This window comes from Acanthaster planci, linkage group LG02 (assembly GCF_054643075.1).
Source record: "Acanthaster planci isolate LZ-2023a linkage group LG02, COTS_SCS, whole genome shotgun sequence".
Taxonomy (NCBI): Eukaryota; Metazoa; Echinodermata; class Asteroidea; order Valvatida; family Acanthasteridae; genus Acanthaster; species Acanthaster planci.
Window position 1 is genome coordinate 27,843,486 of NC_141778.1, and position 231,167 is coordinate 28,074,652.

The 231,167-nt window shown below is 40.8% G+C and overlaps 3 protein-coding genes and 1 long non-coding RNA gene across 12 annotated transcripts; 3 read left to right on the forward strand and 1 right to left on the reverse strand.

Annotated features, from left to right (window-relative positions):
* The first annotated feature begins 62,315 nt into the window (after window positions 1-62,315).
* Window positions 62,316-229,630, forward strand: LOC110977157 (uncharacterized). 9 transcript variants are annotated; one of them, XM_087132999.1, is made up of 21 exons: window positions 62,316-62,459; window positions 74,648-74,779; window positions 97,628-97,765; window positions 113,597-113,631; window positions 127,907-127,952; window positions 146,689-146,770; window positions 151,807-151,861; window positions 156,117-156,172; window positions 171,573-171,637; window positions 172,692-172,751; window positions 173,446-173,536; window positions 189,043-189,232; window positions 194,623-194,703; window positions 195,680-195,807; window positions 196,367-197,633; window positions 199,528-199,662; window positions 205,233-205,389; window positions 207,317-207,434; window positions 222,510-222,591; window positions 222,970-223,089; window positions 226,745-229,630. In XM_087132999.1, exons 3-21 carry the CDS (start codon window positions 97,729-97,731, stop codon window positions 227,120-227,122), a joined length of 3,183 nt encoding a protein of 1,060 aa, XP_086989125.1. In that variant the 5' UTR covers window positions 62,316-62,459; window positions 74,648-74,779; window positions 97,628-97,728; the 3' UTR covers window positions 227,123-229,630. The 9 variants fall into 9 exon arrangements, 8 of the variants coding, with proteins under 8 accessions (XP_086989125.1, XP_086989131.1, XP_086989130.1 ...); XM_087133003.1 differs by lacking the exons at window positions 62,316-62,459; window positions 226,745-229,630 and adding exons at window positions 69,308-69,630; window positions 225,051-225,259; XM_087132998.1 differs by lacking the exon at window positions 62,316-62,459 and adding an exon at window positions 69,309-69,630.
* Window positions 88,726-91,282, reverse strand: LOC147800097 (uncharacterized). The gene is made up of 2 exons (XR_015424530.1): window positions 90,899-91,282; window positions 88,726-90,156 (listed from the first exon to the last, which is right to left on the reverse strand). It is a non-coding gene; the product is annotated as an uncharacterized LOC147800097 (long non-coding RNA).
* LOC147800098 (uncharacterized) lies at window positions 97,790-104,709 on the forward strand. The gene is made up of 2 exons (XM_087133007.1): window positions 97,790-100,624; window positions 102,319-104,709. The coding sequence occupies exons 1-2, from the start codon at window positions 100,492-100,494 to the stop codon at window positions 102,744-102,746; spliced, it is 561 nt and encodes a 186-aa protein (XP_086989133.1). The 5' UTR covers window positions 97,790-100,491; the 3' UTR covers window positions 102,747-104,709.
* LOC147800099 (uncharacterized) lies at window positions 118,153-123,850 on the forward strand. Its single transcript, XM_087133006.1, has 3 exons — window positions 118,153-121,321; window positions 121,539-121,960; window positions 122,422-123,850. Exons 2-3 carry the CDS (start codon window positions 121,854-121,856, stop codon window positions 123,017-123,019), a joined length of 705 nt encoding a protein of 234 aa, XP_086989132.1. The 5' UTR covers window positions 118,153-121,321; window positions 121,539-121,853; the 3' UTR covers window positions 123,020-123,850.
* Window positions 229,631-231,167: the final 1,537 nt, after the last annotated feature.

Sequence of the window (231,167 nt, forward strand, 5' to 3'; positions counted from 1 at the left end):
AGGTGACGGTTATTTTTCAAGCTATTTCTTAGTTTCTTTGCAATTTCAAATGTGACAACACGTTACAGGGCGGCATCCCACGCAAAGTTGACTTCGTATTTTCCGACCCCAAAAAGACTGCGAATAATCCAAATCTGAAAATCCCGCTGGCATCTGAAAGCTAACATGCTTTCTCTCTATTGGTGTGAGTTTCAAATCCATATTTGCCTTACTTTTTGAAATATCAGGGAAAGAATGCAATGTGTTCGCGTGTCAACATGTCACAGGGCGTCATCTTACACAAAGTTGATTTCATATTGTCTGACCCTAAAAAGACTGAGAATGCTCTAATTCTCTCGGTCGCGATGGCCTCTGAATGCTCACATGGTTTCCTCTCTACTGATGTGAGTTTAACTTTCATATTTGCTGTACTTATGGAAATGTCCAAAGAAGGCGATGGTTCTTGTCAAAGTGCTTGGAAGTTTCTTTAGAATTTGAAATGTGATAACACGTTATAATCCCATCCAAAGTTGACTTTGCGTGTCCGACTCCAAAAAGACTGAGAATAACCCAAATCTGAAAATCCCGCTGGCATCTGAAAGCTAAAATGGTATTCTCTCCTTTTTGTTTGAATTTAAATTCCATATTTGTGCTGTACTTATGGAAATATCCCAAGAAGGTGACGGTTATTTTCAAGCTATTTCTTAGTTTCTTTGCAATTTCAAATGTGACAACACGTTACAGGGCGGCATCCCACGCAAAGTTGACTTCGTATTTCCGACCCCAAAAAGACTGCGAATAATCCAAATCTGAAAATCCCGCTGGCATCTGAAAGCTAACATGCTTTCTCTCTATTGGTGTGAGTTTCAAATCCATATTTGCCTTACTTTTTGAAATATCAGGGAAAGAATGCAATGTGTTCGCGTGTCAACATGTCACAGGGCGTACTTACACAAAGTTGACTTCATATTGTCTGAACCTAAAAAGACTGAGAATGCTCTAATTCTCTTGGTCGCGATGGCCTCTGAATGCTCACATGGTTTCCTCTCTACTGATGTGAGTTTAACTTTCATATTTGCTGTACTTATTGAAATGTCCAAAGAAGGCGATGGTTCTTGTCAAAGTGCTTGGAAGTTTCTTTACAATTTGAAATGTGATAACACGTTATAATCCCATCCAAAGTTGACTTTTCGTGTCCGACTCCAAAAAGACTGAGAATAATCCAAATCTGAAAATCCCGCTGGCATCTGAAAGCTAACGTGCTTTTTCTCTTTACTGATGTGAGTTTCAATTCCATATTTGCCTTAGTTTTTGAAATATCAGGGAAAGAATGCAATGTGTTCGTGTGTCAACAGGTTACCGGGCGTCATCTTACACAAAGTTGACTTCATATTGTCTGACCCTAAAAAGACTGAGAATGGTCTGTCGGTGGCGTTGGCATCTGAATGCTCACATGGTTTCCTCTCTACTGATGTGAGTTTAACTTTCACATTTGCGTACTTATGGAAATGTCCAAAGAAGGCGATGGTTCTTGTCAAAGTGCTTGGAAGTTTCTTTACAATTTGAAATGTGATAACACGTTATAATCCCATCCAAAGTTGACTTTGCGTGTCCAACTCCAAAAAGACTGAGAATAATCCAAATCTGAAAATCCCGCTGGCATCTGAAAGCTAACATGGTTTGCTTTCTATTCCATATTTGCATTAGTTTTTGAAATATCCGGGAAAGAAGGCAATGTGTTCATGTGTCACTGCTTTTAAGTTTCTTGCACTGTCCAATCTGACAACACGTTACAGGGCGGCATCCCAGGCAAAGTTCACCTTGTATGTCTAACCCTAAAAAGACTGAGAATGGTCCATGTCTGTCAATCGCGGTGTTATCTGAAAGCTTACATAGCCCTGTCTTTACTGGTGTGAGTTTAACTTCCATATTTGCAGTTGTTTTTGAGACTGCTTCTTCGTTTTTTTTGCAATTCTAAATGTGACAACACGCTAAAGAGCAAAGTTGACTTGGCATGTGTGACCCTAAAAATACTGAGAATGGTCCAACTCTGTCGGTCACGGTGGCATCTGAACGCTCACATGGTTCTTTCTTTATTGATGTGAGTTTAAATTCCATATTTGCCCTACTTACGGATTGTCCGAAGAAGGTGGTGGTTCTTGTCAAACTGCTTCTTAATTTTTTGGATTTAAATCCAACGACCCCGTTACAGAGCGGTATCCCGTGCAAAGTTGACTTCGTAGGTCCGACCCCAAAAAGACTGAGAATAATCCAAATCTGAAAATCCCGCTGGCATCTGAAAGCTAACATGCTTTCTCTCTATTGGTGTGAGTTTCAAATCCATATTTGCCTTACTTTTTGAAATATCAGGGAAAGAATGCAATGTGTTCGTGTGTCAACAGGTTACAGGGCGGCATCCTACACAAAGTTGATTTCATATTGTCTGACCCTAAAAAGACTGAGAATGCTCTGTCGGTCGCGTTGGCATCTGAATGCTCACATGGTTTCCTCTCTACTGATTTGAGTTTAACTTTCACATTTGCGTACTTATGGAAATGTCCAAAGAAGGCGATGGTTCTTGTCAAAGTGCTTGGAAGTTTCTTTACAATTTGAAATGTGATAACACGTTATAATCCCGTCCAAAGTTGACTTCGCGTGTCCGACCCCAAAAAGACTGAAAATAATCCAAATCTGAAAATCCCACTGGCATCTGAAAGCTAACATGTTTTGCTCTCTACTGATGTGAGTTTCAATTCCATATTTGCCTTAGTTTTTGAAATATCAGGGAAAGAATGCAATGTGTTCGTGTGTCAACAGGTTACAGGGCGTCATCTTACACAAAGTTGACTTCATATTGTTTGACCCTAAAAAGACTGAGAATAATCCAAATCTGAAAATCCTGCTGGCATCTGAAAGCTAAAATTGTATTCTCTCCTTTTTGTTTGAATTTAAATTCCTTGTTTGTGCTGTACTTATGGAAATATCCCAAGAAGGTGACGGTTATTTTCAAGCTATTTCTTAGTTTCTTGCAATTTCAAATGTGACAACACGTTACAGGGCGGCATCCCACGCAAAGTTGACTTCGTAGGTCCGACCCCCAAAAGACTGAGAATAATCCAAATCTGAAAATCCCGCTGGCATCTGAAAGCTAACATTGTTTGCTTTCTATTCCATATTTGCATTAGTTTTTGAAATATCCGGGAAAGAAGGCAATGTGTTCATGTGCCACTGCTTTTTAGTTTCTTGTACTGTCCCATCTTACAACACGTTACAGGGCGGCATCCCAGGCAAAGTTCACCTTGTATGTCTAACCCTAAAAAGACTGAGAATGGTCCATGTCTGTCAATCGCGGTGTTATCCGAAAGCTTACATAGCCCTGTCTTTACTGGTGTGAGTTTAACTTCCATATTTGCAGTTGTTTTTGAGACTGCTTCTTCGTTTTTTTTGCAATTCTAAATGTGACAACACGCTAAAGAGCAAAGTTGACTTGGCATGTGTGACCCTAAAAATACTGAGAATGGTCCAACTCTGTCGGTCACGGTGGCATCTGAACGCTCACATGGTTCTTTCTTTATTGATGTGAGTTTAAATTCCATATTTGCCCTACTTACGGATTGTCCGAAGAAGGTGGTGGTTCTTGTCAAACTGCTTCTTAATTTTTTGGATTTAAATCCAACGACCCCGTTACAGAGCGGTATCCCGTGCAAAGTTGACTTCGTAGGTCCGACCCCAAAAAGACTGAGAATAATCCAAATCTGAAAATCCCGCTGGCATCTGAAAGCTAACATGCTTTCTCTCTATTGGTGTGAGTTTCAAATCCATATTTGCCTTACTTTTTGAAATATCAGGGAAAGAATGCAATGTGTTCGCGTGTCAACATGTCACAGGGCGTCATCTTACACAAAGTTGATTTCATATTGTCTGACCCTAAAAAGACTGAGAATGCTCTAATTCTCTCGGTCGCGATGGCCTCTGAATGCTCAAATGGTTTCCTCTCTACTGATGTGAGTTTAACTTTCATATTTGCTGTACTTATGGAAATGTCCAAAGAAGGCGATGGTTCTTGTCAAAGTGCTTGGAAGTTTCTTTAGAATTTGAAATGTGATAACACGTTATAATCCCATCCAAAGTTGACTTTGCGTGTCCGACTCCAAAAAGACTGAGAATAACCCAAATCTGAAAATCCCGCTGGCATCTGAAAGCTAAAATGGTATTCTCTCCTTTTTGTTTGAATTTAAATTCCATATTTGTGCTGTACTTATGGAAATATCCCAAGAAGGTGACGGTTATTTTCAAGCTATTTCTTAGTTTCTTTGCAATTTCAAATGTGACAACACGTTACAGGGCGGCATCCCACGCAAAGTTGACTTCGTATTTCCGACCCCAAAAAGACTGCGAATAATCCAAATCTGAAAATCCCGCTGGCATCTGAAAGCTAACATGCTTTCTCTCTATTGGTGTGAGTTTCAAATCCATATTTGCCTTACTTTTTGAAATATCAGGGAAAGAATGCAATGTGTTCGCGTGTCAACATGTCACAGGGCGTACTTACACAAAGTTGACTTCATATTGTCTGAACCTAAAAAGACTGAGAATGCTCTAATTCTCTTGGTCGCGATGGCCTCTAAATGCTCACATGGTTTCCTCTCTACTGATGTGAGTTTAACTTTCATATTTGCTGTACTTATTGAAATGTCCAAAGAAGGCGATGGTTCTTGTCAAAGTGCTTGGAAGTTTCTTTACAATTTGAAATGTGATAACACGTTATAATCCCATCCAAAGTTGACTTTTCGTGTCCGACTCCAAAAAGACTGAGAATAATCCAAATCTGAAAATCCCGCTGGCATCTGAAAGCTAACGTGCTTTTTCTCTTTACTGATGTGAGTTTCAATTCCATATTTGCCTTAGTTTTTGAAATATCAGGGAAAGAATGCAATGTGTTCGTGTGTCAACAGGTTACCGGGCGTCATCTTACACAAAGTTGACTTCATATTGTCTGACCCTAAAAAGACTGAGAATGGTCTGTCGGTGGCGTTGGCATCTGAATGCTCACATGGTTTCCTCTCTACTGATGTGAGTTTAACTTTCACATTTGCGTACTTATGGAAATGTCCAAAGAAGGCGATGGTTCTTGTCAAAGTGCTTGGAAGTTTCTTTACAATTTGAAATGTGATAACACGTTATAATCCCATCCAAAGTTGACTTTGCGTGTCCAACTCCAAAAAGACTGAGAATAATCCAAATCTGAAAATCCCGCTGGCATCTGAAAGCTAACATGGTTTGCTTTCTATTCCATATTTGCATTAGTTTTTGAAATATCCGGGAAAGAAGGCAATGTGTTCATGTGTCACTGCTTTTAAGTTTCTTGCACTGTCCAATCTGACAACACGTTACAGGGCGGCATCCCAGGCAAAGTTCACCTTGTATGTCTAACCCTAAAAAGACTGAGAATGGTCCATGTCTGTCAATCGCGGTGTTATCTGAAAGCTTACATAGCCCTGTCTTTACTGGTGTGAGTTTAACTTCCATATTTGCAGTTGTTTTTGAGACTGCTTCTTCGTTTTTTTTTGCAATTCTAAATGTGACAACACGCTAAAGAGCAAAGTTGACTTGGCATGTGTGACCCTAAAAATACTGAGAATGGTCCCAACTCTGTCGGTCACGGTGGCATCTGAACGCTCACATGGTTCTTTCTTTATTGATGTGAGTTTAAATTCCATATTTGCCCTACTTACGGATTGTCCGAAGAAGGTGGTGGTTCTTGTCAAACTGCTTCTTAATTTTTTGGATTTAAATCCAACGACCCCGTTACAGAGCGGTATCCCGTGCAAAGTTGACTTCGTAGGTCCGACCCCAAAAAGACTGAGAATAATCCAAATCTGAAAATCCCGCTGGCATCTGAAAGCTAACATGCTTTCTCTCTATTGGTGTGAGTTTGAAATCCATATTTGCCTTACTTTTTGAAATATCAGGGAAAGAATGCAATGTGTTCGTGTGTCAACAGGTTACAGGGCGGCATCCTACACAAAGTTGATTTCATATTGTCTGACCCTAAAAAGACTGAGAATGCTCTGTCGGTCGCGTTGGCATCTGAATGCTCACATGGTTTCCTCTCTACTGATTTGAGTTTAACTTTCACATTTGCGTACTTATGGAAATGTCCAAAGAAGGCGATGGTTCTTGTCAAAGTGCTTGGAAGTTTCTTTACAATTTGAAATGTGATAACACGTTATAATCCCGTCCAAAGTTGACTTCGCGTGTCCGACCCCAAAAAGACTGAAAATAATCCAAATCTGAAAATCCCACTGGCATCTGAAAGCTAACATGCTTTGCTCTCTACTGATGTGAGTTTCAATTCCATATTTGCCTTAGTTTTTGAAATATCAGGGAAAGAATGCAATGTGTTCGTGTGTCAACAGGTTACAGGGCGGCATCTTACATAAAGTTGACTTCATATTGTTTGACCCTAAAAAGACTGAGAATAATCCAAATCTGAAAATCCTGCTGGCATCTGAAAGCTAAAATTGTATTCTCTCCTTTTTGTTTGAATTTAAATTCCTTGTTTGTGCTGTACTTATGGAAATATCCCAAGAAGGTGACGGTTATTTTCAAGCTATTTCTTAGTTTCTTGCAATTTCAAATGTGACAACACGTTACAGGGCGGCATCCCACGCAAAGTTGACTTCGTAGGTCCGACCCCCAAAAGACTGAGAATAATCCAAATCTGAAAATCCCGCTGGCATCTGAAAGCTAACATGGTTTGCTTTCTATTCCATATTTGCATTAGTTTTTGAAATATCCGGGAAAGAAGGCAATGTGTTCATGTGTCACTGCTTTTAAGTTTCTTGCACTGTCCAATCTGACAACACGTTACAGGGCGGCATCCCAGGCAAAGTTCACCTTGTATGTCTAACCCTAAAAAGACTGAGAATGGTCCATGTCTGTCAATCGCGGTGTTATCTGAAAGCTTACATAGCCCTGTCTTTACTGGTGTGAGTTTAACTTCCATATTTGCAGTTGTTTTTGAGACTGCTTCTTCGTTTTTTTTTGCAATTCTAAATGTGACAACACGCTAAAGAGCAAAGTTGACTTGGCATGTGTGACCCTAAAAATACTGAGAATGGTCCAACTCTGTCGGTCACGGTGGCATCTGAACGCTCACATGGTTCTTTCTTTATTGATGTGAGTTTAAATTCCATATTTGCCCTACTTACGGATTGTCCGAAGAAGGTGGTGGTTCTTGTCAAACTGCTTCTTAATTTTTTGGATTTAAATCCAACGACCCCGTTACAGAGCGGTATCCCGTGCAAAGTTGACTTCGTAGGTCCGACCCCAAAAAGACTGAGAATAATCCAAATCTGAAAATCCCGCTGGCATCTGAAAGCTAACATGCTTTCTCTCTATTGGTGTGAGTTTGAAATCCATATTTGCCTTACTTTTTGAAATATCAGGGAAAGAATGCAATGTGTTCGTGTGTCAACAGGTTACAGGGCGGCATCCTACACAAAGTTGATTTCATATTGTCTGACCCTAAAAAGACTGAGAATGCTCTGTCGGTCGCGTTGGCATCTGAATGCTCACATGGTTTCCTCTCTACTGATTTGAGTTTAACTTTCACATTTGCGTACTTATGGAAATGTCCAAAGAAGGCGATGGTTAATGTCAAAGTGCTTGGAAGTTTCTTTACAATTTGAAATGTGATAACACGTTATAATCCCGTCCAAAGTTGACTTCGCGTGTCCGACCCAAAAAAGACTGAAAATAATCCAAATCTGAAAATCCCACTGGCATCTGAAAGCTAACATGCTTTGCTCTCTACTGATGTGAGTTTCAATTCCATATTTGCCTTAGTTTTTGAAATATCAGGGAAAGAATGCAATGTGTTCGTGTGTCAACAGGTTACAGGGCGGCATCTTACATAAAGTTGACTTCATATTGTTTGACCCTAAAAAGACTGAGAATAATCCAAATCTGAAAATCCTGCTGGCATCTGAAAGCTAAAATTGTATTCTCTCCTTTTTGTTTGAATTTAAATTCCTTTTTTGTGCTGTACTTATGGAAATATCCCAAGAAGGTGACGGTTATTTTCAAGCTATTTCTTAGTTTCTTGCAATTTCAAATGTGACAACACGTTACAGGGCGGCATCCCACGCAAAGTTGACTTCGTAGGTCCGACCCCCAAAAGACTGAGAATAATCCAAATCTGAAAATCCCGCTGGCATCTGAAAGCTAACATGGTTTGCTTTCTATTCCATATTTGCATTAGTTTTTGAAATATCCGGGAAAGAAGGCAATGTGTTCATGTGTCACTGCTTTTAAGTTTCTTGCACTGTCCAATCTGACAACACGTTACAGGGCGGCATCCCAGGCAAAGTTCACCTTGTATGTCTAACCCTAAAAAGACTGAGAATGGTCCATGTCTGTCAATCGCGGTGTTATCTGAAAGCTTACATAGCCCTGTCTTTACTGGTGTGAGTTTAACTTCCATATTTGCAGTTGTTTTTGAGACTGCTTCTTCGTTTTTTTTTGCAATTCTAAATGTGACAACACGCTAAAGAGCAAAGTTGACTTGGCATGTGTGACCCTAAAAATACTGAGAATGGTCCAACTCTGTCGGTCACGGTGGCATCTGAACGCTCACATGGTTCTTTCTTTATTGATGTGAGTTTAAATTCCATATTTGCCCTACTTACGGATTGTCCGAAGAAGGTGGTGGTTCTTGTCAAACTGCTTCTTAATTTTTTGGATTTAAATCCAACGACCCCGTTACAGAGCGGTATCCCGTGCAAAGTTGACTTCGTAGGTCCGACCCCAAAAAGACTGAGAATAATCCAAATCTGAAAATCCCGCTGGCATCTGAAAGCTAACATGCTTTCTCTCTATTGGTGTGAGTTTCAAATCCATATTTGCCTTACTTTTTGAAATATCAGGGAAAGAATGCAATGTGTTCGCGTGTCAACATGTCACAGGGCGTCATCTTACACAAAGTTGATTTCATATTGTCTGACCCTAAAAAGACTGAGAATGCTCTAATTCTCTCGGTCGCGATGGCCTCTGAATGCTCACATGGTTTCCTCTCTACTGATGTGAGTTTAACTTTCATATTTGCTGTACTTATGGAAATGTCCAAAGAAGGCGATGGTTCTTGTCAAAGTGCTTGGAAGTTTCTTTAGAATTTGAAATGTGATAACACGTTATAATCCCATCCAAAGTTGACTTTGCGTGTCCGACTCCAAAAAGACTGAGAATAACCCAAATCTGAAAATCCCGCTGGCATCTGAAAGCTAAAATGGTATTCTCTCCTTTTTGTTTGAATTTAAATTCCATATTTGTGCTGTACTTATGGAAATATCCCAAGAAGGTGACGGTTATTTTCAAGCTATTTCTTAGTTTCTTTGCAATTTCAAATGTGACAACACGTTACAGGGCGGCATCCCACGCAAAGTTGACTTCGTATTTCCGACCCCAAAAAGACTGCGAATAATCCAAATCTGAAAATCCCGCTGGCATCTGAAAGCTAACATGCTTTCTCTCTATTGGTGTGAGTTTCAAATCCATATTTGCCTTACTTTTTGAAATATCAGGGAAAGAATGCAATGTGTTCGCGTGTCAACATGTCACAGGGCGTCATCTTACACAAAGTTGATTTCATATTGTCTGACCCTAAAAAGACTGAGAATGCTCTAATTCTCTCGGTCGCGATGGCCTCTGAATGCTCACATGGTTTCCTCTCTACTGATGTGAGTTTAACTTTCATATTTGCTGTACTTATGGAAATGTCCAAAGAAGGCGATGGTTCTTGTCAAAGTGCTTGGAAGTTTCTTTAGAATTTGAAATGTGATAACACGTTATAATCCCATCCAAAGTTGACTTTGCGTGTCCGACTCCAAAAAGACTGAGAATAACCCAAATCTGAAAATCCCGCTGGCATCTGAAAGCTAAAATGGTATTCTCTCCTTTTTGTTTGAATTTAAATTCCATATTTGTGCTGTACTTATGGAAATATCCCAAGAAGGTGACGGTTATTTTCAAGCTATTTCTTAGTTTCTTTGCAATTTCAAATGTGACAACACGTTACAGGGCGGCATCCCACGCAAAGTTGACTTCGTATTTCCGACCCCAAAAAGACTGCGAATAATCCAAATCTGAAAATCCCGCTGGCATCTGAAAGCTAACATGCTTTCTCTCTATTGGTGTGAGTTTCAAATCCATATTTGCCTTACTTTTTGAAATATCAGGGAAAGAATGCAATGTGTTCGCGTGTCAACATGTCACAGGGCGTACTTACACAAAGTTGACTTCATATTGTCTGAACCTAAAAAGACTGAGAATGCTCTAATTCTCTTGGTCGCGATGGCCTCTGAATGCTCACATGGTTTCCTCTCTACTGATGTGAGTTTAACTTTCATATTTGCTGTACTTATTGAAATGTCCAAAGAAGGCGATGGTTCTTGTCAAAGTGCTTGGAAGTTTCTTTACAATTTGAAATGTGATAACACGTTATAATCCCATCCAAAGTTGACTTTTCGTGTCCGACTCCAAAAAGACTGAGAATAATCCAAATCTGAAAATCCCGCTGGCATCTGAAAGCTAACGTGCTTTTTCTCTTTACTGATGTGAGTTTCAATTCCATATTTGCCTTAGTTTTTGAAATATCAGGGAAAGAATGCAATGTGTTCGTGTGTCAACAGGTTACCGGGCGTCATCTTACACAAAGTTGACTTCATATTGTCTGACCCTAAAAAGACTGAGAATGGTCTGTCGGTGGCGTTGGCATCTGAATGCTCACATGGTTTCCTCTCTACTGATGTGAGTTTAACTTTCACATTTGCGTACTTATGGAAATGTCCAAAGAAGGCCATGGTTCTTGTCAAAGTGCTTGGAAGTTTCTTTACAATTTGAAATGTGATAACACGTTATAATCCCATCCAAAGTTGACTTTGCGTGTCCAACTCCAAAAAGACTGAGAATAATCCAAATCTGAAAATCCCGCTGGCATCTGAAAGCTAACATGGTTTGCTTTCTATTCCATATTTGCATTAGTTTTTGAAATATCCGGGAAAGAAGGCAATGTGTTCATGTGTCACTGCTTTTAAGTTTCTTGCACTGTCCAATCTGACAACACGTTACAGGGCGGCATCCCAGGCAAAGTTCACCTTGTATGTCTAACCCTAAAAAGACTGAGAATGGTCCATGTCTGTCAATCGCGGTGTTATCTGAAAGCTTACATAGCCCTGTCTTTACTGGTGTGAGTTTAACTTCCATATTTGCAGTTGTTTTTGAGACTGCTTCTTCGTTTTTTTTTGCAATTCTAAATGTGACAACACGCTAAAGAGCAAAGTTGACTTGGCATGTGTGACCCTAAAAATACTGAGAATGGTCCAACTCTGTCGGTCACGGTGGCATCTGAACGCTCACATGGTTCTTTCTTTATTGATGTGAGTTTAAATTCCATATTTGCCCTACTTACGGATTGTCCGAAGAAGGTGGTGGTTCTTGTCAAACTGCTTCTTAATTTTTTGGATTTAAATCCAACGACCCCGTTACAGAGCGGTATCCCGTGCAAAGTTGACTTCGTAGGTCCGACCCCAAAAAGACTGAGAATAATCCAAATCTGAAAATCCCGCTGGCATCTGAAAGCTAACATGCTTTCTCTCTATTGGTGTGAGTTTGAAATCCATATTTGCCTTACTTTTTGAAATATCAGGGAAAGAATGCAATGTGTTCGTGTGTCAACAGGTTACAGGGCGGCATCCTACACAAAGTTGATTTCATATTGTCTGACCCTAAAAAGACTGAGAATGCTCTGTCGGTCGCGTTGGCATCTGAATGCTCACATGGTTTCCTCTCTACTGATTTGAGTTTAACTTTCACATTTGCGTACTTATGGAAATGTCCAAAGAAGGCGATGGTTCTTGTCAAAGTGCTTGGAAGTTTCTTTACAATTTGAAATGTGATAACACGTTATAATCCCGTCCAAAGTTGACTTCGCGTGTCCGACCCCAAAAAGACTGAAAATAATCCAAATCTGAAAATCCCACTGGCATCTGAAAGCTAACATGCTTTGCTCTCTACTGATGTGAGTTTCAATTCCATATTTGCCTTAGTTTTTGAAATATCAGGGAAAGAATGCAATGTGTTCGTGTGTCAACAGGTTACAGGGCGGCATCTTACATAAAGTTGACTTCATATTGTTTGACCCTAAAAAGACTGAGAATAATCCAAATCTGAAAATCCTGCTGGCATCTGAAAGCTAAAATTGTATTCTCTCCTTTTTGTTTGAATTTAAATTCCTTGTTTGTGCTGTACTTATGGAAATATCCCAAGAAGGTGACGGTTATTTTCAAGCTATTTCTTGGTTTCTTGCAATTTCAAATGTGACAACACGTTACAGGGCGGCATCCCACGCAAAGTTGACTTCGTAGGTCCGACCCCAAAAAGACTGAGAATAATCCAAATCTGAAAATCCCGCTGGCATCTGAAAGCTAACATGGTTTGCTTTCTATTCCATATTTGCATTAGTTTTTGAAATATCCGGGAAAGAAGGCAATGTGTTCATGTGTCACTGCTTTTAAGTTTCTTGCACTGTCCAATCTGACAACACGTTACAGGGCGGCATCCCAGGCAAAGTTCACCTTGTACGTCTAACCCTAAAAAGACTGAGAATGGTCCATGTTTGTCAATCGCGGTGTTATCCGAAAGCTTACATAGCCCTGTCTTTACTGGTGTGAGTTAAATTTCCATATTTGCAGTTGTTTTTGAGACTGCTTCTTCGGTTTTTTTTTCAATTCTAAATGTGACAACACGCTAAAGAGCAAAGTTGACTTAGCATGTGTGACCCTAAAAATACTGAGAATGGTCCAACTCTGTCGGTCACGGTGGCATCTGAACGCTCACATGGTTCTTTCTTTATTGATGTGAGTTTAAATTCCATATTTGCCCTACTTACGGATTGTCCGAAGAAGGTGGTGGTTCTTGTCAAACTGCTTCTTAGTTTTTTGAATTTTTAATCCAACGATCCCATTACAGAGCGGTATCCCGTGCAAAGTTGACTTCGTAGGTCCGACCCCAAAAAGACTGAGAATAATCCAAATCTGAAAATCCCGCTGACATCTGAAAGCTAACATGCTTTCTCTCTATTGGTGTGAGTTTCAAATCCATATTTTCCTTACTTTTTGAAATATCAGGGAAAGAATGCAATGTGTTCGTGTGTCAACAGGTTACAGGACGTCATCTTACACAAAGTTGACTTCATATTGTCTGACCCTAAAAAAACTGAGAATGGTCTTTCGGTTGCGATGGCATCTGAATGCTCACATGGTTTCCTCCCTACTGTTTTGAGTTTAACTTTCAAATTTTGCTGTACTTATGGAAATGTTCAAAGAAGGCGATGGTTCTTGTCAAAGTGCTTGGAAGTTTTTTTAGAATTTGAAATGTGATAACACGTTATAATCCCGTCCAAAGTTGAGTTTGCGTGTCCGACCCCAAAAAGACTGAGAATAATCCAAATCTGATAATCCCGCTGGCATCTGAAAGCTAACATGCTTTCTCTCTATTGGTGTGAGTTTCAAATCCATATTTGCCTTACTTTTTGAAATATCAGGGAAAGAATGCAATGTGTTCGTGTGTCAACAGGTTACAGGGTGGCATCCTACACAAAGTTGATTTCACATTGTCTGACCCTACAAAGACTGAGAATGCTCTGTCGGTCGCGTTGGCATCTGAATGCTCACATGGTTTCCTCTCTACTGATGTGAGTTTAACTTTCACATTTGCGTACTTATGGAAATGTCTAAAGAAGGCAATGGTTCTTGTCAAAGTGCTTGGAAGTTTCTTTACAATTTGAAATGTGATAACACGTTATAATCCCGTCCAAAGTTGACTTTGCGTGTCCGACTCCAAAAAGACTGAGAATAATCCAAATCTGATAATCCCGCTGCCATCTGAAGCTAAAATGGTATTCTTTCCTTTTTGTTTGAATTTAAATTCCTTGTTTGTGCTGTACTTATGGAAATATCCCAAGAAGGTGACGGTTATTTTCAAGCTATTTCTTAGTTTCTTGCAATTTCAAATGTGACAACACGTTACAGGGCGGCATCCCACGCAAAGTTGACTTCGTAGGTCCGACCCCCAAAAGACTGAGAATAATCCAAATCTGAAAATCCCGCTGGCATCTGAAAGGTAACATGGTTTGCTTTCTATTCCATATTTGCATTAGTTTTTGAAATATCCGGGAAAGAAGGCAATGTGTTCATGTGCCACTGCTTTTAAGTTTCTTGCACTGTCCAATCTGACAACACGTTACAGGGCGGCATCCCAGGCAAAGTTCACCTTGTATGTCTAACCCTAAAAAGACTGAGAATGGTCCATGTCTGTCAATCGCGGTGTTATCTGAAAGCTTACATAGCCCTGTCTTTACTGGTGTGAGTTTAACTTCCATATTTGCAGTTGTTTTTGAGACTGCTTCTTCGTTTTTTTTGCAATTCTAAATGTGACAACACGCTAAAGAGCAAAGTTGACTTGGCATGTGTGACCCTAAAAATACTGAGAATGGTCCAACTCTGTCGGTCACGGTGGCATCTGAACGCTCACATGGTTCTTTCTTTATTGATGTGAGTTTAAATTCCATATTTGCCCTACTTACGGATTGTCCGAAGAAGGTGGTGGTTCTTGTCAAACTGCTTCTTAATTTTTTGGATTTAAATCCAACGACCCCGTTACAGAGCGGTATCCCGTGCAAAGTTGACTTCGTAGGTCCGACCCCAAAAAGACTGAGAATAATCCAAATCTGAAAATCCCGCTGGCATCTGAAAGCTAACATGCTTTCTCTCTATTGGTGTGAGTTTCAAATCCATATTTGCCTTACTTTTTGAAATATCAGGGAAAGAATGCAATGTGTTCGCGTGTCAACATGTCACAGGGCGTCATCTTACACAAAGTTGATTTCATATTGTCTGACCCTAAAAAGACTGAGAATGCTCTAATTCTCTCGGTCGCGATGGCCTCTGAATGCTCACATGGTTTCCTCTCTACTGATGTGAGTTTAACTTTCATATTTGCTGTACTTATGGAAATGTCCAAAGAAGGCGATGGTTCTTGTCAAAGTGCTTGGAAGTTTCTTTAGAATTTGAAATGTGATAACACGTTATAATCCCATCCAAAGTTGACTTTGCGTGTCCGACTCCAAAAAGACTGAGAATAACCCAAATCTGAAAATCCCGCTGGCATCTGAAAGCTAAAATGGTATTCTCTCCTTTTTGTTTGAATTTAAATTCCATATTTGTGCTGTACTTATGGAAATATCCCAAGAAGGTGACGGTTATTTTCAAGCTATTTCTTAGTTTCTTTGCAATTTCAAATGTGACAACACGTTACAGGGCGGCATCCCACGCAAAGTTGACTTCGTATTTCCGACCCCAAAAAGACTGCGAATAATCCAAATCTGAAAATCCCGCTGGCATCTGAAAGCTAACATGCTTTCTCTCTATTGGTGTGAGTTTCAAATCCATATTTGCCTTACTTTTTGAAATATCAGGGAAAGAATGCAATGTGTTCGCGTGTCAACATGTCACAGGGCGTCATCTTACACAAAGTTGATTTCATATTGTCTGACCCTAAAAAGACTGAGAATGCTCTAATTCTCTCGGTCGCGATGGCCTCTGAATGCTCACATGGTTTCCTCTCTACTGATGTGAGTTTAACTTTCATATTTGCTGTACTTATGGAAATGTCCAAAGAAGGCGATGGTTCTTGTCAAAGTGCTTGGAAGTTTCTTTAGAATTTGAAATGTGATAACACGTTATAATCCCATCCAAAGTTGACTTTGCGTGTCCGACTCCAAAAAGACTGAGAATAACCCAAATCTGAAAATCCCGCTGGCATCTGAAAGCTAAAATGGTATTCTCTCCTTTTTGTTTGAATTTAAATTCCATATTTGTGCTGTACTTATGGAAATATCCCAAGAAGGTGACGGTTATTTTCAAGCTATTTCTTAGTTTCTTTGCAATTTCAAATGTGACAACACGTTACAGGGCGGCATCCCACGCAAAGTTGACTTCGTATTTCCGACCCCAAAAAGACTGCGAATAATCCAAATCTGAAAATCCCGCTGGCATCTGAAAGCTAACATGCTTTCTCTCTATTGGTGTGAGTTTCAAATCCATATTTGCCTTACTTTTTGAAATATCAGGGAAAGAATGCAATGTGTTCGCGTGTCAACATGTCACAGGGCGTCATCTTACACAAAGTTGATTTCATATTGTCTGACCCTAAAAAGACTGAGAATGCTCTAATTCTCTCGGTCGCGATGGCCTCTGAATGCTCACATGGTTTCCTCTCTACTGATGTGAGTTTAACTTTCATATTTGCTGTACTTATGGAAATGTCCAAAGAAGGCGATGGTTCTTGTCAAAGTGCTTGGAAGTTTCTTTAGAATTTGAAATGTGATAACACGTTATAATCCCATCCAAAGTTGACTTTGCGTGTCCGACTCCAAAAAGACTGAGAATAACCCAAATCTGAAAATCCCGCTGGCATCTGAAAGCTAAAATGGTATTCTCTCCTTTTTGTTTGAATTTAAATTCCATATTTGTGCTGTACTTATGGAAATATCCCAAGAAGGTGACGGTTATTTTCAAGCTATTTCTTAGTTTCTTTGCAATTTCAAATGTGACAACACGTTACAGGGCGGCATCCCACGCAAAGTTGACTTCGTATTTCCGACCCCAAAAAGACTGCGAATAATCCAAATCTGAAAATCCCGCTGGCATCTGAAAGCTAACATGCTTTCTCTCTATTGGTGTGAGTTTCAAATCCATATTTGCCTTACTTTTTGAAATATCAGGGAAAGAATGCAATGTGTTCGCGTGTCAACATGTCACAGGGCGTACTTACACAAAGTTGACTTCATATTGTCTGAACCTAAAAAGACTGAGAATGCTCTAATTCTCTTGGTCGCGATGGCCTCCGAATGCTCACATGGTTTCCTCTCTACTGATGTGAGTTTAACTTTCATATTTGCTGTACTTATTGAAATGTCCAAAGAAGGCGATGGTTCTTGTCAAAGTGCTTGGAAGTTTCTTTACAATTTGAAATGTGATAACACGTTATAATCCCATCCAAAGTTGACTTTTCGTGTCCGACTCCAAAAAGACTGAGAATAATCCAAATCTGAAAATCCCGCTGGCATCTGAAAGCTAACGTGCTTTTTCTCTTTACTGATGTGAGTTTCAATTCCATATTTGCCTTAGTTTTTGAAATATCAGGGAAAGAATGCAATGTGTTCGTGTGTCAACAGGTTACCGGGCGTCATCTTACACAAAGTTGACTTCATATTGTCTGACCCTAAAAAGACTGAGAATGGTCTGTCGGTGGCGTTGGCATCTGAATGCTCACATGGTTTCCTCTCTACTGATGTGAGTTTAACTTTCACATTTGCGTACTTATGGAAATGTCCAAAGAAGGCGATGGTTCTTGTCAAAGTGCTTGGAAGTTTCTTTACAATTTGAAATGTGATAACACGTTATAATCCCATCCAAAGTTGACTTTGCGTGTCCAACTCCAAAAAGACTGAGAATAATCCAAATCTGAAAATCCCGCTGGCATCTGAAAGCTAACATGGTTTGCTTTCTATTCCATATTTGCATTAGTTTTTGAAATATCCGGGAAAGAAGGCAATGTGTTCATGTGTCACTGCTTTTAAGTTTCTTGCACTGTCCAATCTGACAACACGTTACAGGGCGGCATCCCAGGCAAAGTTCACCTTGTATGTCTAACCCTAAAAAGACTGAGAATGGTCCATGTCTGTCAATCGCGGTGTTATCTGAAAGCTTACATAGCCCTGTCTTTACTGGTGTGAGTTTAACTTCCATATTTGCAGTTGTTTTTGAGACTGCTTCTTCGTTTTTTTTTGCAATTCTAAATGTGACAACACGCTAAAGAGCAAAGTTGACTTGGCATGTGTGACCCTAAAAATACTGAGAATGGTCCAACTCTGTCGGTCACGGTGGCATCTGAACGCTCACATGGTTCTTTCTTTATTGATGTGAGTTTAAATTCCATATTTGCCCTACTTACGGATTGTCCGAAGAAGGTGGTGGTTCTTGTCAAACTGCTTCTTAATTTTTTGGATTTAAATCCAACGACCCCGTTACAGAGCGGTATCCCGTGCAAAGTTGACTTCGTAGGTCCGACCCCAAAAAGACTGAGAATAATCCAAATCTGAAAATCCCGCTGGCATCTGAAAGCTAACATGCTTTCTCTCTATTGGTGTGAGTTTCAAATCCATATTTGCCTTACTTTTTGAAATATCAGGGAAAGAATGCAATGTGTTCGTGTGTCAACAGGTTACAGGGCGGCATCCTACACAAAGTTGATTTCATATTGTCTGACCCTAAAAAGACTGAGAATGCTCTGTCGGTCGCGTTGGCATCTGAATGCTCACATGGTTTCCTCTCTACTGATTTGAGTTTAACTTTCACATTTGCGTACTTATGGAAATGTCCAAAGAAGGCGATGGTTCTTGTCAAAGTGCTTGGAAGTTTCTTTACAATTTGAAATGTGATAACACGTTATAATCCCGTCCAAAGTTGACTTCGCGTGTCCGACCCCAAAAAGACTGAAAATAATCCAAATCTGAAAATCCCACTGGCATCTGAAAGCTAACATGCTTTGCTCTCTACTGATGTGAGTTTCAATTCCATATTTGCCTTAGTTTTTGAAATATCAGGGAAAGAATGCAATGTGTTCGTGTGTCAACAGGTTACAGGGCGTCATCTTACACAAAGTTGACTTCATATTGTTTGACCCTAAAAAGACTGAGAATAATCCAAATCTGAAAATCCTGCTGGCATCTGAAAGCTAAAATTGTATTCTCTCCTTTTTGTTTGAATTTAAATTCCTTGTTTGTGCTGTACTTATGGAAATATCCCAAGAAGGTGACGGTTATTTTCAAGCTATTTCTTAGTTTCTTGCAATTTCAAATGTGACAACACGTTACAGGGCGGCATCCCACGCAAAGTTGACTTCGTAGGTCCGACCCCCAAAAGACTGAGAATAATCCAAATCTGAAAATCCCGCTGGCATCTGAAAGCTAACATTGTTTGCTTTCTATTCCATATTTGCATTAGTTTTTGAAATATCCGGGAAAGAAGGCAATGTGTTCATGTGCCACTGCTTTTTAGTTTCTTGCACTGTCCCATCTTACAACACGTTACAGGGCGGCATCCCAGGCAAAGTTCACCTTGTATGTCTAACCCTAAAAAGACTGAGAATGGTCCATGTCTGTCAATCGCGGTGTTATCTGAAAGCTTACATAGCCCTGTCTTTACTGGTGTGAGTTTAACTTCCATATTTGCAGTTGTTTTTGAGACTGCTTCTTCGTTTTTTTTGCAATTCTAAATGTGACAACACGCTAAAGAGCAAAGTTGACTTGGCATGTGTGACCCTAAAAATACTGAGAATGGTCCAACTCTGTCGGTCACGGTGGCATCTGAACGCTCACATGGTTCTTTCTTTATTGATGTGAGTTTAAATTCCATATTTGCCCTACTTACGGATTGTCCGAAGAAGGTGGTGGTTCTTGTCAAACTGCTTCTTAATTTTTTGGATTTAAATCCAACGACCCCGTTACAGAGCGGTATCCCGTGCAAAGTTGACTTCGTAGGTCCGACCCCAAAAAGACTGAGAATAATCCAAATCTGAAAATCCCGCTGGCATCTGAAAGCTAACATGCTTTCTCTCTATTGGTGTGAGTTTCAAATCCATATTTGCCTTACTTTTTGAAATATCAGGGAAAGAATGCAATGTGTTCGCGTGTCAACATGTCACAGGGCGTCATCTTACACAAAGTTGATTTCATATTGTCTGACCCTAAAAAGACTGAGAATGCTCTAATTCTCTCGGTCGCGATGGCCTCTGAATGCTCAAATGGTTTCCTCTCTACTGATGTGAGTTTAACTTTCATATTTGCTGTACTTATGGAAATGTCCAAAGAAGGCGATGGTTCTTGTCAAAGTGCTTGGAAGTTTCTTTAGAATTTGAAATGTGATAACACGTTATAATCCCATCCAAAGTTGACTTTGCGTGTCCGACTCCAAAAAGACTGAGAATAACCCAAATCTGAAAATCCCGCTGGCATCTGAAAGCTAAAATGGTATTCTCTCCTTTTTGTTTGAATTTAAATTCCATATTTGTGCTGTACTTATGGAAATATCCCAAGAAGGTGACGGTTATTTTCAAGCTATTTCTTAGTTTCTTTGCAATTTCAAATGTGACAACACGTTACAGGGCGGCATCCCACGCAAAGTTGACTTCGTATTTCCGACCCCAAAAAGACTGCGAATAATCCAAATCTGAAAATCCCGCTGGCATCTGAAAGCTAACATGCTTTCTCTCTATTGGTGTGAGTTTCAAATCCATATTTGCCTTACTTTTTGAAATATCAGGGAAAGAATGCAATGTGTTCGCGTGTCAACGTGTCACAGGGCGTACTTACACAAAGTTGACTTCATATTGTCTGAACCTAAAAAGACTGAGAATGCTCTAATTCTCTTGGTCGCGATGGCCTCTAAATGCTCACATGGTTTCCTCTCTACTGATGTGAGTTTAACTTTCATATTTGCTGTACTTATTGAAATGTCCAAAGAAGGCGATGGTTCTTGTCAAAGTGCTTGGAAGTTTCTTTACAATTTGAAATGTGATAACACGTTATAATCCCATCCAAAGTTGACTTTTCGTGTCCGACTCCAAAAAGACTGAGAATAATCCAAATCTGAAAATCCCGCTGGCATCTGAAAGCTAACGTGCTTTTTCTCTTTACTGATGTGAGTTTCAATTCCATATTTGCCTTAGTTTTTGAAATATCAGGGAAAGAATGCAATGTGTTCGTGTGTCAACAGGTTACCGGGCGTCATCTTACACAAAGTTGACTTCATATTGTCTGACCCTAAAAAGACTGAGAATGGTCTGTCGGTGGCGTTGGCATCTGAATGCTCACATGGTTTCCTCTCTACTGATGTGAGTTTAACTTTCACATTTGCGTACTTATGGAAATGTCCAAAGAAGGCGATGGTTCTTGTCAAAGTGCTTGGAAGTTTCTTTACAATTTGAAATGTGATAACACGTTATAATCCCATCCAAAGTTGACTTTGCGTGTCCAACTCCAAAAAGACTGAGAATAATCCAAATCTGAAAATCCCGCTGGCATCTGAAAGCTAACATGGTTTGCTTTCTATTCCATATTTGCATTAGTTTTTGAAATATCCGGGAAAGAAGGCAATGTGTTCATGTGTCACTGCTTTTAAGTTTCTTGCACTGTCCAATCTGACAACACGTTACAGGGCGGCATCCCAGGCAAAGTTCACCTTGTATGTCTAACCCTAAAAAGACTGAGAATGGTCCATGTCTGTCAATCGCGGTGTTATCTGAAAGCTTACATAGCCCTGTCTTTACTGGTGTGAGTTTAACTTCCATATTTGCAGTTGTTTTTGAGACTGCTTCTTCGTTTTTTTTTGCAATTCTAAATGTGACAACACGCTAAAGAGCAAAGTTGACTTGGCATGTGTGACCCTAAAAATACTGAGAATGGTCCAACTCTGTCGGTCACGGTGGCATCTGAACGCTCACATGGTTCTTTCTTTATTGATGTGAGTTTAAATTCCATATTTGCCCTACTTACGGATTGTCCGAAGAAGGTGGTGGTTCTTGTCAAACTGCTTCTTAATTTTTTGGATTTAAATCCAACGACCCCGTTACAGAGCGGTATCCCGTGCAAAGTTGACTTCGTAGGTCCGACCCCAAAAAGACTGAGAATAATCCAAATCTGAAAATCCCGCTGGCATCTGAAAGCTAACATGCTTTCTCTCTATTGGTGTGAGTTTGAAATCCATATTTGCCTTACTTTTTGAAATATCAGGGAAAGAATGCAATGTGTTCGTGTGTCAACAGGTTACAGGGCGGCATCCTACACAAAGTTGATTTCATATTGTCTGACCCTAAAAAGACTGAGAATGCTCTGTCGGTCGCGTTGGCATCTGAATGCTCACATGGTTTCCTCTCTACTGATTTGAGTTTAACTTTCACATTTGCGTACTTATGGAAATGTCCAAAGAAGGCGATGGTTCTTGTCAAAGTGCTTGGAAGTTTCTTTACAATTTGAAATGTGATAACACGTTATAATCCCGTCCAAAGTTGACTTCGCGTGTCCGACCCCAAAAAGACTGAAAATAATCCAAATCTGAAAATCCCACTGGCATCTGAAAGCTAACATGCTTTGCTCTCTACTGATGTGAGTTTCAATTCCATATTTGCCTTAGTTTTTGAAATATCAGGGAAAGAATGCAATGTGTTCGTGTGTCAACAGGTTACAGGGCGGCATCTTACATAAAGTTGACTTCATATTGTTTGACCCTAAAAAGACTGAGAATAATCCAAATCTGAAAATCCTGCTGGCATCTGAAAGCTAAAATTGTATTCTCTCCTTTTTGTTTGAATTTAAATTCCTTGTTTGTGCTGTACTTATGGAAATATCCCAAGAAGGTGACGGTTATTTTCAAGCTATTTCTTAGTTTCTTGCAATTTCAAATGTGACAACACGTTACAGGGCGGCATCCCACGCAAAGTTGACTTCGTAGGTCCGACCCCCAAAAGACTGAGAATAATCCAAATCTGAAAATCCCGCTGGCATCTGAAAGCTAACATGGTTTGCTTTCTATTCCATATTTGCATTAGTTTTTGAAATATCCGGGAAAGAAGGCAATGTGTTCATGTGTCACTGCTTTTAAGTTTCTTGCACTGTCCAATCTGACAACACGTTACAGGGCGGCATCCCAGGCAAAGTTCACCTTGTATGTCTAACCCTAAAAAGACTGAGAATGGTCCATGTCTGTCAATCGCGGTGTTATCTGAAAGCTTACATAGCCCTGTCTTTACTGGTGTGAGTTTAACTTCCATATTTGCAGTTGTTTTTGAGACTGCTTCTTCGTTTTTTTTTGCAATTCTAAATGTGACAACACGCTAAAGAGCAAAGTTGACTTGGCATGTGTGACCCTAAAAATACTGAGAATGGTCCAACTCTGTCGGTCACGGTGGCATCTGAACGCTCACATGGTTCTTTCTTTATTGATGTGAGTTTAAATTCCATATTTGCCCTACTTACGGATTGTCCGAAGAAGGTGGTGGTTCTTGTCAAACTGCTTCTTAATTTTTTGGATTTAAATCCAACGACCCCGTTACAGAGCGGTATCCCGTGCAAAGTTGACTTCGTAGGTCCGACCCCAAAAAGACTGAGAATAATCCAAATCTGAAAATCCCGCTGGCATCTGAAAGCTAACATGCTTTCTCTCTATTGGTGTGAGTTTCAAATCCATATTTGCCTTACTTTTTGAAATATCAGGGAAAGAATGCAATGTGTTCGTGTGTCAACAGGTTACAGGGCGGCATCCTACACAAAGTTGATTTCATATTGTCTGACCCTAAAAAGACTGAGAATGCTCTGTCGGTCGCGTTGGCATCTGAATGCTCACATGGTTTCCTCTCTACTGATTTGAGTTTAACTTTCACATTTGCGTACTTATGGAAATGTCCAAAGAAGGCGATGGTTAATGTCAAAGTGCTTGGAAGTTTCTTTACAATTTGAAATGTGATAACACGTTATAATCCCGTCCAAAGTTGACTTCGCGTGTCCGACCCAAAAAAGACTGAAAATAATCCAAATCTGAAAATCCCACTGGCATCTGAAAGCTAACATGCTTTGCTCTCTACTGATGTGAGTTTCAATTCCATATTTGCCTTAGTTTTTGAAATATCAGGGAAAGAATGCAATGTGTTCGTGTGTCAACAGGTTACAGGGCGGCATCTTACATAAAGTTGACTTCATATTGTTTGACCCTAAAAAGACTGAGAATAATCCAAATCTGAAAATCCTGCTGGCATCTGAAAGCTAAAATTGTATTCTCTCCTTTTTGTTTGAATTTAAATTCCTTGTTTGTGCTGTACTTATGGAAATATCCCAAGAAGGTGACGGTTATTTTCAAGCTATTTCTTAGTTTCTTGCAATTTCAAATGTGACAACACGTTACAGGGCGGCATCCCACGCAAAGTTGACTTCGTAGGTCCGACCCCCAAAAGACTGAGAATAATCCAAATCTGAAAATCCCGCTGGCATCTGAAAGCTAACATGGTTTGCTTTCTATTCCATATTTGCATTAGTTTTTGAAATATCCGGGAAAGAAGGCAATGTGTTCATGTGTCACTGCTTTTAAGTTTCTTGCACTGTCCAATCTGACAACACGTTACAGGGCGGCATCCCAGGCAAAGTTCACCTTGTATGTCTAACCCTAAAAAGACTGAGAATGGTCCATGTCTGTCAATCGCGGTGTTATCTGAAAGCTTACATAGCCCTGTCTTTACTGGTGTGAGTTTAACTTCCATATTTGCAGTTGTTTTTGAGACTGCTTCTTCGTTTTTTTTTGCAATTCTAAATGTGACAACACGCTAAAGAGCAAAGTTGACTTGGCATGTGTGACCCTAAAAATACTGAGAATGGTCCAACTCTGTCGGTCACGGTGGCATCTGAACGCTCACATGGTTCTTTCTTTATTGATGTGAGTTTAAATTCCATATTTGCCCTACTTACGGATTGTCCGAAGAAGGTGGTGGTTCTTGTCAAACTGCTTCTTAATTTTTTGGATTTAAATCCAACGACCCCGTTACAGAGCGGTATCCCGTGCAAAGTTGACTTCGTAGGTCCGACCCCAAAAAGACTGAGAATAATCCAAATCTGAAAATCCCGCTGGCATCTGAAAGCTAACATGCTTTCTCTCTATTGGTGTGAGTTTCAAATCCATATTTGCCTTACTTTTTGAAATATCAGGGAAAGAATGCAATGTGTTCGCGTGTCAACATGTCACAGGGCGTCATCTTACACAAAGTTGATTTCATATTGTCTGACCCTAAAAAGACTGAGAATGCTCTAATTCTCTCGGTCGCGATGGCCTCTGAATGCTCACATGGTTTCCTCTCTACTGATGTGAGTTTAACTTTCATATTTGCTGTACTTATGGAAATGTCCAAAGAAGGCGATGGTTCTTGTCAAAGTGCTTGGAAGTTTCTTTAGAATTTGAAATGTGATAACACGTTATAATCCCATCCAAAGTTGACTTTGCGTGTCCGACTCCAAAAAGACTGAGAATAACCCAAATCTGAAAATCCCGCTGGCATCTGAAAGCTAAAATGGTATTCTCTCCTTTTTGTTTGAATTTAAATTCCATATTTGTGCTGTACTTATGGAAATATCCCAAGAAGGTGACGGTTATTTTCAAGCTATTTCTTAGTTTCTTTGCAATTTCAAATGTGACAACACGTTACAGGGCGGCATCCCACGCAAAGTTGACTTCGTATTTCCGACCCCAAAAAGACTGCGAATAATCCAAATCTGAAAATCCCGCTGGCATCTGAAAGCTAACATGCTTTCTCTCTATTGGTGTGAGTTTCAAATCCATATTTGCCTTACTTTTTGAAATATCAGGGAAAGAATGCAATGTGTTCGCGTGTCAACATGTCACAGGGCGTCATCTTACACAAAGTTGATTTCATATTGTCTGACCCTAAAAAGACTGAGAATGCTCTAATTCTCTCGGTCGCGATGGCCTCTGAATGCTCACATGGTTTCCTCTCTACTGATGTGAGTTTAACTTTCATATTTGCTGTACTTATGGAAATGTCCAAAGAAGGCGATGGTTCTTGTCAAAGTGCTTGGAAGTTTCTTTAGAATTTGAAATGTGATAACACGTTATAATCCCATCCAAAGTTGACTTTGCGTGTCCGACTCCAAAAAGACTGAGAATAACCCAAATCTGAAAATCCCGCTGGCATCTGAAAGCTAAAATGGTATTCTCTCCTTTTTGTTTGAATTTAAATTCCATATTTGTGCTGTACTTATGGAAATATCCCAAGAAGGTGACGGTTATTTTCAAGCTATTTCTTAGTTTCTTTGCAATTTCAAATGTGACAACACGTTACAGGGCGGCATCCCACGCAAAGTTGACTTCGTATTTCCGACCCCAAAAAGACTGCGAATAATCCAAATCTGAAAATCCCGCTGGCATCTGAAAGCTAACATGCTTTCTCTCTATTGGTGTGAGTTTCAAATCCATATTTGCCTTACTTTTTGAAATATCAGGGAAAGAATGCAATGTGTTCGCGTGTCAACATGTCACAGGGCGTACTTACACAAAGTTGACTTCATATTGTCTGAACCTAAAAAGACTGAGAATGCTCTAATTCTCTTGGTCGCGATGGCCTCTGAATGCTCACATGGTTTCCTCTCTACTGATGTGAGTTTAACTTTCATATTTGCTGTACTTATTGAAATGTCCAAAGAAGGCGATGGTTCTTGTCAAAGTGCTTGGAAGTTTCTTTACAATTTGAAATGTGATAACACGTTATAATCCCATCCAAAGTTGACTTTTCGTGTCCGACTCCAAAAAGACTGAGAATAATCCAAATCTGAAAATCCCGCTGGCATCTGAAAGCTAACGTGCTTTTTCTCTTTACTGATGTGAGTTTCAATTCCATATTTGCCTTAGTTTTTGAAATATCAGGGAAAGAATGCAATGTGTTCGTGTGTCAACAGGTTACCGGGCGTCATCTTACACAAAGTTGACTTCATATTGTCTGACCCTAAAAAGACTGAGAATGGTCTGTCGGTGGCGTTGGCATCTGAATGCTCACATGGTTTCCTCTCTACTGATGTGAGTTTAACTTTCACATTTGCGTACTTATGGAAATGTCCAAAGAAGGCCATGGTTCTTGTCAAAGTGCTTGGAAGTTTCTTTACAATTTGAAATGTGATAACACGTTATAATCCCATCCAAAGTTGACTTTGCGTGTCCAACTCCAAAAAGACTGAGAATAATCCAAATCTGAAAATCCCGCTGGCATCTGAAAGCTAACATGGTTTGCTTTCTATTCCATATTTGCATTAGTTTTTGAAATATCCGGGAAAGAAGGCAATGTGTTCATGTGTCACTGCTTTTAAGTTTCTTGCACTGTCCAATCTGACAACACGTTACAGGGCGGCATCCCAGGCAAAGTTCACCTTGTATGTCTAACCCTAAAAAGACTGAGAATGGTCCATGTCTGTCAATCGCGGTGTTATCTGAAAGCTTACATAGCCCTGTCTTTACTGGTGTGAGTTTAACTTCCATATTTGCAGTTGTTTTTGAGACTGCTTCTTCGTTTTTTTTTGCAATTCTAAATGTGACAACACGCTAAAGAGCAAAGTTGACTTGGCATGTGTGACCCTAAAAATACTGAGAATGGTCCAACTCTGTCGGTCACGGTGGCATCTGAACGCTCACATGGTTCTTTCTTTATTGATGTGAGTTTAAATTCCATATTTGCCCTACTTACGGATTGTCCGAAGAAGGTGGTGGTTCTTGTCAAACTGCTTCTTAATTTTTTGGATTTAAATCCAACGACCCCGTTACAGAGCGGTATCCCGTGCAAAGTTGACTTCGTAGGTCCGACCCCAAAAAGACTGAGAATAATCCAAATCTGAAAATCCCGCTGGCATCTGAAAGCTAACATGCTTTCTCTCTATTGGTGTGAGTTTCAAATCCATATTTGCCTTACTTTTTGAAATATCAGGGAAAGAATGCAATGTGTTCGTGTGTCAACAGGTTACAGGGCGGCATCCTACACAAAGTTGATTTCATATTGTCTGACCCTAAAAAGACTGAGAATGCTCTGTCGGTGGCGTTGGCATCTGAATGCTCACATGGTTTCCTCTCTACTGATTTGAGTTTAACTTTCACATTTGCGTACTTATGGAAATGTCCAAAGAAGGCGATGGTTCTTGTCAAAGTGCTTGGAAGTTTCTTTACAATTTGAAATGTGATAACACGTTATAATCCCGTCCAAAGTTGACTTCGCGTGTCCGACCCCAAAAAGACTGAAAATAATCCAAATCTGAAAATCCCACTGGCATCTGAAAGCTAACATGCTTTGCTCTCTACTGATGTGAGTTTCAATTCCATATTTGCCTTAGTTTTTGAAATATCAGGGAAAGAATGCAATGTGTTCGTGTGTCAACAGGTTACAGGGCGGCATCTTACATAAAGTTGACTTCATATTGTTTGACCCTAAAAAGACTGAGAATAATCCAAATCTGAAAATCCTGCTGGCATCTGAAAGCTAAAATTGTATTCTCTCCTTTTTGTTTGAATTTAAATTCCTTGTTTGTGCTGTACTTATGGAAATATCCCAAGAAGGTGACGGTTATTTTCAAGCTATTTCTTAGTTTCTTGCAATTTCAAATGTGACAACACGTTACAGGGCGGCATCCCACGCAAAGTTGACTTCGTAGGTCCGACCCCCAAAAGACTGAGAATAATCCAAATCTGAAAATCCCGCTGGCATCTGAAAGCTAACATGGTTTGCTTTCTATTCCATATTTGCATTAGTTTTTGAAATATCCGGGAAAGAAGGCAATGTGTTCATGTGTCACTGCTTTTAAGTTTCTTGCACTGTCCAATCTGACAACACGTTACAGGGCGGCATCCCAGGCAAAGTTCACCTTGTATGTCTAACCCTAAAAAGACTGAGAATGGTCCATGTCTGTCAATCGCGGTGTTATCTGAAAGCTTACATAGCCCTGTCTTTACTGGTGTGAGTTTAACTTCCATATTTGCAGTTGTTTTTGAGACTGCTTCTTCGTTTTTTTTTTGCAATTCTAAATGTGACAACACGCTAAAGAGCAAAGTTGACTTGGCATGTGTGACCCTAAAAATACTGAGAATGGTCCAACTCTGTCGGTCACGGTGGCATCTGAACGCTCACATGGTTCTTTCTTTATTGATGTGAGTTTAAATTCCATATTTGCCCTACTTACGGATTGTCCGAAGAAGGTGGTGGTTCTTGTCAAACTGCTTCTTAATTTTTTGGATTTAAATCCAACGACCCCGTTACAGAGCGGTATCCCGTGCAAAGTTGACTTCGTAGGTCCGACCCCAAAAAGACTGAGAATAATCCAAATCTGAAAATCCCGCTGGCATCTGAAAGCTTAACATGCTTTCTCTCTATTGGTGTGAGTTTGAAATCCATATTTGCCTTACTTTTTGAAATATCAGGGAAAGAATGCAATGTGTTCGTGTGTCAACAGGTTACAGGGCGGCATCCTACACAAAGTTGATTTCATATTGTCTGACCCTAAAAAGACTGAGAATGCTCTGTCGGTCGCGTTGGCCTCTGAATGCTCACATGGTTTCCTCTCTACTGATGTGAGTTTAACTTTCATATTTGCTGTACTTATGGAAATGTCCAAAGAAGGCGATGGTTCTTGTCAAAGTGCTTGGAAGTTTCTTTACAATTTGAAATGTGATAACACGTTATAATCCCATCCAAAGTTGACTTCGCGTGTCCGACCCCAAAAAGACTGAAAATAATCCAAATCTGAAAATCCCACTGGCATCTGAAAGCTAACATGCTTTGCTCTCTACTGATGTGAGTTTCAATTCCATATTTGCCTTAGTTTTTGAAATATCAGGGAAAGAATGCAATGTGTTCGTGTGTCAACAGGTTACAGGGCGTCATCTTACACAAAGTTGACTTCATATTGTTTGACCCTAAAAAGACTGAGAATAATCCAAATCTGAAAATCCTGCTGGCATCTGAAAGCTAAAATTGTATTCTCTCCTTTTTGTTTGAATTTAAATTCCTTGTTTGTGCTGTACTTATGGAAATATCCCAAGAAGGTGACGGTTATTTTCAAGCTATTTCTTAGTTTCTTGCAATTTCAAATGTGACAACACGTTACAGGGCGGCATCCCACGCAAAGTTGACTTCGTAGGTCCGACCCCCAAAAGACTGAGAATAATCCAAATCTGAAAATCCCGCTGGCATCTGAAAGCTAACATGGTTTGCTTTCTATTCCATATTTGCATTAGTTTTTGAAATATCCGGGAAAGAAGGCAATGTGTTCATGTGCCACTGCTTTTTAGTTTCTTGCACTGTCCCATCTTACAACACGTTACAGGGCGGCATCCCAGGCAAAGTTCACCTTGTATGTCTAACCCTAAAAAGACTGAGAATGGTCCATGTCTGTCAATCGCGGTGTTATCTGAAAGCTTACATAGCCCTGTCTTTACTGGTGTGAGTTTAACTTCCATATTTGCAGTTGTTTTTGAGACTGCTTCTTCGTTTTTTTTGCAATTCTAAATGTGACAACACGCTAAAGAGCAAAGTTGACTTGGCATGTGTGACCCTAAAAATACTGAGAATGGTCCAACTCTGTCGGTCACGGTGGCATCTGAACGCTCACATGGTTCTTTCTTTATTGATGTGAGTTTAAATTCCATATTTGCCCTACTTACGGATTGTCCGAAGAAGGTGGTGGTTCTTGTCAAACTGCTTCTTAATTTTTTGGATTTAAATCCAACGACCCCGTTACAGAGCGGTATCCCGTGCAAAGTTGACTTCGTAGGTCCGACCCCAAAAAGACTGAGAATAATCCAAATCTGAAAATCCCGCTGGCATCTGAAAGCTAACATGCTTTCTCTCTATTGGTGTGAGTTTCAAATCCATATTTGCCTTACTTTTTGAAATATCAGGGAAAGAATGCAATGTGTTCGTGTGTCAACAGGTTACAGGGCGTCATCTTACACAAAGTTGACTTCATATTGTTTGACCCTAAAAAGACTGAGAATAATCCAAATCTGAAAATCCTGCTGGCATCTGAAAGCTAAAATTGTATTCTCTCCTTTTTGTTTGAATTTAAATTCCTTGTTTGTGCTGTACTTATGGAAATATCCCAAGAAGGTGACGGTTATTTTCAAGCTATTTCTTAGTTTCTTGCAATTTCAAATGTGACAACACGTTACAGGGCGGCATCCCACGCAAAGTTGACTTCGTAGGTCCGACCCCCAAAAGACTGAGAATAATCCAAATCTGAAAATCCCGCTGGCATCTGAAAGCTAACATGGTTTGCTTTCTATTCCATATTTGCATTAGTTTTTGAAATATCCGGGAAAGAAGGCAATGTGTTCATGTGTCACTGCTTTTAAGTTTCTTGCACTGTCCAATCTGACAACACGTTACAGGGCGGCATCCCAGGCAAAGTTCACCTTGTATGTCTAACCCTAAAAAGACTGAGAATGGTCCATGTCTGTCAATCGCGGTGTTATCTGAAAGCTTACATAGCCCTGTCTTTACTGGTGTGAGTTTAACTTCCATATTTGCAGTTGTTTTTGAGACTGCTTCTTCGTTTTTTTTTGCAATTCTAAATGTGACAACACGCTAAAGAGCAAAGTTGACTTGGCATGTGTGACCCTAAAAATACTGAGAATGGTCCAACTCTGTCGGTCACGGTGGCATCTGAACGCTCACATGGTTCTTTCTTTATTGATGTGAGTTTAAATTCCATATTTGCCCTACTTACGGATTGTCCGAAGAAGGTGGTGGTTCTTGTCAAACTGCTTCTTAATTTTTTGGATTTAAATCCAACGACCCCGTTACAGAGCGGTATCCCGTGCAAAGTTGACTTCGTAGGTCCGACCCCAAAAAGACTGAGAATAATCCAAATCTGAAAATCCCGCTGGCATCTGAAAGCTTAACATGCTTTCTCTCTATTGGTGTGAGTTTGAAATCCATATTTGCCTTACTTTTTGAAATATCAGGGAAAGAATGCAATGTGTTCGTGTGTCAACAGGTTACAGGGCGGCATCCTACACAAAGTTGATTTCATATTGTCTGACCCTAAAAAGACTGAGAATGCTCTGTCGGTCGCGTTGGCCTCTGAATGCTCACATGGTTTCCTCTCTACTGATGTGAGTTTAACTTTCATATTTGCTGTACTTATGGAAATGTCCAAAGAAGGCGATGGTTCTTGTCAAAGTGCTTGGAAGTTTCTTTACAATTTGAAATGTGATAACACGTTATAATCCCATCCAAAGTTGACTTCGCGTGTCCGACCCCAAAAAGACTGAAAATAATCCAAATCTGAAAATCCCACTGGCATCTGAAAGCTAACATGCTTTGCTCTCTACTGATGTGAGTTTCAATTCCATATTTGCCTTAGTTTTTGAAATATCAGGGAAAGAATGCAATGTGTTCGTGTGTCAACAGGTTACAGGGCGTCATCTTACACAAAGTTGACTTCATATTGTTTGACCCTAAAAAGACTGAGAATAATCCAAATCTGAAAATCCTGCTGGCATCTGAAAGCTAAAATTGTATTCTCTCCTTTTTGTTTGAATTTAAATTCCTTGTTTGTGCTGTACTTATGGAAATATCCCAAGAAGGTGACGGTTATTTTCAAGCTATTTCTTAGTTTCTTTGCAATTTCAAATGTGACAACACGTTACAGGGCGGCATCCCACGCAAAGTTGACTTCGTATTTCCGACCCCAAAAAGACTGAGAATAATCCAAATCTGAAAATCCCACTGGCATCTGAAAGCTAACATGCTTTCTCTCTATTGGTGTGAGTTTCAAATCCATATTTGCCTTAGTTTTTGAAATATCAGGGAAAGAATGCAATGTGTTCGTGTGTCAACAGGTTACAGGGCGTCATCTTACACAAAGTTGACTTCATATTGTCTGACCCTAAAAAGACTGAGAATGCTCTAAATCTGTCGGTCGCGATGGCCTCTGAATGTTCACATGGTTTCCTCTCTACTGATGTGAGTTTAACTTTCACATTTGCTGTACTTATGGAAATGTCCAAAGAAGGCCATGGTTCTTGTCAAAGTGCTTGGAAGTTTCTTTACAATTTGAAATGTGATAACACGTTATAATCCCATCCAAAGTTGACTTTGCGTGTCCGACTCCAAAAAGACTGAGAATAATCCAAATCTGAAAATCCCGCTGGCATCTGAAAGCTAACATGCTTTTCTCTCTACTGATGTTTGTTTCAATTCCATATTTGCCTTAGTTTTTGAAATATCAGGGAAAGAATGCAATGTGTTCGTGTGTCAACAGGTTACAGGGAGTCATCTTACACAAAGTTGACTTCATATTGTCTGACCCTACAAAGACTAAGAATGCTCTAAATCTGTCGGTGGCGTTGGCATCTGAATGCTCACATGGTTTCCTCTCTACTGATGTGAGTTTAACTTTCACATTTGCGTACTTATGGAAATGTCCAAAGAAGGCGATGGTTCTTGTCAAAGTGCTTGGAAGTTTCTTTAGAATTTGAAATGTGATAACACGTTATAATCCCGTCCAAAGTTGACTTTGCGTGTCCGACTCCAAAAAGACTGAGAATAACCCAAATCTGAAAATCCCACTGGCATCTGAAAGCTAACATGCTTTGCTCTCTACTGATGTGAGTTTCAATTCCATATTTGCCTTAGTTTTTGAAATATCAGGGAAAGAATGCAATGTGTTCGTGTGTCAACAGGTTACAGGGCGGCATCTTACATAAAGTTGACTTCATATTGTTTGACCCTAAAAAGACTGAGAATAATCCAAATCTGAAAATCCTGCTGGCATCTGAAAGCTAAAATTGTATTCTCTCCTTTTTGTTTGAATTTAAATTCCTTGTTTGTGCTGTACTTATGGAAATATCCCAAGAAGGTGACGGTTATTTTCAAGCTATTTCTTAGTTTCTTGCAATTTCAAATGTGACAACACGTTACAGGGCGGCATCCCACGCAAAGTTGACTTCGTAGGTCCGACCCCCAAAAGACTGAGAATAATCCAAATCTGAAAATCCCGCTGGCATCTGAAAGCTAACATGGTTTGCTTTCTATTCCATATTTGCATTAGTTTTTGAAATATCCGGGAAAGAAGGCAATGTGTTCATGTGTCACTGCTTTTAAGTTTCTTGCACTGTTCAATCTGACAACACGTTACAGGGCGGCATCCCAGGCAAAGTTCACCTTGTATGTCTAACCCTAAAAAGACTGAGAATGGTCCATGTCTGTCAATCGCGGTGTTATCTGAAAGCTTACATAGCCCTGTCTTTACTGGTGTGAGTTTAACTTCCATATTTGCAGTTGTTTTTGAGACTGCTTCTTCGTTTTTTTTTGCAATTCTAAATGTGACAACACGCTAAAGAGCAAAGTTGACTTGGCATGTGTGACCCTAAAAATACTGAGAATGGTCCAACTCTGTCGGTCACGGTGGCATCTGAACGCTCACATGGTTCTTTCTTTATTGATGTGAGTTTAAATTCCATATTTGCCCTACTTACGGATTGTCCGAAGAAGGTGGTGGTTCTTGTCAAACTGCTTCTTAATTTTTTGGATTTAAATCCAACGACCCCGTTACAGAGCGGTATCCCGTGCAAAGTTGACTTCGCATGTCCAATCCTAAAATAATCCAAATCTGAAAATCCCGCTGGCATCTGAAAGCTAACATGCTTTCTCTCTATTGGTGTGAGTTTCAAATCCATATTTGCCTTAGTTTTTGAAATATCAGGGAAAGAATGCAATGTGTTCGTGTGTCAACAGGTTACAGGGCGGCATCCTACACAAAGTTGAATTCATATTGTCTGACCCTAAAAAGACTGAGAATGCTCTGTCGGTCGCGTTGGCATCTGAATGCTCACATGGTTTCCTCTCTACTGATTTGAGTTTAACTTTCACATTTGCGTACTTATGGAAATGTCCAAAGAAGGCGATGGTTCTTGTCAAAGTGCTTGGAAGTTTCTTTACAATTTGAAATGTGATAACACGTTATAATCCCGTCCAAAGTTGACTTCGCGTGTCCGACCCCAAAAAGACTGAAAATAATCCAAATCTGAAAATCCCACTGGCATCTGAAAGCTAACATGCTTTGCTCTCTACTGATGTGAGTTTCAATTCCATATTTGCCTTAGTTTTTGAAATATCAGGGAAAGAATGCAATGTGTTCGTGTGTCAACAGGTTACAGGGCGTCATCTTACACAAAGTTGACTTCATATTGTTTGACCCTAAAAAGACTGAGAATAATCCAAATCTGATAATCCTGCTGGCATCTGAAAGCTAAAATTGTATTCTCTCCTTTTTGTTTGAATTTAAATTCCTTGTTTGTGCTGTACTTATGGAAATATCCCAAGAAGGTGACGGTTATTTTCAAGCTATTTCTTAGTTTCTTGCAATTTCAAATGTGACAACACGTTACAGGGCGGCATCCCACGCAAAGTTGACTTCGTAGGTCTGACCCCCAAAAGACTGAGAATAATCCAAATCTGAAAATCCCGCTGGCATCTGAAAGCTAACATGGTTTGCTTTCTATTCCATATTTGCATTAGTTTTTGAAATATCCGGGAAAGAAGGCAATGTGTTCATGTGTCACTGCTTTTAAGTTTCTTGCACTGTCCAATCTGACAACACGTTACAGGGCGGCATCCCAGGCAAAGTTCACCTTGTATGTCTAACCCTAAAAAGACTGAGAATGGTCCATGTCTGTCAATCGCGGTGTTATCTGAAAGCTTACATAGCCCTGTCTTTACTGGTGTGAGTTTAACTTCCATATTTGCAGTTGTTTTTGAGACTGCTTCTTCGTTTTTTTTTTTGCAATTCTAAATGTGACAACACGCTAAAGAGCAAAGTTGACTTGGCATGTGTGACCCTAAAAATAATGAGAATGGTCCAACTCTGTCGGTCACGGTGGCATCTGAACGCTCACATGGTTCTTTCTTTATTGATGTGAGTTTAAATTCCATATTTGCCCTACTTACGGATTGTCCGAAGAAGGTGGTGGTTCTTGTCAAACTGCTTCTTAATTTTTTGGATTTAAATCCAACGACCCCGTTACAGAGCGGTATCCCGTGCAAAGTTGACTTCGTAGGTCCGACCCCAAAAAGACTGAGAATAATCCAAATCTGAAAATCCCGCTGGCATCTGAAAGCTAACATGCTTTCTCTCTATTGGTGTGAGTTTCAAATCCATATTTGCCTTACTTTTTGAAATATCAGGGAAAGAATGCAATGTGTTCGTGTGTCAACAGGTTACAGGGCGTCATCTTACACAAAGTTGACTTCATATTGTTTGACCCTAAAAAGACTGAGAATAATCCAAATCTGAAAATCCTGCTGGCATCTGAAAGCTAAAATTGTATTCTCTCCTTTTTGTTTGAATTTAAATTCCTTGTTTGTGCTGTACTTATGGAAATATCCCAAGAAGGTGACGGTTATTTTCAAGCTATTTCTTAGTTTCTTGCAATTTCAAATGTGACAACACGTTACAGGGCGGCATCCCACGCAAAGTTGACTTCGTAGGTCCCGACCCCCAAAAGACTGAGAATAATCCAATCTGAAAATCCCGCTGGCATCTGAAAGCTAACATGGTTTGCTTTCTATTCCATATTTGCATTAGTTTTTGAAATATCCGGGAAAGAAGGCAATGTGTTCATGTGTCACTGCTTTTAAGTTTCTTGCACTGTCCAATCTGACAACACGTTACAGGGCGGCATCCCAGGCAAAGTTCACCTTGTATGTCTAACCCTAAAAAGGACTGAGAATGGTCCATGTCTGTCAATCGCGGTGTTATCTGAAAGCTTACATAGCCCTGTCTTTACTGGTGTGAGTTTAACTTCCATATTTGCAGTTGTTTTTGAGACTGCTTCTTCGTTTTTTTTTGCAATTCTAAATGTGACAACACGCTAAAGAGCAAAGTTGACTTGGCATGTGTGACCCTAAAAATACTGAGAATGGTCCAACTCTGTCGGTCACGGTGGCATCTGAACGCTCACATGGTTCTTTCTTTATTGATGTGAGTTTAAATTCCATATTTGCCCTACTTACGGATTGTCCGAAGAAGGTGGTGGTTCTTGTCAAACTGCTTCTTAATTTTTTGGATTTAAATCCAACGACCCCGTTACAGAGCGGTATCCCGTGCAAAGTTGACTTCGTAGGTCCGACCCCCAAAAGACTGAGAATAATCCAAATCTGAAAATCCCGCTGGCATCTGAAAGCTAACATGCTTTCTCTCTATTGGTGTGAGTTTCAAATCCATATTTGCCTTACTTTTTGAAATATCAGGGAAAGAATGCAATGTGTTCGTGTGTCAACAGGTTACAGGGCGGCATCCTACACAAAGTTGATTTCATATTGTCTGACCCTAAAAAGACTGAGAATGCTCTGTCGGTGGCGTTGGCATCTGAATGCTCACATGGTTTCCTCTCTACTGATTTGAGTTTAACTTTCACATTTGCGTACTTATGGAAATGTCCAAAGAAGGCGATGGTACTTGTCAAAGTGCTTGGAAGTTTCTTTACAATTTGAAATGTGATAAGCACGTTATAATCCCGTCCAAAGTTGACTTCGCGTGTCCGACCCCAAAAAGACTGAAAATAATCCAAATCTGAAAATCCCACTGGCATCTGAAAGCTAACATGCTTTGCTCTCTACTGATGTGAGTTTCAATTCCATATTTGCCTTAGTTTTTGAAATATCAGGGAAAGAATGCAATGTGTTCGTGTGTCAACAGGTTACAGGGCGTCATCTTACACAAAGTTGACTTCATATTGTTTGACCCTAAAAAGACTGAGAATAATCCAAATCTGAAAATCCTGCTGGCATCTGAAAGCTAAAATTGTATTCTCTCCTTTTTGTTTGAATTTAAATTCCTTGTTTGTGCTGTACTTATGGAAATATCCCAAGAAGGTGACGGTTATTTTCAAGCTATTTCTTAGTTTCTTGCAATTTCAAATGTGACAACACGTTACAGGGCGGCATCCCACGCAAAGTTGACTTCGTAGGTCCGACCCCCAAAAGACTGAGAATAATCCAAATCTGAAAATCCCGCTGGCATCTGAAAGCTAACATGCTTTCTCTCTATTGGTGTGAGTTTCAAATCCATATTTGCCTTAGTTTTTGAAATATCAGGGAAAGAATGCAATGTGTTCGTGTGTCAACAGGTTACAGGGCGTCATCTTACACAAAGTTGACTTCATATTGTCTGACCCTAAAAAGACTGAGAATGCTCTAAATCTGTCGGTCGCGATGGCCTCTGAATGTTCACATGGTTTCCTCTCTACTGATGTGAGTTTAACTTTCACATTTGCTGTACTTATGGAAATGTCCAAAGAAGGCCATGGTTCTTGTCAAAGTGCTTGGAAGTTTCTTTAGAATTTGAAATGTGATAACACGTTATAATCCCATCCAAAGTTGACTTTGCGTGTCCGACTCCAAAAAGACTGAGAATAATCCAAATCTGAAGATCCCGCTGGCATCTGAAAGCTAAAATGGTATTCTCTCCTTTTTGTTTGAGTTTAAATTCCATATTTGCCTTAGTTTTTGAAATATCAGGGAAAGAATGCAATGTGTTCGTGTGTCAACAGGTTACAGGGCGTCATCTTACACAAAGTTGACTTCATATTGTCTGACCCTAAAAAGACTGAGAATGCTCTAAATCTGTCGGTCGCGATGGCCTCTGAATGTTCACATGGTTTCCTCTCTACTGATGTGAGTTTAACTTTCACATTGGCTGTACTTATGGAAATGTCCAAAGAAGGCCATGGTTCTTGTCAAAGTGCTTGGAAGTTTCTTTAGAATTTGAAATGTGATAACACGTTATAATCCCATCCAAAGTTGACTTTGCGTGTCCGACTCCAAAAAGACTGAGAATAATCCAAATCTGAAAATCCCGCTGGCATCTGAAAGCTAACATGCTTTTCTCTCTACTGATGTTTGTTTCAATTCCATATTTGCCTTAGTTTTTGAAATATCAGGGAAAGAATGCAATGTGTTCGTGTGTCAACAGGTTACAGGGAGTCATCTTACACAAAGTTGACTTCATATTGTCTGACCCTACAAAGACTAAGAATGCTCTAAATCTGTCGGTGGCGTTGGCATCTGAATGCTCACATGGTTTCCTCTCTACTGATGTGAGTTTAACTTTCACATTTGCGTACTTATGGAAATGTCCAAAGAAGGCGATGGTTCTTGTCAAAGTGCTTGGAAGTTTCTTTAGAATTTGAAATGTGATAACACGTTATAATCCCGTCCAAAGTTGACTTTGCGTGTCCCGACTCCAAAAAGACTGAGAATAACCCAAATCTGAAAATCCCACTGGCATCTGAAAGCTAACATGCTTTGCTCTCTACTGATGTGAGTTTCAATTCCATATTTGCCTTAGTTTTGAAATATCAGGGAAAGAATGCAATGTGTTCGTGTGTCAACAGGTTACAGGGCGGCATCTTACATAAAGTTGACTTCATATTGTTTGACCCTAAAAAGACTGAGAATAATCCAAATCTGAAAATCCTGCTGGCATCTGAAAGCTAAAATTGTATTCTCTCCTTTTTGTTTGAATTTAAATTCCTTGTTTGTGCTGTACTTATGGAAATATCCCAAGAAGGTGACGGTTATTTTCAAGCTATTTCTTAGTTTCTTGCAATTTCAAATGTGACAACACGTTACAGGGCGGCATCCCACGCAAAGTTGACTTCGTAGGTCCGACCCCCAAAAGACTGAGAATAATCCAAATCTGAAAATCCCGCTGGCATCTGAAAGCTAACATGGTTTGCTTTCTATTCCATATTTGCATTAGTTTTTGAAATATCCGGGAAAGAAGGCAATGTGTTCATGTGTCACTGCTTTTAAGTTTCTTGCACTGTTCAATCTGACAACACGTTACAGGGCGGCATCCCAGGCAAAGTTCACCTTGTATGTCTAACCCTAAAAAGACTGAGAATGGTCCATGTCTGTCAATCGCGGTGTTATCTGAAAGCTTACATAGCCCTGTCTTTACTGGTGTGAGTTTAACTTCCATATTTGCAGTTGTTTTTGAGACTGCTTCTTCGTTTTTTTTTGCAATTCTAAATGTGACAACACGCTAAAGAGCAAAGTTGACTTGGCATGTGTGACCCTAAAAATACTGAGAATGGTCCAACTCTGTCGGTCACGGTGGCATCTGAACGCTCACATGGTTCTTTCTTTATTGATGTGAGTTTAAATTCCATATTTGCCCTACTTACGGATTGTCCGAAGAAGGTGGTGGTTCTTGTCAAACTGCTTCTTAATTTTTTGGATTTAAATCCAACGACCCCGTTACAGAGCGGTATCCCGTGCAAAGTTGACTTCGCATGTCCAATCCTAAAATAATCCAAATCTGAAAATCCCGCTGGCATCTGAAAGCTAACATGCTTTCTCTCTATTGGTGTGAGTTTCAAATCCATATTTGCCTTAGTTTTTGAAATATCAGGGAAAGAATGCAATGTGTTCGTGTGTCAACAGGTTACAGGGCGGCATCCTACACAAAGTTGAATTCATATTGTCTGACCCTAAAAAGACTGAGAATGCTCTGTCGGTCGCGTTGGCATCTGAATGCTCACATGGTTTCCTCTCTACTGATTTGAGTTTAACTTTCACATTTGCGTACTTATGGAAATGTCCAAAGAAGGCGATGGTTCTTGTCAAAGTGCTTGGAAGTTTCTTTACAATTTGAAATGTGATAACACGTTATAATCCCGTCCAAAGTTGACTTCGCGTGTCCGACCCCAAAAAGACTGAAAATAATCCAAATCTGAAAATCCCACTGGCATCTGAAAGCTAACATGCTTTGCTCTCTACTGATGTGAGTTTCAATTCCATATTTGCCTTAGTTTTTGAAATATCAGGGAAAGAATGCAATGTGTTCGTGTGTCAACAGGTTACAGGGCGTCATCTTACACAAAGTTGACTTCATATTGTTTGACCCTAAAAAGACTGAGAATAATCCAAATCTGATAATCCTGCTGGCATCTGAAAGCTAAAATTGTATTCTCTCCTTTTTGTTTGAATTTAAATTCCTTGTTTGTGCTGTACTTATGGAAATATCCCAAGAAGGTGACGGTTATTTTCAAGCTATTTCTTAGTTTCTTGCAATTTCAAATGTGACAACACGTTACAGGGCGGCATCCCACGCAAAGTTGACTTCGTAGGTCTGACCCCCAAAAGACTGAGAATAATCCAAATCTGAAAATCCCGCTGGCATCTGAAAGCTAACATGGTTTGCTTTCTATTCCATATTTGCATTAGTTTTTGAAATATCCGGGAAAGAAGGCAATGTGTTCATGTGTCACTGCTTTTAAGTTTCTTGCACTGTCCAATCTGACAACACGTTACAGGGCGGCATCCCAGGCAAAGTTCACCTTGTATGTCTAACCCTAAAAAGACTGAGAATGGTCCATGTCTGTCAATCGCGGTGTTATCTGAAAGCTTACATAGCCCTGTCTTTACTGGTGTGAGTTTAACTTCCATATTTGCAGTTGTTTTTGAGACTGCTTCTTCGTTTTTTTTTTTTGCAATTCTAAATGTGACAACACGCTAAAGAGCAAAGTTGACTTGGCATGTGTGACCCTAAAAATAATGAGAATGGTCCAACTCTGTCGGTCACGGTGGCATCTGAACGCTCACATGGTTCTTTCTTTATTGATGTGAGTTTAAATTCCATATTTGCCCTACTTACGGATTGTCCGAAGAAGGTGGTGGTTCTTGTCAAACTGCTTCTTAATTTTTTGGATTTAAATCCAACGACCCCGTTACAGAGCGGTATCCCGTGCAAAGTTGACTTCGTAGGTCCGACCCCAAAAAGACTGAGAATAATCCAAATCTGAAATCCCCGCTGGCATCTGAAAGCTAACATGCTTTCTCTCTATTGGTGTGAGTTTCAAATCCATATTTGCCTTACTTTTTGAAATATCAGGGAAAGAATGCAATGTGTTCGTGTGTCAACAGGTTACAGGGCGTCATCTTACACAAAGTTGACTTCATATTGTTTGACCCTAAAAAGACTGAGAATAATCCAAATCTGAAAATCCTGCTGGCATCTGAAAGCTAAAATTGTATTCTCTCCTTTTTGTTTGAATTTAAATTCCTTGTTTGTGCTGTACTTATGGAAATATCCCAAGAAGGTGACGGTTATTTTCAAGCTATTTCTTAGTTTCTTGCAATTTCAAATGTGACAACACGTTACAGGGCGGCATCCCACGCAAAGTTGACTTCGTAGGTCCGACCCCCAAAAGACTGAGAATAATCCAAATCTGAAAATCCCGCTGGCATCTGAAAGCTAACATGGTTTGCTTTCTATTCCATATTTGCATTAGTTTTTGAAATATCCGGGAAAGAAGGCAATGTGTTCATGTGTCACTGCTTTTAAGTTTCTTGCACTGTCCAATCTGACAACACGTTACAGGGCGGCATCCCAGGCAAAGTTCACCTTGTATGTCTAACCCTAAAAAGACTGAGAATGGTCCATGTCTGTCAATCGCGGTGTTATCTGAAAGCTTACATAGCCCTGTCTTTACTGGTGTGAGTTTAACTTCCATATTTGCAGTTGTTTTTGAGACTGCTTCTTCGTTTTTTTTGCAATTCTAAATGTGACAACACGCTAAAGAGCAAAGTTGACTTGGCATGTGTGACCCTAAAAATACTGAGAATGGTCCAACTCTGTCGGTCACGGTGGCATCTGAACGCTCACATGGTTCTTTCTTTATTGATGTGAGTTTAAATTCCATATTTGCCCTACTTACGGATTGTCCGAAGAAGGTGGTGGTTCTTGTCAAACTGCTTCTTAATTTTTTGGATTTAAATCCAACGACCCCGTTACAGAGCGGTATCCCGTGCAAAGTTGACTTCGTAGGTCCGACCCCAAAAAGACTGAGAATAATCCAAATCTGAAAATCCCGCTGGCATCTGAAAGCTAACATGCTTTCTCTCTATTGGTGTGAGTTTGAAATCCATATTTGCCTTACTTTTTGAAATATCAGGGAAAGAATGCAATGTGTTCGTGTGTCAACAGGTTACAGGGCGGCATCCTACACAAAGTTGATTTCATATTGTCTGACCCTAAAAAGACTGAGAATGCTCTGTCGGTCGCGTTGGCCTCTGAATGCTCACATGGTTTCCTCTCTACTGATGTGAGTTTAACTTTCATATTTGCTGTACTTATGGAAATGTCCAAAGAAGGCGATGGTTCTTGTCAAAGTGCTTGGAAGTTTCTTTACAATTTGAAATGTGATAACACGTTATAATCCCATCCAAAGTTGACTTCGCGTGTCCGACCCCAAAAAGACTGAAAATAATCCAAATCTGAAAATCCCACTGGCATCTGAAAGCTAACATGCTTTGCTCTCTACTGATGTGAGTTTCAATTCCATATTTGCCTTAGTTTTTGAAATATCAGGGAAAGAATGCAATGTGTTCGTGTGTCAACAGGTTACAGGGCGTCATCTTACACAAAGTTGACTTTATATTGTTTGACCCTAAAAAGACTGAGAATAATTCAAATCTGAAAATCCTGCTGGCATCTGAAAGCTAAAATTGTATTCTCTCCTTTTTGTTTGAATTTAAATTCCTTGTTTGTGCTGTACTTATGGAAATATCCCAAGAAGGTGACGGTTATTTTCAAGCTATTTCTTAGTTTCTTTGCAATTTCAAATGTGACAACACGTTACAGGGCGGCATCCCACGCAAAGTTGACTTCGTATTTCCGACCCCAAAAAGACTGAGAATAATCCAAATCTGAAAATCCCGCTGGCATCTGAAAGCTAACATGCTTTCTCTCTATTGGTGTGAGTTTCAAATCCATATTTGCCTTAGTTTTTGAAATATCAGGGAAAGAATGCAATGTGTTCGCGTGTCAACAGGTTACAGGGCGTCATCTTACACAAAGTTGACTTCATATTGTCTGACCCTAAAAAGACTGAGAATGCTCTAAATCTGTCGGTCGCGATGGCCTCTGAATGTTCACATGGTTTCCTCTCTACTGATGTGAGTTTAACTTTCACATTTGCTGTACTTATGGAAATGTCCAAAGAAGGCCATGGTTCTTGTCAAAGTGCTTGGAAGTTTCTTTAGAATTTGAAATGTGATAACACGTTATAATCCCACGCAAAGTTGACTTCGTATTTCCGACTCCAAAAAGACTGAGAATAATCCAAATCTGAAGATCCCGCTGGCATCTGAAAGCTAACATGCTTTTCTCTCTACTGATGTTTGTTTCAATTCCATATTTGCCTTAGTTTTTGAAATATCAGGGAAAGAATGCAATGTGTTCGTGTGTCAACAGGTTACAGGGAGTCATCTTACACAAAGTTGACTTCATATTGTCTGACCCTACAAAGACTAAGAATGCTCTAAATCTGTCGGTGGCGTTGGCATCTGAATGCTCACATGGTTTCCTCTCTACTGATGTGAGTTTAACTTTCACATTTGCGTACTTATGGAAATGTCCAAAGAAGGCGATGGTTCTTGTCAAAGTGCTTGGAAGTTTCTTTAGAATTTGAAATGTGATAACACGTTATAATCCCGTCCAAAGTTGACTTTGCGTGTCCGACTCCAAAAAGACTGAGAATAACCCAAATCTGATAATCCCGGTGGCATCTGAAAGCTAAAATGGTATTCTCTCCTTTTTGTTTGAATTTAAATTCCTTGTTTGTGCTGTACTTATGGAAATATCCCAAGAAGGTGACGGTTATTTTCAAGCTATTTCTTAGTTTCTTGCAATTTCAAATGTGACAACACGTTACAGGGCGGTATCCCGTGCAAAGTTGACTTCGTAGGTCCAACCCCAAAAAGACTGAGAATAATCCAAATCTGAAAATCCCGCTGGCATCTGAAAGCTAACATGCTTTCTCTCTATTGGTGTGAGTTTGAAATCCATATTTGCCTTACTTTTTGAAATATCAGGGAAAGAATGCAATGTGTTCGTGTGTCAACAGGTTACAGGGCGGCATCCTACACAAAGTTGATTTCATATTGTCTGACCCTAAAAAGACTGAGAATGCTCTGTCGGTCGCGTTGGCCTCTGAATGCTCACATGGTTTCCTCTCTACTGATGTGAGTTTAACTTTCATATTTGCTGTACTTATGGAAATGTCCAAAGAAGGCGATGGTTCTTGTCAAAGTGCTTGGAAGTTTCTTTACAATTTGAAATGTGATAACACGTTATAATCCCATCCAAAGTTGACTTCGCGTGTCCGACCCCAAAAAGACTGAAAATAATCCAAATCTGAAAATCCCACTGGCATCTGAAAGCTAACATGCTTTGCTCTCTACTGATGTGAGTTTCAATTCCATATTTGCCTTAGTTTTTGAAATATCAGGGAAAGAATGCAATGTGTTCGTGTGTCAACAGGTTACAGGGCGTCATCTTACACAAAGTTGACTTCATATTGTTTGACCCTAAAAAGACTGAGAATAATCCAAATCTGAAAATCCTGCTGGCATCTGAAAGCTAAAATTGTATTCTCTCCTTTTTGTTTGAATTTAAATTCCTTGTTTGTGCTGTACTTATGGAAATATCCCAAGAAGGTGACGGTTATTTTCAAGCTATTTCTTAGTTTCTTTGCAATTTCAAATGTGACAACACGTTACAGGGCGGCATCCCACGCAAAGTTGACTTCGTATTTCCGACCCCAAAAAGACTGAGAATAATCCAAATCTGAAAATCCCGCTGGCATCTGAAAGCTAACATGCTTTCTCTCTATTGGTGTGAGTTTCAAATCCATATTTGCCTTAGTTTTTGAAATATCAGGGAAAGAATGCAATGTGTTCGTGTGTCAACAGGTTACAGGGCGTCATCTTACACAAAGTTGACTTCATATTGTCTGACCCTAAAAAGACTGAGAATGCTCTAAATCTGTCGGTCGCGATGGCCTCTGAATGTTCACATGGTTTCCTCTCTACTGATGTGAGTTTAACTTTCACATTTGCTGTACTTATGGAAATGTCCAAAGAAGGCCATGGTTCTTGTCAAAGTGCTTGGAAGTTTCTTTAGAATTTGAAATGTGATAACACGTTATAATCCCATCCAAAGTTGACTTTGCGTGTCCGACTCCAAAAAGACTGAGAATAATCCAAATCTGAAAATCCCGCTGGCATCTGAAAGCTAACATGGTTTGCTTTCTATTCCATATTTGCATTAGTTTTTGAAATATCCGGGAAAGAAGGCAATGTGTTCATGTGTCACTGCTTTTAAGTTTCTTGCACTGTCCAATCTGACAACACGTTACAGGGCGGCATCCCAGGCAAAGTTCACCTTGTATGTCTAACCCTAAAAAGACTGAGAATGGTCCATGTCTGTCAATCGCGGTGTTATCTGAAAGCTTACATAGCCCTGTCTTTACTGGTGTGAGTTTAACTTCCATATTTGCAGTTGTTTTTGAGACTGCTTCTTCGTTTTTTTTTGCAATTCTAAATGTGACAACACGCTAAAGAGCAAAGTTGACTTGGCATGTGTGACCCTAAAAATACTGAGAATGGTCCAACTCTGTCGGTCACGGTGGCATCTGAACGCTCACATGGTTCTTTCTTTATTGATGTGAGTTTAAATTCCATATTTGCCCTACTTACGGATTGTCCGAAGAAGGTGGTGGTTCTTGTCAAACTGCTTCTTAATTTTTTGGATTTAAATCCAACGACCCCGTTACAGAGCGGTATCCCGTGCAAAGTTGACTTCGTAGGTCCGACCCCAAAAAGACTGAGAATAATCCAAATCTGAAAATCCCGCTGGCATCTGAAAGCTAACATGCTTTCTCTCTATTGGTGTGAGTTTCAAATCCATATTTGCCTTACTTTTTGAAATATCAGGGAAAGAATGCAATGTGTTCGTGTGTCAACAGGTTACAGGGCGGCATCCTACACAAAGTTGATTTCATATTGTCTGACCCTAAAAAGACTGAGAATGCTCTGTCGGTGGCGTTGGCATCTGAATGCTCACATGGTTTCCTCTCTACTGATTTGAGTTTAACTTTCACATTTGCGTACTTATGGAAATGTCCAAAGAAGGCGATGGTACTTGTCAAAGTGCTTGGAAGTTTCTTTACAATTTGAAATGTGATAAGCACGTTATAATCCCGTCCAAAGTTGACTTCGCGTGTCCGACCCCAAAAAGACTGAAAATAATCCAAATCTGAAAATCCCACTGGCATCTGAAAGCTAACATGCTTTGCTCTCTACTGATGTGAGTTTCAATTCCATATTTGCCTTAGTTTTTGAAATATCAGGGAAAGAATGCAATGTGTTCGTGTGTCAACAGGTTACAGGGCGTCATCTTACACAAAGTTGACTTCATATTGTTTGACCCTAAAAAGACTGAGAATAATCCAAATCTGAAAATCCTGCTGGCATCTGAAAGCTAAAATTGTATTCTCTCCTTTTTGTTTGAATTTAAATTCCTTGTTTGTGCTGTACTTATGGAAATATCCCAAGAAAGTGACGGTTATTTTCAAGCTATTTCTTAGTTTCTTGCAATTTCAAATGTGACAACACGTTACAGGGCGGCATCCCACGCAAAGTTGACTTCGTAGGTCCGACCCCCAAAAGACTGAGAATAATCCAAATCTGAAAATCCCGCTGGCATCTGAAAGCTAACATGGTTTGCTTTCTATTCCATATTTGCATTAGTTTTTGAAATATCCGGGAAAGAAGGCAATGTGTTCATGTGTCACTGCTTTTAAGTTTCTTGCACTGTCCAATCTGACAACACGTTACAGGGCGGCATCCCAGGCAAAGTTCACCTTGTATGTCTAACCCTAAAAAGACTGAGAATGGTCCATGTCTGTCAATCGCGGTGTTATCTGAAAGCTTACATAGCCCTGTCTTTACTGGTGTGAGTTTAACTTCCATATTTGCAGTTGTTTTTGAGACTGCTTCTTCGTTTTTTTTGCAATTCTAAATGTGACAACACGCTAAAGAGCAAAGTTGACTTGGCATGTGTGACCCTAAAAATACTGAGAATGGTCCAACTCTGTCGGTCACGGTGGCATCTGAACGCTCACATGGTTCTTTCTTTATTGATGTGAGTTTAAATTCCATATTTGCCCTACTTACGGATTGTCCGAAGAAGGTGGTGGTTCTTGTCAAACTGCTTCTTAATTTTTTGGATTTAAATCCAACGACCCCGTTACAGAGCGGTATCCCGTGCAAAGTTGACTTCGTAGGTCCGACCCCAAAAAGACTGAGAATAATCCAAATCTGAAAATCCCGCTGGCATCTGAAAGCTTAACATGCTTTCTCTCTATTGGTGTGAGTTTCAAATCCATATTTGCCTTACTTTTTGAAATATCAGGGAAAGAATGCAATGTGTTCGTGTGTCAACAGGTTACAGGGCGTCATCTTACACAAAGTTGACTTCATATTGTTTGACCCTAAAAAGACTGAGAATAATCCAAATCTGAAAATCCTGCTGGCATCTGAAAGCTAAAATTGTATTCTCTCCTTTTTGTTTGAATTTAAATTCCTTGTTTGTGCTGTACTTATGGAAATATCCCAAGAAGGTGACGGTTATTTTCAAGCTATTTCTTAGTTTCTTGCAATTTCAAATGTGACAACACGTTACAGGGCGGCATCCCACGCAAAGTTGACTTCGTAGGTCCGACCCCCAAAAGACTGAGAATAATCCAAATCTGAAAATCCCGCTGGCATCTGAAAGCTAACATGGTTTGCTTTCTATTCCATATTTGCATTAGTTTTTGAAATATCCGGGAAAGAAGGCAATGTGTTCATGTGTCACTGCTTTTAAGTTTCTTGCACTGTCCAATCTGACAACACGTTACAGGGCGGCATCCCAGGCAAAGTTCACCTTGTATGTCTAACCCTAAAAAGACTGAGAATGGTCCATGTCTGTCAATCGCGGTGTTGTCTGAAAGCTTACATAGCCCTGTCTTTACTGGTGTGAGTTTAACTTCCATATTTGCAGTTGTTTTTGAGACTGCTTCTTCGTTTTTTTTGCAATTCTAAATGTGACAACACGCTAAAGAGCAAAGTTGACTTGGCATGTGTGACCCTAAAAATACTGAGAATGGTCCAACTCTGTCGGTCACGGTGGCATCTGAACGCTCACATGGTTCTTTCTTTATTGATGTGAGTTTAAATTCCATATTTGCCCTACTTACGGATTGTCCGAAGAAGGTGGTGGTTCTTGTCAAACTGCTTCTTAATTTTTTGGATTTAAATCCAACGACCCCCGTTACAGAGCGGTATCCCGTGCAAAGTTGACTTCGTAGGTCCGACCCCAAAAAGACTGAGAATAATCCAAATCTGAAAATCCCGCTGGCATCTGAAAGCTAACATGCTTTCTCTCTATTGGTGTGAGTTTCAAATCCATATTTGCCTTACTTTTTGAAATATCAGGGAAAGAATGCAATGTGTTCGTGTGTCAACAGGTTACAGGGCGGCATCCTACACAAAGTTGATTTCATATTGTCTGACCCTAAAAAGACTGAGAATGCTCTGTCGGTCGCGTTGGCCTCTGAATGCTCACATGGTTTCCTCTCTACTGATGTGAGTTTAACTTTCATATTTGCTGTACTTATGGAAATGTCCAAAGAAGGCGATGGTTCTTGTCAAAGTGCTTGGAAGTTTCTTTACAATTTGAAATGTGATAACACGTTATAATCCCATCCAAAGTTGACTTCGCGTGTCCGACCCCAAAAAGACTGAAAATAATCCAAATCTGAAAATCCCACTGGCATCTGAAAGCTAACATGCTTTGCTCTCTACTGATGTGAGTTTCAATTCCATATTTGCCTTAGTTTTTGAAATATCAGGGAAAGAATGCAATGTGTTCGTGTGTCAACAGGTTACAGGGCGTCATCTTACACAAAGTTGACTTCATATTGTTTGACCCTAAAAAGACTGAGAATAATCCAAATCTGAAAATCCTGCTGGCATCTGAAAGCTAAAATTGTATTCTCTCCTTTTTGTTTGAATTTAAATTCCTTGTTTGTGCTGTACTTATGGAAATATCCCAAGAAGGTGACGGTTATTTTCAAGCTATTTCTTAGTTTCTTTGCAATTTCAAATGTGACAACACGTTACAGGGCGGCATCCCACGCAAAGTTGACTTCGTATTTCCGACCCCAAAAAGACTGAGAATAATCCAAATCTGAAAATCCCGCTGGCATCTGAAAGCTAACATGGTTTGCTTTCTATTCCATATTTGCATTAGTTTTTGAAATATCCGGGAAAGAAGGCAATGTGTTCATGTGTCACTGCTTTTAAGTTTCTTGCACTGTCCAATCTGACAACACGTTACAGGGCGGCATCCCAGGCAAAGTTCACCTTGTATGTCTAACCCTAAAAAGACTGAGAATGGTCCATGTCTGTCAATCGCGGTGTTGTCTGAAAGCTTACATAGCCCTGTCTTTACTGGTGTGAGTTTAACTTCCATATTTGCAGTTGTTTTTGAGACTGCTTCTTCGTTTTTTTTGCAATTCTAAATGTGACAACACGCTAAAGAGCAAAGTTGACTTGGCATGTGTGACCCTAAAAATACTGAGAATGGTCCAACTCTGTCGGTCACGGTGGCATCTGAACGCTCACATGGTTCTTTCTTTATTGATGTGAGTTTAAATTCCATATTTGCCCTACTTACGGATTGTCCGAAGAAGGTGGTGGTTCTTGTCAAACTGCTTCTTAATTTTTTGGATTTAAATCCAACGACCCCGTTACAGAGCGGTATCCCGTGCAAAGTTGACTTCGTAGGTCCGACCCCAAAAAGACTGAGAATAATCCAAATCTGAAAATCCCGCTGGCATCTGAAAGCTAACATGCTTTCTCTCTATTGGTGTGAGTTTCAAATCCATATTTGCCTTACTTTTTGAAATATCAGGGAAAGAATGCAATGTGTTCGTGTGTCAACAGGTTACAGGGCGGCATCCTACACAAAGTTGATTTCATATTGTCTGACCCTAAAAAGACTGAGAATGCTCTGTCGGTCGCGTTGGCCTCTGAATGCTCACATGGTTTCCTCTCTACTGATGTGAGTTTAACTTTCATATTTGCTGTACTTATGGAAATGTCCAAAGAAGGCGATGGTTCTTGTCAAAGTGCTTGGAAGTTTCTTTACAATTTGAAATGTGATAACACGTTATAATCCCATCCAAAGTTGACTTCGCGTGTCCGACCCCAAAAAGACTGAAAATAATCCAAATCTGAAAATCCCACTGGCATCTGAAAGCTAACATGCTTTGCTCTCTACTGATGTGAGTTTCAATTCCATATTTGCCTTAGTTTTTGAAATATCAGGGAAAGAATGCAATGTGTTCGTGTGTCAACAGGTTACAGGGCGTCATCTTACACAAAGTTGACTTCATATTGTTTGACCCTAAAAAGACTGAGAATAATCCAAATCTGAAAATCCTGCTGGCATCTGAAAGCTAAAATTGTATTCTCTCCTTTTTGTTTGAATTTAAATTCCTTGTTTGTGCTGTACTTATGGAAATATCCCAAGAAGGTGACGGTTATTTTCAAGCTATTTCTTAGTTTCTTTGCAATTTCAAATGTGACAACACGTTACAGGGCGGCATCCCACGCAAAGTTGACTTCGTATTTCCGACCCCAAAAAGACTGAGAATAATCCAAATCTGAAAATCCCGCTGGCATCTGAAAGCTAACATGCTTTCTCTCTATTGGTGTGAGTTTCAAATCCATATTTGCCTTAGTTTTTGAAATATCAGGGAAAGAATGCAATGTGTTCGTGTGTCAACAGGTTACAGGGCGTCATCTTACACAAAGTTGACTTCATATTGTCTGACCCTAAAAAGACTGAGAATGCTCTAAATCTGTCGGTCGCGATGGCCTCTGAATGTTCACATGGTTTCCTCTCTACTGATGTGAGTTTAACTTTCACATTTGCTGTACTTATGGAAATGTCCAAAGAAGGCCATGGTTCTTGTCAAAGTGCTTGGAAGTTTCTTTACAATTTGAAATGTGATAACACGTTATAATCCCATCCAAAGTTGACTTTGCGTGTCCAACTCCAAAAAGACTGAGAATAATCCAAATCTGAAAATCCCGCTGGCATCTGAAAGCTAACATGGTTTGCTTTCTATTCCATATTTGCATTAGTTTTTGAAATATCCGGGAAAGAAGGCAATGTGTTCATGTGTCACTGCTTTTAAGTTTCTTGCACTGTCCAATCTGACAACACGTTACAGGGCGGCATCCCAGGCAAAGTTCACCTTGTATGTCTAACCCTAAAAAGACTGAGAATGGTCCATGTCTGTCAATCGCGGTGTTATCTGAAAGCTTACATAGCCCTGTCTTTACTGGTGTGAGTTTAACTTCCATATTTGCAGTTGTTTTTGAGACTGCTTCTTCGTTTTTTTTTGCAATTCTAAATGTGACAACACGCTAAAGAGCAAAGTTGACTTGGCATGTGTGACCCTAAAAATACTGAGAATGGTCCAACTCTGTCGGTCACGGTGGCATCTGAACGCTCACATGGTTCTTTCTTTATTGATGTGAGTTTAAATTCCATATTTGCCCTACTTACGGATTGTCCGAAGAAGGTGGTGGTTCTTGTCAAACTGCTTCTTAATTTTTTGGATTTAAATCCAACGACCCCGTTACAGAGCGGTATCCCGTGCAAAGTTGACTTCGTAGGTCCGACCCCAAAAAGACTGAGAATAATCCAAATCTGAAAATCCCGCTGGCATCTGAAAGCTAACATGCTTTCTCTCTATTGGTGTGAGTTTCAAATCCATATTTGCCTTACTTTTTGAAATATCAGGGAAAGAATGCAATGTGTTCGTGTGTCAACAGGTTACAGGGCGGCATCCTACACAAAGTTGATTTCATATTGTCTGACCCTAAAAAGACTGAGAATGCTCTGTCGGTGGCGTTGGCATCTGAATGCTCACATGGTTTCCTCTCTACTGATTTGAGTTTAACTTTCACATTTGCGTACTTATGGAAATGTCCAAAGAAGGCGATGGTACTTGTCAAAGTGCTTGGAAGTTTCTTTACAATTTGAAATGTGATAAGCACGTTATAATCCCGTCCAAAGTTGACTTCGCGTGTCCGACCCCAAAAAGACTGAAAATAATCCAAATCTGAAAATCCCACTGGCATCTGAAAGCTAACATGCTTTGCTCTCTACTGATGTGAGTTTCAATTCCATATTTGCCTTAGTTTTTGAAATATCAGGGAAAGAATGCAATGTGTTCGTGTGTCAACAGGTTACAGGGCGTCATCTTACACAAAGTTGACTTCATATTGTTTGACCCTAAAAAGACTGAGAATAATCCAAATCTGAAAATCCTGCTGGCATCTGAAAGCTAAAATTGTATTCTCTCCTTTTTGTTTGAATTTAAATTCCTTGTTTGTGCTGTACTTATGGAAATATCCCAAGAAGGTGACGGTTATTTTCAAGCTATTTCTTAGTTTCTTGCAATTTCAAATGTGACAACACGTTACAGGGCGGCATCCCACGCAAAGTTGACTTCGTAGGTCCGACCCCCAAAAGACTGAGAATAATCCAAATCTGAAAATCCCGCTGGCATCTGAAAGCTAACATGGTTTGCTTTCTATTCCATATTTGCATTAGTTTTTGAAATATCCGGGAAAGAAGGCAATGTGTTCATGTGTCACTGCTTTTAAGTTTCTTGCACTGTCCAATCTGACAACACGTTACAGGGCGGCATCCCAGGCAAAGTTCACCTTGTATGTCTAACCCTAAAAAGACTGAGAATGGTCCATGTCTGTCAATCGCGGTGTTATCTGAAAGCTTACATAGCCCTGTCTTTACTGGTGTGAGTTTAACTTCCATATTTGCAGTTGTTTTTGAGACTGCTTCTTCGTTTTTTTTGCAATTCTAAATGTGACAACACGCTAAAGAGCAAAGTTGACTTGGCATGTGTGACCCTAAAAATACTGAGAATGGTCCAACTCTGTCGGTCACGGTGGCATCTGAACGCTCACATGGTTCTTTCTTTATTGATGTGAGTTTAAATTCCATATTTGCCCTACTTACGGATTGTCCGAAGAAGGTGGTGGTTCTTGTCAAACTGCTTCTTAATTTTTTGGATTTAAATCCAACGACCCCGTTACAGAGCGGTATCCCGTGCAAAGTTGACTTCGTAGGTCCGACCCCAAAAAGACTGAGAATAATCCAAATCTGAAAATCCCGCTGGCATCTGAAAGCTAACATGCTTTCTCTCTATTGGTGTGAGTTTCAAATCCATATTTGCCTTACTTTTTGAAATATCAGGGAAAGAATGCAATGTGTTCGTGTGTCAACAGGTTACAGGGCGTCATCTTACACAAAGTTGACTTCATATTGTTTGACCCTAAAAAGACTGAGAATAATCCAAATCTGAAAATCCTGCTGGCATCTGAAAGCTAAAATTGTATTCTCTCCTTTTTGTTTGAATTTAAATTCCTTGTTTGTGCTGTACTTATGGAAATATCCCAAGAAGGTGACGGTTATTTTCAAGCTATTTCTTAGTTTCTTTGCAATTTCAAATGTGACAACACGTTACAGGGCGGCATCCCACGCAAAGTTGACTTCGTATTTCCGACCCCAAAAAGACTGAGAATAATCCAAATCTGAAAATCCCGCTGGCATCTGAAAGCTAACATGCTTTCTCTCTATTGGTGTGAGTTTCAAATCCATATTTGCCTTAGTTTTTGAAATATCAGGGAAAGAATGCAATGTGTTCGTGTGTCAACAGGTTACAGGGCGTCATCTTACACAAAGTTGACTTCATATTGTCTGACCCTAAAAAGACTGAGAATGCTCTAAATCTGTCGGTCGCGATGGCCTCTGAATGTTCACATGGTTTCCTCTCTACTGATGTGAGTTTAACTTTCACATTTGCTGTACTTATGGAAATGTCCAAAGAAGGCCATGGTTCTTGTCAAAGTGCTTGGAAGTTTCTTTAGAATTTGAAATGTGATAACACGTTATAATCCCATCCAAAGTTGACTTTGCGTGTCCGACTCCAAAAAGACTGAGAATAATCCAAATCTGAAGATCCCGCTGGCATCTGAAAGCTAAAATGGTATTCTCTCCTTTTTGTTTGAGTTTAAATTCCATATTTGTGTTGTACTTATGGAAATATCCCAAGAAGGTGACGGTTATTTTCAAGCTATTTCTTAGTTTCTTTACAATTTCAAATGTGACAACACGTTACAGGGCGGCATCCCACGCAAAGTTGACTTCGTATTTCCGACCCCAAAAAGACTGAGAATAATCCAAATCTGAAAATCCCGCTGGCATCTGAAAGCTAACATGCTTTCTCTCTATTGGTGTGAGTTTCAAATCCATATTTGCCTTACTTTTTAAAATATCAGGGAAAGAATGCAACGTGTTCGCGTGTCAACATGTCACAGGGCGTCATCTTACACAAAGTTGACTTCATATTGTCTGACCCTAAAAAGACTGAGAATGCTCTAATTCTCTCGGTCGCGATGGCCTCTGAATGCTCACATGGTTTCCTCTCTACTGATGTGAGTTTAACTTTCATATTTGCTGTACTTATGGAAATGTCCAAAGAAGGCGATGGTTCTTGTCAAAGTGCTTGGAAGTTTCTTTACAATTTGAAATGTGATAACACGTTATAATCCCATCCAAAGTTGACTTTGCGTGTCCGACTCCAAAAAGACTGAGAATAATCCAAATCTGAAAATCCCGCTGGCATCTTAAAGCTAACAGGCTTTTATCTTTACTGATGTGAGTTTCAATTCCATATTTGCCTTAGTTTTTGAAATATCAGGGAAAGAATGCAATGTGTTCGTGTGTCAACAGGTTACAGGGCGTCATCTTACACAAAGTTGACTTCATATTGTCTGACCCTAAAAAGACTGAGAATGCTCTAAATCTGTCGGTCGCGATGGCCTCTGAATGTTCACATGGTTTCCTCTCTACTGATGTGAGTTTAACTTTCACATTGGCTGTACTTATGGAAATGTCCAAAGAAGGCCATGGTTCTTGTCAAAGTGCTTGGAAGTTTCTTTAGAATTTGAAATGTGATAACACGTTATAATCCCATCCAAAGTTGACTTTGCGTGTCCGACTCCAAAAAGACTAAGAATAATCCAAATCTGAAAATCCCGCTGGCATCTGAAAGCTAACATGCTTTTCTCTCTACTGATGTTTGTTTCAATTCCATATTTGCCTTAGTTTTTGAAATATCAGGGAAAGAATGCAATGTGTTCGTGTGTCAACAGGTTACAGGGAGTCATCTTACACAAAGTTGACTTCATATTGTCTGACCCTACAAAGACTAAGAATGCTCTAAATCTGTCGGTGGTGTTGGCATCTGAATGCTCACATGGTTTCCTCTCTACTGATGTGAGTTTAACTTTCACATTTGCGTACTTATGGAAATGTCCAAAGAAGGCGATGGTTCTTGTCAAAGTGCTTGGAAGTTTCTTTAGAATTTGAAATGTGATAACACGTTATAATCCCGTCCAAAGTTGACTTTGCGTGTCCGACTCCAAAAAGACTGAGAATAACCCAAATCTGATAATCCCGGTGGCATCTGAAAGCTAAAATGGTATTCTCTCCTTTTTGTTTGAATTTAAATTCCTTGTTTGTGCTGTACTTATGGAAATATCCCAAGAAGGTGACGGTTATTTTCAAGCTATTTCTTAGTTTCTTGCAATTTCAAATGTGACAACACGTTACAGGGCGGCATCCCACGCAAAGTTGACTTCGTAGGTCCGACCCCCAAAAGACTGAGAATAATCCAAATCTGAAAATCCCGCTGGCATCTGAAAGCTAACATGGTTTGCTTTCTATTCCATATTTGCATTAGTTTTTGAAATATCCGGGAAAGAAGGCAATGTGTTCATGTGTCACTGCTTTTAAGTTTCTTGCACTGTCCAATCTAACAACACGTTACAGGGCGGCATCCCAGGCAAAGTTCACCTTGTATGTCTAACCCTAAAAAGACTGAGAATGGTCCATGTCTGTCAATCGCGGTGTTATCTGAAAGCTTACATAGCCCTGTCTTTACTGGTGTGAGTTTAACTTCCATATTTGCAGTTGTTTTTGAGACTGCTTCTTCGTTTTTTTTGCAATTCTAAATGTGACAACACGCTAAAGAGCAAAGTTGACTTGGCAGATGTGTGACCCTAAAAATACTGAGAATGGTCCAACTCTGTCGGTCACGGTGGCATCTGAACGCTCACATGGTTCTTTCTTTATTGATGTGAGTTTAAATTCCATATTTGCCCTACTTACGGATTGTCCGAAGAAGGTGGTGGTTCTTGTCAAACTGCTTCTTAATTTTTTGGATTTAAATCCAACGACCCCGTTACAGAGCGGTATCCCGTGCAAAGTTGACTTCGTAGGTCCGACCCCAAAAAGACTGAGAATAATCCAAATCTGAAAATCCCGCTGGCATCTGAAAGCTAACATGCTTTCTCTCTATTGGTGTGAGTTTCAAATCCATATTTGCCTTACTTTTTGAAATATCAGGGAAAGAATGCAATGTGTTCGTGTGTCAACAGGTTACAGGGCGGCATCCTACACAAAGTTGATTTCATATTGTCTGACCCTAAAAAGACTGAGAATGCTCTGTCGGTCGCGTTGGCATCTGAATGCTCACATGGTTTCCTCTCTACTGATTTGAGTTTAACTTTCACATTTGCGTACTTATGGAAATGTACAAAGAAGGCGATGGTTCTTGTCAAAGTGCTTGGAAGTTTCTTTACAATTTGAAATGTGATAACACGTTATAATCCCGTCCAAAGTTGACTTCGCGTGTCCGACCCCAAAAAGACTGAAAATAATCCAAATCTGAAAATCCCACTGGCATCTGAAAGCTAACATGCTTTGCTCTCTACTGATGTGAGTTTCAATTCCATATTTGCCTTAGTTTTTGAAATATCAGGGAAAGAATGCAATGTGTTCGTGTGTCAACAGGTTACAGGGCGTCATCTTACACAAAGTTGACTTCATATTGTTTGACCCTAAAAAGACTGAGAATAACCCAAATCTGAAAATCCTGCTGGCATCTGAAAGCTAAAATGGTATTCTCTCCTTTTTGTTTGAATTTAAATTCCTTGTTTGTGCTGTACTTATGGAAATATCCCAAGAAGGTGACGGTTATTTTCAAGCTATTTCTTAGTTTCTTGCAATTTCAAATGTGACAACACGTTACAGGGCGGCATCCCACGCAAAGTTGACTTCGTAGGTCCGACCCCCAAAAGACTGAGAATAATCCAAATCTGAAAATCCCGCTGGCATCTGAAAGCTAACATGGTTTGCTTTCTATTCCATATTTGCATTAGTTTTTGAAATATCCGGGAAAGAAGGCAATGTGTTCATGTGTCACTGCTTTTAAGTTTCTTGCACTGTCCAATCTGACTAACCCTAAAAAGTGCTTGGAAGTTTCTTTAGAATTTGAAATGTGATAACACGTTATAATCCCATCCAAAGTTGACTTTGCGTGTCCGACTCCAAAAAGACTGAGAATAATCCAAATCTGAAAATCCCGCTGGCATCTGAAAGCTAAAATGGTATTCTCTCCTTTTTGTTTGAGTTTAAATTCCATATTTGTGCTGTACTTATGGAAATATCCCAAGAAGGTGACGGTTATTTTCAAGCTATTTCTTAGTTTCTTTGCAATTTCAAATGTGACAACACGTTACAGGGCGGCATCCCACGCAAAGTTGACTTCGCGTGTCCGACCCTCAAAAGACTGAGAATAATCCAAATCTGAAAATCCCGCTGGCATCTGAAAGCTAACATTGTTTGCTTTCTATTCCATATTTGCATTAGTTTTTGAAATATCCGGGAAAGAAGGCAATGTGTTCATGTGTCACTGCTTTTTAGTTTCTTGCACTGTCCCATCTGACAACACGTTACAGGGCGGCATCCCAGGCAAAGTTCACCTTGTATGTCTAACCCTAAAAAGACTGAGAATGGTCCATGTCTGTCAATCGCGGTGTTATCTGAAAGCTTACATAGCCCTGTCTTTACTGGTGTGAGTTTAACTTCCATATTTGCTGTTGTTTTTGAGACTGCTTCTTCGTTTTTTTTGCAATTCTAAATGTGACAACACGCTAAAGAGCAAAGTTGACTTGGCATGTGTGACCCTAAAAATACTGAGAATGGTCCAACTCTGTCGGTCACGGTGGCATCTGAACGCTCACATGGTTCTTTCTTTATTGATGTGAGTTTAAATTCCATATTTGCCCTACTTACGGATTGTCCGAAGAAGGTGAGGGTTCTTGTCAAACTGCTTCTTAGTTTTTTGAATTTTAAATCCAACGATCCCATTACAGAGCGGTATCCCGGGCAAAGTTGACTTCGCATGTCGAATCCTAAAATAATCCAAATCTGAAAATCCCGCTGGCATCTGAAAGCTAACGTGCTTTGCTCTCTATTGGTGTGAGTTTGAAATCCATATTTGCCTTACTTTTTGAAATATCAGGGAAAGAATGCAATGTGTTCGTGTGTCAACAGGTTACAGGGCGTCATCTTACACAAAGTTGATTTCATATTGTCTGACCCTAAAAAGACTGAGAATGGTCTGTCGGTCGCGATGGCATCTGAATGCTCACATGGTTTCCTCTCTACTGATTTGAGTTTAACTTTCAAATTTTGCTGTACTTATGGAAATGTTCAAAGAAAGCGATGGTTCTTGTCAAAGTGCTTGGAAGTTTCTTTAGAATTTGAAATGTGATAACACGTTATGAGCGGTATCCCCTCTAAAGTTGACTTTGCGTGTCCGACTCCAAAAAGACTGAGAATAATCCAAATCATAAAATCCCGCTGGCATCTGAAAGCTAAAATGGTATTCTCTCCTTTTTGTTTGAGTTTAAATTCCATATTTGTGCTGTACTTATGGAAATAACCCAAGAAGGTGACGGTTATTTTCAAGCTATTTCTTAGTTTCTTTGCAATTTCAAATGTGACAACACGTTACAGGGCGGCATCCCACGCAAAGTTGACTTCGCGTGTCCGACCCTCAAAAGACTGAGAATAATCCAAATCTGAAAATCCCGCTGGCATCTGAAAGCTAACATGGTTTGCTTTCTATTCCATATTTGCATTAGTTTTTGAAATATCCGGGAAAAAAGGCAATGTGTTCATGTGTCACTGCTTTTAAGTTTCTTGCACTGTCCAATCTGACAACACGTTACAGGGCGGCATCCCAGGCAAAGTTCACCTTGTATGTCTAACCCTAAAAAGACTGAGAATGGTCCATGTCTGTCAATCGCGGTGTTATCTGAAAGCTTACATAGCCCTGTCTTTACTGGTGTGAGTTTAACTTCCATATTTGCAGTTGTTTTTGATACTGCTTCTTCGTTTTTTTTTTGCAATTCTAAATGTGACAACACGCTAAAGAGCAAAGTTGACTTGGCAGATGTGTGACCCTAAAAATACTGAGAATGGTCCAACTCTGTCGGTCACGGTGGCATCTGAACGCTCACATGGTTCTTTCTTTATTGATGTGAGTTTAAATTCCATATTTGCCCTACTTACGGATTGTCCGAAGAAGGTGAGGGTTCTTGTCAAACTGCTTCTTAGTTTTTTGAATTTTAAATCCAACGATCCCATTACAGAGCGGTATCCCGTGCAAAGTTGACTTCGCATGTCCAATCCTAAAATAATCCAAATCTGAAAATCCCGCTGGCATCTGAAAGCTAACGTGCTTTGCTCTCTATTGGTGTGAGTTTGAAATCCATATTTGCCTTACTTTTTGAAATATCAGGGAAAGAATGCAATGTGTTCGTGTGTCAACAGGTTACAGGGCGTCATCTTACACAAAGTTGATTTCATATTGTCTGACCCTAAAAAGACTGAGAATGGTCTGTCGGTCGCGATGGCATCTGAATGCTCACATGGTTTCCTCTCTACTGATTTGAGTTTAACTTTCAAATTTTGCTGTACTTATGGAAATGTTCAAAGAAAGCAATGATTCTTGTCAAAGTGCTTCGAAGTTTCTTTAGAATTTGAAATGTGATAACACGTTATAATCCCATCCAAAGTTGACTTTGCGTGTCCGACTCCAAAAAGACTGAGAATAATCCAAATCTGAAAATCCCGCTGGCATCTGAAAGCTAAAATGGTATTCTCTCTTTTTTGTTTGAGTTTAAATTCCATATTTGTGCTGTACTTATGGAAATATCCCAAGAAGGTGACGGTTATTTTCAAGCTATTTCTTAGTTTCTTTGCAATTTCAAATGTGACAACACGTTACAGGGCGGCATCCCACGCAAAGTTGACTTCGCGTGTCCGACCCTCAAAAGACTGAGAATAATCCAAATCTGAAAATCCCGCTGGCATCTGAAAGCTAACATGGTTTGCTTTCTATTCCATATTTGCATTAGTTTTTGAAATATCCGGGAAAAAAGGCAATGTGTTCATGTGTCACTGCTTTTAAGTTTCTTGCACTGTCCAATCTGACAACACGTTACAGGGCGGCATCCCAGGCAAAGTTCACCTTGTATGTCTAACCCTAAAAAGACTGAGAATGGTCCATGTCTGTCAATCGCGGTGTTATCTGAAAGCTTACATAGCCCTGTCTTTACTGGTGTGAGTTTAACTTCCATATTTGCAGTTGTTTTTGAGACTGCTTCTTCGTTTTTTTTTTGCAATTCTAAATGTGACAACACGCTAAAGAGCAAAGTTGACTTGGCAGATGTGTGACCCTAAAAATACTGAGAATGGTCCAACTCTGTCGGTCACGGTGGCATCTGAACGCTCACATGGTTCTTTCTTTATTGATGTGAGTTTAAATTCCATATTTGCCCTACTTACGGATTGTCCGAAGAAGGTGAGGGTTCTTGTCAAACTGCTTCTTAGTTTTTTGAATTTTAAATCCAACGATCCCATTACAGAGCGGTATCCCGTGCAAAGTTGACTTCGCATGTCCAATCCTAAAATAATCCAAATCTGAAAATCCCGCTGGCATCTGAAAGCTAACGTGCTTTGCTCTCTATTGGTGTGAGTTTGAAATCCATATTTGCCTTACTTTTTGAAATATCAGGGAAAGAATGCAATGTGTTCGTGTGTCAACAGGTTACAGGGCGTCATCTTACACAAAGTTGATTTCATATTGTCTGACCCTAAAAAGACTGAGAATGGTCTGTCGGTCGCGATGGCATCTGAATGCTCACATGGTTTCCTCTCTACTGATTTGAGTTTAACTTTCAAATTTTGCTGTACTTATGGAAATGTTCAAAGAAAGCGATGGTTCTTGTCAAAGTGCTTCGAAGTTTCTTTAGAATTTGAAATGTGATAACACGTTATAATCCCATCCAAAGTTGACTTTGCGTGTCCGACTCCAAAAAGACTGAGAATAATCCAAATCTGAAAATCCCGCTGGCATCTGAAAGCTAAAATGGTATTCTCTCCTTTTTGTTTGAGTTTAAATTCCATATTTGTGCTGTACTTATGGAAATAACCCAAGAAGGTGACGGTTATTTTCAAGCTATTTCTTAGTTTCCTTGCAATTTGAAATGTGACAACACGTTACAGGGCGGCATCCCACGCAAAGTTGACTTCGTATGTCTGACCCTAAAAAGACTGAGAATAATCCAAATCTGAAAATCCCGCTGGCATCTGAAAGCTAACATGGCATTCTCTCTACTGATGTGAGTTTCAATTCCATATTTGCAGTTGTTTTTGAAATATCTGTGAAAAGAAGGCAATGTGTTCATGTGTCACTGTTTTTATTTTCTTGCAGTTTCCAATCAGACAACACGTTACTGGGCGGCATCTTACACAAAGTTGACTTCTTATGTCTGACCGTAAAAATACTGAGAATGGTCCAACTCTGTCGGTCACGATGGCATCTGAACGCTCTCATAGTTCTTTCTTTATTGATGTGAGTTCATATTCCATATTTGCTGTACTTATGGAAATATCCGAAGAAGGTGGTGGTTTTTGTCAAACTGCTTCGCATCTTCTTTACAATTTGAAATGTGATAACACGTTAGGTAACGTAATTATTGGAATATACGGAACACAAGACAATGGTTCTTGTGTCACCGCTTTTATTTTCTTGCAGTTTTGCTGAGTCTAGATCATCAACAAACTGGACCGCATCAATGGGTGGGGGGGGGCTTAGGCCTAACGGGGACCGTAGCTTTCTGTCACACTACAGCAGTGACTCATCACCTTTTGTCTAACGACTAGCATATAAACCTTAAAAAAAATCTTGAAAACATATAAACCTTGCCATATGATGTCCACTTCATTGCATCTGATGAAGTAGTTGTAGATACGACAGCTTATGCAGAGTTTTACTTTAATAATAGTTAGTCATTAAAGTGCTCCTTATTCTTTATATCACCCCAACTTCCATCAGTGATCTGTCCATTTGTGGGAGGTACGCACGCGACATTGTGTCGGCCAAGTACATTTCTGGGCCAGGTTTGTACCTGATTTCGACATCATACTGGTTCAAGCGAATGAATAGGCGTTGAACCTTTTTGGTGCTGCGTTGAGTGTTTTCAGTCTGATAGCAACCAGTGGTTTGTATTCTGTTCAGAGTACAGTTTTGCGACCGTAGACATAGTGGTGGTTGCGTTCCATCCCGAACACGAGAGCCAGCAGCTCCTTCTCAATTTCTGAGTAGCGTGTCTCAGCTGCTGTAAGTGCGCGGCTCGCGTACGTAATTGGCTGTCCATCCTGCATCAGGAGCACTGGCGATTCGGTTACACATTATTTAATGGTTGTGAATGCATTGTCATGTTCGCCAGTCCAGTTCCACGCTGTGTCTTTGTGGGTAAGCTTTCGCAGAGGCTCACTCGTGTCTGATAGGTGGGGGCAGGAATCTCGGATGTAAATCAGGATGTCATCTGCTATTTCGTAGACGCCAACCATACCCTTTAGGTTGTGGTCCAGTGTTTGCGGGAAGATTTCAGGGGCTGGATTGATGCCAAAAGGCATTCGTTGATAGCGACATCGCCCCCATGGTGTCTGGAAGGTGGTAAGGTAGGAGGATTCTGTATCAAGTTCACACTGTAGGAAACCCTCCTTACAGTCGGCCTTGGAAAAGACATTCACACCTGACATCTGTGGCAAGATGTCGTCAATAATTGGCAGTGGGTAGTGCCCTTGTTTAAGAGCACTGTTGAGCGGCTTGGGTTCGATGCAGACTCATATCTTCCCATTTGGTTTGTGACCAAACTTGAGACCCAGTCCGTGGGTTCAACGACCTTGGTGATAATTTGTCGCTCCTCCAAGCGATCGAGTTCTGTTTTTAGTTTGTCTTTTAGTGCGACTGGTACTCGCCTCGGTGGCATTACAGTAGGCGTTGCCGTTTTGTCAAGTTCAAGATGCACAATTCCTGGCATGTATCCAAGTCCTTGGAAGACATCTGGATAGGCGCCCTTGCCGTCATGTTTTGAGTTCATTGGTACACTGATTCGCAATTGAAGTATGGGGCTTGCACGGCTCGTTAATCACTGCGATATTGTGACGCTGTATTAGAATCAAGTTCAATTGCTGTGCCGTGCACGATCCAATCAGCGGTGTGCTTTGTCCCTCAATTACTACGAAAACCACATTGCATTTCTTCATGTTTTTAGGGTTCACTCATGGTTATCCGATAATAACAGGATCTTCTTTGACGTAGCTATTTTAGTGCCTACGGGTAAGTACTTCTGAGGTAACACATTACATGTTGCATCACTATCAATTTGCATTCTGATTCTTTGATCATTAATTAAGAATGTGGCCATGATCTTATCTGCGTACTTGTTTTCATTGTCTTGGTTTTTTTTTATACTACCTATCACATTTACAGTCATGAATCACACTCTTCTGAGTCTTCGTCAAGCGCGTGGACTTTTGTCCTTCTTTTTTGTTGGATTTTGGTTCTTTGTGTTTTTTTATTGGCTTGTACCCTGTTTGCACTTTTGCGAGAAGTGGTTAGGTTTACCACAAGTTGAACGTGTCTTACCAAAGGCAGGGCATTGAGTTTTCACTAACTCATGTTTTCGACCATAGTATCTACAATTGTATGTGAACTCTTTCTTCATTTTTTTTTTTTTTTTTTTGCTTTTGATGAACCGCTTTTATTTCTACGGAATCATCACGGAATCATCTACGGAATCATGGCTTGCATATGTAATACAGTTGCCTCTGCTGCTTTACACAACATGACACATTTATCTAGGTTAAGACTTGCTTCTTGCAGCAGACGTTTACGCACGGTATTCCGCACACGATTCTATCTCTACGGAAATCTTCTGCAAGGCTTCCAAAATCACATGTGGATGCCAACTCCTTCAGTCGAACCAAATTATGATCAAAACTTCTTGTACACAGTTGTTGAACTTGTATCTCTCACAGATTATGTTTGTCTTGCCTTTACATTGCTCTTCCCAGAGCTTCAAAATCGTATCAAGTTTTTGTTTGTCCTCCTCCGATTTGTACGTGAGGTTGTTGTGAATTTCGAGTTCATCTCTGCCTATTGCAGTAATAAATGCGGCAACTCAAGTTTTGATGTAGTCAGGTTTTTCGGCAATGTTAGTTATAATTTCAAAGCTGTCCCACAGCTGCCTGAACTTTTTCCAGTTGGCTTTCAGATCACCATTCACCTGCAATGGAGGTGGAAGTGGTATGTGTGTGGGAGTTACACCGCAGTAGTCATGATAGCAACCACAGTTATGCTACGAAGACAATAATACACTCAATGGAGGAGTAGGAGCCAGTCTAACAATCACATGTCACAACGATCTTTCAAGTTCAGTAACGATGTATGGTGTACTATTTACGACAAACAGTGGGCTAACCAATTACATTTTTAATTATTCCCACAAAACAAAATCACTCCCCAAAAAGTGACTTTTCCAAAGTCTGATTGCAGCCATTTTTCAAGTGGCAACCCTCAACCTTCTTGGGCACTTAGGATCATTTTTCAGTTGTAGTTTTTAGCCATTCTGCTCTCATAGGATAGCTCAAAGACCCACGCAGGTGATCCTGGCAACGAGCTACACAATCTCACCATTTCGGGGGCCAAACAATCTCCCCTTTTTCAGAAAAATGCTGGGCTGCTACTTTTAATGCTAATGAGCTGAGCAGAAATTCTTACTTGAATAGTGGACTGCATGCACCCAGGACATGGTATTTGCTCTTTGTACGCTGCTGCCATGGGCATACAGAGCCTTGAACTTTCTAACTTTGTGTTTTCACTAAGAGTGAGTTGTTGAAGAAAAGGTTTGTTTGTTTTTAATCAAATGTAATTAGAAAGAGCGTCAAGACCAACTACCAGCCTTGTCTCCAGGAAATAAATAACGTACATGAGCCACAACGTTGTTTTAACTTTTCCTGCTCTAATTTTGATCTTCCTTATAATTATGTAAAAGAATTGATTTTGTGCCCCTACTTTTTGAAATTTTAACTCCCCCAGAACTAGTTCACACAATTTGTGTGGGTTGCTTGACAGTGCATGTGGGCAGTTGGTAGCAGAACTTGCAACCAGCCACAAGAGTCCTTGAGAAGGAGCTGATAATTTCCCCAGCCAGTGAACTTCCACTTCAATTGGCTACTGGACTGAACAGAGACTGTTCTGTTGTCTCTCTGTGATTTCTCCTTCCATCGAACCTGCCATACTCGCAAATTCGTCCCTGTCCTGCTCTAGGCAGAAACATTACCAGTGTAAGCCTATTGAACCACACTGACACACGCATACGTTGCTTGACAGTGGGTGGCCTGGACCAGAGCCACATGAATTCCGTTCCGAAACCTGATTTAGTCGAGGGGAAGGAAAGACTGTGCACTTGAACCCTAAACATGGTATAGCCCAACACATCTTTGACATCCATTCAAGCTCTTTTTACTGCAAGCCTTTCTACTGCAAACTTCACAGCTACTTGCCAAGTCAAGACAAGCCAAGTCGCCCCCCAACTTCAGCAATAGATCGTCTTAAAGCTAGGCCCTTTATTTATTTTAATAGCTAATTCATAATGTTTTTGTTAAATAGAATCCCTGTTTTTTCTCATTATTAAAAAGATGCTTTCTCTAACGTGAGGGTATTTGTATTTTCGTAAACCGTGCGAAAACTGTTCACTATAATAGCCGGAAATGAATTAATTCTCACTGGTTAGCTGATAATAAAAGGCGTAAAATAGTAAACAAATAAATAATGTAAGCAGGTGTCATGATTCTCATATTATGTCCGCTACAATATTTCTAAATCTATTCTAAGATACAACACATCAATCATTATAACGTGCTTCCTAGTGTAAGATGCGGATCAGAGAAATTATACATGTGTGTGGCCAAACAGAGTAAAAAAAAGACATGGCCACAATGATAATAGCGTCGGTATAATGTTTTATTCAGAAACACGGACTAATATCACTGAAAGTGTGGTGCTGATGAAGGTAACGAGGGAGACTGGCCTGAAGGAAGACTACGACGGAATATTCTGATGGTATTACAGAACAGGCTCGGTGGTAACTTCCTAAACCCGTGGTCAAACTTGCAGTCATACAAACTTGCGGTAGACAAATTGTCTGGGGAATTGGGAGTACTACTTAGAAATTATCGGGATGGACCACGGAGAAATACCAGTATTAAAAAGAAATCATTGGCTGGGTATAAAGAGTGACGAATTCTGGGCTTCCACATATTATGAGAAAGCAGTTCCTACATATGCCGATTGTCTTCTTGCTCTTTTTTCTTAATAAAACATGACAGAAATTAATCTTAATCGAGGAATGGATGAGATAAAAACAAGAACAAATCAACACCAAAGAGTAAATAGCATGTACTTTGCAAGCACGGGGGACAGAAATGAAAGAAAATAATAAAAGCGCCCTCTATAAACACCATGAAGCAAAGGGCGACAGCACACGACGCGTCGCGTCGTGTGTGTACAAACGAAATGGCAAGAAGGCGACGGTGCGACCCGACGGCACGACGCAAGGGAGCCGTCGTGCCGTTGCGTCGTGTAGTTGCGTCGCTTGGAGGGAGGCTAAAGAGAGAGAGAAATGTTGCACCATAACGATGTGATCAAGGCCGTTATATTTAAGCAGAAATATATCGCAAATAAATCGTGTACAGAGTCAACCTGAGATTTAAGTTAAGATAACGGTAGGCTTACCACCCTTAAATTTACGAACTACCGCGTATTATGTAACCATTCCGTTGCACATTGTTCAGTGTTTCGACACAGTTCACACACGTGATGTGAGGCGCGTGGCATAGCGTGCTGCGATGTGCAGGAGAAGTCGCCGTAGTTTTGGGCTGATCCAGAGTCCAAATCGCGAATTTCACACGTGAAGTGGGAAGAAGGACGTTACCGTTCTGACACCATGTAATAGTTCGTAGGTCCTCACAAGATGACACTTGATTCAGGCGATTTAGTTACATGTAGATCTGGGTTATGCTTTATTCAGTGGCCATTAACTTACAAATTTTCTTCTGAACTCATCGATAAAGGGCGCTAGACAAGCTATCGTTAGAGTGTTTTTTTTTTAGTTTTGTGAGTCAGGCGGCGACCGGCGTTCTTTAATATCGCGTAAGCCCCAAATGCTGCGATAGCGAGGCCTTCCATCACAAGCCCGACAAGCCAATAAGGGCTGGAATGCCTATGGCGGCTTATTGCTTCCATGGCGCTTTTTGCTTCTACTCCGTATTCCACGTGATTGAGCGCGGTTGGTAGCTGTTTAATCCTTTTATAAGAAGTTTTTCTGGCATCGCGTCCTCGTAAGATTTGGCCGCGGATGTCTTCGATTTTTTGAAGGCGGTAAATTTTAGTCGCGTTTGTTTCGGCTTCATATCCAGTCAAGTCTGGATACATACTTTTTTCATCATTTTTGCCACCTTTTTAACATAAAAGTTTTATAATTGTGCGGTTAAAATGTTTAGTTTGATAAAATATTGAGTTCGATAATTAGTCCGTCGTTTTCATTCTGCAAAAGTCTTCCAGTCTCGCTCCTGACATAAAAGGTTAATTCGTCGATATTTTTGCGTTTTCGTTTTCTAGGAGTTTCAAAATCACTGCGGAAATATCTATTTGTCGAAATCACGGGTAATGAATCAAACGAATGCCCATTGTAAAAGTTGACGTTGGTAACCCAACTGTGGGCAATAGATGTAAGCAAGTTGATCTGATTCCAACGTGTAACCTTTTCAAACAAAATGTTTTGACTGGAATGACCTTGTCGCCTTTTGAGTTTTCAATTATGTTTTTCAATTTAAACACTGGGGATTTTTGAACAAATAAAAAGTGTTCGTTTCGATCTGTCCATTTCCTACTACTTCTCCAAACGTAAGTTTTAAAAGTCTTACATGCCGTCTGCTTTTTTCCTCTTGATTTGCAAGCAGGGGATACCGGCAACCCTAATTTAACGGTGTAAATTTTGTAAGAGTGCCGTCTCTAAAGACTTTCTCTCGTTGTTGATTTTGGAATTTCTGCCGTTGTCAAGATCTTCTTCAGATAAACCTCGGATGTGACTCCACAGTTCATCGTCGCTTATTTCAGTAAAAAGGAGGTTCATGGTTTTAAAATTGAGAAGAGGGCGATTTTCATGGCATTACATTTTTATTTCAATTCAAACCAGGCGCGCCGACGTACAGAAATCAGCTTTTTCTTATAATTATGTTTACTACAATTTTACCCACTGTCCTTTGCGTGCGCATGCGTGGTATAAAAAACGGCTCTCTGCGATAGGTCAATGGTTTCTGGGTACGTTGGCAAGGACTCCGTTGACGTACGTGCAAGCGCTTATTATATGTTTGGCGTTCATTCATTACGTGCGGGCCGTCAAAAGCGCATGTTCTGTACAGTACATACTGTGTATCATGCGAGTGCGCGGCATGTGTGGGATCATGGTGGGGTGGGATGAACTAGGCCGACTCCATGTCATAATGTCGTAGTATATCGTGGTAGAGAGAGCAAAGGAGAGCGATTAGGCCTTCGCAGTGTAGATTCGGAAAACTAGTTTTCTTGCTGCCGACAATACACTTGCGTGAGGTACCGGGTGTTTACGCAATATTAATACTACAGGCCCAGGCGTAGGCCTAACTATCAGACTGTGGTGAGTATGATAATTTGCAATGGTAATGTTGTAGCTAGTGCTACGAGGAGGAAAGTCTTAAGCTTAGGCCTCAAGTTAATGATAACCTACATGTTGCTCCAGGGCCAGGCCTACGACTAACGTCCAGGTTCTGAGAGGGGAAAAGTATTACATCCTGACTCCAGTTTTCTCATCATATATTATCTCAATTAAAATCAGCCATTACAGAAATTCTGGAAAGACACAAATTCTGGACTGAGAAACATTTACCGATGTTGTTGGGAAATACTTACAAAATGTTCTTCTCTTCCCATAGACTCTGTGCACAACTGCTGAAGTGAAGGCAGGATGCAACATTTTTTTCCTCAGAGAGCTCTGTATGGAAAGAGTTCCATTTACAGACAGTGCTCATTAAAATTCTATTAAATTTTGAATAACGGATTGGTTTTCAAGGGGTGACATTTATATTGCTGGGCTAGAGTGAAAGGGGTCCGTAACTTCGAGAAAAAGAAAGGGCCTCTCCTGCTTGTATACCCCTAGTCTTGGACTTGGTCAAAACGTTGTGTTAATGTGAGAGGGCGCTCACAAGATGAATAGCTGGAACACACGAACCATAACTAGCCACACCGGCAACTACATGTACGTCTTTGGAAGTTGGTCAAATCTCCCCCTGAAATTGGGGGAAACTCACTGCACATGTGTTAACTTCTTTGTCCATGCCTTGAAACCCTGCATGGCAGATAAAAGATTAATACACTCAAAGCAATTATCAAAAATACCTCCCCCGCCCCCAAAAAATTTCAATATTTTCAAATTAGGAGACTAAGCCCTACCGTAGTTTAAAGCAACACACCTTCATGAAAGTTAAGTGCCTTATAGTCAATGCTACAATAAGTCTTATCGCAAATGCTGCATGGGTGATTTAGCACAATGGTTGAAAGGCATCGTGGGAAGGAAAAAGGGGCAATGTTTGCTCCTTTTGCCTCACCACAATGCCTTTCTACCATTGTGCAAAATCACCCATGCAGTATTTGCGATAAGGCTTATAGTAACAAATCTCTTTGTTTTGTATCTTATATGAAAAACAAGATATTCAAAAGTCTACCTTCAATGCTTTCACTAGGCGAATACATTCGTGCAGAATACAGGGCCATGCAGCTGAGAATCAGTGATCATGCATGTTCAGTGATCTTGAAATGTTCACCGTTTTGCTAGTTGCCCCAAAAATCCATCCCAAAAATGCTGGTTGTAGAAGTGAATGATTCATTTCACGCCTGATGAGGATGTTATTTATACTCCACAAGCTACAATTTCAGGAAACAAAGCCATTGCTCATGGACATGGGTCGCTGTAAACCCCAAGTGTCTTCAGCAAACCATGTGTGCAGTACATACATGTGTAGTCTCTGTGTCACGGCTGGACCTACGTAAACCAACAGTCATGTTACATGTAGGTGAGAACTGTAGTTGGTTCCCAGACGTTAGAAAATAGTTTGGAATACAACCAGACTACACTGATTTTTAGGCACTTTCCGTGTGAAATAAACAGACATTGTTTCTCCCGTTCTGTACATTAATGTGCAAGAGTTGACAATATGAACAACCCGTAAATCATATACTGTATGTTTGTACGTTGGACTGTGTGATCAGAAAGTAAACACCTGGAGTGGATCACGGAAGAGGCACTTTTGGGGCACTTGGCCCACAATCTAGACAGTCATATTCTGAAAGTTCTGGAACTGGACTCTGCCTGACATCATGAACCATAATGGTATATGATTTGTTAATTGTACAATACATGTATGTATAGGTAAATGTACACTCATGTACAAACAGGAGTCAGGGGAATTGACAGATCATGCATGATGCATTTTACTGTTGTAATAAATTTTTGCATCCAAATTTGCTATTTTGGTGATTTTGGGAGCTGCTTTTGTACTCGAAAACCATTAATCCCAGCATGGTTGTCTGCCAACGGTGCTACTGCACTGGAATATCCATTGCAGCACCCATTGTGTCGTAAACTGCACAGGAAGTTTCACCGCCATCTTGGAATAGGCCTGCTCATTAGCTGTTGTGTGGTTTGGGAAACCCTTTCGGTTTGATTTGCTGTGATGTTTAATCCAAGTTTTTTATCTTCTTATCAATCTGTAAGTCTATTCCATTTTATAATTTTTAGGTGTCCACCGTGATGGAACCAGTTTCTTGAGGGGCATGATGTTTGTTTGCCTGATTGGTATGCTTGGATTATCATGATTGTTCAAGATTTTTCTTGTCACGCTGCATACCAGTGAGTTTTAGCTGTTTCGAAATTCTTGCTGATATCTGTGAGTATAGGGATCTTCAACAAAGCTCAGATCCATGGCATTGTAGTGAGGGTAGCAGTCCTTTGGAGTATTCGATGGAAACATATGAGAGACAAATACTGCTATAATGTGTGATGCATGTGAACAGTGGATTCACACAGCGTACACAAGTGTCTCGGAGTCTGTTCATTGGCTTCTTCAGACCTTGGAGGATATAATTGGGGCTCGCAAAATTTTTAAAAATGTAATTGCCCTTCGGGCAGGGGAGTCTAAAATCTTGTTGCCCAAATTTCATTTTCAGTTGCTCGAGAAGGAAGTTTTATCCACACGTGGTCTCCAAGCTTTCAGTAATTACAATCATTTTCCTAGTTGCTGATCGCTTGAAATATATAGGCCTACCCACCTTTTTGCTATTGCTCTGCCGCATACATGCCAAGATGACTTTTTGTTTTGAAAGGTAAAATGAAAGTCTTGCAGTACAAATTTTACTCCCAGAAAATTTCAAGAAAAGGAATTCTGGCTAAATTTCCAATTCGCGTACCAGCGTTTGTTGACGGTTTGTAAAAAATCACGGGAGCACAAAAAATCAACATCGGAATAAATTACAGGCCGGTAGATCACTCACTTCGCAAGATTCAACAAATGATTTTCCTAGTTTCAGATCGCATATGCAAGTACATATGTACGATCGTCATGGACTTAACTACACGTGCGTAAAAGATTGGTGCGTGACATAATGGGCTCGTCAACTTTGCGGCGTGGGGGGATTTGTGGTCGACGGCTTGCTGAGCAGCAAAGTCAAGTCAAAATTTATGCATGCTATCCTTGTTGATGCACTTAAATTCTAATATATAAACTAATTCCCTTTAAAATAAGACATGCTTTACTAGAAAATATGCTTGTTACAATGGTTTTGGCAGAGAAATAGGCTTACACTTGACTATTTTTTATGTGTAAAGAAATTTTTGAAGCAATCCAGAAGTGGCTAAACCGATCCAGAACTTGTTCAGGAAAAGTGTCGTCGTCACCTTTGTCGATCTTGTAAGAAAATTTAAAGCTCAAAGTTTGAAAATATACATGTACAAGGTAGACCTCTGACCCCATTTTATTTGAGTTTGATAGTAATTGAGCTGTAATATGACTGAATATAGTTTTACTGATCCAGAACAAGGAAAACGGCTCAATACAGGTTAGGACTTTGATCTTTTTTTGCCGTCTTTTTTGCGATCTTTTTTCGGTGCATGGTGCTGAAATATTTAATACACTGGGCAAAAAAATGTGTTGCTTATTGATCAACTGTCAAACTATGAAAGGAAATTTGCTGATCTACAAGTCCTTATAAAGGTGTATCAACCAGATATACATATACATATATATCAACCTAGTTTAACCCAAATTCTGTCATGTCTGTCTTTTGTTTAGCTCTCCGCATGAATGCATCTTAGTATTTAGTATTTATTGAATGTTGATATGTGTATATAAGGTTGGATGGAAATGGGCGTGGGTGAGATTTGCTACATGTACATGTTGAGGTAGAAGGAACATGGTGTTTTGAGTTCATGCTGACGTAGCCATTTTGGTTAGCTTGTGCCATCCCTTGGCTATCAGCACAGATGGTTTCGGCTCTGTGAAGTCTTCGGCATGGCTCGGACAAGCATGGGTCAGCGTGACAACAGCAGTCATCTGGTCATAAGTTACACTTTGTGATTTCGTTATATTGAATTGCTTGGTTCAAATTATGTGCAACTTTATTAATTGTTGCCAATAGAAAATTATGATTTTGGAAACTGTATCTTTTTTCTGGTTTGGAGTAGTTTGGTTATTTTCCATTATAGATGGCCTTTATATGTTGATGTATATGGTCTGTGAAGCACTGATGTCCTTGGGACCTTGCTTGTGAGGCCTGAGAGTAGTTCCGCTCCACATTCCGAGTGTAGCTTTTTCCACAACCCTGCAGTCCTTCCTGGAGCCTGATGGTTCTCTGCAGTGTCGTCCTGTCCAGCGGCCATGTTTGCTCCTCTGACTTGGACGGCTAGTGTAAAATAAGAAATCAGCCGCAACTGTGACAAAGCAACTTTATCTCCCTTAAACCCTTCAGTTATTATTGTATAAGGTTTCAAATAATTTTGATGATTTCACTGAGTTGGTGATTTCCATGGAAAATGTGTAGTATTCGATTCTTGATATCTGTGTATTCATTTGCATTGTCGCACGTCTTTGGATGTGTCGTTTATTGATTGATTTGAATTGAGAGTATTCTACTTTCATGCCACTTTGGCTTTTGTGCTGTCACATACGACTGGATTGAGTATAGAGAAGGCTAATTGATATAATGCTGAATTAGAGGACTGACCCGTTGATTAGAATTTTAGACCAATTTTTAGGAAAATTTAAACATTCTGCTGACAACTGTATATGATGTGAATTAATGGATTTGAATTACTGATATTGATTAAATTTAGCATCTTCCATTGATTGGGCTTCAACAGTATAAAATAGAAACTCGTCAGTTTTAACTTTCCGGAATTGTTATTAGTAAGAAGTGATTCACTAATTTTTAAATAGGAGGTCAGGTACCGTGCATTGAGCTATTTGAGAGGTATTTTAGGTGACTCGAAATATTCTAAGAATAGATTTCCCTGCAGTTCTAAATAGTGTATAGTTACTTTGAATAAATTAGGTTCATATTTTGTACATATCTCAAATCGGTGTGTTGCCGTGTTGTTTTTGCAGAAGTCCAGGAAAACTGGTGTACAAACACCTTCAAGTAACCACCATCAAGATGGCTACTGAATATGGCTTCAAGCAATGTGTCAAAGAGCTGACTCGGTCACAGGGAGACGTAGCATCCTTGATCTAATTATTGTGAGTATCCAGGGTGTAATTAAGAACACTAAGATTGTGGAAGGAATATCTGACCATAACATGGTTCTGTTTGACATTGATGTACATGTACACGTAGCTCCAAAGATAAGGAAATAAATCAAAAGGAAAGTTTATATGATACTCAAAGCAAACACACGAGGGATAGTAAACGGCATAAATACCTGTCAGCCAATCTACAAAGCATCAACACAAGGAAAAATCACCAGATTTCGAATGGAAGCTCATTCAACAGGTACATGAACATGTATTGCCTTTTCATTTGGAAAAACATTTACCCCACAAGTTCACATCAAGTAGATGTGAGAGTGATTATAAACAGAGACTGAAGAGAGCCAAACTTTTATCATTTTCTGTCAATTTTGTGCTCTTTTTTTCCATGGCTTATATTTATTTCATAGGTGCTTTAAAATACATCAGTTGAAAAATATACTGAATTCTCCTTGTTGATGGAAGTTTTGAAATGAAGTCCTCTGGTACAAACACTTTGACGTAAAACTTTAAATGAAGTCAACTCCATTTGATTTACACTGGTAGCCCACCAAATGTCCCCCAAATGTACACAGTATCCCTGATTATCCCCTAATAATCTTATAAATGTGAAGGTGCTAATTTGTTTTTTACATGATCAAAGTCATTCATGTCGAAAAAGTTTTGAAGAATGGTATCCGCAGTTGCATTTTGGTCCATTTTTGAAGAACATGCCATAAGCATTTCAGTCAATAAAACCTGAGTTACGAATGCATTAGTTGGGAAACTATTGTTCAGTTTTCCCACAAAATGGCTAAACTCGTACATAATTGAATAGACTGTGTATGGTACTCCACTGATACAAGTACATTTACATGTACATAGCCTTGGTGTTTGCGATTTAAATTACGTGATCAGTTTCGTGCATGGCCATAGTTCAAAAATACCCAAGACTCCCCCTCTTCCCAGAATAGGACTGACTTGGGTATGATTATTCATTATCAGCCCAGCAAGCACCCTGTCAAATGCACCATTTGCTTAAATGTTTATGAGTCTCTCCGTGAAGTTTGGCAAAAAGTGTGACGGGTGAAAATTTTAAAAATTTTGAACTGCTTTTAAAACAGAAATTTTTAATAAACAATCTACCATAGTTTATTTTGAAATACCACACAATTCTCTGGATCAATCATATCCCTCTGTTGTCTGTTGTCACTGCAAAACTGGAAGCATGTCTCGATATTCGACACTGGATGATAGAAAATAAGCTTAAACTCAATGATTTGAAAAGTGAATTTCTTGTATTTTAATGTCCACATCAGAAACATTATTCTCTAAATGATGTCCGTGTTGAGATTGGTAACATCAATATCCATCCTAGTGAATTTGCCCGCAACCTTGGGATTGTATTCGATTGTAATTTAACTTTTCATAGGCACATATTTTACAAGTGGTCTCCACAGGTTTTTTCTATAAATTTGCGAAAGATCGCTGCCAGCTAGATTGTTAACAGGAACAAAGAAGAGGGCATTTCCGTAATTATGTCAATCAAATGGTCAAAATCTAAAAATTGTTCAAATGCCTTGAGTTTCATGTCATATTGAAGGTAAAAGCATGTAGCTTCTTGAAATAATATGACTTTTTCTCTAACATTCATGTTTTTTCATATGTAAGGTTGTAATGACATAAGTGTTAAATGCAAACTTCTTGTGCAAAAAATCTGAATTTTCTATTTTCCCTGTAACACTGACATTTAATATGATGTCATTTTAATACCCACTGCATATGCATAAAAATCCAGTATGGATAATGTTTCTGAAATGTATGTTTTTCATTAGGGAAATGATTTACGTAAGGCATCTTCTTAAATGCACATCCGCAACAGAAAACATATACTTTTTTAGTTTACAAAAAAAACAAAACATTTTACAATTATACTTAACTCATATCTTCTGTTTACTCTATGTGGGAGCTATAAACATCAATAAATAGACATTTCATATCACACACTTTTTGAGATACACTGTTGCGGATGTACTCCTGAATGTACAGTAATGATTAAATTGAAGTACTCCTCGCACTCGTACTCGCTCGAAGTTTCCGCTAAACCCTCGTATCTCCTCGTAAAATTTGCTGCCGGTAACGAGCGCTTGCGGGTACCTGCGAGCATTTACGAGCGCTCACGAGCGCACACGGGCGCTATCGAGTGCAATAAACAGCGAGTGCATACGAGGGGTCACTCATGCGCAACGCGTGACCTCGGTGGAAAGCCCGGTCTGCCGGCCCGGTTGCGAATCGGTTCCCCCACACTGGCGTCGTTGCGCATACAAGTCCAGTACATTGTGTTTCGGGACACCGTCCGGTGCGGACGGTAGGCGAACAATGAAGACCTGCTCGTTCTGAGTGTGGTGGAAGTGGAATATAAAATCTCATAACCTCTGTAGGGATATCCTGAAAATCAGACAGGAAACGGTGGTCGTGGAAACAACGTACACGTAATGACATGATTTATATTGATCAATGTCCGATTGCTCGTTTTATGTACAGTTTCACTGTTCCGTAGCTTTTAGCGAGACATAGATCTTGAAATTCTCGTGCTTGAAAACTTTGTGGAATAAAAAATGGTTGAATCACTGGCCCGGTAACTATCTAGGACTAACACATTGGTGTCATGGGCGCCAATTTTTGGCGGAAACGGTGTGTTTTAAATTTATTATCGTCGTTATTGATACTAAATCATAAATGCTGGGATTGTTTTCTCTTTTTTTGAAACGTTTTGGATCTGGGAGTCTTCATAACCGGCTACTGTTCTTTTTTCCCTCTGTTTCTTTGTTTTGTTGACAAGAGCTGTAGAAACATGTTGACCAATAATTTAAAAATGGGTCAAGACACATTTTACTGATTTGTAAATCAGTACGCCTCTGTTTGCCTCAAGTTCTGAATGGGATTGACCAATCAGAGAAACAGTAAATTATTCTATACCTACCTTGGGAACTGCCGTACCTGCAGGTGCATTGTTCTGTCGTCGTCCAGAGAGCAAGTTGCAACACTTAAATGATGTGAATTTATTAGAAATGTGCAGTTTGGTTGTTTGGTTGAGAGTGAAACCCCATTTTCTTTGAGTTCACTTTAATGAAGTGTCTAAAGATGCCTTTAAAAGCGAAGACTTTTCTGTAAATCCACCCTTTCACTGGATAAACAAGACATACATGTACAAGAATTAAATTGTTCTTTCACTGGTCATCCAAAGTTTACGTAACTACATGTACATCAAGAAAACGCTCTCTTCTTCACTTATCAAAAAAGTGACATCTTGTGAAAGGGTGGCGTTGTTATAATCAACACATTTCCTTCACCAAAGGGAAATTATTAGTTGGATACTTTATTGGCCCATTTATTACGGAAAACACAGTGGTCCTTTTTGTGGGGCTTTGAGGAGTCTGTAGAGCGAACACTTTATTGATTTTTTACTTGATTCTGCTGCACATATTTTTCCCCCGAAAAGTAAATAAATAACCGAGACAGACAAATGGGTATTTTAGGTCAATTTTAGGGTTGTTCGTTGCTGATGTATAGGCAAGAATGCCGGAGTTGACCATCTGGAGCCGTTTGAGGGTGCTTATGTGGGCATACAGGTGGGTGTGGACAGACGTGTGTTTACGTGGAAATATGGGTGCAGGCGTTTCTGTTCTGGTGCCCGCGAGGACATGCAGGCAAGTGGGTGAGTGTTTTCATGAAGGCGCAACAACAAAGCCCGAGTCTAATAAATCAAGCTTATGCATGTAGGAGGCTGAGCGGTTTACCGGACAATTTCAAAATATGCTACCCATCCAAGTTTTTATTTTTATATTTGTGTGTGCGATTTCAGAGAGTCTAGCGTTAATAACTATTGTTAATCAAAGACTGGATTCTCTGGTTCTGCCAAACAGCACGAGCATGCATTGCGATAAATGGTAAAAACATCTCCGTGAGAAAATCGATACAGTTTTATTAGTGATTTTATGACTCTTAAAACTCAATTCTAGAGAGACAAACTGATTTTGAATAAAAGGCAGAGGCAAACTCTGAGGGCTGTGATCATCTGTCTTCAAGCAAAAATAATTCCAATATTCATGCGGTAGGAATTTTCCAACGAGGTCCCTCGTAGCTCAGTTAAAAACCTGTATAGTTATTGAGCTCAACGGACTCGGACGTCGGTTCATGTTGTCCGAAAAAAACCATCGCGTGACATAAGTGTATATTTAGCACAAAAAACCAACTGTCAATATACCTTTGCAAACCTGATATAGACTGTTATTCGTTCATGATTATTTTCCATTAATAATATAATTTGCAAGTTATCAACTGCATTTGCCCTGAACATTCATAGAAACTAAAGAAAATCACTTTCATGTAATTTTGAGAGAAAAGATCGTCTCAATAGTCACGCGGCGAACAGTTCGGTTGTTCCTCGAGAAAGTAAGAGAAACGGGCTCTTTCGCAAAGAGGGCTGGATCTGGACTTCTATAGAAACCCCCGCAAGTCTGGAAAACCTCGTACACGACTTTGTACGAGAATGACAATGAGCTCACGTCGCGAGATGTGTTTGGTATATTCAAAAATATATTTGGACTCGACGCCTCAGAGTCCACCATCCGACGCGTACGTCCAAAGCTGGGCTGGGCAGCAAGTGGGCCCACCTACTGCCAATTAATAAGCGCGACCTTGTGCTGGAGCAGAGTCCCTCACTTCTTGAAGCTCCTTGCGCTTTGTCACTTTTAATCTCCGTCTACTTACAAATACCGACCAAGTCCGTGGCAAGAATAATCCCTTTCAGGTCAAAGTCCTTTTGTGTTGTTTAAAGAAGGACGTGGGTGATGGATGTGTACTGTGACTTGTGACATTGACTGCCAGATTGTTTCCTCTCAAGAAAGTTATTGGGACATTTGAAGCATGTTTGAAGCAAGATATGGGACGGAGAGAACCCCCGCCTTTGTGTTGGTCATTGTTTGATCGGAATCTCAGGAATTCTTTACAGACTTCTAGGAGGGATGTGTTAGGTAACAATAGTCTACAGTGTGTATGGGGATTGGACAGGTAAGGGGGGGTACCCCTCTGTCCCATATCTTGCCTGGTATATCTTCGGATGAGATCAACTATAGTGGGGATTGCTGTAGTTACTCTGCAAAGAATACACCGTGTATTACATGTATCTAAATGGAAGTTGCGTGGAATTACCAATACTGTTTTCATTGTTTTCATTGACTGCCATGATTGCACGCGTGAAACGTTTCACTCAGCTCCCCTGCAAACTGTGTGCGACCACAAACCAGTCAACCTGATACCTAGTACCTAAACATGCACGTATGTACATGCACCTAAATGTAAACTCATGCTGTGTGTACAGTCTAGTCGATCGTAAGATACTGCGCTACGTACTCAACTTCGTCTCTGTCTCAGGCTTCGGGTCGTGTTGTGCAGTTACATGATTTTCTATTATTTTCCTATATTTGGATGTGTAAAAATTGATCATTTGGGTTGAAATTTTCAGGATTAACCCAAAATCAGTCTCCAACATCATACGTCAAGTTTGGGGTCAAAAGATTGAACGGTTCAATTTTTAAGGTGAAAAATTTGTATCTAGGGATTCGCCATAGTTCCGAGCAGTTGCATGATTTTCTATTATTTTCCTATATTTGGATGTGTAAAAATTGATCATTTGGGTTGAAATTTTCAGGATTAACCCGAAATCAGTCTCCAACATCATACGTCAAGTTTGGGGTCAAAAGATTGAACGGTTCAATTTTTAAGGTGAAAAATTTGTATCTAGGGATTCGCCATAGTTCCGAGCAGTTACATGATTTTCTATCATTTTCATATATTTGGATGTGTAAAAATGTATCATTTGGGCTGAAATTTTCAGGAATAACCCGAAATCAGTCTCCGACATCATACGTCAAGTTTGGGGTCAAAAGATTGAACGCTTCAATTTTTAGGGTGAAAAATTTGTATTTAGTGATTCGCCATAGCTCCGAGCAGTTACATGATTTTTTATCATTTTCCAGTATTTGGGTTCGTAAAAATTCATCATTTGGGCTAATTTTCAGGAATGACCCGAAATCAGTTTTCAACATCATACGTCAAGTTTGGGGTCAAAAGATTGAACGCTTCAATTTTTAGGGTGAAAAATTTGTATCTAGGGATTCGCCATAGTTCCGAGCAGTTACATGATTTTCTATCATTTTCATATATTTGGATGCGTAAAAATTTATCATTTGGGCTGAAATTTTCAGGAATGACCCGAAATCAGTTTTCAACATCATACGTCAAGTTTGGGGTCAAAAGATTGAACAGTTCAATTTTTAGGGTGAAAAATGTGTATCTAGGGATTCGCCATAGTTCCGAGCAGTTACATGATTTTTTATCATTTTTAAATATTTGGATGTGTAAAAATTGATCGTTTGGGCTGAAATTTCCGGAATAACCCGAAATCAGTCTCCAACATCATACGTCAAGTTTGGGGTCAAAAGATTGAACGGTTCAATTTTTAGGGTGAAAAATGTGTATTTAGGGATTCGCCATAGTGTTGTGCAGTTATATGATTTTCTATCATTTTCATATATTTGGATGTGTAAAAATTGATCATTTAGGTTGAAATTTTCAGGAATAATGTGAAATCAGTCTCCGACATCATACGTCAAGTTTGGGGTCAAAAGATTGAACGGTTTAATTTTTAGGGTGAAAAATGTGTATTTAGGGATTCGCCATAGTTCCGAGCAGTTACATGATTTTTTATCATTTTCCTGTATTTGGGTTTGTAAAAATACATCAATTGTGTTGAAATTTTCAGGAATAACCCGAAATCAGTCTCCAACATCATACGTCAAGTTTGGGGTCAAAAGATTAAATGGTTCTCTCTTTGGGGTGAAAAATGTGTATTTAGGGATTTGCCACAGTGCTGTGCAGTTACATGATTTTCTATCATTTTCATATATTTGGATGTGAAGAAATTGATCATTTGCACCTGAACAAAGAGTGGCGTTGATGACAAAAACGTACAGTGTCTGTCAGTCTTTTCCTTTTTTTAAATTCATACATTTTAGAACTAATAATAATAAATAATAACAATGGGGAAGGAAGTAAATTGCATACATGTATTTTTGCCCCTTGAAAATAAAAAAGATCCAATGATACTACTTTCAAATGGCAAATTTAATTGCCAACAACAAAGCAAAAAGATCTATGTGAGCTTCTCCACAATTGTCCGAGTTGAAGGTACATGTACATGGTATCTCTTGTAGAAACATCCACCCCAGTATCTGTAAAAGAATAATATAAAAGTTAATCACAATCTGAACCAACTAAAATAACGGTACGCAGAGTCATTCACGAAACTTAAAGCCGTGACAATTGTGTGTTAACACGCTAAACTGGAGACCATTGGGTCACGAATTTATTTGCACGAGTACATTTAGGTGAGCAAAGTTCATTCTTAACTAGAAACTCACACGTAATGAAAACCATTCGAATCACATGTGTAAACTCCTTCACGAAAGCACTAAACCCAGTCACTACAATGAACACTGTTTTTTTTTACGAAATTCAAAATGGACGTGAAATGCTGGCGTAAACATTCAATGGACAAGCAAGAGTCGTTCACTGGTCACACACACGGACAAAACCTCACACACAAAAACTCATTACCACGACGGATATTCACCCAACTACTACGATGAATACCACTTACGACATTGTATGATAAAAATGGTTAATTACCTGCGCATTCAAGCTCTATTTTATTTATGGAACATAGAACAAAACATATCGATATTTTATAACGAAAGCTATTCTCTAATACGTCACACTAAAAAAGGAATCCGTTATACCAGGCCCGCTACGAAGTTGCACATGTCGCGTTGACCGTCGTTTTTCCATCTTACCATTCGACCGATCAACAGTCCGTCCACATTAATGGTTCGTAGTTGGGAAGTAGCCGTCGTTTCACGGGTCAATGAACCCTCGCAAACGCTCGTTCGAAGGTTGGTCTATTTACGTGTGCACACGAGGGTTATCGAGCGAGTTCGAGCGAGTTCGAGCGAGTGCGGGGTATTGCGAGACCTCTCGAGCAGTTACGAGACCCTCGAAAGCGCACGTAAACGGCCGTAAATCCCCGTACTCGCTTGCATTTTCATGGGTACTTCAATTTAATCATTAGTGTACATCCGCCACAGACATTTGGGCTGACAAATTGTTAACTGAACTGAGAATTTACAGCAGAGAGCAATATTCCACACATTTAAAGTCTCACTGCACAAGTACATGGCAATTGTAACAAGCACACACCAAAACCCCCTTCTGAAAAAAATGATCAGTTTGCTGTCACTGTCATTTGGTTAAACTTAAGATCATTCCGTTGAAAATGGGAAATTCCTCTTTGAAATGTTTTATCCAATGAAATGGCGTGATAGTGATGGTACACTAGGTCCAAAGAAAGTCAGTGCTGGAAATACAGCGTTTAATGTCTGTGCCCCTCGGCTCTGGAATGATTTGCCCGTGTCATTAAGAAAAAGTACACTTTTCTCTGATTTTAAAGCGAATCTTAAGATAAAGTCAAGAATTTTCTACTTTGCGGAAAATCAGCAAAAATTGCAGATTTCGGGGTAGAAAGCGGAAAACACAATTCTCTGTAAAAAAATAAATAAAGCAATTTTTTTTTACTCCAGGAGACATCAACACTAGGTCTTCCTTTAAAAACATACACAATACTGACACTCATCCCCATTTTACCACATAAAAGTCACTTGATCTCCTTGAGCTGCCAATTTATGTAGTTGTTCCAACTTAATGGAGTGACCCTTATATGGAAATGGCTGCCCCCTCACAAAGGACTGCCAATACGAAGTGCGTGTCCTAATACAGCCTAAAAGTCACTTTTCAAATGCTCAGCCCCACTTTTCCCAGGCGAGATTTCAAGTTATTCGTAACTGTCTAGTTTGCAAGGGAAGTCAAATTTTTTTAACGTTTCCATGCTTTTTGGCATTATCCGTGTATGGAAATTTGGACACAGCGAAAATTAAGCCGGGGTCAATATGAGGTCAAGATGGGTATTTAGAAAAAAATCAATATTCATTACTATGGATATTAAAATCACTATTATTCATTATTACATGTATCAGACGTTCATGTTTAGTGATAGCCGAGAGGTTATTCTAAACAATGGGGGTAGTCATCTCCAATCTTGTAGCTTGTTCAAGTATTTAAAACTTTTTACACTCTGCCATTCCATGGGATCAGATACTCAATTACCCCCACAAATGCTTCTGTATATTTTGTTTTCAGAAGATAATATATATCTGAATGCTCAGAGTCATTAAATGTTTATAAAAAGTTTAAAGATTTGCAATAGCACCATGCAAGGATACATGGTTCTCTTTCTGAGTATGTGTGGTTCTGAAAACAACCAGAGATTGTTTAATGTTTTTGACAGTATGCTTTGCTGATGAAAGACAGAGCATACTGTTGAGCATACAAACTATGTATGTTCACAGTGTACATGAAAAATTACAGCCTAAAGGTCACTTTCCAGACACCCAACCCCACTTTTCCCAAGCTAGACTTCAAGTTACCGTATCTGTCTAATATGCATGGTAAGTCAATTTTTTTAACATTTCCATAGATGCTTTTTGGTATTGTCCGAACAGCTTTTGCCCTCAGGTGAAATACTACCAAAATTTTACACTGACTTAATCTTGGTTTGCCGTAGTGAAGAGACCAATAGGAATTGTGTACATTGGGACTCCTTCATTTTTACCAGTTCAGTCTCCAAAAGAGTGCAACCGAAGGCAACGTTTTCTCTATTATTTTTACCCTTTTATGTGAATTTGAAATTGTCATGATTGTAAACTGACAAAATCTGACTTTTGACCAGTAATCAGCCATGTGAAAAATATTCCTCATGTGTATTAATACTGGCAATTTTTACCCCAGAATTTGCCCTCAAAAATCTAAACTCGGTCCTCTTTCCACAAAATTAACCCTGCATTAGTTCAACATTTGGCGACCATCATCTGCATAGGTGGGTCCCAAAATTAAAATGTAAGTCTCTGTTCTGTTATAGGAATAGGGTCCCCAGATACACAGTCCTAAACCCATTTCACTTTTACACATAAACGTATATTCATCTATCGGATTGGGGTGTAAGGAATTCCTTGAGGATGTCAGGAACTTTGCCATTTACCAACTTGATTCAAGACAAATTGACAAGTTAGACTACCTGACTGGTGGGATAATTTGACTACAATAGTGTCTGTTAAGACAACTCGACTATGCAAGGTGTGCACAAGGAGTGCAAGGATTTAGTGTTTCGGCAAAATTGTACATGCTGTGTTTCATTGTAACTGGACTTACTGGGCTTACATACACATGGACCTTGGGCTGTGCTGAATGTCCGATTATTTGATTGAATATCGAATATTCCAATACGATTTTCTGAATTTGAATATTTGAATGCAAAATTAGTAAAAGGAAGAACTTTTTGTTTTAATGAGAAAAATCTCACAGTGGAGGCTTTTTACAAGCAGATTGAAATGAAAGCAACAGAATAATATGTCCTAAAATTCAAGAAGTAAATTTATTAAACATTTTGAAAGGAATGGAAACTTTCCGTAGGGCAAGAAGTATTGTTCTTCTCTTCAACCTTGCTTAATCATGGCTGAAGATACTCCTAGAAGTGAGAAGCTGCTGTGATTGTAATATACAATTGAGTGCATTATTGCAACTGATTTTGTTAGTGGTTTGCCGGTGCTACCAAAAATCTGAATATTTGATTGAATTGAAGGTCGAATATATGTGAATGGTGAATTATTCAATTTGACTCGGCACTACAGGGACATGATGCAGCATGCACACAGAACTGGTTGGTAATGCATCGGCTGCGCCAACCGAACGAGCATCTTGTGAGGCTCTGACAGCCATGCAGTACATGTATGCACTGTGGTGCAGCGCACAGTTGCCCGGTTGCACCGATGGTTTCTCCGATGAGGCCAAGGTCTGTACTTCTCTCACCCTTGACACCACGATATGCCTGGGGTTTCTCATCAACTAACACAAGTCGGTCCTCAACCCATCACAGAGGCCAACCTACATTGGAGTGGTTCTTAATCTCTGCAAAGGCAGAGTGCATCCTCAACCTGCATCAGTGCACCCTCCAGTTTCTGTCCTCTGAGGATCCTACAGCCTTAGCCTGGCTCCGTCTCCTTGGCTTAATGGCCAGCTTGGTCGACCTCGTTCTCTGGTACTGCGGATGAAACCACTTCAACTGTATCTCCTATCTCAGTCCCATCCCAAGAGCGAACCAATTGCTATCCCGGTCCCTCTTCCATTGGACGTCGGCAATCACCTTCGGTGGTGGACCGTCACTGAGCACCTGTCGGCTGGCATTCATTTCGTCTTTCCAAATCCACATGTGACCATGACGATGGACAAATCGCTATTTTGATGGGGAGCCTGTCTTCCTTTACTCCACGCCTCTGGGGTTTGGGACACTGCCTCTCGAGGCAAACATATCAACGTGTTAGAACTCAAAGTGGTGTTCAATGCTCTCCATCACTTCCTGCAGCACTTAGTAGGTCGTTCCGTCCAAGTCCAGAGCAACACCTTAACGACAACGGCATACATCAATTGTTAGGGTGGCATTCCCCCCCCTCGACTCCTGCACCCTTTCATGGCAGCTCTTCATGTGGACGAGTGATCGGGGGATCAGCCTTCAAGCTGTCCCCATAGTGGGAACCAGCAACCGCATAGCAGACACACTCTCTCAGGGTGCTGTCCAACCGACAGAGTGAACTCTTCATCCGAATGTTGTCGGCCAGATTTTCACAGAGGTAGAGCATCCTCATATCGACCTCTTCGCATCCGCTGACAATGCCCACCTTCTGATATTCTGCTCCAGGTTCCCTCACCCGTGGGCATGGGTGACAGACGCCCTGTACATCGACTGGTTGGGCCTTCTTGCATGCCTTCCCTCCAATCTCTCTCATTCCCAGGGTCCTCTCCAAGATAGAATGGGAGCTATGTTGGATCCTCCTCGTCACCCCGTTCTGGCCTCACTAACTGTGGTTTCCAAGACTGACAAGACTCCTGGCACAATTCCAGTCAGACAGGACATCCTGTGCCAGGCTAAATCAAGGATCCTCCACCTAGTCACTGGAGAGTCTTCACTTGACTTGCTGGACGTTGTCCAACGATCCTTAGGGCATCAGGCCTTTCTTGCAGATGCTGCATCTATGGTTGCCCGGGGTCAACAGCTGTCCACCAGCAAGATTTTCAACAGGAGACTACAGCGTTTTACTGGATGGTACAACGACTAAGATGTTTCTCCAGCTGAAGCTCCTATGAGTTCCATCACAGACTTGTATGTATCTGTTCCACTCTGGCCTCCAGGTTGCTACCATCCCCAACGGCTTGTCGGCCTTGGCGGCCTTGGCGGCCTTGGCGGCTGTCCACTCAGGGTTCAGCGATGGCTTGACTGTCTCCAACAATGCTGCTGTCCATCATCTCCTTTGAGGGATGTTCGTTGAGCGTCCTCACATCAAACGCCTCGTCTTATCCTGGGACCTGGGAAGCGTTCTTTGCATTTTTGCTAGCCCCCTTTGAATCACTAGCTGATGCGTCTGACCTTCATCTCAGCATCAAGTTGGTGGTGTTCCTTCTTGCGGTCGTTACATTGAGATGAGGTAGCGAGCTACATGCCCTGTCAATTGCCGAGTGTCACATCCGCTGGGAGCCGCACAGGGTCCATCTCATCCCAACCGTCGGGTTCCTGACTAAAAACCAGAAGCCTACCTTCCAGCCTCCAGACATAAATGTATTCTTCCCTAATATAACATCACTTTCAGGAGAAGACGCTGACAAGAGATGGTGTCCTGTCTGGGCTCTCAAGTGGTACCTTGCCAGGACCAAGCATCACCGTGAGTCTGATTCCCAGCTTTTCGTCACCATGACAAAACCTTCCCATCCTGCATCAAATGACACCATTGTGCAATGGACGATTTCGGCCATCATCTTCGCTATTAACTGAGACTGGCTGGTACAGCATGATGAGATGACCTGGACTCACGTCAGGGCCCACAATGTTCAGGCCGCCTCTGCATCCTGGTCGTACTTCAGAGGAGTTCCTCTCGCCGAAATCTGCCAGGCGGTTTGTTGAAAATCTCCTTGATGTTCTGCAGAACGAAATAGCCCGTGGCAGAGTGACCCTGTGCTTGGCGGTCTCGTCAGTGTCCAGTGCTGTTCTGGACTGGTTGTTGGATAGTTCGGCTTAGGAATTTCTCATGGTGAGTGCCTGCTGTTGGGACACCAACTTAATGTTTCTTCTCTTTATTACACTCCCATTGCCGACCCACCTCCAGGGTTTGGTACCAATCTGCATTTGTAGGCTGGGCAGGGGTATGTGAATGCAGGAGACTCCTCCCCCACATTAGTGTGGGTCGGGTCTCCTAGTGATACTTACCACTGCCTAGCCACTTCCGCCCACCCTTCCCCACTTTGGTTCCAGTGGCTTTCACTGCTTCAAAAAGAAAGACAAACATGGTGGCAGGACTGCAGTGCATTGTGGAGGGTCAAGGGGCAGTATGCATAATCAAGTCTTTTCAGTGAATTATAGTAGGCACATGGGAAATTTGCATATGTAGGCTGGGCAGGGGTAAGTATCATTTCGAAACTCGACCCACTCCACGTGGGGGAGAAATTTGACTTCTTCGGACATTTAATTGCTTTCAGGTGGCTAACAGGTCACTGACACTGTATGGAAAATTTGTGGCGTCCATACTGTACATGTGTATGGAATTCTTTCCAAATTTTTTCACAGCGGTGGATGTAATTCATTCTTTCTCAAGTTTGTAAAGTGCATATTGTTACGTGTTGAAAGATATATGTGTAAGGACACAATACTGGCTAACAAAAATGGGACACATAGGTAAAAATTCAATCTAGTGAAAGGTGTTTAATTTACTTTTAAATTATGACAATGGACCACCCTCTATCAGAAAATAGCAATGGGAAGATAATCGGCCCAAGAAATTTTCTTCCATGCAGTGCTTTCTGTAGAGGGGGACCTCATAAGTTAACGTTGGTTACGGTGTCCACTTTGCAGTCAACCATGCAATAATAAAAGTCAAAGAAAAACAATGTGGAGTTGTATTGTTGTGGTTAAGCTTTTCCTCCTTTCTGAAGGTCATCTTTAAAAAAAATGTTAATTGTTACTAATTTTACGATATCTTAATAAGGTGGACACCGTAACTAACGTTAACAAGTGTACTTTTTCACACACAACAATTTTAAATGATTTGCAGTTTGATGACTTGAGGAAAACAGCTGGTTGCGAAGCTTGCAAGTACTTCAAAGAGGACATTATCATTGACAACCAAAGAACAGATACCCTCAATTTCAAAGATCTTTGTCCTGTAGTTTAACGTTAGTTACAAAAATGACACGGACACCAAAAATTTCGAATCAAAGCTAACATTTCATGTGACAAGTTTATTATGACTTGCTTTACTGGAGCCCTCAAGGCAGTTGCCTCACCTTCAGAAAATTGCCTGTGTTACTATGTGCAGGTGTTAATACATGCACATGCTTTTTCATTTCTTGGGAGCATCTCTGTGATCTACATATCTGATAAGCCACTTCAGCCTATTTTTAGATGCCCTATATGCATGCAAGAAGGTTGCACATGAGCTTCACAGAAGTTGAAATCTTTGACATTGTGAACTTAAGTACATGTATGTATATTTAAATGTGCACCATTTGCAACATTAAACAATTCTGAGGAACAAGTAAATTGAGTCAATGACTATTTTATTTTTCATTCTAATCTTGTTTCTTAAAAACTGTATTTCATTGTGGAGGCTATACACTGACGATCCCATCTGAAGAACATGGCACATCTCATTAAATGAATTTCATTGAATTTATTCAGTTCGTGCCACCTGGGTGACTCATCTTTGCTGAAAAACTGATGAACTTTTGACTACAGACCTTAGACAAACCTCTGATGACATACTTAGACAAAACTACTTTTGGCAATAAACGTTTAAAAATACTTATTTGCATAGACACTGTATAGTGCATTAATTTTACCTACTTCTTTGCTGTCCAAGTGAAAGTAACGCAAAGATGGATCTGGAATAAGTGAACTTGGATTAACAACACACAGAATGAATTTCCTGTTAACGGTCAGATTTTTTTCCCAAACAAAACTTTGCTTATTTTTATTTGGACGATCCATGCAGTATATAACTGCCAGTTCATCACTAATGATGCGCTTGATGGCACCTGGATACCATGCATCCTCAAATGCGACGACAACTATATCCCCTGCAGTGAGCTGGCGATCGGCAGGCTCTTGTGGGGTCCTGAAATTACAGAAATGGCAACAGGAATGGTTGAAATCGAATAATCTTTGATTTAATTACTACTAAAGCTTCTTTCACGAGGACATGTGAATCTACAGACATATAATCTTATCCAACCATTGAATCTTTTTCTCCTTTCTGGCTTCTGAAATAAGATAGAAGAAAAATAAAATTCAAATAGAACAATTTTTTAACATAACCGGCAGTGGCTTGATTTGTAGAAACATAAAAAAAAACTCTAACAAGACCCCAGGGGTTCCACAAAGGCAAGTTCCCCCATCTGTGTAAACATCACTTGCCTACGTGTTACATCAACTTCGCTCCATTTACTTTTAATTCACTGCGAACTCGCCCCCATACTATTGGATGACAAGTGGGGCGAATTTTAATACGAATGGGGCGAAGTCGAAAGTGCCGGTGTGTAACGAACGTGAAACACTGATGATTTCTTGAACTTGGCAAGGCTATTCTTTAAGTTTGTTCATTTTTGTGATGGACTTTAGCTTAAAAAGTGTAAATTATTTGTCGTTTTGCAATTTCAAGCGGGACTTCAGATGTTTACTATTTTTTTCTTCTGTACGTTAAACATGGACACGATTCACACGAAACCATCCAAGCGGTCCGCTACAAAGCCCAAAAATCACCCATTGACTATCCATTAAAATCTTCCCTTTTACAATGCCATCTGACCTCTTTTCACAAAAAAATACAGAAAATAAAATCTATTTAAGTTGATACAAACCTTTTGGCTGCTCTTTTTCCGGATATTGGCTGCTCTTTTCCTGATTGTTGGAGGGAAAGCTGTCGCGCGCAGCAACTTTCTCCGTTCGTTACAAAGAGACGCGAAAGCGGCGCGCGGTGGACACGGTGCTTAAAATAGCTTTATCTCGGAAAAGACGTATTCGAGCCTAAAACAATTGACCTTTAGGTCATCCATGCAGGGTACCATTGCACGTGTACGACCACTAGTCAGACTGCGTTGATCACCAGTTAAAACATGTGGACATTTTACGTTAGTTACAAAATGGACACGAAAATTATAGCGATCGATATGCTGATGTTTTCTCATCCTCGAGGGTAATTATGGTCTAGCACACATTTTACACGATGTTTATTAAGCTCATTTCGAATAAATATGGCTTTTACAGGTAAGGGTGAGGCTTGTAAATGATGATTCTGGCCCTTTTCGTCATGGTATGGTGCGGTGGACACGATGTGAAACGAACGTTAACGCAGGTTCAGCTGCCATTTTGGAGCGTGGATTTATTTATTTTTTTTTTTGTAAAGGGCCAAAATATTACTTCATTGCTTAACTCAAAAAATATGACCATTGTGATAAAATACGTGAGCTATAAGTAAAGTAGTTGAGTTCATTAAATTTTGTTCAAGCAATGTCCCATTTTTGGGCGCCATTTTGAACTAAAATTTGCTCTTCAACGTGAATAAAAATTATAGACTCGCATTTACACTGAATTATTTATCTTTATTTATCTCTCAAATACATGTACAACTATAATCTCAAGCAAACATTGCTTGAAAATGGTTACATCATCTGATAAATTAAAGTTCATTTTTTGCATCATGAAAGTTGGCCAGTATTGTGACCTTACACATATGCAAAGTGATCTCCATGAGCTACTACTATCTTCAATGATATCATTCACTTTCATGTACTTAATCGCTTCTATGAACTGAGCCTGTTAAGTGGGCCACACCTGTAAGGGTATTGCTTTATCGGTTGTGCGTCTCCAACATCTACATGAACATTATGATATGCTACTTCCGTTTTTTCAGGTACATCAGGAAATAAATGACTATATTCTGTCATCAAATTTGACATCTCGGACTGCTGTTGCTCAGTCAAATGGTCTAACTTATCAGGGAGGTTACTTATAATCTGTGAATTATTCAACCTGAGATTAGATCCTGGTGTGTTTTCTTTAACACCATCGTCAACAGATTTTTGATCATACAGAAGCTACACGGTTTTCCTTTTTAACTTCTACATCCATATTCCTTATGTTATATGGTTTGAGCATGTTAACATGGCAGAGTTATGTAGCCTTACATGTACATCTGTCTGGAGTGCAAACCACATAATCCAGGTCATTTACTTTATGATCTAAAACATATGGCCCACTATCTTGCTTGAAGTGGTTGACCTACAACTGGTAAAAAACAAGACCTTGATCACCCACATTGAAACTACGTTCCCTAGCTTTTTGATCATACCAACACTTCATGTCATCTTGAACATTTTTTAGGTTAGTGTTAGCAAATTCACAAGTTGTTCTTAGGTGCTCTTTCAGGCGCAGGACACAAGTCAGGACACGATCCTTGGTCTCATTATCTAAGAACTTCTCCTTAGTCAGAGCTAGAGGTCCTCTCACACAAACACCAGTTCAAATGGACTGTAACCCCGGTATTCATTCACTACTTCATGAATGCCAAAAAACAACAGAGGGAGTCCCTCATCCCAATCCTTTGTGTGCTCAAATAATACGTTCTAATCATTGATTTCAAGGTTTGGTGAAATCGTTTAAGAGCACTTGGCTCTGAGGATGGTATGCACCAAGTTGTTCATGAAACACTTTCAAGGTAAAGTTGGTGCCCTGATCACTTTGAACGATTTTTGAGAAACCAAAATGTGTGAAAAACAGTATGAGAGCCTCTGCTACAGGTCTTGATTTTATGGAACACAACGGAATTGCCTCAGCATATCTGGTACAAGAACACATGATGGTAAGTATATATTTGTGACCTGATTTTGTTTTCGGTAGTGGTCCTACACAATCTACGATCACTTTACTGAACAGTTCAGGTACAGACTGCCTGAGGTTCGGCCAGCAAAAGTGCTTAAGTATACGGTCACAGGTTTTACCTACACCTAAATGTCCTGCCAAGGGTGCATCATGAGCTACACTCATACATGCGATATGGTTTTGGCACCACCACATGATGTATAATCTCCCAGTCATGATTAGCCGGGACATCTGATGGATGCCATTTACACATAAGTAAATCATCTTTGATGAAATAACACTCTGGTACCTTATGTGATTCCTCTTCACTAAGTGTCTTTTTACTTATGCGAATTAACTCAGGGTCCCTACCTTGTTCTAGAATTACATCCTCCCTATTTAGCAAGGGATCACTTGTAACATCAAACTGTGTCAGTGAGGGCTATAGCTGAGAAGCAAGAGAGGGCTCTGCCTCACAATGAAGATAATCAGACAAACTAGTCATGAATGAATCAGCTAAACCTACATCGGCCAAGATTCTATCAACTTCCTAGAAGCCTTATCTTTCCTTTCCATGGCTCTCTTAGTCATGCACGAAGGAAAAATATTGGGAAACTCTTCCTCATGTTTTTCTTTGTGATCTACACTACTTGGCCTATCAGTTACATATGGCTCAGCTACAACTTGTTCACCTGCAACATCGTTGCCTAAAAGAAGTGTAATACCTTCTAATCTTTGAGGTACATGTACAGTGTACATGTAATGTGGGGGTCACCCCTACAATCATTGGTCCTGTAACTAAGTCTGACATCAAATTAACTTGATGGAGAGGTACACTGAATACATCATTACCAACACCAGTAAGGAGCAAATTTGCTCCTATGGAAGTCTTCCCTGTCTAAGGCACTGCACCCTTTAGTACCAAGGACTGTGAAGCCCCTGTGTCCCTTAATATGACTACTGGATACTGGTGGTGAATTATCGCTATCATCAAGTGAAATGTAACCCTCACTAGTAAAGGGTAAAAAGTCCTCTCTTACTTCAGACAAGAAACCGTGGACTAAATCCTCATCGAGTTGTGAGCCCTATGGACCTAGAACAGAGGTGGTAAAAGCTACTGGCTAAGAAAAACTAGCCTGTGATTTCTTATAACTGAAACAGTTAGTTTTCACATGTCCTGTCTTTTTGCAATAAGAACAAATCAATTTGGACTTGTTAAAATCACCATGCTCCTGAATCCTCTGGTTTAGAATGGGTAATGGATTTCGAACTAGCATCTGTAGCACATAGTCGTCAGCCATAATGGCTGCCTGGTGTAGTTCCTTAACCTGCTGCTCTTCTAAATGAGCCCTAACATTGTCGGGAACACAACTTTTGAAATTCTCCAAAAGCATAACTTGCCTAAGTTTCATATAGTCCTAACCGACATTACATGAACTGAACCATTTATCAAACAAATTTCCAGAGTGTGCATGTCATGGGGCCAGTTAAGCCTATCTTCAACTTTTTCAAAGTGAGCAAACTATTTATCAATTTCCTTATCCCGAAATGGAGGAACCAATTTCATGTGCTTACTAGGATCAAAACTACTTGTCTGACGATGATTTCCAGATTATGATTGATTCTGCCTAAGTCTAGCTAATTCAACTTCAGCTTTCTGACGTTCTATCTGAATTTGTAACTCCAACTCCTTCAGTTTAATGGCAGTTGCTTTGGATTGACCAGCCTCTACCGCTGGTGATCGAACTTGCAAAATCTCTTCATCTACGAAAAACTCACCAGTATGCCCGGACCTATGGTCAGCTTTTTTCATGCTAGAGGTTACTGAAACTTTATAGTACTTGGCAACATCAAACAACTCGGACTTTTTTAAGGAGTTTGGTCTATGTAGGAGTGGTTTCAAATTCCTTAACAAACTCATCAACATCAAATTTAGCCGTCTTGTTAATTGCTGGTTTACCAACGACACAAAAAGTCGAAACAGGAAAATATGACTGGTGGGCGAGGACTGCTGTGAGGTGTGGTCCACGTCTAACATGGGGAACTGGACTGACCGCCGGTCTCGAGGGCAACGCAATGCTACTTAGCTCCACAGTACAGTGGGTATGGTCAACAGAGAACCCGGCGGGGGAGTATCTACCCAATTTATAGTGTCCTAGCATATTCCCTGTTCACTCATTATGCAAAGAGTCTAATAAAAGAAGTATTTTACAGGGCTTGACCTAGGAAGATTACAATGGCAGCCCAGGAGGATTAAGGTTCAGGCTCCAGAGGGTCAAGCTAATAATCCCCGCCAGTTGGCCTGACCCAGAAATTCTGGAATTCAAATCCTGACTGTAACAATATACATGTACACAAGTCTGAAATGTGCGCATGCACTATGCATGCATAATTTCCAGTAAAGAAGGGCTGTCACAAGCATGCTACACGTGGAGGCTGTGCCTGGTACCAGGCTGACATGCCTGCCAGACTTGGCAGTATCAAATATCCAGTTTCCTTTTTTGTCATTTTTTGCAGGGTACTGAGGTCTTATTATTGGAATAAGGAGCATGATGGTCCTTTATGAAGTGTTTAATTTGTTTGTAGCATTCTAATACACAATGTTGTAGCCTAGAAGTGCGATTTTCATTAAATGAGCATAAAAATGAGGAATCAAAAGAGGAATTGCAATGCGGGCTTGATGACTGTGAAGACAGGTGAGCGATTCTTCATACATTGGCAATACACTGCAGAAGCAGTGGCTACAAACATGGTAACAGTCACACACAAATTGTTTTGTTGATTAGCCTTTCACTTTAGCTTGCAACCAAAAAACTGCACACTATACAGTAAGTCAGGCTTATTTTGTAATTGGCTGTGACAAGTTAAATTTTAGACAACAGCTGACAGATAGACTTCCAGTCGACTTTTTAAAGAAATCGCCAGGTGAGTGGGCCTAATTCAAGATGGAAGTAAGAAAAATAATATGCTCTACTCTCATGGAACTTGCTTGATGCCGACATTTTAAACTGTTAGCCTCATATGTTCTTGCGTTAAGTTATCCCACATCAAGCAGCTGAAGACTTGTGTATTAGTTTTTGAGTCCCCTATCATTAGAGCCCTTGTTTTATTGTCAACCTTTTAGAAGAAATGTTGCTAAAGATCTATGTTTGTGGGCTAGGCTCATGATATAGGGAAATTCATCAGTAACACTCTTCCTGTGGATTAGACTGTAAAGCGTATATTTTTCATTTTCCTCATGTGCTCTTCAAAATATCAAGTTGATGCTCACCAATTCAAAAGAGCAAACATTCACGATCCCCAGAAGGTGTGAATGATACATTCGCGCTTGTAACATATCACATGATCAGTTTGTGACCAATAAAAGTTCACTATCTACATGTATGACCCTGGTATAGAGGTTCTGCATGGCAGCCATTTTTCCTGTGAGAATCCTCCGTGACAATAGCAGTTACCAGAAAGATGGTGCCATGCATAACCTCTATAACAATCAGTCATGGTGTATGTTTACAAATACACATGTAAACACCCAGCTTGGCAGCATATAGTGCAATACATGTACATGTAGGTGGACTGATGCATGCTGTGAGTGCTGCATGATCATTTGTGGATACATGTATGACCAAGATTCTAGCTCTGTTTCCATTGTTGCCAAATGTAGGATTTGTACAAAGTTTGACCAAATTATGTTGTACAGGTACATTTAGCTGAAACTTTGACTTTCAGCTGAAAGTGTGTGGTCATACATGTACATGTATAATGCTACTTTTAACTGATCTGGTACTGTTCGAAACGTCGAGTTATTCCCCGGTTCTTCTCAGAACCACACATACTCAAAGAAGAGATAAATACATGGTGTTACCACAATCTTTACTATAAATCTTGATCTGGTACTGGTTAAAAAAGCAACTGTTACTAGCAGTAATTGATTTGTTTTCTTGAAATGCATTGTGTTGTTGGCTTAGAAAGGATTCTGTGGACTTATTAAATCAAGGTACAGTTGAACATGTAAATTACTCAAGAGTTACTTAATTCCCCTATCATTAACACAAAAGAATATGCTCATTCACCTCGGGATTCAGAACTAGGAAAACAACTGTAATATTACTGAAGTGGACGCACTCAGTAGTAATTGTTGTTTTCTCAGTTGGAGAATGTTCCTACTTACGTGACCACCAAAACATTTTGCTGAAAATCTCCAAGTTCTCTCACAGTCGAACAAGCTTTTTGTTACCTTTAAAAACAAGTTTTACACTTACACTTCATGTCTTGTATGAGGTAAGCAATAATGGAACTTAACTGAACACAATTACATGTAGTTAGCATGTTTTTCATTTCCAATTGATTTGGCGTAACATGGGCCACCTGAAATGATTGCCTTAGTTACACAGTAAATTGTAGTGCAAGTCACAGATTGACGCAGTGCATAACTTTTTTTTGAATATTTCATAATTCATTGTGCAACTTACGCAATAAAATGTAACATACCAGTAAATGGATTTACACCATTGCATAATATTTTTTTACTTTGGCTGCTGTACATGTACTTCTTCAGGGAAAAGATCGATGAGCAAACAGATGAACAGGAGTCAAGCATGCATACCTTTGCACATATACATGTACAGTATGGAATGTTGCAAATATTATTCAAGAGTGTGGGTCACTGAATTTTGCTTGGGTTCTGTTTCTGTTGCATCATTAATAACTTTAATAACCATTGATTGTTCTAGACTCGGACTGAACCGAAGCCATTGTGTTTATCATAGTGGAGCCATGTTACTGCAACAGTGATCTGCACATCTAGACAATTGTTCATGGAAACCCTGAACTGATGAATAAGTACGAAGTTCTCGGCATTGTGGGCGAAGGTAATGTGCTAGTTGCATTTTCATTTCTTTGTTTATTAAAGGATCTAAAATGTGGAGGGAATGATATTTGTTACAAATGAGAGTGGTTACATGTACATGCATTTATGTGGCAACACCAAACGCCAGTCTGTCACTGCTCCAGACTAGATTACTTAGAAAAGGAATAATAAGGTAACTCCGGATTTTAGGACACTTCAAGAGACAAAGCAGTAGACATAAAAGATGCACTTCTAAACCTCGTTGACTACATTATATTAAATACTCCAAAAAGTTTTCACAGATATGCAGCATATAATTTACAATTCAATCTCCTTTCCTTTAGAACTTAGATTGTCTTCCAGTTTTGGTGATATTTACACGTTACGTCCATTCAAGTTAAATATTTCTCAAATTTGCAAAACAGTGCTAACTTCATTGATCTCCCTTCAACACTTTTGTTTGTTTACATATGATAATTTTAACTTCACTGGTTTTCCGCTAGCAATCTTGTCTGTTTATACAGCTGGCCTCAAAGTCATGTCTGTTTAAAAAAGAATCAATTATGGTTACAACTGGCTGAAGCCACACGATGCGGACAAGATAGTGGTATACCATGCTTCCAATAAGAGAGACTATGTTTGGGCTAGTACCTCACTGAAAAATCCTCTCCATGCTGTCAGGGTAGACTTCTCTGAAGTTGGTATTTGGGTTGGCAAACCACCCTGTGTGACAAGGCCATACATTATTTCTAATAATCTGTGGCTTCCAAAACATCTCTTAGTGCTCTGCACACCTAACATCTGAAATCCTTGATCAAAACATCACAATAACTTAAACATTCTCAATGCAAATTGCTGACTTCTCTTTGATCAAAATCAATATCTGTCATTTTAAGATTTGATTCCTAACATCCATTTGAAGACTCAAGTTCACTGTCTAAAAGGTCTCAATCTCATATTTTTGGGCCTCTTGGCTATTTTAAAACCATACGAATGCACAACAATTTTTAACCATTAAGCCATCATCTCAAACTTAAATTCATCATTCTTCTAGATCCTATGATAATGTTATATAAAATATTTCAATGTGACTTCATACAACTCAGCATTTTTCTTTATGGTAATGTTGTGGTTAGGACTTACGAAGACAGGAGGTGGACTGTTGTCACAAATGTCAAGATGACCATGATAAATGTCATGTATTTGGCCTTAACCACTTGCTGGGGAGCCCGCTTTCGGAGATGTTGACTTTATACACATTGCCAGGGTTCCCGAAATCAGACAGAAGAGCTGGGCCTTGTAATTAAAGACCGTGCTCGGAACAAAAGACCGAACTACTGGGAATTTCCAACATTTTTCCAGTTTTCAACAACCAAATTCCAGCTAGTGTCACTGGACAAGCAGATCAACAACTCTCGGCAGACTCTTCAAGATGCGATCCAGCCAAGAGATTTCTCCAAGATTCAAGCCCTTTACCCAGTCATCCAGCCTCCATGCCTACTAGACTACCTGCCACAAGCAGATCGAGAAATTCGCCAAGCTGTGCCCCAAACACCTTGTTTGGAATAGGCGATCCCCTATATCTTCTTTTCCACCTCAACAAGGCCAGGCCCAGCACCTTCGATCCCAGCAAGCATTCATCAAGCAGACAGTAGTGAACCTGAGCCAGCGACAACTCACAGCATCGGAAACCAAGGTCCTGTCCTTGGGCATGAACTTTGCTGTCCCACCGAAAGCCATTCCAGTTGAGGACATCATCCAATCTACAGAACCAGCGCTACAACACCTGAGCAAGGCAGCAGCAGAGGACATCCGCATCCAGATCCATCAAGCAAGACAAGCCCCTCAAGACCAACCTCTCAAGACAAGAATTCACACATTTACCACCCCCTGCCGAAAGACCCCACTCTGTCTGTTGAACGTCTGTTGAAGCAAGTTGTCACTCCAACACTCCGATGCCATCCCCTACCAGCTGTACAGACAGCTCAGACTGTTCAGCTCCACTTGCCCCAGGTTCCTTGGTCAGCTGAAGATACACAAACCAGGCACCCCACTCTGTCCCATTGTTGCCCCAAGAGGAGGTCCCACCTACAACACTGCTGAGCACCTTACCACACTTCTCCAACCCTTGGTGGGTAAATCCCTCATGCGTCCAACTCTGATCAATTTGTTCAGATGATCAAGCAACTACAACTTAGACTGCTGACACCATGGTCAGCTTTGATGTTGTTTGCCTCTTCACTAATGTCCCCACAGACCAGGCCTGCCTCATTGCCAAAGAACATCCACAGCAAGACCCCACTCTCTGTGTGCACACAGCCCTATCTCCGGACCAAATTTGTGACCTATTGTTAACCTGAGTCTCGTCAGCCAGCTTCAGATGGAAGGACAAGTTCTTCCAACAGTCATCGGGGACCGTCATGGCATCTCCTCTATCCCCAGTCCTGGCTGACATGTTCGTGGAAGTATTTGAGAGTACTGCACTCGACACAGCAGATTACCGCCCAAGCACCTGGCTACGCTATGTGGATGACACCTTCATCATTTGGTCACATGGCCTCTAGCACCTGTAAGTGTTCCTGGATCACCTCAGTGACCTGCATCCCAACATCAAGTTCACCATGGAACAGAAGGAGAGGAAATCCATGCCTTTCCTGGATGTCAAGGTCTGACGCCACTCACATACATGTAGTTCCCTGGGGCATGTCGTCTACTGCAAGCTGACCCACACAGACCGGTACCTGCACAATGCATCGTTCCACCATCCCAGCATCAAGTCATCAGTCAACCGTGCCCTGGTGCAGCGAGCCTACAAGATCTGTGACCAAGAATACATCCAAGAAAAACTCAAGCACATCTCAAGAGCCCTCAAGTGCAACAGGTACCGCCAAGACCAAGAACCCAAGGTTACCGACTGTCGGGTCTCCTATACCCAGTGTTGGAGGTCTCGAGACCTTTTTTTGAGGTCTCGGTCTTGGTCTCGGCCTACAAGAGTCTCGGTCTCGGGAGGGTTGGTCTCGGTCTCGGTCTCGGGAGGGCTGGTCTCGGTCTTGGTCTCGGTCTCAGATGCCGAGGTCTCGGGTCTCCCACCCAAGACCTGCCGAGACCATGACAGAAATGCAGAAAATGTGCAACAACAACTCACGCTCAGCCGCGGCAAAATCACGTACGCGGATCGTACGGTACATACAGCACACATACTGTATGTATACAGCAGTGCTGCTTGCAGTGCAAGTTTACCTCCGAATGAGTCTAGTTCCGAACTGCACGCAATTCCGTATGTATGCTTGGAACATGTACGACATGGTATTCACGATAAAGAATGAAATCAAAGCTGGAATGGAGACTAATGCATATTCTCCGCTTGGAGCACTGATACTCTGCGTGCAGTACCTCTTTCATTTCACTGGTACACATACATGTACGTCTGTTGTGTGTATACATACATGTACATGTACAGGTACACACTGTACTATGGACATGACACGCCGGGCTGCACGCATGCCACACATAGCATATTACACGTGGCAGGCCGACAGAACTCGTTCTCATGCCAATTGTACAAATAGAGGAGAGTGCATTCATCTTAATGACCCTTTTACACAGTTGATGAGTCAGGTACCATCAGGATAGTACAATTCTTTGTTAGAAACTTAAATTGTGGTTGTCTTTTGTCTTTCTTCACTCTTCCAAACAAAGTGTCAGGAAAGTATTCTTACGGTAGAATGTTTACACATCAGTGAGGAAACTTGGATTGGTAAAATCCTGATTTTTATATAGGCTACATGTACATGTACTTTTAATAGGGAACTGCCCACGATGTTGTGTGACCCTACTAACCTGTCCATTGATCATTACAGAGTATAACTCGTAAACTGAACTCATGCACACCTTTTGGCATAGTCCGAGCAACTCAGACCCCACGTTTTGCCTTTTTAAACATTTGGACATGGCCCGCTCACGTTAATTTTTCTATACATATGGAACACAAAAACTCTGTACATGTACATGTTTAATATACAATTATGCCATATACTCTATACAAAATTCTATAGCATCGGCAGTCCATGCCTTCATGGTCAAAATAACTGTGTGCTGTTTTTTCCCAGAGTTCAAATAAAACTCTTTCATGGAATATGTTGTGTGCTTTACATGTAAAATCTGCACATAATTTTGCTGTTTAATGCCAATTGTCCACCACATTTACCATTAATGAACTACATGTAGGCCTGTATATTGTATATGTTGTGCAAGGTCTCGGTCTCGGTCATCTTGGTCTCAGTCTCGGTCTCGAACTGCAAAAGTCTCGGTCTCGAAGTTCTGGTCTCAGTCTTGAAAGAGCTGGTCTCGGTCTTGGTCTCGGTCTCGAATGCCTTGGTCTCGGTCTTGGTCTCGGTCTCGGACATAAAGGTCTCGACTACAACACTGCATATACCCCTGACTGTCGGGTCTCCTATACCCAAAGTCAACCACCTTTGTATAAGGCAACAGTGACCCTACCATACATAGGAAACGCATCCCACAAGAACCAATGCATCCTTCATCAAGCTAACATCCGACTATTCCACACTGCAGCTAAGAAACTTCAAGCCACCCTGCAGACCCACAAGGACAAGCAAGACCATCAGACAAAAGCTGGTGTCTACAAGATCCCCTGCAAATATGGGAAGGTGTATATCCGCGTGACTGGTCAGGATTTGCCCACAAGACTCGAAGAACACATCGCCCATGGACGCAGAGGTGACTACGATAAATCAGCGATTGTCAAGCACTCAAACATCAAGGATCACGTCATCAACTGGCAAGCAGCTCAACTCATCGCTCCAGTCAGCAGATGGTACCAGAGATGCATCAGGGAAACTATTGAGATATACAAGCACGACACAGTACCCCAAGATGTTGGATTCCACATCAGCAGCATCTGGCACTCCATATTACCCTCCCAAACCAACGGGTCATCTATACCCATGGTCACCAGTTGCTCCTCCCATTATACCCAATAACACACTGCTGGGCATCAGTGAATGCACTCGGTAGCCTTTCAGCCCAGCGGATCCACATCAGCAAGCCTTTCTACTTCAGTGCACCCCTAGCATCCTCTACAGCACTTACATGTATAACCAGCATCCTCGGAGCCAGGCAACCAGTCACCCTGAGCATATTGTTCAGAACGTCGAATGTTCACCATCGGTTATTCTCAGAACTTCACACTCATAAAAGAGATATTTTCTCCTACATGGTGCAACTGCAAGCCAAACCTAATTTTTACAGTTGTCAATAGCGGAAGATATCCGTCATTGTTTTGAAAGATTATACATACAGTACCATTATTTGTGGCACTCAGCACGAGCGGATTACCACCAGGGACGAAAGCGCTCCAGTGATGAGTGATACAGTACTGCTGCACACTGGTCTGGCCCCTATTGAAAAGATGTCAGCAGCATACTGTGCCGGTCTTGGGAACAAAAGAAAATTACATAACACTGCACAAACTGGGCTCTTTTTACAAGGCAGTGGGTCAGGCTGAAATACTCAAGCGTCAATAGATGTTTTCTGTCAAATTAGTATATCCACCAGACAGTCATTCGTGTTGATGTAAATATGGATTTTTAACCCTAACCCCCACCCTAATTTTCTTACTCATAACCTGAATTCTGCAAAATCCTCCAATTCCAGAGTGTTAAAACTTCAAGTATCCCAAATCCTGCAAAATCCTCCAGTTTTATATTTATTATTAATATCAGTATTATGCCAAATCATGAAAGGGCAAGAATATCTAAGTTATACCTTCTAAAAATGGGTGTGATGTAAGAAAACAACTGACATTGTAAAGTGTACCCTTACACATTATGCGGACACTGTGAATAAACAACACACATCGAGCTCACCACTGAGGAAAATTTCCCCCTCTGTCCACTGTGGGCATTCAGCAGCTGTGGCCTGCTGACTTCAGTGGGTCACTTGCCTGTGTCACACAGCTCATGTACATGTATGTGTAGTACAGGCCCAGTCGAAAATCACTGGGAATGCCAAGGATATAGAGGCTGTGTCAGGTCACCAGAGGCCCCATTGGATTCAGTGAGCCAGAGCTGGTGAATGTCAGCTCTGGATGGAGGGGACCTGTGGTTGCATTGGGGGTGTCTGATTTCTGAGTGCTGAGCATTATGGTATAAGTGAACCCTTCTGAAGGTGAAGTTTTTTTTCAATTCAAATCCTTTTATACTCTTATTTACAATGTACATGTAGTGGCACTGGGCTGTGTCTTTCTCTTGTATTCAGCCACTACCATTGTTTCTGAGGTAAGTTATATGGGGATAAAAAGCATGAATTCCAAAGGATTGTACACTTGAATAAATTCAAATTTTCATAATAAAAAACATTTCTCAAAAGTTTACACTATTATGTAATTGATGTAAATGACTGCACTGCTGGGGCTGTAAATAAAAATGAAAATTATTGCTAGGCCCCATTCGCACATGATCAAGTCATCATGAGTTCAAGCGAAGTTAAGAATCTGCAGCACTCGCCATCTAAGGAGAAGTCAGGAGTCTTTCTGGGGAAAGTCATGAGCACGTCTGGAGACAGGAAGAAGCAAAAGAAAAAGAAGAGTGGGAGGAGAGAAAGAGATGTTGCAGGGAGCAGCAAAGAAAAGACGCCTGCAGAGAAGAAGTCAAAGGGGAAAAGTAAGGCTAAGACAAGTGCGAAACAACAGCAGCGACTCCGGGCTGCCAAAAAAGTTGAGCTCTGCCAGGCATTGAGGATGAGTGCCATTGAAGCTGGTGTAAGGATGGGGGGATCCTACAGGGCACTGGCCGATACATCTGACAGTTCAGGAGAGGAGTTCCTGGCAATGCCTATGCAGCATTGTGATCAGATGACCAGTGTCACAAGGAGCAGGAGTTGGAACAGGAGTATCAGAAGGAGGAGGAGTATCAGGAGGAGGAGTATCAGGAGGAGGAGTATCAGGAGGAGGAGTATCAGGAGGAGGAGGAGTATCAGGAGGAGGAGGAGTATCAGGAGGAGGTGGTGGAACAGGAGGAGGAGGAGTATCAGGAGGAGGAGTATCAGGAGGAGGAGGAGTATCAGGTGGAGGAGGTGGAACAGGAGAAGGAGGAGTATCAGGAGGAGGAGGAGTATCAGGAGGAGGAGGTGGAACAGGAGGAGGAGGAGTATCAGGAGGAGGAGTATCAGGAGGAGGAGGTGGAACACGAGGAGGAGGAGTATCAGGAGGAGGAGGAGTATCAGGAGGAGGAGGAGTATCAGGAGGAGGAGGAGTATCAGGTGGAGGAGGGGGAGTATCAGGAGGAGGAGGTGGAACAGGAGGAGGAGGATTATCAGGAGGAGGAGGAGTATCAGGAGGAGGAGGTGGAACAGGAGGAGGAGTATCAGGAGGAGGAGGAGTATCAGGAGGAGGAGTATCAGGTGGAGGAGGAGGAGTATCAGGAGGAGGAGGAGTATCAGGAGGAGGAGGAGTATCAGGAGGAGGAGGAGGAGTATCAGGAGGAGGAGGAGTATCAGGAGGAGGAGGAGTATCAGGAGGAGGAGGTGGAACAGGAGGAGGAGGAGTATCAGGAGGAGGAGTTGGAACAGGAGGAGGAGGAGTATCAGGAGGAAGAGGAGGAGGAGTATCAGGAGGAGGAGGAGTATCAGGAGGAGGAGGAGTATCAGGAGGAGGAGGAGTATCAGGAGGAGGAGGAGTATCAGGAGGAAGAGGAGTATCAGGAGGAGGAGGAGTATCAGGAGGAGGAGGATTATCAGGAGGAGGAGGTGGAACAGGAGGAGGAGGAGTATCAGGAGGAGGAGGAGGAGGAGTATCAGGAGGAGGAGGAGTATCAGGAGGAGGAGGAGTATCAGGAGGAGGAGGAGTATCAGGAGGAAGAGGAGGAGGAGTATCAGGAGGAGGAGGAGTATCAGGAGGAGGAGGTGGAACAGGAGGAGGAGGAGTATCAGGAGGAGGAGGAGTATCAGGAGGAGGAGGAGTATCAGGAGGAGGAGGAGTATCAGGAGGAGGAGGAGTATCAGGAGGAGGAGTATCAGGAGGAGGAGGTGGAACAGGAGGAGGAGGAGCAAAAAAAAATTAGACAGGGTAATGATGAGAATATATTGGAGGATTTGGGAGGGTTAGAGTTAAAGAATTTTAAAAACAGAAAAAAATTTCGTGGCACAGCAGAATCAACATGGATAAATGGGCCCAGTGCAAAGTCGTTAAAATGCCTAATTCTGGGGATTGGGAATGAATTTCCTGTTCTCCACAGGAACAACCTGACCCCACATTTTTTGAATCTGCTGTCTTCAGATTCTAGAAGCTGGGCAAGTTGAAACCGGTCTCTGCACTCCTACTCAGAAGTTACTCCAGACAAATCAAATTCTCATCTGTCTGTCTCTCTCAACCTACATTTATTTTAGGACTCACAACATGATACCATCAACAAAACCTTAAACGTATTTTTGTTTTCTAATAATGTAAACTGCTGATGGTACAACACGACACCCTTCTGATAGCAATAAGGTGCATTTTCGGGGAACATTACCATGGCGTGTTGACAAAGCAATCATGTGTAAAATGGGTGGAGGTTGAAAAAAGGCACAAACACTTACCGGTAGATGTATGCAGTCAGTGGCTACGGAAAGTCTCCTCAGGAATTGAATTTTATTTCAGACATATTAAAAGGCATACATGTAGACCACTAATCTTGCAAGTACATGTACCGTGATTTTGAAAAGTTCCTGGATGGGCAAGCAATGGATGAAACGATGGATGGCATTGCATTCAATGCATATTACAGAATTTTAGACTCAAGTCACTTGGCCTGGACTCAAGTCAGACTCCAGTCATTATTTTTGTGACTTGTTACTTAACTGGTAACTACAGTGTATCTGTTTTTGACTTATGACTTGACTTGGACTTTCAAAAAATGACTTGTGACCTGACTTGGACTTGCACATTATGACCTGTTACCAATGCAAGTCAGCAAACTATTTAATCAAACTCATTTACAGTTTTAACCACTTGCTGCCGAGTGCTTTTTTTTAACCGTTATATGCGCTGCCGGGCTCTTTTTTCATATTTTCGTTTTTCAAAAATCTTCAAAAATTCATATCTTTTTTTTCTGAACGCCTAAACCCCATAAAATGGGTGTCCCGTGGCGAGTCTAGCCCTCACAAGCAACCTCCATTGACCCTTCGGTTTTGCGGCCACGCCGCCCGCTCTGTGTAGAGCCCCCATTGTGTGCGTTACATAAGGGCTCGTTTGCTCCGGGCCTTGGCCCAGTGCGTTGCTATGCTGCCGTGTTGCTATGCAGAGCGATTGACGGTCAAGACCCCAGCGTGTATTATGCGGTGAGTGAATGGGAAGCTGTGCACGTGCACTGGGCTTGAGTGAATGGGAAGCTGTGCACGTGCACTGGGCTTTGTCAACTGTTCAGTGAGTGCGGGCAATGACGGACAAATGAATTCATGCTGTAAAAAAGGGGTCTAAAAGTGTGTCTTTTTCGTGGCGCTGCTGCGTGTAACTTTCGCTATTTTTTGAAGCTATTGGGGTTATTTTCTGTTATATATTTTCCCATCTACCAAACTTATATCCCCCCCAAACCACTCTCATATTTTATCTCCCAACTTGTTCATTTTCCCTCCCGTAGTGTAAGATATTCCCTTCCCAAACCTTATTTCCCAAACCATTTCAAGTAAAATTTAGAAACCAATAAAATAAAGTACACATAGAAATACACACAGACAAATATTTGGAGAGAACTTCTTTTTCTCTTATTTTCTTGTCATTTCTCTTGTGTTTTCTTTTCTCATTGAAGTAGTCGAACTCATAAAAGTAGTAAAATAAATTTCAACTCTTTCTCATCGAATAAAAATCAAACACCGGTGCAAGGAATAGAAAGTACTTTCCAGAAACTTTGTCTTTTTTGTCATTTTTTTCACATGCTGAAAACATGACCACCTAGTAAAACCATTACAAGGAAATGTGCCACTTTTTCAAGAGATGAAAATACTACATCCTCAAAGCAGTACGTTCCAGAAACTTTGTCTTTTTTGTCATTTTTTTCACATGCTGAAAACATGACCACCTAGTAAAACCATTACAAGGAAATGTGCCACTTTTTCAAGAGATGAAAATACTACATCCTCAAAGCAGTACGTTCCAGAAACTTTGTCTTTTTTGTCATTTTTTTCACATGCTGAAAACATGACCACCTAGTAAAACCATTACAAGGAAATGTGCCACTTTTTCAAGAGATGAAAATACTACATCCTCAAAGCAGTACGTTCCAGAAACTTTGTCTTTTTTGTCATTTTTTTCACATGCTGAAAACATGACCACCTAGTAAAACCATTACAAGGAAATGTGCCACTTTTTCAAGAGATGAAAATACTACATCCTCAAAGCAGTACGTTCCAGAAACTTTGTCTTTTTTGTCATTTTTTTCACATGCTGAAAACATGACCACCTAGTAAAACCATTACAAGGAAATGTGCCACTTTTTCAAGAGATGAAAATACTACATCCTCAAAGCAGTACGTTCCAGAAACTTTGTCTTTTTTGTCATTTTTTTCACATGCTGAAAACATGACCACCTAGTAAAACCATTACAAGGAAATGTGCCACTTTTTCAAGAGATGAAAATACTACATCCTCAAAGCAGTACGTTCCAGAAACTTTGTCTTTTTTGTCATTTTTTTCACATGCTGAAAACATGACCACCTAGTAAAACCATTACAAGGAAATGTGCCACTTTTTCAAGAGATGAAAATACTACATCCTCAAAGCAGTACGTTCCAGAAACTTTGTCTTTGTCATTTTTTTCAAAGGTTGAAACTATGACCACCTAGTAAAACCATTACAAGGAAATGTGCCACTTTTTCAAGAGATGAAAATACTACATCCTCAAAGCAGTACGTTCCAGAAACTTTGTCTTTGTCATTTTTTTCAAAGGTTGAAACTATGACCACCTAGTAAAACCATTACAAGGAAATGTGCCACTTTTTCAAGAGATGAAAATACTACATCCTCAAAGCAGTACGTTCCAGAAACTTTGTCTTTGTCATTTTTTTCAAAGGTTGAAAACATAACCACCTAGTAAAACCATTACAAGGAAATGTGCCACTTTTTCAAGAGATGAAAATACTACATCCTCAAAGCAGTACGTTCCAGAAACTTTGTCTTTGTCATTTTTTTCAAAGGTTGAAACTATGACCACCTAGTAAAACCATTACAAGGAAATGTGCCACTTTTTCAAGAGATGAAAATACTACATCCTCAAAGCAGTACGTTCCAGAAACTTTGTCTTTGTCATTTTTTTCAAAGGTTGAAAACATGACCACCTAGTAAAACCATTACAAGGAAATGTGCCACTTTTTCAAGAGATGAAAATACTACATCCTCAAAGCAGTACGTTCCAGAAACTTTGTCTTTTTTGTCATTTTTTTCAAAGGTTGAAAACATGACCACCTAGTAAAACCATTACAAGGAAATGTGCCACTTTTTCAAGAGATGAAAATACTACATCCTCAAAGCAGTACGTTCCAGAAACTTTGTCTTTTTTGTCATTTTTTTCAAAGGTTGAAACTATGACCACCTAGTAAAACCACCAGAAATGACATATTGTTTTCTACTAGATAAGTGGGGCATCAAGTCAAAACACATGAAAAACGCAAAATATAATGTCAATGAAAATGTCCATGAAAATAAATGTTCAAAGTGTCAATTAGTGGACAGTGTGGTACTCCTTGAAGCAGGGGGCGACGCAGAGGGGCTGGTGGCACGTGTCGCACTCGAAGTGCGTCTTCTTTCGCAGACCACGGGAAGCGCAGAGGACACACCGCCGGTAGCGGAAGTCGCCATAGCTGGTCCTCTCGAAGTCCACGGGGAAGTGTCGGCCGACAAAGCGGGAGTTGCTGACTGGTGGAGTATCGTGCTGAGGGCGGTACTCGGGCAAGGGCTCGTCGAACAGCAGCTCGCGGACAAGACCCAAGCGGTAGTCGAGGAAGGAGAGGCGGTGACCAACGGCCAGGTACACGGCGTAGGTGTTCACCAGCGTCAAGTCGAGCAGGTAGAAGAAGAGCTTCTTGTACCACTTGAGGGACTTACGAGTTGCTCGATGATTTGCCGCTAGTTGGTCGCTCTTGTCAACGCCCCCCATCAGGGCGTTGTACTCGATGACACAGGTCGGTTTCTGCTTTTCCTGCCCTGTCCTGTCTTGCTTGCCGGTGCCACGGATGTCTGCCGTATGCATGGTGGAGAGCATACGGATGTTGCGCTTGTCTCGCCACACCATGGCCAGGAAAGAACCGCTGACACCCAGGTCGGCCGACCGGGACGCTGTTTCGCCCCGCTTCAGCTTGACGAACTGCAGGTCTTTCGGCATCCCTTTTCTGTTCCCCATGACGGTGCCGACGACGTTGAACTTCTGGTTGTGAAGTCGTCGAAACAAATCGGGACTGCTGAAGGCCCGGTCGAGGGCAAGGTTGTAGCCCTTACCACTTAGGTCGTTCACCAGGTCCATCACCACTTGTGTAGTTGCTGGGAGGTCTCCTCTACTTTGGCCGGTGTAGATTTTGAAGTTGTAGCAGTACCCAGCGGCACTCCCGGTGCTCTGGCACAACTTGTACATCTTGATGCCGAAGCGGGCCCTCTTTCTGGGGTTGTAGGTAGCGAAGCGGAGACGCCCGTAAAACTTCAGCAGGGAGTCGTCGACGGAAATGTCCCGTTGAGGAACATAGACAGTGGCAAACTTCTGAGCAAGATGGTCGACGACTGGGCGCACTTTGAAGAGGCGGTCGGTGCAGTCATCTGGCATGGCGGTGTTATCGTTGAAGTGCAGGGACTGCAGGATGGCAAGGAAGCGATCTCGGGGCATGACGGACGGGAATAGGCTCATCTTCAGTAGTGGGTCGGTGGACCAGAAGCTATGAAGGGTGGGGTGCTTCGCAATGCCCGTCATTATGCAAAGGCCCAGAAAGGCCTTCAGTTCTCTAATGTTCAGATCAGTCCATGATCGCATGTGCGCCGATGTCGTAGCGGGCCTCTGCACGGCATACCGGTTGCTCTCTTGCACTATCTTGTTGTAGAGAACATCGTCAAAAAACAGTTCAAAGGCTTCACTGCAGGTCGAGCTGCGATGCAGGCGGGGGTCGACGGCACCACCATTACCGGTGAAGCCGTACTTCAGCGGTGTACTGTCTTCATCTGTCCACTGGAACGGTGCGGCACTGCTGCTGGTCGACGCGGCGGTCTGTGTACGGGACTGTCTCTTGCGCTTGGCATATACCGCCAAGGGTACATCACTGTCAATTTCTGTACTTGACTGTACTTGAACAGGTGACGGCGGTGATGAAAAAGACGAAGAAACTTCATCTGAACTCAGATAAAACTCGCTTTCACTGGAAGAACTCGACTCTCCGGATATAACTTCAGCCATGTTGTCTGTACTCTAAATAACACGATACCCAATATGAACACACGCGAACACTGCAAGGCGTTTTTATTCTCAAGCAGCGAGGGCCGTGCCCTGTCAGTCAACGTGGCAAGGGCCAGCAGCGCCCGGGCCGGGTCATTCATGGGGCGCAGGTGCATAATGAGCCCGCACAGCCCGCGCTTTGTCTTCGGTGCAGTGCAGCGATAATCCCCTGCGAGCGCCCGGCCGCGCGAACAAATGCGCTCTGCTAAACAATACACGGATTACCTTCGCTAATTGCAGCGCTCTGCGCTGAAAGAATACAGGGATTGATTGGCAGGGCCCAGCAGCTCTCAGGAGCTCGTACTTTTATTCAAGGCTTTGATAAGTTCGGTCACCCCGGCTATAAAAGAAGTTCGGTCACCCCGGCTATAAAAGAAGTTCGGTCACCCCGGCTATAAAAAAGTCACAATTCACCGGCCAATGATGGCCTAAACTTTTTAACTGACAGCCCCAAACTTTTTTAGGAAACGCCCAGCAACTTTTTTTTTTTTATAGTAAAGTTCCGATCTCGGAGTCCCCGGCCCCAAATATAAGGCCTATGGCTCCGTTACCGGAGCCCCCGGCACGAAGTGGTTAAACTGGGTCTATCAACTTAAGCCTTAAAATAATGTCTTTCCTGCCCAAGGCTACGTCTGTATCACTTAGCTGTTGTAGACTTGCAGGCGATTTTGTTTGGCAGTGCTTACGTTTTTTATTGTGGAGGCATGTGGCTTAGTGGTTAGGGTTTGTAGCTTCTGATGATAGGGTCAGGGGTTCGAATCCAGCTGGTGGCAGCTTGTTGTGATCCTGGGCAAGTCACTTTACTCCTGTGTGCCTCTTTCCACTCAGGAGTATATTGGTACTTGTGAGGGCAGACACATATATGTTTAGCTGTTTGCGCCCAAAAGGCAGTACTGGGCTAGTACACTCCCCAGGGAGCTGAGATGGTTTCAGGAATGTTCATAGATGTGTGGGGTCCAGTGTGCAGGGCTAATAATGGCGCTTTGAAACATTGTGGAAAGTGCATTACAGATGTTGTAATTATTAATGTTGTAATTATTTATTGTTCCCCCTGCCCCGACTTTCCGGGGGGGGGACCCAATCAGTTCATGATGTCACTTAGCCTAGAATTGAAATCAAAAATGGTGTCCTGATCTTGAATACTGAAATTTCTGTGCAAAATGCTGCATGTATGTGGTTGTAACATGCTTTTAAGACACGGCTTTTATTATTATTTTGTAACAACTTCCCATGTTCAGATAGCTGTTGAACATTCACCCTGTAAATTTCCAGTTTGAGGAAGCAGTGGGCAAAATTTGCAGTACTAAAGTGAGTGGAGACATCATGCGTGCATAGTTGGTTCCTATATTATTGCGGTACCGGGGGTAACTTATTATAAATTTTCAATTATTATTATTAACTATCATCGTGGTATCAGAAATTTTGAATTTTGCATGTCAGTGAGTTCACAGTCAGCAATATTTACCCAGGAAATCAATTAATTATTAGAAGTGAAAACTCTGCAAGTTCTTTAAGGTTTGATAATGTTTAATAAAAGATGTTATTCTTCCGAAATTTGAAAATTGTCTTTCATCATGTCTGTCATTACCGTCTGTCTCTTTAACTGTTATTTCTGATGCCGCCCTGCCCTTGGATATCCCTTGCTGAGTTCCCATATGTCACTTCCATCATGGCCAAAGGTGTCTAAAGACACATTTTAACAGCAAAAATGTCCTTTTTTGGAGTAAAAATAAGGTCTCCATTATAATAGACTTTTGTCAAGCATTCTGGGCATTTAAAAGCAAATAATCACATTGGCATTATTGTCACAATTTTTTGGCTTTTCTTATACATCTTGAAGACTTTTGCAATGGATATCTAGAATTTTCAATGTTAATTTTGAATAAAATAGTTCAGGCCTGATGAGATAGTCAAAAGTCTCGGGGAATTAGAACTCAGAAAGCAGACATTTTTAACGATTGTTTCAGACATTGTTAAAAGATAAGTCCAAGAAATTTCAAATTTGCTATACCCATATATTATTCCATTGGCATGTCAATGTTGTTTCCGCAATTAAGATTGGGTAAAAATGTTTTGGTGAAAAAAATGAAGTTATTCCTTGCCAGCTTAATGAGTGTAAGGTGACGCAGCCAGTTATTCACATCTCGTTCTCTCGGCGTAAGAGAGACACAAGAGGATGGAGTATGTGGTCATTTCTTCTAATCAGCTGGAAGAGAGATTTTTATTACATGCACACAAAATTATGTGTTCATAAACAGTTGATTGCTACATATAGCATCTACATACACCATCTTGCATTTTTAAATACTGTAAAAACTTGTGCTGCAGAAGTTAATTACTAGACCAATTAACATGGTCCTCTTATTTACTTTTGTTTTTTCTATCAGGGGCCTATGGAGTTGTGCTGAAATGTAGGCACAAGGTAGGAAAATTAAGTTTTTAATGTAGATAATGTACACATACATGTACATACATTTTTCTATCTGTATGTCACTGACCACTTGGCAAGCATCCAAAGACCCTGAGAACGTCAGCATGAAAGAATATTTTAATAACTACAATACCTCTCAGAAATGTAGGACCTTTTTGGGATTGATTTACTGCAAAGAATACTTTGCGAATTGGGTGCAATTTGAAAAGTAACACTTGTCTGGGAAGTCCTTTCTTCGAAGGTCGATTCACAAAGACTTGGTCGCCACAAGGGAGAAACGCGAAGCACAGTTTGTGAAACTCCGGGCCCCTCTTCGTGTATGATGCACGAACATAAGCTGAAATTCGCAAGCGATGCCCAACATTGAAACACACATAATGCCTACCTCCATGTTCTCACCGTGAAAGATTTCACCTATGACAAGTCATGAACATGATAATGCCCTGAATTGGAAGATTTGCCCAGAACTGGAAGATTTGGTATTAGTATTGCCGATATGTTTACCCCTTCACGGCGGAATTATTTTGACCGCGACTGCTGGGCTGTGGTATGCCCTGAATGGAGGTGGAGCTGAATAAGTGGTCTTGTTTAAAATTGGTAATAGGTATCAAGTTGTTTTCAACGGTATTAGTCAGTTTGGGTATAGTATTCTTCAAATCATCTACTGATGATGTCGCCTAATTGTCGAGCGCCCTCTAGCGACAGGTTAAAAATTCCGAAAAATGAATTTTGAATAGATGTCTGTGGCTAAGTTGGTCCGAATGGCCTGAAAATTGATGTAGATGACCATCTTTACCCAGTCACAATGCGTGTAAAGTTTGGGGCTGATGACGTCATCAGACCGGAAGTTACAATAAAAACTTCTTTTATTCTTCAAATTAGGTTAAAAAATTGAACCGTAAGAGATATAAGCGTGAACTGTTCACGAGATGACAGCTAAAACATTGGAGTCAGCTGCATGAAGTGCATAACTGGTGTACTTTTTCACACACATGAAGCGCCATCAACAAAAAACACCTTACAATATAAACTGCCAACTCAAATATCCATCTGCATACTGTGCATTGGCTACTCCGTGCCTAGACACCCAGTATCTGCCTGCAACATAGTTGGTGCACAGTGCGTAGGGCATATACTCAGGACTTGGCAAAATGCTGAGAGCTGATCGCATTATATGGAACGCCAACAGGGACAAATCTATAAAATGTCTTATTTGTGACTTTTCCACAATAACTTTAATGTTCTGTTTTGTACATTGTACGTCAGATTGGGTTGAAACCTTGGAGGTAGTTAGGAAGGGAAAGTTTACAAATGGAAATTGACCTCACGTGATGACAATGCCATCAGCAAACGAGTCACGTGACATTAAACGTACATCATTTAAAGCACTATATCTCCTGTAGTGTATATCCAATTTGGTTCAAATTTTTCAGATATCTTGAAAAGGAAGTGCTTTCGAGGAATTTTGGCCTTGTGATAATGACGTCATCAGGAGACAAGTCACATACCAGTAACATTAAAGGTGCACTCTAAGGCCCTATATCTGCTGAAGTACATGCACATGTCCAACTGGGTTCAAATCTTGCAGATATCTTGAAAAGAGAATGCTTCGGAGGAATTTTGACCTCGTGATGATGACGTCATCAGGAGACAAGTCACGTGACATTTAAGGTGCACTCTTTAAGGCCCTATATCTCCTGGAGTAGATGTCCGATCGGGTTCAAATCTTGCAGATATTTTGAAAAGGGAGTGCTTTAGAGGAATATTGACCTCATGTGATAATTACATCATCAGGGGACAAGTCATGTGACATTAAGGATGCACTCTTTAGGGCCCTTTATCTCCTGAAGCAAATATCCCATTGAGATGAAACTTTGCAGATATCTGGAGGGAATGTGTGATACATGAAAATTGACGTCATCGCGTGATAACTTCATCAGTTGACAAGTCAGGTGACATTAAAGGTGCATCCTTTAAAGCCCTATATCTCTTAAAGTACATGGAACAGCAGGTTGAAACTTTGCAGATATCAGGAAGGGGATGTGTGATAGAGGAGAACTGACCTTATGGAATGATGACTTTATCAGTTGACAAGTCACGTGACATTAACGTTCCATCATTTAAAGCCCTATATCTCCTGAAGCACATGTCCCAGTGGGTTTAAACTTAGCAGATATCTGGAAGGAGATGTGTGAGAGAAGAAAAATGACCTCATAGAATGATGACCCCATCAGTTAACAAGTCACGTGACATTAAAGATCCATCATTTAAATCCCTATATCTCTTGAAGTACATGTCCGAGCGGGTTGAATCTTTGGAAATATCTGGAAGGGATGTGAGATAGATGAAAATTGACCTCACGGAATGATGACATCATCAGTTGACAAGTCACATGACATTAAAAGTGCATCTTTAAAGCCCTGTATCTCCAAAAGTACATATCCCAGTGGGATGAAACTTTTCAGATATGCAATCATGACGATGAATTTTTATTGAAAAGCAGAAAAACCCTATGTTCTGTTGCAAACAGACATAGAAGCTCTCGTTTTTTTTTTTTTTTTCTATTTCCATGTTTTATTCTACAAGGCACTTTGGCAGAAAGTCCCATTAACCCTAACACTCCTCAGTCCTCCAACAGCTGAAGGATTGAGGAGGGTTAGGGTTAATTTCAAACTTGGTATAGTAATTAAGCATCATCAGAAGATGTACCGCGAAACTTTATGTAATCGTGTCGTCATCAGGGGTCACATGACCTCAATTCAAAAGTTCATTCTGTATAGTCTAATAACTAGTAAACTATTTGACCGATTTAACTCAAATTTGGTATGCACATAGTCAGGGACGTGTTATAGATGAAAATTGATATCTTGACCTTATGTGACCGCTACTTCCTGTTTGACCAGAAGTTGTATTTGAAAACAAAAATGATATCTCGTGACTTATAATATCTAATCGGATTGATAATTTACAGTACTTAAGAAGTCCATGGACAGATAATTGTATTACAATATTATTAAAATACGTTTTATTGTTTTCCAGGTATGACATCATCAATATTTTTTCTTTTTAGTCTAATAACTGGAAAACTAATGGCCCACCACTTTAGTACTTTTGCAACTTTGGATCTTCATCAAACTTATACCAATGAAGAACCCTTAACAGCTATGCACAGATGGTCCTAGAAACATGATGCCATGATGACGTCATCAAGTGATTTATTATAAAATTTTGAATGTTTAAAATTTAATTAAATTTGGTGGGGCGAAGTATTCTTCAAATCATATACTGATGTAGTTACGGTGGACATTGTATTTTGTCCAATGCCGATATATCGCTTTTTTCATAACGACATTATCGAAATGTCAAATGTCAAACACAATGTGGCTGACACCAGATCTGCGTGGCGACGTATTCAATTGTGAACCCCAAACACGATGGGTGATGAAGTGAATGACCACACCAGACCCTTAACTTACAGATGGCACATGGCTTATGCCACTGTACATGGGAGTGGTTTCGGATTATACAGTACAACTTTCTAGTCACAGTTGCAAGAAGTGAAATTCATTTTTGCGCTAAAATGTCCAGCATGCAACAGATGTCATCGATAGTAGTCCTGCACTCTCTTTCTTAAATTTTATACACAGAAAATCTGAAATGTGCAATCAATTATTGTTATGTTAAATATTATCAAGGAATATTTTTTTCAGAGTGGCAATGCATATGTATGATTATGCAAATAAGAGGAGTATATCTCCTGAAGTAGATGTCCTATCAGGTTTAAATCTTGCAGATATCTTGAAAAGGAAGTGCTTTAGAGGAATATTGACCTCATGTGATGATGACGTCATCAGGAGACAAGCCACGTGACATTAAAGGTGCACTCTTTAAGGCCCTATATCTCCTGAAATACATGTTCTATCAAGTTGAAACTTTGCAGATAACTTGAAGGAGAGGTATTATATACAAAAAATGACTTGATGTAATGATGCCGTAGTTGTTCAAATGTACAAAAGAATGCAAAAAGCCCTCTGTTCTGTTGTCAAACAGACAGATAAGCTCTCTTTTTAATCCAATTAATTGCATATTTATGATACTCATTGACAGTATCAAAAGATATTGAAAAATATTTTCGGAACAGCTATGTGTTCGTTCACAAACACGTTTTCTGTAGTTTCATTATGCAAGTGCTTTAATAGTCCCATGAGAGTCGTGAAAACATGGGTTTCATGACCAAAAGTTTGCCGACTACCAAAGAATAGCATGTCATTTTTGTGCATTTTTAACGGCAGGCCTACTCTTTTAACATATCGGCAATACTTATACCAAATCTTCCAGTTCTGGGCAAGTCTTCCAATTCTGGGCATTATCATGTTTGTGACTTGTGAAGGTGTTTCCGTTTGTGAATTCTTTCATGGTCCGAACATGGGGGTAGGCATTATGTGTGTTTCAACGTTAGGCATCGTTTGCGAATTTCAGCTTATGTTCGCGGATCATTCGCGAAGAGGGGCCCAGAGTTTTGCAAACTGTGCTTCACGTTTCTCCCATACTACTACACGTTTCTCCCTTAAATAACTATTTTGGGACTATTGGAGGGTTTGTGTAGAAGTAACGATTATTTGATGGGGCCGGGAAGTCAAAAAGCCCATCCGGGTGGTACAGGTTTTGGATAAAACAAAAATTCAAGGATGCGACGAAATAAAATTCAGGGTTGTATAAAGCCAAGAGAATTAATACAGAGATAGAAACAATCTGCGGTGTGTCTGAAGCTCCTAATAAATAAACTGATTACATGACATGCGCTGGCCGGAGCGGGGAAAAAATCAAAGCTGGGAGTGGTTCAGGAATGGATAAAGCTGAAATATATTCAAAAGGGAAGGAACTGTACATATACATCCGGAATAAAAGTAATCATGCGTACACAGGATGGCGGCTGAAAATAAAACAGTGAATCGGGAAGGATGAGTTTCCGTTTAATGATACACAGCTTTCGCATCAAGTTCCCTGATTTTCATTAAAATTCTAAATCAAAATATAAACATGACAATCTAGTTCTGGTGTTCTACTTCATTTATTCTTAAAATGTTGAATCTTTCAGGGACTTAAAATAAACCTGTTTCTATGGGAGTGATACACAAAGTTGGTGGTGGTAATATGTCACATAGGCCTATTCATTATTACAAAAGATATCCTCACCTAAATTTCCAGAAATACACTTTAAACGTTTCTACAACCTTACCAACAGCGATGCTTTTCGGCATTTTGCGTTCACGGCATCTTTCAGTGCCTTTTGAAAGTCATCGTCAATCGTTACTCTAGGAAATTCGAGGGCCGCCTGAGACATGATTGCAACGAATGCAGGTTTCTTTCGCATATACACTCCTTACTTATTCTTTCTTTCCCGTTGAACACAACACCGCCATGGAAATTAGATCGGGCTAGCTCTTCTTTGGTAAACACCTCAGCCATAAGTTTAACAATTAATTCTTTTTGACTGTTCACCCTTTCAAATATTCTATCATAAATATCCTTGTCCATTGTATAGGTGGCATTGTTTGATGTGCCTGTGATTATCGTGTTCTGGTCAATTACAATGTACTGTGGTTCACGATGCTCCTGCATGCTAGACGCGTTTTTTCCTTTGTCCCGAAGCTCTTGAACTTCAGCTCGAAGCTCACTGACGTCTCCTTGCAGCTTCTGAATGTCACTCCGTAGCCCTCTGGTTTTGGCTGACTGCTCATCCAGCTTTGCAACTACCATTGCTAGCTGGGAAGTCAGGAGATGCACGATAGGGGTGCATTCGGTGTTGGACCCGGTAATTGCCGAAAGATCCAGGTCGAAATCTGAAAGTGGATCGTACTCAGGATGGAGGAGAGCAGGGTGGTTGTCGACGGTGTTCGCAGCTGGGTGAAACCATGAAGGGTGGGGCTTTGGAGCGGAGGCGGTGGATTCTTGGGGCTTGAAAGCGGTTGGTTCCTCGGGCTCAGGATCGGTGGTGGTGGGTTCGTGGGGCTGCGGAGTGCTAGTGGGACCGGTGGGTTCCTCGGGCTCAGGAGCGGCGGGTTGCTGGGGTTCAGGATCAGTGACCGTGGGTTCATCGGTCATGGGAACGGTGGGCCCCTGGGGCTCAGGAACGATGGCGGGGCCAACTGCAACTTTTTTTTATCATTGCCAGCGGCAAGTCGTCATTATTGGAATCCTCTGAAAGTTTTATCTCTGTAAAAAGGAAATCAACTTGAATTTAGCTTTTAATAACTTATTTTCAAATTGCATCCTGAAGGGTGCACGGTGGTGAAAGGATGTATGCCACTCTTTAATCTCAAGTGTCAAAACCAATCTGACCGTTGTATATACTTGCACATACGGATTATTAGTGTACGTGGATTTAAAAACTCGAGCTGCAAAATGTTGATGTTATGACAATAATGAATCTGATAATGCAAGATCACGTTTCTAGGTTACCATTGATAGAAATCTCTGAAAGTAATATGAGAGGACTGATATAGGATCAAATTTGAGTGTACGGTAATACAGTTAGCCTTCACAAGAGTGAACAAAGCGACAGGAAGTTTAATATTCAATCATTTTATGCAAAAAAACATATTTATTGATTAGACCTCTATAAACCAAATTTGATATCTCTCATTTATCTATAAAATGATACATAAATTCAATTAGAATTTGGAAATTCCAGAGACAAGGGCAGGTCCATTCGTGCGGCTACCCACCACCACCTTGTTTACCATCTCCTACCTGATATAACAGTGAATCTGAACACATCAAAACTGCTGTCTGACTTACTTTTGTTGCCGAGTTGTACAATTTCTGCTCTGTGGTGACTGGATTTGTAGCTCACTTGAACCTCCATGCCGATTTCTAGGGGATCGCAAGATTTCACCCTGCTCCGAACCACATCTTCTTCGATGCCATGCCATTTTTCATTCAGCCATCTAATTTTTAGTTTTGCAGACATTTTTCCTTGGGCAACTGTCTTTCTAAATGACAGAGGCTGCAGTTTTAAAAGGATGCCCACGAAATGATGTTTTCGCTCCAGTGAGCTGCATGGCTTTGAAACGGGCGCGAAAGAGCAATGATGCTCAAGCTGATTGGTTCATAGTTCGGTTCTTTTGTGTGGTGCTTTACACGCAAACGACACAAGGCGTTACCACAATAATCTATCCCAGTGTAAGATCCAACTGTCAATGGGGGTTTGCTAGGAGGATTACCCCCAGTCGGTAGCAACTCGCAATATGCCAGTCCAACCCTTTATGAAACTAAATCACAGAGCTCTTCCGTCTCTTCCGGCTGGGGGAAAGAAAACCAACTCTGTCTTCTTTCACTTTAGTTTGAAGAATCGCATGTATTTTGTCCAAAATGAGTTCACCAATTCGAGAAATTATAGCAAATCGCCCAGATGTCGATATCAGCTGTCTTACAGCCAGTCCAAAACGCAAACATACATAGCCTAAACCTAAGGAAGAGAGGAGGAAGGGTCGTCCTGCCATGGTCGAGCTTTATTCCGGTATCGTTGACGCTGCTAGAACCTTTGTCGAAGGCAATGGATATCAAGCACATCATCGGCGACGAGAGGACACTGGTACCTGTGGGTCAACCCTCCAGCAAGTTAAACAACATCTCTTGGAAACCTTTCCAGACCTAAAGGAAAACCGACCAAACATAGGTATTTGTCTCAATACTGCTTTATATTCAATTTCTATTTTTTTTTCGTTTTTGAAACTCATGTTTTAATGTAAAACTAAATAATATTCTTTCTGTCGTTTGCAACTTGCTCTTACCGGTACAACAAAGGGCAATTTCATCCGGGGGCAAAAGACACAAAACTGCAATCCTTCTTTGCACTTTCCTGTTTAAATTGTTTAAACAATTTAAATTTGCAGGTGTTCGTACGATTGCGAGATGGATGAAGCCACCTAACAAAGGACTCGGGTCTTCCAAGTACTACCAGGGTTACATCGACGCCAAGGTGCCAGCAAAGGAGAACTCCATCCGTAAGCAGAACGAGAATAGTCATTTTTATGCTGCACGAGTACGGTACGCACTAGAGTTGGCATCCAAGTTTCAGGAAGTGGCAATAGTCTACTCAGTGGACAACAAAAATAAAATCCTCCTAGGAAGCCAGGTGGCAGCCGTGGATCGTTGCATCCAAATCAATCGGTTTTTCCCCACTGACGACAGCCCAAACCTCCCGGATCATGACTTCCCCACCCCAGGCTACTTTGTCCCCTGTGGCTACCTTCAAATGGTTTCCCCCAACCTCAACGACACTGACCAAAGATGATCTCGGAAGGGACCAGTTTCAGTAAGTCAAAGTAGTTTTAATGTGTCCATTTTTTAATGATTGGGACAGAGTACATGTATCGCCGAACAGGGAAAATTCTTTCCATACATCAGGAGCCTCCTAAAAGTGAACAACTGTTCAACTTTGAACATGATCTTTGGCTGTTACACGGTTACGTACATGTATGTGTTGAAGCAGTTTAATGACAGTGTGGTTAAACTGAACTATACGTGCACACAACTCTAAAGAAGGTCTTTGAAAACAAGACAATCGATGTTGCAAGAAGTTTCTGCAAGTTAATTCAGTTAAATAGCCGGGCAACTGAAACAATCCATTTCAGCTGATCGTTTTATGAACATGCGTCACATTTTTTCCTGTAGGCCTGAACCACCTTGCTGATACGATTCTTTCAATTTCAGCCTGACATAATATATTTTGACATTTTTTCCATTCTTTTCCTGTTCCGTGTTATTTTTTTCCAGAACCCCCAAAAGGTCAAAGGCGACTGTTGTCATCCGGAGTCCAAAGAACGCATGTCATGTTTCAACACACATGAACGACATGGTCAATCATCTGAAGGTAGCAGAGGAGGTGGCAAAAGGCCGTTCACTCCTTGTAATGATTGCTGACGGTGGACCAGATTTCAACGTTAACCATGTGGTGAACGAAATCTATTACGGCCGCCTCTTCAAGCATTGCAAGTTGGATGCCCTTGTCGTCACGTCCTATTGTCCCGGCCATTCAGCCATGAACCCCGTGGAGCAGCTGTGGGCACCGTGCACCCGTGCGTTGACATCCACTATCATACCAGCAGCACTCCCTGGGGAACTACCGCCCGGCAAACAAACCGAGCTCACCACGGAGGAACGCCAACTGAAAGATCAGGAGGTCTTTGACAAAGCCATGGCCACAGTGCAGCAGTACTGGAGAGGACTGCAGTATGCTGAGCACCCGGTCACAACAATCAGCACGCCCAGTGGATCTCCCGACACTCCCTTCAGTGACTTTGGGTGGGTACACACTGCAGTAACATCATCGGCAACTCTGCTGTGGGAGGATAGAGCAGTGTATGAAGAATAGCAGTTCGTTACGAGACACATGGATCGGCGCATTGGCATGGTAATTTTTGCTAAATGCACCGATCCAGGGTGTCAGCACTGCTCTTCCAACCCACCGATTGCAAATGATATGCTACAGTGTGTGCGCACTTTTCCAACACCGGTCCCCTCTGAAGAGCACCCTGGTCACTTTTTGAAATTTTTAGAAGCCCTTCGCCACCCAAGACACCCTTCATGTCAACACATGTCCTTGTACTAAAAAAAAATCACTTGGTAGGTGGAACAAGTCCTGGTGCAAGTATGTGTTCACCAGTAAGACAGATGTAGACGACCATAGAAGAAAAGTGCACCATGGCGCCCAATAAATACAGATCTAGCTGACTGTCAGTATAGAAAATTTATAATTAAAGTAAACATTAATTTCACTGTGCCATGCATTCACTGTACTTAAGACTATAAAACCGGAAATCTAGGTTCCATGCATTAATTTAAAGATGATGAACAAGACGTAACAGTTTCAGCTAGTATGTCTTTTGTATAAATTAATACTTTGATTTCAATTTGTATAAACTACTTTTTATTTTTCACAGGAGTAGTAGATAAATGAATCTGGGGCTCAACCATCTGCGGACAAGAGAGACAAATATATTCAAAACATCAAACATAAGCGATTTCTCATCCTCAAAAAGAACATAACTACAGTCGTTATCAAGGACATAATTATAGTTTGGAAAAACTAATGTTGAATTTAAATATAAAATGTGCCTTTTTAATTTTTTAAATTTTTAATAAAGCATTGTTTTGGAGCTACACCTGCATTAAAAACTCATTTCTTAGGCTGAAACTGAGCCGACATGGGTTTGCTTTTATTGTTTGTGTTGGCAAACATTTAAACAGCAAATTGAAATATTACGAAGCGTTTAGCAAATTCAACGTAAAATTCGACCTTTAATTCCTAAACGTACGTGTACATGGAAATGGAAGTAATTGTTTGAATTTTAACAAAGTTTATTTAACACTGTCTGGGTGAATTTTTATTTTCAAATGATGTTGCAAAAGTGTCTACATTTCTTAACACTTCAGCACCCAGTTAAATCATAGGAACTCTTGACAACTCAAATTCGGCTAACGCCAATACGTAGAAAATACGTGGGAAGAAATGATTATTTTCAAGTGGCTCTGCAAGTCCCGATGAAAAAAATTCGAGAATAAATCCACCCCAGCTCTGTCAAAAAAGAAATCTCCCCAGGATTGATTGACAGCTCTATTGTTCCATCAGACACAATGTATATTTTTAAGAATTTGGGTCTGGGTCACCTATATTTGAAGACATGGCTTTCTTTGGCCCAAAGACTTGCTGGGCACATTTTTTTGTCATAAGTCCTAGGCCAATTAACAAGTTGATTCTTTGCAAGCAAAGCAGCCATTGGTAGGATTGTTATACTTGTGCAATCCCAGAGTTATGCCACTGTTGCCAAGAAACAGTATTGCCATGGATAATCCTGGGCCTTCTGCCCGGGCATGCTGTCTTGTACACTGCATGGCCGCTAGCCAGGCTTTTTTTTTAGCGCTGAGCCCATAACTGCTTTCAGTTGTACAGCCCTGGATAAATTGAATAATGTTCCTTCACCTCCTTTTCTTGACATTTATTGAAACTAACATACAAGTACACATTTTCCAGGCCTCAAATTTATAAACAACCTCTTCCACAAAAATCTCATCTTTTCTGAAAAAAGAAAAGACGTTACCACTAAAAATAATCAATTAGTCTCATTGTCTCCTGCGGAACACATTACATTATCTCGGCTGTCTGTCTTCAGAAATTGTTGAGGATTTTTTGTTAAAAAGGCTGTTTATGCTGTCTGATAGAGGCACTGAAAAAATAATTCCATCGGCCGGGCAATAATCCTACCCCAATTCTAATCTGACGTCACAAGTGTTAACTTTTTTTAAGTTGGCTAGGCAGGCCTCATATGCCGAATAAAATCCCTCCAGCTAAGACCCAGCGGGTGTTTGTATTCCATAACTTTATACAGTGTGTCTTTTTGTTAATAAGAGGCCCCGATGGTTTTGCGCTTAACTGACAGTGTTTTGCTTCTGAGAATTAAAAGGAATGTGTTACCTAGAATATTGGCCAAACCTTTCACTATCCCGCTGTTCGGTGTTTGCCAAGAATTTTATTTCACACCAATGGACAAGTGTCAGTAAGCGTATACCATTCTCTGGATACGTTTTGTGCCACTATTGCGCCCTAGACGTCTTGCTGTGTGCACAGACCGTGACGGGCCTTTTGTTGGGAAATGGGAATGGGAGGGCCTGTTCCCTTGCGTGCCATCTGAGGTGGCTCGAACAAAAGAATGCATTCCTGGCATTCGCACGCGTGCAAACGGTAAACTTATTTTTGATGCCGTCCCTAAATCGATCGCGAAAAGGTCCTATATTTCTGAGCAGTAGTGTAATTGACATGTACATGCATGTCCATTATTCTGTATGCTTGATCTCATGGGTCTTTGTATTTGATTTGGCTCTAATTTTTACACAAAATATTTTCAACATGTGCAGCAAATATGCCTGGCTCCACTCTGAATCTACAGAGATGCAGGTACATATAGGTAGATCATGTGTAGGTCAATGACAAACTCTCAAATAGTTTTGTACACTCTGAAATGATGCGGCCACAGCTTCCATTTTCACCGAACCCCGATTTGTGCATTTAGGCGCGATTGTTCTGTCAGGTACATGGTTGTACATTCCCGGCTAGATTCTGTCTCGCCGTCAAAAGCAGGCAGCAATTCCCCTTGTCAGCACCTCAGATGTAACACCTGCTTGTACATAGTTAACAGCCTGTCGGTCGTCAGCCCTCACGGTAGCTACAGAATAGTCGGGGATCATACATTCATTACAAGTAATGTGGTTTATCGCATTATATGTTATCGCTGTGGTAAACTGTACATTGGAGAGACCAAGCGTCGCCTTGGTGACCGCTTCACGGAACACTTGCGCAGTGTGTGCCAACAAACACCTGGTCTCACTGTTGCACAGCACTTTTACATGCCGCAACATAACATGTACTCGAGGTGACATAAGCGTCTGCATCCTGCAGAAAGTGCCATCTGATGCACAGAGTAAGGAACTGGAGCAGCCTGTCATTTTTGAACTTCTGTGTTCATTCAGAACCGAATCTTCTTGCCCTGAAGAAGTACATGTACTCCGTTACCAAAAGCTTGGCAATCATATATTCCAGAGCACTGATTTTATATTACATGCATTCTTGTTATTATTCTGATCAAGATGCTACGCAGCCCTTCCACATCGCTCTGAAAAAAGGTGGGGGAAAAATTCATGAAATGTGTTGAAATGTGTTATCCCGTGGTAAGTCATTACTCTTACATGTGTTCATGTACATGTACTTACATGTCGTCTAAATACCTTCATGCAGAATACAATGGAGGCCCTGTTAACCACTTGACAGTGGATGACCTGTAAACACACACAATTTTCCTTATTTATTCCATGGAAGATGTTTACACTCATTTAAGAATTCTTTTTTCTTATCCTTGGTTGACTATTAACGCGTTGTGCTTGGTTGGGTCAAAGTGCAGAGGACAATCCTAATCCTGGACCCACCTCCCAACCAAAAATAAAATGGTAATGCCTCTTTTGAGTAATTGAATTGAATTTGGGATGCACACCGTACACAAAAAAGGTAAAGGGAATAAAGTCCTCCTTTGTTTGGGTAAGTGGATTTGCTAGGGAGCGAAACTACACTTACAAAAGAGATAAGGTTAGAAAATCCCAACTAGCAACTCCTTTGTATCGAACCAACTGGCAAAAACCACATATTGCCATGGATGGTGCCTATATGGGTCATTCCACGAAGTTCGAGCACAGTTTATGACGGCGTCCCTTGTTACATCAGTGAAAATAAACATCTTTTTTCCCTGCATGGGGATTCTAAATTGACACTAAATCTTGCTAGGTTCTTGTAGTTGTGTGCTTCATCTTTGTAGAATAATATGACTTTATCTGTTGTATTGTGAAATAAAGGGCAATAAAAGTTACTGATGTAACAAGGGATGCAGTCACAAACTGTGCCCGGTACATGTATGCTAAGGACCTGAACCAGCTGAATTTTTACCAGCTGGTTGAAAAAAACTGGGAAAAGAATGAAAATACTGATGCCTAAACTCAAGAGCTGTGCCTCCCTGCATATGTTATGGGCATCATAAATAAATTGCAAGGTTAAAGAATTTGTTGAAAAAAATCCCCTCCCCAGCAGCATTTTCAGGTAAGAAAATCCGACATCAACTGGTTAAGTATGCCTCCTAAGCAATGCACTCTCAATATCTTCTATCTGCTTGAATATTTTCCCATAAACTGTCCCACTCTGTGTATGTGCAGCTTTGTACACACTTGCTGGTAGTCATCCTAAGCTGAGAGGACAGTGGAACATTACATTTTATATTATGTTATAAAATGGGTCCTTGCGTTTCATACATGTAGCTAAGTAAAAGCAAATCAATGTGCAATGTTATCTTGAAATGTCAACAATGTAAACTTCCCTGGAAATGAACGACATGCACCAGTACATGTACCCTACCTGTACTTCATGGATGTGTGGCACATCTAAACATAGACTGGGTACCGTAATACAACAATGTAAACACTAAATATGATACCCTGAGAACCAAGTGATTTTTACACCTCCCATTATCCATTCTCTCTTTTGAATTTTTCCTTTACTGATGACTTAGGGAAAAAATTGGTGATTTCTCATGGTTTCGCACTCTATTCCTGCCACCACTACCTTTTGAAAATAAAACTGATTTATAAATGTAATTATCCTAAAGTTAAGATGCTTCTTAGTTGCCCTACACTTCATTTTTTCCCCTTTGGATGTTCTTTACAGGAAAGCGGTCAGATAGTTGCTGTAAAGAAGTTCAAAGACAGTGAAGGTAAGAACTGCAATTGAAACTACTGTAGCTTTTTTGAGGCCCTACAATGTACATGTGTAAAAGGGGGAAATTTAATATATACCGGTGTACTAGGACCATGCCAAGTATGTGTACCAAGGCACCCGCATCCCAACTACTTCTTACAGGTACATGTACCCAGTTCCATTTTATCATTTTTATTACCTGAAACTGACCCCTGTAAATGTCATCATAACATACCAGAAAGGCAAGTGCCGTCTTCTTTTGCTTACTTGCAGATAGATTGTTGAAAAATCTGAGTAAGATATATTTTGAGGCCATTTACTGACAATATCCCAATGTCTAGATCATAAAGTAAAAGAACCAGTCATGATACGCTGCACATGCCTAGGGTAGGCCTAGGGTGGTTGGCTCTGCCTAGTGCACTTCGGTCTTTTCCCTCTAGGATGACTTGTATGATACTGTGAACAAACCAATTCATAACCACAAGAAGTCCTGGCTTTCAAGCTAGCCTGATCACTACCAGGGATGCAATTGTAGTCCACGTGCAGGCAGTCCAATCATTGACTCTGTGGCAGCCACAGAAAGAAAGGTCATTTTGACTGCACATAGGAAAACCCACGTGAAAGAAACCCTAACAACCTGCTGTGCATAGTGCTGTAGAGACAATAGACCAAATGATGCAAAAGTTTTGGCACACAAAGGTGTATAACGTTGAAGTGGTTTATTGCTTTGTCTATCAGTAGAAAGAAACTTTTAAGGAACAACAACATAAAATCTTAGAAAAACCCATGAGCAACCCTATGTGAGCCTACTCTACATCATTAGAATTTACAAAGAGAAGGAAAATTTACAAAGAGAAGGAAAATAAACTTGTACAAAACAAACGTTGATTTCGATGTCATGTGTGTCTACACATGACATCGAAATCAACGTTACCTATAATTATCAAGTCCATCATGCAAGTCCATCAACTGGGAACATTTCTTAGCTTGAAGTTCGGATAAGGTTATCTTTTTTTAGCTACTCCCCTGAGTTTCAAGTTGTTGAGAATTTGCTTTATTTTCTTTCGAACTTGAAAATTCAGGAAAAATGAACTTACGAATGCAGCGCTTGATCCAGCAGCTTGGCACTATAGTTGGTGGGATGGGTGGAGATTACTCAACTACTGTGTTTCTGTTATTTTGATAATTATAGGTACCCATGTACATATGTACCTACCCATTATGGGAATTGGGTACCTGGTTCTCATACTACATGTACCATTATAAAATGCACACCATTCAAAGAAAAATGTTAAATTTTCAAAATCTATCACATCCAAAATTATGTCAATTCAGTTTTCATCTTTTAAACGTCTCTGTATGTGCATGTCAAGTTTAAACCCAATCATGTGTATAAGTTCTTCTTTAGATATAAGTCTTTGAATAGCCGGGGTGACTTTTACAAAATATTAGATTACAGTCAGTGACATCATGATGACATCACTTCAATTTTCACTTAATACACATACATGTAGAAATGTGCATGCCACGTTTAACCACTGCGTGCCGGGGGCTCCGGTAACGGAGCCATAGGCCTTATATTTGGGGCTGAGGACTCCGAGATCGGAACTTTACTATAAAAAAAAAAGTTGCTGGGCGTTTCTTAAAAAAGTTTGGGGCTGTCAGTTAAAAAGTTTAGGCCATCATCGGCCGGTGAATTGTGACTTTTTTATAGCCGGGGTGACCAAACTTCTTTTATAGCCGGGGTGACCGAACTTATTTTATAGCCAGGGTGACCGAACTTATCAAAGCCTTGAATAAAAGTACGAGCTCCTGAGAGCTGCTGGGCCCTGCCAATCAATCCCTGTATTCTTTCAGCGCAGAGCGCTGCAATTAGCGGAGGTAATCCGTGTATTGTTTAGCAGAGCGCATTTGTTCGCGCGGCCGGGCGCTCGCAGGGGATTATCGCTGCACTGCACCGAAGACAAAGCGCGGGCTCATTATGCACCTGTGCCCCATGAATGACCCGGCCCGGGCGCTGCTGGCCCTTGCCACGTTGACTGACAGGGCACAGCCCTCACTGCTTGAGAATAAAAACGCCGTGCAGTGTTCGCGTGCATTCATATTGGGTATCGTGTTTTTTAGAGTACAGACAACATGGCTGAAGTTATATCCGGAGAGTCCAGTTCTTCCAGCGAAAGCGAGTTTTATCTGAGTTCAGACGAAGTTTCTTCGTCTTTTTCATCACCGCCGTCACCTGCTCAAGTACAGTCAAGAACAGAAATTGACAGTGATGTACCCTTGGCGGTATATGCCAAGCGCAAGAGACAGTCCGGTACACAGACCGCCGCGTCGACCAGCAGCAGTGCCGCACCGTTCCAGTGGACAGATGAAGACAGTACACCGCTGAAGTACGGCTTCACCGGTAATGGTGGTGCCGTCGACCCCCGCCTGCATTGCAGCTCGACCTGCAGTGAAGCCTTTGAACTGTTTTTTGACGACGTTCTCTACAACAAGATAGTGCAAGAGAGCAACCGGTATGCTGTGCAGAGGCCCGCTACGACATCGGCGCACATGCGATCATGGACTGATCTGAACACTAGAGAACTGAAGGCCTTTCTGGGCCTTTGCATAATGACAGGCATTGCGAAGCACCCCACCCTTCATAGCTTCTGGTCCACCGACCCACTACTGAAGATGAGCCTATTCCCGTCCGTCATGCCCCGAGATCGCTTCCTTGCCATCCTGCAGTCCCTGCACTTCAACGATAACACCGCCATGCCAGATGACTGCACCGACCGCCTCTTCAAAGTGCGCCCAGTCGTCGACCATCTTGCTCAGAAGTTTGCCACTGTCTATGTTCCTCAACGGGACATTTCCGTCGACGACTCCCTGCTGAAGTTTTACGGGCGTCTCCGCTTCGCTACCTACAACCCCAGAAAGAGGGCCCGCTTCAGCATCAAGATGTACAAGTTGTGCCAGAGCACCGGGAGTGCTGCCGGGTACTGCTACAACTTCAAAATCTACACCGGCCAAAGTAGAGGAGACCTCCCAGCAACTACACAAGTGGTGATGGACCTGGTGAACGACCTAAGTGGTAAGGGCTACAACCTTGCCCTCGACCGGGCCTTCAGCAGTCCCGATTTGTTTCGATGACTTCACAACCAGAAATGTGTATTTAGGGATTTGCCATAGTTTCGAGCAGTTACATGATTTTTTATCATTTTTAAATATTTGGATGTGTAAAAATTGCTCATTTGGGTTGAAATTTTCAGGAATAACCTGAAATCAGTCTCCGACATCATACGTCAAGTTTGGGGTCAAAAGATTGAATGGTTCTCTCTTTGGGGTGAAAAATGTGTATTTAGGGATGTGCCGTAGTGTTGTGCAGTTACATGATTTTCTATCATTTTCCTATATTTGGATGTGTAAAAATTGATCATTTGGGTTGAAATTTTCAGGAATAACGTGACATCAGTCTCCGACATCATACGTCAAGTTTGGGGTCAAAAGATTGAACGGTTTAATTTTTAGGGTGAAAAATGTGTATTTAGGGATTTGCCATAGTTCCGACAAGTTACATGATTTTTTATCATTTTCCTGTATTTGGGTTTGTAAAAATTCATCAATTGTGTTAAAATTGTCAGGAATAACCCGAAGTCAGTCTCCAACATCATACGTCAAGTTTGGGGTCAAAAGATTGAATGGTTCTCTCTTTGGGGTGAAAAATGTGTATTTAGGGATTCGCCATAGTGCTGTGCAGTTACATGATTTTCTATCATTTTCATATATTTAGATGTGAAGAAATTGATCATTTGCACCTGAACAAAGAGTGAACAAAGAGCTTCCATTTGATGGTAGTTTTGATCCAAATACATTAAAAAAATTGTTGTAAATATGTTCAGTCATACACAGCCTTGACCATGGCTTTTATGTTCTAGAGACCCATGCAATGCAGCGTTCTTTTCAGGAAGCTGATACTGGCAGTTTTGTAATGCAGACAAACAATACAGTTCCAGGGCATATTGTACACAACAGTGATGTCAAGGCCTGTGGAAAAACCACATCCCTTGAAGCAAGGAGTGGGCTATCCATTCAGGGGATACTTTGACTTGTCTGGACAGGATGGAGCTGTGCAACGTCTGCGAGCCTGTTCCATACTTTAAAAGGGGGCATCTGAAATTGTAATGAAAGCAAACTCTGATTAAATATACAATTTTCAAGTTTTCTGATTCTGATTAAGTCTCTGGGCATCATGTGTACTTGAGTGTACCCTCTCAGATGAATTGGAAAAGTTTTCTTTTTTAACTTGTGATTGTACAATTAATCATGTACTGGAATGAACCTGTCACTTGTCACTTTTCATCTCAGGTATCACCTTCTATTTTATGGACAAAAATGATACGCTTTTTTGTGGAAATAGCTTTACCCACATGTAATCATAAAAAGCATGCTATCTAAATCTGTACATGTCCATGTATAATGGCAATCTCTTATTCCTCCATTGTTCAACACGACTCATTCGAGATAAAAATATGCAAACACAGTGAAAGACAACATTGGTTTTCTGTGAGTGCAGTATGTTTACATGCCTGGCTGAAAACGTTCCCCACAAAGCTGTACAAACGGGTATGTATGGACTTTCTGCATTACCTATGTACATGTAGTCTAGATGTACGTATGGTATGTAGGTTTTTGGTACATTTTTGTTGTTCACCCTCCTCCTGTTCCTCTTCTGACCAGCCTACCATTCAGCAACCGTGGCCACATGAAGCCCAAAGGTGCGCACAGCTAGCATGATGCATAAGTGTCATCACAAGCAAACCATACACACAGCAGTATTAAGGTTTTTTGGCGGGCATAATGGACCTCATCCCTTGAAATTATGCAAAGTGGGATAATCCATACATGCCTAGCAGGCATTAAATTTTTGTCATTGTTAAATGAGCATGCCAATGGCATGTGACCTTTGCTGGGCTATGCATGATTCGAGGCCATATCAAATCTTGCTAGGGGGCAGGAATAATAATTAACCACTTCCTGCTGGGGACTCCGGGATCGGAGACGTATGGTTTATATGGGTGGCCGGGGTCTCCGAACTCGGACAAAGGAAAGAGGGCCCTGTAACAAAAGACCGTACTCTGAACAAAAGACCAGGCTGCTGGGCATTACCAACATTTTTCACTCTCAAAAGTGGTGATAATCCAGCCTTCTTTTGAAACTGTATACCAGGGTTTGGGGCATTGAGAGCGAGCGGATTACCACCGGGGACAAAAGCGCTCCACCACCGCAGCGATAAGCCACACAGCACCGCTACACGCTAATCTGGCCCCTATTGAAAAGAGGTCAGCAGTGCACTAAGCCAGGTTCGTGAACAAAAGACAGTTATACAACCCCGCACAATCTGGGCTCTGTTTACAAGGCTGCTGGCCTGGCTGAAATACTCGGGTGTCAATGAAGGTCACCTGTCAACTTAAAGTAGAAATAGTCCAATAGTCAGCTGCCTCGAGCCGAAGCCCACACCTCTGCCGAAAAACCCACTCAAGGACAAGGCTTTCCTCAACTTATCCTGTCCAAGCTTGATAGAGCCTCGTGGCATGGTCTCTACTGCACTGCTTTCCTGTTACTTCTATCAGAGTCCCTGGTGCATTCCTGTGAGGAAGACTCGCTCGTCACTCCAGATTTAACAGCCTTTGCACTCCTGGTTCTTGATGAGAACATCAACACTGTATTCAAACAGTTCACATTGATCTCTGCAATGGCTAAATCTGCGCAAGGATCCAGTGCGCTCAATGCCATGATTATTCCCCAACGATGGAGTCAAGTCAAAACTTCAAGATCTCCTGCCTTCACGGCAAGGACCTTTTTGTTGGGAAAATCATGGAAACTGGAAACAGAGGCAAAGTGAATCAACACCATCTACAAGCTTAGCCTTTGCAAACCACCCCCTCCTCCACCACCAACCCTTCCTCCACCACCATGTCAGGGAAGAATGACCGGCCGATGCTACCCCAGTCTATTCAGGGGCTGGTGCCAATGACCACACAGATTTTCCTGCGACCTTTGATCTTGAACCTGTTGGGGGCCATCTGCAATCTTTTGCAGGGTTATGGAGAGACATCACATAGAATATTTGCATGCTTGCAACAGTCCTGCATTGTTACTCCCTCGAATTCACCCTCCGCTCCTTCGCCTGATTCTAATCCCTCCTGAGAGAAACAAATGAGAGGTACTGGAGTCTGAGGTAGATGCTCTCCTTCAGAAGTAAGCCATCCGCCCTGTTACCATGTTGCGCGGGAACAAGGGTTTTATCTCCACATTTTTCATCTCGCTCCAAAGAAGGAACCCGGCAAACAGAGGTCCATAATCAAACTGAATGAGTTTATCCACTGGAAAAAATTCTGCATGGAGATGCTTTGGACTGTAACCCAGTCTCTTCCAATCCTTCTGGGGTATCTTCGATAGATGCCCATGAACTTGTTTCAGTTGATGGCCCTTCCTTTTGGCGTCTCCACGTCACTGAGGGTCTTTACCCAAGTAGCCAAAATCGTCGCCACTCATTTTGTTCCAATATTTAGATGATTAGTTCATTGTCAGCAGAACCTGCGACAAGACAGCGGCTTCTACCAGCTTCACCTAGGAACTCATAAACCATTTGGGGTTCCTAATCAGTCACGAGAAATCAAGGCCGAACCCTACATGTACTTCACACCCAAAATACCTAGGAGTGGTCCTCAACCTGCGACAAGGTGTATTCTTACCCACAAGTGATCGCATCAAACACCTTATAGAATGTGTGAGCATCTTCTCCAGACAGTCTACCCCTGCCTGAGCTTAGCTACACCTCTTCAGGCTGATGGCCAGCATAGTGGACCTGGTTTCCCTTTGCCACCTATACATTAGACCACTACAAATATATCTACTAGTGCTCCTCCGCCTCAAGTGGGACCCAAGCAATCTACCTGTTCCCATTACAGACCTCATCCGCCTCTACCTCCAGTGGTGGCTGACGAGAAGACACCTCTTCCAGGGGATCACCTTCCCATGGGCAAACCTAGAGGTAACAATAACTACAGACGCATCCCATGGATGGAGAGCCTCTCTACCCCAGCTCTAGGCATCAGGAACTTGGGAGCAGTGTGGCAGTGTTCTAGAACTCTAGTTGGCATTCAGCGCACTGTGATGTGTTTGCTTGAGCATCAAGGGCAAATGTTTCTTGCCGGCATGCATCATTTCCTCGGATAACCTGATTTCCGTATTTTTCACTTTACACTTACATGTATGCCACAAAAATTGAAAAACACTGTACAAAGTCTTGTATAAATTTGAATTTCCTCGTTTTTTGTCAAAGTCCAAGTTGCACGCCTGGTCTGATATGCTCGGACAACTCCACAGTAATGTCCTGTATAAACCGTCAGGGAAGCACTCATTCTCCTTGACTTTGCCTCCTGACCAGACAGCTGTTCCTGTGGATGCAAGACCAATGTATCAAACTCTGAGTGACCCACATCCCAGGAGTTGACAACTCGATTTCAGATGCCTTCTCTCAGGGAAAGATACAACAAGCGGAGTGGACACTGCACCACGGCATGGTGGAACAGATCTTTGCAGTCGAAAAACAAAACATCAACCTTTTTGCATCAGTGGGGAAAGCTCAGCTACTGGTGTTCTGCACCAGATTTCATTACCCACAGGCTTGGGCAGCAAATGCTGGTCTACATTTTTTCGCTGATACTCCTACATGTAATCCCGACAGTGCCCTCCAAAATCAAGCAGGAGCTTTGCTGAGTACTTCTCGTCGTCTCGTTCTGACCACGCCAACCTTGGTTCCCTCGCCTAACCATACTGCTTGTTCAGACACCACTCATCCTGCCCCTCAGGCCGGACCTCCTCTATCAGCTGAAGTCGGGCAAAATCTACTTTCAACCAGCGTCCCTACACCTGACTCACTGGCCACTGTCAAACGATCGTTCCAATCAGTAGGACTTTCTGACTAAGCTGATCAATGCGAATCCACATGCAGCATCTACAGCAGAATACAACATTGCGGTGGCTGATTTCTTCATGTACCTATTTAAATCAGGCCTACAAGTGGTGATCGTCTGTAACTACTGGTCTGCCATTGCAGCTATTCATGAAGGCTTTCCTGATAATTCAACTCTATCAGACAATGACAATTCCAAGGAATCTTTGTGGAGCATACCCTTATGAAACAATTGGTTCCTTCCTGGGACTTTTAACAGCCATTTTCCAGCTCCATTCAACCCCCTCAGTGAGTCCTCATTACCACACATATCAGTGAAGTTGGCCTTCCTACTGGCATTTACCAATTCACACTGGGGCAGCGAACTGAAATCACTATCTCCATCATTGATGGCCACATCAGATGGGAACCCTACAGCGTATGCGCCGATCCAGCCCTGGGTTTCCTCACCAAAAATCCAGTCAGCTTCCTTTCACCCTCCTGATATATTTGTTCCCGACATAACCAAATATGCTAGAAATTCAGATGAGAAGCTATGGTGTCAAGTAAGAACTCTCAAATGGTAGGCCCCTACTTGGGTAGAACCAGGAAGCTGAGCCACTGATGTCCTGCTCCCATGGTACGACGGTCCTGACATCAGCCACATTGATGCCAAGGGGCTCCTCATTGGGACTGACCAGGACTGGATCTACATAACAACTCTTTTGTCTGCTGAGTCTTCGTTGTAGCTCCTTTCCTCTTACAATTTCTAACCACACACTTCTCTTCTTTATGCAGTGCGCCCTCACTCTACCGACCTCTAGGGAACGGTGCTACTCTGTATAGACCTTTTTCAACCACGTGACTGTTTGTAAACAATACCGCCATGCATGGACTGCCTTGGCCACTCTGATTGCATATATTTCTACAGGCAGTTTCAACCACATGCAAGCGCACATGCGAATGGCACATGCTTGACTAGTTTATGTTGAATAGGTAGATTACCATCACAATACTATGCACTCATTACCATCACAACACATCATAGGTCCAGCAGGAAAAAAAGGTCTATATATAGTGACTGTGTTGGTAGGATGAAAGCACTGAACTCCTCTTGAACTCCTATTGAAATTAAAATCTCCCTGAAGCCAAATCCATCTTGAAGTAATTTGCAGTACCCACTTCTACATATGACTACATACTGTATGATCAGCCAGCCCATCCCAGTAAAGCTTGGTGGTTAGGTGGAGAGATGTCTGCAGTAGTAAGCAGAAATTCATGGGTTCAAGTCCCACCCAAGTAAAGCTTGTGAATTTTTTGCCAGCTTTTGGACAAGCACTGAGTATACAGGAAACAGGGGACTGCAGTAATAGCCAGGGAATCTCACTACTTGATGTGATTGGCAAAATATTCTTCTGAATCACGCTTTCTAGCCTTTGAAACATTTTGTAGACTCCATTCTCCCTCAGACACAGTGCAGATTCAGGGCCGATCAAAGCACCATGGATATGGTGTTTGTGGCCAGTCTCCTTAGTGTGAAGCCAGTCAGCTTTACATTCATCGATCTTGTGAAAACTTTTGACAGTAGTCATTAGAGACCTCCTCTGGAGCATAATGACAAGATTCGACTGACCCCCAAAATTCCCAGCTCTCCTCCAGCAGTTCCATGTTGAAACGACTGCTTGCATGACCTCTAATACCTGGCCCAGTTCTATGTAATATCTACATGTATCTTGTGGTGGTCACACTCACCTCAAGAAGATTCCTGACCCTGAAGATGGAATTCCAATCGGATACTATCTTGATGGTGGTCTGTTCAGTCTCCGCTGACTAAAGTCCCACACCAACGTCAGCTCCACTTGAAATTACAGTGTGTAGATGATGTTGCTGCATGATGTTCTTGGGCACAACACCTGACCACTGGGGCCTTCCACTACAACCCTCATGGATTGAACGTTTCAACTTGGTAACGATGTGTTACGGACATGTAACACCTCATTCACTCAATTGGGCAGCATTATCTCCAACACCTGCCAACTCGACGACAAAATTATTCATCAGGTCAGTTGTGCCTCCAGTGCTTTCGTACACTTCAGGGACTGTGTCTTCATTTACTGGGACCTGCTGATCCTGGAAACAAAAGTAGCCGTATACAAAGCCATCTGTATGTCAACTCTCCTCTCTGGCTGCGAGGCCTGGACTATCTACCGGTACCATTGCCAAGCTGCAAGCTAGAGAAGTTTTACATTAAATGTCTCCAGAGATTGCATCCCACACGTTGACATCCTTCATCTTGTTGGCTGCTTGAGCATTGGATGTATGCTTCTTCGACATCAGGTTTGCTTGTTTGGCCACATGATCGGAATGCGGTGATGCCAACCCATCTGATATTGCCGTAAGGCTTCAGATTGAAGGTCAGCCTTAGGACTACCTTTGAAATCCTTCCAGATTTTAGAGCAAACTGTTATTTAAAAACATTACATGAATATTTGTGTTGGTTTTTATGTTGCCTGTCTTGGCAGTGATATTATTTAAAGCCAATTTTGAGACGGGAATAATTGTCGTAGCTTGTGTCGTATTTCTTACCCATTGAAACTGACCAACCTTTATGCCTGCATCCCATCCCACCAAACCAGCCATAATACAACCAAGGGTCCAACTCGTTTGTATTATGTTCATGTGTTCCTTAAATATTGCTTTGGAACGAGGTTGACCCATTATGCCACTTTTGATGCCAAAGTAGTCAGTTACAGTCCATGCTAAATTAAATCAGCTTCTTTAGTTTTAGTTCAGTAATTTGACCATTGGCGATGTTCAATTTAATATCCAAAGCTTCATAAGACACTTGAAAAATTGCCCATTTTTATGGGGATTCAGCTGAGCGTGACAGCCAGTGGAATTCTAAACTGGTACACAGGTACTTCACAAAGTAAGTCAAGTGTATGCACCGTGCTGGATACGAGTACTTGTTGTGCAGCACGGTACGGTGATCAGCAAGTATGCAAAGGAGAAAGACGTGTGAAATTGAAACTGGTGAAATTTAATCTGCTTAGCCACAACACATGTTGATAAAGAATTAACAGCAATATCGCCACAATCTTGGACTTCTTAGAATACGTGTAGTTTGGCTTTGTAAGTTTGTCATTATTTTTTGGTAGAGTCGAAGGGAACATTTCTTTATACCAAGCATGTGTGTAAGATCACATACCAGTACAGGCTACACTGTAATCGTTCATACCAAAATACAGTAAGATAAAGTTTCATTTTTTGGGGAGACCTTACAGATTTCTCACCCTCAATGTTTGCATCTCTGCCAATGGAGGACAACCCTCTCCCCAAGCAACTTCTCTACAGGGAGGTATGGGAAGGCACACAACATCTGGGAGGACCAAAAATAAAACGATACCATAATCACATCAGGACAGCCCTCTAAAGCTTCTGGATCCTACCAGCATATTTGGAGGCTGCTGACTGCACTGCTTAGAGGCAGGCATTTCTTTGTGGGACCAAGTACTTTGAGGCTAAGTGGATGGAGACAATAGAGGGGGAGAAGAAAGGAGTGGCAGTAGCAAGCGCAATTTCAACATTCAATTTGCCAATTTCAGAAAAAACTCATCATTTTCACTGTTTCATTTGGCACTTTCACCATTATTTCGGCAATTTCACCATTTCATTCAGCATGTTCACCGTTACATTTGACAATTTAACCATTCTATTCTGCAATATGACCTTTACAGTCAGCAACTCTACTGTCCTCTAAGGCAGTATGGTTTGATTCGGTTGTACACCATTCAATTTTTTAAATTCACTATTCGATTCTGTAATTTCACTATCCAATGCAGCGATTTCGCCATTTTGTTTTTCAGTCTCATATTCTGTTCTTCAAATTTGTGGATGCCAATGGAGTCACCTCCCTGTCCTGTTCCATTCAGCAAAACTTATTTTAACAGGTGAATTTCCCCCATTCACATGTTTGCATGGATTAAAAATGAAGGTTTGTTCCAAGCAATCTTGAAAGCATTCACAAACAAAAAAGTTGGGAAATCCTTTGGGTGTGTTGAAATGTCACTTTTAATTTCATTTTTCTAGCAACTGCAAAATCAGATGATGACTCTCTTTCGATTAGGCCAACGCCACAGTAACCCTTGTCATGGTTGTACGTTTTTTATCATTAAATAATTGCCACACTTGCTCATTCCAAATACGTCAAGCCGAAGGGCAAATTTCATTTGATTGGACATGAAGATGGAACAACGTTGATGCCATGCTTTGCAGCTGCCGTGTAGCATGACAGAGACTGTCGTGTAGCACGGCAGGGTTGTAGTCAAAGCTTTGCATCATACGTCATGCTTCTGCTTCAATTAATTGAAAATTTTCAAAGTATTTGAGTTCGACATGGCAGAAGCATGTATCAAACAAACACAGAACTTCTGTCGTGGCCTGCTTCTGCTAATAGATTACCTGCTGGGTAACATTCCAGAATATAATTTGCTCTGTTTCTGCACAGTTGCACAGTTCTATAAGTTTTCTCCTCAGGGTACGGAGCTGATATAAAAGAAGGTGCCATCATCTATATCAACTTGTTTGTGTGATGAGTAGACTTCATTGCCACTGTAGTTTATGATGTAAGCTGTACATTCAGTCCCAGGCCAATGTTTGTCAGTAGTGATAAAGTACAATGGAAGACTGTCATGGAAACAGTACGTGCCGAAAAAGCCCACAAAATGGGGAATCAAATGGTGGTTCCTCTGTGATGCTGCAAGTGGCTATTGCTTGGCATTTCGCATGTACACAGAATGGGAGGGGGGAACACTGAACATGTACATCAACTAGGACTGACATACAGTGTAATAATGGAGCTGTGGCACAGTATCTCATGCGATACCACCATTTGTATGCAGATAACTTTTTGCATCATTATCTCTTGTCGAAGACCTGTATCAAACAGACATATACTACTGTGGCATTCTACAAAAGGACAGAATTGGTGTACCAAAGGAGATTCTGAATGTGAACCTGAAAAAGTACGAAAGTGCAACATGGCAGAAGGAAGGCTCCCAAATAACCGTGACAAACTAGAAGGACAAACGAACTGTTCTTGTCATCGCTACAAATAACGACGGTCAGAATTTCTGGAAGCCGCAAACAAAGTTCTGTAAAGACGAGATCATCAGCATTCCATCAGTTGTTGCCAGCTACAATTCAAATATGAGTGGAGTAGACCACAGCGACCAGTACCGGGCTTATTATACAGTCGGTCGTACAGGCAAGCACTGGTGAAAATACCTCTTCTGGGGACTGTTGAACCAGGCACTTGTGAATGCCTGCATTCTGTGGGAGTTATAAACCAGACCTCACAACAAGCAGAGGTGTGTGTGGTCGCTGAAGGCCGTCAAGTTGGCAATAGTCCACCAGTTGGTTGATGGCTACATGTCACATAAGAGAACATCAGTTGGACTCAACTTGAAACAACCCATCACAATGGTTATTGCCAAAAATGCATTCCCTGGCCACTGTCTTGTGCAGTTTGGAGACAGAAAACACATGTGTATGCTGTAAGCAACAGAGGAGAACAACAGAAGGTGGCCATGCAGTGCAGACAATGTTTGGCTGTTCAAAATGCATGGTGAACTTGTGCTGCATCCACTGTTTTAGGGAGTGGCATGCTGAACAGTAATGAATGAATCATTAGGCTCCTGAACAGTGTACATGTACATGTATAATTGAGGCATCCAAAGGCCTGAATGTATCCAGATGACAGAATGACTTGGCCAACAATAATATGTTAAAGGTATATCCATTATCAGATTTATTTTACATGTTTCTCAATAATTTGTACATGCATGCACTGGTAGCAGAATGCCAAAATATCACATTTCTATCATTTTTACCTGCCACATGACAGGTCATAGTGTAATAACATAAAGTCATTTTCTTTGGCATATGCATGTTCATACACATGAATCAGCTTACTGAAACTAAACAACCATTCATAAAACTACATATAAATGTGTGCAATGGTTTGTGTATTCCTTGTCATATTTTGCACAGGTCAAAGGTCAAACTACAAGAGGTAAAACAAATTCCATAGGTGTGACTTGACAGAAATGAATTCTTTAGATACATGAACTTATTTATTTGTAAAAAACACCATGAAAAACCAGTTTTGGCTAATTTTGGCAAAATTGATAACTTGATCAAAGTAAAGAATGTGTGCATTTGCTAATGGGTTAAAGCCATATCACCCTGTGGAAACTTACTTAAATACGAACTTTAAGGCGTCTCTTGCCCCCTCGTCAGGTGCGAATGCTTGAATGTGTCCTTGAAGAACAATCTGACGCGTGTCGAATTCGGGAGACACCCGAAAGTTAGTATTTAAGTAAGTTCCCAATGGGTGATATAGCTTTAAGAGAAGTAAATAAGTTGTCAGAAGAATCCCTGTACAAGGTCAGAAACATCGTAGAGTGTATCGAACACAATATCCTCTGCTTTTTATAAGATGTGCTTGCTTCCTTGTGTTATGAAAAGGCCTCAAGTCATTGATTGTGTGTTTTCCAACAAAAGATTTGCTCAGATTAACCACTTCCAGCCGGAGGCATAGGCCTTATATTTGTGGCCGGGGTCTCCGAAATCGGAACTTTACTAAAACAAAAAAAGTTGCTGGGTGTTTCTTAAAAAGTTTAGTGCTGTCAGTTAAAAAGTTTAGGCCATCATTTAAGGTAAATAAATTGGTCTTAGGCAATAATGGGTTGCTGGGGCCGGAGAATTGGGACTTTATTTTATTGGCGGGGGGACCAAACTTATAAAAGCCTGTAATAAAATTACGAGCTGCTGAGAGCTGCTGGGCACTGCCAATCAATCCCCGTATTCTTTCAGTGCAGAGCGCTGACAGTAGCGGAGGTGATCCGTGTATTGTTTGTGCAGAGCGCTATTGTTTGCGCTGCCAGGCGCTCGTAGTGGATTATCGCTGCACAGAAGACAAGCGCGGGCTGTGCGGGCTCATTATGCACCTGTGCCCCATGAATGACCCGGCCCAGGCGCTGCTGGCCCTTGCCACGTTGACTGACAGGGCTTGGCCCTCGCTGCTTGAGAATAAAATCGCCATGCAGTGCATACATGTGTTCATATTGGGTATCGTGTTATCAGAGCACAGACAACATGGCTGAAGTTATATCTGGAGAGTCCAGTTCTTCCAGTGAAAGCGAGTTTTATCTGAGTTCAGACGAAGGTTCTTCATCTTCTTCATCATCGCTGTCACCTGCTCAAGTACAGACACTCATTTTATGGGGTTGAGGCATTCAGAAAAAAAAATATGAATTTTTGAAGATTTTTTAAAAAAGAAAATATGAAAAAATGGCCCGGCAGAGCATATAATGGTTAAAAAAAGCACCTGGCAGCAAGTGGTTAATCTGTGATAATTCCATGGAACTGAAGCATTGAACTCCCTTTTAGGACTCTCTGGTTTCTTAAAAGTTACATTTTCACATCGACTGAGACACAAAGTCAACTGATTACACCCAGAAGCAAGTTTTTGTATGGAGAACTTTCTTAAAAGCTCTGAATATGCAAGGATGCTTGGATAATCTATTATCCAAAGTGCTGGTCTCTGAGCCCTTTTAATGTTTGTGGATTGAGCCATGGTTGTAGATGAGGACCAAACAGTTGTTCCAAACTCAAGAAATGGATACATGTACATCTTATAATTCAACAATAAATCATCAACACTGGCACCATTCTTTCTTAATCAACTTAGAGTATACAAACGTCTAGATCCATTTGCAATAATTCGCTTAACCTGCCTGTCTCATTGTAGATTATTTTGAACACTAATGCCAAGTAGCTTAATTGATGAAACCACCTCAAGCTGACTGTCATTATTGACCAGGTTAAGTGGAGGTTGTGGATTATGAGTAAAGGAAATCTGCATAACTTTACACTTGGTTGAATTTAATTTCATGTCATTATCCTGACATCAATTTACTACCTAGTCCAGGTAAGTTTGAAACTTCGTCCTTTGTACGAACCTCGAGTACAGTTAATTCAACATATTTCCAACGGTTTGGTATAGAACAGGCCAAATTATTAACTGTAGCAAGAAACAAAATAGGTTCCCAACTTGCTGTCCTGTGGTTCTCCACAAATAATAAGATCCATCTCACCTGACAGTACATTGTTAAATCTAATAATTTGTTTTTGCGATATACATGTACCTAAAAGCTACGTATTGTTGGCAAAATAGCCCGATCAACATCCAACTGTATTAATTTCTCTATGACAAGCATGTGATTTATTCAGTCAAAGGCCTTACTTAAGTCAATAGTACATAAGGCAGCACAATTGCCAGATTTATCCAGACCTTGGTGAATAGTATCAAGCATACATGTACTAATCAAGTAGTGCTCCCTTTCAATAGAACACCCTTTCATACCTCCAGACTGTCGTGGATCAATGGACCCTTTGAGATCGTCCATGCCCCTTTCACACAGAAAACCTTCAAAGAGTCTAGCTAAGACCGGTGTAACCGAAATAGGGCATAGCTGATCAAAATCATTACATGGAGTGGTTTTGGGTGTGGCACACACTGAAGCCCATTTCCAAATTCAAGGAAAACAGTCCACCTCAAGACACGCATTAAAAATATGCGTTAACGAAATTGGCAATTCATACGCAAATTCCTTTGAAAGCCTGGTCGGACAGTCTCCAGGGTAGTCGGCTTTTGATGAGTTTAACCTACATAGTCTTTTGTAAATTGTTTCACGAGTAACTTGTCGAGAAAAAGATACAGCTGGTAAATATGGTGTCAATTCACACGGATTAAGAGGTGGCAGGCTTGAAACAAATTCCAACAGAATAAGCATTAAGGTCATTTGTCATTTCCATTTATGATTTGTTAACATTCACTACTCCAGGGAGTTTTTACGATTTCCAATAAGAAATTGAATTTGCTTGCACCATTTACCAAGATCAAACTTTTTCAAGAACTCAACTTTCTGTTTATAGTAACCACATTTTGCAACCTGAATCATTCTCTGAACTTCAATACGTAGTGGCCTTTTATTACCACCTTGCTTTAATACAGTATCATGTTTGAGTATGAGTTTCCAAATCCTATTCATCCATGGTTGGTCGTTGGTTCAACACTTCACCGTGACCAGTTCAAAGAACTTTTTATGTTTATCAGGGTTATCGGGGTTTCAAAGGCTACACAAGGTACCCCAATCAACATTGGTAGCCCATTGGCCGAAAGCCTGAATTGATGAATCACGGAAGGTCCAATATTAATATTGGGTCAATTTCCTAACATCGATGACCCAGTGAGGCATGTTATGAGTTATCACTGGATGAAATAGGTGCAGAAATAATAGGTTCGGAATAATATTCTTCGAGATGTGTCAAAATCCTATCCAAAATTGCATCACCTCTAGATGGTCTTTTAACAACCTGAAAGAGTGACGTAGCTTGCTGTAAGAAATTGGTATCAGGGTCATTAAAATCTCCCATGATGAGAAAGGCTGGGTTCTGTTTTGTTGTCCAAACAATATCAATAACAGATGTACATGTAATGTGATCAATGAGATCCGATCTATACTGAGAATGCGGTGGTGAATATAAGGCACATAAAAACAATTCTATAAATAATCGAATCGTACAAGAAGGTTTCAAATGAACCCATAACACTTCGAGATGTCTGGTGTAAGATCACTGAAAACGACATTACTACAAATATCATTCCGGACATACAATGCTATGCCACCACCAGTTCGATCCATCTGATCCCAATATTGATGAAAAGCAGAAATTTGACACCTACTAGCCGGGTTAGCAGGTGAAAACCACATTTCTGCGACTGCAGTGAGGTGGATATTGTTGTACTGGCTATCCAGGGCAGCCTGAAGTTCACCAAACTTACTGGCCAGTGATCATGAGTTAAACAACATAACTGCAGGTAGGGCTGGTTGAACCTGCAGCAATTAAGTGGTTAATCAAGGCTAAATGTATGTGAACATAAACTAAGGCTGCACAGGTGGAAATGTATTCATACAAAGTGGCTTCCTCTTTGTGTGTGTCTTCACTGTTGGCTGGAAAAGATTTTATTGATTTGAAATGTGTTGCTAAAATATGCAAATTCCTTTGCATCTTATTTTATTTGCTAAAACTTGATCAGCTGTAGTGAGGGAAGGAATTTCATCGGGGAAGGCCACTTGGCCAGTGATGAGGGCACTAAACTCAAAACACAAGGCCTATAAAAAAGTAGAGTTTAAGATTCTAGCAGCCATTCACTTTTGTGACTGCATGAAATTTACCAGGAAATTCCATCTTCCACTTTCCTCTATCAATTTATATGATCCTTACAGGCATTGTTGATCGATCACAGTGCTCTGTGGACTGATGACATGTATCATTGACAACTGAATTACAAAAATCTGAGCCCTGACAGAGTGAAACTGCTGTGTCGCATTACGTTGTGTTTAAGGTTGAGCAATGCAATCTATGCTCATAAAACAGTGAAGTACTCAAATGTTTTCTTGAGTACAAGGGTCGAGTATTGAGTACCTAAGGGTAAAGTACTGCCAAAATCCAAGTACAAAGAATGGAGTACGGGTCATGTACAATGAATTTTCAAGTACTGATAATCAAGTACCGGGTGAGTACTCTGGTGTACTCAAGTTGTACAATATTCATGACAGATAATTTTGTACATTTATTGGTTGCTGAAAACTGATCCACAAACCCTGTTTTTCTTCTTTTTAATTGGCCCATCCTAGAGTGAATTGGAAAGTGACTGCTGTACTGTTTTTTTCTGTCACAGACAATGAAGGTGTTAGGAGAACCACCTTAAGGGAACTGAAGGTGCTACGGCAGCTCAAGCAAGAAAACATTGTGGAACTTAGGTAAAGAAGTTTTTCTCTGTCAGTTTTAATTTTTTCAGGTTTTAAGTACAGTGCAGTTACATGTGGTTTAAGAATATATATTTGCATATTTTGTGAAATTTTTACAAAGCTATTCAAAGTTTGGTTATTAACTAAGTCACTTTTATTCTTTTAAAGCTTAAAGCATCACTCCTAAAATGGACTTGTTTGTATGGTAGTAATTGCATAATTTGCATGTGCATTATTAAGGGAATAATTACGTGAATGTACTTTGCTGGTCTTAATCACTTGCTGCCAGGTGCTTTTAAAAATGCAGTTCCTATATACGGGCGATTTTTGAATATTTTTGATTTTCAAAAATCTTCAAAAATTCTGATCTTTTTTCCTAAAGCCTAAACCCCCATCGAGTGACTGTCTGGCTACTCTAATCTGACAGACAACATCTATTGATGCCCGACAGGGCTCGAAATTAATGGGTGTGTAGCCTGGAAAAATGACACACCTAAGAGAACTTTAGACACTGGGGGAAACTCGCTTGCAAAATACAAAAAAATCTTTCGCTGGGGATTAGCACAAAAAGATAAACAATCCGGGATCGGGTAAGGACAGGCGCGAGATCTTTGTAAAAAAAATAACACAGAGAAAATTTCTTCAATTCCGGAACAACCAATCAAAAGAAGATTTATTCAAAAAAAGGCAAGAGATTAACAAGAAATAAAAAAATAACTCCAAGGAGAAAGCGTCAGATACAGTGATTAATCTACCTAAAAAAAATTCTCGACGGTTAGACCAACGGACCAAAATAATGACCAACCTTCACATGACCATAAACCAACTCAAAAGACCAATAGACCCAGACCAAAAATCAAAAGAAAAGGACCAAACCAAGGAAAATTTAAACCATGACCAAAAACCAAAACCAACGGAACTAACCAAAAGCAAACCAATTTTCAAACTATAACTCAAAGCCAAGTCAAACCACAACTATAAGCCAACAATATTCAAACTGTAACCTTAAAGCCAACACAGTATCAAGAAAGTACAAATCGATTACACAAACAGCTTTAACGATCTGCAAAGAAAGAAAAAAAATGGATACTTATAAATGAAATGTTACGCAACAACAAAAAACATCTTCATATAATAACCTAGCAATGCACTGCCATGCTACATGTACTTAAGGTAAAACTTAATCCGTCATAAACTTCTAGCATGGGAGGAAGGAGGGTAGGTAATGCTACTGACACTCAGCTCGTGAATAATAAAGATGTAATAAACAAAAGACTCTGGCCTCTTCTTGGAAGGCAGGACACTCTAATCCTATGTATAATCCCTACTTCTCTAGTCATAAACTAAGAGCTGCTGCCTCAACCATGTGGCAAGGAATAGAGAAAAAAGAAACTGGCCTTACACAAGATAAAAATCACATGGTCTAAATATGAACAAGTGTATTCCATGTCTAAAATTTCTAACTAAAATACAAAAAAAAATAAGGAAAAGATAAAGAAAAAATGTGTCCAAGCATCTAAAAAAAAACTGCTGACTTGACTATAGAGCTAAACCTTAATATGTCAAAACAAAGTAAAGCGGCACATGATCATGTTCACAGAAAAAGGAAAAGGGGAGAAACTTACCAAGTCCACTGCAGGTCGATTCTTAAATACAGCAAGGGCAGATTTGGATGCCAGGTTACATGAGTGTTTACTCTCTGCCAGCTGACCTGCTACTGAAGCTTTAGCTATGCTACATGGACTTAAGTATGAAATAAACACCAGGGGGGCACACACTGCAACTCCAACTGGGTAAACTAAGGGGTGCCACCCCTATCTTAATACAGGCTGCAAGTACTAATTAAAAAATCACCCAAGTTAAAGTTGCCTCCACTACAGGGGCAGGTAGCTAAAATGCACCGGCTTGTCTCAGAAATGCACCTGTAAATCATAACAACGGGTGCAAATACTTACGCCTGCTTGATTCATGTACCTGAACATTTTTATCATTTGCTTCTACTTTTGTCATGAAATACACGTGAACTTTGGACTTCACTTTGGATCAGCCTTGTCATGGAACATGGTACAATTTTTTGTTTACGATGTCACGGAGTGCACGCCGCAGTCTCACATGCACACATGAGCATACACACACACGCACACACACACACACGCACACATGCGGCCAGTGTCACAATTGTAAGCAAACTGGCCCCTCATGCGTAAATTCAAGCCAAATAGCTTAGACTTCAGTCTCGCTGGTTCCAGTTATAGCCTGAACATGTGGTTTTGAACCATGCTCTAAATAGCTGGAACCAGCAAACCAAAGTCTCAGCCTAATCCACTCATTTCAAAAACGCTTGATTGCAGCAGTTAGTTCCCTTTTACGTCTGTGTGCATATGCACATTTGAAAGGCCCAGTGCCCGACTTTTTGCGTAGCATTGCTAAGTACATGATTGAGGTTCGGGGTGGTTGCGCACTCACTACTACCTAGTTGTGCGTTACATGCAACCCGCCCCCCCAAAAAAACTCGATCAAGGCTTTAATATCTGCCAAAGTCTAAGCCGTAAGTTATCAGTGCCATTAATTTAAACAAAAGCAACGTCAAGGACCAGGGCCTTGCCTTTTTTCTTGAACATACACTATGTCTTTAATATTGTATGGGAGCTACTTGCTCCCATAAAGTGACAAATTCAGCTGTCTAGGGAGCAAGTACTCGCTCTTGGATGATTAGTCCAATTTCGAGCCCTGCCCGAGTATTTTAGCCAGGCCTGTAAAAAGAGCCCAGATTGTGCAGTGTTTCATAAGTTTCTTTTGTTCCCGAAACTGGCGCAGTGCACTGCTGTCGTCTTTTCAATACAGGCCAGATTAGCGTGGAGCGGGGTTGTATTGCTCATCACTGGAGTGCTGGAACTCTTTTTTCCTCGGTGGTAATCCGCTTGCCCTGAATGCCACAAACAGTGGTATAATCTTTCAAAACAATGATGGATTTCCTCCGCTATTGACAACTGCAAAAATGGCCATTCCCAGCAGCTCGGTCGGGCAAGAATACAAACAGTTTCTTTCAGCAATCTTGCTTTATAAATGCTATCCATGATTGCAGCCATTCATTAAAAGTAAAGTAGCATATTTGCAGTCCATGGGGGCAAAAATTACATTTAAAATATTTTGTTAACTCTTTCGTTAACATTAAGGCAACATTCTGTGAATAAATTCGAGAACCTTTCATTTCTGTGTGCGTCTGCACATAAGAAATAAAAGGCTTTCTCCAGAAGTACGCCCTCTGTAATAATAAAGACTTTGTGTGTGTGTGCGCTGTATCGTAACAAGGGACGTTTGTGCCATGGTACTAATGAAATGAGTCCAGGCGGCCATTGTTAAGGTTTCACAGGTCTACAACAGTCTTGGAATTTGGTGATTTTTAGGGCATGGCCACTTTGGCCTTGGAAATAAGCAAAATTATAGAGGGCATCACAGCCAGTTGGGAGGGCACCAAAGCCAGATGAAATCTGTAAAAGGGACATGGGGCTAAATGCCAATGTTCATTCAACAAAAACTTTTGACAATCAGAACATACGTATACATGTACACCACATATACGCATGCATGGATGCCATGTACATGGACGTCATGAGTCAATGTGAATTGTGTACCACACGTAAGGAAGAGAAAGTCAGGTGACTCTGCACATCAAATCTGCTGCACATACTCCAGCTGAAATGTGATTGTACGAATAAAGCCATTTATTTTTACAGTGGGAGTGTCGCTGCTTGAATTATCTGCACATTCTGAACCTGCGCTTTATGTACAGTGTACATGTACTACGGCCAATCAAGGTGGTATGACATCAAAATACACTTTCAGTGGGTTTGCAAGCATCTGAAAACAAGGATTTTCATGTTTTTGATAGGCTTGTGGATGTTTATGGAAAAAGGGCACGACAGCCCATGTAAATGTATATAGGGCAAGGTAAAACTGGCTGTGAGGACAGATATTTTTTGTGGGATGCCTCGTTTAGTGAGAAGGACTGTTGTTCATTTCAAGGTCTGCTACTTTCCTGGACAAAATTATTGGGACACTTGCACTAGCCATATGCTCTCCAGTCCTCCCCCCCCCCCCGTGGTCAATGTTGTCATATCCAACTGAAGCGCAGACCATGCTCATAAACCCAATATTGAAAGCGGGGGTCTGGATGTTGGAGGCCTAATGAGATTTGTCCAGGATTGTAGGTTTGTGAATTCAACTGTTTGCATGTGAGACATAACGGTACATGTATGAGGCACCTGTAGGACCATCTAAAATATACTCACACATTATTGAGTTATTTTGATAGCTTTTCTGTTGAATGTGCATCCTCTAAAGAGGGATTGTGCTGGTGTGTGTGATGAGTTTTGGCATGACACACTGTTTATTGGAAGCTGGCCTATGTGTTACAGCCATATGTTTTGTACTGTGCACGGACCACATGTTAGAAAACCCACTCATGGGTGGCATTGAGTGGATGACTGCATGAAGGGCATTTGACATGTCCTGTTTTGCTTGTCACATGCATCATTATTGCAAACTACAGTAGTGTTTGACTTAGGACTTGTTACAATGGCCAGATAGTGATATGACTCAGATGTCGAAAAAGCAGACTCTTGCAACTTTCTAAACTTTTTCGTTCAGGGTGAAGGAATTTATTATGGGACAGTTTTAAACATAGTTAGTGTATAATTGTCTTTGTAAAAGCTTTACCCCAAATTTTCTGCAACTTTTAAACCTACCCACTTTCGGGGAAACAATGAGTTTCTTTGTTAGAAAGTATGTATGTACATGTATATCATTGGATATGGCTGGGCAAAAAGCTTCATAGTCACTGTCTCTCGAGTTTGTATCAATCAAAACCGTGTAGATAGAAATTGTAAAGAAATACTTTAAACTAGAAAATGTTTCAGGTGGATACATAGATGGGTGCTGTCTTTATTTTTCTGAAAACTGAAATGTACAGGTATGTGTCATGGCCTTTTATGAAGTTACTTCCCTTAGTCCTTGGCATTTATGTAATTGTCTTCTTTTTATCTCAGGGAGGCCTTCAGGAGGAGGGGCAAGCTGTATTTGGTCTTTGAATATGTTGAAAGGGTAAGATTTGTTGAGAAGAGAGAAGATGCTTTGTACTAATTGATGGTACACTCTGCAGTTGTTGGGTCCATGCTGTTGTGTACAGCCGAGAGGGCAAATGGCACCCTCGGCTGTATAAGACACCATGGATCTTGTCACAGGAAGCAACAATTGTTGTGTTATAGTTATACTACTGTAAAGGTTACCTCACGCTACATTTGAAGAGCTTGGCGAACTGTGTTTGTGGCACTTTCGCCAGAGAAAAGCTGCAATTTGCATATGTTTGGAATTTTCTGTGCTTGTGTTATGACATTCATGCAATTGTCTTGCGGTGGTCGCACAAAATTTCAGTGGTTTTGGCCAACCTGTTGTCAATTTTGTGTTAGAAATTTGGCAAAAGTCACAAGACATTCGCCCAACCTTCCCATGACGTTTGCATGACGAATTTGAGATGGTTTGGCACCCTGGCAAACTCAGAGATGGTTTGGCACCTGTTGCTTGACACTTGCGAAGGCTTTGTGCACAGACACGATGGACACTCATTTGCAGCATCAAACATCTGGCCTACCTGAACACACATCCAAAAAACAATGCAGAAAGTGGGCATTCTACTGGTAAGTTTGACATTGTTGATATTTACGTAATCAAAGTAAGTTAATTGCTAAATATAAATACTGCTAGGCCTACCTGTAACCGTCAAACAGTAATCATCAGCTGCCAGAGTTCAATGAAGGTGGCCCTCTATAGTCCAATCACACCCAAGCGACGTCATACAGACAGATGCTGCATATGACAATGTACAAAGTAGGCTTAGTGGGAACTCTATAAGCCTAAAGTTTCGGTAAATTACTTTAAGCAATGTCCGTTGTGTAACAGGCAATTAGTCTTCTATAAATTGCGCAATGTCACTTAAGTAGATAAAGACCTAAGATCAGTCTGCAGGTGATGCAGTCAGGCACATATGTGGTTACATGTATGTTCTTGCAGTCTTTTGGATTATTTTAGGTAAGCCTAAAGTTTCGGTAAATTACTTTAAGCAATGTCCGTTGCGTAACAGGCAATTAGTCATGTTTTTAATTTTAACAATGCCAACAAAATCCATTTTTTACTTGTTATGCATTGCTGGTTATTTTGTATTTCAATTGTAGAACGTGCTGAAGCCCCGAGAAGTGGGGTGGTCAGACGTGGCTTCTGTACAGGCCGTACGATCCGACGGCACTCACCAGTGCCTATTTATCTGTGCACAATGACGGTATGTCTACAAGTAAATGAGGTGCAGCCAGGAAATTCAGGGTTCCCGAAGCAACACTTCGTCGCCGTGTCAATGAGTTGGTTGGTTAGATGTTGTCAAGTCCGGGGTGCAACCAGTCCTGGCATTGGACGAGGAGGCACAGATAGCTCAGCATATGTCATACATGCATGCGGGTACAGCTACAGCAGAAGTGAAGTTATTGATTTAGCTTCAACGTTTGCCATAAGCCTACAGAAAAAAGATGAAAATCACCCCTTCAGCAAGGCATGGTTCAGGAATTTCATGGGATGTTGGCCCAAGTTTAAACTCTGAAAACCCAGAAGTACACGAGCCAAGGCGACATCCGCGGTGGTAGAGGGTCTGGTACATTTCCCTATTTGAGGTTTTTTGCAGGAAAGTGTCTTCTGACAGTCTACATGTACCTGGACCAGGAAGATGGGGTGGTCTACCTCTAGATCGATATATAGGCAGGTTTGGTGCGTGGGACTCAAATGTTTCACTCACTGATGCAAATCTGAATACGAAGTGTTTGTCAGTGTCACCTAGTTCTTTGTTCACAAGATAAGAGTTCACAAGGTAGACATCAAGCAGGAAGAACACTTGTACCACTTCCCAACCTACCAGTGAGATGAGGCAAGTTAGTCTGCTGTGTGCATGCCTTTTATCTCCTTGTCGTAGTCTGTTTACGCACTGGAGTTTCCTGATTTAGTTAACATCTCAGTCCTGCTTGCCAGAGTCCTTCATTGCACCTGTGTGCATGATTGACAGCATTTGGACATTTTTTGTCCTCACAGACTAAGACCAGTAGGCCTTTGTCGGACAACTGATGTTTAGTTTTAAGTCACAAAAGTCCTTAAATGGGTATTCAATTTTTTCTTAGGCCTGAATGAATATTGATTTTCATGCAATATCAATAAACGTCTGATAGAAAGTAAACTTTCCACAAAATATCAGGATGGCATTATGCCCATAACTTTGGTACACTGCTGGCATTAATGCCTTCACGTTTGGCATAAGCGCTCTTTATTTCAGCTAGTCCACCAATGCCAAATGGCAGTGCCCTAAAGAAAATGAAATTCTAGGCCTGGGACAGATTCCGCCCCCCCCCCCCGGCTCTTAGGGTTGAATACATTCAATGCGTACATGTGAATGTATATACAAATGGCTTCATCTTGTTTGTCTAGCTGCGTGTCCAGTTACTGAAAAATACTCACTGATATCAGACAAAAGATTCTGTGTTTGATATGTGATTGAGAGTGAGTCTATCACACTATTGACTATTAAGAAGAAACTTCAGACTGTAAACCTGGGGTATGAATAATTTTGACCAAAAGCAAAAATGGAACTTGGGCCGTATCTATCATGCAAACGAAGTTCAGCCAACACACATTTGGGTTTGTGTATTGCAACAAATGCACAAAAGATATAGTGAAAGTACCAACATAATACCTTTTACAAGAATTTAGAAAAGTATGTTATTTTCTAAAGGGTGTGAATAAATTTGAGCACAACTGTAAGTTTGAGAGAATGGATGAGGACTGTAGATTTGTGCAAAGGATAAACGAGGCTTCGCCTTGCCCATGCTTTGCATAAATCTACAGTTCTGACTTAAACTATTTCCCGTTGTTGCACGAACATGGAGTCCTAGGTCTATGACACTCTCTCTGTTACCCCTTTGCCAGAGTGCACACCTTTGTTCCATTCATTAAAGTGTACAGGTTTTGGCTTCGTGAAGCACTGACAGTATTCATGTAGTCAACACCATCAATGCTGGTTATGTACATGTACTCTCTTCTCTTCCTCTTGCACCTTAGAGCCATTATTATACGTGTGCCATTGTAACAAACCCTATCAGACTAAAACTGCCACAGGACTCTACGAAATTGAGCTTTGTTATATCAACTTCATGAGGGTATTTGTGCAGTTAACACCCAGTGCTGGATGTATACATGTATACATGTATTCTCTTCTCTTCTCTTGATCTTTGAATTCATTACGTATGCCAATGTAGTAAAACCCTCTGGACTAAAACCATTACAGGACTCAATGAAATTGAAGAATTTTATATCTACTTCATGAAAGTATTTTAGCACTTTTGAACCACTTTACAAACCACTCAAAATGAGGTCCACTGATCCTTACATGTTCTTATGTATGAATTATTCCAATATGCCCACTTACTACGTACTGCTATTTCATTTGGAGAATGAACAACCTAAGATTCAAATTATGATGCAAATTTTGGAGTTCAATGATAACAATAAAGACGTTTTTATAAAGCACACAGATCCACCTAAAATTGCTTGTAGCACTACAGAAATTAACAACACAAAAAAATTAACAGGCTAACTCTTTAAGCAAGATTATACAAGTTCATATATGTTTGAAAACTGTTTTAAATGAAATGTGCGTGTGCGTGCTGGACCACACACTCAGGGAGCAGTAATCCTGACAGTTCTGTCAACTTGGGACTGGTATGATCTTAGTACAACTAGATATACACGTACCAGAGTTTGTGTCAATTCAATTAAACTATAATCCAACATATAAGAAAGACTGAGCAAAACATCAAATTTATTCCTTATTGAAAGGTAAATAGAAAATTCAAATCTTTGTTGAAAACCTTGCTTTATAAAACATTGATCCTGGAAAAAAGAGAGATAATTATGCACCATTTTCAATGGAGAAAGGCAAACATACACACTAAGGCTCGAGTGTGGGCATTCCTGGTATCCCTTATGAATAATTTGTCCACTGTGCCTGTTGCAAGGCCCAGCAGAATCAGCATCACAGCGCCAAACCAGTATACTCTACCCCAACCCTCCGGTCATAACTGCTTTGACCAAAATGGGGGGGGGGGACACGACGGTAATCTCCTCATTGTTACAAAACTATGATAAATATAGATTTGTTACGAATCCATGGTAACTGTAGATTCGTAAAAATAATGTACACTTTGAACAAAGAAGTGATGTCACAGAAATAGTTTAAGCTAACAAATTTTGTCTATTTTGTATTGATTAGAACATGCTGGAGCTGTTGGAAGAGATGCCAAATGGTGTGCCTCCTCAAAAAGTCAGGTATTGAAACTTGTGTTTATTTCACAGAAGTAGTATGGAGCACAATGTTGTTCTTATTATAATATTTTTCTGTGATTCTTTAGTGTACTTACACAAACCTATTTGAGTTTAAGAATATGGTCCCGACTACACTATTTCCTTCTTGTCTTTCTTGTCGCCTTGTCTTCCTTCTATTTCTTAACTTTCTTATCTTTCTTAAAAATACATAAAAATTGTCTTCCACCGGGCAAGATATAAAACATTAAATCACATAAAAACACTCATATATTGGAAAGAAGAAAAGTTATACAGGTCAAATAAACAGATGTACATGTATCATACTTGAGAATATTTTATACATTAAATGTTAAAATATGATACATAATAAAACAAAACCACCAAAAGTTATTGTTTGACCAGGGAATTGTACATATGAATTTGTTAGGAATGAATGCTTGCCTGAAGCAGGAGAGGTTTGTTTTTCTTGGCACACGAACACCAGAGCAATTAAATCTTTAACAGTGAAAAAGGATGTGTAGGGTCACATAATATTGCACTCACTTTATCTAAAACAAGAGTCGCAAAACACTTCCCAAAACTCTATGGAATGAACATGTATGTCATGAACTACACACTAAGCTTGTTCCTGTCCCTTTTGTATGTCCTCATGTTCTGCTGAGATGATGATCCAAAGGTGCAAATCAGATTGAAGGTTAAAATATACTTTGTATGACAGACTGATAAAAGAAGTATAAAATATTACTGTCAACCTTAAATTGCTTCAGTTTTCTCAGAAAGTACAAATACTAGCTTGCTTTACCACATGCATTTTGTGAATTTTTGTTCCAATTCAGCTTGTTGTCAACTGTTGTACCAATATACCTATACTCATTAACTTGTTCAATGCCTTGGTCATGAATGAACACAGGAGTATGAGCTTCTGTTCCACGACATCAGTCCACAATCATTTCTTTTGTTTTTTTCACATTTATAAATTCCACCTCAGCCGTGTAGGATGCACACTCATTGGTCAAGTATCCCAGTTATAACTTTATCATCAGCAAACCTGATAATGCTGCATACTGAACTGGAACACAAACAATCACTAGTATGCATTGAAAACAACACAGGAGATATGACGCACCCCTGTGGTGCCCCAGTGTTAACAGTTCTAACTTCAGAACAAGAACTGCCCACTTTTACCCACAGGGGCATTTCCCTAAGGAACTGATGAACCCATTGGACAACTTTGTGAGAGATGCTCATCTGAAGCAATTTCTGAACCAAAATATGCAGTTGTATTGTGTTGAATGCACTGAAAAAAAAATCGATGATCAAAGTCCTATACACACAATGATGAATCCATTAGTAGTGGGGGGCCTATTGGGTACACTTTGACCTTGAAATATGAAAAGGTCACGTATGATAAATATGAATGAGGATAGGGTGAAACCTTGAGTACAATTTGACCTTGGGTAGGGGTATAACAATGGAGTAGGGGTAGAAATACGGTACGAATTGACCCTGACTGTAGAGGGAGAATATGAACATAGTGGGTTCAATATTTTGGGTACAATTTGACCTTGCTGATAATAAAAAATAGTGGATGAGTCATACAATGTGTGATGGTATACGGACTGGCCCACCAGGCAATCCTAAGGGAATCAAGGAGTAGGAAGCGATAATCCCTAGACAATGGACCGCCAAACTGGCAGCGAGATAATCCTTACACAACAGTCCGTGGGTCGACTGCTCCAAAAGCAATTATCGGATTGAGAGTACTAATCCCTACACAAAGGACCGTTGGGCCCCCAAAAGTTAATGATCGCGATACAATAGAGGTTGGCCGACCGGGAGGTCCGGAAGTAATTTGGAAGGTATGAGTCATAATCCCTACACAAAGGTACCAGGCGGTGACTTCGGCATTAATCCTTAGACAAAGGGACCGTACAGTATAGCAGCAAGCGCTGACGTCGCAACATAGTGTAAAAAAAAAAAAAAAAATGCTATAAAAACCAACGCGGCACGGGTTAAAATTTAGTCCTAATCATGAATATTTACCAAGACATACACAATTGTCAAACTTACGAAGAACTCGGTCTCATCCTCGAGACGTTTCAACTCAGCGAAGAGGAGAGGGCGTACGCTCTTCATAAGCTATGCGAGCTGACTGTGGGCCTTGATGACGACGTACCGCATCAACACGGGTACGGTAACAACGATGACCACTCGGACGATGGCGGTGACCCGTGGGCAGAATTTTAGGAGGATGTTCCAGAGGACGAGGGGACGGAAGAGCTACCGCAGGAGGAAGACGAAGAGAACCAGCCACCGAGGAAAAGGATTCGCGTGGAGAGACGGCAAGATTATTACAATATTGCAGAAGTTAATGAAAAGTTTGTAAAAAAGTATCAAGCCACCACATACGATTACAGAGTTCAGTTCAGGAACATGGACCATTTATCATTGCGAGAGTTTTTACCACTCCTGGGTTCCATTTTTGAGAGCATTTTGGAGAGGTTAATGGATGGTCTCCCCGCAGAAGACCAAGTAAGGTTGGTGTTTCAATTGACTTACTTGAATTTTCCTATTGCTCTGCCATTTTTACGAGTCGATGAATTAACGGTCGAGAGATTTCTGGCTCGTATCGATCAAGTGTTGCAGTCCTATCAATTTATTCAATTGGACGACAGGGTAGACATTCATTTTGTGCACATGCGAATGCAAAAAGGGGGTAAGACCCAACCTCACGGTGTGGTAAAAATTCGGGATATGTTACGCAATAAGAGCTCAATCATTCAGATTAAAGACGAGAGGACGGAACTGTGTTGCGCCAGGGCGATCGTGACGGGAATGGCCATTATAGAAAACCATCCAAAAGTAAAACAGATCAAAATAGGGCGTAAAGAACAAGAACACCTAGCCAGAGATTTACACGCTAAAGCGGGCGTGAAGGAAGGGCGGTGTGGCATTGAGGAAATTCGTAAATTTCAGGACGTCTTACCCGATTACCGCCTTGTGGTGATATCGTTTGATCATTTTAACGCCGCCATTTTCAAAGGGCCCGTTAGACAACATACCATTTACCTGTACTTTCACGACAATCATTACGATCTGATCACGTCCATGAAAGCATTTTTAAACAGGAGTTATTTTTGCGACAAGTGTCAAGTCGGGTATAATGTAAGAGAAAAACACACCAGATGCGCGGATGATTGCAAAGTGTGTATGTCTCCCGGTTGCCCGGAGGGCAAAATAGACACGTGGGTGCACTGTTCCGAATGCAACCACAATTTCAAAAATCAAAGGTGTTTCGATAGTCACAAGAGTAAAATGATTTTGGGTAAACCTGTCTGTCAAACGTATTATCGGTGCAAGCGCTGCGACGTATTCGTGAATGTCAACATGAATGGCAAGCGCGGAGAACACGACTGTACCCAAAGGTATTGTTCCATTTGCAAAGAGGTGGGATCGATCGATCATCAGTGTTTTATCAAACCCGTGGAAGATAGTAATAACAACGAAACGCCCCCACACGCGGACGTGGGTAGCGCGGGTAGGAGTACGGACCGTGACTGTAGGGCGGGTGGAAACAAAAAGGCCAAATGTAAGAAAGAAGTGCTAAATACGTGTTCTTTGATTTTGAATGTAATCAAGATGCAGGCGTTCACGTGCCAAATCTATGCGTAGCCCGCGTGGTTTGTGAGTTTTGTGCCGAAAGGTCGGAGAACGATCCGATGTATAAATCGTGTAAGCACTGTTCGCATTTGCGCGAAAAGATTTTCAGGGGTGATAAATGCAAGGAGGAGTTCTGTGATTGGCTGTTCGGATCCAAAGACACCACGAATTCAACCGCCTTAGCGCACAATTTGAAGGCGTACGACGGGTATTTTTTGTTCAGTTACTTGTACGAAAATGCCATCATACCCAAGGTCATTTACACGGGGTGTAAAATTCAATCCATTTCGCTACCGTCATACAAACGGAAAGTGATCGATTCCATGAATTTTCTACCCATGGCCCTGGCCAAGCTACCTCTGGCCTTTGGCCAGAAGGAATTGCACAAAGGATTTTTTCCTCACTTTAGGAACACAAAGTTGAACCAAGATTATGTCGGCCCCTATCCGGATGCCAAATTCTATGACCCGGAAGGAATGAGTTCGGATAAGAGACAAGAATTTTACAGTTGGTACGAGAAACAAAAGGGGAAACATTTCGTACTGCAAGACGAATTATTGAAGTATTGTAGCAGCGACGTCGATATCTTGAGTCGTTGTTGTCTGCAGTTTCGCGCGTTGTTCAAGAGGGTCACTTCCACGGGGGAGGGCGATCCGGGTGTGAATCCCTTCAAGAGTTGTATCACCATCGCATCCGCCTGTAATTTAGTGTACAGGAGGAATTTTCTGCGCGCGGATACCATAGCCATCATTCCCCCTCACGGTTAAGACAACAAAGAAAATCAATCCAAAGTCGCGCTGCAGTGGTTACACTACGTGCACTTGACCTAGGGTAGTTATATTCAGCACGCGAGAAACAAAGGCAAAAAACAGATTGGAAAATACAAGGTGGACGGTTACGACGCTAAAAATCAGATTATCTGTTCCTTCAACGGCTGTTACTTTCACGGGTGCATCAAGTGTTATCCCAATAGAAAGACGGTCAACAACACGCTTATGACCCCCATGTCTGAATTGTACACGCGCACTCAGGAGAGGAAATTATTTCTCCGAACCACCTGTAAACAGTTTGTCGAAATGTGGGAATGCGAATGGAAGGCCACGTTCAAAACCTTACCCGAAGACATGAAACAGGACCCCGCGCCACGCTGAATCCTAGGGACGCGTTCTACGGGGGACAAACCAACGCCACCCGGTTATTCTATCAAACCTCTGGGGACGAAAAGATTCAATACGTGGACTTTTGTTCCCTGTACCCCTACACGAACAAGTACTGCTCCTACCCACTCTATCACCCCGAGATTATAACAGAGAACTTTAAGGACGTGTCCAACTATTACGGTCTTATCAAATGTAGCGTCTTACCGCCGCAGACCCTGTATCATCCCCTCCTGCCTTATCCATCGGGTGGGAAGTTGACATTTCTGCTCTGCCGCACATGTGTAGACACTCAACAACAGACCCCTTGCCAACACACGGACGATAAAAGAGCGCTGCACGGTACGTGGGTTTCTATTGAACTGGAAAAGGCCGTCGAATTGGGTTACAAGGTGATAAGGATGGAGGTCGTGTGGCATTTCTCCCACAGCGAACAATACAATACGAATACCAAGACCGGCGGGTTGTTTACCGAGTACATCAATACGTTCTTGAAACTAAAAGTCGAAGCGTCGGGATGGCCCGGTTGGATAAAAACCGAAACTGATAAGGCGGAATACATCGATCGGTATTTTCAACGCGAAGGGATTCGGTTGGACGCTTCCAAAATGGAAAAAAACCCAGGGCTTAGGGCACTGGCCAAGCTCATGCTCAATTCGTTCTGGGGAAAGTTTGGTCAGAGACTAAACATGCCTCAAGTCACGATCGTGAGCGATCCTTGTAAGTTGTACGAATTCCTCCTCGCCGACCACCTCGTGGTCCATGATATTAATTTCATCAATCACGAAATGGCGGAAGTTCGATTTGAATCCCAAGAAGAGTTCATCGATCCTAACCCCAGAACGAACGTGGTCATCGCCGCCTTCACCACGGCGCATGCACGTCTCAGGCTTTACAGCGTCCTCGAACGGTTGCAGAATTCAGTCCTGTATTACGATACCGACAGCGTCATCTACGTGGATAAGCCAGGACAGTACAAACCCCCTTTGGGCGACTTTCTCGGCGATTTGACCGACGAAATCAGTCCCAAAGACGGCAATTACATAGAGACCTTCGTGTCGGGCGGGCCCAAGAATTACGCCTACCGATTGGACACGGGTAAGACGTGCTGCAAGGTCAGGGGATTCACTTTGAACTTAAGGAATTCGCAGCGGATCAATTTCGATTCCGTGGTCGAAATGGTCAAAGGGGTGGGCCCCGAAAAGATTGTCATATCCGATCTACACAAGATCGTCAGAAATGGCAAGACCAAAGAAATCTTGACCAAGTCGGCTACCAAAGATTATCGGGTAGTGTACAGCAAGAGGGTCATACGGGATGATTACAATACCGTGCCGTACGGACACAAGCCTTCATAAAAAGAACGGCTCGACTACCCCCGCTCACATTTGATCGAAAGGCGGACACACGTTCCCCGAGCTCTTATTGTTCTCCTCCGTTAATTCGATTTATATTGTTAATCATACTTCTGGTGTTACTGGTTATTTTATCATCAATTTTTGGCATTGAATTATCGAGTATCTTAAATAGCGATTTGTTTCATGACGCCATTTCGGACGTGCCCGCATTAAGCGCCGTTAAGAATGTTAGTGACGTTGTATAGGGGGAATTCCGTGACGTCATTGGGTGTGACGTTTTAGGGTATGACGTCATCATACTTAAATATAAATCGCGGCCCGCTTCACCGCTTAGTCACTTTTCCCCCATGGGCACGAAACTTCAACACCCTGCCACGTTTTGCGTAGCGGGACCGACCGGTTGCGGCAAGAGTCAGTGGGTCAGTACATTAATTAGAAATCATCATCATGTATTTGTGGAGCCTCTTGAGAGAATTTTGTGGTGTTATGGTCAGTATCAGCCGGCTTACGAGGAACTGTTTCGCGATCTACCTGCTGTTCAGTTTGTGGAGGGGCTGCCGGAGGATTGGTCAGAGCACATCGACCCGACGCACCGACATCTAGTGGTCTTGGACGATTTGATGCAGGAATGCGGTAAAGATCCTCACATTGCTAAACTGTTTACCCAGGGATCCCACCATCGCAACCTCTCTGTGATTTACATCGTGCAGAACTTGTTCCACCAGTCGAAAGAGAGCAGAACCATCAGTTTGAACTGTCACTACATCGTCCTGTTCAAAAATCCCAGAGACCGAACTCAGATTGTTCATTTGGCCAAGCAGATGTACCCGGGGCAGACAAAGTTTATGGTCGAAGCCTACGCCGATGCCACCAGCCAGCCCTATTCCTACCTGTTCATCGACCTGAAACCCCACTGCCCGGAAGAACACCGCCTTCGATCCTGCATTTTTCCCGGCGAAACGAGCTACGCCTACGTGCCTAAATAGACCAGTTTTACGTCAACGGCCTCACTCGTCATCATGACGCGACGGTTGAAGGACAACGCTTACGCGCTGCGCATTTTGAGCGCAGCTTCGCCCAAGAAACGAAAGGACATTTTGAAGTATGCCGACAAGGAACTGATCACCTGTTTGGGTGAATGTGCGCTGAATGTTTTAAAAGGCCGCGTTCACCTCACCCCTAGTCAGAAGAAAAAATTCTCGCGACACAAGACACATCTGGGAGCTCTGGCTGACAAGAAGTCCTCTCACGCCAAACGCAAACAGCTGTTGATTCAGAAAGGAGGATTTCTGGGATCCCTGCTGGCTCCAATCCTGAGTACGCTCGGAGGGATACTGTTCTCCAAGTGATGAAATACGCCCGAAAAAACCATGATCAGCGCCCCCACGGACAGCGTGACCAGAGCCATACAGAATGTGCTACTTTCGCGCAACCCCACGCAGGGTAAACTGCAGAGCCTGGAGCAGGACATTTTGGCCCGAACGGACCTTCCCGACGACGCTAAACTGTCGCTGTACCAGCAAACGCTACAGCAGTATCTTCAATACGATCACGCCCGCAAATCCGCACCCATGTCTGTCACGATGTCTACACCGGCGGAGGGATCCGGCAGAGGGTCGGAGGACCAAACATCATCGGCTGGCACGACGGACGGAGACCCCGCTACTTTGGCCGAGAGGGACCTAACACCGCAAATTCTCGAGAGTGTGCCTAAAACCTTGCAGCGCAAAGCCAAACTGCTTATGAACAGCCTCAAGCATAATGACGTCATGACTTGGAACAAAAGGGGGAATTGGTTTATGAAGGAAATGTTGTCAAGGGTTCGAATATTTTTGATTTGGTGAATGATACTTTGAGGAATAAAAAGGGTTTCGCTCCTCATGGATTTCAGTACTTTATGCACGGATTGGCCAAATCTAACGCGCCCGAGAGTATTATCGGTACTGAAGCACGGCGCAATGTCGTTAGAAAATACAAACAAATGGGACCGGAAGAAAAACGATTACTTCCCGATATTCCTACATCCCCTCCACCCGTTCCCTCTCGTAAAAGGTGCCTTAGGGTTGTGTCAACTCCAGTAAGAGCCAGGAAAAGGCTTGAGTGGGACACGTAATTTCACCTCACACGCATTTTTCCAAGAGGGGGAGGGTCTTTACTTTTAACTCGGTGAATGATTGTACGCTTAAAAAACAATTGACTTTGTTATTTAACTATGGTTTATTCTCGATGGATTAATAAATGATGCAGAAGACAACAGAAAAAAGTATGTTTTGTTTGACTTTTTTTTTACCAGTTTTGTATGTACTACCATTGACTCGCTAAAATTAACAAACACTAAACTACGCGACATTATTAAGACATTATTAAGTATTAACTAAAACTAAACTACGTGAGACATTGAAAAGTTTTCAATTTTTCGATTTCAATTTTCTTTACTCAGAATTTGTAACTTAATTACTCGAGATTATTATTAAGACATTGAAAAAATTTCAAGTTTTGGATTCAATTTTTCTTCACACAAATTTGACGACAAATAAAATCTAAGTCTAACACGGGTACATCGACATTGTATCTCTCTTCGATAAAATACTGCACCACACGTCATTGACGAGGAAGTCATCCGTAAACACGGACACAATAGCTCTCATGGAGATGTCCTTACAACGGTGCAACAGGTAAAATAGGCAGTGCTGACCGCAAACTGTCGTGGTGAAAGATTGCAAGCGAACTGTGTTGCGTATAAACTGCAAACTGTTCTTCCGTAAAAAAGATTGAACATGCTGCCCGTAGGTGTCTGGTGGAAGCCCGTAAGAGTAAAAAAATTCCGCTCGGCCGTCCTGAGTAAAGTACATCGCCAGCCAGTGGGTGCCCGGTCGATCGCTCTCGTCAGCGTTCACGATGAGGGCGCTGGGGTATTTGGTCACGGGCGGTAACCTATCCGACGGGAATACACCAATGACGTCACGGCGGGTCACGCTGTCCCCCTTGAGCACTCTTAAAAGTTGTACGCTGTCCATCGTTTAGTTGGCGTAATCGATCAGAATATTGCGGCTCTCGTCCACTTCCAGGATGCTCTCGAATTCACTGTACACCACTACGTTGACGGTCGTTGTCAGGGCCTCGGCAAATTTCAACTCCAGACGCATGTTACTACGCTTGACCAAGTTGAAATGAGACCCGCTCGATAAGTCCGGAGACAGATCAAAAGCAAAGAGGGAGTATCCCGACTCGTAGTCTTCCCTGTTGATCTGATTGCCCTTGTCTCCAAACAGGGTATTTATACCGGAATACAAAGTCTGATAGGACATCATGTACGCTTCGTCTTTGCCGGAAAACTTGGGTTGAAGATGAATTACTGGGCAGCGTGACGTAAAATTGCGTGGACGCATGGTTGCGTCCTTACGACTGCAGATCCGTCACCCAACTGTTGAACGACGAAGGATACCCCAACCATTTAACGAAATACTCGGTCTTTCCCTTTCTCCTGCGCTTCAGAATCACTTTCTCCACTCGGTACAGATCATCGGTTTTTCGCACCTTTTGCAATTCTTCCTCGTAAAACGAACCGCAAATAGCTTCACTGTTATAATCTTTTAATGTGTACACGGGTCTTGTTTGCCGCCCACTGCGTTTGGTTATTGTAAATATCTCCTCGGACCAGGATGGTAGGTAGGACTTTTCAAAGGTCAGCCGCCGTTTACTGACTTGAACCTTATCTCCCACTTTAAACCGAAATTTAGAGGGTGGCTTGGGCGGCGCATACAGACGTTTCCAAACAACGCTTTCATTCGCGCTGGTGACTTCCGCGGGCTTCATTCCAATGGTTCGGTGATGCGAATGGTTGTAGGCCTTCACCAGTGGCCCCAAGACGTATTTCAACGTGTTTTTCCACGTAAAGTACCGCCACATGCGAGACTTGAGCGTGCGGTTGAATCTCTCCACGACGGAGGCTTTGACCTCGCTGTTGGTCGTATAGAAATGTATCCGTTCTGTTTTAAGCATTTCTTGGAACGGACGGTTGGTAAATTCACTGCCTTTATCCGTGTGAATCATCAGGGGAGGTCTGCCGCTAGATCTGACCTTGGTCTTGAAAGCATTCACCAGCGCCTTGCTCGATTTATTTTTTAACGGAATAACCCAGGCGTATTTGGAAAACACGTCGATCCAAGTCAGCAAGTATCTATAGCCTGTATTGTATTTGGATAAATTAGATACATCTACCAGATCTAACTGGTGGATTTCATCCCGACCCACGGCCATCATTCTATTTCTGGGATATCTTTTTCTCGCGGGTTTATGGAGCGTGTAAGCGTCCTGTCCTCGAAGAAAGTCTCGAATTTGCTTTCGCGTAATCTTGTACTTTCCATCTTGCTTGGTGGCGCGATACAACCTGTTCACGCAGCTCAGACCGCTTTCGCGACCTTTGTCGTAATAGAGGGACTTTAGGTACTTTTCCATGATCCTGCCTCGTCGCAGTCAAAGTTTAAAATGACCGCTGGATATAATTTAACCCCCTTTAATACCCTCGGTGAAGTGATTACCCCTGTTTTAATTTATTCCAACATATTTTCCTCATTTTTATTTTATTTTTTTTTATATAAGTAACTTATTTATCTATTTCCTTGATGTATCTTTAGTATTAATCAGAATTTATTTGTCTATTTTTTTCTATTTGAAGTTTCAGCATTAAACCCTAAATATACAAACACTTATAAAACAACGCAAATGGGTCAAGAATTTCAAAGTACATCCACAACCAATTTATTACCAAACAAAATCACTTAAACGCAAACATTATACAATTACATTTGAACTTTACCTATACATCGGGTGATTTGAAAAAACAAAGAAAAAATGAAGTTAAAAAGGAGGAACTCTGTGGAAAACAGCCCTGAAGAACCCTAATCGTGTAAAATGAATTCTTTTAGTACTTCTAATTTTTGTGGCTGTTGTAACTCAAAACATAAAAATATGGAAAGGTCAAGAATCGCCATGTCCAAATGCGCGTAGTGTAAAGATAATTCCTGATTTTGTTGCACTTCGTATACCCATGTATCAATACACTCCTCAAGCCTGTTGTCACAGAGTTCCTTCAACAAATCCAATAAAAACATATCAAGTAGCGACTCTTTGGTCTCCATTATACACATATGTTGCGTCTGTGAGGGGTGATCAATGTCACACCCCTCACATTTACGTTGGACGAAGTCCCTAAACATCACGTTAATACATCTCGCCACGTGAGCGAACATGAGAATGAACACCTCCGTATATACATTGTCAGCGTCGGGAGCAGGTGGGTCCTGAGGTGGGGGTGCGGGGCTGTGTGGCGGAGGGCTGACCGGTGCTGGTGGGCTGACTGCGGGTGCCGGGCTGAGTGGAGCGAGTGCCGGGCTGGGTGGAGCGGGTGCCAGGCTGGGTGGAGCGGGTGCCGGGCTTGCCGGCAAAAACACGTCGTCGTCTGCGTATGAAATACAAATATAAATCTGATTGTATTAAAACATCGCTGGCATTACAGTAACAAAGACAACAAAATACATGCACGTGTATATAAAAAGAAACTTACTGTCGTCGGACATGGTCAAGTCGATGACTTCATCTTCGACCAGATCGACGTGTTCCATATCTGCGTGTGATAAGAAATAAAGCCATAAGAAACTGGAAGGAACGTAGGTCTTTCGCGATTGAACGTCTTCCAGAAAATATCACTTTCGCGTTGTTCCACTCGCTTTTATTTCATTTTCCTGAATGAGATATTGCGCAACTGCCTGTAATATCTCGTGACATCATTTCTTGAGAGGATGACTCATCCTTTTTTTAACAAAAGGATTATCGTTTTATTGATATGACGTTGCATGACGTCAGTTTCTAAACATAAATCACATAGATTCGGTTTTACTCCCTTAAAACTTTACTCCGGGCATAAAAAATCGTAGGCTCCAATCGAAATATTACATCGTTGACACTCCGCGAGAAGTCTTTTGATCGTGGCTTCTTTATAATAACGCCGTTTCCACTGCACCAAGGCGTAAAAACATTGCCCCCACAAATTAAATCCGTTTTCTTCTTTATGCCTAAATAACTCGGTGCTTGAAAGACCGAGAGACATCAAAAGTTCTTCCCACGGTTTCGTTCCCTCCTGTTCTCTGACGAGATTACTCGCCAGTTCAGCGAGCTGTCGCTCCATTACTTCGGAGGCCAAAACCATCAATCAGGTAGGCCGACATTTTGGGATTTCGCTCTCCATTTTTATCTCTCGATCTGCTACCTTTCGAATCAAATATTCATTTGAACTACGGCGTCAACATCATTGCCTTAAACGTTTTCTTTCAACCCCGAATTTCATTTTTTCGTGTTTACCCCACGGACGGGTCGTTACATGTCTCCCCGCGACGCATTAACTTCTTTCACGTTCCATTAAACCGGTCCGAACAAAAAGCCGCAGTCCAAGCGCGTCATTTTCCGAATACCCGCACTATTATCCAAGGCTCCATCCTTTGCCACTCCTAGCCGTCCATTGTCCGAGCCAACGTCGCCCCAGACCCATTACGTTCCATTGTCTAGGAATTATCTCCTTGCTCGTCTGGCAGTTCATTGTGTAGGGATTATCTCGCTGCCAGTCCGGCTGGCCGTGCCGTCCAATGTGTAGGGATTACCACCTTCCCATTTTCATCTTTTTACCCTATTCCCTATATTCCCTCTGTATCACTCTATTGGTACACTATATTATGCTCTACGAAAGGTCAGTCTGCCTCCTTCCATCGCTTATAACTATAAATCTCATTATTATTCTTATTTTTATACATATGTATTTCTATGCATATTTATGTGACCTTTTCCTCTGTCGAGGTCCAAGGTCAAATTGTGCTGGATCCTCCCTGCCTTAAACGTTTTATCTCAACCCTGAATTTTATTTTTTCGTGTATACCCCACGGACGGGTCATGTCTCCCCGCGACGCATTCACTTCTTCCCCCTACCCTCATCTTTGGTCATATCACCCCTTTCATGACGCTCATCCCATTAAACCCAACATCTTTGCTCTAGAATTATAAAATCCGCGAAAACAACCAGCCATGGCGACGATTGTAAGTGAAGTGCTTTCATTATCGCTTTCATTATTGGCGTGTATCCATTAAAAAATACACAAACGGACTTTTAGCACCGGCGCCACGAACCGCCTATTGTCCGAAACCAAACACCCACGGTTTGTTAGGATTAGTACTCCCAATCTGATAATTGCTTTTGGAGCAGTCGACCCACGGACTGTTGTGTAAGGATTATCTCGCTGCCAGTTTGGCGGTCCATTGTCTAGGGATTATCGCTTCCTACTCCTTGATTCCCTTAGGATTGCCTGGTGGGCCAGTCCGTATACCATCACACATTGTATGACTCATCCACTATTTTTTATTATCAGCAAGGTCAAATTGTACCCAAAATATTGAACCCACTGTGTTCATATTCTCCCTCTACAGTCAGGGTCAATTCGTACCGTATTTCTACCCCCTACTCCATTGTTAAACCCCTACCCAAGGTCAAATTGTACTCAAGTTTTCACCCTATCCTCATTCATATTTATCATATGTGACCTTTTCATATTTCAAGGTCAAAGTGTACCCAATAGGCTCCCCCCCACTACTTCCATTAAACAAGCTGAAGTGCTGAAGTAAAATATTCTTGTGCTGTATCTTTCTACTTGTTGCCCAAATGTCAGGGCAATCATTCTTCAGCAATCGTCTTTTAAAAATTGCTAATTTATCACTGACCCAGTTACATGCAAATAAGCTAATACATGTATTTAGTTGAGCACTTCTGAAAACCTCAGATGCTGGTAGTGGTCATGCCTGTACGATTAAAGTGGTCTGGAAAGTATTATTCAAGCAAGGGGACATTGTACACCTGTCAGTCCAGTGCAAGTGTTTGGCCTACTCTGACATTGGAAGCAAAGTCAGAAAAATTGAACATTTGAGTATAATGCAGTTGGGATAAAGCATATTTGTATGATCACATATCATTAGGGGCTACTCAGTGTTGCTGTGCATCTCTTAGCATTGATTTGAAAGCTGGGCTGATGTGTACAGAGGTTGAGCCAGCCTCACAAGCAAAGAAGTTGACAGGAATTCCAGCAAAACTCATGTAGAAGGGCATAGTATCACCGTCTTAGACGTACATGTGGTGCTAACTATTCATGTAGCCCGCTCCAAATGCCCATCATTGGAAATCAAAACTTTGCTTCTGTGTGCTGCTAAAATAAATCTTTGTGAAGCAGACTTCTGAGCAAATTGACCCCTGTATTCTTTGTGCAGTGAGGTTGGATTTTTCTGGAAAACTGAAAATGTGAGACAAAGATGAAACTCCATGAATAAGAATTGCATCCACCTTGCTAGATAAACTGTCTTTTCCTCAACACAATCAGGTGCAGTTGTTGAAAAAGAGTCCTTAATGCAAAGCAAAACAAACATACACAAGACCAATGAAAATCCTTAATGTCTCCTCCCCTTTACTGTATTTTTCCTCTATAATTTGTTTGATTGATTGGGATGCTGGAGATAGTGATGGAGTCGATTGTGACGTAGCATTTTATATTGTTGTCTACCAGTTGATATGTTTTCACAAGACATGCTAAAATCATCACTCAAGCATCATGCTAACCTGTCTCTCAAAAGTTGAAACTAGGATCCCTATGCAAAAAATGAGTACATTTATCACCATCCAACAAGCAAAACCACTATTTAGATACCATCACTATTACATCACTATTTATTAGGATCTGGTTGTGCAGATCAACTAGAATACAGATCCTGGGAATCCAAATATTAAAATTCAAATGTGGGAATGCAAATGGAGATCTGATATAGTAGTTTGAGTATCCACTCTGACTAGAAGTACCCCCTCCCCTCACTTGCAAAGTTTAGACAGGAAATTTTTCATATGCAAAGAGTATACATGAACATTTCAACAGAAATTGTTTGTTCATGCTCAGCACCTCCCTTGCTAAACATGCATGAAGCCACGCACACATGCTCTTTTTTTCCCACGTAAGGGATATTGTTGCTATGTAAAATACAATCTCTCATTTCTACAGTGAACAAATTGTGAAAAGTATAAGAAAATGTATGTTACCTTGTCACTGTTTGAAGAGACTGCTTGGTCAGAAGTACAAGTGATTTTATTGCCAGCAGAATATAGTATGAAAACTGTATGGTTGTTGTTTTTCTTGATATTTGCAGAAGTTACGTATACCAACTACTTAAAGCAATTCACTGGTGCCATCAAAATGACATCATCCACAGAGGTATCAGATTCCTGTTAAGTGTCCAATTATATAGTTTTCCTGTCTATTCATTTATTATGTACAGAGCTTGAGGCTCATCATACAGTTTTCTGTAAAAACATATTATCAAGTTTTAATCATTTGTATCGATTTTATCTGCTTCAAGTATTTGTATGTAGTTAATAAGCTACCGGTAACATAATATTAATTACATGCCAAACTGTTATTGAATGTATGCCTTTTCTTTAACCAAAAATAGCAGTGGTAACATGCATGCCACATTTAAAAAAACAATCTGGGAAAGGGTGGATTCTACCCCTCTTCCCTCCGCTGTGGAATGCCCCGGAAAAGGGCTCTTTAGGGTCCAACAAATACTTCCACAACCTACTGTACCAACAAGCCATTGGACTGTTGCACATGATTAACTCGGTCAAGCTTCAGGCCTACTTCAGGCAGTTTTATTGTAACAATCTTGTTACAAAGCCATGTCAGACGCATGACTGTGAACAGATTTTAGAAATTAGCTAAAGGAAATCACAGACATTGTTACCCTATTTTCATACCGGTATGTTCTAAGCGGGAATTTTAGTGCTCTGTAAAAAAGCCTTTACAAACATGATTTTTGCTGTGCGCATGATATTCAGTGGAAAATTCCCGCTTAGATTAGGAACTAACAGCAAAAATGATTTAATGGGATTTCCTGAAGAAAAATAAAGAACAAAACCAGAAAACCTAAGAGAAAATGATCAAAATCACACCCCTGTTAATTTTCAATGGCCCTTGCTGCTGAGGCCATTTGTGCACATGCATGCATAATTACAAATTAGTTAGTGAAAAGGTCTATTGTCTTTGTCTAAGCCTGATTGTTGATAATTGTACATTATGTCAGTATCACACTTTGTATCACATTTGTACACTTTCAATATTATCTTCAAAATGGAATTGAAACTGATTTGTTTGATGCATAACAAAAATGACCTGGGATTGTACACCCTTTTGTTCCTTTTTTTTCACCTTTACTTCAAACTTGATAGGCCAAGTTAACATAGTGTATGATTGTTCTGTTTTGTTCCAGACGTTAAGCCAGAAAATCTTCTAGTTAGTGAAGAAGGTATCTTGAAACTTTGTGACTTTGGTAAGTGGGACTTTGGGACTCTGAAATAAAAACTGTTTTGATTAAGGCACTTATGGCTTTTATGTTCAACTGACTTGTTGAAACATTGTATGCTGTGTAGCCCCACAAATTTAGGTTAAATGGTATAGCATACACCATTTGTCAGATCCCCAAAATGTAACAGCCTCAGATAATCTTTTGAAATCTATTCGCCCAGAACGCTTTAATTTGAATTTTTTTTTACTCTTTTCCAATTATCATCAATGATTTTATCTGTTCAAATAAATTGGAAGCATCCAAATCAAATGCAGTGTCATTTGCCTTCGTAGTTCAACCTTAACAAGCTTAAAAGGGCCTTTTTCTGTTCATGCCAAGATGTGAATTCTGAATGTAGATTGTGTCACTCAGAGAAAACAGAGCCTAATGAGGGGACCCTCACCCTGTGTTCGTAGTGGATAAACCTATATCACGCAATGCATGTGTCCTATGGCAGAAGCAAGCTACATGTAGCAGCTTCATGCATTTCTCACAGATGCATGTGTCCTATGGCAGCTGCAGCTAGCAGTTTGATGCATTTTGAAATTCAACAGATGTGATTTTTAGCAGTCTTATTTTCATTTTGTGGGAGCAGATATTTATCTGATTAACCCTGTAGTCAGTACGCTCAATCTCATATAACCCTTCCGCCAATGGACTTCATTTTATTGACACACAGGATTCGCTCGCAACTTGAGTAATAATGGCACAGCTAATTATACTGACTATGTAGCCACTCGATGGTATCGCTCACCAGAGCTGCTCCTTGGGTATGTATGGTCTGTTCTCAGTATGCACTGATATTCACAACACAATGCAGTACAATGTATGTAAAATATTTGTGATTAATCCTGACGCTAGTCATCTTCATGCAGAAATATGCAGTATGCTGTGCATACAACATGCATGTAAAATTATTAATCATGCTTTTGTCATCATAAACTTTTATTCCTGTAGTGTCCAATACCACCAGAGTTACTAATTACTACATGTACACTGTTTAAAATGCCTTTAAATATCAGCATCACATTTAGAGGCAAGGATAAAAATGACAAAGAATTCACACTCACTTTACCTGAAAATTAGCCTCACGTTGTAGTTTATTCAGCCTAAGACAAATGGTTGCCAACCAAATGCTTACCTACTACAATTGTGCCTTATTGTTGGAACAGTGTGTTGTCACTTTGACGTTTTCATCACACCCTGTGCATATAATACATGTGTAAGGGTATCTCAGATTCAATTCTTTATAATTGGAATTTCAGTTTTAAAAGTTTGATTGAGCAATAGTGCCAATAGACAACATGTGGCATCAGTGAAGCCTGAATGAATTTAGCCAGGCAGACTCTATTGTCACATAACTGTCTAATACACCAACAAATGCACAACAAAAGCTAAATTCATAAAATTTACATATGCTGTGAAATTTCCAATTATGTAAGGGTCTTACCTGCCACATAATTGGAATTATATGAGGCCAAGGAGGAGAGACTCACCGTGTATTATTGCCCCCATAATATAGTTTGCACCACCCTTTGAAGAAACGGTATATTCCTTCATTCATAAAAATGCAAATTAAGCCCATCCCTAAGGGTATAAAGCCCCCAGGAACCACTGAAGTATGTATTTGTCCTGTCTGAGGACATTGTGGGCCGGATGCTGAAGAAAAGTGAGGGACTGAAGGAGGTACGTATGTTTCACTGCCATAGGCCGTGTAGAGAATTGAGTGCAGCAGCCTTCAGTGTGCTGGCAGCTTGCAAATTATACTAGCAGACAACGAAGGCAATATTTTCTTGTGTCGAAGGTCCTATAACAAATTGTTTGCCACTTAATAAATAACAAAGCCACCGCAAGGGGTACAATTCAGCAAGTGTGCGAAACAATCATGACAGATCTTTTCTATCTGAAAAGAAAATATTTGAAATGAGCAAATTAAAAGAAAAATGACTTTTCACGAAAGAAAACTAATCAAAATGATGTGCAAAGTTTGTTGAACAATGCAACATTTGAAACTCCTTTTTGAAATACTTCTCCAGTTTTCCCAAAGAAAATTGCCATACTGCCTGAAGGACCAATACTTGCTGGCATCGTTATGGGTATTTTGCAGCTTTCAAGAAGTCTGACATTTGAAGAAATCATAATTTTCCAGACCCCCCCATAAGCAGTGTTTACGCAAAACATGCTACCAGTTGGTACTTCTAAGACACTAGCCACGTTGTGCTGGTACAGGGTAACTGACCGATTTCCAGGGATTGCACAGACGAAACCTAGGGCCACAGGTTGGCAAATTACATCTACCCTGTCAAGGCAGAGTGCCAGCACATGTATTTTGTATAGCGAGCAACCCGCGGAATGTTCTGAGTCCAGACACCGACAGTCGACGATACAATGTCCAGTGTAAGAAGGACGTGTTACCATTCCTTGGTGTATAGGTGTTCAAGCGTGGCCCGAATCGACATTACCCAACAGGGTTGCCAAATCTGTGTTGTAAACTTTAAAATCATGCAGATAAATACTATTACCTCCACAATGCTTTCATTTTCGTGAAATTGGTCCGAGATTTTGTAAAAAAAAAAGTCTCATCCGGAAATTGGCACAAATTCAGTTTGGTGCACGTGAATAAATCTTAGAAAATTCCACATTAACATGGACATTTCTCTGAAATTGATAATGATAAGTCATTATAGTACCTAAACCAACAGTACTCAAATCAAGCTTGATTTTATAGTTTTGAGGGCATGTTAAGAGAGTTATTGTGCCCTTTCAAAATCGACCAATACAGAACTTCATTAGTCATTTTAAGCCGGTAAATTAAATAAAGATTTCTTTCAGTGCTCCAGAGGTAAAAATAATGTGATACGAACATAGGGAGATGCCATGTCTGTTAATCTCAAATTAGGGTTCAATATATATATATAGTGACATTTTTTCTGTGTACCTGTTACACCCGCCCAGTGTCATAGATATAGTCTTCAAAAAATACATATATTTACTTGGTATAGGTTATTTGTATTCTTTAATTACTCTTGGAAATTGAAGGATGTTTTTTAAAGTAACAAAATCATGTCAGATTAGACAGGAAAAAAAATGAATCCCTTAATGAATAGAAATACCCATGTACATCCAAAAACACAGTAAGTGAGCTGATATTTCTTCCACACAGCATGTCTGAAGTGAAGTAAAGAGACCCAAATGCTTGACAAGCTCTCCATCTTGATATTGACATTCTTGGAGTGCTCCTTGTTCCTCCCAAAGTGACCCATGGCATTAGCACAAAATACAATTCAGACAGTCATGCCAAAAGAAAACTCCCCCAGGCCAAATGATGGAATAACTGCAAAGCTCAAAACTGAACAGGTGGCCTGGTGAAATATATATTTTTTAATCAGCACAGGTAGACGTATTGGTTTACATATTCCTTGAAAATGGTTTCTAAATATCAGTGAGTATATTCATTAGCTTCTAATGTATTTTCTATTTCATCTTTAATGATTTTCTTTTTCTGTGAGGGCTTTGTGGTAATTCCATTCATGAGACTACATAGATGTATATAAAATTCAGAGGTACAATTTAGTTTTTTTTTTCATTGAAATCATGATGTATCTATGCTCTCTTTCACAGCAGATTTGCAGAAGACATTGCTGTAATGTGGTGTCAAGGATATATTTCTCATTAAGACAATTAAAAACAGAGTAGTATTTATAGAAAGTCATTGTCACTTTTACTTTAACATGAAATTACATGAGAGAAAATGCTTTAAGAAAAATCAATTGAGAAAAGAAATATGAAAAAATTCATGTTGTCATTGATACTCATATTTTCAACCTACATATTCCAAATGGTAAAATTACCTTTGCACTGTAAAAATGTTGGTACTGAATATTTGCGGTGCTGCCTGTTTGTGCTCGCTCGCTATGTCGGGGCTTGATTCAACTCTGACCAATTTGGGATATTAATACGAAAGTGAATGGTCAGCCAGCATGCCCAGAATCTAAAAGCATGGCAAGTAGGGAGTGACCGTGCCCCGTTTTTTTCTACAAGCTACCGCAGTTCTGGTACGTGCCCATATTTGCTTTGTTGGTGGAAGCATTCAACTTTGATCACTCAACTCAGGATAAGGTTAGTCAGTAATAAACATGACAAGGATTTAAGGCTGTGTAAGCCCAATGTGGCGCTGTGGCGGCCAGTGTGGCCTGATGTTTATTTCACAAGTAACTGGAATTCTAATGTACAATCACCCCTTCTAGACTAGGTATGCCAAACTCTGCTTAATTAGCTTGGTGAATGGTGGGCAAGGCAATGTGCGAATGATTTGACCCTCTGTAGGTTATTATCACATTACCGAAAGTGGACTGGCTAATGTTAATAATAATAATAAAACGGAGTTAGCACATGCCCTTTGTTGATTTAACCTAAGAGTGATTAACAAAAAATACCAAGCTGGATAACAGGTGACAACAGGTTCTTTTATGCAATTGGGATAAATTAAGGTGGTTGCTGAACTTGCATGTATTGTTCCATGTCGATCAAGTGTCCCACATGGATGCCATGGCCAAATTGAAGTTGCTCTTTGCATGTTGTTGCGCCTTGGGCATGTTGCAGATTTAGGGCCACCGGTTTTGTTCTGATTTTCGATCCAGACTCCTCATGAATCATTGATTGGTTGATTGATACTGGTTTAATTCTTCACAAGATAACAGTTCTAACTATTCCACAGACTGTACTGATTGGTGTACACATGAAGAGGAATGGCAACTCCACTGATGATAATTCAGAGCCACTATATTTATCTTATCCCATTAAGTTGCATGGATCTCACAAACATCCCAACAAACTATAATGCTATTTGTGTAGTAACCTTTCAATAAGTTAATCATTGACGGCACGGGTGGCGGTGTCTGTTTGTACCGCGGAGGGTGCAATAAATTTGAATGCCTAGGAATGCATCATGAAATGGATGGTCAGTTGAGTAGTACATTATTCTCGGACAACACTCAAAACAGTCTTGCAATGGAGATGTAGGTTTGACTTTTTGCATAGGTTTCCTTACCGCTGTTTTATTTCCTCTGTATTCATTATGCTTATACCAGAACTTCGGCAGCTTGCCAAAATGGGCACATCTTTCCAGATCAAGAGCATAGGGCATTGTCACAAGTCCTCCTAAAAGGCCTTGGAAATGGTACCCTTGAACCAAAACTGTGAAATGAACGACTCAGAGAAAATATAGGACCAAACATGATGAAATGTAGTTCAACACATTTAATATATGAATCCCCCTTTAAATACCACTAATTACACAGTTCATCTTAAATACATTCAAAGCAAACCTCGAGGAGAACAGATCAAAATTAAAAGATACTGATGGGCACTTGTGGTCTTTGGTCCGGATCTCGGTTTGAGGCGGGTCCAGCTGTCGTCCCCGGGGTAAGGTATCATCCTGGCATGGCACATCAGTGGGGGAACGTCTACCCGTCAACCAAGACCCCAGTCCATGATAAAAAGCCCTCTTTGTAATACAAAATCAATTTCGATTAAATACAGTTTACTACTTTAAAACGATTTCTGACCAATCACTTTCACTACATTTCCAAGTTTCAGATTATCGACTGAATAATTTACCACAGTGTTTATTTAATAAAGATCTTCTAAAACATTACGACGTTGTGTTCGCTTTTAATCAAACAATTGCTTGAACATACTTTATTTCATCATGGTCTTGTGAACTACAACGTTCTTTCCAATAATAGATTAACATCACTTCAGAGAATTTTGTTGCAGTTTTTATACAAAAGAAAATACTTAAAGGCTATATCAGGTAACCTGGCATGGCTGTCAGATGTGGGCGACGAGGTGACAAGACTTCTAGACTGCTGGCATTCTCACTGGCATCTTTGTGTTCTCAAGCTCCCCAATACGACGAAGTACTTGCAAAAACGAACCCAATCCCCGACCAGACGCATTGGTCCAACCTGGGGGATGAACGGGTTAGACGGGCCTTTAATGCCCCAACGTAGTGCCAGCAGTCAATCTCGTCACCAAGTGCCGAGCCAATGCCCTTCCCAAGGTTTTTATACGAAAACGCAATGCATTGTCCCAAATTCCTTAAAACCGTACCAACTAAACTGGAATGGTCGCGGCCAATGAACAGTCTTTTCTTATTGTCCGACTATTGACCACTGACCAGAGTCCAGTCCATACTTTTCAACCATCCACCAAGTACTTAATATAAAGTCACAGGCACTGGCCTCAGCATTTCGTCCGCCAGTGAATACCTTTAACCATTCAGTTCAATTGAACCACAACGTTCTGGAATTTAGCACAATTTTAAGTTAATAAAACACGGCACATATATAATAAAACAAAAATCTCTTAAATGAAATCAAACTGTGACAGGCATGCTTGCCCGAATCCTTGCCAAGCTTGGCAGCTATGGGCCCAAATCCTTTGCATGCTTGCCATCCGTTGAACTAGCCCCACCGGAATAAGAGGGTGCTAGCCAAAATGTTTGTGCTCAATTGCATGTCATATGCCTAAAGTATTAATATAGAAAACTGTTTACCATATACGGGACAAAATCGGCACTAAAATTGAACATTGTGAGATCTAAACTGACGGCGAAAAAACCTGCTAGTACATACGGTAACTCTCTCTACACAGAAACTTGTGAAACCTTCTTTTTAGCCATGCAATTACTTTACCGTAACATAGAGTGTTCTCAAGGGCTGACCTACATGTAGAAACTTTAAGTCATTGGTTGGAAATAAATTTCGTTGTCCCAGTGCAAAAAATACTGCGTACGGAAACAGTACCTAGAGGAACATGGCAAGTAATTGGAATCTTCATAAAACTGGGGTATGAAACTGAACTATCAAAACCGGAAAAATGGGAAAATTAGAACCTTAATCTTCCTACCGTACTCCCCAAACCCCAAACCTATTTACATGAAATTCCAACAATGCCAACTATACCAGACAGCACACAAGAAATACGACAGCCAAAGATAAGCACTGTGAAACTAATTTGAAAAATAAAACAAAACTTTCCCTGAAGAGGCCTTAAGAAGTAGTCTAGCAGATTTTCAGTCATCAGTGCCACCTAATCAAATTCAAGGGGCCCAGAGAGACAGAGAATACAACGGTTGCAATGCACACCATAGACTGTCACTCCTCATTATTAGTCAATTCATTCACCCAACCAGTAAAGCTGTTCTACGTATGACAGATTTTTGGCAGAAGAGAAAACATCCAGCTTGGTACTTAGAAACAAGCCTATTTGACAGAACTACCACATTGGATCGGGTCGATAAATAAATAGTCAATCCTTGCACTAATTCCAATTTAACTTGCAACTTTAGAGGAATATACGTTGCTGACGAAGGAAAGAAAAATCTCACACAGGGTTCTAAAACTACTAGAGCAAAACTTTGCCAAAAAGTTGAATTAGTGAATCAGATGTCGGCAGGTCGGCTGATCGTGATAATGTGTTAAGCACTGCTTTAATACAGCCAAATTAATTGGCATTCGAACCACAACAAGCCGGTGTACTTGTAAGAATGTTCTTTTAACAAAGATTAATGGGACACAAATACAATACGTGGTTTGATGTGGGTGTGATTCAGTAGTGTCGATACATTTCTATCCACTCTGCAAAAGACAATAACAAAGTCTGTACTAACCTACAGTAACAAGGAATGCATCAAATGGCCAAAAATGGTGTAGAGAATGTTCTTAACATGCTAAGAACAGGGATAGGTCTGCATTGTACATGTAAAAAGGTTGCTTGCAGTGACACCTACATGTATCTTCATTGTTTAATGTCTGGTGCGGCAGCGCAGCCGGCATGACCGAGGACCGTGTGTATCAACGCGTAGCATTGCAGAGCTACCGTGGACTGTGGGGTCCGAGCCCCACGCTCACTGAACATGAATACGCACCATGCCTGCAAGTGTATCGGAAGGAATTTAATGCAAGATCGTTGGATTTTAGATGGATTCAACTTAAGCCTACCCTGTAAGCCTACTAGGCCTACTATACAGTTCAAAGGTTCAACCAAAGAGTCCACTTAAAAGTCCGCCGACAGTCTTCCTCGACATGACTCATCCCACCTTGCGCCTCATCATCTCCGGTAGCAGTTGAACATCTGCAGGAAAGGACTGCCCAAACACTGACGGCACTGGTGGGCCCTGAGTGCACTGCTACACCAACTGTACATAGAGATGAGTGTTGGCCCGTCAGGAAGAGGATTAACACTAGTTGTCTGGTGACAGTAGGCCTACAATATTTGTTGCTCCACTGACTGCTTGCAGCTGTCAGTTGACGGGACCGTACCCGTTGCCTGCTGATACATGTAGGCCCTAGTAATGTTGCTCCACTGACTGCTTGCAGACCTGCAAGTTGATGGGACCGTTGTGCTTCTCCTCACAGTAATCGCACCAAAGCCCATGGACGACAGCCATGTACCAGTAGGTTCAAGACAACACCTGCTGGCATCCTGCGAAGGTAACCGATGGGTCTGTTCACTTCTGTAGTGTTTGTTGAAAGGCGGCATTGCAGGGGAAAACAACACACATAGACATTTCCTCAAATGACTACAAAGACTCTGCCTAGCCTGCGCATTGCATCAGGCAGGATAACCAAGCCCTGCCAGTCTCTGTCTTGTTGGTTTGCAGTAAAATGTAAGGAGAATTGACACCACACAGTCCAGTACATTGGTAGCTGGTATGGTACAAAAGAACACACCAAAAGTATTGTCCAGAAATAAGAACAACATTGCCAGTAAATAGCAGGAAATGTAAAGTTTCACCAGAGAGATTTATTTTAGCAAGCAGCGACTTCAGAAGGCAGCGCTCATCGCTGAATTATAACAATGTATAACATCTTTCTTGCGTGTTGTTAAATTATAGTAACGTTATAGCTTGACTTTCCTTGGGCTTTTGCCAGCCAGCAGGGACTCATCAGGTGGTCACGCGTCTGCACTCCAAGCTACATGTTTACAGCACCATGGCAACAAACAGCTGATTATTAAATGGAGGGATTGTCAACAAACCATATGTCTGCCAAGAATAATGCATTTTATCTTGGAGTGATAAAGTAGATTATGTACTTTCATGTCATACATGTATAAACATGAACAGTCAAAACAGGTTGGATAGATTCCTCTAATGTTCTTGTACCGTTCTTACTTCCCATCCTTCAACAAGCGTGCAAATTACTCATCATGTAGTCATGTTAAAAAAAAAATTTGAACCCTTGAAAATGACCTCCCCCCAAAATACTTGGTTTTGGATCTGTCCTCGGACATGGCACTGCTGTGCTTAGCTTGCAATTAAAGAAAGTAGTTATACTTGGAAGAGCATGAGCCAGTCACCTCTGAATACATCAGCAAGAAAGTCAGTTTAAATTCCTGATGACAAATTCTTGTTGCTGAAAATCAGCGTGTCACGGAGCTGAAAGAAAAGCAGACTAAAAAGAAGTTCAGATTCTTGTGACTACAAAACAAGGAATAGAGTTTCTAGCTATACAGGAGATATGGCCAGGCTGAGCCACAGATTTAAGATCAGGTCTTGAACAGTTCGAAACAAAGTTGTGACTGTTATAAAATGTTTCACTTTATGCTGTAAAACATAATATTTGTAAAAACAAATCAACTGAATTTGTCATATCATTCAACTCATTAAGGTTACTACAGTCAAAAATACTTACAATTTGCTCATGGCAACCTCCCAACAGAAAGCTTAACTCTCCATATGGATCTTGTGGAAGAGCATGTCATCCCGTGGATTTCTAGCAGGAAAGTTGGCCTTGGATTCCAAGGCTAACAGGGTGGGGAGTATGTTCATGCCAGATTGACCAATATCAGATCAGACATCAAAATGATAAGCGGAAATCCTGAAAAACAAAATTTATTTAGATGTACCATTAACCCCTTTGCGCTGGGATTCTTTTGACCGCGACTGTTGGGCTGCAGTATGCCCAGTATGCAAAGCTCTGTCCAGCAGAGCAGAAACTGACATGGAAAATTAGCCAGAAGGAATGGTTGCGAACGATCTGTATGCACACGAAAAGTAGAAAACTTTAGATAAGTGTAGGAATCTTGATAATAAAGTACAAATGCAATCAAGCTGTTACACCAACTCGAAATCTAAATATGCAGCTGCTACGGGATCATTGTAATTATTTGACCCAAGGAAGCTATTGTTATTTCTGCCGTGTTTAAGCGCACGATAACCCACTTCAGTAAAGAAGTCCTTAATCTAGGCACGGTAATGCAACCACAGCAAATAAAAGGCCAGAATGGTTGGGAAGGCCACCATGGATATACAAGAACACCTTTGGGTCGGCAATGCATTTTTGCTATGCCAGCTGTAAGCGAAAGCATCTACGCCTGATGAATGTGGGTTCCAATCAGGGCAATTTAGAATTATATAAGGTAGCAAAGCAGTCAGTCGTAAAATGGACCCCAGCAAGAGTTAAGCAACGTGAAGAATTCGTCTGGAAGAGACCAGTCATCAGTGTCAATTATCCTTCTAACAAAATCGGCTTGATCATTGATGGTCCTAGGAATCCACTTGACATTAAGGAAAATAGAATCGCTGAGACAAAAACAAAAAATATCGACTGCCAAGCTGTGAAGGTGTGGCTTCACACTTACATATGATAATCTTGGCTGCACATCGACTGTCAGTGAGTAATTTTAACTCAGAAGCACAAATTAAGGGAAGAAAGGAGAGCAAGACAAAATGAATAGCCTCAAACTCATGCCAAGTTTAACTCCGTTTTCATTCTGCGGGAGACCACAGCTTGTGGGCAGTGTGGACATCATTGTAGATTATAGCGCCTGTGCCAGTTGAACTAGCATCCAAACAAATTATCTTATTTACAACTTGATGGGTAAAAACAAAATGGACATTCAAATGTTGGACATTATCTCTTCAAAACTTGAGCTCAGATAAGCAGGCATTTGAGCGAACAAATGGATCACTTTCATCAGAGGCGGCAGCGACTGTCATCTGACAATTATGAGTCATCAACCTTGTAATATTGCCAACTACGGGTGTCAAGGAAATGATTTGGCCTATGAATGAATGCAAGTCCCTAATAGAGATAAAAATTGCTTGAACAGGAATTCTATAGATGTTTAATTTTATCAATCCTATGATCAAGTACCTGCAGAGTACCCCGTGTGGTATTCCATCTCATTCTTGGATATGTTGTATACAAAGCCTGCCTCTAGGAGATCAGAGCATACATGGTTAGTGATACCTAAAGCTATCTGAGAATGGTCAGAAGAGCGCTTGGGACATGAAACAATAAAACCATCATCCAGATAAAGAGCTATTAAAATTCCACAGGACCGCCGAAGAAACTAATGGTTTAAGAGCTTTAGTGAATATCTAAGGGGCAGTTGTTAGCCCAAATGGTAAGACGGTAAATTCAAAGTATCTGTCTATCTTGTTAATGCTCCCATTAAAACCTAAATATTGCTGAGAGATTGAAGGGATGTCGAAATGGAGGTAGCCCAAGTTTAAATCAAAAGATGTCATGAGAGCATGGGAAGAGACAAATTGAATACCTAACTTCCAGTCATCCAATTTAAAGTGTTTCTTAGCAATGTAAGTATCGAGAATGCTGAGATCAAGGATGAGCCTGTTTTTCTTTGCCACTGAACATAATTTTTTTACACTGAACATGAAACAGATTAAGGGCGGATGACATAGGAGGTATGGGATTTTTCTACAACGTGGTTAGAAGCCAGCAATTCTAATACAGAATCTGTCACAAAAGCAGCCTGACGTAAGGCAGATTTGTTATTACGGAGAAACAACATCAGAGGTTCTTCTGCAAAACGAATTACATAGCCATTTACAACAATTGACAAAATCATACTAGGAGCACCTACCCAGTATGTCACGCCAAAATTTTATACGTTGTCTCAACCTTCCTTTAACTTGTAAATTTTCAAATTTCATAATTATTGATATAAGCTATATATAAGATATATATATAGCTTGTCCATTTTATGCAGCCCTATACGGGCATGCACAGTATTGTTTCACATTTACCCCTTCAACTTTATCACTTTTGGCTCCCTAGAGTAATGTTTCAACTTTATCCTGTTCACCATATCAAAGGAACTGACTAACAAAGCCCCCTATTGTTATTTAAATTTTACACCAGCGCAGCTAGCCGCGGTCGGTTCCACAGACATTTTGGAGAACCACAGCGACTTTTTCTATTTTAATTTATTGAAATCCAGTCCCCTAGCCCTTAATTGTTGCACTAGAGTCATGTTCAGTCCTTGAGGTCCTTTTTTATAATTTGCACTTTTGTGCCACCGAGTTTGTCAGTGCGTGATTGGTCAGCCCAAATTCATGCACTTTGAAATAGTTGGCATTGGCCAATCCCTTTCGCTGCTGTAATTACAATGTCAATTGTCTTCTTTCAGAGGCACAATTTAATATTTCCCAACAACTGCAGGTATTCCAATCGGAGCTTGCTATCCAATCGCAAAGAAATACTTTGTATAAATGTTCGAGGAGAACCACCAGCCGCCTATTCTTGGAACCCTTCAGAGAACTACACACGGGAGCTGTCAATCCCTGTTTAGAAAGGGGAATTTTTTCTTTGCAGATTGGATAATTTTTGACCTTTGATCTGATTGAAAAGGCCCTCTGCCATTACAAATTTAATGCCCTAATGTTTTTGCAATGTTAGTACGCAAATACATGAGAGGGATATAGTATTTTTCTTTGTCTAAGAAAATGACTATTGTTTGTCATTTTTCAGGGAGAAGGGGCGTAGATTAATTTCAGAATGAAGTCTTTCAAGGTGAAAACAAAGACCGAGCATGTATTTCAGAAATCTTGCACGTTTTGGCCTCTCTTAGTTTTTCCCCAGTGCTTAATGACAGCAAACCTGTTTTCTGCTTTAGATTTTTGTGTCTCTTGTTACTTTGTTTTGGGGTAAAATTCAAATTATCGCCGAGTTTATAATCATATCTAGAAACACCCCGTACATCATTTTTTCTGACCGTGCCAGCAACCCTGAGGTCATCGGCCTGGAGCTACTTTGAGAAGCACTTCAAGTGAGTTTTTAGACTCGTCAGTCTCTAGAATATATACATGTTAAAGTGGTGAATAAAGCGGATACGTGTGTGTTGAATGTTTGTCTCAGACTTTTCTTTTTTAATAGATATATACCTACATGGTCAATTGGCCTTCGCGTACGTTTTTGGTGAAGGGCAAGAGGACAGAGCTTATTCAATATATGCCCATAAAACTATTTAAAAGTGTAAAGGCTGGTACAAACTTCAGGCAAATGCTAAATAAAGCGAACAACGATGTCATGAAAAATTTGGAGCGATATTTCGCCAGAGAAGAAGTGAGTTCGACTTTTGCAAATTCTGACCTCTAAATTTTGCGTACGTGTTTGCTTTCCCGCCGAACATGAACTGACCCATTTATAACGAGCATTTGTGAATCACGGTGTTGAAAACAAGTGCGCAGTGCATCACACTGGTTCCCACCAGGCCAAACCATTGGCAAGGAAGGCATGAGGCAACCAGTCAATGTACAGTTCCTCCCAAAAAGGTCACGAACATTCCATTACATGTACATCGTATACGACTGCAGCTCTACAGTACCTGATTTTGCTTTCGTTTTTATAGTAATCTTGAGCCAAAGTAAAGGACCGCTCATTCGCTAGTGTTAAGTAGAAAAACGTTTACAAAACCTATGGGTAAAAATTAAATATTCAAAAATCAATATAAAATAAGGTGATGACCTCATCATGAGGTCATCCTTTTGCAATAAATCTTGCGTCAGGGTCTTTGTTGGCTATCATTTTGGCAATGAGCAAACATCCTGAAGTTACCAAAATTGTGGCTGGAAAACGTGTACAAAGTCAATGGGCCATTAACTTCTTTGCAGAACATTGCTCCTTTAAGCTCATGTCACGTGATTTGCACTTAAACTAAACAATTTTTACGAAATATTACTTCATATTCAGACTCTTAGGCATATTTCAAATCAAATAACAGAGCCTAAAGTACCCGATTTCTCTTTCGTTCTTATAGTAATCTTGAGCCAAAGTTAAAGACTATTCGTTCACTTGTGTTGAGTAGAAAAACGTTTACAAAACGCATGGGGAAAAATTAAATATTCAAAAATCAATATAAATAAGGTGATGACATCATCATGAGGTCATCCCTTTGCAATAAATCTTGCATCAGGGTCTTTGTTGGCTATCACTTGGGGAACGATCAAACATCTCAAAGTTACAAAGTCAACGGGCTAGAAACACGTGTGCAGGAAAACTGCTCCTTTAACCACTTCATGCCGGGGCATTTTTCAATGTTGATGATGCTGGGCCGGCATGACTATCATTTTTTCCGTTTTCAAAATCCTTCAAAAATTCATCATTTCATTTAACGGTCGTTTGTAGCCGCACCAAGTAATCTTTAGGCACTACTCTAAGTTGACAGGTGATCTTCATTGACGCCCAAGTATTCAAAACAGGGCTGGATTATCACCACTTTTGAGAGTGAAAAATGCCGGTAATGCCCAGCAGCCTGGTCTTTTGTTCGGAGTACGGTCTTTTGTTCGGAGTACGGTCTTTTGTTACAGGGCCCTGTTTCCTTTGTCTGAGTTCGGAGACCCCGGCCACCCATATAAACCATACGTCTCCAATCCCGGAGTCCCCAGCAGGAAGTGGTTAATTTCATGTCACATGATTTTTGTCTAAACTGGAAAAAAATTATGAAACATTATTTGAAAATCTGACTCTTGGGTATATTTGCAATCGAACGGAAGGGAAAATTTAGTCTGATTTCTCTTTCGTTCTGGTATTAATTCTTGGTCGAAGTTGCTCAAGCAATTGTGTGTACAAACCCTATGGCAAAAAATCGAGGCAGGTACAGTTTTAACGCCATCTATGGTTCAATATAGGACAGTTTATTGAAAATTAAAAACCCCAGGTAGGTGTTACCGTAATTCTGCAATAGCACCCTCATAACCTGATTGTCATTCATGGAGATCGAAAGCCTTTTGATTTAAAATCCCTGGATCGATGCTTTCAAACATGTATTTGCTTTTTTTGAATCTCACGTGCACACTAACCTTTTTTCATACGACAGTGAATATTGTTATTCTAAACACATCACAATATACACTGTATTTGATCAATTTGTCTGTGTTTTCACGAAGTGGCAAAAACCCGCCAGCGGAAAATCAAAAATTTTTCGATCTGGAGTTTTTCCTACGATTTTACTTCCTTTGATCTAATGAACAAATTAGCAGAGTTTCAAAGCAAAATGTTGTTTAATTCCATAGCAACTGGAAACAACAACTAACAAAAAGCTTGGTCTCTGTGTTTCTCTATTGTCACGAAGTGACAAAAGTCACATCATTTAATCCTTGCACAAGTCTGGTTGCACACGTGTGTGCGAACGATGCTGTACAGGAACACCTATGCGCATGTTGAAATACAGAATTGTGCTCTCCGTGTGTGATTCGGTGTTGTGCCAAGTAAAATGTATATTTTAGGGCATTGCGCGGATCACCTTTGTAGCATATAGAGAGTCTGCTTTTTTGTGACAGTCTGAGAAAAAATCACCACATTTATGTCCCTGACACTTTGAATTGCAGATGCGCCGCCCATTTTACACATTCCGAAAATAACCAGTAGATATACATGAACATGTACATGTACACCAAGCGTTTGTCTGTGCACCACGCATAGAATGTTTGGGTTGACCGTGGTCACTGCAGCAGGCATGCATAATTCAAGAGCATCAGCATAATAATTGTGTTCATCCTAGGGCTGCCTCATTAAATGTTCTTAAATTTAAATGAGTGAGCCTCAACACTGCTGCCGCAGTTCCTAGCAACAGGGCTCAACCGCAGTGACCGTGTGCGGTTAAAATGCAGGGACCTTTTGGACAAGCTCCCTTAGTAAACAATAAACTGTGGACAGAGGCCTACCTGGAAGGAGCTCTGCATGGCTGGGCAGGTTGTTCTGCAAGGAGAATGAAAACCCCCTGATAAATGATTGTCAGACTAGTATTTTGTAAAGGGATTAAAGTTTAACAAAAGGGGTCCAGTGGCCGCATGGCCTCAGCAAAGACAAGTTTTTCAAGGGCCTCGTGTCAAGGGTTACGCCATGCTCCCCTAACATAAATTAATGATATACAAAATGCTTAATTACGAAGTGATAATTTCAAATTTCACTGACATTTGTGCACTCATTATGTTTTTTGCTTGCTTTTTGTCTCTTGACAGAGCCCCTTATGGCAAGGCAGTTGACATCTGGTCTGTTGGTTGCATCATGGGTGAGCTGAGTGATGGACAGCCTCTTTTCCCAGGAGAGAGTGAGGTTGATCAACTTTTCATTATCCAGAAGATTCTAGGAGCTTTGCCCAACTACCAGATGGAGCTATTTGAGAAGAATCCAAGGTTCTCTGGGCTTAGGGTAGGTTCAGCTGCGATATCAGCATTTACATGTGGTGTCCCTCCTGCAACAAAGGTTCTTCTTTTTGTCATAATTGATAGGATGACTGTATGATACTTTTTCACAAACACAGCAAACCAAATCTTGGCCCTAGAGAGCATGAGAGAAAGAACATGTACATTTGATCTGCTGCAGTTGTCCCTCTTTTAGTATTTATTGTTCTTTAGTAAGTCCTAGTGATCTGGAAAATGCAAGTATACGTATTAATCATTAATGCATAATTACATGTAAAATTTTCAATTACTGTTGCTTGAAAACATGATGAGGACCCAAAGGCAAGAACCTGGTAAACATTATGTATACATCCCTTTGAAACCCATCCTAAGTGAGCACACAGACCACTCCAGTTTGTACTCATCAAATTCACAAATCCTGTGGTTCACCAATCCCAGGAGATTAGGAATCTTAACACAGGTGGGGCTCAACCCAGCACTTGCAAGAATGTTGGCTGAGAAATTGAATGCATAGCGTTTCTCTATGAAATGCATTTATTGAGTTAAAAGAAATATAAAATAATAAGGCAGTAAGTGTTGAGTGTTGAGGACGAAAACCAGATTGGCACTTGATAAATGCAAATGCTTGTACACTTGGATGGGAATGGCCCTCTCGAGAATTTTACAGGTCACAGGTAATTAAGACTGATATAGGTCTGTAATTGTTACAGTCTGTTTTCATACCGTCTTTGAAAATTGGTGAAATGACAGCCTTCTTCCACTCTGTGGGATGACAGCAATGCGAATAGTAAAATTTAAGATATATGTGAGGGGCGCTACGATCTCCTGAGCTCCTGCTTTTAGTAACTTGGCATCAATTCCATCAATACCTGTTGTGTTACCCACATGAAGGGCAGACAGCTGTTTTACAACATACTCCTCATCAGTTTCATCAAAGTTCAGATGTTCATTTAAACAATTTAAAACGTTGCCCGCATTATCAGTGTCGTCATCAAAATTTTGCACTAGTTTATGTCCAATCTCTGTAAAATAGGTGTTGAAAGCATTAGGGATATCCTTTGGCTCCTTAATGCAGGTGCCATTCACTTTAATTTCCCTGATACATTCATGGTCTTTTGATGGAAGAACAGATTTTATTATCTTCCAAAACTATTTGTCATCACTCTTATTATGCTGTATGATATTTGAGTATTATATTTCTTAGCATATATGATGCACTACTGGTCTGGTTTCTTTTGGTATGGTATAATTCCCAATCCCTAGATTTACCACTCTTCTGGGCAACTCTTTTACAGAAATCACTGTCTTGGGACAATGAATGAATTTCCTGGTTAAACCATGGAGGTAAATTGCCCTTGATATGAATTTCTATCCAAGGTGCATGCTGATCCGCCATTTCAGTGAACTTGTTTTTAAAAGCAGCCTTCAACAATATCAGAGTTATTTAGTCAACGTATCATTTCCCTGTTAACTTTTCTGAGATCGTAGTTAAAAGATTGACATCAAATCTGTGGAAAGTCCCTGATTTTATAAATTTTGGCTCAGCTCTAGTTTTCCGGGCTTTGTCGGCCATATACAAAATATTATGTTCACCAAACCCAACTGTGATGTTGCCTGAAGAAAACACTTTACTTTCGTTAGATATCATGATCATATCAAGACACGTGGAACTTTTCTCTGTGATTCTTGTGGGTGAATCTATAATGTTGTGCCACTGAAATCACTGACATAATTGATTATTGATTTTAGCAGACTTCGTTTGAAGTACAGGGTGTAGATTGAAATTGAAATCACCTGTGAGAATCTTGTCATGCCTGCCTGATTCACAACATGAGCTAAAGTGATTTTTTAACGTATCCATAAAACTGGTCTTACATGAAGCCCTTTGATTTGGAGATGATTTCAAACCAATTGGTTTTAATCATCCACATTGACTCTAGAGTCAGGCTGATTCGTAACCACATCTGGGAGGGTACAAACACGGGTAGCTCGTAGATTTCCAGGAGGTACCACACCAGACAGCAAAGATGGGTGCAAATGGAGTTTCTGTGTATCAGTCAGGACTAATCGGTCAGTGTAACGAAGATTCAAAAATCTGGTTCGATTACATGGCTGCACAAGAGGACTTTTGTTGTACAAACTCATCATGTAATTCAATGAATTCAAAGTGTTACTATGGCCAGCCCTCTTCCCCTAAATTGCAGAATTCACTTGATTTTAAGAATGTTAAGCATCTTGTGAGAAATCAAGCCCCCAAAAGATCTGCGGATCTTGAGAAGGTGATTTCATAAATACTTGATGGATACACTTGTTTGTGGATCATTCGACTCGCTCTTTTCTTCTTGAGAGATCAAGCTGCATTCTGGACCAGGGTTTATGGAGATATCCATGCATACATGTAGTTATGTCCAGGGATTAACAAGCAGATCTGGCCGTGTTTCGACCATTTGGTTATGGCAAACTTCGAAGGATGAAATCCAGTAGGACACAGTTTTTTTTTTTTGAGATATGGGACATGGGTTCACAAGAAGCTCCAAGACCATGTCATAACACTGTGTACTGGTCAAACAAGTCTCAGGCATGTTGGGCTTGTAATATTTGCCTCTATCAAATGGTGACATGATGAGCAAAGCACCAATAGTACAGTAAGAATTTGTATTGCAGCCATTTCGAAGTACGATGACATTCAGATTTCTTCAACAGGAATGGAAGGAGACCATATCCAAAATGGCTGTTGCACGTCAGAATTGAGCAGAAGAAATCAGTAAAATATTCCAAGGGTCTGCTGCAGCACCAAAGAATCAGCACAAAACACACACAAAAGGATAACATCAATATTAAACATCAACTGGTAGAAAATATAACAAGATGGCTATAACTTGAAGCGATAAAAATGGATTTAAGCAAAACTCAGAGAGCCATGAGTGCCTCAATAAGTAACAGTGTTTTTCATACAAACCTGTGGTGACAAATGCATTTGGAATGATAACTTATTTATTATTCTTTGTGCTTGGCACATAACACAAGTTTTGGTTGAAAAGGAGCCAGGCACGAGTACTGACTTTAATATATGAACAATGTAACATGTAGGTTAATATTCAGGTTTACATGTATTTAAGAAACAACATTGCTATACCAAACAGTGATGCATACCAAACATGCAACTGGGCTCCTGAATTTGCTGTACACTTTAACCAAATTGTGAAAGTTTACTTTAACCTTAAAAAAGCTGGGAGGGGGGTGGAATCCATCCCCTCAACAGTTTTTCTGATATCGCCATTGTGCTTTTTTGAGAAGCTGAACTTTTAAGGGTTTTAATAGTAATTAAGAAATTTGCAGTCATTTTGTCACCAGTTTTGTGAATATTGAACATGCCGCTCCTGTGCAGTGCCCATTTTCCCAAGACCAGGCAGCCAAAAATGTATACAGTCAAACACAATTAACATGAGCACGCTTGAGAGAAGATTGTGCTTACTGCGAGCATATTTCTTCAGTCCCGTTCAAAATGTACACATTCCTATGAGAGAAAACTTACTTAATACGAGCTGTGCTAAGATGTGAACACTGACAAGATGAGCACTTTTACCTAACCTGCAGTGTCAGAAACCATTCTCAATGTTTAAAGCTTTTTTTAAGCGGTTTTACAGGTACAGTTGAAAATACCTCTTCAAAGGCTTAATCCCAGTACCTGTAAATCTTGATGGAGCACATTAGTGGTTCTCTAATAACGCTAATCCACTCGGCAATTTGGGCTGTTGCTTTACCACCAATGACTTAGTGTCTCTGTTCCTTGTGCCGTTGGAAGGTTTTGTTCAAGGCGACAATGGGTATTGTGATGTCAAAGCATCACAGGAGTTTCAATCACAGTGGGTCTGGTCCGATAGAGGTGGGTTTTTAATTTAAACTAATCAATGGGTGAACCTAAATTGAAAATCATAAATGGGACGGAAGTTTTGATGCCGAGGAAAACAAATGCACAAACAATCCTCAACAATGACCCCACATGGTCAGTGGAAAGAAAATTGAAATAGGTTTTGGAAATTACACCTTTCTTACGTTCCCTTCCTTCAGTGAACTGATGTCCCACATTCCCCTTTCAAATTAAACTCCCACAACCCTGTCGCACAATAAAAATTAAAGGTACTGTTCCATAAATTAAACGAACGTTTCTACAAAATAGATCCCCTCCCGCCAATTAAAAACCAACGGAAAGTCCCTGATTTCAATGCCCTTTTACATCCGGTCCTTACAAGCATGAACTGGTTCCCAAGTTTAAAAAACCCTTACTTATGTGCAACATCAAGTACCAGTTTCCAGGTAGTGTTTCGCCACGCTGCGTGGCATAGTGCGGCCGGCCACTTACACCACTGTTCTCTGCTGTTGCGTCACACAAGTTGGCGTATTCAAAATCTTTGTTTTATTAATTTGAATCATACTGATAAATACGACTTAAAACTTATTAAATAGATAAAGGCTGGTACCTGTACATCGAATACTGATCCACTGTAGATACTGTACAGTACATGTACATGCACAGTACATTGCCGTAGTGTATAACAATGCTTGCTGGTGCATGATGCCAGGCTTGTCCTCTATGAAGGGGTTACGTATCAACACGTAACACAGGGTTCACCATGAGACAAGGTTTTTGGGAGAGTCTCTTCAAGCTCATATTAACCTTGTTGGACTGTATTTTTCACCATGGTGATCAGTGCTCACAGGTTGCATTTTTGTAGCCTTGAACTTCAAAGACCGTAACAAAGCCATATGTCTGATTGATTTGAAACTTCACTTGTAATGATTATTAGCTCCCTGCCCCCCCCCCAGCTGTGAGATGGGTCAAAATAACCTGGCTATTTTTAGGGTTAATAAAAGAAATGTATTTAGGGTTGATGTTCATTACTTGAAAGTCAAGGAAAATCTTAACTGCAAGCTGCCGAGTATGTTTTTTTACTTTGTTAGTTTTATTGATTATTCTAGCTAATTCTAGCTAAACATCAGTAATTAAATCAAACCAATTGCATAGTGTTTAATTATGCATTTTAAATTAAATCACAAAACTCATTGATTACATTGCAAACTAAATTCTTATAAATGCCAAAAAATTGCAAAGCATATTTGCTACCCATAATTTGGGAATGAAATCGCTCACTGTAATCTGTAGTATGCTTTTGATAGACTGAAACATTTCTTCGAAAATTCTAATTAAAAAAAGGTATGTGTTCAGTGTATTGAATCAATTATTACAGCTTATGGCATCATTGGAGATTAGAGTAAAAATTAGAAGCAGAAGTCATGACGATATCCTCTGAAATAACTGTATTAGAATTGACTTCATAGAGTCTTTTGAGAAAGGGTTACCATGACATTACTCCTATTTTATTTTTTTTTCTGTAGTTTCCAAAAGTTTCAGAGCCTCAGACTCTGGAAATGAAATACTCGGGTGTAATGAGTAGTGTTACCCTGGATATCATGAAGGTAGGTGTCCATACAGCAATGAATCTCATAATTCTACCTGTATAGAGTTCTTTTATGAAAAGGAATCATCAATTTTTTACTTGGTGGTCACTTGGTGGTCACAGGTTCATTCAATGTTGATGCACTGTTTACTTGAAAAAGACAATGCAAAGCCATTTTTTTTTATGCTGCTTGTTGAAAGTTTTCCGTCTCACCGAGTAAAGAAAATAAGGAGTGTATCTTATAAAACAAACTTTACTACTTAATCAGAGAGTCTGAAGGCAAGGTGTTGAATGTAACATCATGAGGACATCACGGGTTATGTTCACAACCACATTTTTGGCCCTGCCTTAATTCAGCATTTTGAATGATGCTGGTGCAATTCAAAAGGAATGATATCAGATTACAATAATTGAAAAACACCACATTAAAAGTAAATTTTGCTTTATTTATTTTATTTGCTGAAGAAAGTTTAGAGGCAGTCTGTTATTTGCAAATTGTTTTATACACATTGACATGCATAAAAATTGCCTTAACCCTAACAGTCCTAAATATTCAGCCTCCAATTTTAATATATATGTTCCTTAGTACCTGTAATTAGGCACAATGCTTTATGTAATCCCAAAGCAATGACTGAATTGATTAAGCTGGTTACTTAATGTTTTTGTATGGGCTCCCTTTCGCTATGTCTCCTTTATTTATAAGGTGTGTTCTTTTTTCGTATTATTTTTTAATTGCACATTAGAAAAGAGATATACATGTACAACTCATATCACTTAAATAAATGTGGCACATTTGTAAGGTTACATAAAATTCAGAATATTGCTGTAAAGAATGTGACAATTAAAGTTACGCAGGTGTTTTTATTTTATTTCTTTTATTATTGAAGTGTAATTGCTTCAAAAAATACACTGATTGTACAATTTCAGATGTTTTACTAGACAATGGAGCATGCAAGCCATTAACACAAAGTTTGTCTTTCTCTCTATTATTTTAGAATGTCCTTCAGCTAGAGCCATCAGATCGCTTTACTATTGAGCAGTGCTTGGAGCACAGAGCTTTCCAGACAGAGAGATTATTTCATCAAGATCTGCCTTGCCCTAAATCTGCCTATTCCTCTAGACAGTTGGGTGACAAATTCCCATCCAAGCACATCAGTGTTGTTATATATCAGTTATTAAGAGTTACTTGAGGTCTAAGTATAGTTGTTTTGTCTGCCCATCCTTGACAGGGTACGCCTGAATTCAGTGATTGCTATTCAAGTTCAATTTGAAATGTCAACATTTTTTCCATATGTATTTATTTTGGAAAGAACAGATTTTTTCCAGAAACCGTGATTTCCTCATCTGATATTAGTGATTAATAATGTAAACATTGGGATGTGATTACTCACAACTGTGAAGCAAGGCACATTACCCACAGAGCTACAAAACCTAATGTTGATCATATAATTGATTTGTGCTCCTCAGATTTTGTGTGCTTCACTTTCTCAAAATTGATAGGATTTTGTACTTTGTTAATTTCCGATAAATTTTCTAAACTGGGCATCTCCAAAGAAGTATAATATTAAGTAAAGATGGACTGGTCAGATAGTGTTTTTTGCACATCAACACATCGTAATACATTGATAATCTGTGAAAGTGATTTTATACAAAAATTTAATGTAGTTCTGTTTGTGCAATAGGAATGGCCTCAAGCTGGGGTTTGTCAAAGATCCCAAGGATGATGTCCTATCTGGCGGAGATGTAGTCATTAATGCAATGTATCAGAGCAGAACACCAGTACCTGAAGTGAATGAGGCATCCCAGGGTGGTAATGTGGTGACTAATGAACAGGGCCCCTCCATAAATATCCCAGCATCACACACGAAATTCTTGAAGTCCAGTAAGAAGAAACAGCAGCAGCATCAAGCTGGCAAGGAGACCAACATAGAAAGTTGGCAAAGCCAGCAGAGTGTATCATCCCTTACGCCAACCATTCTGCAATGTGACCAGCCAATTGACCTTGCAGGGACACACTCACTGAGCGATTCTTTGCAGGAAACTACCTTGGAACCCCAGCCAAGTGAAACCCAGATGGAGTATATAATTAAAGGAGAGAAAACTCAAAAGCCAAGGAGTGAAAAATCCTTCAGCTTGATCAAACCAGCATACAGTAAAGACCTGAATGGATCCTATGCAAAGTATCTTGGGAAGTATGCCTGTGCAAAAGTCTCTTCAAAGTATTCAGGGAACTTGATCAAAGGCCAGGTAGACAACACGAAGAAGAATAATTCACCAAGGGAGGAGGTTGAGAGGAATAGGAGTAAGGATGGTGATAGTTCTCTAGGCATGGAGGCGGACACTGATAAAGCAGATAACATTCCAAACCTAATGAGACCTAACATACCTCCATCCAAGTACTGTAGGAACCAGGCCAAGAAGGATGCAAGGAATGGTGCAAGATCGTTGTCCAAGTCTAGTTCTGATGTTAATGAGAATATCCAGCAGAATTTTGGCATCATTGAGCCTTTTAATCGAGAAGGCAACAGTTTTGTGTTGTTCAGTGACCCACAGAATACAGAAGGTGAATTCAAAAACCTCCAGGACTCCAAGCACAAAGGAACTGAGATTAGCCAATCGTCGGATTATCAAGATCAGTCTCCTGCTGTCAGTGCATATTCTGATGGGGAGTTACTAAAACGTGGTTTTGAAGGCAGCAAACACCATCTATCCAATATAACAGAGACCCCAAGGTATCACATTAATACAGACTCTTGCCAGAACATTGTAAGTCAAAGTAGTAACCATTCCAATGATGGCCCACACATGTCACCTAAAGGTTCCCGAAGAGGACGGCTTGAAGAAGTTAAGTGTACTGGTAAATCTGTTGACCTCAAGGACAACAGTGGTGACCAGAATACAAAAGACAGACTTAACTCTCAACTCACAGAAAAGAAGAATATACTCAAGGTAGGATTTTAACAATATTTAGAATTTTCAAACTCCCTTTTGTTGTTTCAGATATTGAAAATGTTTCTTGATAGGATTCAAAAACAGAGTTACATTACTGAGTTTCCAGGGAGACTGACAAATGTCACAGAGATACACTTCTCCCATCCCTTCCTTGTGTACGTTTTTAACACGGACAATCTCCTGATAAAAAACGATGAAAGTGTAAGTAATGTCTTAAGAGGAACAAAGGTGTAAATGCGGTTAGACTGATGAAATGTGATATACCGGTAGACTACCAGTACCTCAGCAACCAGAATTAGAAGCTAATCTATGTCTTAAAGCGGTAAAATGCTTTAACAAGCCAAAATGTGTACACGCACAAATTTTAACAACATGTGCATAAGTGTAGTGCCACTTCATAATGGCACTTTTTGGAGGTATGTTGCACATTCTGTATATCATATATCAGTTAATGGTGTAGCCAGTAATTCATATCCAACATGTATTATACTTTTCTTGGACTTATAATAGTTTCCAGGCTATTTTAACCCAGTTTCGGGCACATGTTATTTATGTGCACAGCCAGGGTGTCTGAAATTGGACAAGGGGAACTGGGCCTTGTAACAAAAGACCAGGCTGCTGGGAATAACCAACATTTTTTCAATGTCTATAGCGGAGATAATCCAGCATTTTTTTGAAACAGTATACCACTGTTTGGGGCATTCGGTGTGAGCGAATTATCACTGGGGACAAAAGCGCTCCACCACCACAGCGATGAGCCACACAGTACCGCTGCACACTAATCTGGCACCCACTGAAAAGACGTCAGCAGCGCACTGTGCCAGTTTCGGGAACAAAAAAAATTACATAACACTGCACAATCTGGGCTCTTTTTACAAGGTGGCAGGCCTGGCTGAAATATTCGTGCGTCAATAGATGGTTGTCAGATTAGAGTAGAAACCAGACAGTTGTATGTGTGGGTGTAAGTGTCCTGTAATGAAGATATGAATTTTTAATACCAAAAAAAGGAAAAATACTTTGGCCCAGCAGAATTAACATTTATAGATACCCCCAGCAGGATGTGGTTAACACATTTTTCAGTCAAAATTCTTAGATTTACATATTCAAATTGTCTACTAGAATTGATGTTGTGCACTTGCAATGTTTAATTTGTCTTTTGTAACACAATTTCAACTTCAAAGGAATTCAAATCATAGGCCCCTATTGTTGGGAAGGAGTATCCAATCTTGAACAAATTGTCTTGGGTAACCCAAATTAATGAAGTTTGCTCAGTTTCATTAAGCTTTATTGTGACATGCAGAAAACGGCATAATAGTCACAGGCAGCTTTGTGCAGTGTATCACTTTCTCTCTTTGTAATTCATAAATGTCTTGTTTCTTTTGAGGGAATTGTCTTGAGAACATGCAAGACTAATTCCAGGGGCACACAAACACAACAGGAGGAAGATAAGGGTCATGAAAAATTTTTGTACAAGTACATAATTATTTTTTTTAATTTCACTGTTTTCAATTATTTTAAACTAAAATAGCTTTATGTCTACGGGGTCTTGTTAATGTCAGTCTTCTGTGCGAAATTGTTCGTGAAGGCACAAGGAATGCGTGTAAGCACACACAAGACTAATTTACGCAAAAGCGTTACATAATTGACAAAAAACAAATTATATCTCTGAACACGGCATTTCAGCGACAGCTTCGATGAACTGAATTTGCAATACTCTCGACAGTGTTCAGATGTGGTGACCAAACTCTGAAATTGAATGGTAAATAACTAAAGCACTTTAAATTTGTTTTGGATAATATGAATATTCAAATTGGTGAATGGGAATGAAAAAAAGTTTTAAAACAGCCAGGTAAATCTGTATTACTGTTGCTCTGTTTTCTCAATGTCTTAGGAATTTTCAAGCCATCAACATATTCCAACTGAGTTAGGTGTACAGAAACCAAACTCTGGCAAGAAGCAACAGTACGAAGGTTCAGTGGCATACAGAGGTCGCATTATGCACACTTTTAAGGCTGAAGAACAGGAGGTAGGATGATCGGCCATCACAGTTCTTTTTATATGTAAACAGCATCAACAATATAATATGCGTATAGTCTTTATTCATGGTGAAGCAATGCTTTATCTTGTTCGCTGAATCTATAATCTGTTGAATGGGATGGTACCAGACTATTGCGGGTATGAGACCTTTCCTTTCTTGTCCTGTCCTGTCCCCTTGTCCTTGTCCTTTTTAGGGGGACAAAAATATTTAGATACATTTGTCACAAATTTAAAATTACTCGAAACAAAAACTGGGATGAATGTGTATTGAAGTTTTAGTTTACTCACACTTTGATTTCATTTAAGAGATTTTTGTTTTATTATAGAAATGTGCCGTGTTTTATTAACTTAAAATTGTGCTAAATTCCAGAACGTTGTGGTTCAATTGAACTGAATGGTTAAAGGTATTCACTGGCGGACGAAATGCTGAGGCCAGTGCCTGTGACTTTATATTAAGTACTTGGTGAATGGTTGAAAAGTATGGACTGGACTCTGGTCAGTAGTCAATAGTCGGACAATAAGAAAAGACTGTTCATTGGCCGCAACCATTCCGGTTTAGATGGTACGATTTTAAGGAATTTGGGACAATGCATTGCGTTTTCGTATAAAAACCTTGGGAAGGGCATCGGCTCGGCACTTGGTGACGAGATTGACTGCTGGCACTACGTTGGGGCATTAAAGGCCCGTCTAACCCGTTCATCCCCCAGGTTGGACCAATGCGTTTGGTCGGGGATTGGGTTCGTTTTTGCAAGTACTGCGTCGTATTTGGGAGCTTGAGAGCACCAAGATGACAGTGAAAATGCCAGCAGTCTAGAAGTCTTGTCACCTCGTCGCAACCATCTGACAGCTATGCCAGGGAACCAGATATAGCCTGGCTTTTTATCTTGGACTGGGGTCTTGGTTGACGGGTAGACCTTCCCCCACTGATGTGCCAGGAAGACACCTAACCTCTGGGAGGACAGCGGGACCCGCCTCAAACCGAGATCCGGACCAAAGACCACAAGTGCCCATCTGTATCTTTTAATTTTGATCTGTTCTCCGCGAGGTTTGCTTTGAATGTATCTAAGATGAACTGTGTAATTAGTGGTATTTAAAGGGGGGTTCATATATTAAATGTTTTGAACTATATTTCATCGTGTTTGGTCCTATATTTTCTCTGAGTTGTTCATTTCAGAGTTTTGGTTCAAAGGTACCATTTCTAAGGCCTTTTAGGAGGACTTGTGACAATTTTATTACTGTTATGTTTATTCTCAGATTTTGAAAATCATTTTTTTCCCCTAAATTTCAGTTGTAGATGGCCAACACATGAACGCCGTCTATTAAGGTGGTTAAAATTTTAAAAAGTTAAAAATTTGTGTTGGCATCAGTTGCATCATGCTACTTATGTATGGCAAACTAACAATTTAAGATATTTCTTGCCCAGGGTTTTTTGTGCAACAAGAATATGTTTTGATCTTCCTGAACAAGATAATTTAAGAAAAACGTGATGCTTGCTGGAAATTGAACTGCATGTGGGAATACATTTACATGTAAATATACACTTATATGCTTGGTCAGTTTTTAACATTTGTTTAAAGGGACCGTGTAATACACTTCATCTCTTGAAAATTCATGTTTGTATTTCATGCCAACTTGAATTGTAGCGATTTCCTTTAGCCTCTTGACCTTCCCAAGGGTTTTCACGAGCGTCGTCAGGAGTATCACGGCCTACTTCCCCACCGAGATGTCCTGATCTTTCAGTACCTAGGCAATGGTGTCATCGTCGACAGGTCTGCAGCCAAGGCCACAAACTCCACCGGTCTTGGGATTGCCTTCACCTCCTGGGCCTCATGGTGAGCCTCACGGACCTGGTCTTCTTCTGCCACAATACATGCACAGGGACTTGGGAACCGCCGCTCCTTGGGGTCACATTAACATCCTGGAACCCAAAGCAGTATTCAGTGCCCTCCGACACTTCTGCCTGACCATTGAGAACAAACACGTCCTGATCCATCCGGCAATTTGACAGTGGTCTGTTACTTAAACCATCAAGGGGGCAAAACGACAGTGGTCTCTTACTTGAATCATCAAGGGGCATCCACACTCCAAGCTTATGCCTCTTGATGAGAGAAATGTTCCTTTGGGCCGTGGACCATGGGATTGATCTCCAAGCAACGCACATCCCCAGATCCAACAACACCATCACTGATGCACTCTCTAAGGGAAACATCCACCCAACAGTGTGGATCCTTCACGCGGGAGGAGTACGCTCAGTCTTCGAGGCTACAGACAGACCCCACATTGACTTCTTCGCCTTGTCTCAAAATGCCCAGCTTCTGGCCTTCTGCACGAAGTTCCACAACCAACAAGCTTGGGCAACCCATGCTGTCCATCTCAGCTGGACCAGGATGTTCGCCTACGCATTTCCTCTAATATCCCTGATCTCAGTCATACTGTCCAAAATTGACCAGGAACACTGCCAAGTCCTCCTCATTGCCCCCTTCTGGCCTTACCAGCCCAGCCCTGGTTCCCTCATCTCACCAGACTCTTGTACCAGGTTCCTCCAATACTACTGCTCACGCCAGACTACCTCCACCAACTGGGCTCCGGCTTTCTCTACCCTTGGCCAGAGACTCTCCACCTGACCTGCTGGCCATTGTTGAATGATCATTCCGCTCAGCTAGCCTTTCTAACAACACTGCCACGAGGGCAGGCAACAATCCATGTGCAAAGTCTACAACAGTAGGCTTCAACATTTTACTTCATGGTGTACATAATGAGGTGTAGCTCTGACCAACGCACCTTTGAGAATCATAGCCAATTTCTTCGTGCACCTGTTCAACTCTAGTATACAAGTTGCGACTTTCTGCAGTAATGTAATTCTGCCATCTCCGCCATCCATTCCGGCTTTCAAGACGGCTCTTCCATGTTGGACAACAACGCTCTCAAACATCTCTTCTGTGGCGTGTTCATTGATCATCCTCCCTCGAGATTCTTCATCCCCTCATGGGACTTATGCCAGGTTCTAGAGCTTCTCGTACATCGGCCCTTCAAACCTCTTGGTAATGCCTTTCTCCTCCACACTTCGGTGAAACTGGTCTGAAAATTACCATGTCTCGGAGGGGCAGCAAACTCCACACCCTATCCATTGCTGATGGACATATCCGCTGGGAACTTCACAGCGTTCAACTCAACCCGTTCATGGCTTTCCTTAAAAGAATCAACCTGAGTCTTTCCATCCTCCAGACATTTTTGTTCCTGACATCATCAAATACTTGGGATCCCTAGACAATAAACGCTGGTGCCCAGTTCGATTTCCAAACTAGCACTTCACCAAAACTAAATATCTCAGCGACTCGTCTTCACAACTGTTCATCAGTTCTGTCAATCCTAGCCGGCCTGCATCAGGAGTCACTGTAGCCAGATGGGCTGTGTCGGCCGTCAAATTTGTTAACACTGAACAGCCATCTCTATCCTACTGTGCCACCTGTTGGCACATACAGGCACATGACATCAGAGCAGTCTCAATCTCGTGGACCTACTTTGGAAGCATTCCCTTGGACGACACTTGCAAGGCAGCATGCTGGAAGTCAACTTCCACCTTCACCTCATGCTACCTGATTCACTGCTTGCAGACAGACAATATCCAAAACAAGACAATTTCGTCTTCCACATCAAGACTACAGAATCGCCACTAGGATGGATGTCCCAAGTGTCCTCCTGATATCCTCCCTCCACTGGTGATTTTACCCTATATACCACACTGTGTAACACACATGTAGCCTCATGTTCATTTGCAACTACTAACTTTAGTGCGCCCTTCGCCAACCCCCCTCCAGGGTCCTAGCTACTCTGCATATGTAGTGACTGTCTGACTGAAGTAGACTCCCCCCCCAGTGCGGAAGGAGTCCTCAAGGTCATACTTACTCAGATAGTCACAACCCTCCTGTCCTCCCTTCTTTCACCTGGGCTTTTCGAGTCAGACTGATAGAGGGCACATTACAGTTGATCAGATAACCAGCTAATAGCGAAAGATCACCAGGGAAATATGCATATGTCGTGACTGTCTGTGAAAGTATGACCTCAAGGACTCCTCCCACGTTTCTGCCGGGGGGGGGGACAAGGGAAAAGGGACCAAATTTCAAAGGAGTCCAAATTTCAGATGACACCAGAAAATGTTTAATATTAGCCAGAATGTTGGAAAGAGTAAACAGTAGTTGTTTAGATTTGTGTAGAAATTTAAAGTGGGCATAAAGTGAAAGGTTGGCATCACTTTCCATGGACATCATGATAATCAGTTTTTGCTAAGTTTTTTTAGGTCAGGAGTTTTTGAGTGACCAAGGTGCTAGTCAGGACATAGTTAATGGGTATAAGCAGAAATTGAAGAAATTGACCAAAAAATTACATGATCACATTGTCAACGTAGGGGACACAATGTCATGCTGTTGGAATGTATTCTCTGTGCTCAAATTTACAAGTTGATTAGACTAAATATAAAGTCAACATATGCAAGCAGAAGACAAGTGAAGACAAGATATCCGACTAAAACAAAATAATTTAAATGTCACTTCACATGTATTGTAAATGCAGGTACCACATACAAACTTTCATGTCAACAGAACCTTGCTGGTGTGTGTTTCGAAAATTGTTTTTTTACCATGTCAACCTTACTTCGTGAAATTTTCCTCTTTTATTTTAATTTTTAATCACACAGGCAAAAAAGTTGTGTTCTGATCCACTTTTTTCAGTTTTTATTTTGACACAAATATGGGAATAAGTGCGATATTGAATATAATAGATTGAATGGAATTGATTTGAATGCGGGCGATTCACAATAGTGCACCTCCAAGAGTTTGTAAAGCATTGGCAAATCACAACGTGCAAAATTTGTTGACCCTTTCCAAACGCACTTTGGGTCGACAAATTTTGTGCATTGTGATTGGCTATTGCGTTTCAAACTCTTGGAGGCGCACTATTGTGAAACGCCCGTTTTGAATCAAATCCAATTTACAAAGATTGTTCCAAGGTCTTTAATACCAAAGAACTTTGAAAATACCTTGTGTTTACAAGACCAGCTAAAAAGAATCACAAAATAAGATAGCCATAAAAAATCATGTAATGACATGATCATAGTGACGTCAATCTAGTTTTCTTCCGTATTAAATGTCTTCTTTGTAGACACAGAGGGTTTGAACTTTTGTGATCTTAGATTTCAGTTCCATGGGAGACCCTGAAAAGTGTCCCTTTATGGGAATATTCCATGGCATCATGATATTGTGCAGTGTTAATGTTATGTCTTTACTCAGGCCAAGTTTGACGAAAACCTTTAGAAGTGACCAAAAGGCTACACTGAAAAATTGCACAGATCTATGGGATTTGGGACCAAAACATAACATGGGAAGAACTGAGGACAGAGGGGAGGGCTCTTCCACTTCTGTGTGGAAAAGCCAAATACGTATGTACCCAGCCATATAATGCGCTTATGCCACCTAAACTGTCAAATACGCAGCCAGTAGTAATCCTAGTATTTTCAAACTTTAATCTACTTTTTTAATGGTCCATACCCTGGACTTGCTTCAGGTAAGAGAGATTCAGTCAGTCAACTTGAGAGAGCAGCAGCTGACAGAAAGACAGCCACAGCAAGCAGTGCATGTGGGGAAAACGGGACAAATTACCGACCCTCCTGGCATGGGGGCAACCGGGACCCATAGTAAGAGTAAAGAACAGCAGCACACTGGTAAGTGAACAGTTTGTCAACAGGTCATGCAGCCATGTGGGATTTTCATGTTTCAGCAGAATTTAATGTTTTTATTTTCCACTCTCTGCATATTTTGTGTGACTCTGCATTTTAAGTCTGTCTGCACGTTGTTATCATTCCACAGCTGTTGCATTCATATTGTGTGCAGTGTAGCATGCTTAAATGCAAATAGTCACTAAATAAGGCTGTAGCCAAGGTATTTTACTATAGCAGGAAATGGCATATTTGCCTACGTAAGTGGCCACTAAGTAATTCTACAAGAGGGCACAAGCCAACCTGCATGTGCATGCTTGGTAATGAACTGCTTTGCTTTATCCCAGGTACAGTGGTTTTGTTATGGGCATAGGTAGCCCAGGTGGACTCCCTGGCTACACTGCGTTAGGGAGACTGGCGTCCAACCTGGGCTAGGGCATGGGTGGGGACTAGCAGACCTATGACTGTTATGATCTAATGGGGACCATTCTGATTTTTGAGTTTTCAAAGACTTATGAATTGCAACATTCTGATTTTAGAAGAAAACAAACATCTGACAACCATCTTGCACACTGTCTGGGAAATTTCTTGTCGCCAATGAACATGTGGATCATGAGTAGCGTGGTGAACTTGAACAGTAAACAGAAGTGAACCTTAATACATGTATTCCTTGGGATGAATGTGAAATCATTGCCACACATTGCCATGTAATGATTCATGGCTTGATACAAACACCCAGTGATTGTACCATTTAAATACTATCACTGCATATATATACACCATGGGGGGGAGCGGGTTAGCGTAACAGTTTTTCCTCGCTTTGCACCAATGAGGCCTGGGTTCGAGTCCCGGCTTGGCACAGGCTTTAAGTGCATTTGGTTTCCAGTCCATACCCGCTCTCGCAGGTTTTCTCCGGGTACTCTGGTTTCCTCCTGCCTCTAAAACTGGACCGTCTTCCTAACTCCGTAATGCGATGCTGATTAATAAAGTGTATGAATAAACGTACAGTTATTGGCGCAAATAGCCTGAGTTAAAGAAAGCGCCATTAAAACAAAAACAACTAAAAAAAACCATGTATACACAATTTCATTATGATTGTCCACTGGCTCCACTGGAGAAAACAGCCATTGGCATCTACATGTTCTCACTGTCTATCTAGCTCTCAGATCAAAAGATCGCAAATGTGCTTATCACACATTCAATGATTGCAAGTGAATGGATGTAGTATCTGAATTACAGCAATGAGTGAGACAATAAGGTGTTTGCATTGTGTTCACTTTGTGTTCCACGAAGAAACCTCCAAACTCCATTTGTGTCATATAGGCCTTTTTTTTTAATTCACTGTGCTTAGTTTATTTGTAATCTAAGTGTCTTTTAAACCTTATGGTTTCTGTTTTTTCTGCATTAAGGTTTTTTTTTTATTCAACATCATTTTGCTATTGGCTGTTTATTTTTGTGTTCAACAAGTTAATGAAAGAGCAGAGGGAATAGTCAGCATTTTAGCTGTATACATACAGCAAAATGGCATTTGTGCAAAATGGCATATGTTAAAATGTTGTCTTGTTTTAAATTGAAATGGACAAATACCAGAATATAATAATTTCCAAACACTGTGACTTCCATTTCACAGCATTAAAACAAATCTATAATCTATAAAATAATACTGAAAATAATGAAGCATTCTTAGTTGTATCATATGCAAGTAGTATAAGAATAAATAAGAGAGTAAAAAATGCATCAGAAATCAAGATGAAAAATAAAAGGGGACTTTGAAATTATTTATAGTTAATTTTTTTAATAGTTTGAGCAGTTGATAGATTTGTGCAGGTAAATTACAGAGGTTTTATTTCCCTTTCATTCAGCATGACAGTACTCTGATCAGACTTACATGGCTTTTTTTAAAACACTGTAAATGGTTGTTTACCTGTTACAGATCAGAATCCATTTACTGAATCAACATACCCACCATCCAGCATTGCCCCTGGTTTCTCGGATGATTCAAATGCCGATAGTAGGCACACCAGCAGTAGCACTCTGGAAAATAACTCACGGTAATGGAAGTTTTTACTTGGTTGAAGTTTTCAAATGAGCATAATTACAACCTACTTTGGTGTTGGTGGTGAGCACATTCATTCATGCATTCCCTTGTGCTTTATTGAAGTTATATATTTGAGATCCAAGTCTGCATTATGGAATAGTTACATATAAAAGTAGTATCAGCCCCCAGAATCTATGCAGTTGTTTTTTTGTCTACACATCTTTCAGTTTATATTTTGTAGACACACACGTTACAGAACGGCCAGAGGCCACTTATATCATTTGTGTTATTCAAAGTTATGTGAAGAACCCCCAAACTGTTTGAGATTTATCCTGTACTGTATGTGTAAAATGTATTAACAGCCATTTTGGGGGGCAAATTTTCCTTGACGCAAATACTAGAGTTTGTTTTATGACTCCCAAAATATTTCAGCAGTCTTTATGCCATCTTACAGATTGCCCTGTATCGTCTAGTTTCTACTTTTAATGCATCACGTAATGTCCTTAAAATTCATTGCTTCAGTGATGCGCTTCAGGGGTGCAATATGGTCTTTTCTTATGTTTGAAGTTGGAAATTTTTCTCTTTAAAGGCAATTTGTTCATTTTTATAATCAGAAACAGGATGGTTGATATGGAGTCATGGTGTGTACAGGAGAGGGGATATAGACCACCGGAGAATGTAGGGAGCCGTTTTTAGTGTGGGGCAGTGTAGCTAATTAAAGTTGTCAAGACGACAAGTAGACAAGCAAAGGACACATGAAAGGACTTTACTTGTAATTTATTAAAGCAGGAATATGTATTATTGGTAGACCGAGGACTTCTTGCACTTCTTGTGGAATGTGTTTTAAAGCTTGATACTGTTTTCCTTTTCTTAACTTGGTAAATTCATTTCTTTTGGTCAAGATGTATTTTTTTTTTTTCCGTTGGGGAGATGTTAATTTATATAACGGGTTTTGCCCTTACCCAACATATATATTAATAAACGCTGTATGCTTAGTGCTTGTCCGAGAGTCGGCGAAAAAAGTCACAAGCTTACTCAGGTGGGACTTGGACCCACGACCTCCTGCTTACAAGTGCAGACGTCTTAACCACTCGACCACCGAGCTTGCCGGGGTCGGCTGGCCGGTCCGAGTCAGGTGAAGCAGCGGGTGCCGTGAATTATTTTCAAGATGTATTTTTGCGTTGGGGAGATGTTAATTTATATAACGGGTTTTGCCCTTACCCAACGTATATATTAATAAACACTGTATGCTCAGTACTTGTCCGAGAGCTTGCGAAAAAAGTCACAAGCTTACTCGGGTGGGACTCGAACCCACGGCCTCCTGCTTACTAGTGCAGACGTCTTAACCACTCAACCATTTCTTGTCTATTTTTTCTCATGAACACATAAAAATATTGGAGAAAGGACAGGAAGCAGTTTTCTTGGTGAACTTTGCCCTTTGTTTGGGTGAATGTTGACGCAAATAATTGCAAAAAAATTGAAGTGTGGTGGAATGTATAATTGCTATTGTTATTATTAATCATTTCTGATAATGACACCAATGATTCCTCAAAAGCACCCTAATAGGCAATGTAACTCGCAAGCCTGAAGTAACCTGTACAGAGGAGACAATGAGAAGCAGTTACAGTTTTAGAGGTGGGAGTAAAACCCCAGAGGAATATTCTGGCTAAAACAGAATCAGGTAAGGACTGAAAACCCAATCCACATTTGGATCAACCTGGAATTGAACCCTGACCTCAAAAGTGGAAGGTGAGGAAAGAACCACTACGCCAACCTGACTCCCCCCAAATAGTTGTCAAGCTTCTGTGACAGCCATGCAAATAGGCCTTATTCACAAGGAAGCCATTTTCGTCATGCTCCCTGAATTCATCTTATTCAATGTAATCTGCTAAATGGGGTGGTACCAGACTAATTTGGGTTCCATGCCTCACTGCCCTCTTTTTTACACGTTGCTTAAAACATATATAGTAAATTTCAACTTTTCACTTATTTGTTAAATGAAATTAATCTATAATAAACATTCATTTCATTGCTTTCATTCTCATGCTGAAAGTTCCCAAAATGAAAAAGTTTACCTCACTTTCAGTTCACTGTTAATAAGGCTAATTGGCTCTTTTCTCAGAGTTGCAAATCACTAGTTCTTTTGAGCTCACAAATTGGGACTGATCGAGAACCAAAATTGTGCTGAAGTCTTTCTTGGCATGATAACAGTGCCCTTTCCAATTGTTAAACAAAAGTTTCAGAACATGCACTTTAAGTGACACAGCAGGACATGGGTAGTTGTTTTTGACAGACCAGGTGTGACAGATGGCGTCCACACCTGAAGAGGCTCTTTATCCTAATCTACAATGGAATTTTTTCCTCTAAATTTGACAGTTCCTGAGAATGTGTTCCTTCTTTGTCATTGATTTAGATAGAGTTGTTATGCTGTTAGATTGTAGCCGATGCCTGTTCTCATTGTTGAGTGATCAAGAGCCAAAGAGCATGGAAAACTCACAGTAACTTCAGATGATTAATGTGCAGAGATTATTCCCCTAATGACCTGCAATCCAGGCCCTCTTTCTCTTCCACGCAGGTGCCCCAACTTTGGAATGAGTCATCTGTTTGGATAGTGATGTTAGGGACTGGGCCAAAAAGAGCCTGGCCATTTCACTGTGTGATAAAGTGTGCCCATGTGTCTAGTTTCACTTGTTCATCCGTCGTTGCCGGCGATGACCAAGGACATCACGTCAATGATGACTTGGTATGGTGTGTTCCGCTGTGGCTGATCAATCCAATGCGAGCACAGAAGGTTCTGCCACAAGTTGGGCACAAGTGGTCTGTTGGCACAGGAGATACGGAGGAGGCTCTGGACTTATGCAGTTCTCGCTTTTTCTCAGCTTCTGCCATCTTGACTTGTTCATATGAGGAGGCCCCTTTTGGTTGCTTTTTAGGCCCTGTAGCTTGCATGGTTCACGTCAAGCTGCTTCTGAATTTCCTTATCATTATCATCCAACCAATCTTGTTGTTTGCACATGCTCTGGCCCAGATGAGTGAAAGTGGTGTTGTGAACCACATCTATGAAAGTTGCCTAGTCCTTTTCTACTCCATTGGTGGTCCAATTCGTTGTCCAGCTCCTCACTGAGGTTCTTTCGCACTGAGTGTCATTCTAGCTTGCTAACGTTCAGTCCCTTGTTTGCCGGTTTCCCCTGTGTCCATCGGGTCCAGTCGCCATATGCATAAGTAGACAAGCCCTAGAGGTAGACTGCCAACTGAGGTTAACAAGCTCTACCTGCCCGAATTTGTGATCAGAGTTGTCCCTCCCCTGGGCAGACTGCCAACCTAGGCTAACAAGTTCTACCTACCTGGGTTTACAGTCAGAGTTGTCCCTCCCCTGGGCAGACTGCCAACCTAGGCTAACAAGTTCTACCTACCTGGGTTTACAGTCAGAGTTGTCCCTCCCCTGGGCAGACTGCCAACCTAGGCTAACAAGTTCTACCTACCTGGGTTTACAGTCAGAGTTGTCCCTCCCCTGGGCAGACTGCCAACCTAGGCTAACAAGTTCTACCTACCTGGGTTTACAGTCAGAGTTGTCCCTCCCCTGGGCAGACTGCCAACCTAGGCTAACAAGTTCTACCTACCTGGGTTTACAGTCAGACTTGTCCCTCCCCTGGGCAGACTGCCAACCTAGGCTAACAAGTTCTACCTACCTGGGTTTACAGTCAGAGTTGTCCCTCCCCTGGGCAGACTGCCAACCTAGGCTAACAAGTTCTACCTACCTGGGTTTACAGTCAGAGTTGTCCCTCCCCTGGGCAGACTGCCAACCTAGGCTAACAAGTTCTACCTACCTGGGTTTGCAGTCAGAGTTGTCCCTCCCCTGGGCAGGCTGCCAACCTAGGCTAACAAGTTCTACCTACCTGGGTTTGCAGTCAGAGTTGTCCCTTCCCTGGGCAGACTGCCAACCTAGGCTAACAAGTTCTACCTACCTGGGTTTACAGTCAGAGTTGTCCCTCCCCTGGGCAGACTGCCAACCTAGGCTAACAAGTTCTACCTACCTGGGTTTGCAGTCAGAGTTGTCCCTCCCCTGGGCAGACTGCCAACCTAGGCTAACAAGTTCTACCTACCTGGGTTTGCAGTCAGAGTTGTCCCTCCCCTGGGCAGGCTGCCAACCTAGGCTAACAAGTTCTACCTACCTGGGTTTACAGTCAGAGTTGTCCCTCCCCTGGGCAGACTGCCAACCTAGGCTAACAAGTTCTACCTACCTGGGTTTACAGTCAGAGTTGTCCCTCCCCTGGGCAGGCTGCCAACCTAGGCTAACAAGTTCTACCTACCTGGGTTTGCAGTCAGAGTTGTCCCTCCCCTGGGCAGACTGCCAACCTAGGCTAACAAGTTCTACCTACCTGGGTTTGCAGTCAGAGTTGTCCCTCCCCTGGGCAGACTGCCAACCTAGGCTAACAAGTTCTACCTACCTGGGTTTACAGTCAGAGTTGTCCCTCCCCTGGGCAGGCTGCCAACCTAGGCTAACAAGTTCTACCTACCTGGGTTTGCAGTCAGAGTTGTCCCTCCCCTGGGCAGGCTGCCAACCTAGGCTAACAAGTTCTACCTACCTGGGTTTGCAGTCAGAGTTGTCCCTCCCCTGGGCAGGCTGCCAACCTAGGCTAACAAGTTCTACCTACCTGGGTTTGCAGTCAGAGTTGTCCCTCCCCTGGGCAGACTGCCAACCTAGGCTAACAAGTTCTACCTACCTGGGTTTGCAGTCAGAGTTGTCCCTCCCCTGGGCAGACTGCCAACCTAGGCTAACAAGTTCTACCTACCTGGGTTTGCAGTCAGAGTTGTCCCTCCCCTGGGCAGACTGCCAACCTAGGCTAACAAGTTCTACCTACCTGGGTTTACAGTCAGAGTTGTCCCTCCCCTGGGCAGACTGCCAACCTAGGCTAACAAGTTCTACCTACCTGGGTTTACAGTCAGAGTTGTCCCTCCCCTGGGCAGACTGCCAACCTAGGCTAACAAGTTCTACCTACCTGGGTTTGCAGTCAGAGTTGTCCCTCCCCTGGGCAGGCTGCCAACCTAGGCTAACAAGTTCTACCTACCTGGGTTTGCAGTCAGAGTTGTCCCTCCCCTGGGCAGGCTGCCAACCTAGGCTAACAAGTTCTACCTACCTGGGTTTGCAGTCAGAGTTGTCCCTCCCCTGGGCAGACTGCCAACCTAGGCTAACAAGTTCTACCTACCTGGGTTTGCAGTCAGAGTTGTCCCTCCCCTGGGCAGACTGCCAACCTAGGCTAACAAGTTCTACCTACCTGGGTTTACAGTCAGAGTTGTCCCTCCCCTGGGCAGGCTGCCAACCTAGGCTAACAAGTTCTACCTACCTGGGTTTGCAGTCAGAGTTGTCCCTCCCCTGGGCAGACTGCCAACCTAGGCTAACAAGTTCTACCTACCTGGGTTTGCAGTCAGAGTTGTCCCTTCCCTGGGCAGACTGCCAACCTAGGCTAACAAGTTCTACCTACCTGGGTTTGCAGTCAGAGTTGTCCCTCCCCTGGGCAGGCTGCCAACCTAGGCTAACAAGTTCTACCTACCTGGGTTTACAGTCAGAGTTGTCCCTCCCCTGGGCAGACTGCCAACCTAGGCTAACAAGTTCTACCTACCTGGGTTTGCAGTCAGAGTTGTCCCTCCCCTGGGCAGGCTGCCAACCTAGGCTAACAAGTTCTACCTACCTGGGTTTGCAGTCAGAGTTGTCCCTCCCCTGGGCAGGCTGCCAACCTAGGCTAACAAGTTCTACCTACCTGGGTTTGCAGTCAGAGTTGTCCCTCCCCTGGGCAGACTGCCAACCTAGGCTAACAAGTTCTACCTACCTGGGTTTACAGTCAGAGTTGTCCCTCCCCTGGGCAGACTGCCAACCTAGGCTAACAAGTTCTACCTACCTGGGTTTACAGTCAGAGTTGTCCCTCCCCTGGGCAGACTGCCAACCTAGGCTAACAAGTTCTACCTACCTGGGTTTACAGTCAGAGTTGTCCCTCCCCTGGGCAGACTGCCAACCTAGGCTAACAAGTTCTACCTACCTGGGTTTGCAGTCAGAGTTGTCCCTCCCCTGGGCAGACTGCCAACCTAGGCTAACAAGTTCTACCTACCTGGGTTTGCAGTCAGAGTTGTCCCTCCCCTGGGCAGACTGCCAACCTAGGCTAACAAGTTCTACCTACCTGGGTTTACAGTCAGAGTTGTCCCTCCCCTGGGCAGACTGCCAACCTAGGCTAACAAGTTCTACCTACCTGGGTTTACAGTCAGAGTTGTCCCTCCCCTGGGCAGACTGCCAACCTAGGCTAACAAGTTCTACCTACCTGGGTTTACAGTCAGAGTTGTCCTCCTCTTAGGTGGACTGATGACCAGATCTGAGGAGCTTCACCTACCCTGAGCTACTTGGTTTTAGTTTTAGCTAGTTTTAGTTAGTTTTAGCTACTAACTTTTAGCTAGTTTTAGATAGTTTTAGCTACTTGGTTTTAATGCCAAGAACTCTTTGACACCCTCTTGTGTTAACAGCGCTGGCGCAAGAAGCCAGACAGTAGGATTTGATTACGAGAGGCTATTGTTGAGACGCCATGCTATGACATGGGCTACTTCAATGGAGATGGAGCTGCTCAGTTCTCCACCCTGCCTCAGCACATCCTAACTCATTGAATTACGAAGTGTGAGACAGGGTCACCTGAGACTCATATGAACTGTTCCATGTGTTAATGTGAAAGGCAGTTCTTGGCGATGCTCCACAAGTCTGTTGGTTTCGCCACGGGCAAGGATAAAATCATTGTTTTGGAGTTGATAAATATGTTATCTGTTGTGATAGAGCAAACTGTCTCGTCTTGATTTATCATGAATTCCACCAGCTAAGAGCAAGTTCATTTTTGTGTTCAAATGTTTTCTACATTCCACTGATGGTTTGCTCAGAATCAGTATATCATCCAGGTAGAAGACATACTGAATGCCTTTTTGATGAAGGTGAGGAGCATTCCAAAGCCCGAATGAAAGGCAAGCAAATTGGAACAGCTGGTTTTGCCAAACAAATACTCGCAATGATCCCAGTAACTGGATACTATGACATACCCATTATTTAGGTCTATTGACTCTAGAAAATCTTGATTGAATGGATCGACCAGCTTTATCTACTCCATTTTGAAGTGTTAATACAACACAAACTTAGGTGCTAGTTCATTACAGTTAGGAGTTCTCCAGACTTCCTGGGAATTAAAGCGGGGAAGAATTAAATTGCTGTACACTGATTCTTCAAGTGTGATAGCCCCATTCTGTAACAATTTCTGAACTTGTGTGTGGACAACCTGTGCTTGAGTTGAGGAGACTAAACTAGTAACTGGTTCTCTAAACTCACCTGGCTGGGAAGTTCTGATGATTTGAAAAACTTCTCTTGCTTGGCTGGCATGAGGTTGTCAGCTCATCTTTCATTTGCTAGTAGCCCTGTGTGTTGCTTTTTACCTCTTCACACCATGACAAAACCCGATCAATTTCTGGAATGCTAAATGATTTTCTCTGCAATTTGTGAAAGCCCTGACTTTCCAAGACATAATATTCAGGGATACCAAACTTCCGGCAATTGCTTGAATTCCACTTTATTTATATCTTTGAAAAAACCTGCAGCCATTGGCATTTTGGGACCAAAATAACAATATTTTTAACACATGGTAACTTATTACACCAGAGACTTTCAAAAGATACAATCCATTCCTGTCTGCTATGCAGTAATCAAGTGTACAACAATTGCCATTTAAAATTCCAGTCTGTAAGGATTTTATTTCATTGATTCCCATGCAACTCATGTTCACTTTACATGGTCGAAGTTACCTTCACGAGCGTGTGCATCCAACATGACAGAATAATGCGACACTAAACACAATAAACAGAACCAATATTGTTACCATCACATTCACAGTTTTTCCCTGATGGTTTCACGCATTTTGCCATGCCATGCAATGCCACAAACATGCAACAATCTGTTCTTTATGTATGTCAGTATGGAGCACTGGCAGTGGATGGGGGAAGTGCCCCCTCCCAAACTTTTTCAACTAGGGGACTTGCCCCTCCCCCACACACACTTTTGGCAGGTCTTTCAATGGGCTTGGGTAAAATGGATATGCCAATGGCTAATGCTTGATTATACCAGGCAAGATATGGGACGGAGGGGTACTCCCCCTTACCTGTCCAATCCCTATACACACTGTAGACTATTGTTACCGGACACATCCCTCCTAGAAGTCTGTAAAGAATTCCTGAGATTCCGATCAAACAATGACCAACACAAAGGCGGGGGGGTTCTCTCCGTCCCATATCTTGCTTCATACTGCTTGATGGTCTCAACCCCCCACACACACATACATACACACACTTAAAAAAAAAATTCTGCCACTGCTGGTATCAAGGCCATATTGGATTGGATGCATGGGAAGATTTCTGTTTTGAAATAAGAGACCGGTGACCATTTTCACATGATTAATGTCAAAACCGGGAGGTAGATTTTTCCGTCCATTGTAGACTGCAAAAGGAAATAACTTTGTTAGAGCACAAAGTACTACTGCACTGTTTCATGCAAACTTTAGCCTGCATGCTGATTCATATGTGGAAAATGCAGAAATTCTCAACCATTGGGGGAACCCTGCTAATATGACTAATCCCCTTTACTTTTTGTAATAAAACACTGGGATTTTGTTTCAAGTCATGTTTTGAGTTGGACACTGCATTAAGCTTTGACTTTTAAACATGTCAAGATGGAAGTTCAAAGGGGAGCAAATGCAAAAGTATTACATGTAAGGTCCCCCAAAATCTTTTGTCTCTGGTCAGCATGCACATTAATTTCAAGCATGGGCGTCAATCTTTTTTCTTCTTTGCGAGAGCTTCAACAGCACCCTTTATTGCTGCACTGTCTCGATATCTTTGTAGGCAGCTTGATCTTTTACTCAGACAAGATCAATGTTGAACAATGATAGCAGACTATGGATATGAAGTTGTTTGTTGTCAGCTTATAATCATAATAAAGCTGGTCTACAATCCTGGACAAATCTCGCAAATCTCGTTGGAACATGTCTCCCCCTTGCCCCCTGTCAATGTTGTTTCTCATTGGGTAAGTTGGGCCGAGTCTTTGGTCCAATAAATGAACGCAACATTGAATGGGGAGAGGGGGATATTTGCAACGCGCTTCCCACAAGGTGTTCCAACTATTTTGTCCAGGATTGTAGTCCCGTGACTCGACAAAGTGTGTCTGCAATTGTCCATACAGTCCAACCCTTGGAGGAAAAAAAGCCCCATAGATGCATCGATTCTGGAATATTAGTCTGACTAGAGACACACAATTTTGGGTGGGCCTAATGCAAGTTTGAAAAACAAGTTCAACTAACACTGACTTGAATCAAAAGACAGTGATGGGTTTTCCTTTCAAACTAGTAAACATGGTTTATAGCATCAATGCACTTTGGAAAGCACAGTGCATTGTACAGTCAGATTATATATCATATCACCAGTAAGGCAATTACATGCGCCACTTTTAGTTTTAGTCAGGGTTGTAGGCACCAATGGCTGTGGAATGATTTTCAGAGGGGAGGGGACATTTGTTAGACCATCAGGCATCAGTCATTAATACACTGATCCGTTAAGCCCCACCCCATTATAGGGCCTGCCGGGCGAAAAGTGTTGGGCCATACCACCCCCCCTCCCATTTTAGGTGAAGTCTCTCCCAATTTAGCAGTTATGCACCTGCAAACATCTTTGCTACGACTCATGATCACTATTACCCGGAACCCAGTCACTCCAACAACTAATTGGTCAGGTCATCAACACGCTAATGTGATGCAGTCTATCTGCTTTATTGGAGTATAAAAGCATCCAGATCCAGAATTGACTCACAAAGAATACTTACGAAACAGTGTCAATGTTACAAATAGCACGGAGAATGATTTAGAACAGGTTGAAGCTACAAGTGGACATGGTAAAAATAAGCTTCAGAAGGAAGAAAGGCAAAAATGTCTTATGCCTACAGCTTTGACTGAATATGTAAGTCAGGGGTAAGAACACTTTGGGAAAAAATATATTTCAGAGTTTTCCAATAAATCCACAGATGGTGGGCTGAAGTATGAATCCATACCTGTGAAGGTTTACTACAGTGAGGTAATTTGAAAAGTTGAGGGATCTGTGTATGTGATCTGTAATGGTTCAAGAAGAAATTGTATATATTAAATAACATGTAAATGGCTTGAGAAGGTCTCTGAACATAAATTATTGAAGTGTCCACAGGTTGCAGGTGGAATAACTAATTCCCAAAATTTTGTTCTCGAATCCCGGGGAAGTTCTGACAATGAGTCTTCTGAAATGAAAAACCTTTTAACTGTAATCAATTGAAGATGAATACATTCAAAGGTATACATGAAATGCTTGAAATGTAAAATATTTAAACCTACAAAACTGTTACAATACATGTTCATTACATGCACTGGGATACAAACTCAGGGTGTTACAGTGTTCTTATTTGGTGCAAATATTGATATATCAATAACTGTCTGTATGTGTATTGAATTATAATACATTATTTGTTAGAATTTGGTTTATTGTATTCAGTGAAAAATACCAGTACATGTGTTCACAATAAAATATAATAAACTGCAAAGTGCACGTTTAAATATAATATAAATGTCATAAACTGTAAAGTGCACGTATAAATATAATATAGATATAATAAACTGTAAAGTGCACCTATAAATATGATATAAATATAATAAACTGCAAAGTGCACCTATAAATATAACATGAATATAATAAACTGCAAAGTGCCCTATAAATATGATATAAATATAGTAAACTGCAAAGTGCACCTGTAAATATAATATACATATAATAAACTGCAAAGTGCACCTATAAATATAATATAGATATAATAAACTGTAAAGCGCACATATAAAAATAATATAAATATAATAAACTGTAAAGTCAGTACTATCCTCTCTTACAAGCAGTTGAGAATTTGTCACAGTAGTCAGAGGTTTTTCATGTGATCATCAGGTGATTGCACAAAGCGGACCATATCCATGGAGGCACATGTATTCTCAAATCATGTATATCTGTTGGCAGTGTCATATATGCCTCAATGTTGAGAGACTTCAAAAGTGTGTGCATTCCGCGCACATGTGTGTAAATTGAACGTTGACTGTCAAAAATCATGTGACTAAAAATCCTCTTTATCATATGGGCATGCTCAACGTACGGTCTGTTTCTCAATTTTATTTCTCATGCCAATTTCATCCTACTAGATGTATGTTGTAAAAGATATTTTGTTCTAGAAAACAAACATTTACTGTTGTGGCTAGGATTTTTTTTTCATTGTTTAGTGTGTTTTGATTAGCTTGTGTGTTTCACATTTTTTGTTTAAGTAATGCCTTACACGTATTCATTAGGTTTGGGTTGACTCTATACATGCCTTTGCAACAGGTTGAGAGACACTTCAAAGTAAACATCATGAATAGTCAATGAGGTAAACCACAGGCCGTTTCCTGTAGCACTGTCTTTTGGTCCTTGTTGCTCATCTTGCCACATCATCATTCTGATACTAACCTAGTACCTGTACATGCACACATGTATTTTCCACTTGTGCCATTGGTTGACCACCAAGTCCTCAGTCTATATTCAGAAAGTTTCTTTGAGGATCTGCAGGTGAATTTGCATTTTTATTATTTGAAGAAGTGCTTCTAATATTGTATTTTAAGTGCATACAAGGTCCAGAGACTACTTTATTGCAGTGAAGATTCCTCAGGTAGTTTCTAGTTACGTTCACAGATTTCCAGTTTCTTGAAAGTATTTGGGATTCATTGACTTCCAGTTTCTGCATTGATTTTTGGTTTTGTCCAGTGTATATAGTTGCACGTGAGTCTTTTCAGAGTTAAAATTCCTAGTGTTTGGAAGACTTGAGATCACATTGTTATTAATGCCTTGATTTGGTCTGCTGTTTGGCTTCCTAAGTGTAACTGAAGGTTCTAGTTATTTTACGATGGTCGCGTGGTGGAACTGTATTTTCTTGAAATCTTGATCTTGAAAATGTGTAATGAATTTGCTTTGCCAGCAGGAATGATAGACTTGATGTTTGTACAAAGATTCTTTCAGTTCATTCATGAAAAGCCATTGTGCCATTTCAATTATTCTTTATGCATACGTGCAGAACTCTTACCCTTAGTGCTATTTGCTATGCTAAGTCTTGTTCATTGAGGCAGAAACCTTAGTGCTGTATAATTAAATGTTGTCTCAACTCTTAGCTTTGTTTTATTGCTTAAAAGATTTGTATAGATGATAACGATATTGTGGTTCTGGTGCTGAGTAGTTATATTGCATGTACTGCATATACATACTGAAGCAATAATTGATATGTTGTCACTGCACATCTCTCTTCTCTGGGTGGGACAGCCATGCCTTCCAAGGTCTATAGTTGAGTGTTCATAAACAGCAGGCAGGAGGATTAGGTTCTTGTTAAAGAATATTAGCTGTTTCCCTTTTGATTACATGCATTACTTTGGTGGGATTTTCGAATTTACTTTGGATTTTTCTTTCTTCTTTGTTTCTTTGAACATGTAGCTTCTGTAACCCAGCCTTTTGTTATTATACATTCTGAGTGAATAAACGTATTGTAGCCACTGGAAAACAATATTTTGCCATCACAATGACTAAAGATATACAGTAACACCTGTAATCTCACTTCCCAACTGTTGTCTTTTTCGAGAAAATCTTGATCACTATGCTCTTCTTCCATTAACTTTTTTCCACAGGTTTTGCATCATCACCATGTCCCAGTGGATGCAACAAATCAATGTAGCTTATTTTAGTGGCAGACCTTTACTGGCTATTCTTTCCTCAGATCACCTGCCGGTTCCTTGACATTGCCTCCCAGCTATTCTTCCCTCAGATCAGCTGCCGGCTCCTTGAAATTGCTTTACTGGCTATTCTTTCCTCAGATCACCTGCCGGTTCCTTGACATTGCTTTACTGGCTATTCTTTCCTCAGATCACCTGCCGGTTCCTTGACATTGCCTTCCAGCTATTCTTCCCTCAGATCAGCTGCCGGCTCCTTGAAATTGCTTTACTGGCTATTCTTTCCTCAGATCACCTGCCGGTTCCTTGACATTGCCTTCCAGCTATTCTTCCCTCAGATCAGTTGCCGGCTCCTTGAAATTGCTTTACTGGCTATTCTTTCCTCAGATCACCTGCCGGTTCCTTGAAATTGCTTTACTGGCTATTCTTTCCTCAGATCACCTGCCGGTTCCTTGACATTGCCTTCCAGCTATTCTTTCCTCAGATCAGCTGCCGGCTCCTTGAAATTGATTTACTGGCTATTCTTTCCTCAGATCACCTGCCGGTTCCTTGACATTGCCCTCCAGCTATTCTTCCCTCAGATCAGTTGCCGGCTCCTTGAAATTGCTTTACCGACTATTCTTCCCTCAGATCAGCTGCCGGCTCCTTGAAATTGTTTTACTGGCTATTCTTCCTTCACTGACCAATATTATTAATTTATCTTTAATTAATAGTAGAGTTCCCAATATTATGAAGGCTTTAGTTTTGTCATTGTGTAAATGAGGTGATAAATCTAATATCTCTGTCTTGCAGTTTACAAACAATTATATGAGTCTGTAAATGATGGCTTATACATTCTGATCAATTTGGCTTTCATTCTCAACACTCCACTATTACCATACAGAAATTGTTACTCAGTGGAGCAGAAATGTTGATAGTGGAGACTTGACTGGTGTTGCTTTCATTCCGACCTCTGAAAGGCCTTGGATACCATCAATAATGACATTCTGCTATGTAAATAGGTTTCACTTGGCTTCTCGAAGAACTTAAATTAGTTGGTTTGCTTGCTACTTGTGTAGACGTACACAGAGAGTTTCTTTGAAGAACAAATTTTCTAATCTGTTCTTGGCCCTCTTCTTTACAATTTATGTAAATACCTTACCAAGTACAGTCAGTGAAGGGATAATTGATATGTATGCAGATGATGTGACCCTTTAAACGTCTTCAGAAATTGAACAGATATTATATTTTTGTGCTAAGTGGCATTTCTAACTGGTTGAATGCACATCATCTTGTTTTAAATCATGAAAAGTCAACACAAGTTAGGCACTGTAACATTTCTGGTAGAGATTAATGATCATGTGCCGAATCAGGTTGTTTAGACAAAATGTCTTGGATTTATTATTGACGAAGAATTTAATTGGTCCGATCACGTTAACAAAGTTGCGAGTACAGTCCAGGCAAAACTGAGTATGCTCAGATGAGTCAAACTATTTTTACCACTGAGCTCTCTTAAACTTCATTATAATTCTTTTATTTTACCACATTTTGACTGGTCTGCCCATTTCAAAAAGCACTCTAACTTGTCAAGTTACAGAAGAACACTGTCAGAATAATTCCAGGTAAAGGATTTAACACATCAGGGAGCAAATTAATGGATGAATTACAATTTCTTTATCTAAAGGCAGTCTTCATGTATAAGTATATCCATGATCGTGTCCCTAGTTACATGTAGTTACCTAACCAACAATATCATTAAACTTTCCAGTATTCACAGCCACACAACGAGGCAGTCAGTGTCAGATTGTTTGAAGATTCCCAAGTTTAAATCAGATTGTTTTAAGTACAGCCCATTTGCAAAAGGTTTGTCAATGTTAAACAGTTTACATCTCAATATCAGATCTCCCTCTGTGGATGTTTTAAGAAATCTATGATTGACTACTTTTTAACACAAACTTCATAATTTAGTTCGACCTTAGTAATGTTTGTATTGTTTTATATTTTCAAATATTTTTATACATTTTATATAAATATGTAATTTAATTTGACAAGTCTTTTTGTACCTCGTTTATTTATGTGGATTTTTTCCTTATTACTGTTTTGATGATTTTAGGTGTTTGTTGATGTAAATGTTGTTTTCATTGTATTATTGTTGCATTCTTGTACATGCAATATGTTTGTTTGTCCCAGGGCCCTGTGGAAAACCAGTTCTGAACAGGCTACCTTGGTAAAAAGGATAAGAAAATCAATAAATACTAATTTAAAATATAACAAGAATATTTTTCTGATTGCAGAAAGTTTCTCAAAGATAATACTGTTCATGGTCAGTGGAGAGAAGTCAAATCGAGTAAAAGAAAGAAGAAAAAGAATCAATTGGTGAGACTTGTTAATTCCCATGAACATTAAAAACCTTCCATTCAACAAACAAGTATCTTTCAGATGTGTGGCATTATTGCTTTGATACTTAGAAGGCTTTGTACTTTGAATGGGGTGCAGAATTATCAACTACAACAAGTTCATATGGTAGGAGGTATTCACATGGATCAATCAAGTATGTGGCAAATCATAAGAGAAGCTCTAATAGCCCAAATTATATGGACAAAACTTCTGGAAGTCAATACTTTTCAGTGCCCTTCAATGCTAACAAAACTCTTGACATGCAGGTTCTTTTCTTATTTCTTGCTAGTTTTGTTTGATTTGAGTCAAATTTGTTATTGTTCTTATTTGGCTACATTTGTTCTATTTTTCTGTCAGTATTTAATCACAGGAGATGTTTCAAAAACCGAGCGTCTTGCTTTGCAACCAAACATCTATGCCCATCGAGAACAACCTAAGTCCCACAGGAAACTAAACCAAACACCCACAGCAGACAAGGTAGATGTTTTGGAAGTGGTTCATTGATACTCATTTGATTGCGAATGCTCATTTATGAAAAAAATATAAATTTATACAGATGTTCCTGTTAACCAGTTGCTGCCGGGTGGATTTTTCTTGAGCAAGACAAGGTGCCAGGTCCTTTTCAAGATTTTCCGTTTTCAAAATTCTTCAAAAACTTCATTTCCTACATGAAGGACTCTTTGGACACTACTCTAAAGCTGACAGTTAACCTTCATTGACTTTGGAATATTTCAGCTAGGCTTGCAGCCTAGGAAAAAGAGCCCAGATTGTGCGGTGTTACGTAAGATTTTTTTTGTTCCCTAAACCAGCACAGTGCACTGCTGACCTCTTTTCAATAGGGGCCAGATTAGCGTGCAGCGTTGCTGAGTGGCTCATCGCTGTGGTGGTGGAGCGCTTTTGTCCCCAGTGGTAATCCGTTCTAAATGCCTCAAACCATGGTATACTGTTTCAAAACAAGGCTGGATTATCTCCACTATTGAGAGTGAAAAACTGTAGGTAATGCCCAGCAGCTCAGTCTTTTGTGCGGAGCATGGTCTTTTGTTATAAGGCCCAACTCTGTTGTCCCAGTTTCAGGCTCCCTGGCTCTTCATATAAAGCCTATGTACTCGAAAATGGGTCGCCCGGCAGGGAGTGGTTAAGTTAATGTGTACCTTCACTTTTTATGTTTGCCAGTGCATTAATCCAAGCATACCAAGTCATAACTCTCAGCCTACATTCAACTTTAGAAGCAAATTAGAGGTCCATATCTTTTTACAACAGATCATAAGGAGGTTTTGCGTATCAGTTTCTGAGAAAGAAGTAAACTTGTTGCTGACAAACATGGAAGTTGTGTATAGATTTTAAAATTTACAAAGGATCACATCATGATGTAATCGTGATCCCATCCATTATAAACCATTAACAGAATCATTGTATTGGCCAGGTCTTATATGGATAACCAGTTTTGGACCCGACTAGGAAACGTACGTGTAGGACTTGGTAAAAGATTAACAAATTAACCAAAATTGCATAATGATCTCATTGCTGCATCACTGTGGGTGACATATGCACAACAAACTGATTTTTAAGTTTTCAAGTTTCAAGTGGATTTTAATTTAAAAATACAAAATATTCAAAGATATAGTTATATGATCAAAACTTCAGATTCTACCTATCAATTAAATTTCATATTCATCAAACAAACCAGTATTATTTCCAGGATTACAAATCCAACATTCCAGTTTTTAAGTCACCATAATGAGGGTCAAAATATTTTTCAAACAACCCATATATCTACTGAAGGATATGCCTGCATACGTAGATTCATCCCAAATAGACAGACCGTTCATGAGATACAGCAGCTTAACATTCACACATAAATAACAGCACATGACCAATAATGACATCATCATAACTTCATTTTTGTGTAAGACCATATTTTTGTCATATTTTCCATTTTAACATGGTCATAGGACTTCATATACATGTATTTCAATCTGAAGGGATATAGGCTTTGGAAGGGGAAGTGATGGATGGCCTATAGAGTGTTTTAATAGGCTGGTTGCCAGTATGAACACTTGCACAAGCTAAGCACCTTCACATCATAATTATGCCATCTTGAGTTTATTATTATAACACATCCCATTCGACCCACATACAATAATTGAAAGTAATCAGAGATAAGGTTCTCTAGTTATAGGTCCTTAAAAGGTGTACTTTTTAAAATTTGTCTAAAATAACGTCATGTGACTCCTGATCAAGTCGTCATTCTCTATCTGAATTTTCTTCTATCAGACAGATAGATATCTGGTTTATGAACATGATTGAAATCAATGCAACCTACTATTGTTTAGTAACAGGCCCTTAAAATGTGCACATTTAAGATTAAGCGACATGACCAGCAATAATGTCATAATGACATCATGTAAAGTTTCACCCACAACATATTCCTCTTTCAGAGGCCTTGTAGCCAGGATTCTGAGCACAGGGTGGAGGGAGTGTGGGAGCTGAGTGGATGTTAACATATACGTGTACACAATCATAATCACATCAAGTGGAGGGGGTGACTGGGAGGTTGAATATTTTTTATGGGGGTGTGTGTGGCCCCCCCAGCAACACCATTGTCGTTGAGTGCATGGAGAGTTTCATGGATGTCGGATTTGTAGTTTTGATTTGTAATTTAGATTTGTAGAATGATTTCTGTATTTTTTTCCTTTCAAAAGAAGTTACACTACAAAAATAATCAATTTGTAATATTTAAAAATATTTCTGTGTTATTCTGTGTAGGTTTTTCTTGTTGTTAGTATAACTGCCGATAATAAAGGCTTTTGTTTTAGGTTGGTAGGAACTGGACTGGTTTTAGGGACTTTTTATCATGGGTGGGTCGCGTAAATTAACAATAAGACAAGATTAAAGCCTTGCACAATGAATACCGATATTTATTCCATCATTTGATGGGCAATTCCAGATAATAACTCTCAATATTGATTTGTAACAATTTTTTAAAAATTAGGAGTCTTTTTTTGTAACTTCTAGTCTGTGATGACGTTACCACTGTCAAGCTTGGCATATGCTTTGTTTGCATTAAGGTCATCATATACGCCAATTTTCAAGCAATTATGTAAACTTCGCCACAAACTTGATTCAATGTGCATTTTTCAAGCTACCTCTAGAGGGCGCTCAAGAAAATCATGACGTCACCAGTACATGTGTTGAAGAATAATATTCGGCCAGAGAGAGAGACTAACACTATTGAAAGCAAGTTAATATCACCAGTTTTAAATAATAAGCCGCTTCGTGTTTTGACTGGTTTTGGCCAGAAGCAAGGGGCATGTGATTGATTATACCTACTGGGCAAAAAATGAAGACCTCAAGTTACTCTACAACTTGGCACAAATAGCAAGTTGCAGGAAGTCATTGTTGAATGTATACAGATTTTTTTTTAAAGATTAAACATATAAAATTCTAATTGCCTGTAATTTTACAACTGATGACTTTCTTATGACATTGTTTCTTCAGCACCATCTTTAGTTGGTGTAACTTTGATTAATATGCAATGTTACAAAGTGATCAAAGAGGCCCCTTGAAATCTATGTACAAAGTCTGTGGGCTAAACTAAATATACAAAAGTTCATAATAAACCATGTGATGACGTCATCCTGACACCATGCATCCAAAAAGGAAATCTTTGTAGGGTCTTTTACCTAGGTAAAGTTTTGTTGGGATATGAGTTTGTTTGAAGTCAAAGTCCCAGGCGAGAAAAGTGTGTTCAAAGTGAATGGGTTTTTGTTGAGAACAGGCAGAGTAAGGCTTTTCACAATTGGTTCTTTCTGTAAATTAGGAAGTCCAGTTTTTTTGTGTCCCTTTCACATCTACCATATGATTTTGTGAATTCAGAATGCATTCTCTAATTTCCAAGAGTGATGAATCAATGCAAATTACTTGTCAAACAAATAGAAATAGTTTGAAATCAATTTTGGTGACATTTCAATGTCACACCTTTGGACGCTGAATTTATAGAATAACCCAGTTACGCAGAAAATTGCCCCCAAATAAGCAGAGAAGCCAAATAGAAAGGCTTGTCTGTAACTGTGTTTAAAAAGTTTTTCACATGCATGCCTCATTATGTTTCCAAATGTATTTTTGTTGGCAGAATCGACTTTCTGGAGGTTTTCAGCGTTCCCGAGAGCCCTACCTGTATCCAATCCAGAAGCAACTCCCTTCCCTTTCTGGTACAGGCACAGCAAATACAAATGTCACACGCAAAGTTTCTGATGTCTGTGTTACATACCACCACCAGCAACACCACAGCAACCCGTATGTCTGCTGCAAGCACTCCAAATCTGATGCAGAAAACATTACGGAGCATGCTAGTCATTGGACACATGGAATGCAAACAGCATTAGAGGGTGTTGTGGCACCTGATAGAACTACATTGAGCAAGAGCCCTGGACACTCTTTGATGCCACTCAAGAGTACCCGAGGGGAACGATTTCCAAGTCTGCCTGATTTTAGAGATGGTCCATTCTAAACTGCTACGTACCATCACATCTTATTTGTGCTTAGCATGAAGCCGTACTCCCTGGCATAAAACAGCTCTTTAGCAAACTCTGTAAATGAATACAAATGAAAGTGTGGATACCATATCTCCCACAATAAATTATTATTTAACTTGCAGTTAGCTTTCCCTTCATGTAGATTGCCACGCCAACTACATTTTTGCCTAGTCCTTGAGCAAATACAGGCCAGATTTGGAATCTGTGTAGGCACAGCAGGTAACATTGCATGATAACAATGCTGGCACTGCAGCGGGGGACTACCTTGTTAAACAGATATTGTAGGGGCCTACAACCTAATTCCTAATAAAAGAACTACATGTATACCTAACAAAGACATTCTCTCCTTCACACTAATGGTCCAAGCATAGCATCTCAGCAAAGGTGTAAGAGAGAAATAATATTCAAGTGTCTATTCAACTTTTGTCATTGTCCCTGTTGAGACTATTTATAGTCACTGTTCATTGCTTATCACTGAGCCTGTTGAACATACCATACTCATTCTACAAGAAATTTTGAAGAGTGTACGGAATGCATTTAGCTATATTTGGGATGAGCAAGGAATTTTGGACGACAGTTTTGGCTTTCAATACTTGATTGTTACAACCCCCAAGAATACTCCAACCATCAGGCATGCCATGATATAGAATAGAAATGACTAGACTCATATCTCTAAGGTTTGCAATAATTTGTTCCAAACAAACAAGACAGCAAAAAAATTGTTAAAGCTTTCTGAATTGTCTTTATTTTCAGTGTTCATGTAGGGATAATTTCAGTTTTACGTTGGACTCAAATACAGGTGAAAGCAAGTATGGCAAGAAAATATAGGCAAACATAGGCAAACATAGGCAAATAAATAAAATGTAACAGGTAAACTGATAACTCAAGAGAAGAGATAAAATAAGTGTATAAACCATAAGTGGACACATAACAATGCCTAACTTAATTCAGAACCTAGAAAGTGAAATATGGAAGCAAAGAAACATGTATAGAAAATTTTCAAAATTTCATTCTGTTTATGTTTAACACAATTTTTAGTGTGTAAAATGGCAGTTTTGGGGAAAAAAATTAAATTAAAACTTTTGACAATCACATTTGTGAGGCAGGATGTCACACATTTGAATGGGCAAGTAGCATCAGTGACTGAAGTTCACTTTACTAAACAATTGCTGTCCACTCTGTGTAGGAACAAGAGATATACATGCAGCAATTATCCTTGAGACGGAACTCATGACCACTTGTGCTTGCAGGTTGAAGCACACTTTGCTGTAAGACATGCTAAGCACACACAACCACTTTATGTTGAAATGTGTGCCAGTCACATGCAAGAGCACCGATAAAAAGTCGCCAGCAGCCTGTCTCTTCATTGCTGTTGAGAGGCTGCTTTAATCAGTGTGGATACTAAACAGTTTAATGGACCCTGTTGGGCTTGTTACAGCAGTGGTCAACTGCAAAGAGATCCATACATGTGTAGCCCCTGGGAGAAAATATGGTCATATTCATGGTGTTCATTTGCAGGCAAAAGAGTTCTTGTTAGTGAGCAACTTCACAATATACTGCTTATAGTTGGGATTGGATGTTTTGCGGTATGCAGGAACACTTGATTTAAGCATAAGCTGGTTCAACTTGGGAGCAATCTTCTACAGCCATCATGAACACAAAGCCTTCCCGGTAACAATGCATCACTGTGTCCCACCCTCTGCCCCCCCCCACAAAGATCTGCCAGTCATATACGTGTACATTATTAAGACTTGTTCCTGTTGAAATAACAAGCAAATACATGTGCTTGTAATAGCACTGTGCACTGTTACTCTTCTGGCAAACATGGTTTGAGTGATTTTTTTAATATTGGAACTGTAGAAAGACCATGTTGTGTTTTCCTTCCCATCTGTATTGAAGTTTGTACATGTATACATAATGTATGCCTCATGGCTTTCCACATGGTTTGTGTGTTTATACAGGAATGCATATTTTTCAAATACATTGATCACTGTGTAATTGTTGCATATACCAGTCAAAATTCTAATGACCTTTTGTATGAAGATATTTTTAGCTTTTGCCCCTTAGTAGTCCTGAATGTGAAGGGTGACAAGAAAGCATGTCACCCAAAGCCCTTTCTTCTGAGTCTGATTTCCTAGGAAATCCTCAGAAGAGGATTTCTGCCTCACGGTACCAGTGACATAATGGGAGTAAATTGCCAGGGGTCGGAGGGAGTTGCACACTGCACACATTTTTTTTTCAGGAGGGGTACCGAAAGTTGATGAAATCCAGCTTGTTTATAGGTTGTGTACGGTACATTTCAAAATTTCAAATGGGGCAGAGGGCAGATCACCATAAATCTGCAGGGTTCATTATTTTTTATACTTATATAATATATGAATATTATTATTATTCACATATCTTTATGGGCATTGCAAGGTGCTTTCCTCCAGGAACAAAACATTTGAAAAATAAAGAAACAAAAGGTTTTTATGGCCAACTTACTTAGTTTTGTTTTTTGTTGGGTTTTGATTTTATTTTTGGCTTGGTTTGTTTGGCTTGGTTTGGGAGTCCAAAATTTGAAACTTATTCGTGTAATCATGCATGGCCTTTTTGGGGATGAGGATACATTTGGGAGCATTTTACACACATTTTGAAAGTAAGGGAAATGAAATGTATTAGAGAATACCTTGTCTGTCATGGTTTCTTTTAAAACCTCAAAGCAAACTAATGCAATTTAACCCCCATCTCGCTATCGCATCATCTTGGGCGTTCCCCGAAGATCTCCAAGGGGTACTCTTTCATCTACTCTTGGATGGAAACCCCTTAACGAAAGAAGAGCTTTTCACCTGACAACCCTAGTCTGTAAAGGTTTAACATCTAGATTGCCTCATCAACTCTGCAATTGTTTTCAACTAATTTCTGACTCTCATTCATACAACACCAGATCTGTTTCACAGGGTAACCTGGTGCCTCCAGTATCTAGATCTCACTCAGGAAAACATAAATTTGCCTCTCACTTTATGAAGTTTCAAGCTCCAGTACAAAAACCTAATTTTTTTTAGAATTCATGGTACTTTGGTATTATGGGTATTATGTACTTGTATGTGTATATTTATGTGTGCACACATGTTTACGTTACATACCTACTGTGGATATTCCTTTGTTTTTGTGCAGTTAAGAAAACTCAGTGAAAATACTCATTTTTCTTCAACCAGGAACAAGATTTTTGACTGTTTTGTTTGTACAAGGTTTCCTTGATTATTCCTCTTCCTTGTACCACTGATGACCCCTACCCCAAAATGCATCTAAACCCCTTTTCCAGAGAGGGGAAAACCTTGTGTGGACATGTGCAAGTCCACACAAGGCGATCATACCCTACATTTTGTGGACTTCTTTTGTGCAGAGGTCCACACTGTGTATGACACGCCTGTACACAAGAGTTTGTGGACCTATAATAGTAGGGGACAATAGGGTCCACGGTTGCCAAAGAGTCCACGGTTGGAAAATGAGTTCAAAACATATGGGAGGTCTTCCGAACATGAACAAAAGAGGAACAATAGGGAGTCATGATTGAAGGTGTTTACACACTTGAGTGGGTGTTCATGTACATGTGCTTACATACATGTACATGCACTCCGCCTTTGATGGGGGTGTATCTTCTTGACGGATAATTAGAAACAGGGTAGTGACTTGCAATTGGCCAGGATACCGTAGCAATCTTGGGGAAACTGTGATTTGTGAACGGAATGGTGGAGCTGAAACCAGTGATGAAGTCTTGGAAATAAATGGAACAGGAAACCGTGGTAACTGGGGAATAAACAGAAATAAATATTAATAAATTAACTGGAATGCACGTACATGTGCCCACTAGACAACATAATTGTACGTGTAACGTTGCAACAACTGTCCCCGATTAAGGCTAATGTACTCAAAACTCCTCTATTTTACATACTAACACAAGAATCACTATATGATCTTATACTATAAACATTAAAGAACATATGGCTGTACTCACAATTGTCAGTAACGCACGGTAAG

Coding starts and splice junctions, on each gene's coding strand:
- LOC147800098 (XM_087133007.1), top strand. CDS start 100,492: ATGCATCGTTCCACCATCCCAGCATCAAGTCATCAGTCAACCGTGCCC. Junction 100,625..102,318: donor AGAGCCCTCAAGTGCAACAG/GTACCGCCAAGA, acceptor TCCACACTGCAG/CTAAGAAACTTCAAGCCACC.
- LOC147800099 (XM_087133006.1), top strand. CDS start 121,854: ATGACTTCCCCACCCCAGGCTACTTTGTCCCCTGTGGCTACCTTCAAA. Junction 121,961..122,421: donor CTCGGAAGGGACCAGTTTCA/GTAAGTCAAAGT, acceptor ATTTTTTTCCAG/AACCCCCAAAAGGTCAAAGG.
- LOC110977157 (XM_087132999.1), top strand. CDS start 97,729: ATGAATAAGTACGAAGTTCTCGGCATTGTGGGCGAAG. Junction 113,632..127,906: donor TGCTGAAATGTAGGCACAAG/GTAGGAAAATTA, acceptor TGTTCTTTACAG/GAAAGCGGTCAGATAGTTGC. Junction 189,233..194,622: donor CAAGGTTCTCTGGGCTTAGG/GTAGGTTCAGCT, acceptor TTTTTTCTGTAG/TTTCCAAAAGTTTCAGAGCC.